This window comes from Oncorhynchus gorbuscha, linkage group LG02, assembly GCF_021184085.1.
Source record: "Oncorhynchus gorbuscha isolate QuinsamMale2020 ecotype Even-year linkage group LG02, OgorEven_v1.0, whole genome shotgun sequence".
Taxonomy (NCBI): Eukaryota; Metazoa; Chordata; class Actinopteri; order Salmoniformes; family Salmonidae; genus Oncorhynchus; species Oncorhynchus gorbuscha.
In genome coordinates this window covers 52,371,668-52,660,025 of record NC_060174.1, presented here as the reverse complement: position 1 = coordinate 52,660,025, position 288,358 = coordinate 52,371,668, and the positions used below count along the sequence as shown (strand labels likewise).

Below are 288,358 nucleotides of genomic sequence, written 5' to 3'. Positions count from 1 at the left end.
GAAGATGCTATATTAAAATGAGACTGAACATGAATGGTAGTCAATTATCCAATTATTAGAGAGAGAGAGAGGGGGAGAGAGAGAGAGAGAGGGGGAGAGAGAGAGAGAGAGAGAGAGAGAGAGAGAGAGAGAGAGAGAGAGAGAGAGAGAGAGAGAGAGAGAGAGAGAGAGAGAGAGAGAGAGAGAGAGAGAGAGAGAGAGAGAGAGAGAGAGAGAGAGACAGACAGACAGACAGACAGACAGACAGACAGACAGACAGACAGACAGACAGACAGACAGACAGACAGACAGACAGACAGACAGACAGACAGACAGACAGACAGACAGACAGACAGACAGACAGACAGACAGACAGACAGACAGACAGACAGACAGAGAAAGACCTCAGCGATCATGCCACATTTACCGATGCATATAGTCCTCCTTTTTCGTTCATGGCCAGATATCTATCAGAGAACAGTCCTTTAATCACCACCACTCCCACATCCACTGCTGCTATCTCCAATATGCCTGGACGGAAAAAAATGTATTCATTCTCATTTCCTGCGACACCAAACGTCATGGCAATGTAATAACAATGCTATTATAATATAGAGTTGTAGTGTCTCTACAACCATGCTTCTGTCTTCACTTTTTGAAGTTGCCTTCTGATCACTCCAATTTACCAATGCATTCGTGACGGGCACAAAAACCAACAGCATAATAACGTGCGCAATTGGTAAGAAGTGTTCTTGTTTACATGATCTATCCAGGCCTACTTTAAAAGTGTTTCCGTATAGGCTATTCTTATTCGGCTATAGCCTATATAGTGGCTGAACATAAACTTCACATGCATAGCATATAACAAGGCATAAATATACGAGAGTGGGTTATATTGTACTCACTGAAAGGGTTATTCTCCTCCAGAGTCCCGTCTATTCTCCCATTGGGATGTATTTGTAAGTGATACTTTGTGGCACAGTACAACTTTCTGTGTCTCGGTGCTCCCCCAAGGTGCTCGTACACTCCCCCACGCCCCGCAGCATCCCTGCGCTGCCTCGGGTTAAAGCTCTGATGCTGTGGAGTAGATGTCCTAAGCGTCATAGAAGAACGGGGCTTTTGGTGACTGGGATGCATCAAATTCAACATTAACAAAACCAGTATTATAACCATTATGGCATGGCCGAAAATAGTATTTTAGTCCTTTTCCATGAGTGCCAAAATGGGAATCAATAGTTTCCATCGAAGTCTTATTAGGTCCATTGATTAATCCACCCCGAAAAAATGGGTACGTTTCAAACATCTACTTTTGATTGAAACAGCCTCTCGTGACAAATATAGCGCGCAAGAGAGAATGCCCAAGTTGCGCGCAAAAAATCAAATTATCATCATTCAAGGCAAGGTACCGTTTTGTGTGAGCTGTGTGTGCAGTATGCTAGGCTATGGATGGATAAAATTACATGACATTACACACAGAGGCTCATTGCTGAAAGCCGCATCACAAAGGGCGAGCCAGCAATCTAAGGGCAGGGCACTCCTCTCAGCTTTACTTTTGATGGATCCAAAACGCCAATTAGACATTCCCAAATTAGACACTGGGTTTCGACATAAATATTCTCCTGGTCAATTCCATTCTTGGCCACTTGGTGAGAATAAGCTTAAACGAGGACATCGGCTGCGAAGATAGCAGAAATTGTTTGAAATTCTAAACAGCTAGACATTAAAACGTTATTTAGAGGGCAGACATAGTAATACAAAATATATGCATATTGTTACATCAAGTATTCATACAAATAATGCATAGGCTAGACCCCTAACATGATATTGGTAAATGCTATGACTGATGTCTGTCTGCTTGTTTTTCAGTGTCAAAATACATCTGACTGAATAACAAATGTATATTTCGAAGAGTTGGATGTATAGAGTAGAGTTATGGGTTATGCCATACAGTAACGGTGCATGGTTAAAATCACTGGGGAAGCCAGCGTTGTTTGCTGTTAATTCATATACCTTGCGACCATGATATATAGGCCTAAAGTCAGAGACAAAAATAAGACAGTGGCAGAATAAATTCAACCACACCTTTGGTTTATCACAAAACCGAATAGCAACCTCTCTCCGGTGAAGTCCACGATGCATATTGCATGTACCAGACAGTTGTTTCCGACATTTTCGGACCACCAAACAACTACTGATTTAGAACCATAGCAAGTTGCAAAGAAAACAGCAGCTGCCTGAACTATTCCAGCAACTTCCATATTTCGGCATCACCAAATCACCCCTGCTTAGTCCTATCAATATAAACTAAATATGACGTGGCTGTCCATGGTTCTGATTTCTCCTTGCGTGTGTGCATGCGTGCGCGCGCGTTCGTGCAAGTACATTTACATTTAAGTCATAGAAAAACATGTTGACCCAGCCTACTTGTAGAGAACCGCCAATGCCATCCTCCTTGCTTTCATGTTGAGGAAACGTCTATCACTATGCCATACTGTACATACAGTACACACCTTTATTTGTATGTGTCCTAGGCTACCTTTCTAAAAATGCTTGCTCACTAGAAACCCTAGTTAACGTTAGTCTGCTACTGTACATCCAGCTACTGTACATATTGAACTTAAATCCTCCCTGGAAAGGGGCAGGACAATGTATGAATTAATGGTTGGATCAGAATTGCTATTATAATCATTGGCCAGTATGGAGAATTAAGTAAAACCACAAGTCCAAATCCCTATCTGTGTCCTTAGTTAATTTCGTAAAGGGACAATTTTAGCTAGCTAGCCACCGGAGGACAACAACAACAACAACGAGGTGCAACAATTCAAGTTGTTTCTGTTAATGATGTATGCCCATCAAAGCAATTTGATAAGAGTGATTTGATAGGAGTAATGCCAAATCCAAGCTGGCTTCCCATGACACTTTATTTTCCCCGCCAGGACCATTCACAGTTGAGCTCACTCAGTTTAACTCAACGCAGATTGGGAAAATTTTTGATACTTTTTTTTTTGTCAGAGTTGGCAAACACTCACTGGCTTCCCTTGCATTCAACGCTACAGGCGGCAACAATGTCCTACCTTTTTGGACCAGACAGTATCAGATAGATGGCCTACACGTAGAGAGACAGGGGGGCGCTGTTGCTCTCGCTCGGATGCTTTCTCCTGTGAGATACATTCACCCTCTTGCGAATTGAAGGAAAATGATGAAACACGGAGACATGGACGATACATGATTTATGTTATTATTGTTGGTTTTCTTGCATTCTTTTGTGGGAAGCCTGGCTTCCCTCGGCCCGCATGAATATACGCCACTGATGCGATATTGACTGCAAGTGTAAAGGACGTCACGCTGCTTTCTTGCCGAGTACCTCTTCCTCCTGATTCGGGTCATACTGAGGCTTGAACACAGGAGCTCTGCTTCTCAAACACATCTGACCACCCTCCTGAAGAGTCTGAACCAGTCGCTCCGAGAAAAAGCTATCTATCAAGCATCGCAAGTGGAGACAGTTCAGGGTGATGATTGAGTTTCACAGATCCCCATCTGCTACACAAGCCAGTGTTACTAAGATTGTCCCTGGTCACAGAGCCACAGAGCAACGCCCCCTGAAGCAAGTTAAGTGCTTTGCTTAAGGGCACAATGGTAGTTGGTGGCACCTGATATAGTCAGATTTATACTGATGGCAGATTCGGTTAGCAGCTCACTCCCACCAAATATATCCAGTCAGCACTGGGACTTAAACCGGCAACCCTCTGCTTACTGGCCTGTTTCTCTAAGGCTCATTGTTACTGTCCATTCACCTCACTTGGACGTTAGACCGAGGATTGTAACCCTAGGAAGCTCTTTGCCACCTTCTCCTCCCTCCTGAATCCTCCCCCCCCCTCCCCTCCCCCCACCTCCTCCCTCTCTGCAGATGACTTCGTCAACCATTTTGAAAAGAAGGTCGACGACATCCGATCCTCGTTTGCTAAGTCTAACGACACCGCTGGTTCTGCTCACACTGCCCTACCCTGTGCTCTGACCTCTTTCTCCCCTCTCTCTCCAGATGAAATCTTGCGTCTTGTGACGGCCGGCCGCCCAACAACCTGCCCGCTCGACCCTATCCCCTCCTCTCTTCTCCAGACCATTTCCGGAGACCTTCTCCCTTACCTCACCTCGCTCATCAACTTATCCCTGACCGCTGGCTACGTCCCTTCCGTCTTCAAGAGAGCGAGAGTTGCACCCCTTCTGAAAAAACCTACACTCGATCCCTCCGATGTCAACAACTACAGACCAGTATCCCTTCTTTCTTTTCTCTCCAAAACTCTTGAACGTGCCGTCCTTGGTCAGCTCTCCTGCTATCTCTCTCAGAATGACCTTCTTGATCCAAATCAGTCAGGTTTCAAGACTAGTCATTCAACTGAGACTGCTCTTCTCTGTATCACGGAGGCGCTCCGCACCGCTAAAGCTAACTCTCTCTCCTCTGCTCTCATCCTTCTAGACCTATCGGCTGCCTTCGATACTGTGAACCATCAGATCCTCCTCTCCACCCTCTCCGAGTTGGGCATCTCCGGCGCGGCCCACGCTTGGATTGCGTCCTACCTGACAGGTCGCTCCTACCAGGTGGCGTGGCGAGAATCTGTCTCCTCACCACGCACTCTCACCACTGGTGTCCCCCAGGGCTCTGTTCTAGGCCCTCTCCTATTCTCGCTATACACCAAGTCACTTGGCTCTGTCATAACCTCACATGGTCTCTCCTATCATTGCTATGCAGACGACACACAATTAATCTTCTCCTTTCCCACTTCTGATGACCAGGTGGCGAATTGCATCTCTGCATGTCTGGCAGACATATCAGTGTGGATGACGGATCACCACCTCAAGCTGAACTTCGGCAAGACGGAGCTGCTCTTCCTCCCGGGGAAGGACTGCCCGTTCCATGATCTCGCCATCACGGTTGACAACTCCATTGTGTCCTCCTCCCAGAGCGCTAAGAACCTTGGCGTGATCCTGGACAACACCCTGTCGTTCTCAACTAACATCAAGGCGGTGGCCCGTTCCTGTAGGTTCATGCTCTACAACATCCGCAGAGTACGACCCTGCCTCACACAGGAAGCGGCGCAGGTCCTAATCCAGGCACTTGTCATCTCCCGTCTGGATTACTGCAACTTGCTGTTGGCTGGGCTCCCTGCCTGTGCCATTAAACCCCTACAACTCATCCAGAACACCGCAGCCCGTCTAGTGTTCAACCTTCCCAAGTTCTCTCACGTCACCCCGCTCCTCCGCTCTCTCCACTGGCTTCCAGTTGAAGCTCGCATCCGCTACAAGATCATGGTGCTTGCCTACGGAGCTGTGAGGGGAACGGCACCTCAGTACCTCCAGGCTCTGATCAGGCCCTACACCCAAATAAGGGCACTACGTTCATCCACCTCTGGCCTGCTCGCCTCCCTACCACTGAGGAAGTACAGTTCCCGCTCAGCCCAGTCAAAACTGTTCGCTGCTCTGGCTCCCCAATGGTGGAACAAACACCCTCACGACGCCAGGACAGCGGAGTCAATCACCACCTTCCGGAGACACCTGAAACCCCACCTCTTTAAGGAATACCTAGGATAGGATAAAGTAATCCTTCTCACCCCCCCCCCTCACCCCCTTAAAATATTTAGATGCACTATTGTAAAGTGGTTGTTCCACTGGATGTCATAAGGTGAATGCACCAATTTGTAAGTCGCTCTGGATAAGAGCGTCTGCTAAATGACTTAAATGTAATGTAATGTTAAATGATTGGGACTCCATGTTCTCTCCATTCTTTCTCACACGATCCTAGTTCACCGTAAGATATTGAAGTGTGCTGAAGCCAAGATTTGAACCCGCAAATTACTCCTGCTAAAATTGCTTCCATCTCGACAGCGTTGTGGTCACAATCTTGGTAATTAGCACCCCATCGTTAAGCTAGATATACATCATGCCCTAGGCGTTATGTGAGAGTGGGGCGCTTGCTCATAAAGCCATAGATCCATGGCATATTGCACAGAGCGTACTCACTGGATGGTGTAGATAATTTGCCCGGCCCTTTATAGAATGCCTGTTGGCCACACTGTTTACCAGGGAAATCTGTTGTGTAGTTTGTTCCACTGTTTAGCTCATAGGCCTTAAAAACTGACTATCGTCTCATGTTTTTGCTGGTGACTGTGTCTGTCTGATGTGGTGGGACTGAGAGTATAGTTAGATGAGGCACTTTGAAGTATTTTTGATCTGAGGGCCCGGTTAGGGTTGTAGAGAAACATGGCTGTTGGGCTTCAGGGTTGGAAAGTTGTGAGGCTGTAGGGTTGGAAGGCTATAGAATTGTAAGCCCTTCTGGCTATTGAGCTAGGACTGAGTTATTTGGATGAATAACTGTGTTATTAGCTCATAGGCCTTAATAACTGTGTTATTCATCCGGTCAGTCTGGATGACGGACAAAACAATATTTTTCTCCTTTACTGAAGTCTGCCATTGGAGATTAATCTTGAGAGAGAAGTCAAAAGTGTTTACGTCGAGTCGAATTGTTTTAACGGGTTCCAGATTGCAAGAGATAAACACTTGTTGATAGAGATCGCCGACCTCACAGATTAGCTAGCTGAAAATACTTACCACCCTCAGGGCACCGCAACAATTATCACTCGGAGTAGGAAATCACCTGAGATAAATGGTTCTGAACGGGTCTATGTATGAATATAAACTGCAGGCAGGCTGTGGAAACACAACACCCCCAGGGTTAAAGGGTTAAATGTCGTTAGCTTGTTAGCTTTGGCCCTTGGCCCTGGATCTAATGATTGTTATACATCTTGCGTAGTCATCAACTTTGTCCAAAATAGAGATGATCCCAATATCAACAAAAAAAATGATATAAAATGATTCCCTATATTGTCTCAGAGAATAACACCCCTATTAATGAAAATAGTAGGCTAAGGACTTAACAATAAACCCATGCAATGCACATACAGGCAGATCATCGACCTTGCAGGTTATCTAGCTGAAAATGCCCACCACCCCCAGGGCACAGTGACAATTATCTTAAGGAGCAGGAAACTATACAAGTGTAGCCCAGTACATCACTTGGGCCAAGCTTCCTGCCATCCAGGACCTATATACTAGGTGGTGTCAGAGGAAGGCCCTAAAAATTGTCAAAGACTCCAGTCTCCCAAGTCATAGACGGTTCTCTCTGCTATCGCATGGCAAGCGGTACCGGAGTGCCAAGTCTAGGTCCAAAAGGCTCCTTAACAGCTTCTACCACCAAGCTATGAGACTGTTGAACAATTAACCAAATGACCACCCACACTATTTACATTGACCCCCTTGACCCCCTTTTGTTTTTACACTGCTGCTACTTGCTGCTTATTATCTATGCATAGACACCTTACCCCTACCTACATGTACAACTTACCTTGACTAACCTGCAGCCCCGCACATTGACTCGGTCCCAGTACCCCCAGTATATAGCCTCGTTATTGTTATTTTATTGAGTTACTTTTATATAATTTTTTACTTTCATTTATTTCGTAAATATTTTCTGAACTCTATTTCTTGAACTGCGTTGTTGGTTAAGGGCTTGTAAGTAAGCATGTCACGGTAAGACCTGTTGTATTCGCGTGTGACAAACACAATTTGATTGGATTTGATTTGATTTGAGATAAATGACTCTGAAATGGTCGATGAGCTATTTGTTGCCTGAGAAGTTTAGCTTTGTTCATCTTCAGGTCTATTGATTATGACAAATTATTCATGGATATTTGCCCTTTGACCTTGGATCAATTTTTTTGTATATCGTACATAAAATACTTCCATTTACATACATTTTAATATGATGTGACGATCCATATATTCATAAAGATTATCAATATGAATCTTTGTTGCTTATAGACTAACACCTCTGCTTTGGAAAAAAAGTAGTGAAACAATCAACAAACCCGTACGTACACAGCTCATATAGAGGTGGTTGATTTGGATGTGGTAAATGATCATATCCATCTGGTCTGCTCCTTCAGGCAGATCTGATCTGAGCTGCAGGGAGAATACAGGGAGCATGCAGGGAGCATGCAGGGAGCATGCAGGGAGCATGCATCCAGCATGGGGGGAGGACTGACATTAAATAAGAAGCAGAACGTTGTTCAATGAACCAGATGCTTTCTAATCTGTAATTAAGGAAGTGTTACATTTTGATGTTCTGCGTTCTCTCAACCGGTTGGTTGGCTCCTCTCTCTGAACGTCATCTGGAAAGGAGAAATAATGACACATCCTGGTGTCCCTACAGTATTATCAGAACATTATAATGGTTTTGGAAGTGAGAATTCTAACAGATTGTCTCACAAATCACAGCAATGCAACATACAATACAATATAAATCATTTCAGGAGGGATCTTTGATATGACAGATATGAGTATGACTGAAAGGGGGTTTGTCATCAGGTTCACTACTCATACATGGTATTATACCTCCTTGATTTTTGTCTCTTGAAGCCATCCGTAAACATAGCATAGCCATGATACAGCCGGGATAACTATTGCCTCCACAGTGGCCCTCGGGGGCAAAGTACCTCCCCACCCGGCACCCCCCCCCCCCCCCATAGACTTAATTGGTACGTAGTGCACCGAACCCCTCCATTCTCAATGCAATTAAGATCACTCAATGTTCAAACAGTATTAATTCACATGCCAACCAAGCAGGCTTAAGTACTGCATACACAGTACATTATCATCCACTCCAGCTTTACAAAGACACTGCCTTTGTCTCCATAGTCTAAGGGCGTGTCCCAAATGGAACCCTACTCCATATGGGCTCTGGTAACAAGTAGTGCACTGTATAGGGAATCGGGCGCTATTTGGGATGCATCCTAAGTATGGAGAGGCTCTACTTATCAGCTCAATAGAGATCCGGTGTTCATACTTACTACAGAGCCCTGCCCAATCTTAATTACCCCATTCACTGATATTTTTAAAGCATTTTATAGCTTCCCATTGATGTCTTAATTTTGATTATGGCTGATAGCCTCTGTGCAGGAGAGAGAGGCAGAAAGAGAGGAGCAGCTGCGTCTACGACCCTCCAGCTCAACTCCTTCCCTTCTTCAGTCGGGAGGTGCACGTGTGTCAGGGCAGGAGCAACACAGGTAGTCTCGACTCTAAATAACCAGCATATAGTCAAATATCCACACAAGCCAGGAATATATCATTTGTCAGAGAACTTCAGGAATATTACTGTAACAAATGACATTTTTTGGATTCAATTCTCCCATCTTTCTCCCAAAATAAACTAAGTTAAAGAATGGAAATTAAGCTAGTGGCACAGAATTATCCAAGCTGTAGATACATCTCCTTTAAACGTTGTTATTTGGTTGTGTTGTTAGCCGAACATAATTGAATATTATTTTTGGTAATACAGTAAATAGCGTAACGTAGCGTAATGTTACAAACGATGTGACATTCAACTTTAAAATGAGTAACACATCCATGGGCACATTTTGAGATGACCGTAACTATACATTTATTCTTATGTGATCATATAAAGCGTGCATGTTCCAGATAGCATGCAGAGGTCGTTGCAGGTCTGTGGAGACCTTTACAATTGTTGTAGTAGTCTGTGCAGAATCTCGAACAGCATTGATCACTTGAACCATGTATTTCGAATGTATTCTCAACTCCAATCCAGGTCATTAGAAGAAGCACTGTGAATAAACGTCAATCTGCTGTATAAATATACAAACTATCTGACATTGTATTCCCATTTTAACTTTGCTGTGCTTTCGAATGGTTGAAAAGCATAGTGATAACACATTGGAAATGAAACTAACTTTTGGCTGTCTTTTTGCGTGGGGGAATGTAGGTTTTAGTCTCATTGGTCAACGTCTCAACCAAATATTACACAATTACCCACAATTATCCCAATTATCCAATTATCCATTGAAATGAGGTGGTGTGCCCAGTTGGTCTGCTCTTTCAGTCTGCTGAGAATACTGAGCCACCTACAGGGATTTCTATACTGAGCCACCTACAATGGTTTCTGGTTGGTTTTACAACAGCCACCTACATAATAGTTTGAACAATATGCCTCACACAGTCTCTCTGCTTCAGCAGCTGTAAGCGAGAGAATGACCCTCTTGGCTACACTGAACGAAGAGGAGGTTGAATGCAAGTACGCATGCCAGAAATTGTTCACAGCTTTCAAATGAAGCCACATTTCACAACAGTGTGCTAAGGTCTACCATTCTGCGGTTTGAAGTATTATGGTTTTATTTCACTCTGCCTCGGATTCCACAAATGGTTGGCACAGAAAACGAACACAAACAATGATAGAGAATAATACGGACCATATTTAGAAAATGTCAACAGCAGCGTAGGGAGTCTTTTGGATTGCTGCCCTTTCTTGTCAGGGCAATAGAGACAGTACTCTTTGTCGAAATCCAGCTGTTGGTTTTCTTGTGAGATGGCACATTTCATACTCAACATGCTGCTTCATACTCCCGTACACACGACTGTTGTTCAATGTATGCTCCCTCGTGACCCTTTATTCTGGCACGTTTCGTACCAAGGAATGTTGAGGACTGAAAACAGATCACTTCATCTAAATCTTCACTGCAGTCACCTTCGTGAACACTTGTGGGTGGCGACCTTTGAGGACATAGTTTGCTCTTGGACTTCCGCACTTGTCATGTGGCTTCAGTTCAACGACCCAAGATTCTCCCAGCTGCTCAATTCAATCTGTTTGGGATTGAGGCTTGATATTTGGAGTGTAATCAAATGTTTTGTTTTTTTACTACCCTCCATTGATTTACATTCAGTGACTCTCTAGCTAACATCACATCCAATCAACGTTTATTTGTCACGTGCGCCGAAAACAACAGGTGTAGTAGACCTTTACAGTGAAATGTTTACTTAAAGGTCTAACCAATAGCGCAAAGAAGGTATTAGGTGAACAATAGGTAAGTAATTAAATATGTATCGACACAATGCAAATAGTCCAGGTAGCCAACATGTGGCTTAGCAACAAAAAAACACAAAATATTGGATTGCTGATTCTTCGGGGGAAGACTACTTTCTAGGTGTCCATAATACGAGGCACGTTAATGAATTGTGTGAGCTATCCCTTTAACACCAGTTGCATCTCAAATATTCCAGAACTGCTCCCTAGTGTCTGCCATTGCTATGGAGAGAGAGGGAGTGAGAGAGAGGAAAACAGAGAGCGACGTCCCTGTACACGCAGTCTTAATGTGTTATTGGTTTGGTTCTTGGCTACGTCTTCAGAAGCAGACCTCTCTCTCTCTCCCTGTGTGTGATAAAGTGTGCAGGAAGCCCCAGGCACCCTGTATCCACTGACAGATGTTTATCCACTCGTGTTATTTATTACTCACTACACTAACAGCGCACACATTTTAGATTTCAACTTTGAAGTTTTAATGTCACGTGCACAAGTACAGTGAAATGCCTTCCTTGCAAACTCAAAACCCAACAATGCAGTAATCAATATCAATGTATCACTAGAAAAAAAAACACATGAGAAATAAGAATAAGAAATATGGAATACACAATCAAGTAAGTAAGTAAGCATACTATATACAGGAAATCATTTTTTAAAGTCAGTTCCAATAGCATATGTACAATGTGCAGGGATACTGGAGTGATGGAGGTAGATACCGTATGTAGAGGGGTAAAGGGGACTAGGCAACAGGATGTAAGATACACAGAGTAGAAAGCGGTGGGTGTGCAGGTGTGTAGAGTCAGTATACATGTATGTGCATATTATGAGCAAGTGGGCAAATTATGGCGTGTTTGTGTGTGTGTGTTGGAGTGACAGTGTGTGTGAGTGTGTAGGGCCCTGTGAGTGTGCATAGAGACAGTGCAAACATTTAAATTAAAGGTCCATAAAGATACGATGTTAACTCAGATAGTCCATGTGGCTATTTTGTTAACTATTTATCAGTCGTATTGCTTGGGGATAGAAGGTGTGCAAGAGCTTGTCAGACTTGATGAACCGGTACCTCTTGCCGTGCGGCAGCAGAGATAATAGTCTATGGACTGGGTGGCTGGAGTCCTTAACAATTTTTGGGGCCTTATTTTTACACCAGCTGATACAGAGGTCCTGGATGGCAAGTAGCTCTGCCCCAGTGATGTACTGGGCTGTCCACGCAACCTCCTGTAGCGCCATGCAATCGAGGGCGGTGCTATTGCCATACCAAGCAGTGACCAGTCAATGTGCTCTCAATGGTAGTGCTGTAGAACCTTTTGAGGTTTTGAGGGCTCATGCCAAACATTTTCAGCCTGGCATTGTCCCACCTTCTTAACGACTGTGTGTGTATGTTTGGACAATTTGAAGTCTTTAGAGATTTGGAGACAGAGGAACTTGACGCTGTCTACCTGCTCCACTGCCGCACCGTCTACCTGCTCCACTGCCCCCCCCCATTTCCTGTAAGTCCCGATCAGCTCTTTGGTCTTGCTGACGTTTAGGGAGAGGTTGATGGTCCGGCACCACACTGCCTGGTAACTTACCTCCTCCCTTCAGGCTGACTCATCGTCGCCGGTGATCAGGCTTACCACCCACGTATCGTCAGCGAACGTGATGGTGGTGTTGGAGTCGTGCGTGGTCATGCAGCCGTGGGTGAACAAGGAGTACAGGAGGGGACTAAGCACACACCCCTGAGTGACCCCTATGTTATGTGTCAGTGTGGTAGAGGTGATGTTGCCTACCCTCAACACCTGGGGTAGGCCTGTCAGGAAGTCCAGGATCCAGTTGCAGAGGGAGGTGTTCAGACCTCGAGTCCTAAGCTTGATAGCGAGATTGGAGGGGACAATGGTGTTGAACGCTGAGCTGTAATCAATGAACAGCATTCTCACATAGGTATTCCTCTTATCTAGGTGGGTGAGGGCAGTGTGGAGAGCAATTGAGATTGCGTTGTCTATGATCTGTTGGGGCGGTATGCAAATTGCAGTGGGTCTAGGGTGGCTGGGATGGTGGAGTTAATGGGTGCCATAACCAGCCTCTAAAAGCACTTCATGATTACAGAAGTGAGTGCTACAGGGCGGTAGTCATTGTGGCATGAAGCCTTCGAGTTCTTAGGAAAAGGAATGATTGTGGTCATCTTAAAACGTGGGGATTACAGACTGGGACAGGGAGAGGGTGAAAATATGCCTGCCAGCTGTTCTGCGCATGCTCTGAGAACTCGCCCTGGAATACTGCAGTTGCCTTGCGTATGTCGACCTGATTAAAAACTCTTCTCACATTGACCTCAGTGAGCGAGATCATTCAATCCTAAAGGTCGGTGACAGTCCTCACACCCCAGGCTCGATGTTGTTGTTGTCAAAGCGTGCATAAAATTACTTGAGTTCGTCTGGCAGAGAGGCATCATTGGACAGATCATGGTTGGGCCTTCCTTTGTGATCAGTAATGGACTATAGCCCCTACCACATGCGGCTGCCATTGGAGCCTGTGTAGTATGATTCCACCTTGTCCCTATATTGTCCTTTTGCTCGTTTGATGACTCTGCGGAGGTCATAGCAGGACTTATTGTACTTATTCCTGTCCTTGGCTGTGGCATCAGGGTTGTCTAAGAATGCTCTGTGTGTGGTAGCCTTATTCTTTACTTTAGTGCCATACTCTGTGTTAATCAAGGGCTTTTGATTGGGGAAGCAGCGAACCGTCACCGAGGGTACAACGTTGCCTATGCATTGTCTAATGAAGCCGGTGACCGAGGTGGTTAGCTCGTCAATGTTATCAGCGGAGTCTTGAAACATATACCAATCAGCACTAGCAAAGCAGTCCTGTAGAATAAACTCTGATTCTGTTGACCATTTCTCAACTGAGCGAATCACGGGTACTTCCTGTTTCAGCTTCTGCTTTTAAACAGGAAGCACGAGAACGAAGTCATGAACTGATTAACCTAACGGCGGACGAGGGAGAGCCTTGCATGCTTGCTTGTGGGTAGAATAGCAGTGGTCTAGAACTTTATCGCCCCTAGTGACGTTGGAGATGTGTTGATGGAGGTTGGCAACCAGAAGGCAGCCTCTGGTTGTAGGTTTTCCTGCTTGGTTGTAGCCTTGTACAGTTTTTAGGCACCTGCCTCTTATTTCAACTGTCCTGAGGTGGAATGTATACACCGGTCACAATAACAGCTGAAAACTCCCTCTGGAGGTAGAAGGGTCGGCATTTGATCATCAGGTATTACAAGACAGGTGAACAGTGGGTTGACACTTCCACCGAGCTGGAATTAGCACACCAGTTGGAGTTGATGAAGAGGCAACCCCCCCCCTCCGATTTCCCAGACTCCACTGTCCTGTCCGCCCGGTCAAAGTCTAAGTAGAACTGGAGCAACTTCCGATCTAATGTTCAACGGTTGTTGTCGGTTATAAAAAAAATATTAACGTATACATTCCATGAAACTAAAGTAAAAATAAACCACAAAATAATCACAAAAGGGCAAAGTTGGGTTGGGGCTTGTAAAACGACAGCCATCCAGTATGGCTCCATCTTGAGCCATTTTCCCCTCACAACAAAGACAGCCTGCAAAGCTATTGCAATACGATGAAACATCCTATGAAGAACACTATCTATGGTGTACTGGGGATCTTCATAAAGATATTCAGGGGGGCTTTAACACCTATTAAATGTTATACTCATGTTGATACTATAGGATGTATAATTGACATCTAAGGCACTTTTTTATTTTGTATACCCAATAACATTTGTCAAGCTGATGCATCATGTTTAAACCAGGAAAGGAGGCAAAAACATTATCCGTGTCCCAGGGCAGACCTGGGTCCAAATACTATTTAAAACCATTTAAACACTTTATTTGTGCTTGGTTGACCGGGCCTGGCTTAATAATGAACCTATAGAATGGTCCTACAACTTCACTAAACCCTTCCAACTGGCACTACAGGAAGACTAAAGCAAAGGATCAAAGTATTTGAATGATTTTGAATAGGTTCCCGAGGTCTGGCTGATCCTTTTGGAGGTTGTCCTGATACAGCTCTGCCCGGTCCAAGCCCTGCCACAGATGTAGCCCTGGGCTTGTGCATTGGGAGTCAAACCGTTGTTGTGTTTGAGGGAAAGCATGGCTCCCCTTCATGTCCTGCAGCCAGACTGTTGTCTGCTCCTCACATCTTAAACTTATTCCACATTCACAGAATCATGTTTATGACCACCAGCATCTCTATGGATTATAAAGCACTGGATAATTGGGTCTCTGACATGGCTAGTTGAGTCATTCCACCAATATAGTGCCCTTTGGGTTGTGTCATTTGGTTAAAAAAAACGAACGATTTATTTCACCTAATTCATGAAGAGCACATGTTCAACTTAATGAAAGAAATATTGTCCCGTCTCAAAAGGTTACATTAAGAGTTCATCTTAAAGGTTAAATGCAGCCATTTTAGCTCAATATAAAATCATTGCTGGGTAAGAATGAAGTACTTTACAGTGATTGTTTTCAATTAAAATGGTCAAAAAGAAACACAAATAGCTTCTTCGCAAATGCAATTTCTCAAGCATCATTTTTGCTCGGACTGTTTTGAAATGGTCTGAGAGCGGCATCTAATTGGAGGAGCCTAATGGGAGGCATGTGTAACCTGAAAAACTAGCTGTTATTGGCAGAGAAGAGGGAAAACACGCTTTGTTATTGGTCTATAAACTTATATCGCCTGGCGATGTCACCAGGCCGGACGTTTCTGAGATACTGGAACCGGCACGCCTGACACTGATGATCATACCATGCTCAAAGTCACTTAGGTCACTGGTTTTGCCTATTCTAACATTTAATCGAACAGTAACTGAATGCCTCTCTGCCTGTATTATATAGCCATGGCCATGTGACTCACTATCTGTAGAAGCAAACCATTTTCGTGAACGGGGCGGCGTACCTAATAATCTGGAAATCACATTTTCGAATGCACCGCCCCGTTAAATGAGCAACAAATCCCCTTGTGACATGGGGAATGGAAGATTATCGTGTGCAACAGGGATGGACAATTGAATGCAAGTTTCAAAACAAAATAAAACAAAATTCTGAAATGACTTTGTCAAAGCAACAAACTTCTGGAAATGTGGGGTTAAGTGGGTTAAAATCTTCCCAGACAGAAAACATGAGGAAGGACATTTTTTATAATATAATAATCTATATAAATATCTATATTACAGGGCACTGTAATATATTAATTAAGTATAAAATTCAATATTGTTGCACAATTTCTACTGAAAAACATCAAGGTGACTCAAAAGGCACTCTTTTCATGGAAAGATTACGCTCATGTTGATCAAATTTGCACATGCGAAAAGTCAATCCAGTGTTTTTTTCATTCAAGGTATAAGATGGATGTCAAAAACAGTTATAGCTGTCTTTACAAGCAAGTGTAACTCACACTGCAACAATCCATTTATGAAACCCTACAACATCTGTGCTGTGAAAGTGAAAGTGAAAAGTAAAAACACTGCCATCTACTGTCTTTTTTGTTGTATTGCCTCACTTTGTCGTCTAGTTCCAAGACTGCTGTCCTTGGGACGGCTGCTATGCCAGCTTTAATCAATTTTTTTGCACACCATTATGAACTGCCTCATGTTGCGAGTTTATAAAATATGTGACTGTAAGATGTTAGATATGAAACTGGAGACGGGTTCCATATTCCACAGTGAAAAATCCAGAGAACCTTGTAAAAGGAAGCCATCAATACAAAATGAAATCAAATTGTGTTTGTCACATGCGCCTGTAAAGGGCAGTGTGGAGCGCAATAGAGATTGCATCATCTGTGGATCTGTTGGGGCGGTAAAGTAAATTGGAGTGGGTCTAGGGTTTCTGGGATAATGGTGCTGATGTGGCTGCAGACATGAGTGCTATGGGTCGGTAGTCATTTAGGCAGGTTAAACTAGTGTTGCTGGGTACAGGGACTATGGTGGTCTGCTTGAAACATGTTGGTATTACAGACTCAGACAGGGAGAGGTTGGAAATGTCGGTGAAGACACTTGCCAGTTGGTCAGCGAATGTTCGGAGTACACGTCCTGGTAATCCGTGAATGTTGACCTGTTTAAAGGTCTTACTCACATAGGCTGCGGAGAGTGTGATCACACAGTCGTCCGGAACAGTTGATGTTCTCATGCATGTTTCAGTGTTACTTGCCTCGAAGCGAGTTAAGAAGTAATTTAGCTCATCTGGTAGGCTTGTGCCTCTGGGCAGCTCTCAGCTGTGCTTCCCTTTGTAGTTTGTAATAGCTTGCAAGCTCTGCCAAATCCAACGAGTGTTGGAGCCGGTGTAGTACGATTCGATCTTAGTTCTGTATTGATGCTTTGCCTGTTTGATGGTTCGTCGTAGGGTGGATTTCTTATGAGCTACCTGATTAGAGTCCTGCTCCTTGAAAGCGGCAGCTCTACCATTCAGCTCAGTGCAGATGTTGCCTGGAATCCATGGCTTCTGGTTGGGGTATGTACATACGGTCACTGTGGGGATGACATCATCGATGCACTTATTGATGAAGTCATTGACTGATGTGGCGTACTCCTCAATGCGATCGGATGAATCCCGGAACATATTTAAGCCTGTGCTAGCAAAACAGTCCTGTAGCGTAGCATCTGCTTCATCTGACCACTTTTTTATTGACCGAGTCACCTGTGCTTCCTGCTTCCATTTTTGCTTGTAAGCAGGAATCAGGAGGAAGGAATTATGGTCAGATTTTCCAAATGGAGGGCGAGGGAGAGCTTTTTATGTGTCTGTGTGGAGTAAAGGTGGTCTAGAGTTTTTTTCCCCCCTCTGGTTGCACATTTAACATGCTGGTAGAAATGAGGTAAAACTGATTTAAGTTTCCCTGCATTAAAGCTCCCGGCCACTAGGAGAGCCACCTCTGGATGAGCGTTTTCTTCTTTGCTTGTGGCCATGTACAGCTCATTGAGTGAGGTCTTAGTGCCAGCATCGGTTTGTGGTGGTAAATAGACAGTTAAAAGAATATACGCTCTAGGTAGATAGTGTGGTCTACAGCTACAGCTCTGCCTCAGGTGAGCAAAACATCAAGACTTCCTTAGTTATCGTGCACCAGCTGTTGTTTACAAATATACATAGACCGCCACCCCTTGTCTTACCAGGAGCTGCTGTTCTATCCTGCCGATACAGTGTATAACCCGCCAGCTGTATGTTATTCATGTCATTGTTTAGCTACGACTCGGTGAAACATAAGATATTACAGTTTTTGATGTCCAGTTGGTAGAATATATGTGTTTTCAGTTCGTCCACTTTATTATCAGCGATTGTACCTTGGCCAATAGTACCGGTGGCAAAGGCAGATTAGCTGCTCGTCGCCGGATCCTCACAAGGCATCCCGATCTCCTTCCATGAAACCTCCGTCTTTTTCACCTGCGAATGACGGGCATAAGGGCCTGTTCGGGTGTCTGGAGTAAATCCCTCTCGTCCGACTCATTAAAGAAAAGTTCTTCATCCAATTCGAGGTGAGTAATCGCTGTTCTGGTGTCCAGAAGCTCTTTTTGGTCTTAAGAGACGGTAGCAGCAACCTAATGTACAAAATAAGTTACAAACAATGCAAAAAACTAACAAAATAGCACGGTTGGTTAAGAGCCCATAAAACGTCAGCCATCCCATCTGGCCATCCCACCATCCCACCATCCTATCAAGTACAACATGTTCAGTAGAGGTTTTATGTTAGTTTGAAGTCTTCTGCAGTTTGTGATGGTGTTATTTAGGTCAGTTTAGGGGAGAAGACTTTGCTAACATATTCCCTCAGTGCACAGGACAGGTAATGTGATTGGTCAATGCACTCTAAAAATAGAGCGCTTATGAGTCATGAGCCGTCGGCTGTATGTGTCTTAAAGTGGACCCAATTTTATTTGATTTATTTATTTAACCTTTGTTTAGCCAGGCAAGTCAGTTAAGTTCGTATTTGCAATGATGGCCTCGCATTGTGACACCGTAGCTTTCACTGCTGTCATTTAGACTTTGGTGATAGTCATTTTCATTTTACAAAGTGTAATTATAGTTAGAGAATGTGCTAGTTCGATGAGCACGGGAGCTTCAGAAATGTGATGACGTAAAACCCAATTTGAAATTAGTCTGGTGAGAATGTTGCAGCACATCAATTTGGTCCCTGATATTTTTTAAATGTCAGCAGTGAATCATTTGAACACCTTCAGCGCCGTCTCTGTATGAGGCGGTATTACCTGCGGCTCAGAGACACCGTGAAAGGGGAATGAACCTGCAGACCTGGGTTCAAAAAGTATTCAAAGAGACAGGCTTAGATCAGATGCTCAAAGTGAAATAAAAAATCATATTTGAACCCAAGTTTGGAACCCTGGGCAGTTCAGGCTGCAGCACTACATTGGGGGAAATGGCAGGAAATGACCTCAGCGGGTTACAAAGAGCCTCAGGGCGCTCCATGTCCACTCTGCTGGCATTAGGAATGTTCGGTTGGCCAAGCCACTCTGGTCTGCCACCATTTTGTATAGGTCAGTGCACCAGGGTGGCTGACGGTGGCTGCGTGTGCTTCCGTGTTGTACGTATATGTGTGACGAGAGGAGAATGTAAAGCTGTGCTGTGGGAATAGTGACTCACCACCAACCAGTGTTGGGCATTAGTCACCCTCCATGTGCTCTGAATATGTACCAGTGCTTTAGTACTAAATGTGTGTATATGAGTAAATGTCTCTTGAGTATGTGTGGGTGTGTGTGAGTATAAAGAATGTCACAATTTTGAAGAAATGATATTATCTTAGATTTGCGCATTATTTAAACAAAACGTTTGAATAAACATGTTTTTTCCCCCTGTAACATTTCTACGAATAGCTTTATCTGCAATCAAATGATTTAACATGCATCAACGAATGCAATATGGTCAAACCTAACATGCAGGTTTAGTGTTCGGTCAGTTGGTCAGTGAGCATGTTGACCTGTTACATAAGACCAGTGGCTTTGCTAACATTGGAGTGACGCGAGTCTGTAGGGGGAAAGTGTTTATGAAAGCCCCGGCAGCTTCGATCGTCACCAAAACCTTATCTACAGTGTCCATATTAGGACAGCTTCAGTCTCAGCGGGATCTTCCCCCGTCGGTGTCTGTCCTTATCATCTCTCTGGTCTTTATTTGATTTATTTAACCTTTATTTAGCTCGGCAAGTCAGTTAAGAACACATTATTATTTACAGTGACAGGCTGGCCTGATCTGTTTGATGTTATAACACAGTTCCCATCCTGATGCTGTCGACCCGCTCAGGAGGACCAGCCCTCCCCTGTCAGCCTTCAAATGGAAGTCCCAGGGAGATGTGAGGACCTACTGCTGCTCTTTACCCCTCTCTGACGCAGCCCACGTCTGGGAAAATCAGCCTCTCGCTCCTCCTGGTGCATATATTTATTTGTCTGACTCAATTTGTTGGTGGAAATACGTATGCTCGAACAGACTCAATACAGCCACAGGGCCCACGTTATAGGACATAGTTAGTCATTCACAGTCACTAGGTTTCAAAGAACTGGAAATAGTTGAGGATGAAAAAGTTGCTAAGTTTTAGACATTGATATTGTACACACAGCATAGCAGGGTTGTTCAATTAGGGTCCTGGAGGGTTGGAACACTTCTGGGTTTTTTTTCTATCTGATTGTTAATTGCAATCACCTGGTGTCCCAGGTCTAAATCAGTCCCTGATTAGAGGGGAAGAATGAAAACCAGAATTCTACTGTAACTGGATCAGTATAGGCTATTGTACCGTAGTGGTGGTCGTCAATAATACGGATCTAGACGTTAAGTATATCTCTAGCCCAGTGGCGGTCGGTGCCGTTTAAGATGAGGGAGGACGATTTATTTTTTCATGAGAATGGCCTTATTTCTATTACAGCATATTGGATGGCTGTCACTCATGTTCCATTCACCCAGTTCAATGTAATAACGATAGGTTTAGGCTACTACTTGATACTCAAATTTTCCCTATACCCATCATGAGGTTGCTACAACCTAGCCTACGAATGAATGTTTACAACGTGGGTGCACATAGGCCGAGAGAAAAAATTTGAGGTGACACAGTGACACATTCAATACCGCCTTGCACACTCTTGTATGCACCTAGCTGATCTAGGGTGTAATCACTAGTCCAACAGTTGAAAATGAGAGTTTCTACTAGACAAATTCAGGTATGTTTGTCCCCATTTCGTTGCATTTCCTTACTTTACATCATTTTTTTTCAACAGCATTGATGGAATTAATACACCATCCATCACACGTAAAGACAGTTCAGTATCATAGCAGCGATGTTGTATTACTTCTCGCATCTATACACTATCCTCCTCTCAACTTTTCCCTTCGCTTGTGGACTTCAATGCACAACACATCAGCTGTATGTGACCAGATGAAAAAACCTTTCCAAGCCAAACTATATCATAACCACTACACACAGCCTATTAGCTGAAGTAACGTCATAGTCAACATAGCTACTAGAACTAACATGTTAGTAAACCAGATACAATCATGCAGTAATGTTACAATGAACGGTCATTAAGCAGTTTAGCACTTACACACCGGTGGGCTCCGGTGGCAATAAACTAGTAAAACCAATAGCTTACCTTGACTTGGAAGAGTTCCAGGTGTTGTGTTGAATTGTCATAGCCAGCTAGCTAACATAGCATCCCTCTATTTGAGCAGGTTGTTTGAGAAGCTGCATTTGCTAGCTAAGTAAGTGAAACTAAAAGTGAAAAGAAATGATGAAATCTCTCTATCTTGCTTCTCCTTCATTTTGCAAGAAATGAATTTGTTCAAAACTGTTCAACTATTGTCTTTCTCTCTCTTTGAGTTAAGTACACACCACATTTTATGCAGTACTAGCTAGCTGTAACTTACTGTATGTTTTCGGTACTAGATTCATTCTCCGATCCTTTGATTGGGTGGACAACATGTCAGTTCATGCTGCAAGAGCTCTGATAGTTTAGAGGACGTCCTCCAGAAGTTCTCATAGTTATTGTGTGAGTCTATGGAAGGGGTGAGAAACATGAGCCTCCCAGATTTTGTATTGAAGACAATGTACCCAGAGGAGGGCAGAAGCTAGCTGTCCTCCGGCTACACCATGGGGCTACCCTACAGAGTGCTGTTGAGGCTACTGTTGGCCTTCATTGCAAAATAGTGTGTTTTAATCAATTATTTGGTGACGTGAATATGTTTAGTATAGTTTATCTTAAAAAGGATATATTTTTTACATGTTTTGCAATTTATATTTTTAAGAAATTCACTGAGGAGGATGGTCCTCCCCTTCCTCCTTCCACTGCTCTAGCCGTTTCTTTGGAGATTGTGATCAGAGAATGCCGATGCTTTGTGTAATATTGTTTTCTATAATCCATGCACTGGACACAATGGATTGGAAGTGGTCCTTTGTAGATCAGTTGGCAGAGCAAGGTGCTTGTAACTCCAGGGTAGTGGGTTCAGGACTTGTAAAATTAAGCAGACATGACTGTTGCAAGTGATAAAAGTGTCTGCTAAATGGCATTTGTTATGGTCTTCACATGGTTTAGAGGGAATCTTTGGATAACTCCCGAATAGAAATCTAGCCTGACCAGATCCAACACTACCCCACGCCTCCACATTTCCACTTACAATAATTGGTGGCAGTGGTGAGATCTAAACCCACCCCTCCAAGGACTCCCTAGGAAGACATACTGGCCTACATATTCTCACACAAGACTCCAAGGTCTTCTCCGGTAAAACGTCCTAGTTACGCAGTCAGGACTCCTTTGTTATCATACACAGGACTTACCTTACCTACGTTCTCAGTCATAAGACTCACTAGGTCTTCCCCTCCATCACTCCCCTCCTACATGGTCAATAAAGGGACTCCTTTGTGCTTTCACTGATGACTTCCTATCTGGTCAAAACATGACTCCCTGCCTTTGTGCTGTCTCTGTACTCCCTAAAGGAGTCAAAGGACTCCCTGTGTGCTCTCAGGACTCTGAGGACTCACTACATGCTCACACTGGGAACTCCTACCGTGTCATACCAAGGACTCCCAACCTACTTGCATGCTCGCTCTCAGGTCTCCCTATGTTGTCATGAACACAACTCCCTACGTGCTCTGTATCAGAACTCCCTCTGTGTCTTCAACAGAGTAGAGGCAGGGGCCAGAGGCTAGGGTTACACCTCACTATGAGATGCAGAGAACCACCCAGGAGGCCAGCGAAGAGCACCGGCTGGGGGTATCCCCACCATGGCAGCTTGTCACCCCTGATCTGAATAAGCCCCATCCAGGCCCCATTTGGTCGGTCACCCAGGCCAAGTTTTCGCCCACTGGTCTATCTTCAGAGGGGCCTTCTCGCTCTGTGGGTGCTGGATGATGTATTGGGAATAGGTGTGTGCGTGTGTGGTGTGTGTTTAGGGGGGCTATGGGGGGGGGGTACGCAGCCCTCCTGGAGATTCCCATGAGGGGGCACAGCAAGTGATGCGTCACAAGGAGCCTCTTCGATGGACCAAGGAGCATCTACCTGGATGCTTTGTAGGATGATTGGATGAGGACCCCTACTGGTAAAATAGGTGAATGCAGTTTTCTGTTACTACAGTATTATAAATCTGTTCAGCGACAGAACTATAGAGTTTCAACTGTACTTTGTTCAATAAAATATGGTGGCAATACCTAAGAAAATATTTGCATAGTAAATTATGCAATAATCCTAAACAGAACTAGAGATATACATAAGCCTTTTCAGAATGCTAAACTATGGCTCAGATTCCAACACATAGACATACGGGTAAATCCTAAAATAAAGGAAACACTTGAGTAAATGAGGGATACAAAGTACATTGAAAGGAGGTGCTTCCAAATAGGAATGGTTCCTGAGGGAATTAAGCAATTCAGGGGCCTGTATAAAAATGTCCAGTTGACCATTATTTTGGCTACCATGGCTAGAAGAAGAGATATCTGTGTTCATCCCGGGCGCTGACATGGGTTCTCTGTCCTGAACTTGTCTACATTCTGATCGTGCCCACATTTCCAGAAATGTGTCTACACATGGTATTAAAATGTGTCTGTTATCCATCCACTATGTCGGCATTGTGACCAGATTTCCTGGTCCCTTCCTTTATGCAAATTATTTCACAGCTATTCTTTAACAAAAAAAATGTTTATTTATTGTTAGACACATAATATGATTTTAGAGTGCAGAATAAGGATGATTTAAATAGTTTCTCTGTCTACACTCGTAAGATATGCAGACACAATGCGTGTCTGACTACCTCCGGAGATGGGCAGGTTGATCTGATCACAATCAGATCACAATGTGTCTTTTGATTATCTACATCAGTCAAAAGATGTGGGCACAATCAGAATCAGAACCAGATCAGGACAAAGGATGCAAGTTAGAACCAGGTATAAACGGGGCTTCCGTAACCAGATCTCAAACCAATTGAATACTGGGAGATTCTGGAGCAGCGGTTTTCCACCACCATCAACAAAACACCAAATTGTGTTGCATCCCTCCAATATAGTTCTAGACACATGTAGAATCTATACCAAGGGCATTGAAGTTGTCCTGAGCTTCGGGTAACCCAACGCCCGACTAAGACACTTTATGTTGGTGTTTCCTTTATTTTGGCAGTTACCTGTATGCCCCACACTGGCAATGATGAGGAGATTACTGTATAAAGACCACTGTTACCATCTAGTGGTTATAAGGAATAAAGCAGTACATACACAGTACAGTATATGCATTGTGCCAGCTGTGCACAGAGGAGCAGGTAGTGTGTCATCCAGACACTTAGCCATAGTGAGTTAGATAAGCCACCAGACACTTGGCCATAGTGAGTTAGATAAGCCACCAGACACTTGGCCATAGTGAGTTAGATAAGCCACCAGACACTTGGCCATAGTGAGTTAGATAAGCCACCAGACACTTGGCCATAGTGAGTTAGATAAGCCACCAGACACTTGGCCATAGTGAGTTAGAAAAGCCACCAGACACTTGGCCATAGTGAGTTAGAAAAGCCACCAGACACTTGGCCATAGTGAGTTAGATAAGCCACCAGACACTTGGCCATAGTGAGTTAGATAAGCCACCAGACACTTGGCCATAGTGAGTTAGATAAGCCACCCTAACATACCACATGGGTGCAGGAATATTGAAAGAATGTTTTTAAAAGAAAGCACACACACAAGCAAAGAGGTATTTGCTTTCTTTCAAATATGACTGTTACTATACCATAAGGCTCAGCATTAGGTTTTGGCAAAACATTTGACAGCATAAATATTTTGGAGCTAAATTAGTATTAGCAGGTTCCATCCAACCTTTTAATTCCAGTAAAGTACATGTTGGATAAAAAATGTTACAACAGTCCTGATGGAAATAGCAAATTTGTCAATAAACTTTCCAAATGTCTACAAAAACAAAATACGCTAGACAAGGTGAGATCCTTTTGTGTCGGTAAAATGAATTATGCTGGATATTGTGGAAGAAAAATCAATATAATATCCATCATATCGAAGTAAAGCTGGAGTCGTGTGGTCCTCCCATTACGACTATGGAAAGCAAACAGTTTATTAGGCTACATATGAAATATGCTGAACAAAAATATACACGCAACATGCAATGATTTCAAATATTTTACTGAGTTACAGTTCATATAAGGAAATCAGTCAAATCAAATCAATTCATTAGGCCCTAATCTATGGATTTCACATGACTGGGAATAGAGCATCTGTTGGTCACAGATACCTTAAAAAAAAGGTAAGGGCGTGGATCAGAAAACCAGACAGTATCTTGTGTGACCATCATTTGCCTCATGCAGCACGACACATCTCCTTCACATAGAGTTGATCAGGCTGTTAATGTGACGTGTGGAATGTTGTCTCACTCCTCTTCAATGGCTGTGTGAAGTTGCTGGCTATTGGCAGGAACAAGAACACGCTATCGTACAAGTAGATCCAGCTCCCATGCTCAATGGGTGACATGTCTCGTGAGTATGCAGGCCATGGAAGAACTGGGACATTTTCAGCTTCCAGAAATTGTATACAGCTCTTTGCAACATGGGGCAGTGCATTATCATGCAAGAGGAGTTGGTGGCGGACGAATGGCAATGACAATGTGCCTCAGGATCTCATCACGGTATCTCTGTGCATTCAAATTGCCATTGATAAAATGCAATTGTGTTCGATGTCAGTAGCTTATGTCTGCCCATACCACAACCCCACCTCCACCATGGGGCACTCTGTTCACAATGTTGACATCAGCAAACCTCTCGCCCACACAACGCTATACATGTGGTCTGCGGTTGTAAGGCCGGTTGAACGTACTGCCAAATTCTCTAAAACGATGTTGGAGGCAGCTTATGGTAGAGAAATTAACAATCAATGTTCTGTCAACTGCTCTGTTGGACATTCCTGCAGTCAGCATACTATTTGCGTGCTCCCTGTGTTGTGTGACAAAACTGCACAGTTTAGAGCGGCCTTTTATTGTCCCCAGCACAAGGTGCACCTGTGTAATGATTATGCTGTTTAATCACCTTCTTGATAGGCCACAGCTTTCAGGCGGATGGATTATCTTGACACAGCAGAAATGCACACTAAAAGACATTTGTGCAAAACATTTTAGAGAAATAAGCTTTTTGTGAGTATGGAACATTTCTGTGGATCTTTAATTTAAGCTCATGGTACCAATATTTCACGTTGCGTTTATATTTTTGTTGGGTGTAAGTTATCATACTCTTTATTCGGTCCACTAGCCTATCTCATCACGCAACAAGTCAATTTGATGGAACATTTGCATATTTTATTTTTTCGGATTTTAGAAAATCCACAGGAAAATCTGAAGCCAATTGGATGGAAACCTAATTAGTGATTGAAAAAAACAACTTCTGGGAAGATCCAGAATTCTATCAGTTTGCTTTATTTCAGAAAATATTTTGTATTTTCCTCCAAAAAGTAAGTTTAGTCTAAAGTCTGAAAATATATATATCGTCACAGTCCGTTTCTGATCTTTGGGTACGATTTCCTGTAAAAGTAGCTTATTTTGTCTCGTCTTAAAAAAATGTCATGAGTGCTATCAAGCCAAGGAGAGGAAGTTCCGTTGTAAGCTGAAATGGAACATTTCCCTTTATTTACATCAAGAAGTGCTTCCTCTGAGTTCCATCTCCTGAAAGCTCCATTAAAACTATCTGTCCTGTCCTGGGTCAGGCCTGGCCTATCTCAAATAATACCGGTTCCAGAACACTGCAAAGTGTCTAGGATCCTTGACTGGCTTGGCTTGGTAGGATAGTAAGTTACAATAGGATTTGGTAAACACCGTTTTGATTATGTTATCAAATGATGTACGGCACTCTTACATTTACAAATGTTACTATATATAGCAGGTACACGCTATGGCCAAAAGTATGTGGATGCCCCTTCAAATGAGTGGATTCGGCTATTTCAGCCATACCCGTTGCTGACAGGTGTATAACATCGTGCACACTGCCATGCAATCTCCATAGACAAACATTGGCAGCAGAATGGCCTGTACTGATGAGCTCAGTCACTTTCAACAGGACACCATCATAGGATGCCACCTTTCCAGCAAGTCAGTTCATCAAATTTCTGTCCTCCTAGAAATGCCCCGATCAACTGTTAGGGCTGTTATTGTGAAGTGGAAACGTCTAGGAGCAACTCTCCAAACTGCCTCTGGAAGCAACGTTAGCACAATAACTGTTCATCGCTTCATGAAATGGGTTTCCATGGCCGAACACAAGCCTAAGCACCATGCACAATGCCAAGCCTCGGCTGGAGTGGTGTAAAGCTTGCCGCCAATGGACTCTGGAGCAGTGGAAAAGCTCAAAGTTCTTTGGAGTGACGAATCACGCATCACCATCTGGCAGTCGGACGGATGAATCTGGGTTTGGCGGATGCCAGGAGAATGCTAATGCATAGTGCCAACTGTAGAATGTGGTGAAGGAGGAATAATGGTCTGGGCTGTTTTTCATGGTTCGGGCCAGGCCCCTTAATTCCGGTGAAGGGAAATCTTAACACTTCAACATACAATGACATTCTAGACAATTCTTTGCTTCCAACTTTGTGGCAACAGTTTGAGGAAGGCCCTTTCCTGTTTCAGAATGACAATGCCCCCGTGCACAAAGCGAGGTCCATACAGAAATGGTTTGTCGAGATCAGTGTGGAAGAATTTGACTAGTCTGCACAGAGCCCTGACCTCAACATTTACATTTTACATTTAAGTCATTTAGCAGACGCTCTTATCGAACACTTTTGGGATGAATGGGTATGCTGACTGCGAGCCAGGCCTAATCACCCAACATCAGTGCCCGATTTGACTAATCTCTTGTGGCGGAATAGAAGTAAGTCCCTGCAGCAATATTCCAGCATCTAGTGGAATGCCTTCCCAGAATAGCGGAAGCTGTTATAGCAGCAAAGGGAGGACCAAACCCATATTAATACCCTTGACTTTGGAATGAGATGTTCGATGAGCAGGTGTCCACATACTTTTGGCTGTGTTGTGTATTTGAACGTTGAATGTCGAATAAAAAGAAAACGGTTTAAAACAAACTAGGTTCAAAGAGATTCTATTGCATTTGATACCGATACTCTATTTTTAAATTGCAAGTTACTGCAAAGGCCACAATCCTTTTTGGAATACATTTCTCTTCCAAGCCTAAGAACATGACAGCACTCAATAGCCATACCACATTGTTGTACATTCAATCTAATGCATTATTTATTCAACATCACATCAAAATGATTTACAACGTAGTCAATATCAATACAGTAAAATAGGCTGCTATGAAATTACTCTCATTTTGTATGAAGACATTAGTTTGACATATAAAAGGGTCAAAGTGTCCTTGTCCTCTGAAGAAAGGCAAGTAAAGAATGAGAAATATTATGTTTCTTAGTATATCCAGTAGACAGAAGTAAGTGTAAACAATATACAATTTTAAGTACAACTGAAAGGTTTCATTATTATTGCTCCACATGTAAAAGAATATCCTGATTGGCTTTGAAGCGTAGAAGTCACATAGTATAATGTATGTCTTGTGACAGAGAAAGATTTGCCTGAACTGTACATGTTACAACAGGGGTATAATTCTTACAACACTGCTAAATCGTATATATTCTGAACTAAAGTGATTCAAAGTATTTTACTATGTTTAGCAGCATCCTAGTCATCATACAGTGCTATTTTACTTGTGTACTGTAACGCAATAAAATAATCTACTAACAGCTTTTGCTATATGATAGCATGGGAGCCCACAACCAGGTGATGTATCAACCATGCTCAACTGTGTGCTTGGTAGCTAAAAACATTTGAGATCTTTGAATCAAAGACATACAAAAACCTGTCACCCATTTAAGATGATATCCTTTGCTCCACACACATACATTTCAAGATATCCAAGTTAGTTTTTTTTATAGTTAAAAATACAAATTAAAAAAAAATCTAGGTAAAGAAAATAATTGTTCATTAGTGTTGTGTAGCGATTGAATACAAAGTTTAGCGTTTATGAGAGTGGTTATTCGCACGGTTGCACCATGGATATGGTTGAGTCGTAAGAGTAAAAGGATTACGTATAATCTACATCCTGTTTATAAAGAGGCAAACATCGAAATACCTCGGATGCCAGATATGCTGTAACGTAAAGCACGTAAGGAACATTTTAAACACACATTTTCTCTCTTCTCTGGCTGCTCTGAATATGGTATGGTCCGCCACATTTAAGATCATCCCTCAAAACCATGACCCCACTGGCTGGCACTTCGTTAACTGATTGGCAGTTAGCTAGTTAGTTAATTCACTGAATGGTTTGACAGGAAGGCATTGTGCACGGGGACTGTTTCTGTTTGTCGTAGTTCGGCCTCCGACAACATCTTGAAGGGAACACTTCTCCCTTTCTACGGAATGTCTGGACATGGATAAAGACACAGAGAGTAGCAACCCTTGGCTTAGCTAGCAAGGCTACACCTTATAGGAGCTGCTAGAAGTTGTTGGCGTGCGTGTGACTGTGTGTGTGTGGGATGGAGCGCGAGCGGGCTATAGGGGCGTGGTTGTTGCGCCCCTTGCCGTCACAAGGAGTCATGCTGTCTATGAACTGCATCTTGCCCTGCTCCTCCTTCATGAACAGCTCCACCATCAGGATCTTCTCCTTGTGGATCTGAAGGCTGATGTCTTTAGGGATGTCTGGGATCAACCAGTCCACGATGTCACTCATCAGCATCACAACGTTCTGCAGGGAGGGAAGAGAGGTAAACTTTTCAAATATCTTTTGCCTAAAGAATATTCACTTTCTTTTCCCATATAATTGTAAATGTGTTAGCTAACATATTTTCTATTGACGCACTAATGACATCAATATAGAACATCCATATTTGGTCAGTCCACTAAGTCACTCATCAGCATCACCACACTCTACAGGAAGTGGAGAGACAGCATGTCATTGGTCAACCAGCAGGAAACAGGAAGTATACCAGGGTTCCCCAACTGGTGGCCTGTGGGTGTGGTTTTATTTGTCCCCCCATGTTTTTGAGCAAAAACTTGTTCAAAAAGAAAGACTGTAAATAAATAAAAGACTGTAAAAACACCAGGAAATCATCTCCAAGTGATTTTAATTCGGGAAAATCTGTTCTCAGGTATTCCGCATAATAGAGAAACACATGCGATCATATACAAATGTAAGCAAGATGGGAAATGATGTTTAAGTCTAATATTATGTCTGTTAGGCTATCCTGCCGTCAATTTACAGTCTACAAATGATTTGTAATTATGTTCCGGCCCCCCAACCATCCACTCAAGAAAATAAAATCGACCTGCGGCTGAGTCTAGTTGATGATCACTGCTGTATACTAATCTCACAAAGCAAAATGAGTGTGCCTTTGAATACCTCATATACATACACTGTAGCTGTCAAATCTGGCACTAAGTGTACACTTCCATCAACTGCATTCTTTCTTTTTTCATGTTATATTTAGACAGTTCAGATGGAGTAAGGTGAAGAGTTGAGACGCAGTAGGAAGGGAGGGTGGAAACAGGGATCGAGCTCCAGTCTCCGGTGGGGAGGCATACAGAAGTGCTTGCAGACAAGTGTGTTACACTCACCTGAAAGACTATGACGAAGGCCAGTCGGGCGGCCAGGACCGCCCAGAACTCTTTAGAGACCACATAGGGCGTGTTGGACCATGGAGGCTCCCTGTAGTCCTTATACCTAGAGTCAAGAGTCAACTGATCACAAAGACTTAAAGCAGATAGCAGAAGTCTGTGGAACAGACGACACCGCAACAACCTTTTATTTGTTACGCATGACAAAAACTGGTAACACTTTATTTTACGGTACAGAAAATGAAGACATTACATGGTCATTACACTGTAATGACAAAAATCTAAGTTGTCGACCCAGTGCTGTGCGTTCTCTCACCTACACATCTCCACCTGGTAACCCAGATGATGAGGATCCATAGGTTCTTTACCATCCTGGAAGTCTGAGACGTTAAAATAGGACATGGTGTGGTTGACAAAGCCGTGCATGGAGCCATCTGGGCTGTACATGTACTGGTAGACTAGCCTCGGGATGAAGTCTGACGTGAAGGAGATCACAAACGCCTGGCGAGAGACCGACAGTGATTCAATGAGAAAGCACCTGAAGACATGTAAGAATATAACAAACGTGACCCGTCTCAAGAAACTAGGCGTATGTCACACGTCGCTTCTTCACATTTGAACATTGTCATTTTTTAAAATTCATATATGCTGGCTGTGGCAAGCTACTCACCGTCAAACCACCATGTCTACTCTCTCTCACATTGTGACTGAAGGCTGAATGATGTTCAATGAGCTGCTGGTAGAGCCAATGGTTTCTTCTTCAGGAAACCATTGAACATAACCAAAATATTACCGCAAATGAGCAGACGTATTTGTTTATTCTATGTACGGTACCAGTCAAAAGTTTAGACACACCTACTCAGGTGTATTTCTTTATTTGGACTATTTTCTATGTTGTAGAAAAGTAGTGAAGACATCAAAACTATGAAATAACACATATGGAATCATGTCGTAACCAAAAAAAGTGTTAAACAAATCCAAATATATTTTATATTTGAGATTCTTCAAAGTAGCCACCCTTTGAGCCAATCAGTTGTGTTGTGACAAGGTAGGGGTGGTATGCAGAAGATAGACCTATTTGGTAAAATACCAAGTCCATATTATAGCAAGAACAGCTCAAATAAGCAAAGAGAAATGACAGTCCATCATAACTTTAGGACAGGTCAGTCAATCCGGAAAACTTCAAGAACTTTGAAAGATTCTTCAAGTGCAGTCGCAAAAACCATCCAGCGCTATGATGAAACTGGCTCTCATGAGGACCGCCACAGGAAAGGAAGACCCAGAGTTACCTCTGCTGCAAAGGATAAGTTCATTAGAGTTAAGAAATTGCATCCCAAATAAATTCACATCTCAACATCAACTTTTCAGAGGAGACTGCATGAATCAGACCTTCATGGTCGAATTTCTGCAAAGAAACCACTACTAAAGGACAACAATAAGAAGAAAGTACTTGCTTGTGCCAAGAAACACGAGTTCTGGACAGACAAAGTAGGTGACGCAGAGTAGGTGAACGGATGACCTCCACATGTGTGGTTCTTTGACCAAGAAGGAGAGTGATGTAGACCTGGCCTCCACAATCACCCGATCCCAAACCCGATGGTTTGGGATGAGTTGGACCGCAGAGTGAAGGAAAAGCAGCCAACAGGTGCTCAGCATATGTGGGAACTACTTCCAAACTGTTGGAAAAGCATTCTAGGTGTGTCACGTTGGTATAAATGGGTCGGGAGACAGGCGTAGGAATGCATAATAGGGGGTTTTATTTCCCAAATTAAAGTGTGCCGTGTAAAGGCATGGGGGCGAAGACCAAACAAACACGTATACAAAACACAGGGTAGAAACCAAAACAAAAGAGCGAGGAGTACCTCGAGTAAATACACAATCGCACAATGATTTTCAAACGGGACGAGAACGTGGCACGAAAGCCAACAACAACATATCACAGGTACTCACACGAACCAACAGACATTGTTCATCATTGTCCTGTCGATTATTGTTACAAAGGGCACACTTATACAATTACTAATCAATAGGGGCCAGGTGTGCGTAATGAAAGTTCCAGAGGGATCCGTGACAAGGTGAAGCCGGTCGAGAGAATGCCAAGAGTGTGCAAAGCTGTCATCAACGCAAAGGGTGGCGACTTTGAAAAATCTAAAATCAAAAATATATTTGGATTTATTTCACACTTTCTTTGGTTACAAAATGATTCCATGTGTGTTTTTTCATAGTTATGATGTCTTCACTATTATTCTGCAAAGTAGAACATAGCAAGAGTAAAGAAAAACCTTTGAATGAGTAGGTGTGTCCAAACGTTTCACTTGTACTGTATATAATATTTGCGCGTTATCTGTGGAGTAAAGACTGACACAAATGTTTCTGTTATAGGCAAATATCGGCAGATAATATCGGCCAACGGCTTTATCGGTTGGGCACTAGTAATGCTATATTGGTTGAATATAGGGGTCAACTTCAGCAAAAGGAGCGCTGTCTTCAGTGTGCTTTATACCATCTACAAAAATCAAATCACATTTTATTGGTCACATACACATATTTAGCAGATGTTATTGTGGGTGTAGCGAAATGCTTGTGTTCCTAGCACCAACAGTGCAGAATTCACAACAATACACACAAATCTAAAAGTATATGAATGGAATTAAGAAATATATAAATATTAGGAGTCGGCGTGGCATTGACTAAAATACAGTAGACTAGAATACCATAATACAGGATATACATATGAAATCAGTAAAGCAGTATGAAAACACTATTACAGTGACTAGTGTTCCATTATTAAAGTGACCAGTGATTCCCTGTCTATGTATATTAGGCAGCAGTGTCACACCCTGACCATATTTTCCTTGTATGTTTCTATGTTTTGGTTGGTCAGGGTGTGATCTGAGTGGGCATTCTATGTTGGATGTCTTGTTTGTCTATTTCTACGTATGGTTCTCAATCAAAGGCAGGTGTTAGTCATTGTCTCTGATTGGGAACCATATTTAGGTAGCCTGGGTTTCACTGTGTTTGTGGGTGATTGTTGCTGTCTCTGTGTTTTGCACCAGACACGGCTGTTTTTGGTTTTCCACGTTTATTGCTTTGTAGTGTTCGTGTTTATCTTTGTTTATTAAACATGAATCAATATAATCATGCTGCGTTTTGGTCCACCTCTACTTCACCCCAAGAGAACCGTTACAAGCAGCCTCTAAGGTGCAGGGTAGAGTAACCTAGTGATTATTATTTAACATTCTGATGGCCTTGAGAGAAACTCAGCAAAAAAATAAACGTCCCTTTTTCAGGACCCTGTCTTTCAAAGATAATTCGTAAAAATCTAAATAACTTCACAGATCTTCATTGTAAAGGGTTTAAACACTGTTTCCCATGCTGTTCAATGAACCATAAACAATTAATGAATATTCACATGTGAAACGGTCGTTAAGACACTAACAGCTTTCAGATGGTAGGCAATTAAGGTCACAGTTATCAAAACTTAGGACACTAAATAGACCTTTCTACTGACTCAAAAACACCAAAAGAAAGATGCCCAGGGTCCCGGCTCATCTGCGTGAACGTACATTAGGCATGCTGCAAGGAGGCATGAGGACTGCAGATGTGGCCAGGGCAATAAATTGCAATGTCCGTACTGTGAGACGTTACAGGGAGACAGGATGGCAGCACATGTAACAACACATGCACAGGATCGGAACATCACACCTGTGGGACAGGTACAGGATGGCAACAACAACTGCCCGAGTTACACCAGGAACGCACAATCCCTCCATCAGTGCTCAGACTGTTCGCAATAGGCTGAGAGAGCTGGACTGAGGGCTTGTAGACCTGTTGTAAGGCAGGTCCTCACCAGACATCACCGGCAACAACATCGCCTTTGGGCACAAACCCATTGTCGCTGGACCAGACAGGAGTGGCAAAAAGTGCTCTTCACTGATGAGCCGCAGTTTTGTCTGACAAGGGGTGATGGTCGGATTCACGTTTATCATCGAAGGAATGAGCGTTACAATGTGGCCTGTACTCTGGAGCAGTATCGATTTGGAAGTGGAGGGTCCATAATGGTCTGGGGCGGTGTGTCACAGCATCATCGGACTGAGCTTGTTGTCATTGCAGGCAATCTCAACGCTGTGCGTTACAGGGAAGACATCTTACTCCCTCATGTGGTACCCTTCCTGCAGGCTCATCCTGACATGAACCTCCAGCATGACAATGCCACCAGCCATATTGCTCGTTCTGTGCATGATTTCCAGCAAAACAGTGTCATGACGTTGGCCTGGGGGTTGGTTTATGACAGTCATAAATACCTCTTCCCCCCCTTTTTCCTCTCTCTACCCTACTAAGGTTACATTTGCAAAACCCCTTGGTTAACATAGAGATTCTGGGAACGTCAGAATGTGGGGGGAAATGAACTATATTCTGGTAATATGACCAATAGAACATATGCAGTGGTACTTAATGAATATGATGTCAGTGCGGTTGTCATCGGAGTCATTCTCATCAATGATAAGATGACAAACTCCACAGTGGAAAGTCTATACATCAGAGTTACCAGATTCACATGGAATTGTTGTTCAATTTAAATGTTTGAATTTGAAATTATTTGTGATGGGATGAAATGTGATTTTAGTTTCTAAAATGTGAGATTTGGATTTTCATAAGATAGGGCTGCTCAATCAGTGGTCCTCCCCTGTGAAGGGACAAAGGCTATAAAACTTTTCAAACACACCCTACTCTTCCTTCCTATATAAGCTCTTGACTACAACATAACTTTCTGTTCCGCGGATGTGAGGATGACGATCCCATGTCAGAATGGTTCAGATAGAACTACAAGCCAACATCAGCATGAGCTTTGGTTGCGAATAGTATGGACTTTGAACTCTTATTCACGAGAGAAGTGATACCTCCTAGCCTTTGAGTTAGTGACCGCAGCTGCAAATGCAAGTTAGGAAGGAACAGACAGAGTATCCCATCTACCACACAATGGCGTTCTACCACACCACGACGTTACTACAACTTATTCAAGTGACCACCAGAGACATTCTTCAAAGGACAAAGGACTCGGTTTGACAACACGGTCTCCCATCTACCACCAACCTACTGAAGCGCAGCTCAGAATATATATTTATTGCATTTTCCTTTTCCAAATGGGCGGTAATTTAGAATGCATAAGATACTGTATTTACGATAGCACAGCTTCTTCCCTTTGTTCCCCCAGTCTCCCGCTCTTTCACTCAAACCCCGCCCCTTTTCCTTTGTGTAACAAGCTGTCATATCTGTTCCGCCCGCTAGGGACGTTTCCTGTGAAGTAAAGAATTATCCCGGTATAATTAATTATTTGTATATGTTATTATGTGTGATTAGTTAGGTATTTAGTAAATAAATAATTAAACCCAATTTTGTATTGCTGATTCAACTTGTTAGCCAGGATTCTTGCAGATAACCAAGAATTTACAACTTTCAGAATATGAGACTGAAGTAAGATGACGATTAATGTTGACTGCTATTGATGTAAAATATTGCTAAATCTTTAAGAGTTTATTCGGAAGATAACAGCTCTATAAATATTATTTTGTGGTGCCCAACTCTCTAGTTAATTACATTTACCTGATTAGCTCAATCAGGTGATATTAATTACGGAGAAAGTATTTTATAGAATAGCATGTCATAGCAATTAATCCGGCATAGCCAAAGACACGACAACAGGAATGTCAGTGTTCTTCTATGGCCAGCGTAGACCCTGATCTCAATCCCATTGAGCACGTCTGGGACCTGTTGGATCGGAGGGTGAGGGCTAGGGCCATTCCCCCCAGAAATGTCCGGGAATTTTCAGGTGCCTCGGTGGAAGAGTGGGGTAACAGCTCACAGCAAGAACTGGAAAATCTGGTGCAGTCCATGAGGAGGAGATGCACTGCAATACTTAATGCAGCTGGTAGCCACACCAGATACTGACTATTACTTTTGATTTTGACCCCCCCTTTGTTCAGGGACACATTATTCCATTTATGTTAGTCACATGTCTGTGGATCTTGTTCAGTTTATGTCTCAGTTGTTGAATCTTGTTAAGTTCTTACAAATATTTACACATATTAAGTTTGCTGAAAATAAACAAAGTTGACAGTGAGAGGACGTTTATTTTTAGAAGTTGTTTTTCAGTCTCTCGGTCCCAGTTTTGTTGCACCTGTACTGACCTCGCCTTCTGGATGATAGCGGGGTGAACAGGCCCTGGCTCGGGTGATTGATGTTCTTGATTATCTTTTTGGTCTCCTGTGACGTTGGGTGCTGTAGGTGTCCTGGATGGCAGACAGTGTGCCCCGGTGATGCGTTGGGCAGACTGCACCATCCACTGGAGAGCCCTGCTGTTGCGGGTGGTGCAGTTGCCGTACCAGGCGGGTCTTCGGGGCCAAATGGAATTTCTTCAGTCTCCTGAGGTTGAAGACGCACTGTTGCGCCTTCTTCACCACACTGTCTGTATGGGTGGAGCATTTCAGATAGTCAGTGATGTGTATACCGAGAAACTTGAAGCCTTCCACCTTCATTGCGGTTCCGTCAATGTGGACAAGGGCGTGCGCCTTCTGCTTTTTCCTGAAGTCCATAATCGACTCCGCCAGGGCCCTCGCCTCCTCTCAGTAGGATGTCTCGTCATTGTTAGTAATCACAACTACTACTGTTGTGTCATCTGCAAACTTTCTGATTGAGTTGGAGGCACCAGAAGCGGGAGCCTTTATTCAAGTCTGTGGAATGTACTGAGAACCCAGCTGGCTGAATGGACGGGGACAGTATAGAGAGAGCTATAATTCTGTGAAACAGAGTATGCTACAGTCCTTGATGTCTCTCTGGAAAAATATCCTCACCCTGAGCTCATGTACTTTATTCTCCAGATAGTGAACATTAACAAGTAAAATACTCGGAAGTGGTGGATGGTTTACCCGCCTCCTGAGTCGGACTAGAAGTTCATTCCGAATACCTATTCTCCGCCGGCAGCATCATGGAGCAGCCTCTGGGATAAGTTCAGTTGCCCTGGGGGGTGCAAACAAAGGATCCAATTCGGGAAAGTTCCATTCCTGGTCGTAGTGCTGGTGAGTTACCGCCGCTCTGATATCCAAAAGTTATCTGTATGTAATAACACAAAAAAAGTTCTGGGCTAATACTGTAAAAAATAACACACAAAAAAAACAAATACTGCAAAGTTGCTTAGGCGCTAGAAGCAGAGCTGCCATATATATCAGTGCCATCTTGCTGTTTCATCTGCAACTCTCTGCCTGCCAGCACATAGGGTGACTGACTGTTAACAGAAATGTTAGCCCTAACCCTAACCTGTGAAGCTGGCCAGTACCCACGCGATATTTGGTTCTGGGTTCCGCGATTTGTCAGCACATAAACCTACAGTGAATCCAAGGCCTTAAAGTAAAAACACATTGACATCCTGTACTGTTGAAAACCTTATCAATAAGAGAATGGAGGTGATGAAATCCCTCCCTCCCTTCCATCTCGATTGAATGTCATAAATAACCCAGATCAGGATCTCAACTCACCATTGCCATGACGATTGTGATCCCTTTGGAAGTGAAGTGTGAGCCCGGTGTCGGATTTATAACCAAGCTAGCTCTCTTTCTGACCAAGTATGGTCTTCTCTGCACAGAGGGGCAGGCATTTAAAAGCCGTATCATAAGCTTTTACAAGTAACCCCTCAAAAGTGGGGGTAAATTCCCAGTAAATGTTGTGTGGACCAGGGCTGAGCTTCAATGAAATATGTTCTAGTTTTAAGTGCAGACTTGTTATTGTTGAGGGGGTTGTGGAATGGATAAGATGGAATAAAAAAACAGTACCTTTGGCAGAACATTCAAAACAATCAAAACAGTATATGTTAGTCAGATTTCTTTGACATTTTTATCATTTGGTCACTGTTATGTTTTGCTGGGATTACAGGAATGACTTACGTTTATGATGACGGCCACTTTAGCCACACCTCGGAGAAGGTTGTACCATATACCTAGAATCAGAGAAGCAGAATCACAAGAGAGTTAGAACTCTTGATGGTATCTTATAACAAATATATTTGTTAATTAAGGCGATTATAATCACACAGAGTTCCATTCATTGGGTTCCATTCCTCAACAATCATTCTCTTTGGGTACATCTTAAATATGAATAGCCCCATTTTGGATGGATTTTCATAATAATTTAATTGTTTTATCAAGGAATATCAAGGTAATTTGCTTATAAATGGCTTCACGGCAGTTCTGTCTAAAAGCCCAGCTTCCCAGACTTCAAAACACTTGGCCTTGAATGACTATGGGGTATCGGGTTACATATCCACAGCCATTAGAGGTTCGGGAGTCCCGCCTTAATGGTAATTTGCTGATTGGACGGTCTGTCAATTTGTGACGAAATGGTACGTTACAGTTACAGCGATAGGAAACAGTCGCATCTACTGCAGCGATAGGAAACAGTCGCATCGTTCTATGACAAACACACATCAATTTATATTGAATAAAAAAAACATTTAAAAACGAACACAATTGCAAGATACAAAACCACTTTGTCTTCATCACAAAAGGACAAATCAACTCATTCACAGGGCTAGAGACAGCAATGATTAAGAGCAGTGCACCACAAAGTCAGATTTTCCCTTACCGCCAACTAAATACAAAATTATTACAGTATTAAGGCAGCTGAAATCTTATATCATGTCAACTTCATAGTTGATCGTGAGTATATGTATATTATATGTAGATGAAATGTTTCAAGCCCTTTTCCCCCATGTTTCATGAGTAGGTTGATCATAGCATACGAAATTTCCCTACCGCCCTGACAGATCCACGTACGATGCCATCGCCATTGGCACTGCACACTGCCCTCATCTACCTGGACAACAGGAACGCATATGTGAGGATGCTGTTCATCATCTACAGCTCGGCCTTCAATACCATAGTGGCCTCTAAGCTCACCACAAACGGCAGCTGGGTCCAGGACTTCCTGATGGGCCGCCCCCTGGGTGGTGAAGTTAGCCAATATTACCTCCTCGACACTGATTATGAACATGATGGCCCAACAACAGTGCGTCCTCAGTTCCATCCTGTACACCCTGTATACCCACAACTGTGTGTCCTCGCACAATTTGCTGATGACACAATAGTAGTAGGCCCAAATACCAACAATAACGAGACGGCCTACAGGGAGGATGTAGGCACTCTGACGGCGTGGTGCCAGGCAAACAACCTCTCCCTCAACGTCAGGAAGACAAAGGAGCCGATTGTGGACTTCAGGAGGATCCAGGCTGGGCACACCCCCATCCACATCAATGGAGTCACTGTGGAGACGGTCTGAAATGGTCAAACCACATGGACACAGTGGTGAAAAAGGCACGACAGCGACTTTTCAACCTCAGGAAGCTGAAAAAAAATCTCAGAGGGGCCCCCAGGGCAGGCCACATTTTTTTCATCTTCCTGAGGTTGAAAAGTCGCTGTCGTGCCTTTTAACCACTGTGTCCATGTGGTTCGACCATTTCAGACCGTCTCCACGGCGACTCCATTCATGTGGATGGGAGTGTGCTCACCACGGTGTTCATGTGGTTTGACCATTTCAGCTCCACAGGTGTCAGGATTTGGCCAGGGTTGTTCCGGTTTTTGGTCACTAGATGCACCCATTGTGCCTTTTGACCTTTTGTTTTCCCTTGATCCCCATTATTATTTGCACCTGTGCCTCGTTTCCCCTGATTGTATTTAAACCCTTTGTTTTCCTCTGTTCTTTGCTCTGTGTTTGTATGTTAGCACCCAGCCCTAGTACTCTGAGAACTCTTGTTGATCCAGGTGGACTCTCTTGTGGAATTCTGTTTTTTGTTCTTGTTTGTTTGTTTTTTGAGTATCTTTTGAGGCTTTTTGTGCTTTACCTTCCACCTTGTGGATTTACTTTTTTTGACTTGGAGGATTACCTTTGTTCTTGTAGGATTGAGGTTGTGGAGTTACATGTTTTCCTGAAAACTTCACTTTTTACTTCATTAAATACACCGTCTCAAGTACTGCTGTGTCTGCCTCATCTTCTGGGTTCTGCCGACTATTCATGGCTCAGTTGGTTAAGTGACTGTTTCTCACTCCGGAGACCCGGGTTCGTAACCGGGTCCTGACACACGGAGATGAGTATGCCGAGAACCTTTACATTTTTGACTGTCTCCACGGCGAGAGCAGAGCACCAGAGCACCATCCGGAGCATACTGTCGGGCTGATTCACAGCCTGGTACGGCAACTCCACTGCCGCGGACCCCAAGGAGATACAGAGGGTTGTACGCTCAGCAAAACGTACCTTTCGGAGCACACTGCCTGCCCTCCAGGACACCTACAACACCAGGTGTATCAGGAAGCCCAAGAAGACCATCAGGGACCCCAACCACCTGAACCATGGCCTGTTCTCCCCATTTCCATCACTCAGGTATGGGCAGTAGAGTAGCATCATGGCAAAAACTGTAAGACTGGCTAATAGCTTCTACCCCCAGACCATCAGGCTGCTGAATAGCCACCACTAGTCAGCTAAAGTACTTAATCCCCCCGGACATTTACTCTGGACCCACCCCAATGGACATTTATCCTTGCCACAGTTGTTAATATGTATATACTATAACTTGTATTTTTATGATGATCTATTTCTATTATATTTGTATTGTTTTATTTAACATTGTCCTGCATTGACCTGAGCTTTCTAACCGCTTAAAAGCACAAGGCTATGTTTTATATGTTTTATATGGTCATCCACTTAAAACATTGACACTCCAGAGCGTCAAGTTTGTGACGATGTGCTATACATCCGTCATTCATTCATTCCTATGATAATTGATCTCCTGAAGAACCTATCCATTTTCCTTTCTTTCTGTGCGCCCAAATGTTTGGATATACTGGTCAAGTTATCAGGTTGTTAGCTAGCTAGCTAGTTAATGAGGTACCATACATGACGGAAAAAGGTGTAAAACAAAATGGTTAACATTCCCGCAAATAGTTTTAGAACAGCCCCCAACATGGTTTAAAATGACATTTGGGCTAGAAAGAAGAAGCTTGGGCTGTTTGGGCTAGAAAGAAGAAGTTTTCGCTGTAGTAATGCTGCAAGCATGACGCTAACGAAACTGCGCTTGTGAAACAGCAGTACTGTGAAGCTTTATAATTCCAACCATTATTATTCAAAAATTATAATCCCAAATTCAAACTACAGGTCGCAGAGCAAAATATCGCACACCAAATTGGTCGCGCTTTTAAAGCCCTGGGTCACATGGTAAGGAAAAACTCAAGGGACCGAAGAATCCCAAAGACAACGAGTGTTTTTTTCCCCTTCTTTGTAAATCACTTGTATTGGAGTGACTTCAATATTATGTTTAAGGAATCAATATAGGAGTGTAATAAAAAAAACGAACCTGTGTGCAGAGAGAGTTTGAACAGTAAACCCACCAATGTCTTTTGCCCTCGCAGCGACCGGCCTCCTGAGCTCAGCCACAAACTTCTTGGCATCCAGGCGTATCTCGATGATGTTGTTGAGCAGGGCGAACAGTGGGGCCAGCGGAAACGACGCCACGAACAAGGTCACAAACCCAAACTGGATTACTGCAAGGACACAGATATACATCGCCTTCATAAAGTATTCACACTCCTTGACTTTCTCCACATGTTGTTGTGTTACAGCCTGAATTTAAAATGGATTCAATTGAGATTTTGTGTCACTAGCCGACACACAATAACCTATAATGTTATTATGTTTTTAGACATTTTTACAAATAGATTGAAAATGAAAAGCTGAAAGCTGTCTTGAGTCATTAAGTATTCAACCACTTCGTTATGGAAAGCCCAAACAAGTTGAGGAGTAAATATGTTCTTAATAAACCACATAATACGTTACATAGACTCACTCCATGTGAGTCTATGTAGGAAACTGCTCAGCAATTTCACCATGAGGCCAATGGTGACTTTAAAATAGTTACTGAGTTTAATGGCTGTGAAAGGAGAAAACTGAGGAAGGATCAACATCATTTTAGTTACTCCACAATACTAACCTAATTGACAGCATCAAAAGAAGGAAACCTGTATAGAATACAAATCTTCCAAAACATGCATCCTGTTTCAATCAAGGCAATAAAGTAAAACTGCTAAAAATGTGGGAAAGAAATGAACTTTATGACCTGAATTACAAAGCCTTATGTTTGGAGCAAATCCAAAACAACACATCACTGACAACCACTCTTCATATTTTGAAGTATGATGGTGGCTGAATCATGTTATGAGTATGCTTGTCATCAGCAAGGATTAGGGAGTTTTTATTTAATTTAAATAAATGGAATAGAGCTAAGAAAAGGCAAAATCCTAAAGGAAACCGTGGTTCAGTCTGCTTTCCAACAGAGACAGAGACAAATTCACCTTTTATCAGGACAATAACCTAAAACTCAACACACTGGAGTTGCTTACAGTACCACGATGACATTGAATGTTCCTGAGTGGCCTAGTTATAATTTTGACTTAAATTGGCATGATCAACAACCAATTTGACAGAGCTTGAAGAATTTGTAAAATAACAATGTGAAAATATTGTAGAATCCAGATGGAAAGCTCTTGGAATCCCAGAACGTCTCACAGCTGTAATCGCTGCCAAAGGTTTTCAATACATTTTCTAACATTTCTAAAAACATGTTGTTTTTTTTACTTTGTCATTATGGGGTATTGTGTGTAGAGGTGTGTATGGTGGGAGAAAAAAATATATATTTCATACATGTTGAATTCTGGCTGTAACACAAGACATGTGGAATAAGTCAAGAGGTGTGAACACTTTCTGAAGGCCCTGTAAGAGAGACATCCTATGAATACAGGCCCTGATCACTGGACAAGACTAAACAAATCAATCAAAAGAGATTCTCCGAACCTCACATCACACTGCAGCTAGCACTGAAACAGGCTCATGTTAAAGGTTTCTTCCCTCATCACATGTAGGATAACAAGAAACACTTGAATGACCCTTGTAAATGTATAAATAAACTAAATAAGAACATTTGTTACGTAGTAACAACTTTGACCTTTAGGTAATTCAAAGCAACATCGTCCTCCTAAGTGGTTAACTTATTGAAGCAGCTGAAGATAATTATGGGAGTGGACCAGACCAGAGAGAACAGAACAGGGAGACTCTTCATGGGTCTTGCAGAGAGAGGAGACATAGGGAGGGGGCAGGCAGGGAGAGGATATGGTGAGGGAAGGGGCATTGGCATTGGGAGGGGGAGGAGAAGGTGAGGGGCAGGGAGAGGCAGGGACAAGTCAGGGATGAGGGAGGGGCAGTTACCATGGAGAAGAGACAGTGAGGGGATGGAAAAGGGATGGGGGCAAGAGGGAGCACGCAGGGACCTGGGAGGGGGTAGACAGGGACGCAGGCCAGAGGAATACTGATCGGACCAGAGACCCAGGCTGTAATCTCTACTGACATGGAGCCAACGCATGACCAAGCCCAGAATGCCACTCTCTTATAACCCCAGTACTACCCCTGTACCCCTAGTACTCTGTAATGTCACACCACAACCTCAGTAGTACCCCTAGTACTCTTTGGTCCACACAGCAAGGGTACATTGAAAAACACTTCAGACAGGTTTTGCATTGTAGTGTTTTCACTGTTAAATGTTCTCTCTCCCTCTCTCTCTCTCTCTCGACACACACACACACACACACACACACACACACACACACACACACACACACACACACACACACACACACACACACACACACACACACACACACACACACACACACACACACACACACACACACACACACACACACACACACACACACACACACACACACACACAGTTCTCAGTTGAGTTTGAGAAGCAGGTGCTCTTCAAAAGCCATGCCAGGGGAAATCGAACACCACAAGGTGCAGCATTTTGTGAAATTTTGACAACTCTTATAATAAATGTGTGGAACTTGGGTTTGCCTGGTGAAGGTTTGGACTAATAGACCGATGCCTGCAGGTTAGGAACATTGGATAAGAACATTCCTCTTTACAATCCCTTAATACCCATAATGTGGGAGCGTGAAATATATGCGATGCCATGAAAATGAAGTTAAGTCTTGAACTCTCTGAGAATAGACCTACTCACCGGGCATTAACTGAGAGTCACTGCATCTTCTGAGAGTGACGTAAGTTAAAAAGCCCTGGAACTGGGGTCCCCTGTTGTTGAAGACATTCTCAAGAGTACAGAGAGCAGACAGAGAACAAACAATGTATGTCTTAAGAGCTGTCTCAACAGTCCTCTTAGATTGCAAATACACGATAATCTGAGAGATACAGATGTAGGATCTTCATTTGAACCAGTTTGCTACAGCAGGAAAATAATCCCGCAGCAACAGGAAATGTTCATTATTATGTAGATTATAATTCATGGGCATTTCGGTAAGGGTTGAAACATTTTTCTGTGAAGGGAAAATCAAGTCTGAAATTTCTAAATGGAAATTACAAACTTCAGAAGCCTTTTTAAACCTCAAATACACAACACATTTTACATTTCCTGTACCGCAGAAAAGTTCTCCTGCTACAGGGTTATCAAAATAAAATCCTACATCTGTAGATCTTGAAAGAGAGAGAGAGATGGAGTATCGATACAGTTGAGAGAGAGCGAGAGATAGATAGAAAGATGGAGCAATCGAGACACCTGAGAAAGAGAGAGAAGAAGACAGGCAAAGCAAGATGAGAGTCACAGGACCAGGGCCATGTTGACTAAACTACGGGACAGAAGAGGTGTGTGCCAACAGGAGGATCTGCATAAAACACTACTGTCTGTCGTTGAGGAGAAGGCCCAGGGTGTAGGTTTGGTACAGAGTAAGGAAGTAATTCATTCAATTAGTTATGTGCTTGGCTTAGGAGCAATTAAATTATAAAACGGTAATGAGTTTCCGCGATGAATAAAAACAATATTCGTCTAACTCCCACACGAAGAGGAAGTATGTTTCTTTTAAATACTGTATCTTGCTGCTCCAGATATTCTTGTTTCACTCAATGAACATGAGCATCAAGTGCGTTCTGAAAAGAATTGAAAAAACTTGACTTTTTCCACATTTTGTTACATTATAACCTTGTTCTGAAAATGTGTTTTACAAAATTATCCTCCACAATCCTTCACACAATCCTTCACACAATACCCCATAATGACAAAGGAAGCCAGGTTTTTAGACATTTTTGCAAATGTATTAAAAATTAAAACCAGAAATACCTTATTTACATAAGTATTCAAACCCTTTGCCATGAGACTCGAAATTGAGCTCAGGTGCATCCTGTTTCCATTGATCATCCTTGAGATGTTTCTACAACTTGATTGGAGTCCACCTGTGGTAAATTCAATTGATTGGACATGACTTGGAAAGGTACAAAACTGTCTATATAAGGTCCCACAGTTGACAGTGCATGTCAGAGCAAAAACCAAGCCATGAGGAAGAAGGAATTGTTCGTAGAGCTCTGAGACAGGATTTTGTGGAGGGAACAGATCTGGGGAAGGACACCACAAATGTTCTGCAGCATTGAAGGTCCCCAAGAACACAGTGGCCTCCCTCATTCATAAAAGGAAGAACTTTGGAACCACCAATATTCTTCCTAGAGCTGGCTGACTAGCCAAATTGAGCAATCTGGGCATAAAGGTCCTTGGTCGGCCTCCTGGGTGGCACAGTGGTCTAGGGCGCTGCATCGCAGTGCTAGCTGTGCCACCAGAGACTCTGGGTTCGAGCCCAGGCTCTGTCGCAGCCGGCCCATGCGGTGACACACAATTGGCCTAGGATTAGGGAGGGTTTGGCCGGTAGGGATATCCTTGTCTCATCGTGCACTAGCGACTCCTGTGGCGGGCTAGGCGCAGTGCACACTAACCAGGTCGCCAGGTGCACAGTGACACATTGGTGCGTCAGGGAGGTGACCAAGAACCCGATGGTCACACTGACAGAGCTCTAGAGCTCCTCTGTGGAGATGGGACAACAACCCAAGTCTCTGAATGTCCTTGAGGGGCCCAGCCAGAGCCCGGACTTGAACCTGATTGAACATCTCTGGAGAGACCTGAAAATAGCTGTGCAGCAACGCTCCCCATCTAACCTGACAAAGCTTGAGAGGATCTGAAGAGAAGAATGGGAGAAATTCACCAAATATAGGTGTGCCAAGCTTGTAGTGTCATACCCAAGAAGACTCACTGCCAAATATGCTACAACAAAGTACTGAGCAAAGGGTCTGAATACTTTTTAAAAATTATTATAAATTAGCAAACATTTCTAACAACAGATTTTGCTTTTTTATTATGGGATATTGTGTGTAGATTGATGAGGGGAAAAAACTATTTAATCCATTTTTAGAGCAAGGCCGTGACCTAACAACATTTTGAAAAAGACAAGGGGTCTGAATACTTTCCAAAGGCACTGTACAAGTGACTCTACACACACGCACACCCACTCACATACAACCATCATATACGCTGCTGCTACTCTCTTTATCATATATCCTGATGCCTAGTCATCTTACCCAATATACATATTGACCTCTATCACTCCAGGATGCCTCCAGCATCTCTGTACTGCAAATATGGTACTGGAACTTACTAACTCTGCATATAGTATGCTTACTTACTTTCTTGTGTGTTTTTGTTTTACTTTATGTAATTTTTTGTATTACATTGTTATAGATTTCTGCTTTTTTAGGTTTAGTACTTAAAAGAAAGACATTTCACTGCACATTAAAAACTTGAATCTTGAACATTGAGTACTTTAAATTACTCTAAAATGTCCATACTTACAGTGCAGGAAAAATGATGTCTTAAATAATCGATATTTTACTCAATCAATGTTACTTTACAATAGCAGTAAACACAAATACAGAATTTGAATAATAAAAAACTTAAGATCCTATCCCCAAATCTTTTTTTCCCCCCATACAGCGTTTGCAACACATTATCCAATACCCTGTTAAATATTTAAGTCATAAATATCTTCTACTAGCTCATCAAAAGACATGGGCTCTAATTACCTAGCTGAGGAAAAAGGCCTGTGGGTCTCTCATCTATTAATTGTGTCTATCTTTGACATTTGCTAAAGCCAGCCACCTGAGGTTTCATCAGCATTAAAGTCAATACAAAATAAAAGCCATCTCCATCTAATTCTTGAATCAATCTATTCACATCTGCCGGTTTGAAGCTGGAGCCAAACTCAGTACAGTGAGACTAAAAAGCTTTGCTTATTTGATGCAATTAATTGACCATCGTTTCTAAACCAACATGAAGGCCTATCAGAATTCTCTCACGACGGGCTACATCTAAATATCTCCATAACAACAAAAACAAAGGATATTTGTTTTATTCATCACAGGGTCTCACTGGTCCTCTGGCCAACAGAAATAAACCCTGAGTTTACTCAGTAGAGACCCCAGTCCTCACAGTTTCCACAACTTTTACTGTGCCACTTCCTGTTGACATGACAGTGTTCCAGGCCGGATACACTGCAGTCACACTGCGCGCATCAACCAATGGCTGTGTGGCACGTCATCGACTGCTTAGTCGGGCACCTCGGGCATCAGATTGCTAGATCATATGATGTGGTTCAGCTGATTTGTTAAACACCTATCCAGGTGCTATGTGATCCGTCATGCGACTGCAAAATAGTCTACCTAGAATGCTACCATTCTGCTGACCTTGAAAGGGACCTTCTTCCACCTGCTGTGACACTTGTCTTTGAACGAAGGTGCCAACTAACCAGCTTGTGGATTGTGCTACCAGTGGTCCTTCACATGTTATCACCTTTTGAGGATAACATGTATTAAAGCATTGATAACAGTGACATTGTCCTACACTCTTAGAAAAAAGGGTGCTATCCAGAACATGAAAGGTTTCTCCGGCTGTCCCCTTAGGATAACCATCTGAAGAACCCTTTTTGGTTCCAGGTAGAACCCTATTGGGTTCTACATAGAACCCTTTCCCCAGAGGGTTCTACATGGAACCCAAAATAGTTCTACCTGGAACCAAAAACAGTTCTATGGGGACAACCAACAAAAAAAAACTTTTCTCTAAGAGTAGTATGTGATCAAAAATAAAATTCAACATGGGAATGGAACCTTCTTCACAGTACAGTACAGCTATTTCGGACCAAAGCCCACTCAAATTGCCATTGCAGAGGTGTGTAGTGTGAAATATCTGCCATCCTAAAAACATGTCACAGTCACAGTGCAGCAGCAGAATGGGTTTGGTTACATCACACCTACAGGTCAGGCAACAGTTCCCTCACAACTCAACTGGAACATAAAGGAGAATCAGAAATGCTGTTTTCACCTTGCTTTCAAACCAAGGTGCGTGAAAAATGGAGAAAACAAGCAGAGAAAGAAGAGGATTTTTAAATAAACTGGACAATGTAGACAAGACATGCATATCCGATTTGCATGGCATTGAATGTAATTAAAGGCGACATTCTATATTCAAAACAAATAATTGAGAATAGGGTCTGTCTGACTGAATGGCCCTGCTTACCAAAGGTCTCACAGGGAGCTCTGGCAGTGTCAGAGGGTTCAACAAACGCACACATTAACGCGCGCACTCACGCTCGCAAGCACGCACACTCGTACGCACGTCCACACACACAGAGAGAGACTCACTCATCTCCATGTACTCTGGAGTGAGGCCTGCGAAGGGCTCTAGGAAGTGGTCCGTCTCATAGCGCTGTAACTTCTTCTCCCTCTCCTCTTCCTGGAAGGACCTTCTCTTAGACTTGATGTACCTGATCAACTTCTTCAGCTTCCTGCACACAAAGGATCACAATCATAAGACGCCATACAGCATATAGGGCAGTTACAGACAGGGACACAGTCACAGACAGGGACACAGTCACAGACAGGGACACAGTTACAGACAGGGACACAGTTACAGACAGGGATACAGTTCAAATCAAATCAAATTTGTCACATACACATGGTTAGCAGATGTTAATGCGAGTGTAGCGAAATGCTTGTGCTTCTAGTTCCGGCAATGCAGTAATAACCAATGAGTAATCTAACTAACAATTCCAAAACTACTACCTTATACACACGAGTGTAAAGGGATAAATATAGATATATGAATACATAGTGGTGGTCCTTCTGTAGATAGAGCATGGCGCTTGTAACGCCAGAATGGGACCACCCATACGTGATGGCACACATGACTGTAAGTCGCTTTGGATAAAAGCGTCTGCTAAATGGCATATATTATTATTATTATTATTATTATTGATGGTACAGAGCGGCATAGGCAAGATGCAGTAGATGGTATCGAGTACAGTATATACATAGGAGATGAGTATGTAAACAAAGTGGCATAGTTTAAAGTGGCTAGTGATACATGTATTACAAACAGGGACACAGTCGCAGACAGGGACACAGTCGCAGACAGGGACACAGTCGCAGACAGGGACACAGTCACAGACAGGGACACAGACAGGGACACAGTCACAGACAGGGACACAGTCACAGACAGGGACACAGTCACAGACAGGGACACAGTCACAGACAGGGACACAGTCGCAGACAGGGACACAGTCGCAGACAGGGACACAGTCACAGACAGGGACACAGTTACAGACAGGGACACAGTTACAGACAGGGACACAGTTACAGACAGGGACACAGTCACAAACAGGGACACAGTCACAAACAGGGACACAGTCACAGACAGGGACACAGTCACAGACAGGGGCACAGTCACAGACAGGGGCACAGTTACAGACAGAGCCAAAGGCAGGCAGTGGCACAGGAACATAGTCACAGTGGAGGGACAGGGACAGGAACACAGTCATGATTTGGGATCAAATCAGCATAGAAAAGTACTTATGGGCCTGGCATTTGCATCCTTGATATTGATTCATATAATGTATTGAACCTTTATTTAACGAGGCAAGTCAGATATGCAGACTTTGTTTTGTGGTGTGTGTGTGACGAGGCTGGCGTGTGTGACGAGGCTGGCGTGTATGACGAGGCTGGCGTGTGCGCTTGTGTGTGTACTCACGGGATGCCGATTTCAAATAAATTGTTCTGGATGAGTTGCTTTCCCAACATGGTGATACTGAGCTGAATACACAACTCCATCAGACATCCTCCATGAGCACACTGCAGAGAAAGAAAAAAAAACACTAGTTAAACACTTCTGTACTGTAACACACTTCCATTACAGAAAGACTAACATGATAAAAGACAAGTACTAAGGCCGGGATTCGAACAAACCCAGATTTACGACTTCCTCACAGCAAAAGGCAATTTCCCTGACATTCAAAGAGATCGAAGTTCACTGTAAACGCTGCGTATCGGCTCAAGAGAGACAATCGTAGCCGTTTATCTATGTTTGATTGAATCCCAGCCTTATACTGTTCTTGGCGTTTTGATTGACAGCTTCAAGAGAGCAGCACTTGAATTCTACAGATTTATTTTGAATATGTGAACTCCTAATTTATGTTCCTAGGTTAACTAACAGTGTTTAATTCTTAGCCATCTGCTCTTAATCACATTATACTTCACTATGCAATATGATAACACGTATGAAAATTAAATATACCTGTATAACATGACAAATAATGCTATAAATCTTTAATAAAACTCTCTAAAATTACTGTTCATGATGCAGAGTTTTCTCAGAGACTGAGAGGAGGGTTTATAATGAAAAAGTGTTTAACCTCTTCCATGCGGTACGACTCAAACACATACAGATAACTTCCAGGTCGTCCAACAAGCCTGTATGAGGAGACATGAGGAAGGAAGTCGGGAGAGGCAACACTGAGAGAAACTCTATGACCTCTCACTGACATAGACTGTGACATTAAAATGGCACGACATAAGATAGCATAGCGGAAAAGCATTGCATAACACCACATTGCGTCACATCACAAGCTCACACAGAACAATTGGGGGTGGAGAAAGCAGGTGCGGGAACTCACCTGCCTCTGAAGAATGCTATGTATATGATGGGAGTAAAGGCATTCACAAACTTTAGGACGAACGTCTTGAATATCAACCTCTCCTCAAAGCTCCTGTCTGTCTTTGGGACCTCTGAGTAAACAGACAGGAGATGAACAGACGTTAATGAATAACTTAGAAGGCCATTGCTGCTCGAGACTTGACTCGAAAAGAGAACAGTAGGATCAGCACGAGGCCTATAGAGGAAGAGGAGTGTTAGAGGGTTTCTATATAAGCGCTTTGTGACCTCTGCTGATGTGTAAAAAATAAAAATAAAATAAAAAGGGCTTTATAAATACATTTGATCGATTAGATCATTCAGTACACCTAATGACGGTACGTTTGTTGTCACTTAGATGCAAATACATTTTGGAGCTATATTCAGTGGGAAAAGTCGGTGGCACAGTGACGCAGTACATTGGCCTGTTGTTAGAAATGGCCAATGGAAATCCTTACTAGTGGTGACACAGCTAATAGGGAAGTTGCCGGACTGTCAATGCAAAATGCACACTTTACTTTCTGTAAATGGGTCTTGCCCGAGGAATTGCTCAAACAAGTTGTCAGACTGACCTAGGACACTGATAAATAGAACCCAAAATGCCTTGTTGATAGCTTGGGACAGTCACTAAAAGCACATTAAAATGTGCTATATGTATGTATTATTATTATTACAGTATCGGAATTAGGTTGTCAGGCTGACATCCCGAGGACATGCAAAGATAGGGAATCTTTCTTCCAGGACTTGATTTTGTATACCATGTACTGTACTCGATGGCTACTCTATGTGCATGCGCTACTTCTATACAAGTTGCCAGACGTACCGAGGACAGTGAGCCAGCGGGCCACGGCTCCGTAGACCTCGTCCAGGATCAGAATGACCACCAGGTTGATGATTGCGGCCGTTGTTTTTACCATCAGACGGACGTTGGATCGCGTCGTGGGGTTGTTGCTCATGTGCAGCGCTGCCGTGATGGAGATCCGGTAGAGGATGACCCCGAACACTATTGCAAAGGTCACCCCGATCTGGAAAGAGGTGACAGGGATAAGGCCTCCCGGCAAAGGTCAATACTGGTAGGTTTGGTTTTGAGAATCTTTTCCAGCGTGCCGTCAAACGCTTAGGTACAGTATCATCTGTTACACAGTTTAGGAATTGTAGGTCTAAGCCCTTAGATTAAAATATCTACTAAGCTAACGTATGGAATTCTTTTAAGATGGTAATAAAATACAGAATTTATCCATTTGATTTAGAATTTTAGGACCACTGTAGGTATAAAAATATATACATACAAAATATTTGATGAAAATTTGACCTTTACTGCTATAGCCCATAGAGACACATTGAATAACACATCTGTACATGGCAAAACAGACAGTCGGAAAATAAACGATAATGAATAATTAAGGTTTCAAAGTGTCTGTCCCATATCTAATGTTTCGACCCATGTTTACCCACGTTATTCGTGACACATTTGACCCCCTATACACTTTTTGGCATTTTTAAAGCCCGGTACTGTTTTACCTTCAGACCACTCCTCTGAAGCCGACACCTTTGTGAGAGTCACCCCTTTCGATATTGGTGACATATTAGTTTGTAGCTCCGACGGTTCGGTCTGGAGAGTCAGTTTTGTGAGAAAACCTCTTTGAAATGAGGACATCCACGACAGAGAGTTCAGACGACTGCCGGAACGTTTTTGGATGTCGTAGAACCAAACCACCTACACTGACTTGTTCATGAGTGACATGTTAGTTTGTAGCTCAAAACGGTTCAGGTTTTACAGACGAGTTTGTGACGATTTTCTTGCCTGGATCCTCTCACGTGTCGGAAAATACCGCTTTCACAAGCCCCATGTTATGGAATACGCACAAACTTTATATCGTCGGAAAGAGGGGATTGAGATGAAGGCACTAGAAGAAACGCTACATCTATAGAATAAACACACAGGGAGCTATTCAACATTCAAAATGATGTCATTGTTGTCAACAATGACATCATCTTGAATGTTGAATAGCTCCCTGTGTGTTTATTCTATAGACGTAGCGTTTCTTGTTTTATGAACAATGTACGGTATTAGAAGTCTGTACGATGCATGTGGTTCAATCTTAAATGCCCCTTGGCAGTTGTGCTTTGCTAAATGGGTTGGACTCACCATCAGAAGCATCATGACGATGTTGGTCATGTATGCTGGTAACCGGTCTCTGCAGGTCAGCTTTTCTTTTTCAGTCTAAAAGAGGGGAGAAAATATTCAGATCTATGGGAGGTGCAGCCAAGTCTACTGTTACTGTTGGCACGTGGAAAACATCGCAGACAGTCAGCAGAAGAATCCAAACAGAAATGGAGGAGGATGGGAGAGAGGAGAAAAGCTGGTGTTTTGATGCTGACAAACCATTACGCCGAAATAAACGTTTCAAACTGAATTATTCAAGCCTGGAAGTCAAGACGACAGTGTTCCAACAGTTTATTCACTGTATATTTCAAGCATTTAGTCATTCATCGTTCTCATCATTCCATTCTCTATGCAGCAAATCTCAGGCAGAACATGACTAGTGTCTAAAATGGCACCTTATTCCCTACATACAGTAGTGCACTATTTCCGACCAGAGCCCTGTAACAAGCCCTACGGCATCGGTCAAAAGTAGGGAACGGTGTATGGAATCGGGTGGCATTTTCGACGGAGCCAAGTCAATGAAGGGGTCAGCACCTTCCAGCAGCCATTTTGGAACAGAACAGGCTAACATGCTGTCCATGGAAGTACAAGAAAACAAACCATACAGTCTCCATCTCATTACCAGGACATTTTCAACATGCACCAAGCACCAGGCACTGTCACTATGGTGATCCAGGCACTATCGCCATGGAGAATTCGGATTCAAGTTACACAGAATAGAACAACAAATAAAATAACAAGAAAGTCAAGAAAGAAGTGCACTGGTTCTGACAGACGGTGACAGTGTGCGTATGTGCATGTGTGTGTGTGTACATGGTCATTTGTGTGTGTGTGTGTGTTGTGTGTGTGTGTGTGTGTGTGAGAGAGTGTGAGTGTGAGAGTGAGTGAGTGAGAGAGAGTGTATGTGTGTGTGTGTGTGTGTGGGGGGGGGGGTCTTAGTGAGGGGGCTGTTTAGGTCAAATGGACAGAGATGTCAAGTCACATCTTACTGTAACCCTTATACTCTATTTGTATTTTGTACTGGGAATTGTTGTGAAAATGTGCAACATGCTTTACAGACAAAAGAGCAGTTTCTCTCTATTCATTGAAATAGGCCAGGAGGAGGAGGCGAGGACACTAAAAGTACCAGTTTAAGCCCAGCCATGGCAGATTGAACCGTTTGCTTCCATTTGTTTGTTGGTTCTTCTGCTATCTCTGTAGGCTTCATACAGTCAGAGGACACAAACACGACAAACCACAAGACAAAGAGGTCAAATAAGACAAGACAAAACACACGCTAGTCAAGTAAAGGCGTAAAGACTGTTATAAGACATACAATCTCACTGTAGTCTTTTAAGACCTGTGTGGTACGAGTGTCACGTCAATCCACCACAGGAGAGGATTGAATCATTATGTAAGAGGCAAACACTTTTCCAAACATCAGGAGTCAAGAGGAGACTGCAAATCAATTCACGGAAGAAGTTGGATGACAGCAAAACCCCAGGAATAAGCAATCAGTACCTTCTGCGTCTTGTGTTCTTTCTTCAGGGACTTCTGCATAACGCAGAGCTCGTACTCAGCTCTCGGGTGGTCCTAAGGATGTAATAGAGGCAGAAGCACTTAACACTGTATGAGGACTGACTGGGATACATAGAATCCTCCCATCAGGTGCAGAATTTAATACAGCCGTTAAGGATGTCACTGTCCGTCCAACTGGGTCAACAAACCCGGCGTCGGGGTGAGGTTATACAGTCAAGTCAAGTTCTACAGTATAAAGTAGGTTGAATATTTTCAAAGACTACAGTTGTCTGCAGTTGCTGGTACCAAGTCAGGTTCTACCTTATTTCTACTGAGATGGGTAGGACATTATCACAAAGACAAGGCTGCAGTTGCTGCTGGTCTGGAGCAGGATGGATCTTTGCAGAGGGGACAGGTCAGGGGAGACAGAGAGAGACAGAGAGAGGACTGGCCAGGCCAGGAGATTGTGGGCTGGTGAGCTGGACCTGGCATCCGACTCCAAGGAGACAGGATGTTTCAGGTGCTGTAAAGCAGGCCAGAAGCAGTGGCCATTAGGGTTGTAAAATTCCCAGGTATTATACAGCAAGCCCCAGTTGGATGTTTGCAGAATTCTGTAACCCTAGATGGCATTCAGAGAAGGAGTAGTGGTTCAATGGGTCGTGGTAGTTTGTGGGTGCTTTAGGAGGGCGTGAAGGTGTCCATGGACAGTCTGAAGAAGAAGAGCCAGTGTGGGGGGTAGCAAAGCCAGATGGTGACCGAGGGGGAAAAGGATATTTGTGTAAAATGAAATGTTCCAAACCTTCAGCTCTTCCTGTAGGTACCCACGGGGGAAAGAGGAGGACAAGAGAGTTACAAAAATCTCTCAACCTTGAAATCTTTTTGAAAATGGACTTGAAGAAAAAAATTAATTCTGTCATAGTCTATTGTGACAGTTAATATTACTGTCTCCAAATAAAACAACACTGACAAGACAACTGAAATGTAGTTATGCCACATTTTCTCTTCTATTCAGTTTTCCATGGCTCGTGATGGAATTATGAATAATTAACTATTTGTGGAGAAAATATTCCTGGGAAGTAAAGAGCAGTATTTTGAAACAAACAACAACTCGCGGCATTATTTGGTCAGTCTACAATATGGCGCTCCCATTCACAAACAAATAGCAGTGAAATGCAAGACACCGACAGGAGAGCACTCACCTCCTCCTCCTCGAAGCCGGTCAGATCCCATTCGTAGTTGAGACGCATCTGTCTTCTCTTCCAGTGCTCCATGAACATGGCAGCTGCAGAAACACGACGCGGTTAAGAGTTAACGCTAAGAGCCCCTTTGAACGCAGGAAGAACATTATCCGCAATATCAACAAGAGTGTCAGTCCCTCCATCTCGAGTGCTGTCTATGAACTTTGAGAAGGGTCACACGTCCAAAGCCTCATCCCCCAGCTGTATGCCCAACAAGGTGATGCGGCAGCCGTTTTGATGTTTTTTCAAATCCCAGATGGTAGTTTGATGCAAATCTAAAGCCATTCAATCTCCTTAAAGTGTTTTATTCAGCAGTTTTATTCAACATTGGGCAGATTATGCAGAAAGTTACGTGGACTGGTGTCCTGCGTGGCTCAGTTGGTGGAACGTGCTGCTTGCGCTGTCAGGGTTATGGGTTCAATTCCTGGCGCCACCGGTACATAAAACGCACGCGTGCACGACTGTACGATGCTTTGGATGAAAGTGTCTGTTAAATGGTATATTTGTATTAGTTATTATCCGTGACTCTGGCAGTCCAATTATGGCTCCTCAGCCAGACTAGAAGGATAATTAGCGCGGCATAATAAAGGTGCTAAAATTAAGATTGCAGTGATCAATTATTACATGTATAATGAGCAAAATGATCAATTGCCACGTGCGTGGGATGAGGGGCTAAATGTGTGAAACTCAGTGTGGAGATGACATGGATTGAAGGTAGGTATTTTCTAGTCCAGTGGAACAGCAAGGGCGGTGGCAGTCTATATGCAGACAGGCACCTGGGGCGATAGCATGTTCTACATTTCCTCCGTATAATGGTCATCCACGAAAGCGTCTTGGCAAGAGTGGATACGCCGAGACTGGATGAGTGACCCGGGATGAAGGAGCCTGGATGAGCGAGACGGCATGGTAGCCTAGTGGTTAGAGCGTTGGACTAGTAACCGAAAGGTTGCAAGATCGAATCCCCGAGCTGACAAGGTACAAATCTGTCGTTCTGCCCCTGAACTGGCAGTTAACCCACAGTTCCTAGGCCGTCATTGAAAAATAAGAGTTTGTTCATAACTGACTTGCCTAGTAAAATAAAGGTACAATTAAAATTAAAATACTGTTTCCCATAGTCTTGACGTCGAGCGACTGAATGAAAAAGAACCCCTATGTGGAGGATGACAATGTGTACAGGTATCTGACTACATTAGAGATGCTGGTATGTACATTTGTGGATAACCAAAACATCATTTTGTGCTCACAATATTGACTCTGACAACAGAGGCAGGGAGGGCATACAGACAATTATTTAAAAATATGCATCATTTATTTGACTTCAGTTGGCCTGAAACGCCCTTCATAATGGCACCTTTAATCCTAGTAGATCGTTACTGCCCTACGTCCTACTTCCAACAGCGAGGGACCCCAGTTGCATCACTCTTTCCCTAGTTGACGAGACACAACATACTGTACTACTTGAACCGTGTACTGTGCTGTATCCTACAAAGCCTCATCCACGCCTGTCACATCACCGGCAGATGATAACGCCCAGTAGTGAAAATAACACACACAAATAAATCCCAGGGTGGTACCTGTGCCCTCATACAGTGCTCCAGTCTATTGCTTCCTCCCTTCAGTCTCAGGCCACACAGGCCCATCGTTACTGTGACACTGAACAGAGCACAGGAATGCATCACCAAAGAGTCCGTTTTTTAAAGTGAATGTGGTTTAATTCACTTCAGTAAGACACTGTACAGTCTAGTCTACGGGGCTTAGTGTTGCTTGGACAGCCATAGAGGAAAGAGAGAATAGTGGATGCAGATGGTCGGAAATGAACGGAAGAAAGAAAGAAAGAAAGAAAGAAGACAACCCGGGAGACTAAACATCTGGAAGAAGAAAATAGATGAGAAAAAGGAGTTTGTCCTATTGTTTCGAGGGGTCCTGTGTGGCTCAGTCGCTACCGACGCCAAGGCCGTAGGTTCATTTCCTGCAGGGATCACATACACACACTAAAAACATATGCACTGTACTGTCAGTCGCAGGTGGGAAGCCGTACAGAGGAAATAGTCTGTCTAACTGTGCCCTCTAAGCACACAACTATCTCCATGTTTGAACACTTTGGATAAACACATCTGCTAAGTGGCCTATATCATTTTTTAATTATTATTTTTTTTTTTTTACAAAAGTTGAGATGCACTTCGGATAAAAATGAACTGTCTAGCTAAGTATGGAACTGTTACATTTTAGTATCATCTTGTCCAGGCAAGAACGGCCCATTGGGCAATAGCCTATTTCCTGTTTTTGTAGTGTGCGGCAGCTTGATGTACAAGTCCACCCCATGGACAGGATGCTAGTCTATCGCTGTGCTTCACAGTACTGTCCGAGTGGTTGATTATTGAGTATTTGTCCCTGTTAAATAAATCCTACAGACAGTGTCCTACAATCCTACAGACAGAAATCAAGTTGTGCTGTGCTGTTCTGTTATATGGTATGGACGAGCCTCAGCCTCTTACCCCAGAGGGCCATGAAGATGGAGAAGAAGACGGTGGCAGGGTTGTCAAAGAGGTGGCTGGCCCGGGCCGTCCCGCAGGCTTCCTTCAGTTTCCAGTAGTTACAGGCTCTGTCGCACAGCGGGCACATGGTGATGTTGTTCCTGGGGTGGCAGATCTCCATGCTGTAAAGAGGGAAGATGGTAGGAAGGAGGTGTAGAGGGAGGGAGGGGGGGGGTAGACAAACAGTCAGCCCTCTTCATCTCACTACCACCAGTGTTATTAGGCCAGCCTGTCAAGCCAGTGTTTCCCCTATATTCCTTTAGCAGCTGTGGCCCGTCACTGCTAAATCGTTGCCGCCACTCCCGCAAAAATATGTATTTGTATTTTTTACATATACAAATATACTTTATTTCTGCAGAGATGCTCTTTTAAATGAATAGTGCGAGATTTTGGCAGAATGGATACTCATGGACACTGTTTATGTCTCTACATGCAGTTCAAAGGAAGTAGCTAACTAGCATTAGTGCAATTGCTAATTAGCACAATGACAGCTATTAGCTGTTCCTGTTGACTTCCAGTCATTGCACTAACTTTAGTTAGCGATGGTCCTCGAAAACTACCTTGAACATCCTCAAACAGCACACAGAGATGTACAAATGGTCTCCATGAGTTCATATGCCTCTGGGTAAAGTAATAAAATAGCTCAATTGCCAAAATCTTGCATTATCCCTTTAAGATTATATTTAACATTGTCCATTGCATTATCCCTTAAAGATTATATTTAACATTATCCATTGCATTATCCCTTAAAGATTATATTTAACATTATCCATTAAGTTATCCCTTTAAGATTATATTTAACATTATCCATTGCATTATCCCTTAAAGATTATATTTAACATTATCCATTGCGTTATCCCTTTAAGATTATATTTAACATTATCCATTGCATTATCCCTTAAAGATTATATTTAACATTATCCATTGCATTATCCCTTAAAGATTATATTTAATTATCCATTGCATTATCCCTTTAATATCAGTGACAAGTTACATCATATATTTGTAACAAACAGAGCACAGTGCAGTGTCACGTGGTACTATTGTAAAGTGACTGTTCTACTGGATGTCATAAGGTGAATGCACCAATTTGTAAGTCGCTCTGGATAAGAGCGTCTGCTAAATGACTTAAATGTAAATGTAAATGTAGTTACATTTCAGATGGTGTCAACATATAGTAATTCCATTTTCCTGCATTTTGGAGTAGAATGTCTTTAAAACAATATCACCAGAAGTGACCTTCTGATAGTCGTTCTACAACATCCAATCCCCCTCCCTCGTTACCTTGTCCACCACCGCTGAAAGAAATCCTAGGAGAACCACTGCAAGCTATAGGGACTTTTGACTTCTATAGATCTAATATACAGTATTATAATATTATAGTGAGTATTGAATAAATCATCGTAAATGTGGTGAATGTACACCTGCTCAGAGTTCGCTGAAGCGACTATTGATGAAAATATGTACACAATGTCAGGGATCTGGATTGTGTAGTTTAGTTAGCTCTAGTCTCACGAGCCAGGCTCTCAACACAGTAGAACGCTGGAGCTCGAGGCTAAGTCTAAGTATGTTCAGTTCCTGTGAACTCCAGTGGCAGAGAATTGAGACACAGAGAGCAGTGTCGAACTATCCTGACTGAGACGAGAGACGTTAACCAGGGGTGAAGCCTCAGCTCGCCTTGTCGTCTATTCTAACATCAACCAGATGTTGGTTGTTAGAAATCACCCCTTCTGTCTCCGGAGGAACACGTTTCCTTGTTTCCTTTTTATTGTTCTGGACTGCCAAAACAAGACTAAGCTTAAAGCAGTAGGAAGTGACCTGGTCTATCTTGTCAATGCTTTATTAAACTGCATTATTTATGCTAGCAGGAAGTGAAGATGATTGAATACAAATCGTTTACATGTCTGTTTGTTCTATCTTTGGCCACGGCTTCAAGTTGAGCACTTGTCAGTTACCGTGGCACAGTTCCTCTCTACTGTGTGTCACCATCCCAGTGTTTACCACTCTACAGCCTAAAGCTGTCTGTCTGTCACAATATTTGAAGCGATTCAATTGGATGTCTGATTAGGATGTGAGGTCATACCTCTACTTGAGCTATGTCTCCGGAGGACACTTTATGGGCATTCCATTTGGTTTCAATGGTTCTCAGCCCCTTGCACACAGTGAATTAATTGTGTGTATCGTAACCTCACGTAGACATTCCCTATGGTTCTTTCGGCTAGAACCTATGACTATTTCCTTGGTTTTCTGACAAGCTGTGTATGGGGCCTTATGTTGCTAACCTGGGAATGTTGTTGTCTACAGTGGCACAGCCGTACAGGAACACGATGACTCCCACTAGAGAAGCAGGGATCAGCATCTGGGTGTACAGCCCCAGCCAAGCAAAGTACAGCCCTATCTTCTCCCCAAAGTACTTCCTGCATGGGAAGAACAGAACAATCTCAGCTTTTGGATAGAATAGAGTAGAATAGAACACGTATAAAGGACTTACTGCATGATGAACAACACGCTGCATTAGAAAGTAAGGTCTAACACTTTCTCCATTCCAATTTTTTTATATATTTTTTTACATGTAGATTAAAACATATTGTGACGTTTCGATCTGAACAAACATTACCCAGACAGAGATTGAGGAAGAACAGAGCAGTCTAAGCTCTCAAGATCCGGTTCAGAATTTGAAACTTTAACTCACCTCACTAGCCCGATAGGCTGGTATTTGTAAAAGACACTGTAACTCGCCCACTCCTCATACAAGAGCTGAAACAAAGAACAACGCGATGGATTAATTGGAAACCATCACATGCATTAGAGGGTCCACACTCAAAAGAGAGTTGAAAAGTTCTTTTTTTTTTTACTTGATCTCTTCATTCAAGAGGCAAATAAGTGTAGAGGAAATATTTTGGCTGTTAGTCCCCCGTCAGAGATACTGCTTTCAAACCAACATGCATTCACTTCAATCTTTCAGCATTGGACCCATCTTCCCTATGACTCTCACTGACATGTATATCCGTCTCAGCTCTAAGCATGATTGCTGGAGAGAGTGTGTGATAACTGTGAATGGGTCTTTTGACTTCAGAGGGCTAACATCAGCTGCAGTTAGAGACCCGCAGGCCAACGGGTGCGAGAGAGTGAAAGGCGTTTGAAGCCAGCTCCTTTTTCTTCCTTCAACTGACAACAGATGACAGGGGGGACGAATAGAGAGACAGTGCTACCGTGGTAAAGTACAGACGAGTGAGGTTGTTAAGGGGGAGGTGGGAGTTGGGAGGGCTCAAGGAGTAGGCGAGGCAGAGAGGGGGAGGGGTGAGGTGGTGAGGAACAGGGTGGAGACTGGGAGTAGGGAACATTGTGACTGGTGGAGTTGGAACACAGTCTACAGTATTGGGGGGTTGGGGACACAGGCTGTGTGTTCCTTCCATCAACCACAGTTACTGTATGTTACAGTCCTCCCTCTCCTCTCCATGACACCACTGTGTCTCTGATCAACAGCCTTCATGCGAGTGTTTCGCTGAGTGACTGCTTTTGTCAAGCGCTAGAGTAGAACTGTGAAGCTGAACATCCTAGCGCAACAATGTCCTTATCTACTACTGAAAGACGGATTTATTTTTGACTCCGTCACGTCTCATTCATCTTCGTCTAATTCATCATCTCGTCTAGCCTCTTATGTATCCTTGATCATTTTATCAACCCCCAAAATAATGGTTCTCTTGAAGTAAATCTGAGAGGCTGTCTTTAGAGTAAAGAAGACATGCTGTCCCCCGAAGACCTCCTCTGTTTCTCTCTTTCTCAGCCCCCCCCCCTCACCAAAAAAGTGTTAAACAAATCAAAATAGATTTTATATTTGAGATTCTTTTAAATAGCCACCCTTTGCTTTGATGACAGCTTTGCACACTCTTGGCATTCTTTCAAACAGCTTTACCTGGAATGCTTTTCCAACAGTCTTGAAGGAGTTCCCACATATGCTGAACACTTGTTGGCTGCTTTTCCTTCACTCTGCAGTCCAACTCATCCCAAACCATCTCAATTTGGTTGACGTCGGGGGATTGTGGAGGCCATGTCATCTGACGCAGCACTCCATCACTCTTCGTCTTGGTAAAATATCCCTTAAACAGCCTGGAGGTGTGTTTCATTGTCTTTTTGAAAAACAAATGATAGTCCCCCTAAGCCCAAAACAGATGGCATGGCGTATCGCTGCAGAATGCTGTGGTAGCCATGCTGGTTAAGTGTGTCTTGAATTCTAAATAAATCACACACAGTGTCATCAGCAAAGCGCCCCCACATGCTTTACGTTGGGAAATACACATGCGGAGATCATCCGTTCACCCACACCGCATCTCACAAAGACACGACTGCTGGAACCAAAATCTCCAATTTGGACTCCAGACCAAAGGACAAATTTCCACCGGTTTAATGTACATTGCTCATGTTTCTTGGCCCAAGCAAGTCTCTTCTCCTTATTGGTGCCCTTTAGTAGTGGTTTCTTTGCAGCAATTCAACCATGAACGTCTGATTCACTCCTCTGAACAGTTGATGTTGAAATGTGTCTGTTACTTGAACTCCGTGAAGCATTTATTTCGGCTGCAATTTCTGAGGCTGGTAAATCTAATGAACTTGTCCTCTGCAGCAGAGGTAACTCTGGGTCTTCCATTCCTGTGGCGGTCCTCACGAGAGCCAGTTTCATCATAGCACTTTTACCAAATAAGGCTATCTCCTGTATGGCCACCCCTACCTTGTCACAACACAACTGATTGGCTCAAAGAAGGAAATAAATCAATAAAATGAACTTTTAACAAGGCACGCCTGTTAATTTAAATGCATTCCAGGTGACTGCCTCGTGAAGCTGGTTGAGAGAACGCCAAGAGTGTGCAAAGCTGTCATCAAGGCGAAAGGTGGCTATTTGAAGAATCTCAAAGTGTATATTCCCTCATGGACGAGGCCCCCTGGTATCGGGTTGTGCCTGGGTGGGTCACATAGTGGATCTCACAGCCATGCAGACATCAGTAAGTGATCTCAGAACACACAAACATTCCTTCTAACACTCCTGTCCCCAACACCTCAGTGTCACTATGGGTGAGGCAAGGTACTCTGAAACCAAGCCATCATATCATATTTATACCACATTCAGACAATACATGTAGAGACAATCCAACTAATGAAGAAAACAATGAGTAGCCTTAGGGTCTCTCTCTCTCTCTCTCTCTCTCTCTCTCTCTCTCTCTCTCTCTCTCTCTCTCTCTCTCTCTCTCTCTCTCTCTCTCTCTCTCTCTCTCTCTCTCTCTCTCTCTCTCTCTCTCTCTCTCTCTCTCTCTCTCTCTCTCTCTCTCTCTCTCTCTCTCTCTCTGTGTGTCTCCCTCTGTCTCTCTGTTTCTCTGTCTCTCTGTCTCTCTCTGCGTGTGTGTGTGATGCGTCATTCTCTCGCTGGGTCAAGTGCCACTGTACCAGAAACCAGTGTAACATTTTAGGAGGGAGAAGAGATTGCATTAAGGAGAGAGAGTGAGTAGAATTGAGAAAGGGAGAGAGAGAGAGGCTTCCATCAGGCCACACATTAAATGCTGATTGGTGTAATCGTCCCATCTCCACAGAGGAACTCTGGAGCTCTGTCAGAGGCTAGTGCTCAGATGTTGACAGTTCTCTGATGTGGACAGAGAAGTGTGGTGACGCACGCTTGGTGCCAGGGCTTTGTTTTCCTCCCCTTGCTCCTCTCGTCTCCTCTGCCTCGGGTACAACATGCTGAGGTTGGCTGGGCCATGCCAGTGGCAGTGCAGGCTCAGAGTGTTGGAATTGTCCCCTCCTGATGGCCTGCCAGTGTCACAAGAGGGTGATGAGGCCGTTCTTTCTCTCTCCCTTTCTCCCCTCTACAGGCAGGGTCTCTCCGTCTCTCCACCCTTAACAGGCAGGGTTTCCACCACAACCATCCTACTGAAATACTGCAGAGGCCATATCAACATAACACACTAGACTTTTCTCTCCACAAAGCCTAGTTAATCAACAGGCTACAGACAGGCAGCTTCTTCTCTTGTTTTGTCACCACTCAAAACTACCCTCCTCCTCCCCCCTCTTCCTCCTCTCCTTTCTGAGAGACACTTATCCTTTGTGAACTATATTATGCTTGCACTGATTTTATCAGCGTGATTATGCTAGCTATATGAGTGTAAACAGTTGGATAGTTAGACACATTTCTGGTTATCGTGGGGATGGGACAGATGGTGGTGGTGATAAGTGATGAAACATGAAAAGGCATCTGGCTGAGGATGTGGCAGCACACACACACACACATGCACGCACACACGCACACACTAGGAGCTATGTAGATTCCCTCTGTTGCCAAGCTGAGCTTATTGTAATCGTTCCCAGGGGGAGGAAGATAAGAGACTTTGAGACGTCTGCATTCAGAGAGAATTCCTCAATTACATGTCGTTATTCTCTTTTTCAATGATGGGGATGCCAAGGATCCTCCTTTTAGCACTCAACAGATGGCCCATACAGCACCACACCACCATTAACACACACAGCAGCCTAGTTAAACAGCTATGAAGATGCTGGATATTTCCTACTTTTCATGTTGTTTTAACTCATTTATAGGCAGAATTATGCCTTTTTGCTTTCTTATGTTTTAAGGCATCATAAATGCCCTTTACCAGATTGGTAAAGACAAAGCACTCTTCTTGACTAGCCAATTTCCAGACCTCAAAGCACGGTCCAGACCTCAATTCCATACGACATCTGAGGTGTAAACTCAAGGACGTGGCCCATTAAAGAACAGAGGACCAAAAAATATGAAGGAGCTGAAGAACAGGAATGTCTGTTGGAAAGCCAAACAAACCTTTGAGTCTGCTCTAAACTAAAACTTCAAATACTATTTTTTTTAAACGTTTATATATTTTATCTGTGCTGGACTCTGTTCCAAATCCACTATACATATTTATATTCCAGTCAATGTTGTTATACTAAGATGAGCGTTTCATATTTCAGATGCAATTGGAGCCCATAGAGTTACAAAGTTAGAGTCTGATGGCACTGGCACCTACTGTACATCGCTTATCACGCTCATATTGGGGCCCATCTTAGGTTGTACCGGTACGTCAGCTCAATTGCCAATTTCTCAGATTCTGAGTATCACATCATCAATACTGAAACAGAAACATGTTCATGGCAAGTTGCTATAGATGAAATTGGTCAATACAACTGTTAAAAACATTTTTAAAAACATACAAAAAATTATATTTTTTAAATATCAAATTCGACTATAAATGTATGAACATTTTCAAATATGTGCTTATTTTTAGGGGGATTAAAACCAACCATTTATGGCGCTTAAGAAAAACCCACCATTTATGGCGCTTAAGAAAAAAACATGTTGGCGCTTTTAGGTTTTCACAAACACACACAGCTGTACTCCAATCGATTGTCGCAGCAGCAGAAACACAGCTGCAGTGTGGTATATTAACATCAGTGTCTCCTAAAAAAAAATGCATTCGTTCAGTGTGGTCATGTTTATGTCACTCACCTTCCTATCATTGGGCTCCACGTTTTCACCATCCACATCTCCCTGCACGACAAATGAAACAGAGTTTATGTCTCTGTCTTGGGATTCGTCCAGATTAGGGTCACTGACATCTTGATGAAGATGAGCAAATCATTCAAAATACTGAGCTATATTGTTTGCTCCCCCAAAAAAGGGGAAGTTATATTATTTTATACTAATACAATTTCTCAGAGAAAGAGATTTGATTTAACAAGTAATAATTGTGTATCTCAAAAAGGAAGTGGTCAAAATTGACACCCCTAAAGACTCTTATACATAAAGTAGTCAAACGTGTAGTATTTGGTCCCATATTCCCAGTATGCAATGACTCTACAAAATTGTTGGACGCATTTGCAAGTTCATCCGTTTTTGTTGTGTTTCAGATTAGAAAGTTAAAGGTCAAAGAAGGTCAAAGGTCAAAGATCACACCCCCAAGACATGCTAACCTCCCTTTTTATTGGTAATAGTGAGAGGTTAGCATTTCTTGGGGATCTTTGACCCTTTCTCACTCATCATTATTCACGATTCATTCAGGATTAGCGGTAATCATGGTAGCGTCCACATTAATGTGAAGTGTTTAAAAACATATTCTATTCTTCTTTATAATAAAAGTGACTCCAAAATGACACATTACATTATTAACCGTTCATTTCTATTGGGCACAAAATAATCTGACTCAACGAAAAAGAACTGCAAATGCATTCAACAAGTTTGTAGAGTCACAAGCTGTAGTCATTGCATGCTAGGAATATGGGACCAAATTCAACATTTTGACTACTTTATTTATAAGAATCTTTAGGGGTGTCAATAAGTTTGACCGTTAGCATTTTGAGATATAAAAAAAAACTTTAAAAAACATATTAAACAAAATATATTTCTCTGAGAAATTGTATTAGTATAATGTTTTCGTACAATATTGCTCAGTATTTGAATAATTTATTTTATACAGTCATTTTTGCTCATCTTTATCAAGGGTGTCAATAATGTACCTCACTTTACTGCAAGCCTAGGCCTGTAACGCATGACCTATTTGACTGGACTCAACAACACCTATTAAAATATTAAGAATCATATCCATAGACAGTCAAGTTGGAAGTTAAATGTATCGTATAGTCAGCACTCAAGAGTTTAATTGACTGCTGATGTCTCTAAAGTCATTAAAACAGCAACACGTGATGTCCAGGTGGTTGGGAATAACATAATACTGCAAAAAGACACATTTCAGATACAAATTGTACAATCTAGTTTTATTGTAAAAACACATGCTGATTGCAATGAGTACTCACATCATGTAGCGGATAGGCAGCTGTGTAGACTCCACTACCTAGCAGGCTGGTGATCCCTACAGGCAGAGAAAAAAAAAAGAGTTTCAATTCCAACTGAAATAGCAGGTCATTCTGTTGATCTTTAGTCACTGCTTTTGGCATATCCAAGTACATGAACAAATGCCCTTAAAAGGGGTTGCACCTCGGGTACTAGTGACAACTCAGAGGTACCATTTCAGTCCAAAGGACCATTTGAGAATCAGCATTTTGTTCAGGCATATAGGTTATAAAACACACACACACGCAAGGAAAAGACTATTGTCTACATTCTGCATACTTACTGCATTCGTGTGCATGATACATATGTACTACATAAGCACAGATATAACAGTCCAACTAACCGGTGACGGGAGAACCCCTCCTAGACGACGGGTATATAAAAACAAGGCAGACTGTTATGACTTACCCATACTATACTTAGCCTTTGTGCATTTTGTACGTTTCAATACTTCAAAAACCTGATAAGATAAGAAGTGAAGAATAAGTGAATACAGAACAGCCCATTCCTACAATACACTGAGAACATCTAACCAACGGTCATAATGACTGCAGTCTAGAGTCCACTGTAATGGAGGATTTGGCCGACACAATGAAGAAACACTTACTATTGAAGCTCTTGTTTTACTGTCAAAGAAGGAGTCTCTGTCTGATAAATCAAACCTGTTACAGAAAACGCACAGAGACCGTTGTGTTAACTTGGGGACATACAAGCAGTTGGTCTTTGAAGTCATATACCCACATTATAAAGAGAGACTCTCTTTCCTACTGTTGGACCAGCACACAATAAAGACCTTCCCAGAAGTGCTCTACACACAGACGTGGAATGAAACCAATTATAGAGAGGATGTCAGTGGTTAGGCACCCCGGACAAAGCCTGGTCCCAGATCTCTTCCTACTGTCTTGCCAACTCCCATGGCTATTGTCACGCGACGTGGAGTTGGCAAGACCGCAGCAACAGATCTGGGACCAGGCTTGCCCATCCAGGGACTAGAGGGCCTAAAGGTATTTAAAGGTCTTGCAGACCTGTAATAGATAACCCATGGGAGATTGTTTTGGTTAGCATAGGTACAGCTACACCAGATGAACAGAGAGCATGGATGGAATAGCATAGACTCCAGCATTAGGCCAGCAGCTCGAGATAGACTCCCACCCAATCTCTAGACAAAACAAATCAACAACAAACGCAGGCAGAAATAACCCTGTTTATAGCTTATGCCCTTAGACAAATACTGTTGTGTGTTGTTTGAGTAAGAGAAAAAGCTGACAAGACTTTTTTTTAAATATTTTTTTTTTAAACATTAAACAAAACATCAACATCATGTTTATTTGACTTCTGCTTCTGGGCTAGATCATGTGTGAGCTGGTATGTCTGTCCTTCCTGGTAATTCTTTCCTGGAAGAGTTACAGAATAATGGGTTCAATTTCAGCTCTCAGTGGAGTAACTCCATCTTTTCAGGAAATTGTTTACCATAACCTATCTTTACGTTTATTGTCATTTGGCAGACACTCTTATCCAGAGCGATTTACAGGAGCAATTAGGGTGAACTGCCTTGCTCAAGACCACATCAACAGATTTTTCCCCTAGTCAGCTCTGGGATTCAACCTAGCAACCATTCGGTTACTGACCCAACGCTCCTAACTGCTAGGCTACTATTTATAACTAGCCTTTTTTTTTTTTTTTTTTTTGCTCTTCCTAAACTGTGTCACAGTTAATATCGATAGTCTCTCGTTGTACAAGCCCTCAAACCTTCAGGCCTTTAGCTATTTTTCTGTTCGGCCTTCAGTGTGTGGCAATAGGTATGCCACATGTTATACCATATGCTGCTACAGTGGTCCATTTGAGGAAGTTGATGAAATGCTCATTAAACACAGATGGATAGGAGCGGCAATTGGGGCTTTAGAGAACAATCTTGTATATATAATCGTAATACTTATACACTCACGTATACAAGCCTTTAGCTGTTTCTCTTGCCTGTGCTTCGATGTGTGCCAACAGGCATATGCCACCACATGCCATACCATATGCCAATACACGTACACATTAAAAGTGCATTAAATGTCCTTGAAACCACGATGGATTGGAGCAGGAATTGAGGTCAATATGTTACCGTACATATACACAGTCTACACAGCCTTGTACATTGCATATCACCATAAGACATACAGTGTAAACTCACAAGTGTTGTTTTTCCCTGGAAAACGCGTAGGAGAGATGCTTAACGTGTTGTCCCCTGTTCTCGTCCACGTTGGGGTGAAGTGGTTCACTGGCTTTGTTTACCAATGTGTTGATCTTCGCCCCAACACCACTGCACTGCTTCACTTCATATACCTAGAAGAAATCCCACCAGGAGTTTAACCCAGGGCACTATAGAACGGATCATCGGTGATAAACAATGCCTAGCAGGAAGTCTGTATCTGAAAAGGTTACTCGTTGTCAAAGCCTTGCTTCCTCCGTCCTCGTTTCCTCTGATTCCTCGTCTCCTTCTCAAAGCTCATTGGAGGAGGAGGTCCAAAGGAGAGAACGAGGACGGAGGAAGCAAGGACTTGACAGCCTGTAACCTTTACATGTCATTCAACAGTTGACATACTTTTTTCGTGGGCATCTTGAGCTTCATAAACTCTGCCTCTCGACAGAGCACATGCCATGGAGCGTGGATCTTCACAAAACCCACACCTGGAGTTTTAGTCTGAAACAAACAGAGCGGATTCCTTTAATATAATCAACGTTTATTTTAAGTTTAAAGGTTTGTTAAGAGCAAATACATCTGAGTGTCCAACACTTTGCCCATATGGCCCTTTCTATGCTCTACCAACAAACAGTACATGACATGGAGACATGGATAAACATCAGAGGGAAATAAGGTGACCGAATGAAAGATGTGAAAGAAATGCATGCATTTATCTCGTGCCATTAAGGAAAGCAATACATTCATCTGGATAACAGTTGGGTAAACAACAAACGGGACTCTCCAAACAAATCCCTCCTCCTCTACAGTAACTTCAATCAAAACAACGTCTGGGAACGGAAGGCTACTTATGCGAGACACAGAGGGAAAGACACCATGGGAAATCACGAGAGAAATATGCTCCCATTCTTTAGAAACACATCATCATTATCATTACAAACAAGTCTCTCAACGTAAGCATTTCAATTTGATTTAATTTATTTCACCATTCTACATTTACAATGACAACCTGTCAGGGAGCGATCGCAGCACGTCGAGCACACAACGACAAAATAAAAGTGAAACGTAGTACCAACACAAATATGTCTGTTCATGAACATCCACACAGGAGGGATTCACTGTGAAGACTTCCATGCTGCTGTCACTCAGTTACCCAGTTATGACCCACAGGATATCATGGTTAGTTAGTTGTTTATTTACATGGAATCAGTGGTTACTGAGCTGATCGTTCATGGTACAGCACAGAATATCTGATTCAATGTGCAACTCCTCCTGTGACAAGGCAACCATCACCAGCAGCAGGGAATGGCCTTTAACTTTGATCTCAAATTCTAAACAACCAACTCTAACAGGCTTTCTCAGTTTATATAGTCTCCAATAGAGCTGCGACAAGCATCGTTAGCAACAAGGGACGCATAATCATAAAACAAAACACAGTCTCTTACTTGGATGTCGAACTCTGGAACCACTGACTGTCTTAACAGCTTTGTCACTTCTTAAGATGTCTTTCCCTTCCATTTCAGAGCCAGCATTTTGTTATTGGTTGTGATACAGATCATCGGACTTTGTGTAACGTCTTGTCAAAGTACCTTGGACTTGACGTGCCTCTGGGCTGTGTTCTGCACGTCAAAACACAGATGTCACACTACTCAAAACATGAGGAATTGACATTTCCTACAACTCAAGACATGGTGGAGTCGTTGCTATCAAAAGGCTGTATGTCTGTGAGTAATCGGACCGAGAATGATTTTGGAATGCAACAACTAGTCTGTGAGACTGCATTATGTCTCCTGTTCCCACCATCACATAGCAAAACATAAAGAACCCTCCTGGACAAAATTAGAGCTTTTGATAGAGCCAGTCTTGGATCAAAATGTAGTTGTGTATAGATAGGATCTTAATTTGATCAATTTTGTTGCAGAGACTTACCCTGCGAACCTAAAAGGGTTCTTTGGTTGTCCTCATAGGAGAACCCTTTGAAGAACCCTTTTTGGTTCCAGGTAAAACCTTTTTGGGTCCCATGTGCACAGAGGGTTAAACATGGAACCCAAAAGGTTTCAACCTGGAAACAAAAATGGTTCTCGATGGAACCAAAAAGAGTTCTCCCATGGGGACAACAGAAGAACCCTGTTGGAAATCATTCTTTCTAAAAGTGTATCATACGGTTATATTAGCAGTATTACACTTTTCGTGCAACCTCATTTTGACCTGCTAATAGCCTAAGCACCAATCAAGCAACATTATGGATTAAAATCCTGTTGCTGCAGGATTATTTTGCTGCAACAATACAGACCAAATGAAGATCCTACAACTGACCTTGTTAAAGGTTTGTGGAGGAGCAATCGTGTGTGTGTGTGTACAGTACCCCTTAACAAGTGATGTGCCAGCTGAGAACAAGTTCTAATTTACAACTGTGACCTGGGCAAGATAAATCAAAGCAGTGCAACAAAAACAACACCACAGAGAGACACATGGGATAAACAAACATACAGTCAATAACACAATAGAAAAATCTATGTACAGTTTGTGCAAATGTAGTAAGATGTAGTAAGATTAGGGAGGGAAGGCAATAAATAGTGGAGAAATAATTACAATTTAGCATTAAAGTAAAAAAAAAATAAAAAAGTATTTAGTCAGCCACCAATTGTGCAAGTTCTCCCACTTAAAAAGATGAGAGAGGCCTGTAATTTTCATCATAGTTTCACTTCAACTATGACAGACAAAATGAGAAAAATTCCAGAAAATCACATTGTAGGATTTCTAATGATTTATTTTTGCAAATTGTGGTGAAAAATAAGTATTTGGTCAATAACAAAAGTTTATCTCAATACTTTGCTATATACCCTTTGTTGGCAATGACAGAGGTCAAACGTTCTCTGTAAGTCTTCACAAGGTTTTCACACACTGTTGCTGGTATTTTGCCCCATTCCTCCATGCATATCTCCTCTAGAGCAGTGATGTTTTGGGGCTGTTGCTGGGCAACACAGACTTTCAACTCCCTCCAAAGATTTCCTATGGCGTTGAGATCTGGAGACTGGCTAGGCCACTCCAGGACCTTGAAATGCTTATTACGAAGCCACTCCTTCGTTGCCCGGGCGGTGTGTTTGGGATCATTGTCATGCTGAAAGACCCAGCCACGCTTCATCTTCAATGCCCTTGCTGATGGAAGGAGGTTTTCACTCAAAATCTCACGATACATGGCCCCATTCATTCTTTCCTTTACACGGATCAGTCGTCCTGGTCCCTTTGCAGAAAAACAGCCCCAAAGCATGATGTTTCCACCCCCATGCTTCACAGTAGGTATGGTGTTCTTTGGATGCAACTCAGCATTCTTTGTCCTTGTCACACCCTGACCATAGTTTGCTTGGTATGTTTCTATGTTTTGGTTGGTCAGGGTGTGAGCTGGGTGGGCATTCTATGTTACATGTCTAGTTTGTCTAGTTCTATGTTTGGCCTGATATGCTTCTCAATCAGAGGCAGGTGTTCGTCATTGTCTCTGATTGGGAACCATATTTAGGTAGCCTGTTTGGTGTTGGGTTTTGTGGGTGATTGTCCTTAGTGTCTTGATGTCCTTGTTCTGTGTGTATGTGCACCAGTATTAGGCTGTTTCGATTTTCGTTACGTTTATTGTTTTGTAGTGTTTGTATTTAGATTTGTGTTGCTTCAGTTGAATAAACATGGATCGCAATCTACACGCCGCATTTTGGTCCGACTCTCTTTCCCATACAGAAAACCGTTACAGTCCTCCAAACACGACGAGTTGAGTTTTTACCAAAAAGTTATATTTTGGTTTCATCTGACCATATGACATTCTCCCAATCTTCTTCTGGATCATCTAAATGCTCTCTAGGGGACATGTCTGGCACTGCAGGATTTGAGTCCCTGGCAGCGTAGTGTGTTACTGATAGTAGGCTTTGTTACGTTGGTCCCATCTCTCTGCAGGTCATTCACTAGGTCCCCCCGTGTGGTTCTGAGATTTTTTGCTCACCGTTCGTGTGATAATTTTGACCCCACAGGGTGAGATCTTGCGTGGAGCCCCAGATCGAGGGAGATTATCAGTGGTCTTGTATGTCTTTCATTTCCTAATAATTGCTCCCACAGTTGATTTCTTCAAACCAAGCTGTTTACCTATTGCAGATTCAGTCGGTGTGGTGCAGGTCTACAATTTTGTTTCTGGTGTCCTTTGACAACTCTTTGGTCTTGGCCATAGTGGAGTTTGGAGTGTGACTGTTTGAGGTTGTGGACAGGTGTTTTCTATACTGATAACAAGTTAACATGTGCCATTAATACAAGTAATGAGTGGAGGACAGAAGAGCCCCTGAAAGAAGAAGTTACAGGTCTGTGAGAGACAGAAATCTTACTTGTTTGTAGGTGACCAAATCCTTATTTTCCACCATAATTTGCAAATAAATTCATTAAATATCCTACAATGTGATTTTCTGTATATGTATACAGAATGGTGTCGTCCGTGTAGAGGTGGATCAGAGAATCTTCAGCAGCAAGAGCGACATCATTGATATATACAGAGAAAAGTTGGCCCGAGAATTGAACCCTGTGGCACTGCCAGAGTTCTGGACAACAGGCCCTCCGATTTGACACACTGAACTCTATCTGAGAAGTAGTTGGTGAACCAGGCGAGGCAGTCATTTGAGAAGTCAAAGCTATTGAGTCTGCCGAAAAGAATGCGGTGATTGACAGAGTCGAAAGCCTTGGCCAGGTCGATGAAGACGGCTGCACAGTACTGTCTTTTATCGATGGCGGCTATGATATCGTTTAGGACCTTGAGCGTGGCTGAGGTGCATACATGACCAGCTCGGAAACCAGATTGCATAGTGGAGAAGGTACGGTGGGATTCGAAATGGTCAGTGATCTGTTTGTTAACTTGGCTTTCAAAGATTTTAGAAAGGATGGATATAGGTCTACAACAGTTTGGGTCTAGAGTGTCTCTCCCTTTGAAGAGGGGGATGACCGCGGCAGCATTCCAATCTTTGGGGATCTCAGACGATATGAAAGAGAGGTTAAACAGGCTAGTAATAGGGGTTGCAACAGTTTTGGCGGATCATTTTAGAAAGAGAGGGTCCAGATTGTCTAGCCCAGCAGATTTGCAGGGATCCAGATTTTTTTTCAGAACATCAGCTATATGGATTTGTTTGAAGGAGAAGCCGGGGGGGCTTGGGAAAGTTGCTGTGGAGGGTGTAGAGCTGTTGGCCAGAACACTCCTTCTTTGGCCTCCAACTGCTCTTAAATGCTAGTAAAAACTAATTATCGTAGATTTATCGGTGGCGACAGTGTTTCCTAGCCTCAGTGGAGTGGGCAGCTGGGAGGAGGTGCTCTTATTCTCCATGGACTTTACAGTATCCCAAAGCTTTCTGGAATTAGTGCTACAGGATGCAAGGATGCATTTCTGTTTGAAAAAGCTAGCCTTAGCTTTCCTAACTGACTGTGTATATTGGTTCCTGACTTTCCTGAAAAGTTGCATACTGTTCGATGCCAATTCAGTACGCCACAGGATGTTCTAATACTGGTCAAGGGCAGCCAAGTCTGGAGTGAACCAAGGGCTATATCTGTTCTTAGTTCTATATTTTTTTAATGGGGCATGCTTATTTAAGATGGTGAGGAAGGCTCTTTTAAAAAACAACCAGACATTATCTACTGATGGGATGAGGTCAATATCCTTCCAGGATACCCTTGCCAGGTAGATTAGAAAGGCCTGCTCGCTGAGGTGTTTTAGGGAGCGTTTGACAGTGATGAGGGGTGGTCATTTGACCGTGGACCCATTACGGACACAGGCAATGAGTCAGTGATCGCTGAGATCCTGGTTGAAGACAGCAGAGGTGTATTTAGAGGGCAAGTTGGTCAGGATGATATCTATGAGGGTACCCATGTTTACGGATTTAGGGTTGTACCTGGTATGTTCCTTGATAATTTGGGTGAGATTGAGGGCATCTAGCTTAGATTGTAGGACGGCCGGAGTGTTAAACATTTCCCAGTTTAGGTCACCTAACAGTATGAACTCTGAAGATAGATATGGGGAAATCAGTTCACATATGGTGTCCAGGGCACAGCTGGGGGCTGAGGGGGTCTATAACAAGTGGTAACAGTGAGAGACTTATTTTTGGAAGGATTTTCAAAAGTAGAAGCTCAAACTGTTTGGGCATAGACCTGGATAGTATGACAGAACTCTGCAGGCTATCTCTGCAGTAGATTGCAACTCCGCCCCCTTTGGCAGTTCTATCTTGTCGGAAAATTTTATATTTAGAGATGGATATTTCAGTATTATTGGTGTCCTTCCTAATCCAGGATTCAGACATGGCTAGGATATCCGGGTTGGCGGAGTGTGCTAAAGCAGTAAATAAAACAATCTTAGGGAGGAGGCTTCTGATGTTAACATGCATGAAACCAAGGCTTTTACGGTTACGGAAGTCAAGAAATGAGAGCGCCTGGGGAATGAGTGTAGTGCTGGTGGCTACAGGGCCTGGGTTAACCTCTACATCACCAGAGGAACAGAGGAGGAGTAGGATAAGGGTACGGCTAAAGGCTATAAGCATTGGTCATCTAGTGGGTAGGGAACAGAGAATTAAAGGAGCAGGTTTCTGGGCATGGTAGAATATATTCAGGGCATAATGTACAGACATGGTAGGATGTGAGTACAGTGGAGGTAAACCTAGGCATTGAGTGACGATGACAGAGGTTGTGTCTCTGGAGGCACCAGTTAAGGCAGGTGAGGTCTCCGCATGTGTGGAGGGTGGGACAAAAGAGCTATCTAAGGCATGTTGAGCGGGACTGGGGGCCCTACAGTGAAATAAAACAATAATAACTAACCGAAGCAGCTGTAGATAAGGCATATTGACATTAGGGAGAGGCATGTGTAGCCGAGTGATCATAGGGTCCTATGAACAGCAATAGGTGAGACAGGGAGCCGTATGATAGTTGCTTCTACGCTAGGTGAGCGGGAGACACGGCGTTCAGAAATCTAGCAGGCCGGGGTCCAGGCCAATTGGTAAAAGAGGTATTGCAGCCCAAGAATTTAGCTGGTATGTCTCTTCGGCTAGCCGGGAGATGAGCCTAGCTTGAGACTAGCTCAAGGCTAACTGGTGCTTGCTTCAGGACAGAGGTGTTAGCCAGCAAATAGCCACTCGGTTGAAGCTAGCTAGCTGCGATGATCCTGTGTAATGGTCCAGAGCTTTCGGCAGGAATCCATTGATGTAGTCGAGAAAAGCAGTTTGATATGCTCTGGGTTGATATTGCGCTGTGCAGACTGGCAGGTATTGACCGAGCTAAAGCTGGCTGGTGTCCGAGCTAACGGAGAAGACCACTAGCAGTGGCTAACTGAGTATAAAAATAGCAGATCCTTACAACATTGGGTCAGGCAGGTTGCATGAAAGTATATTCAGTTTGACTATTTACAAGGGACAAGACAAACACGTGTCCGACTTGCCATCTTGAATTCATGTTTCATGAAACATGAAATAAATGTTTCAACAAGTAATGACTTTAGTCCTGCGGATCTGAAAGACATCCAATCAGGTGTTATGTAGTCTTGCGCTGCCAGATATTAGCCTGCATTCTCGTTCAAGGAGTCTGAGAGATATTCTGGAGCGGTTGTGGTCAGATTTAGGTAATGGGTTTCCTAGCAGAAGTTTCCATCACTGTTTCAGTCTCAAACATTCACACTCCTCCACATCCCGTTACCACCTCCGCTTCCTCCCTTCCCACTGCAGTCCCATCCCAGTATTAGATCCACTAAGTGTCTTCTATATACAGATAAGTTTAAGTCAACAGCACTTTAATGATCTATAATACTTACGGCGCCTGTTTTAATCAACTAACTCCACAATGGACGGTCGATGAGAGGAAACGATAAAAAACCTAAACATTACTCCCTTCTCTCCACTCCACTAACATGATAAGAAAGAGATTATTCGGTATGTTTTCCCCCACAGAGAACACAAACAGTTGTAATAACAGCGGTATCTATGAGGAAATAAGCTTCAGTACTAGAATGGTGGTTTTAATGCAATTTGGGGACAAAGTGGAAATTATAACCGGATGGTTTATCGATGAATCACAATTCATCTTGGCACCCAGAACCAATTCTCGCGTGTACACTGCCTGTCACAAAGTCCCAAAGAACACTTGGCATTCGACATACGTTTCTTTTTCTCACACACTTAATTTAATGCTTTCAATAGGACATCAAGCTTGTGAGAAATGTGCCCATTGTAAGTGTGAGAGTGTGTGAGAGTGTGCGAGTGTGCGAGAGTGTGCGAGAGTGTGCAGGAGTGTATGTACAGTCAAGGTATTCTGTGTTATCTTCTAGCTGGCATTGCCACATTGCTTGTCTGGAGTGTGTGCATGTGTGTGTGCTTGTCTGGTGTGTGTGTGTGTGTGTGTGTGTGTGTGTGTGTGTGTGTGTGTGTGTGTGTGTGTGTGTGTGTGTGTGTGTGTGTGTGTGTGTGTGTGTGTGTGTGTGTGTGTGTGTGTGTGTGTGTGTGTGTGTGTGTGTGTGTGTGTGTGTGTGTGTGCATGGGCGTGCATGGGCATGGTGTGATCCTTCCACTGGGCCATCCCTGTCCTGTCCTGTCCTGTCTGGGTAAAGAGATCCACCATGGCAGCTGTCATCTTGCCATCATCAGCACTCGGACCAACTTGATAGTCTCAGATTACTGAGACTTCACCCTCATGTCCTTCTTACTCTCTATTACAGATTACAGTTGGTCAACACACCACAAGCATACTGAAGGCTATCACTAGAAGTGCACAGGGTTTTCCCTTTTTCATTCACTCTCACTCTCTAGTCCAAAACGTTGATTTGATGAATCTCTTGATCCTGATCAGTGATTTTGATTTCAAAATGCATTGGCTTTGAATGAAGAAAAATAAGATTACATTGAAATGACTGATGTAATGTTGAAAGGATTGAAAGTCCATAATGGCATTTTCAAAGACAGCCAAACATTGTCAGGTGTGAGAAACAGAATCCTCGTCAGACAGACTGATGATGTTGGTTCTGTGATGCGGTTCTAAATAAATCCAACAAACAAACCAATGACAGCAGCCAGACAGGTTGACGCAGTTAACCCACCCCCTGCTAGTCCAGCTAGCCTTCTATAGGCCGGTTTCAGCTGGTGCTGTGCCAAACTACAATGTATATTTTGTGTAATGTTGCATGGTGGGGACAAAAATAACCCTGATCGACCAGCCTCCTGGAAAACTCTAGAGGGGCAACAGTATTGTATGCGACGTTCTCCCCTCTTCCCTAAGCTAACGCTCAGCTAACACTAGCTAATGCTAGACCTGGCCGGACATACAGTATATCACAAAAGTGAGTACACCCCTCACATTTTTGTAAATATTTGAGTATATCTTTTCATGTGACAACACTGAAGAAATGACACTTTGCTACAATGTAAAGTAGTGAGTGTACAGCTTGTATAACAGTGTAAATTTGCTGTCCCCTCAAAATAACTCAACACACAGCCAGCCATTAATGTCTAAACCGCTGGCAAAAAAAGTGAGTACACCCCTAAGTGAAAATGTCCAAATTGGGCCCAAAGTGTCAATATTTTGTGTGGCCACCATCATTTTCCAGCACTGCCTTAACCCTCTTGGGCATGGAGCTCACCAGAGCTTCACAGGTTGCCACTGGAGTCCTCTTCCACTCCTCCATGACGACATCACGGAGCTGGTGGATGTTAGAGACCTTGCACTCCTCCACCTTCCGTTTGAGGATGCCCCACAGATGCTCAATAGGGTTTAGATTTGGAGACATGCTTGGCCAGTCCATCACCTTAACACTCAGCTTCTTTAGCAAGGCAGTGGTCGTCTTGGAGGTGTGTTTGGGTTCGTTATCATGTTGGAATACTGCCCTGCGGCCCAGTCTCCGAAGGGAGGGGATCATGCTCTGCTTCAGTATGTCACGGTACATGTTGGCATTCATGGTTCCCTCAATGAACTGTAGCTCCCCAGTGCCGGCAGCACTCATGCAGCCCCAGACCATGACACTCCCACCACTATGCTTGACTGTAGGCAAGACACACTTGTCTTTGTACTCCTCACCTGGTTGCCACCACACACGCTTGACACCATCTGAACCAAATAAGTTTATCTTGGTCTCATCAGACCACAGGACATGGTTCCAGTAATCCATGTCCTTAGTCTGCTTGTCTTCAGCAAACTGTTTGCGGGCTTTATTGTGCATCATCTTTAGAAGGGGCTTCCTTCTGGGACGACAGCCATGCAGACCAATTTGATGCAGTGTACGGCATATGGCCCCACCCCTTCAACCTTTGCAGCAATGCTGGCAGCACTCATACGTCTATTTCCCAAAGACAACCTCTGGATATGATGCTGAGCACGTGCACTCAACTTCTTTGGTCGACCATGGTCTTGGTCACCTTGCTGCAGCTCAGTTTCAGGGTCTTGGCAATCTTCTTATAGCCCAGGCCATCTTTATGTAGAGCAACAATTCTTTTTTTTCAGATCCTCAGAGAGTTCTTTGCCATGAGGTGCCATGTTGAACTTCCAGTGACCAGTCAGTATGAGGGAGCGATGACACCAAATTTAACACACCTGCTCCCCATTCACACCTGAGACCTTGTAACACTAACGAGTCACATGACAACAGGGAGGGAAAATTACAAATTGGGCCCAATTTGGACATTTTCACTTAGGTGTGTACTCACTTTTGTTGCCAGCGGTTTAGATATTAATGGCTGTGTGTTGAGTTATTTTGAGGGGACAGCAAATTTACACTGTTATACAAGCTGTACACTCACTACTTTACATTGTAGCAAAGTGACATTTCTTCAGTGTTGTCACATGAAAAGATATACTCAAATATTTACAGAAATGTGAGGGGTGTACTCGCTTTTGTGATATACTGTAGCTAATAATAATAATAATCGGTGTGTTTGAGGCTGTAAAAACAAACAGAACAGAACAGAGAAGCCATAGAGAAGCAACTCACATCCTCATCCTTCTCCAGCTCCAGGCCCATATCCCTCAGGTTGCCCTCAAACTCTTCCCGGCGGTAGCGCTTGTCGTCCTCATGGTAGTCCATGCTGTGGTCCTGAGAGGCCACCTCCGGGTCACCTCTGGGCTGCGGGGGCGGGGGTCGTCCCAGCCTGGCCGTCCCGCGGCGGAGGCTCCGTGTGAAGGCATTGTCGGTGAAGCGGGAGGACTGTCGGTTAGAGCGGGAGCTGCTGGGCTTTTTGATGTGGTAGGTGAGGATGTAGTCCACCCGCCTCTCTCCATCCTGGAAGTATAGGCCGTGCTGGCATTGGGTGTTCTCCTCGGGTGTTAGGGAGTTCAAGAGCTGGGGAGAGAGGGGAGGGCTGTGCATTAGAGAGGGGAGGGCTGTGCATTAGAGAGGACTAGCTACCTACCTGAACCATGTTCATGTGTGTGTGCTGTGAAGCTTTTGCCATTCGACTGGTCAGTGAGCCAGTTAGACTACAGGGGTCAAGTTGGGAGAGTCACCTAGTCCCAAAAGGGTTCCTGTGGATTTCTGGTTCCCCTTGGGAGAAGTGACCACTTAGTGACTTTGAACCTGAATGGTGATTTGCAAGGCAAGCACTATTGAGAATTATTCAGTAAACAACAAGTTATTAAACAAAATTGCATCCAACAAAAGGCTAGTGTTGCTACTATGTATGCGTGCAAACAAACGATTAACCAAACAAACCTGCTTCTTTATTTTATGATATATCATTAATTTATATGAATGGCATCTATAGGTATGATATTATAATTTCTTATTGTACAAACTTTGCTGAACATCAATCACAACATTTTTTTTATACAGTAGAACATTCAAATCCCTGTGATTTCTCGACTCTTTCTAAGTTTGCTGACATCCACCTGAATATTTGGTGTCACAATTCTAACTAGGTTCATCACATACGCATATGTTTGATCCGGTCAGAGTTGGACATTTCCATGGAGTTTTCAGAGGGATCGGCTGCTATCGGACAACTGCTATCGGACATCAAGCTTATATGACCAGGAACGTTTGGTTGACTCCAAAACTCATTGCTTATTCCTGATCTGCTGGCCTTTTACTGTATCAATAGTTGGTATTATCGTTGGAGACATCCAACAGTCTCATCTCTCAAACATCTGTAACTATTCAAAGACAGAAAATACATTCGTTTTGGTAGACTGATGAAGAACCGCACATACCGGTATTCTGTGTGCCACTATCAATATAGTATTATTTACCTTAAAGGCAGTTGCACGAGGCACCTTCAAGACACCCTTGAAACTGTTTTATTTCGGGTAAGAGTGCCAAAATGGTTGATGATTGTTTTTTGTGTGTGTAGACATGGGTGTTTGGATGTTTTGGGTGCACACAAGACGACATGCTAGGCATATACTGATGGTCTTGAGAGGTCTGGATTGGTTGGGTCCAGCTAACTACAAGCTGCTGTTCACAGTGTCCAGCCCATTGACCATACCAACATACTTCAAATTGTGTGACTTATCAGTTGGAATAATATTGTCCAATATTCCTGCAAACTATTTTAATAGCACAGACTGACCCCACAGATTCTCTATTTTTAATGACAATATTTAAAAAGTGGATTGTGGCCCGCCCCACATACACAATCATTTTGACCTAATTTGACGATTCCACATTCTACCCTCACATGACGGCAAGGAAAAGTGAATACACTGTTCCATTTGGACCACTGGTTGAGAAGGTTTCAGGATCCACTCGCTACTAGCCGAACGTTATGTGTAAAACTGGAAACACATGGTCACAGACCGCAACATGATAAGAAGAGTTGAAAAAGAGTGATGCGTGATGACGTTATCGGATATATTCATTTCACTCATTTCACACACACCCCTCTCTTGTATAGTACAAGTCTTCACGGGGCTTCATGTGTAATGTGGAACGAGACAGACATTAGAAAGTGTCAGACGTGTACGGTAGATACTTGTTCTGTAATTAGGCTACGTGATCCTTTTCTCTCTGCAAGCTGTCAAACCAGGTCAAGCCATCTCTCAACTATATTGAGATGAAACCATCCTAGCACAACAGTTACTAAAAAGGGATTCACCACAGACAAAATGAATGTAGTCATTACTTGACCAAGTTGAAGTGGAAACTACATTTCCACAAAACAATCACACGCCCGACTTCCACCTACAGTATTATTTTCCAGCAAATCAAAGTTTCAAATCATAAGCAAAAGTGAAATAACTGCCAAATGAATCTTCACTCGAAAAACCAAACACCAAACTACAACAAAGCAGCAGTCCCTCTGAGATAGTTCGTCTCAGTCTCTACTGAAGTACTAGTACGTTAACACGTGATGTAAATCCACACATGCTGTATCTTTGTCATTCCACTCACTTGAAATTTGCCATGAAAAACCACATCCTTTAAGAAGTGCCTGGGCTTGCTAGCTGTGTCTGCTGAGTTATGAAGCAGTGAAGTCCCTGAGCTCTCTGGTGTTTCTTCTGCCATCTTCCCATCACTAGGCGAGCGCCACCGCTGACTACTGCTATTAAACAGAGCTCTCTCTCTCTCTTTCCCTCGCTCTCTCGTGCTCTCTCCAGCGTTCTCTGTCACCGTCCACAGGGGTGAACAAGCCCAACGTCTCTCTGCTACAAGACCCACTACTTGTTACTTGAGAAGAGTCTGAGACGCCAAGTAGCTAATATTAGCCTTGATCTGGAAGCGACAAGGTGCCCTCTCCTATCTCAATCCCTCATTACATATAAAAGCCATACCAGATATCCAGCATTATTTCAGGGGCTGCTAATCATTCGGAGGTCAAGGTTAAGCCACAATACATTTAAATATAAACTGGGTGATTTAAGCCCTGAATGGCTGTATGACAAAACATGTCTTTTTACTGCTCTAATTACGCTGGCAACCAGTTTACAATAGCAACAAGGCACCTTGGAGGTTAGGGATATATGGCCAATATTAGCACGGCTAAGGGCTGTATCCAGGCACTCCGCATTGCGTCTGCCTAAGAACAGCCCATAGCCGTGGTATATTGGCCATATACCACACCCCCTCGGGCTATATTGCTTGATTAGAAGGTAAACATTGGCCCAACCCAGAGGTGACTCCACAGGTCCCAGGGTGGTTTGGTAGAAAATCAATTCTGGAACCTAACCAGTTCAAACTAATACGGTATGATGCGATTTAATCTGCTGTCAAAAGGTTTAATATGGCTATGAGGCTATGATGGGACCAGAGTTTTTCTAATCTGTTTTTTTTTTTTTTTTTAAGCCTTGGGGAGGATGAAAACCCTGTCAGACTGCAGCAACCTTGTGCTTGTTCATATGCATTATATTTTAAAGAAGGACTAGAGGTGGTACCTTTACGCAGACACAGAGAAAGCAACATGATTGGACAATAAAACTCACAGGGCTGAGCTTGCGTTCTGCAGGTTTGCATCGCCCAGTCCTGCTCTATGTTAGCTATTGTGTTTATTGATTCATTCCAGTTCATCATTTTGGATTGAAAAAGTCTAGGTAGCCTAGCCAGCCCAAGTTTTAATATAATCCCGCTCACAAACGGGCTATAAATACACAATGTTACCACTTTGTTTACCCTGGCCAGAGGGACACAGCCTACAGATCAGAAATGTTTTCTTTTGTCCATGCAATATACAGCATGCAAGACCGCTAATGTTTAGGTGTGTAGGCTGCAACATGTATTGAAGGCTTTTTGCTTGTGTCTGTCTGAGTGATGTGTTATCATGGTTGCTAAATAAATACCGGAGGAAAGCGGAGAGCGATTTGCATGAGACACGCAAACAGCCTGCAACAGCACTCTGATGTGAAGGACAAAGAAATTATTCGCAAGTTGACATATCATAAGGCAAACCTGATTGAAAAGTGCTGTGGCAAATGCCGCCTCACCACATGTTTTCCGGCGGCCTTTGCCCAACCAGTACAAACATTCCACTGAGAGGGTCCTCGGTGACATCATTTCTCATCGCAACACAGAGATGGATCACCACTTCAGATGTGGCACAAAATACGCAGTATTGAATAAGAGGTCATTAAACACATTAGAAAATGGTTTAAGCATCAGCCAATTAAAATCATCGACGTAGTGTCGTGATAGAACGCTACATTGTAGCTGGTCCCATCAGATAATATGGCACATGTTAGCCCCTATGCTAACCTCAACAGGTGGCAGTGAATATTTCCTGGAAGAAATTCCTCATCATCCTATTAAAGATATTACATTTGTTCTCCAGAAACCAATGGCATTTCTTAAAACGGGTCAACCCGGCCACCAGAGGGATAAATGCAAATCTCCAAATGTAAATTCAACCTTCATTCAATACTTCAGCCAGCATTTCCCAAACGGCTTGTTATAGAACTGTTCCATGTCTACATAGACCCAAAATATCCAACACATAGCAGACATCGGTTTACATTATACAGTATCAGTCAGTCCAGTCCAAACTCTTGTCACAGTGTTGAGTGGGACATGTGCAGACGGAGGAGAAAAATGTGTAACACTAAGATTGTTTATTTAGCTAAGACAGACATCTCGTGACTTGTCATACGTACATCTGTGACATACAACAATTGACAGATAAAGTCGGTTAATGAAAAGGCCATCAAGACAAAAGCAAACAACCATTTCTGTATGGACCTCACTTTGTGCTCGGAGGCATTGTCATGCTGAAACAGGAAAGGGCCTTCCCCAAACTGTTGCCACAAATTTGGAAGCACAGAATCATCTAGAATTTCATTGAATGCTGTAGCGTTAAGATTTCCCTTCACTGGAACTAAGGAGCATAGACTGAACCATGAGAAACAGCCCCAAACCATTATTCCTCCTCCAGCACACTTTACAGTTGGCACTATGCATCGTGGCAGGAAGCGTTCTCCTGGAATCCGCCATACCCAGATTAGTCTGTCAGACTGCCAGATGGTGATTCCTCACTCCAGAGAACGCATTTCCCTGCTCCAGAGTCCAATGGCTGCGAGATTTGCACCACTCCAGCCGACACTTGGCAATGCGCATGGTGATCTTAGGCTTGTGTGCGGCTGCTCGTCCATGCAAACCTATTTCATGAAGCTCCAAAAAGTTATTGTGCTGACGTTGCTTCCAGAGGCAGTTTTGAACTCGGTAGTGAGTGAGGACAGACGATTTTTCCACACTCAGCGGTCCCATTCTGTGAGCTTGTATGGCCTACCACTTCGTGGCTGAGCCATTGTTGCTCCTACACATTTCCACTTCACAATAACAGCACTTACAGTTAACCAGGGCAGCTCTAGCAGAGCATAAATTTGACGAACTGACTTGTTTGAAAAGGTGGCATCCTATGACGGTAGCACATTGAAAGTCACTGAGCTCTTGATTAACACCATTCTACCGTCAATATTTGTCTATGGAGATTGCATGGTTCTGTGCTCGATTTTGTACACCTGTCAGCAAAGGGTGTGGCTGAAATAGCCGAATCCCCCACTAACTTGAAGGGGTGTCCCCATGGTTATGTATATATAGTGTACAGCAATTGACAAATACATTCAGTTAATAAAAAGGCCATCAATACAAAAGGAAACAAACAATACAGGAATGAGGTACCCCCACTGTCATCTAAACTTATCATCAGGAAAACCAACCAATTAGTCTTGCAAGGGTGTTCGACACTGTCAACACTAGCTTTACTGTGCTGGATGTTCTTTCCAGGAATCCGATGTTGCTATGTGCTAGCTACTATGTGCTGTGGACTATGATTTGCCAGTTGCTGAAAAGTAAAGGTGGCTTACTATGGAATCCGGCTGGACATAGCCTATGTCCTCGATGCCCTTGATGTTGATGATATCCACCTCTTTCTCTTTGCCAGGGATAGGGGTGGACCTCTCATTCTTCTCCATGGCTTCCCCAGACTGCTGGCCAGTCTCTTGGGGCTCTCCTGACGGGTCTGTGTCCTGGGTCAGGTGTGGGCTTTACCTGGGGAGACAAACAGCAAGGTGCACCTCTCAAGTCTCAACACATACATTCTGGGTTGGTTGTAAAGTACCACAGATGATGAATACACTTTTCTGTAGGCTATAATATAGGCCTATGTGAGTTCAAATGTATAGGCTCATATAATGTAGAGTATGTGTCCATGATATGCTTCCAGTGCTAAAATTGTAGGAGCATACCTTCAGGCACTCTTTATGCATGTTTCCATCTAGTTCAGGCCATGTTTCAAAGTTACAACTGTGAGTTATCACATGCAACACTGACAGCAAGCAGTAGATGTACTGGACATATAGTGGGCCATATCACAGAAATGATCTAGCTTGATTATTTTTAGTGTTTTAAACTCAATTTGGGGTGGTCCACAATGTGTTTTTTTAAATCTTTATTTTGTATTGTTATATCATTTGCGGAAGTGACAATTAAATCAATTGTTCTAACTCTAACTGGATGTGCATGCATATCAAATAAGGATATACTGGCTAAATAATATCAAATAAGGATATACTGGCTAAATAATATCAAATAAGGATATACTGGCTAAATAATATCAAATAAGGATATACTGGCTAAATAATATCAAATAAGGATATACTGGCTAAATAATATAAAATAAGGACATACTGGCTAAATAATATCAAATAAGGATATACTGGCTAAATAATATCAAATAAGGACATACTGGCTAAATAATATCAAATAAGGACATACTGGCTAAATAATATCAAATAAGGATATACTGGCTAAATAATATCAAATATCAAAAGATGTTTCATCCCCCTTGTGTAATTAATTTGCTTAATAATCTATGCAATAACAAAACGGTTATAAAAGTGTAAAGTGCTATTGTTTGTTTTTCATGGTCATCCATAACTAAAGCATCCAAAAGCAACATTTATATCTGTGAAATCATCCCACTCAATCTCCCGCTAGCTGCCCAGGCAGGCCAGGGTCCGACTCAGACGACATCTGAGAGTTTGCAGCTGAGCGTTGTTTATTTTTCAGACATACTGCACTATGTGAATTGCTCCTTGGACTCTGTTGAACCTCACCCGGATGGTGCTTTTCCTCAAGTCAAAGGGAAGATGTGCGTGCATCTTCACTAACATAAGCTACTGTCCAGCTGGTCTCCATCAAGTCCCTGACTATCTCTGACTCAGGGCTCACTTCTCTGCAACATGAATTATCTGTTAGCTTCAAAACATTGGGCTTCCACCCAGTTGTGTGTTTGGCAGTTTAAATAAGCAGACCCGAGGATTAGAAGGAGTCTCCGTGGGAATCATTGTTTTTTTTTTAAAGAATGAAGAGGAAAAGAAAAGGGGAAAAAATAACTTCCTCTCGTTCTAATATTAGAATGGTCTCTGTGGAATTTGGACAAGCTACACTTCAATTAATATCAAGTTGACCATAGGTCAATCTTTCTACACAGGATACTACAAAAATGTTGAATAAAAGAGAAACCAAAGTGCTGTTAATTCACAATTTGTGTTCAATAACCTGATTAAATGCATTTAATATTACATATATATAAATCAGAATAAAGGAGATCTAATGATAACCATAATGGGTCTACAAACACACCCGCACATCTAAAGTCCTATAGACTGTATCCAAGTGAACTGAAATGGTTAAATATTGCTAAATGCTGTTTTTGTTATGATAATGTCATGATGTTATAGGTTCTCTTAAACATATTAAACATGACGTTAAATGAACAATGGACTACACGGACAAATATTCGTACGAATAAAATATGTAATTTCATTGTCATCGTTCCTCCTTAAAATTTCCTTTGTTGTTGTGTCCAGTCCCATTCTCATCCATTCTGTTCTTCTTGAACTCTAAAACTCGAAGAACTGCAGTATCTCGTCAACTCAAACGGAAACACTCAACTCGAAAGTAAAGTTTGAAATCCCAGTCCTAAAATAATAGTCCTAAAAGATTGCCAGAGTTCTCTTTGACCTGATTTGAAAAAGTTTGACACTAAGTTATTCATAGACAGAGAAAAGGTTATACTTTAAAAACAATTTTTTTACAAAAAACATGCTTATTCAGCAGAAATCAGTAGACTCTCAACGGAGGTGCACTGTTAGATCTCCCAGACCAGACACGATGCTACTCCAATTAGAACAACCTTGCAAAGTCAACGGATCACAACGAAATCTCTCGAGACACACACGGTACTAGACACAGAATCAGGTTATCCTTCCACCACAAATTGTAATCCAACACCAAACCCTACTCAAAGTGTGTATCTAGCTCCATCCCGGTCCCTATAAGACAATGGAAGAGGAAGTATAGGATCAATATAGGACCAGAGATGATGACATCATGGGCTATTGGGGTAATCAATGTTTTATGCATATATTTTCGTTAGTAAAGCAGGTGTTGACTGAGAGCCAAACGCCTGATCAGTTCCGAGGTCAACGCTCGTGACTCTTCCAGTTTGACAAACATATTAAGAGTTTAGTTCCAAAACGCTATATCCACAAATTTTTCACATTTGTGTTTTTTTAAAATCAGAAATGATTGGTCATCGGTACCTTCTTTTGTGTGTAAAATATTACTGTTCTCAGATCTTTCATTCATAGTTTTTAGATGTGTATTAAAATGGGTTTTTGTTGCAAAGCACTATGTTGCACTCCTGCCATCATCATTACATTCACCTGCCCCCCCCCCCTCATGCGCATCAGCGATCATAACCTCTGTCATTACCTCCCCTATATATGTCTGTTCCCCTGCTCTGTTCCCTGCTTCTGCATTGATTGTCTTATGTCCTTGTATACCCATCCCCGGCGTCGGTCTTTACAATATACTGATCTCACATTACTGTATTGATTCATAAAAACACAAATACAAAAATAAATATTGATGTCACAAATGTATCATTTGCACTGTACTTTATTAAAAATGTGGGTTATTTATTACATTCTACCGTGTAAAACCTAGCAGTTACAACTTATTCCTCTGAAAGTGAGGCGGATATTTTGTGTTTTGCAACAAAACAAGAGAATTTGTCTCTCTGAAATGATAGATTTCAAACAAATACATGTTTATCATTGACTACACCATGCCGTGGTTAAATGGTGAAAAGACACACCAATCTCTTTTATACGTTCTTTAAACGATAAAGGCTACTTCACCAACATTTCTGAAAATGGATATAAAGCGTTTTGGAATGAAACTCTTTATTTGCACACTAAACTGAGAAACTATCTGGCCCTGATTGGCAAATCAAAATAAATGTTCTACCACAGCGACCATGTTATTTGTTTTTTAAACCCCTTTTTCAGTGATATCCAATTGGTAGTTTTACAGTCCTGTTCCATTTCAGCAACTCCCGTACGGACTCGGTAGAGGTGAAGGTCGAGACCCATGTGTCCTCCGAAACACGACCCTGCCAAGCCGCACAGCTTCTTGATACATGCTCGCTTAACCCGGAAGCCAGCCGCACCAATGTGCCAGAGGAAAAACCATGCAACTTGTGACCAAAGTCAGCGGGCATGCGGCCGGCCAGCCACAAGGAATCACTAGAGTGCGATGGGACAAAGAAATCCTAGCCAGACAAAACCTCCCGTAACCCGGACGACACTGGACCAATTGTGCGCCGCCTCATGTGTCTCCCGATCGCGGCCGGCTGCAACACAGCCTTGGATTGAACCCAGGTCTGTAATGAGGCCTTTAGCACTGCGATGCAGTTCCTTAGGCCGCTGCGCCACTCGGGAGGCCCCCGACCATGTTATTTTTGGGAAGTATATTTGATTCTGAGTCCGGAATATAAAGACATACATTCAGTTTTTCCGAACTCAGTTCGCTAGCGCTAAAGACAGAGACTCACTCGGCTGGGGGTAGAACATGCGCAGATCAAATACAGAGCTGAAACGCCAATTAAGGTGTTGACATGTCCTAATAATTTGAATGGCTGCTCAGAAAACAAGGCGTTTAAGTCGGCGCACACTTACTTCGATTAACATAAGCAGAGTAAGATGTTTACATGACTATTGCATAATATGCCTACTGCCATAATCAGTTTAATATCAAATTATTCCTGTGCATGTAAACATACTCAGTGTAGCCTACCCCTTCATCTCAAACTGGTGCAGCCGGAAGAGCCTGGTTCCTCTCCAGGTCTTCCTTCTAGAAGTATGTTGTGGTCTGTGTTACTGTAAACAGCACTTTATGACAACTACTGATGCAAAAAGGGTTTTATACAATTGATTGATTGATTGATTCGATGGGACACCATAGGTCATAAGACAACCTAGCAAAGTGAACGTGACCACAGTGTGTTGACACTACACGGTCACTGCATTTCATGCCATGTCCCAAAAAGCATCTGCCACATGACGGTCCCCAAGGCAGGAAGTAGATGGGTGGTGTAGCAGCGAATCTTTCTGGAGACCCTGAGCTGATGACATTGCAGGTTCCAGGGGCCCTACAGTTAAACTAGTGTGTGATGTGTGTACACACATAATAATTACAAAGCAGATATTGAGTTAACGATGCGGTCTCTAACCTATGTCTCATTTCAAACAGTAGTTTTGAAAGTGGTGCTCACGAGCCAAAAAAGGGTCCCTGTTTTTTGTTTACTGTGTCATCCAGTTGTACACTAGTTCATCCATTTCATGTGATATGTTACAAATGTAGCAATTTATATGATATCACCCTAGATTCAGTACAATTTGCATGCCGCCCCAACAGATCCATGGATGATGCAATTGCCATCACACTGCACACTGCCCTATCCCATCTTGGAAAAGAGCAATACCTATGTAAGAATGCTGTTAATTGTCCACAGCTCAGCCTTCAACACCATAGTGCCCTCGAAGCTCATCACTAAGCTCGCTGCCCTGGGTCCTAACCTCGCTAAGTCCTGGATTTCCTGACGGGCCAAACCCAGGTGGTGAAGGTAGGCAACAACACCTCCGCTATGCTGATCCTCAACACAGGGGCTCCACAAGGGTGCATGCTCAGCCCCCTCCTGTACTGCCTGTTGATCCAGGACTGCGTGGCCAAGCTTGGCTCCAACTCAATCATCAAGTTTGCAGATGACACAACAGTGGTAGGCCTGATTAACAACAACAACTAGACAGCCTACAGGGAGGAGGTGAGGGACTTGAGGAGACAACAGAAGGAGCACGACCCCATCCACATCGACGGGGCCGCAATGGAGAGGATGAAAAACTTCACTAAGCAAGGATGTGGTGAAGAAGAACTCAGGAGGCTGAACAAATTCCATTTGGCCCTTAAGACCCTCACAAACTTCTACAGGTGCAAGATTGAGAGCACCTGGTATGACAACTGCACCGTCCACAGCTACAGGGCTCTCAAGAGGGTGGTACTGTCAGCCCAACATATCACCGGGGGCACACTGTCTGCCCTCCAGGACATCTACAGCACCCGGTGTCACAGAAAGGCCAAGAAGATCATCAAGGACCTCAACCATCAGAGCCATGGCCTGTTCACCCCGCTACCATCTTGTAGGTGGAGACAGTACAGGTGCCACAAAGCTGGGACCGAGAAACTGAAAAACTAACTTTCTAGCTCCAGGCCATCAGACTGTTAAATAGTCACCACTAGCCGGCCTCCGCCCAGTACACTGCCCTGAACAATAGTCACTGTTACTAACCACCCAGTACCTGACCCTGCACCTAAGAAATTGCTGCCCTATGTACATTCTGTAGTCATTGAACACCAGTCAGTTTAATAATGTTTACCTACTGTTTTACCTACTTCATATGTATTTACTGTATTCCAGTCAAGGATCATCCTATATACAGTCGAAGTCGGAAGTTTACAGACACCTTAGCCAAATACATTTAAACTCAGTTTTTCACAAGTCCTGACATTTAATCCTAGTAAAATGTACCTGTCTTAGGTCAGTTAGGATCACCACTTTATTTTAAGAATGTGTAATTGCAGTAGTAGAGAGAATGATTTATTTAAGCTTTTATTTCTTTCATCACATTCCCAGTGGGTCAGAAGTTTACATACACTCAATTAGTATTTGGTAGCAGCATTGCCTTTAAATAGTTTAACTTGGGTCAAATATTTCAGCTAGAAACATAAGCAGAAACATAAGCATTTCACTACACCTGCGATAATATCTGCTAAATATGTGTATACGACCAATAAATCACATTTGATTTGATTTTGATCTAATGCGAATTTTCCAATTTGTGTGATATGTTATAAATGATGTTCCAATTCGTACAATATCTTATGAATTTGTTGTGATTAAGACACAGGAGTGCATTTTTAAGTAATTGGACTGGACTTAAGTAACAATCCCAATGTACCCAAACCAAAATGTATCTCATGCACATTGACAGCACATAGGGCCCAGACCTAATGACACTTTCGATTTGAGGGGGGCCCTTGAGTTTAAGAAAATATGCAATGTGTGAGCACATATTAGTCCAATTGTACAGTAAATATTGACAAGAAGAACTAGTGCAAACCAAACCAAAATGCAATCAGTCTTGTTGTCTTACATGATAAACCAAACACATTTATCAGTTACAAGTTACTCAAGTCTCTCACTTACCGTGTGGATAGCCGCAACCTACAATACGAACTTGATAGACTGCACTGTAAAACTTTTCTCTCATAATTTACAGCATTATACTGGCAGCAGAGTTGCCAAGTAAATACTGTAATTTGCTTTACAGCCGGGATACTGTATAATGTTTTACAGTAAAAAAAATAGTGGCGTCTAATACAATTATAGTAATATGATGGCAACTCTGATGCCAGTATAATTTACAGTACAGCATGTTACCGAAACCAGTTTTACGGTACTAATACTCTTATTGTAGTCTTTTTTCTGGAATTGTATTGAACTAATAAATTCATTAATGGATGGATTACATTTATTGAGGGGGGGGGCTGGGTTTGAAATGTACAGTTTTACTGTAATTGCATGAGATTGTGTCAAGAACTGCAACGCAGGTCCTAAAGTTTTGTACACTCAGTATATATTAATATGTGGTCTTTAATATCACTTGTACTTCTAATGTCCTTAACGAAGGCTTCCAAACCTGCAGTGACTCCAGGACAAAACAGACCAAGGGCATGGCAAACACTCAACCATTCTAGGTTTGAGAGTTGCTGCTCCTCTACTATCCCCCCTATACACATTTCATTGTTGGGACACTACTAACACAAATCAGTTAAATTGGTACAGCACTCTCACTCAGAGATGCAACAAATGTACCCTCTTACAAGGCACACCTCAGAATATGTTCATGAGCCAGAAATAACAATACCATGCAACCACCAAAAATACGGTAGGGTACTGTATTCTGTCGGGTGTAATTATAGTACCATTTGAAATACAGTAGATCTTTACAGAAATGTATACTGTTAAACCAATGTTTCATTGGAATTTAAGGTACAATTGACCAGTTCCACCTAAAATCACATGTTAGTTGTATTGTATACTACTGTAAAAACAACAAGATCTTTTAACAGTGTACCCAGAAGGTGCTGAAAATATTTGTCCCACTTCACTGCTGCTTCGAGAAGATATTTACTAAAATGGTCTGAGCTTAATGCGTCTCACCTGACAGCATGAGGTTGGCCCCTGAAACTGACATGTTTTGTCTACAGTATGTAGACATAAGCAATTACTGTAAAGCAATACAGGGATGGGAATCTTTGATGGGGGTGGGGGCCACCAAAAACCTGAACTTATCATGAGGGGCCGCAATTGCTAATATCCATATCCGCCCCTGTCCCCAATCGCACACAAAAAAAATTGGCACCCCTCTTGACAGTAGAGATTAGTTTTAGACAGTAAAACTTAGTTTTGGAGTCAATTTAGTGCAATTCTACACATTTTGCCATGGGGTGTAGGGAAAATGTTGCAGTTTTAAAGCAAGTTTTCTGCAATTCTACACATTTTTCCATGGGGCGGAGAGAATATTGTACAACACATTTCAGCTCATTTGGAGATCAAAATCCTATCTAAAAAATGTTAGCTGACATAGGCTAATTGACTGACTATCAGTGACTGACGAAACAAGAGAAGAACTGCTGGTCCACAACCAACTTTACATATTGCAACTTGTGTATTCTACTATTCTAACTTGTAACAGTAAGTTGAGACCCATGGTGGAAATTGATCAGAGGGCCCATCTTTGAAATGCAGTGTGTTAAAGTAATTTTCACAAGAGGCTACCAATAATAGGCTAACAATAAAAGTATTTTTCTGCATTTTACCCACAATGCAATGCAATTTAAGTCTGTAAAACCTGTAAAGTATTTTACTGTATGTTCTACAGTGTTTAACTGTTGAAATTACAGACAAGTCTTACAGTGTGTAATGACTGAACACGCAATGCATGCAGCATCGACAATATGACCTTCTGACAGCCTTGCACAGTGCACACCAACCTGACTGACAAAAACAGGTGAGGGTTTTGCGACAGGGAAACTACTTTCCCACAACATGATCGTCATACTCCTGGATTAGTTTGTACACCTGACACCATAGAATAGAAATTGTCTTCCCCCTCCTCGAGCTCGACTGTCACTAAATCACATCCAAACAATAGGAAAGATACGAGTGGATGTTTCTGCTACGCCATAGTCCGCGCAGCGGACTAAGGCACTGCATTTCAGTGCTAGAGGTGTCACTACAGCCCCTGGTTCGATTCCAGGCTGTATCACAACTGGCCGTGATTGGGAGTCCCATAGGCCCAGCGTTGTTAGGGTTTGCCCGGTGTAGGCCGTCATTGTAAATTAGAATTTATTCTTAACTGACTTGCCTAACAATGCGCTCCAAGTCAGACGTTTGTAGCTTCTCATTTTAAACGGTCAATGGGATTGCCTAATGTTTGTATACCAAATCATATACTCACATTTTGTACAGGTACATACTGACGCCTATATTTTCATTTCTGTATAACAAAACTTTTTTAACGCTTGCTCAGACTCAAAAATATAACGACAGTTCAAGTTAAAGATGCAAAAGACGAAAGTAAATAATTAATTCTCTGCATTTTATACCACACTCATAATTACACCATTGTATCAATTCACAAAACAATCGAAAAATAGATACACGTCTCGTTGTATGTTTATTACATCGTTATTACGCATGCAGATTAAATGGTGTTATTGTCCTGCGTGAGAAATTGAGTTGACATGTATCAGTTTGAAATATGCATTTAAACACGAAAAATAACAGTTTGCTGTGACAATGACTTAGGTTAGTCTTGTCATTGTTTCAACATCGCCACATAGCCATACCAACTGAAAAACATGATACAGAGATGTATAGCAGCAACTTTATACCTGCAGTGGATGAAATAAAAAGCCTCCGGTCCAACCTGCTGAGAAGGTTTACAGAGAACTTAAATCCATAGTGACCACCAGGCAGTCAGCCTCTCCTCGTTCTTCCCGAGGACAGTCGGTGCGCGCTGCGCTCTTGTCAGCCCTCCTTCGTCGAGTCGCGCGAAAAGTGTGAGGCAGAGGAATATGCACGAAGATCTATATCTGAGGCAGTCCCTCTTTTCCTCTTTGCCATTGAAGTATCAGCCCATTTTTTATGGCGTAGAGTAAACCAATTGTAATTTAGGAGCCAAACATGCCCAACTCAGTAATTTAATTAGCTAATACATTTAGGCAGGCCATGTATTTAGGCTGTATTGAATTAGCCATCGGGGTTTGTTCCATATGCATGAGACTACTTCACTTGATTGGGCATTATTATGTCCCACAAATACCATAACTTACCACAATGTAATAATGAGGTGCTTTGAAACACTAAAACTAGTGGCAACTGAGCTGCCACCACCTTAAAGGAGACAAAACCTTTATTTTCCTAGAGTATTGAAACATATGGGTGTGAGGGTAGTGGGATAGATTTAAGGTGTACTAACACATGACAAGGTGTGTTTTAACCAGTGGTGGTCGGTGCCGTTAAAGATGAGGGAGGACACTTTTTTTTCATGACCCTGGCCTTATTTCTATTACAGCATTTCGGATGACTGTCATTCATATTCCATTCACCCATTTCAATGTAATAACGATAGGTTTCAACTCACATTTTCCCTATACCCATCATGAGGTTGCTACAACCTAGCCTACGAATGAAGGTTTACAAAGTAGGTGCACACAGGTCGAGAGAAAGATTTGAAGTGATAGTGACACTTTCAACACAGTGACACACTCTCCTGCATCTAGCTGATCCAGGGAGTAATCATTTAGTCCAACAGATGCAAATGAGAGTTTCTACTGGGAAAAAATCAGGTTTGTTTGCCCCTGTTACGTTTGCTTCCGTTTAAGAAAAGTTGTTCAACAGATTCAATGGAATGAATACACCGCTGATCACACGAAAACACCGTTCACTTTCATAGCAGCCGCATGGTATTCCTTCTCGCATCAATGCACTCTCCTCATCACCTTTTCCCTTCGATTGTGGACTTCAATGCACAACACATCAGCTGTATGAGACCAGGCGAAAAAACCTTTCCAAGCCAAATCATATCATAACCGCTACACACCGCCGACATCGTTGACCCTGCCTACTATTCGGGTTGGAGCGAGTGGTCGCATCGGCACATAGACTCACAACCCGGTCGCATTCACAGGTAGTATCACATTTTCATTTCATTTCATTACAGTACAACGGTTTGATTTGTTTGATCGTAGCTAGCTACATAGCTAGCTACATAGCCATCTTTGTATCAAAGATAACTGTGTAGTCTAGAGCGATTTTCTAGGTTAGCTAGCCAGCTATTGTCGTTCTTTTAACGCAACGTAACGTAAACAACACTACTAGCTAGCCAGCTAGCCCCCGAATAGCAGCACTGCAGAAACTATTACACTCAACGGAACGACTTGATTAGTGTAGTGTCAACAATGCACCCACTGCCAGCTAGCCTACTTCAGCAGTACTGTATCATTTTAATCATTTTAGTCAATAAGATTCTTGCTTACGTAGCTTAACTTTCTGAACATTCGAGACGTGTAGTCCACTTGTCATTCCAATCTCCTTTGCATTAGCGTAGCCTCTTCTGTAGCCTGTCAACTATGTGTCTGTTTATCCCTGTTCTCTCCTCTCTGCACAGACCATACAATCGCTCCACACCGCGTGGCCGCGGCCACCCTAATCTGGTGGTCCCAGCGCGCACGACCCACGTGGAGTTCCAGGTCTCCGGTAGCCTCTGGAACTGCCAATCTGCGGTCAACAAGGCATAGTTCATCTCAGCCTATGCCTCCCTCCAGTCCCTCGACTTCTTGGCACTGACGGAAACATGGATCACCACAGACAACACTGCTACTCCTACTGCCCTCTCTTTGTCCGCCCACGTGTTCTCGCACACCCCGAGAGCTTCTGGTCAGCGGGGTGGTGGCACCGGGATCCTCATCTCTCCCAAGTGGTCATTCTCTCTTTCTCCCCTTACCCATCTGTCTATCGCCTCCTTTGAATTCCATGCTGTCACAGTTACCAGCCCTTTCAAGCTTAACATCCTTATCATTTATCGCCCTCCAGGTTCCCTCGGAGAGTTCATCAATGAGCTTGATGCCTTGATAAGCTCCTTTCCTGAGGACGGCTCACCTCTCACAGTTCTGGGCGACTTTAACCTCCCCACGTCTACCTTTGACTCATTCCTCTCTGCCTCCTTCTTTCCACTCCTCTCCTCTTTTGACCTCACCCTCTCACCTTCCCCCCCTACTCACAAGGCAGGCAATACGCTCGACCTCATCTTTACTAGATGCTGTTCTTCCACTAACCTCATTGCAACTCCCCTCCAAGTTTCCGACCACTACCTTGTATCCTTTTCCCTCTCGCTCTCATCCAACACCTCCCACACTGCCCCTACTCGGATGGTATCGCGCCGTCCCAACCTTCGCTCTCTCTCCCCCGCTACTCTCTCCTCTTCCATCCTATCATCTCTTCCCTCCGCTCAAACCTTCTCCAACCTATCTCCTGATTCTGCCTCATCAACCCTCCTCTCCTCCCTCTCTGCATCCTTTGACTCTCTATGTCCCCTATCCTCCAGGCCAGCTCGGTCCTCCCCTCCCACTCCGTGGCTCGATGACTCATTGCGAGCTCACAGAACAGGGCTCCGGGCAGCCGAGCGGAAATGGAGGAAAACTCGCCTCCCTGCGGACCTGGCATCCTTTCACTCCCTCCTCTCTACATTTTCCTCCTCTGTCTCTGCTGCTAAAGCCACTTTCTACCACGCTAAATTCCAAGCATCTGCCTCTAACCCTAGGAAGCTCTTTGCCACCTTCTCCTCCCTCCTGAATCCTCCCCCCCCCTCTCCTCACTCTCTGCAGATGACTTCGTCAATCATTTTGAAAAGAAGGTCGACGACATCCGATCCTCGTTTGCTAAGTCAAACGACACCGCTGGTTCTGCTCACACTGCCCTACCCTGTGCTCTGACCTCTTTCTCCCCTCTCTCTCCAGATGAAATCTTGCGTCTTGTGACGGCCGGCCGCCCAACAACCTGCCCGCTTGACCCTATCCCCTCCTCTCTTCTCCAGACCATTTCCGGAGACCTTCTCCCTTACCTTACCTCGCTCATCAACTCATCCCTGACCGCTGGCTACGTCCCTTCCTTCTTCAAGAGAGCGAGAGTTGCACCCCTTCTGAAAAAACCTACACTCGATCCCTCCGATATCAACAATTACAGACCAGTATCCCTTCTTTCTTTTCTCTCCAAAACTCTTGAACGTGCCATCCTTGGCCAGCTCTCCCGCTATCTCTCTCTGAATGACCTTCTTGATCCAAATCAGTCAGGTTTCAAGACTAGTCATTCAACTGAGACTGCTCTCCTCTGTATCACGGAGGCGCTCCGCACTGCTAAAGCTAACTCTCTCTCCTCTGCTCTCATCCTTCTAGATCTATCGGCTGCCTTCGATACTGTGAACCATCAGATCCTCCTCTCCACCCTCTCCGAGTTGGGCATCTCCGGCGCGGCCCACGCTTGGATTGCGTCCTACCTGACAGGTCGCTCCTACCAGGTGGCGTGGCGAGAATCTGTCTCCTCACCACGCGCTCTCACCACTGGTGTCCCCAGGGCTCTGTTCTAGGCCCTCTCCTATTCTCGCTATACACCAAGTCACTTGGCTCTGTCATAACCTCACATGGTCTCTCCTATCATTGCTATGCAGACGACACACAATTAATCTTCTCCTTTCCCCCTTCTGATGACCAGGTGGCGAATCGCATCTCTGCATGTCTGGCAGACATATCAGTGTGGATGACGGATCACCACCTCAAGCTGAACCTCGGCAAGACGGAGCTGCTCTTCCTCCCGGGGAAGGACTGCCCGTTCCATGATCTCGCCATCACGGTTGACAACTCCATTGTGTCCTCCTCCCAGAGCGTTAAGAACCTTGGCGTGATCCTGGACAACACCCTGTCGTTCTCAACCAACATCAAGGCGGTGGCCCGTTCCTGTAGGTTCATGCTCTACAACATCCGCAGAGTACGACCCTGCCTCACACAGGAAGCGGCGCAGGTCCTAATCCAGGCACTTGTCATCTCCCGTCTGGATTACTGCAACTCGCTGTTGGCTGGGCTCCCTGCCTGTGCCATTAAACCCCTTCAACTCATCCAGAACGCTGCAGCCCGTCTGGTGTTCAACCTTCCCAAGTTCTCTCACGTCACCCCGCTCCTCCGTTCTCTCCACTGGCTTCCAGTTGAAGCTCGCATCCGCTACAAGACCATGGTGCTTGCCTACGGAGCTGTGAGGGGAACGGCACCTCAGTACCTCCAGGCTCTGATCAGGCCCTACACCCAAACAAGGACACTGCGTTCATCCACCTCTGGCCTGCTCGCCTCCCTACCACTGAGGAAGTACAGCTCCCGCTCAGCCCAGTCAAAACTGTTCGCTGCTCTGGCCCCCCCAATGGTGGAACAAACTCCCTCACGACGCCAGGACAGCGGAGTCAATCACCACCTTCCGGAGACACCTGAAACCCCACCTCTTTAAGGAATACCTAGGATAGGATAAGTAATCCCTCTCACCCCCCCCCCTTTAAGATTTAGATGCACTATTGTAAAGTGACTGTTCCACTGGATGTCATAAGGTGAATGCACCAATTTGTAAGTCGCTCTGGATAAGAGCGTCTGCTAAATGACTTAAATGTAAATGTAAATGTTGACCCCATATTAGCTAAAGTAACGCCATAGCCAACATGGCTAATAGATGTACTGTGTTAGTAAACCAGCTACAATCATGCAGTAACATTAGTGTTCAGCCAGTAAGCAGATTAGCACTTACACCGGGCGGGCCCTGGTGGCTGGTGGCAATAAATTAGTAAAACCAAAAGCTTACCTTGACTTGGAATAGTTCCAGTGTTGTGTTGGATTGTCATAGCCAGCTAGCTGACATAGCATCCCTCTGTTTGAGCAGGCTAAACTAGCTAGCTGCATTTGCTAGCTAAGTAAGTAAAACTAAAAGTGAAAAAATGTATGAAATATCTCTATCTTGCTTCTCCTTCATTTTGGAAGAATTTTGTTTTTGAAGAATTTTGTTTTTAACTATTGTCTCGCTCTCTCTTTGAGTCAGGTACTCACAATATGTTATGCACTGCAGTGCAAGCTAGCTGTAGTTTACACTTTCAGTACTATCTTAAATTCTCTGATCCTTTGATTGGGTGGACAACATGTCAGTTCATGCTGCAAGAGCTCTGATAGGTTGAAGGACGTCCTCCGGAAGTTGTCATAATTACTGTGTAAGTCTATGGAAGGGAGAACCATGTATTGAAGTCTATGTACCCAGAGGAGGACGGAAGCTTGCTGTCCTCCGTCTACACCATGTTGCTACCCTACAGAGTACTGTTGAGGCTACTCTACACCTTCATTGCAAAACCGTGTGTTTTATTCAATTATTTGGTGACATGAGATTAAATTTAGTATAGTTTTATCTAAAAAGGATCACTTTTAAAATGTTTTGCAATTTTTATTTTTATGAAATTCACTGAGGAGGATGGTCCTCCCCTTCCTCCTCTGACGAGCCTCCACTGGTTGTAACGCCACTTAATAAAGATTTGTGTAACACCTTGCCAGAGACTGGGAGCACTAACCCTGAAAATAGTCTTTATATTCAGAAGAGGGTACATGGCATGGAAGTTTGTTCTGATGGATTGAATCCCAGTACAGTTTAGTTCGATTATATGATTGACAGTTGATAGTTCAGTTGACATTCCGATTCTTGTCTTGATTGCTTTTGGTTAGAATTGGCCAGCCCGTGTGTTATATAGTTTGTATGTATGTTTTTCTACAGGGAGACAGAGAAATAGCAAATAATAACAAGCAATAATTACAGTTTATCAATGCATAATTAGGTTAACTTAACTTCTATAATATTAATACATTGCAAGACCATTGGTACACTAAATTGGTAGTGGCTATTTAGTGTACCATATAGCATGTGTTGCATGCATCATCAAACACTAGGTGAAGCTTATACAGTTAGTAGGCAAGCAAGCCAGCACTATTAACTAAATAGCAACATTTGCATGAAAAACAAGTGCACGAAAGGTGCAAACAATGACGATTAACAACTACACGTAGCATCAATAAAACTGATCAATGAATCAAAATGTTTGTTTGTCTTTGACTATTAGCGCACGTTTTAATTTACGCATCATCTCTTGGATTGTTTCGGAGAGTTTCGTCTGAGCATTTGGTTCTCTCACCTGTATGACTTCAGGAAGAACCCAAACACAGGGGAGGTGCCTGCAAATGTGTTTGATACTTTACCACCTCCATGCCTCAGACTGGGGTAATGCTGAACAGTACCGCAGCACAATATTTGAAGTACACATTTTTCCGATAATCTAAACATTTGTCTTCCGATATGGGGGCCCACATTCTTCATACGGCATGTGGCTGTGGTTGAGAGGGTTAAAATTCAGAAGAAATGTGCCATCTTACTTCCTTCACCCAGCAGTCTGGGGCTCAATTCCCACGTCCAACTTTCATTCCTGTTTCTTATCTGTCTAAACAAAGCACTGAAAAAATAAAGGTGGGATTTTACAGAAAAATATTCTCCTTAGGCCCTATTCAGACTTGCGATAAGTTTATTTAACATAGACTTTAAAAATGTTTTTACTTAAGTCTATGCTTCATTGAGTTCCTGTTAAAGTCTACTTATCTCAAGTCTGAATCGGGCTCCATTTGCTCAGTGTTACAAGGGTGGTTCAGCACAACAGTTCAGGCTTGGACACTGGCTGAGTAGACTAAGGCATATTGTTCACAAGTGGGAGACCAGGGTTCCCATCCACCTCTCACATGAAAGCCCACTTTATACATGTTACCTCTGCTATAACTTACATAGCCCTAAACATTTTTATCTCACAATGGGCCTGCCTATAATTAGTGGCATTTTCTACCCTAGGAAAAGTATTACATTCCCCTGTGTCTTCTTTAAAATGTTAATCAAAATATTGACTGAAAATCATCGTCAATAAACAGTTATACCTTAAACCATTGGCAATTTAAAACCATTTCATTGTATGAGACAGTCTTCCAAACCAGTATTTTACATGCACAAAAAAAATCTTAAAAACACAATTTATCAGATTGAAGCACTAAGTTGGGTTTCTTTTTCAAACACTTTCTGCGTATCATAACACTTACATTCAAACACTCTCCAAACACCAGATCTCATTTTAGATTTAAAACACCCTTACATTCAAAACACCAGATCTCAGTTTAGGTGCACTACTTTTCATGGTTTTTCGACACAGTGATGGTGGTTTGAGTCTTTCTATTTTAACAGTGAACAATAGCCTAACCAATCCACTGATAGCTAGGTGCTCCCCAATGTAAAATGTAATAAGGTCCACCGTAAAAAAAATGTGTAATGCTCCGGGTGTCGTGGGTGTGAAGTCAAATGCAGGAGACAGAGTTCAATGCTGTGCGTCTTTTAATAGCACCAACGCACCACAGGGTGTTCACAAAAGTTACGTTCCCAAAAAACAGGGAATCAAAAAATACAATGGAAAAATACACGACCAGGCACTAACACGTACCTTTAAAACAGAGCCGAAGGTTACAATGAAATAATCCCGCACAACAACCAGGCGGGCTGGCTGACTAATAAAGACAAAACTAATTAACATAAACAGGTGCTACCACTAAACATACAAGGAGGGGGAGGAAAAACAATCAGTGGCAGCTAATAGGCCGGTGACGACGACCGCCGAGCTCCACCCGCCCCCGGGAAGGGGAAACACCCTCGGTCGAACTCGTGACAATATGAGCTCTGACTGTTGTATTTAGATGTCTCTAAATCTCTATCGAACAGGTGCATCCTACAAGAGAACCCTGACGTATCCCCCACCTTTGATATTTGTCTCAAGTGCATTCCATTAAGGGTAACTATGTAGCAGGTCCTTCATTCAACTCATACACTCAACTCTAATTGATTGCACTAGATCTGTCACCTCAACCTTTGGTGTGATAGAATCAACTATTTCAGGAAACCCTTGTTAGTCACGCACAATGATTACAATCATCATCGTTAAGGTCGCCCTTGTTAGTAGAGAATCTCACTTGCGTACGGCTCGTCATTAGTTATATGAGTTCACCTCAAATACTAAGATAGAGCTTTTCTTGTCCATGCGACCTGAGCAGGTAAAACTCTACATGAGTATTTGAGTTGTCATTGAACTCGCATGACTTCAAGTTAAACAATGTAAGGGAGATTCCCTCCTAAAATGATTATCCCCAAGGCCCGAGGCTTAACATTTGGCCAACATTCTTACAATTAAATGGCAATTGAATAATATGATTTGCCTTCACATACGCAGTTCAAGCAGACAAAACACAAGTGAACAATTAGAACAAGAATTCAGTGGCCATGCCACAACATTATTAAAGACTGGAACTTTAACACTTTAGAGTGAAGCAATCTGATAGTGTCTTGTTCTTTGGTGCAATATTAAGTGGTTATACAATCAATAGAGCCACACAACACATTTTGTGACATGGTAGAGTGAACCCAAGAGCAGAGGATGAACCAGACTAGCAATCAGCGACTTGGAAAAATCCTAAATACTTGAGAATGTAACAATACAGGAAAAAACTCAAAACACACTCGAAAACTAATGTGGGGGAAACATTCAGGGAACTGAATTCAAGAGCTAGCAAAGGCAAACAGAAAACAAATAATGAAATAATGAAATGATAAGACACACCTAAGTAAAAATGTATCTAGGGCAGTCTCTGGTGCCAGGAGGAACCATGACAGTGCCCCCCCCTCTTCTAGGAGCAGCTTCAGCAGCGGAGCCATGACGACCACCACGTAGTCGGTTGAGGTTTCTAACAAGACCACGCTTGCTCCTCGGGACCGTAGCCCTCCCAGTCCACCAGATACTTCATGGTCCCTCGGAACCGACGAGCCTCCAACAGACACCGGACAGTGTAGGCTGGGTGGCCATCCGCAAGTCGAGGGGGAGGAGGAGCAGGTATGGGAGGAGAGAAGGGATGGGTCCTTATCATCTTGAGACGGGAGACATGGAAGGACGGACAGACCCCCATGGATTTGGGAAGCTGGAGACGATAGGTGACCGGGCTGATGCGACTCAGGATCTTGAATGGTCCTACGTAGTAGAGCGAGCTTCTGCGAATCCATCTTTAAGGGAAGATCACGGGTGGACAGCTACACTCGTTTACAAGGTCTGAAGAGCCGAAGAGGTCTTCGGTGCCGGTTTGCCTGATGTTGATGTCGAGCATAGGAGCGGAGTAAGCAGGATAGCGCTCTGATCCAGGTGCGGCGACATCGTCGAATGAACGCCTCGGCTGATGTCACCCCTGCTTCAGCCTCTTGGGGGGGGGAGGGGGGGGCAGTGTGTTATGAGCATACTCCGCTCAGATGAGGTACTTGCTCCAGTTGCTGGTCTTAGTGGAGACGAAGCGACGGAGGAACTTCTCTAAGACATGGGTAATCATGAGATCAGCCGTCTCCACTGAAGGCAACTTGGGTAAGGCGATGAAATGGGCTACCTTGAAGAACCGATCGACGACCACCAGGATAGTGGTAAGTCCTTGAGATGGAGGTAACCCAATGATGAAGTCTACAGACAGATGAGCCCAGGGCCGGTTGGAAAGGCAGAGGATGGAGCAACCCAGCCGGTCGCTGACGTGAAGTTGGGTGAATTTTGACCCATTCCTCCTGACAGAGCTGGGGTAACTGAGTCAGGTTTGTAGGCCTGTTGCTTGCACATGCTTTTTCAGTTCTGCCCACAAAATGTCTATAGGATTGACGTCAGGGCTTTGTGATGGCTACTCCAATACCTTGACGTTTTTGTTCTTAAGCCATTTTTCCACAACTTTGGAAGTATGCTTGGGGTCATTGTCCATTTGGAAGACACTTTTGTGACCAAACTTTAACTTCCTGACTGATGTCTTGAGATACTGCTTCTGTAACGGCGTTCTTCGTTTGTGGAAAGAGAGTCGGACCGAAATGCAGCGTAGTGGTTACTCATGACTTTAATAGAAAAAAGTGACACATGAAATAACGATACAAAAACAAAAACAACAAACGGAACGTGAAACCTAATTACAGCCTATCTGGTGAAACTACACAGAGACCGGAACAATCACCCACAAAATACAAAGTGAAACCAGGCTACCTAAATACGGTTCCCAATCAGAGACAACGAGAATCACCTGACTCTGATTGAGAACCGCCTCAGGCAGCAAAGCCCATACAACACCCCTACTCAGCCGCAATCCCAATAATACAAAAACCCCAATACGAAATACAACAACATAAACCCATGTCACACCCTGGCCTGACCAAATAATTCAAGAAAACACAAAATACTAAGACCAAGGCATGACAGAACTCCCCCCTAAGGTGCGGACTCCCGGACGCACCTCAAAACCACAGGGAGGGTCCGGGTGGGCCCCTGTCCATGGTGGCGGTTCCGGCTCGGGACGTGGACACCACTCCATTAATGTCCTAGTTCCTCCCCTTCGCGTCCTGGGATAATCCACCCTTGCCGCCGACCATGGCCTAATAGTCCTCACCCAGAACCCCACTGAACTGAGGAGCAGCTCGTGACTGAGGGGCATCTCGGGACTGAGGGACAACTCGGGACTGAGGGGCAGCTTAGGACTGAGGGGCAGCTCGGGACTGAGGGGCAGCTCGGGACTGAGGGGCAGCTCGGGACTGAGGAAGCAGCCCGGAACTGAGGGGCAGCCCGGAACTGAGGGGAAGCCCAGTACTGAGAGAAAGCCCAGTACTGAGAGGAAGCCCAGTACTGAGATGAAGCTCAGGCAGGTAGTAGGCTCCGGTAGATCCTGGCTGGCTGGTGGATCTGGAAGATTCTGGTTTACTGGCAGATCTGGAAGAGACTGGTTGACTGGCAAATCTGAAAGAGACTGGTTGACTGGCAGATCTGGAAGATTCTGGTTGACTGGCAGATCTGGAAGAGACTGGTTGACTGGCAGATCTGGAAGAGACTGGTTGACTGGCAGATCTGAAAGAGACTGGTTGACTGGCAGATCTGGAAGAGACTGGTTGACTGGCAGATCTGGAAGAATCTGGTTGACTGGCAGATCTAGAAGATCATGGCTGACTGGCGGATTGTAGCTGCTCTATGCAGACTGACAGCTCCTGGCCGACTGGCAGATCCTGGCCAACTGGCAGATCCTGGCCGACTGGCAGATCCTGGCCGACTGGCAGATCCTGGCCGACTGGCAGATCCTGGCGGATCCTGGCTGACTGGCACTTCTGGCGGATCCTGGCTGACTGGCACTTCTGGCGGATCCTGGCAGACTGGTGGATCCAGGCTGACTGGTGGATCTAACTGATCCTGACAGACTGGCGACGCTGGGCAGACTGGCGGCGCTGGGCAGACTGGCGGCGCTGGGCAGACCGGCTACGCTGGGCAGACTGGCGGCGCTGGGCAGACTGGCGGCGCTGGGCAGACTGGCGGCGCTGGGCAGACTGGGAGCACTGGCGGCGCTGGGCAGACTGGCGGCACTGGCGGCGCTGGGCAGGCGGGAGACTCCGGCAGCGCAGTAGAGGAGAAAGGCTCTGGCTGCGCTAAACAGGTGGGAGACTCCAGCAGCGCAGGAGAGGAGAAAAGCGCTGGCTGCGCTGAACAGGCGAGGCGCACTGAAGGCCTGGTGCGTGGTGCTGGAACTGGTGGTACTGGATCGCGGACACGCACAGGAAGCCTGGTGCGTGGAGCTGCTACCGGAGGACTGGAGTGTGGAGGTGGCACAGGATGGGCTAGACCGTGAAGGCGTACTGGAGATCTTGAGAGCAGTGTTGGCACAGGACGTGCAAGGCTAGGGATGTGCACAGGAGGCTTAGTGCGTGAGGCTGGCACATTTTTCACCAGCCGACTAACACGCACCTCAGGACGAGTATGGAGCGCTGACCCAGGTGCCATCAAATCCCCGAAACGCTCCGTCGGACGAATCTTGTACCTAAAGCACCAAGCTAGCAACTCCCTCATTACTCTCTCCTCCACTTTCCCATTAACTCCTTCACAGTCTCTGCTTCGCTCACCTCTAACACCGGCTCTGGTTCTGGTCTCCTCCTTGGCTCCTCACGATTAACAAGGAGAGTTGGCTCAGGTCTATCTCCTGACTCAGCCATACTCTCCCTGAGCCCCCCCCCAATACATTTTTGGGGCTGGTTCTCAGGCTTCCATCCACTATGCCGTGCTTCCTCCTCATTTCTGCGCCTCTCAGCTTTCTGCGCCTCTCAGCTTTCACCGCCTCCAGTTCTTCCTTGGGGCGGCGATATTCTCCAGGCTGAGCCCAGGGTCCTTTACCGTCCAGTTCTTCCTCCCATGTCCATCTCTCCAGGTGGTGCAGCCTCTCCCACTGCAGCTGCTCTTCACGATTAACAGGGAGAGTAGGCTCAGGTCTGATTCCTGACTCTGCTACTCTCTCCCTGAGCCCCCCCCCCAATAAATATTTGGGGGTTACTTTCGGTTTTCGCTCTGCGCCGACGTGTCTTTCTTTTTGACTCCATTCGCCTATAGCCCTCATTGCATTGCTCCAGCGAATCCCAGGCGGGCTCCTGCACTCTCTCTGGGTCGACCACCCACCTGTCGATTTCTTCCCACGTCGTATACTCCATGCCTCTGCTGTCCGTAACGTGCTCCCTTCTCTGTTCAAGCTGTCGCTGCCTGTTAACACGCTGCTCGGTCCGTGTGTGGTGGGTGATTCTGTAACGGTGTTCTTCGTTTGTGTAAAGAGAGTCGGACCGAAATGCAGTGTAGTGGTTACTCATGACTTTAATAGATAAAAGTGACACATGAAATAACGATACAAAAACAACAAACGGAACGTGAAACCTAATTACAGCCTATCTGGTGAAACTACACAGAGACAGGAACAATCACCCACAAAATACAAAGCGAAACCAGGCTACCTAAATACGGTTCCCAATCAGAGACAATGAGAATCACCTGACTCTGATTGAGAACCGCCTCAGGTAGCCAAGCCCATACAACATCCCTACTCAGCCGCAATCCCAATAATACAAAAACCCCAATACGAAATACAACAACATAAACCCATGTCACACCCTGGCCTGACCAAATAATTAAAGAAAACACAAAATACTAAGACCAAGGCGTGACAGATTCAATATATCCACATACTTTTCCAGACTCATGATGCCATCTATTTTGTGAAGTGCACCAGTCCCTCCTGCAGCAAAGCACCCCCACAACATGATGTTGCCACCCCTGTGCTTCACGGGTGGGAAATACTTATTTTCCACCATAATTTGCAAATAAATTCATAAAAAATGATACAATGTGATTTTCTCAATTTTTTTTCTCTTCTCATTTTGTCTGTCATAGTTGAAGTGTACCTATGATGAAAATTTACAGGCCTCTCTCGTCTTTTTAAGTGGGAGAACTTGCACAATTGGTGGCTGACAAAATTATTTTTAGCCCCACTGTATGTATATTTACCCCCAGAATATATGGGGGATTAGAAAAGATGCAGACAATTACATTGACGGACAATTACATTGATTCAATATTAAAGCTGATCCACCCCTTTAAAAAAAAAGAGTCTCACAGTGGTTCACCCCGAACCTGCAGTAGAATGAGCTTGATCTGACCCCTGACCCCTGACCGGAGCTAATGGGGCGTCCATCGAGGGCTTGAATCTGCAGAGGGATGGGACATTTCACACAAGGGGATTTGTAAATCTCTGGTGAAGTCTTGATTCATGAAATTATCTGCGGTCCCGGATTCCACAAAGGCTTGAATCTGGTGCTGACGGTTGTCCCAGTGGAGGATTGCAGGTAGTGACAGACGGTGTCTGGGTTGCCGGGAGGTAACTGCATAGCTCGCCAGGGTCTCTCCCGGTCCTGGCATGCTCTAGTGTTTCCCGTCAGCTCTGGGCATGTAGCACGGAGATGGCTGAGACCTCCGCAGTAGACACAGCAGCCTTCGCGCATGTGCCTGTCACGCTCCTGTGGACTCAGACGTGTGCGACCCAGCTGCATGGGATCATCCATGCTGGACTCGGTGGGCTTGGGGTACTCAGGAAACCGGAATGCTGGAGTGTTGTCAAAAGGGCGCTCTCTCACCCGTTCTCGGATGCGGTTGCCAATCCTGATTAACAGCATTATCATGGACTCGAGATCCTTTCCCAGTTCCCGAGCGGGATGGAGTTAGACAGTCCCTGGTGGAAAGCGGTAACCAGTGCCTCCGTATTCCACCCACTCTCGGCATCACCCACTGGTCTGGCCCCTTGGCGGCCCCTTGGCCCCTTGGCGGAGGTTCAAATTGAGAACATAACAACACAGGGAAACAAAAAACTCTAAACAACAAACACCAACACTCGGAAACTCACGTGGGGGAAACATACAGGGAGCCAAATTCAAGAGCAAACAAAGAGAAACAGAAAACACACTTCTCTTAAAGGGGAAACAATAATGAAATGATAAGACTCACCTGAGTACCATAAAAAGTCTCTAGGGCGGTCTCTGCTGCCCTCTCGTGCCAGGAGGAACCAGAAAACATTTAGAGCGTTCAATCCCCACATTTGGTTATTTCAGTTGGTTTATCTAAATCAAATCCAAATCAAATCATAATCTAACCATCTAGCTTCTTCTGAGTTGAGTTCCACAGGTTTCCTTTTTTGAACCAGAATGTTTCCTGACTAGAAGCTGTTTCTGTCTTTGATTGACATAAATACAGATATTGTAGTCTATGTGGCTGCCCTGCCACTCTCTGTCCACAATGCACCACTGTGCAAACAAATGTTGAGATTGACCCTGGTTCAAGAGACTGTTTGCTACCTTAACCCCTTGTAAAAATGATGACCTGCACATCCACTGAAGCCAACCAACGTCAGTCTAACAGTCTTTCATGGTCCATGGCATGGCATTGATATAACTGAACTGAAGAAATCCACTGGGGTTGTCTGGCTGCCAGCAAAAAAACACCATAAGATGCAATTACATCTCTGGAGCATCCCTGGGTTGAATGCTATTTTTAATCTTTCAAATACTTTTAGCATTTGCTTTAGCCTGCCAGGAGTGCCAGAGTGGGAGGGGTTACACTTTTTTGACTATCCAATTGGTTCTATTGTGCCAGGCATGCTCAATCAAGCACAGCTCAAGTATTTGAAATCATTTCAAATAGTATTTGAACCCTGGTCTGCTGTGGCGATAAACAGATAGCAGAGGCCTTAGGAAAGTTTAAATAGTTCATGTTTAATGGCACACATTCTACAGCCACGAAGGTCAACTGTGAGGTCAGATATCATCAGTAAAACAACGTAGAGGTAGAATGCATTGTTTATGTATGGTTGAGAAATGTTAAGATTTGAGATCCCACAAATCTCCCTGTTCGTAAATCTGATCTTTTTCCACAAATTGGTCTTTTGGCCAATCAAATCAAGGCCATGTTTCCCAGTTGCGATGTAATTTAAGCATTACGATGATCGTACCATATGCATCCTTATTTACGAAGCAACTTATTAAGAGTGTTTCCCAAACAAGCACGTAGAGAACATTCGCAAAGTGCGTCATTAGACATAGGTCGATAATGATATGATCGAAAGAAAAGCAGCTTTATCCATTCAGATCTTTCAGTGACATTAAAATGATTCCACAATACTGACGACAGAGAGATATTACCACCTATATCTTTTGGGGTGGTTTATTATGCTTACCCAATAATAATGCACTAAATCACATATTGGGCACATCATTGCGCACATGTTGTCACACATCATGAAACACATTTAGGCAAAACATTTAAGTAGCCTAGTCGCAAAATAGAACTCAACTGACTATGTAGGCCGAAATTTGATGTAATCACCTCTGTATTCATCTGAAGCATAATTTTGCCCTTCACTTGTTTGTAACAATTGCAAATACTTTGGCAACTTTGGATTTGTAGTCAACTTCGTTCTGAAGTTATCGGTGGTAACAGTCAGACAGACAGCATAAACACATCTTGATTATATCTTTAGTGGATAACTTCTATAAATAAAGTGTATCGTTATTTACGAGCCAACTTTTTCCCAAACAAGCAAGTGGAGAGAACGTTCACTAAGTGCGTCATTTGACCATGTGTTGATATTGATAGGGTAAAAATCACTTGCAGATGTGCAAAGGGTTTTTATTACGAGCTCTGGGAAACACCACCGCTACTAAAGATACATCGTAAGAAGGTTCTAACGATGATCTTAATGCTAGGAAGGCTCTCGGAAACGAGGGCAATAATTAGGAAAATAAATCTGAATTGGGCTGCCAGTGTAAACAAACCCAGCCTTTGAAAGTTAGATACATGGTTTATGGCTAAGACTATAGGTTTATTATAATTTGGGGCTAAGATTTTTAAAACCTAATTCATAATAGATATGCTGTGTCCGTGTTTAAAGAAAATGTGAAATTAGACACGTTGGGACCAGCAGGCAGTCAGTCACCTGTGTGTGAAGTTATTCCCTTTAATCATAATACTCTTTCATCTTTTAGTTGAGGAACAACAGTAGAATCACACGTGCCTCTTTTCACGCAGTATACTTTGGACTGATTTCAAAATAAAGTATACCACCTTACCACCCAACACATTATTCTCCTTAATATGTACAAATAACTCATCAATTCACCTCATAATGTTGAAATAGATGTTTCCTAAACCTCTATCCAGTCGGTTTATTTTCCACCAGTCTTTACTTCACTGCCTGGAAATAGAAGCATGGGATGCTATATATAAATGACTAATAACTCTTTCCCCCCCCCCCTTCCTTTTTTTCCAGATACTATAAAAACATCTGTTGTCTGAACTTGTGGCGTGGGACCATGTTAACCAGTAGAGTATGTTCGGTTATCAGCTGTTTTGTTTTCGAGATGAATGTGAATATGCTGACCCATATATTTCAACGTTTTCATTTTATTTCACTGAATAAACCAAAATCCATTTTTACCGACTGAATGTTGACTGTTCCATTGTCTCCAAGTCATATTTAAACATGTTATTGTTGGCGGTTGTGAATGTGTAAAGGGGTGAATGTGTCAGTGTGTGCTGATAACCATTGTACCCTTTTTGAGGGAAAATGTACTTGCTACGATTGACTTCTTACCTAGCCATCTTAAGAGAATTGCACAAAGGTAGGTCGCTCTGGATAAGAGCATCTGTTAAATTACAAAAATGTCAATGTAAAAATGGGTTGGGGTGGAGGAGTTTTAATGCTGATATGAGAAACACAGGAAGTGGAAACATTAGGGCAGGGATTGTCAACAAGATTCAGCCCCAGGCCGATTTTTTTTCTTGAGCTGGATCATAATGACAAATCATTTGTAGACAGCAAATTGATCGCCCCGGACATATATAACTTTTGACGAAAGCATAATCATTTCAAACATTGCTTACATTTGTATACGACCACATACAGTAGATCTCTCTATTATGTGAGGGAATACCTTGGAACCAATTTCCCAGAATGAAATCACTTGGAGCTGATTTGCTGGCATTTCTTACAGTGTTCTATGTCCAACAGTTGGGGAACCCTGCATTAGGATATTGCTTCAGTCACATTACTTTTACTGATGATATACATTTTTTTGACAAATGGAATTGTAAACTCCGTGTTTACAACCTACAGCCTTATAAAAACCAGCACTGCAGTGAGTGAGCTAACTCTGAGAGCCTTCTATGTTCCTGTCATTGTCCCAAAGGACTCTGAAGGAGGATGGGTTAGTGATGAAGTGAGTCCTTCGAAACAGCTGGATGTGGATGTAGGAACACACAGAGTGATCTGGCAGAGTTCAGCCAGCCTCCAGGGACTGCCGGGCCAGCCTCGGGTCAAAGGTCACTTAGAATGACCAATGCTAGCGTGATTCTGCGACCACCTCCTCACGCACATCATGGACTGTGTCCTAAATGGCACCCTATTCACTATATGGTGTAATACTTTTAACCAGCGCTGGTCAAGAGTAGTGTACTATGTAGGGAATAGAGTGCTATTTGGGACGATGCCCATAATAGACTACAGCTCTCTCACCAAAACAAACTGTAGGCGTTCTGCTATTTTTAAACAGTCTAGGGATCCTTAAGTAAAATAATTTTGAGGTTTCAACATACACAGTAAAAACCGGGTTAATCATATTAAAAGGCAGTGCTTTAATTTTGTTGAGAACATTGAGACCATGAATATACTATAGGTGAAAATCTAGATCTCTATGGTTGAGATTGGTTCAAGTGGCTCATTTGAATCACAAATTAGCCCTACAGCTGTTTAATGCAGTTTCAACCGGTATTATAATTTCTACATAAATGCACACTAATTGGTTTCCCCTCCTCTTGTGTACACACATTACAGATTAGTCTTGGTAATATGTTTCCTTTCCACTCCTCTGCAGGGTGTGTGTGTTCATGTGTGCATGTGTGCGTGTGTGTGTCTATCCGCTCATTCAAGAGTTTTTATTTATTTTTTACTATTTTCAACATTGTAGAATAATACTGAAGACATCAAAACTATGAGATAACACATATGGAGTCATGTAGTAACCAGAAAAGTGTTAAACAAATCTAAATATATTTGTAGTTCAGAATACAAATGTCACACTAAAATGTATATTACAGCAGAATAATATTAGATCACACACACCTGCTGCCAAATACTTGCTTAATATTGGACAAAAGTGTAATCCTGAAATCATTTAAAAGGCATCATTGGAGAGACACTACAATAGCAACAGCTCAGTATATCAGAAGGTATAACTTTGGCACAGGGTTAGGTTGGGTGAGTGGAGTACTGTATATCGTACCTTTGATCAAGCTGCAAGGGTAGTGGAGATGATGACGTATGTCCAAACCTCCTGTGGATTGCATCATCTAAATGGCTGTCTTGCCAACTCCGATAATAATTTTCAAGCCAAACATTAGCCCTGTTTATACCTGTTGCTAATATGGGTCCTTTGTCCTGATCTTGTCTACATTGTGATTGTGCCCACATTTCCATAAATGTGTCTACACATTGTATTAAAATGTGTCTGTTATCCGCCCACTGTGTCTGCATTGTGACCAGATATCCTGGTCCCTTCCTTTATGAAAATTATTTCACAGCTATTTCTTCAAAATAATATTTATTTATTGTTAGACAAATATTGATGTAATCAGTTAATGGTGCCACCTGTAAGTGATTTTAGAGGGCGGAATAATGATGATTTAAATTGTTTCTCTGTCTACACTCGTAAGATATGCAGACACAATGCGCATCTGACTACCTCCCGGAGGTGGGCAGGTTGATCAGATCACAATGTGTCTTCTGATAGTCTCCACCGGTCAAAAAATGTGGACAAAATCAGGACAAAGGAGACAAGTTAGAACCAGATATAAAACAGGACTATAGATATATATTTTTGATTCTTCAAAGTAGCCACCCTTTGCCTTGATGACAGCTTTGCACACTCTTGGCATCCCTCAACCAGCTCCACCTGGAATGCCTTTCTAACAGTCCTGAAGGAGTTCCCACATATGCTGTGCACTTGTTGGCTGCTTTTCCTTCACTTTGCGGTCCAACTCATCCCAAACCATCTCAATTGGGTTGAGGTCAGGTGATTGTGGAGGCCAGGTCATCTGATGCAGCACTCCATCACTCTCCTTCTTGGTCAAAAAGCCCTTACACAGCCTGGAGGTGTGTTTGGTCATTGTCCTGTTGAAAAACAAATGATAGTCCCACTAAACGCAAACCAGATGGGATGGCGTATCGCTGCATAATGCCGTGGTAGCCATGCTGGTTAAGTGTGCCTTGAATTCGAAATAAATCACAGACAGCCTCACCAGCAAAGCACCCCCACACCATCACACCTCCTCAATGCTTCACAGTGGGAACCACACATGCTGAGATCATCCATTCACCTACTCTGCATCCCACTAAGACAAGGCGGTTGGACCAAAAAATCTCAAATATGTACTCATCATACCAAAGGACAGATTTCCACCTGTCTAATGTCCATTACTCGTGTTTTTTGGTCCAAGCAAGTCTCTTATTATTGCTGTCCTTTAGTGGTTTCTTTGCAGCAATTCAACCATGAAGGCCTGATTCATGCAGTCTCCTGTAGACAGTTGATGTTGAGATATTTCTTGTTACTTCAAATCAAATCAAATTTATTTATATAGCCCTTCGTACATCAGCTGATATCTCAAAGTGCTGTACAGAAACCCAGCCTAAAACCCCAAACAGCAAGCAATGCAGGTGTAGAAGCACGGTGGCTAGGAAAAACTCCCTAGAAAGGCCAAAACCTAGGAAGAAACCTAGAGAGGAACCAGGCTATGTGGGGTGGGCCAGTCCTCTTCTGGCTGTGCCGGGTGGAGATTATAACAGAATATGGCCAAGATGTTCAAATGTTCATAAATGACCAGCATGGTCGAATAATAACAAGGCAGAACAGTTGAAACTGGAGCAGCAGCACAGTCAGGTGGACCGGGGACAGCAAGGAGTCATCATGTCAGGTAGTTCTGGGGCACGGTCCTAGGGCTCAGGTCCTCCGAGAGAGAGAAATAAAGAGAGAATTAGAGAGAGCATATGTGGGGTGGCCAGTCCTCTTCTGACTGTGCCGTGTGGAGATTATAACAGAACATGGCCAAGATGTTCAAATGTTCATAAATGACCAGCATGGTCGAATAATAGTAAGGCAGAACAGTTGAAACTGGAGCAGCAGCATGGCCAGGTGGACTGGGGACAGCAAGGAGTCATCATGTCAGGTAGTCCTGGGGCATGGTCCTAGGGCTCAGGTCCTCCGAGAGAGAGAAAGAAAGAGAGAAGGAGAGAATTAGAGAACGCACACTTAGATTCACACAGGACACCGAATAGGACAGGAGAAGTACTCCAGATATAACAAACTGACCCTAGCCCCCCGACACAAACTACTGCAGCATAAATACTGGAGGCTGAGACAGGAGGGGACAGGAGACACTGTGGCCCCATCCGAGGACACCCCCGGACAGGGCCAAACAGGAAGGATATAACCCCACCCACTTTGCCAAAGCACAGCCCCCACACCACTTGAACTTTGTGAAGCATTTATTTGGGCCGAAATATCTGAAGCTGGTAACTAATGAACTTATCCTTTGCAGCAGAGGTAACTCTGGGTCTTCCTTTCCTGTGGCGGTCCTCATGAGAGCCAGTTTCATCATAGTGCTTGATGGTTTTTGCGACTGCACTTGAAGACAATTTCAAAGTTCTTTAAATGTTCTGCACTGACTGACCTTCATGTCTCAAAGTAATGATAGACTGTCATTTCTCTTTGCTTTTTTGAGCTCTTCTTTCCATAAGAGGGACTTGGTCTTTTACCAAATAGGGCTAACTTCTGTATGCCATCCGTACCTTGTCAGAACACAACTGATTGGCTCAAACGTATTAAAAAGAAAAGATATTCCACAAATGAACTTTTAAGAAGGCACATCTGTTAATTGAAATGCATTCCAGGTGACTACCTCATGAAGCTGGTTCAGAGAATGCCAAGAGTGCAAAGCTGTCATCAAGGCAAAGGTTGGCTACTTTAAAGAATCTCAAATATAAAATACATTTTCATTTGTTTAACAATTTCTGGTTACTATATGATTCCATATGTGTTATTTCATAGTTTTGATGTCTTCACTTTTATTCTACAATGTAGAAAACACCTATAATGAGTAGGTATGTCCAAACTTTTGACTGGTACTGTATGTGTGTGTGCATGCGTTGTGTATGCATTTGTGCATGCATACGTGTGTGTATATGTGTACGTGTGTATATGTACACCCATTGGGTATATAAAGGAACTTTCTCACAGTATCACAATGGGCGTCCAGTTTAATGAACCCCAGCTGGACGTGCAGCTGTCCTTAGAGACCTGATGACCACTGAGGGATGACTGGCCTGCAGGGTGTGTGTGTTTTGTGTGTGTGTGTGTGTACCTCGTGCCAGCAGAACCACTGACCAAAGCCACTCCAGGTCCCTGATTGGAACCCTCCAGTGGCTCAAGAGGTTCACCCCAAAAAAGCTACATTCATAAGTTATTAAATATAAAAAATAATAAATAATAATATATACAGTGTAATTACAATTGAATTTGCATGTACTTTCAAAGTAAATGCCTTGTGAGGAAAAATAATCTCATATTCTTCAGTGTAGCCTATATCTGTGCGATATCTTCCATTAGGATTGAGTTTCTCTCCTAATTTGTGCAAAAATGTAATGATTGATTGAAGGGCATTCAGGGGCAATTTCTCAGAATCATGATAACCACTAGAGGGCAGGATACTCCATCTATATACAGGGCACCTAATTCTAGAAGGATAGAGTTCAGAATATAATTATTCTGTTGGCTCCAAATGGACGATTACCCAGGTGCTCACACAAGTAATTATTATTCAATTAAAATGATTATAAATCAACAAATGTCACACTAAAATGTATATTACAGCAGAATAATATTAGATCACACACACACACACCTGCTGCCAAATACTAGCTTAATATTGGACAAAAGTGTAATCCTGAGATAATTGAAAAGGCATCATTGGAGAGACACTACAATAGCAACAGCTCAGTATATCAGAAGGTATAACTTTGGCACAGGGTTAGGTTGGGTGAGTGGAGTACTGTATATCGTACCTTTGATCAAGCTGCAAGGGTAGTGGAGATGATGACCTATGTCCAAACCTCCTGTGGATTGCATCACATCCATATATCTAAATGATTGAACACTAGGCTGATCTCAGATCTGTTTCGGCTGTCTTGCCAACTCCGATAATAATTTTCAAGCCAAACATTAGCCCTGTTTATACCTGTTGCTAATATGGGTCCTTTGTCCTGATCTTGTCTACATTGTGATTGTGCCCACATTTCCAGAAATGTGTCTACACATTGTATTAAAATGTGTCTGTTATCCGCCCACTGTGTCTGCATTGTGACCAGATATCCTGGTCCCTTCCTTTATGCAAATTATTTCACAGCTATTTCTTCAAAATAATATTTATTTATTTATTTATTATTAGACAAATATTGATGTAATCAGTTAATGGTGCCACCTGTAAGTGATTTTAGAAGGCGGAATAATGATGATTTAAATTGTTTCTCTGTCTACACTCGTAAGATATGCAGACACAATGCGCATCTGACTACCTCCCGGAGGTGGGCAGGTTGATCAGATCACAACGTGTCTTCTGATTGTCTCCACCGGTCAAAAAATGTGGGCACAATCAGAATGTGGACAAAATCAGGACAAAGGAGACAAGTTAGAACCAGGTATAAAACAGGACTATTGAGAGATACAAAGCGACCATATGATTTACCATAGGCGTCGGCAAGACAGCACAAAATCGTTAGAAGTCATTGCAACACCCACTGTATCAGTTGTCAATCAAACATGGAGCACCATTGGACATGTCCTTTCAAGACAAAAAAGCAATACAACATAAATGTGATCAAATATTGCGCAATATTACATTTATTTACCTCCATAAAATGTTGGTTTGTGAACTTAGGGGAAAGTGCAGTTACAAATACTTATGTTCCTTTGATCTCGATAATATTAATTTCTCTCTAAAGTAACTGAATTATTTGTCGCATAAAATTACAGCAACATATATAGCATGAAAAGGACATTGACAAAAAGCAGTGATTCTGTATCTATGAAGAATAAAACAAGAGGACAAAACGTTTGGAGCTGATGCCTGTCGGTTTACGGCATCTTAACATGTCCAATGTAGCCAGACTGCATTGTACTACATTTCACCATTGTTTCCCAGTGGAGTGAAATAAACCTGAAATAAAGCAGAATTCAGTCTGGATTTCTATGCTATGTTCCATTGACAGCATACTACGGTGGCCCTACAGGGCAAAGTAAGGAAAAGTAGCTTTTAAAATGTTTGCCAAGGTACAGAAGCATAGCCCCATCTCCTGATTAATTGACTTTCCTTGAACCTCTTTGAGCTTCCGATTCCTTATTAAGTATATAGGTCTAGACAGCTTCACTACTAAGCCTTTAGGCCTGTACATGACCTCAGTGCAACGTGCAGCCGTCAACACTACTGTATATCAAATGTCACATTCAGTGATGTGGTTCTCTCTTGGTCATATAGTGGTCATATAACACTTTCTATAGCAAATAGTGTAGAAATGTACAGCCTGAGAATCTTCATTTATACACACATGATGCAAAAACTATGCAAATCAGTTCATATCAGCTTTTAATAATTACAGAGGCTTTGTAAATACATGACTATCAATTGCTAAAAGTTTCAAATATGCTCTATAAGATTATGGATTATAACACAATTATTTATGTCAATTTTAAAAATAGATAGACTTGAAATCCTGTTACATGTATAATTATTCCCCTGGAAAAGAATAAGAAAAACAACAACTTGAAACAGAATTGATATTATATTGCTTCTTAACCATATCTCTTTTTTTGGAAAACCTAACCACAGCTCAGGGTTGATATGGCAACAACACGGATAGGAATATATCCTAACATTAAATATCTCTGCGTAATCAAAAATACTGTGCTCGTTCTTGTTCCTGTGGTTCTTAACATAAGATCTCATCTCAACGTGTGCCCGCGTGTCAACAGTGACAACTGACAAGTACCCCTCTGCAGCCTATCGCACTGGAACTTTTCTGTTATGAGGTCATACTACAGTCATCGGACAGTCGTAGATGAATACTGTACACATTAAGTATGCTTTAGGAAACATTGCCTTGAGAACACGGAGGGAAATGATGCTGCACTTCAGGACATTCTTATTCTGGTGATACTGTTTTGGATTTGGCCAGTTTCAGACGTGTTGTATAAAAGAGACCTGTCAACGAAGTCCCAATGGCACATGGTTTAGCAAATGTCCTGTAGCTCCCATGTGTTCCAGAACAGCAGTCACTGGGAGTAAAAATCCCCCCTAAAAGCATCACCTAATTCTATAAAGAAGCTATCATCCTGTTGAGCTCTGTGGGTATCTACAACTTTCTTCCTCATCAACAAAACACATCAAAATACCATCATAGAATAAATACTATCTCTAATACTTCAATAATCATACAACATTTCTAGCAACTTGATTCTTAGAGGTATCTGCCTCTCTTCGATTGCCAAACAAGTTTAACTATTCCTATTCTAGGGGAAGGGGAAAAGGAAATTCCAGCTTTAGTGTTTGTTCGCCTACTTTTCTCATCGTTGCATAAACGTGACTGATGTTCGTCTTCAGAAACATGCCTATTCTGCAGTGTTGGTTTAAATTCCTTTTAAATTCAGGAAGTAAACTGACATTCTCTTCAATGCTTCTCTATGAGAAAAATGTAGAATTGGAATTTCACTTTACTTCCTGAATTGAAATGGACCCCATCCCTGCTACTCTGTTGAACTAGGGTAATCCATTCCTGAGTCTTCAATCCCAAAGCCCTAAACGTCAGTGCAGGGTATAGTAATAACCTAATGTGATAATGTGTGTATTATTCCTCTCAGAGGACATAGAAGACTGCGAAAGAAAGGATGATGGTTGGTGATAACGATTGGAAAGCCCCGACTGCCAAGCTCTGCTCTCTCTGCCATGTCATGTCCAGAAGACAACAGTAGGGAGAGCTGTTGGCACACATTTCAGCTTCCTGTGGAAGACAGTATAATGATTTATAAACTGAATTTACATTGTCAATATGTATTGTGTTCCACTTTACATCCTCAAGTAAAACATAACTACAAACAAATATTTAAACTCAAAAGTATGTTGAAAACATGGCAAGTGAAATCTAAGGGCAACAACTTGCTACTGTACCTATTTTGAAATCCATCTGATGTGATCTCCCTTTCAGGAGTAGAAATGTGCAATACCTTCGTCTGAGAAAACACTGCACTGTCCCTCAAATCAAACTATATCCCGCTAAAAAGGAGAGAGAAAAATGAATGACACTGCAGGGCCATGGCCGGCGTTGGCCCACCCCCTAAGCCCTATTGAGTAACACAGTACGAGTCATAAAACCAGGAAATGATTGAAATCATTTTTGTCACCATTCATTTTTGTGTCTGGGATCTTAGAACTACTTCGTATAAAGGTCTGTGTTTTGTGTTGGCTTAGCGAGGAGTGACGTTTTGATAGCCGCGCAAATCTCTCCGGACAAGTAAATGTTTATCAATAACTAGCTTTGCACATTGATTATATTAAATTGAGGCGAATATATTGATAAAACTCACCTTGTCCGTGAGGGAATTACACGGCTATCAAAACGTCTCGCCAAGGTAAGCCTACACCAAACACAATTAATTCGTACCTTCTGTCAAATTCACGAAATGAACAATTAATGTCGTAAAAACCATTTGAACCATTTCCGTGTTTTTATGGGTATTATAACGAGTCCACTGTGGCGTATAATTTATTTGACTGAGACGGGCGCCGACATAAAGACAGCATCAATCTCAGATAAAGCATCCGAGAGAGCGAAACAGCGCCCCCTCTGTCTCAGTAGGTGCATCCCACATATGTGACTGTGTCTGGAATTAAAGAGCATGGCATGTCATTCTCTTTTTTTGTTGCCAGATCTCATCAGATACATGGGCTACATAGAGTAAGACAGAGGAGCACTGTCTCGCTCACTCGGATGCTTTTTTGGACGAATGCACGAAGGTAACCTATCTCTTGAAGTGATTTGCTGGACAATCGGATGACAACATCATGACTGGTTGTGTTCATGCCACATTAAAAGGTCATACATTTTTACAGCTAAATGTCTTTACTATAAAAACCCACACGAGCACCGCTAAAGCGGTCATTTGGACTGCTCATTCATTTAAAACATGCACTTCTCCCCTTTCGTCCTTGACCTTTCCTAAATAAGTCTATAAAACACACTGTTGTTGTTAGAACCAGTTTTATCATGTTTTTTCCCCCCAATTGCCTACTGCCCTGCCGACAGTAGGGCCTGCTCCCCTTCTACTCCTGATATCAACTGGGCATGGGACTAAGTGCCATGCCCAGTTGATAACCACCCCAATAACGGTCTCGAATCTGAACCTAAACTATACTGAAACGAATTTCACACATACCACAGACTCAATAAACGAAGTAAAGCACGATGTGGGGAATGGGTGAGTTGATGAGCGAGGGGAAGCGAACAATACATATTTATACAATCCCCAATTTTGAATGAAGAACAGTGCGGAACATTCTATTGTATTGATCTATTCCAATTATAACCTCAAAATAGTATGTACCCTATATCAGTTCACCGAAACCAAGCAGTCTTTTCAGTCCTATTCTGGCCTACTTGGAGTAAACAGCGAGAGCGTGCGTCATTTAAAATGGCAAGCGTTGCTACAAAATCTGAATGAAAAACGATTCAGATGGCGGGGAAGAAATGAATCACGATGAAATCTCTGATGATTATCCTTCTGATTCTGAGCCTCAGGCTGAATCTACACCTCCGAGGCGTAAAGGCCAAAAAAAAGCCAGAATGGTGCACACTGAACAGGTGCCTGCGCCACCAACAAGTGAAACGGTGAGACAGGGGAGAGGAAGGGATGGCACCGCTTGGAAAATAACAAGCCGGTGACAATGCTACAGGCCAAATAGCAGCACAAAATGTTGTCACTAAAAGAGCAGGCCTCAAGCGCTGTCGTTGTTTATATGGGATGGACATTCTCCAACTGACAATTGACCATTTCTTACGGCTGTCATCGACACTTACTGTATATCCATTGTAAAATGCCATTATTGCTTTGTGATGATTTTCACTGTTTATCAAGCACACTTGGCGCTTATATGTTTAGGCTACTGATGTTTTCATCGTTTGACTGCACACCGCGCGCGTCTTGGTGGTTGGGGTGTGTTTTATTTTGTTGTCATAAAAATAAGCTGTTACCGCGTTCCCACACCTATGCTTTCTGTTTCATAGTTGTAACAAAGGCACTCCACGAATACAATTTATTGAACACTTGAATTTGGATGTTTTTTTGTCGTTGTGTTTTTCAGCCTTTTACATACTGTATCTCTCAGTAACATAAACTAATGAAAATGTGTTTTTTGAAATATATTTGTTGTATTCTAATGTTACTTAAGACCTCCATAAACACAAGCCAAATTATTATTTTGGCGATAGCATATATTAAATGTATTAATTACACTGTTAGAATGTTGCAGTCAGACTGACTGCTCAATTAGCTTGAGGGGGGTGTACCTTGAGGCCAAGCACTTACACACATAGGAGAAGAAAAAAAAATTTGCCCGGCCAACTGATTGGTTCTAGCGCCGGGCCTGTGCAGTGCAGATTCCCACCCTTTTTTCCTGAAGAGATCAGTGTTCACATACTTTCTAACAGAGATACAATAGAAAATGAAACCCCTGCAGAGCTGACTCTGGTTTTGCATTCAAATGAGGTTGATTTCAAAAGTCCTTAAGTCTCGTAGTGATTAGGCTGCCGTTCTGTTTGATAGTGTAGTGTATTTCACATCGCAGCCAGGTCACTGCTTCCTTACTTTCTACTGACAGAGCGGCTGTGTCTCACCTGGGATCGCTCTATCCCACCCTGGGGGACTTTTGTGCTTAATCAGGAAACTGCAGTGCTGTTTCAAGTTGCAGTTTCTTCAGGATACATGAGGATATTTCTAAGTTTCAACAAAACAAGCATCATCATAAGAATTATACAGTAAGTATAGTTTAAAATAAGTAAACGTAAATAAAACTATTATGTGAAGTTGTTGTGTTGGAGACAGAGACCTCTATCCTCTCTTCTCATCTGTCCATCAGCAGTTTCAAAGCTCTCTCTATGTTCATCCGATGGCCGACTCTGGTCACCCCGAGATCTATGAGGTCGTCCTTCTGCAGGCTGGGCAGATGGGAGCCCTCGATGTCGTTGTCCATGAAGGTGTCTCTGTGCTCTGCCAGGTTTAGGCTCTCCAACCAGTCGGCCACATCGTGCTTGCTCCACATCAGAACCGGCTTGGTGGCAAAAGGCTTGTTGGAGACGGCCTGCATGAGGGTGAGAGGGGAGGGTGAGCGGCTGCTCCCCGTGCCCAGGCTGAGAGGGGGGGTGGGCAGGCCGAACACATCAGAGAGGGTGGGGGAGGTTGCGGGGAGGGAGGAGGCACAGCCGAGGCCTGAGTCTGGAGGAGAGAGGATGGGGCTGGGGGCTCGGGGGTGGGGGAGACTCTCGGTCTCTCGTTTTGGAGATGGGGCCGGCACGCTCGGGCCGAGCTGGGCAGCAAAAGTGACTGTGGTATTCCGCTGTGTACCTGAGGCAAGGGACCCACCGTCTGGACCCCTACAGAAAGTACAGAACGCACCAGGTTAGAGGACAAGAGAGGGTGTTGTTTATCGGAAAATATTGAACTTAAACATTAGTAAGAGACGCTAAATCAGCCTGACAAGCAAACTGAAATATTACACAACCACACCTGGATGCAAACAAACACTGTACATAATCCCTGTAGTATAGACATTCATCCACTAATCATGCCCCCTCCCTCACGGACTGCTCTGACGGGGCCAGTAAGAGACGGACGCTTTGCGCTTTGATGTCTCTCCTCTTGCGAGGGGACGGGAAGAAGTAGTCTACCTGACCTGACAGACCTACTGGAGAATAAAACAGTCTTTCCCTATACTACACCAACTCCTGCAAAACTGCAGACTGGGAGTAGGCTACAGTGTGTATTTGAGTGAGTGAGTGAGTGAGTGAGTGAGTGAGTGAGTGAGTGAGTGAGTGAGTGAGTGAGTGAGTGAGTGAGTGTGTTTGTGTCAGAGGAGAGGGAAGTAAAATAATTTAAGAATAAAAACAAAAGAGATACTGCATTCACTCTTTTGTAAGTAGGAAGTGGGGAATTCATTCCAAATACCAAATGAACGAACTGTGTTTTTCTTCCCATATAAAGTGACAGCCATTATTTTGAAGGGGTCAGAAGATCTCTGTGCTATTCATCTATTCACACTATGAATCCGGTTGAATCAGGTTAACCTAATGTCTCACTCAGATCACACCGCAGGGATGTGCTCTGCTCTGCAGCATATTCAGCTTGTAGCCACCACAAGCAGAACTTTGCTGGTATAGCCATGCATTTTAGGGTTAGCCTCGTCTGGTTTGCTCTGTAAATAACGGCAGCTTTCCATAATAAGTGCTGCTATCACAGGGGACTGCTGTGGTGAGGAACGCGCAGATTAGGTAGGTAGCCTACTGTACAAAACAGATATATGCAATTTACACAAACGGACAAACGGCAACTATTCACACACCAAATAAACAAACGGACAGAGAAACCTGTGTAGCCGACAAAGCTGGTGACATAAATACACACGCAGAAATATGTTTCCACACTGGCAAAAACCGACCACACAATTACAGGCTACAATCGTATATCGCACACACACAACACCGCATAGCCTACATCTGTTGGAGCCTCAATGTATACACACTTCTAGTCTACAACGCCATTCTACTTTAGTAATCTGACGTGACTGGTTAGAGGAATGAAGAGGAGGGTTAACTGAAGAGAGAGCCCCGGCTGCTCATAGATATTTCACATACTCTGGGTTTGTTGAAATGATAGATGATAAAGAGACAGGTTACACACACCATCCACCCCGGGTTTAAAGAGACTCTGGGTGGGTCTCAAATTGAACACTACTCCGTATTTCCCTACAGGCCCTGATCAAAAGTAGCGCACTAAATAGGGAATATGGTGCCATTTGGGACGTAGCCTCTGTGCTATTTTGAACTGTGCTGCTTGTGACACACACAGTGACACATGGCTCACCCCTTCCTTCGAAGCGCTGTGGCAGGTTTGGTCTCTATGATAATCAGACAGACATGACGTTGTTGCTCATCTACTCTTCAAGGCTGCTGCTCTCATTATTAGGTTGCTAGGCAACTCTTTTTGCTCTCCAGTAGAACACACACACACACATACACACACGCACAAAAACGCGGACGCACACACAAGCATGATTAGACACACACACATGCACGGCATGCACACACACAGCAAAAACAAAGATTACCTTGATCCAAAAACGGTCCTACATCCTGAGGAAGAAGAGTCTATCCCATCCCCTGGCTTTGGTGTCTTGTCCTTGTTCTGCATGTCATAGGGGTTAGAGCCTGGCGGGTCTCCCCACAGCTTTGAGGTCCTTTGCGTTGGTGTTCTGGGGGGCTCTGAGTGGACGCATGCCCCGGGGGGAGGTGGCGGGACAGAGGAGGGTGTTCCGAAAGTTCTCAGGTTCTCTTCTCTATCCATCAAGGCGGGGTCCTTGTAAAGTGCATTACTCTTGTTGGCGGCAGGTTGCCTGTTTTTTGGCTTTGAGGTCCGGTCCACCAAAAAGGCCTGTCCGTCTGCATAGACTGTGCAAGTGTTGTCCAGCATCTCGCCACCGTCTGACGACAGCGTAGAGATACTGGACACAGTGGATACAGTGCTCGTAGTCTCCATCTGAGGGTCTCCACTACTACGGCTGTCGGGCTCCACATCGATCCCAGAGTCACTGATAGGCTCGTAGCTCTCCAGGGCGTTGGGGGTGAAGCTGGGAGGCATACAGTTAGTGAGCACTGCAGGCCGTTTGATCATCATCTGGTCAGGGTGGCTTGGGGTGTTACCGTGATGGGGGTAGAAGGGAGCTAGAGACGATGAGGCTCTGCCAGCGTTTCGATGCTGTTTGAGCAGTTCAGCGATCGCCCCCTTCTGGTCCTCTGGGATGTCGAAGCTGTTGGCGAACTCCAGCGGCGGTGGCAGTGGGTCAGCGAAGAAGTCATCGTCGATGTCAACAGAGGGAACGCAGGGCGGAGGGGGGATGCCGAAGGGGAGTTTGACCGGCTCATCTACTGAGGTGACGGTGATCATGGTCTTACTACCTCTGGGACCAGGGCCCATAGAGTGGGAGTTATGGGGGTTAGGGGAGGACATTCTGGAGGTGTTAGGCTGGTTGGGATCCCGGAGCTCGCTGGGTGTGCTGTCCGGACTCACTGCCCCGTCCCTGTCCCCCTCAGACAGGCTGTTCTCCTCAGACCTGGCTCCGTCAGTGGTGTGAACCATCAGCAGACCAGCAGACTTCTGCTGAGACGTGTCCACGTTGTCTATCAACATGTTCTTCTTCTCCTCTTCTCTCTCAGGCCGGGATAGACTCTTCTCCTGGTCTTTAGCCAGCGGGTGGTCGTATTTGGACTCTGTCTCGTACTTGGCCTCGGTCATCTGCCTGCGAAGCCCTGCCCTGCCTGGTCGACCCATGGTGGCCGTCGCGGAGAAACTCGCATCCATGCCAGTCCTTAGCTTAGTGTCGATGAACAGAGGCTTGTTCAGGTCAGGTTTGGGTAGCTCAGTCTTCAGTGGGAGAGGCTGGGACTGCTCTCTCATGGCCCGGTCCCGTGCAGCTAGAGCCAGTGCAAGAGGGGAGTTAGGGTCCAGAGGCTTCCCAGTTACTGGGTGGACATAGTGTCCGCTGCTGGAGGTGTAGGTCTTGTTTGGCAGACTGACCGGGCTGTGGTGACCCGTGCGGGTGTGGAGTGGCTCCCTCACCATGTTGGGCTCTGAGGTATTGAAGTTCGTCACATTGCCTCCTCCTTTGGGGATGTTGAGGAGAGAGGCAGGTGGGGCCATGATGCGGCGCAGGCGTTCATCACTACTGAACATCCCCTCGTCGATGGACTTGGAGTGGCGGAGGCGAGGGGTTGGGGCGGGAGGCGAGTCTTCGTCACCCTGGTCGGTGAACCTGTAGGATGGGGAGTTCTGGTGAGACTCCACCATCCTCCTCTCGCGCTCTCGAACGGCGCCCGCCATGGCCGTGGCAAAGGGGCTGCTGGGGTTGTGTCCGTCGTCGGGCCGGAGCTGGTCGTGGGCGCCAGTTTCTATCTCCATGCTGCTGCCCTGGCTGCTCTTACCACTGCTGGATGTAGACGGCTCCTTGATAATGATGGTTGGGATTTTGATGGTGCAGATCTTTTCAGGGCTGTCCTCGATCTTGTCCTGCTTCACCAGCATGCCCTTCCTCCTCTGGGGCTTGTTGGGGGCAAACAGCCCCAGGTTGCCCATCTTCCCCAGGTCTGAGTAGGGGTTCTCAGGGATCTGGGCCCTGCGGTTCAGGAAGCTCTGCTGGGCTGTGAGGCCCTGGCCTGGGCTGTGGCTTCCCTGTTGGTGGTGGTGGTCCTCAGACTGGTACTGTTCCGACTGGGGCTCTCTGTAGTACATACTCCCCTGCTCCCTCCACCCATCGCTGCCGCCCGCGGTGAGGTCCCCTCGCTCTGGGGCGGTGCCTTTAGGAGCAGAGTGTCTGATAATGCCGTAGCCTCTGCCCTGGGGGTTGGGGACATTGTTGTAAGGGGGAGATGGAGGGGAGATGGCGGGTGGGGGTGGGATGTCTTCTGATGTGTCCGGCATGGAGAGGCTCCTGGTGAATTTCAACATGGGAGGGGTCAGAAACTGAGGGGTCTCCTCTTCTGTTATTCCTAAAAAAGAAAAATACATGATGAATTACAATACATCGATGACAATTATACAATTGAAACCATCAAGTGTGTGTGTGTAAAAAAGTAATTTCCTCATTATTTTGCATTGTCGATTACAGGGATTCACCCACAGATGTGTGCATGTGTGTGTATGTGTGTGAGTGTGTCCACACATTGGTTCTACATGTGTGTACCATACAGTATGTACTGTATGCAGGTTCAATATTTAGCCTTGACAGAAACATGTTGATATGTAGTTACCAGATGTTCCTATGGACTTCTGTCGTCTCATGGTCCCCTGTCTGTTTGGCACCCCCAGGTAGGGTCCTCGACCTCTGGGACTTCCTGGATCTCTGGGTTGGGTCTGGGTCTGGGTCTGCATCAACATATCCTGGCTCTCACACATGGACTGCAACACAGAGAGAAGACACTGGGTGCCTGGACTGATCTTTACTACATAGTATTAGAGGTATTTTTGAGGTACATTAAATCAACAATATCCAACTGTGTTTGTTAGTCCTCAACGTTGCAGATAAACTTGAAGGAAATTAAGGACAACAAAGAACAAGAAGCTGTTTAACCTTCATATACTCTTCTGAGACCAAGCAAATCAGGGAATGCAATTCCCATCAGGGCCATGTACAGCGTCTAACAAAGGAAGCCAATCATGCATTTATATTACCAGCCAGAATAGAGCAGCAACTTCCAACAGGCAATGGGTGCAGCCACCAGAATTCTCTGAGCACTAACTTTTTTTTAAAAATCCAGAATCCCCAGTTTTTCAAAAAATGGCTATTGATTCCCAGTTGGATTTTCAGTCCCAGCTGATTTTGGGAAAACCTGGGAAGTTTGGGAAATGTTCCAGTGTTTTTCAACCCTACTCAGCGTAGACCTTTCTGGTCTCATTCCTGTGCCACGCAGCCAACAAAATGTACACTGACGGTAGGGTTTATACCTACATTCATCTCGGGGCTCATGGCGAAGCACCTGCTGTTGGGCCGTGACTTGACTGTGTTAGCGACCCTTACGTCAACATTGGAGTTCTCCCACATAGGCTTCTGAGGAGGCATGTTCTCGTCCACTTTATCTGGAACACAAAGTAACACACACCTCTACTGTCAGTACAGGACACTGTAGCCTACATCCGTCTCTAAGCTAAAACGAGCATTCATCTCAGGCAATGGCAATCCAGGCCCGTAAGTAAGAACTGATATCAAACCGAGCAGAAAGGAAAAGAAAGAGAACAGAAATAGTCACACTGACATTGGTCAAAGTCAAAGCCGTGCAAGCTTCCCTTGCTAGCTATACCTCCATCAGGCTTCTCCTTTTGTTTCTATGGTTTAGCTATCCTGGGTGCCAGTCTATTTCCGCGCTCTTTCCAACTCCTTCCCGTGTCCCAAACGGCACCCTACTACACATAGTGCACTACTTCTGACCAGGGCCCATTGGTCTCGGGTCAAAAGTAGCGCAATATGTAGGGAACAGGGTGCCATTTAGGACACAGCCCTTAAATCATTTACAATGAGTGACAAGAAGTCGGTAAGATAGCACAAACAGATCTGGGAATAGGTTTATGGTTCAACAGCCACTGCACAACCAACATGCTAGTTTGTTTTGTAGTTTGGCGCTCCCATGCATGGGACAATTACTTAGAGTGACTGAGAAAACAATCCTCTTCTTTAGACTCTCATTATCGGAAGACTGATCATCTACAACAGGAATACAGTGGAAGAAAAGGCAGTTCAGATACGGACATGCATCTTTATTCTATAGCTAGTGATGAGTACATTCACACACACTTGTCCCTCAAGTCACTGCTGTCAAAACCTGTCAACGGAGGAGAGAGAAAGCTGTAGGCTACATACATCCCCCAAGAGCAGACGTCCCCACGCTGTAGTGTTTTTGCAGACATAGTATTTACTGTAGTGTTTTTGTCGGACATAGTATTTACTGTAGTGTTTTTGCGGACATAGTATTTACTGTAGTGTTTTTGCAGACATAGTATTTACTGTAGTGTTTTTGCAGACATAGTATTTACTGTAGTGTTTTTGCTGATATAGTATTTACTGTAGTGTTTTTGCAAACATAGTATTTACTGTAGTGTTTTTGCAAACATAGTATTTACTGTGGTGTTTTTGCAGACATAGTATTTGCTGTAGTGTTTTTGCAGACATAGTATTTACTGTAGTGTTTTTGCAGATATAGTATTTACTGTAGTGTTTTTGCGGACATTACAGAAGTATTTACTATAGCGTTATTGTTTTATTCGCTTTGACATAGAAGTGGAGGTCTTTCTCCTTGAAGAAACCTAGTGGAGAAATACTGAAAGAGCAAATCATTTATCATAACCTCTAGGCAGGTAGGACTGGGGTCTGAACCAATAGTTCAGAGCTTTTGCTCTTTTCTATTTCCCTGAAAGGGAACACAATATATATATTTTGTTGTTGCTATTTTACTAGGCAAGTCAATTAAGAACAAATTCTTATTTACAATGACAGCCTAGGAACAGTGGGTTAACCGCCTTGTTCAGGGGCAGAAAGACAGATTTTTCTACCTTGTCAGCTCTGGGATTCCTTTTGGTTACTGGCCCAACACTAACCACTAGGCTACCTGCCGCCCATTATATGGTCTACACTTGGCATGTAGGTTTCTCACTGTGGAACAAATTGGGATAAGGGGGAAGGGAATGGGCAGAGTATAGGCAATTAAATACTTTAGTATTTACTATAGTAAAAAAAGCTGTTGTGTTTTTGCGGACATTACTGTAGTATTAAATACAGTCGTGTTTTTGCAGATAACATTGTAGTATTTACTATAGTATTTCACAGCATACTACACAATTCTATAGCAATAACTAAACACGATCAAAGGATTCTCAGTGTGTAGTATAGTATTCCATGGTACACTACAGTTTACTACATAATTCTATAGCAAGTACTGTAATATTCTGTAGTAAACTGTAGTATTTTTTTAAATGTCAGTTTAGCTGGATTTTTGATGTTTGTTGCCTTTTTTTGCATTGACAGATACTGTACAGTAGAATCAGTGTATCGTAAATAATAAGCATAGTTGTTATTCTCTTTAAGCCTCCCTTAACTTCCCCTACACTTTTAGAAAAAAAAGGTGCTACTGGTTCTACCTGGAACCAAAAAGGGTTCTCCTTTCAGGACAGCCCAAAGACACCTTGGAACTCTTTCTAAGAGTGTACATCTTAAGTATACATCTTGCTCTCCCTCTGTCTGCATACTAAGCTTGAACACATGCCCATGTGTGTGCTGTAGGATTAAGATGGAGAAGATTCCAAGGCTGACCCTCTCCTCTCCACGAACCCACCCACCAATCACGACCCCACCCCCTCTTCCTAAAGCCATATCTGCCTCTCAATTCAATTCAAGGGGCTTTATTGGCATGGGAAACACATGTTAACATTGCCAAAGCAAGTGAAGAAAATCATATGCAAAAGTAAAATAAACAATTAAAATTAACAGTAAACATTACACTCACAGAAGTTCTAAAAGAACAGTAAACAAAAAGAATAAAGACAATATATATAATGTTGTAACAATGTGCAAATGGTTAAAGTACAAAAGGGAAAATAAATAAACATAAATATGGGTTGTATTTACAATGGTGTTTGTTCTTCGCTGGTTGCCCTTTTCTTGTGGCAACAGGTCACAAATCTTGCTGCTGTGATGGCACACTGGTATTTCACCCAGTAGATATGGGAGTTTATCAAAATCGGGGTTGTTTTCAAATTCTTTGTGGATCTGTGTAATCTGAGGGAAATATGTGTCTTTAATGTGGTCATACATTTGGCAGGAGGTTAGGAAGTGCAGCTCAGTTTCCACCTCATTTTGTGGGCAGTGTGCACATAGCCTGTCTTCTCTTGAGAGCCAGGTCTGCCTACGGCAACCTTTCTCAATGACAAGGCTATCCTCACTGAGTCTGTACATAGTCAAAGCTTTCCTTAAATTTAGGTCAGTCACAGTGGTCAGGTATTTTGCCACTGTGTACTCTCTGTTTAGGCCCAAATAACATTCTACTGTGTACTCTCTGTTTAGGCCCAAATAGCATTCTAGTTTGCTCTGTTTTGTTGTTAATTCTTTCCAATGTGTCAAGTAATTATCTTTTTGTTTTCTCATGATTTGTTTGGGTCTAATTGTGTTGCTGTCCTGGGGCTCTGTGGGGTCTGTTTGTGAACACTCTTCTCCAGGATCATATCTCTGTATGTGATGACTTTGTTATGGACCGTTTGAGAATTGCTTCCTTTTAGATGGTTGTAGAATTTAACGTTTATTTTCTGGATTTTTATAATTCGCGGATATCGGCCTAATTCTGCACTGCATGCATTATTTGGTGTTTTACATTGTACATGGAGGATATTTTTTGCAGAATTCTGCATGTAGTCTCAATTTGGTATTTGTCCCATTCTGTGAATTCTTGGTTGGTGAGGGGACCCCAGACCTCACAACCATAAAGAGCAATGGGTTCTATAACTGATTCAAGTGTTTTTAGCCAGTTCCTAATTTGTATGTCGAATTTTATGTTCCTTTTGATGGCATAGAATGCCCTTCTTGCCTTGTCTCTCAGATCGTTCACAGCTTTGTGGAAGTTACCTGTGGCGCTGATCTCTCTCTCTCTCTCTCTCTCTCTCTCTCTCTCTCTCTCTCTCTCTCTCTCTCTCTCTCTCTCTCTCTCTCTCTCTCTCTCTCTCTCTCTCTCTCTCTCTCTCTCTCTCTCTCTCTCTCTCTCCCTCTCTCTCTCTCTCTCCCTCTCTCTCTCTCTCTCTCTCTCTCTCTCTCTCTCTCTCTCTCTCTCTCTCTCTCTCTCTCTCTCTCTCTCTCTCTCTCTCTCTCTCTCTCTCTCTCTCTCTCTCTCTCTCTCTCTCTCTCTCTCTCTCTCTCTCTCTCTCCCTCTCTCTCCCTCTCCCTCTCTCTCTCTCCCTCTCTCTCTCTCTCTCTCTCTCCCTCTCCCCCTCCCTCCCTCTCTCAGTAACGTTGCAGTATTTATGACAGTAAGGAACACTGGTGGATTGATGAAGCCACTCATTCTAGGACACCTCAGTGTCTGGTGTCACCACACATTCTAGAAGAATTCCTGCAAATCTCCAGTGTTGTGGTTTAAAGCAGTGAACACAGAACGAGGCCAATACAGCTGAAGAACGTGTCTAAGAGTAGGAAGCTGCAGGACTGTAGAGACTATTTTTTGCAGGTACTATGCTGTGCTGCTACAGTATATTGGACGACACACTATACTGTATGCAGCATTATTTCCATGGCAACACCTTGTTTCCGTATGAGTCAAAGCCTATCGGTAGTGGGCTCATTGTATAACAGTGTTGTGCCCTTAAAGTTAAGTCACAGTGTATTCTGAGAAGGTAGCTGGCTGCTCTTTGAAATGTGCAGCTGACTGTTGTGCATTACCTAGGCCCCTAGTTCTTATTCCATAAAGGTGTTTCAAATCCTTTTATCGTTACAGAGAACAGTGCAACTATTTCGGAAGGATAAGAATCTGTGGTGAGCTGAGCTCGGCATCCCAAATGGAACCCTATTCCTTTTGTAATGCACTACTTGTGACCAGGTCCCACGTCAAAAGTAGTGCACTGTAGAGGGAATAGGGTGCCATTTGGGATGCATGTGAGATCTCGGCTGTTGTTTTTTTCCTGATCTTGCATAACTGTGTTTTAAAAGAGGGGCAGAGCAATGAATAATGCATGGCAATAGCATTGCACTCTCACACCGAACTGAAGTACGTATGATGTGAACGCTGTGAAAAGCTAAGGACATATCAAGTGTTGTGATGTGCTAACAAGTCTTTAAAAAGCTTCTAGTTCAGAAGGGCACTTTCTTATGTTCTTAATGTGCTTGCACACCCGTTTACAACCCTGAGATGGCGAACATTAGTTGACCTTCATACCTGCCCGCTTACAGTTTAGTAGAAAAATGCACAAATTGCGTTGATAAAGAAATAAGGGATCAAGCATTTTGTACTTTCCACGGGCGTACAGATAACATGTAATGTATTAAGCATGCCGATCACACTTACCACCGCTCACTTTTTTCCTCAACGTGGCTTAGAAAAAAAGAGAATATACAAACGTATGTAACAAATGATGATCAAAAAGAAATCAACAAAAAGTATCTCTCAACAAGAACACAGGCTATTATGCAAAAAAAGAGTGGAATATTGTCATTTAAAGCAGCGTAATATAAAGACCACTACTCATCACTACTTTGCCAAATGTAAGCCATGGGGATGGTCAAAAGTATATGGACACCTGCTCGTCGAACATCTCATTCCAAAATCAAAGGGCATTAATATAGAGTCGGCCCCCCCTTTGCTGCTATAATAGCCTCCGCTCTTCTGAGAAGGCTTTCCACTAGATGTTGGAACATTGCTGTGGGGACTTGCTTCCATTCAGACACAATACCATTAGTGAGGTCGGGGACTGATATTTGCCGATTAGGCCTGGCTTGCAGTCGGCGTTCCAATTCATCCCAAAGGGGTTTGATGGGGTTGAGGTCAGGGCTCTGTGCAGGCCAGTGAAGTTCTTCCACATGATCTCGACAAACCATTTCTGTATGGACCTCGCTTTGTGCATGGGGACATTGTCATGCTGAAACAGGGAAGGGCCTTCACCAAACTGTTGCCAAAGTTGGAAGCACAAAATAGTCTAGAATGTCATTGTATTCCCTTCACTGGAACTAAAGGGCCTAGCCCGAACCATGAAAAACAGCCCCAGACCATTATTCCTCTACCAAACTTTAAAGTTGGCACTACAGTATGCATTGGGGCAGGCAGCGTTCTCCTGGCATCTGCCAAACCCAGATTTGTCCGTCGGAATGCATCCTAGGTTGAAACATCTGCCAAACCCATTTCATGAATCTCCCCAACAGTTCTTGTGCTGATGTACCAGAAACACAGTAGTGAATGTTTCAACAGAGGAGAGGTGATTTTTATGCGCTACTCGCTTCTGCACTCGGCAGTCTCTTTCTGTGAGCTTGTGTGGCTTACCACTTTGCGGCTGAGCCGTTGTTGCTCCTAGACATTTCCACTTCACAATAACAACCCTTATAGTTGACTAGGGCAGCTCTAGAGCAGGGCAGAAATTTGACAAAGAGACTTGTTGGACTGAGCTCTTCAGTAAGGCCATTCAACTGCCAATGTTTGTCTATGGAGATTGCATGGCCGTGTGTTCGATTTTATACACTTGTCAGCCACAGGTGTGCATGACATAGCAGCAGCCACAATTTTTTAAGGGCTGTCCACATACCTTTGTATATATAGTGCATTTTCGTAAAGCAATTGTATACATGTTTAAAAGCTTCTAAACATGACACCTGACAAATAGACATAGAATAATCAACCCTTTCATGCCATTTCTACGACCGGCCCTTCAAAAAACACCTACTGCAGAACAGTTATAAGCGACAGATGAGTCAGCAATAAGGTGAAAGCTTTTTCAAATGGTGAAGTTAAATCAAAGCTATTTACATACTTTATACACCTCCGAGTTAAAACAATCAAACAATAAATGAAATGATTAAGTAAATTAATAATCCAAAGTTCATTAGGTTAGATGTATGATGACATAGAATGGAATTATGCAATTGTTATGATCATTCAAAGTAGTCAAAATGATCAGTCACGCTGCCTAATGAGCTCTTTATCACATTAGATGATTCCGCACTGTCGTTAAAATGTTTTCTCTTCAGCCCTCTTCAGATCAAATGGTACAGAGCAGAACACCTTAGAACACAATTATGCAAAGTGCATAATTGCCTATGCCCCCTCAAAGTCGAGTAAATATAGTACTATATTAAATGGAGGAAATTAACATTTAAAAATGAGAGAACAAAACTATTTTAAGACAGTCGCGAGCAGCTGTGACCAAACAGTAGCTACTGTATGCTGCGTACCTTTGTCCACTGTAGTCGCAGGTATTGACAAACAAATCAGGAGGACATAATTACTTTTTTTTTATCTTCCAGAGAATAACATCACTAAACAAACACACAGAGAACAAACCAAGAGGATACAAAATGCATTTGACCTCTTGGAATTACAATCTCCCATGTACGGATGGTTTCTTACCAAGCTCCTCCAGCTCTGATGTCATGGATTTGGAGCGCATGGCCATGGACAGGGCAGTGGAGGGAGCCCTACGCGGAGGTGTGGGCACTGCAACAACACAGAAGAGCAGGGGTGTATTCAGGGTCGTGTTCTGAACGTTGCAGATAAAGATAGAATGAATAGAGCTGACACTATTCCCTATTCCATCTGACAAGAAAATCATTTCTGCTTTATGCCATAAGCCTATATTTCTACGTGAGCATTCTGTAACGTTACATCATCCTGAACAAGCCCCAGATGAGAGAACGACAGTATACAGCTAGGCGTGTTAAAAAGTTCCTTTCCAAAATGCTTGTATGTGCTTCAGCAACGCTGAGTTGTTAATGTGAAAACTTCACAAGTCTCGTAGGGTGACCCCAAGCAAGCGACCAAGTTCAGCAATCATCTAACAATATACCTTACAAATGCCCTTCTAAAATATGCCCCTGACAGTTGATGTACATCAGCTTTGAAATGTTTTTACCTGTGCTGCAGTACAGGCAATTTTTTTGAATGCCCCCAACTGTAAAACCACCGTCTTAACTTCAAGGCTGAAAATCAGCACAGTCATCAGGAAAAACTGCAATGTGGTCAATGCTCTTCTAGCTTGTCAGCTTCTAGCTTCCCGATGCACTACAGTACAGTACAGTACGAGGATGAGCCAAGACGGTTTAGAACTGACCTGGGTTCAAAAACTATTTCAAATTTTTCAAATACTTTGAAAGTTTGCTCTAGTCTGCCCAGAATGCGGGGTTCGCAGTTTCAGGGCTATCTATTGGTCAAGCACATATGAAGAATTTGTAATAATTTCAAATAGTATTAAACCCAGTTCTGGTTTGGAAGGGTGAGCTGGGAGCCTGACTGTGGCCTCACCCCAACTAATCAGACATTGATCCTGCTGGCATGGTGTTGTAGGGCAGAGCAGCAAGGTGGGAGAAAGAGAGCGAGAGAGAGAGCGAGAGCGAGAGCGAGAGAGGTAGAGCGAGGATAAAAGGCTTACCTTTCTTCCTAGCCGTGTCATCAGGGTCCAGATTCCTGCTAACCGTCACCACTTTGATGATGAGCCGGTTTCCCCCGTGTCGGATCGTATTGACCACCTGTTTGTGGCCCACCTTCACCACATTTTCCTGGTTCACCTGCAACACAGAAGACAAGACACCTAGGGTACAGTCTACATCGCTACATCACGCAATGACTGGGCAGAAACATAGCATCACAACCCTAAAATGCAGGTGAAACAACACGTATTCCCACGGCTGTTACATCTCTTAACAACAGCTCACTATCAAGCTGATCTAATCTTCGCAAAGTCAACATCCCTTCACTCACTCAATGACTGGACAGAAATATAAAATCACAACCTGAACTAAAGCCTCTTAGCCATTACGGTGGTTTGACATTGAGTGGTTCTGGACCAGTTCCAACAGACATTTCTGTGTACAGCACTCTGTGAACGACACAATGTCCATTCCTGTGCACACTCTGAACGACACAATGTCCATTCCTGTGCACACTCTGAACGACACAATGTCCATTCCTGTGCACACTCTGAACGACACAATGTCCATTCCTGTGCACACTCTGAACGACACAATGTCCATTCCTGTGCGCACTCTGAACGACACAATGTCCATTCCTGTGCGCACTCTGAACGACACAATGTCCATTCCTGTGCGCACTCTGAACGACACAATGTCCATTCCTGTGCGCACTCTGAACGACACAATGTCCATTCCTGTGCGCACTCTACTGTCCATTCCTGTGCAACTCTGAACGACACAATGTCCATTCCTGTGCACACTCTAAACGACACAATGTCCATTCCTGTGCACACTCTGAACGACACAATGTCCATTCCTGTGCACACTCTGAACGACACAATGTCCATTCCTGTGCGCACTCTGAACGACACAATGTCCATTCCTGTGCACACTCTGAACGACACAATGTCCATTCCTGTGCGCACTCCATTCCTGTGCGCACACACAATGTCCATTCCTGTGCGCACTCTGTGAACGACACAATGTCCATTCCTGTGCGCACTCTGAAACGACACAATGTCCATTCCTGTGCGCACTCTAAACGACACAATGTCCATTCCTGTGCTGTGAACGACACAATGTCCATTCCTGTGAACGACACAATGTCCATTCCTGTGCGCACTCTGTGAACGACACAATGTCCATTCCTGTGCGCACTCTGTGAACGACACACAATGTCCATTCCTGTGTGAACGTCCATTCCTGTGCGCACTCTGTGAACGACACAATGTCCATTCCTGTGCGCACTCTGTGAACGACACAATGTCCATTCCTGTGCGCACTCTGTGAACGACACAATGTCCATTCCTGTGCGCACTCTGTCCATTCCTGTGCGCACTCTGTGAACGACACAATGTCCATTCCTGTGCGCACTCTGTGAACGACACAATGTCCATTCCTGTGCGCACTCTGAACGACACAATGTCCATTCCTGTGCGCACTCTGTGAACGACACAATGTCCATTCCTGTGCGCACTCTGTGAACGACACAATGTCCATTCCTGTGCGCACTCTGTGAACGACACAATGTCCATTCCTGTGCGCACTCTGTGAACGACACAATGTCCATTCCTGTGCGCACTCTGAACGACACAATGTCCATTCCTGTGCGCACTCTGTGAACGACACAATGTCCATTCCTGTGCACTCTGTGAAAGGTCTGGTTGTCCATTCCTGTGCACTCTGTGAAAGGTCTGGTTGTCCATTCCTGTGCACTCTGTGAAAGGTCTGGTTGTCCCGCTTCTGATGCCGTCTCCGACTCACCTATGAGATCCAGTATTTGAAATCTGACACCTAATTTGCACGGCGAGAGAGACGTCACATTTCCTGGCCTATCTAGACAAAGGATATTTTTGCTCGGGTTGTGGAGCACGCGGCTCCGACTGCGATTACAAGTGAAACGGAAGAGTCTAGCGATTTGAGCAAAAAGCAGTCTCATTTTCGCTGATGTTCTCAGATGGATTTAGCGCTTTCAGCATGAAAAAATATGAATTTAATTTAGTAAAATTTAAACAAGACTTTCTCTTGTTCACAGAAGGACCAAAACCACTGTGCGATTAGAGCAGAAGTTGTAATGAGTCTGCAGCCACTTGAATGGTGTCTCTGCATCCCTCAGAGGACGTTTTGGAGAAAACTCTCTGTAGTCAGTTACGTGACGCCAATATTGTACTGTCATAAAGCATGATCGTATTTATTAGAAGGTTGTAAGACAGGTGGAATCCGATGGTAGATCATTTATCATTTCAATGTTACTATATCTAGAAGGCACTGCAGTCATTTCGTGCCCTATCACACCACTTTTGTTGAAGAGGAAAAACATCATATGTTGTACTACGTATTTGACCTTGTGTCCTCAAAAGTGAGTACACCTAAGCAATGTATAACTATTTGTCATCAGAAAGGTGAGTTCCAGAACTTTCTAAAAGTATGCAGCATTACTAGATATTGTTTATGGGCAAGTCATGAAAAAATAATTACCTTGGGGCATGTCCATTTAGGTAGAGATCTACATTGTCCCTTAATGTTCAATAAAGTATGCTATAACAGCTCCTTAACCACACGGATACAACTCTCCAACAAGTTGATCTGAACTTTGCAAAGTAGTGAAATCAGTATCTCGTCGTGACTCAATGACTGGCCTGATATACTGTATAAAACCACAACCCTTAAAATAGAAATGCAACAACCCAGAAAAACATGGCAAAGTACTGAGGTCTGACTGACATTAAAGGTGATTAGATATCTTCAGCTCTATTAGCCGTGACATTTCTTGTTGTATGGTGTAGGCTAGGTTTCTCAGCATTTCCTGCTCAGAGGTATCTTGTGGTGATTCAGCCAGGTTTTATGTACTGTTCTCAGAACAGTATTTCCTACTTGGAGGTCTCTGGTGATGTTTCAACCATCCTTTATTACACTGTGCTGCTTTGTCTAATTAACGGTATATGGACTGTTCTCAGACCTGTATTTCCTGCTCAGAGGTGGTCACTTAGGTGTTCAACCAGTCTGTAGTACCCTGTGCTGCTGTCTAATATATCATTATTTCAAGCCACTGAATCAGGTCCATTACTCTTCCTGTAACACCATGTTAAATCTGCAGTCAGTATGGACAGGCTGCTCTGCTCACTGCACAGGCCTGGTCAGTAATTGAGGAGGGGGTCCTTCTATTGATTCCACTTTGTCATCTGGCAAAGGCAAAGACACACCATGTGCGCGTGTGCGTTTGTGGGATTTGGTTTATTCAGATCCCCATTAGCTGTTGCCGAAGCAGCAGCTATTGTTCCTGTGGTCTACACAAAAACATAAAAGACGACAAGTAACAAAACACTGATAGACCGACAGACAAGAACATTCACACAAATTTAAAATACAACAATATACAGACAATACAGCTAAAGAATAATGTGTGTAGATTGTGTGTGTGTAGAGTGTCAGTGTGTGTGTGTGTGTGTGTGTGTGTGTGTGTGTGTGTGTGTGTGTGTGTGTGTGTGTGTGTGTGTGTGTGTGTGTGTGTGTGTGTGTGTGTGTTGTGTGTTGTGTGTCATTTCCCAATCCCTATAGTGCAATGAGATGTTTTTATTTATTTTTTAAATAGAGTACATTTTGCTGTTTGCATATGGCTCTGTATAATACTATGCATTGACAAGAATTTGTTTTGGACATGGGGACTGTGAAGATACCCCTGGTGGCATGTCTTGTGGGGTATGTATGAATGTCTGAAGAGACCCCTGGTGGCATGCCTTGTGGGGTATGTATGAATGTCTGAAGAGACCCCTGGTGGCATGTGTATGTTTGTCTGAGTTTAATGTTATTTGATTATCTAGACAATCTGGAATTATAATCACAGTTATATTTATCATAAAAACTAGAAGAGAAGCAGTCAATCTCTAGTCAACCCTCAACCAGGAAAGACTGGCATGCATGTAGTTGATGTTAGTTCTGTATGTGCAGTTCAGGGCACGGCATGCTGCTCTGTCTAGAGTCAGCTGCAGCTTTGCTGCACTTGACCATATTACCAGACAGCAATCAAGATGGAACAAGACCAAAGCCTGAACAATTAGTAACATCTCTACAAGAACTTTGTCAATATGACTTGACCATGATAATTGACCATCCAATTTTATACTTAAGAGTTTAGCTTCCTCAACTTGCTCAATGGTCACACCTCGGGCTGTGATGGTCATGACATTTTGTCACCCGGTGATAGTCATTTAAATAGCTGCCAGTCTCACGGTAATTGACCATTCACTAACATAAACACATTTAGCATTTCCTGGCTTCCACGCATAGCCTACAAGCTACTGATGCAGACCTTTGGAACATCTACATTTTATTAAAAAGTCTAATAAATCTATTTAAACATTTACATTACATTTAAGTCATTTAGCAGACGCTCTTATCCAGAGCGACTTACAACAGGCCTACACCATCACAGCCCATTTCAGAAGAACATAATAGTATATTCTGAGTTGTCCTTATGTTAGGTCGTGATCTGGCTATGCCGACAATATTTGCTTAGTATTCATTGGCATTATTTTATAGTAAGAAAAATACAATTGAACATAGCAGAATAAAATAGAAAGGTGAGGTGAGCACATGCGGCTTTTCTATGTTGAGCAGATAACAAAGAAACATGTCCTCATATGTAGAGTTATTTATGCAACTTTAGTGATACAAACGTTAGGCTGTGTGTTTAGATTGTTATTAATACATTCGAAGGCTGCATGATGCAACTCTAATGATGATTTGACAAAAGTCGCATGAGAGGCATGTGCTCTTCTCTGTTTCTTGTGAAGGCTGCACACACTTCATCACTCTCATTCACAATTTGACTTATCACTTTGTAATATTCTCACCCTTCAGACTAATCTCAATTTAATCGGTTTTTCTTTAAACCTATAACCTACTAATAGCCTATATGTGTGGAATTATTTTAAATTTTTGAATGGCGCACAAAAACTAAATATGTCATCCATAGCCTGCACTCGAATAGTGAATGGAGGTTACATGTGGTTACAATAAGCCTAGGGAAAGCTAAGCTTCCCTAATGTAAAGTGAATTAAATTGCCAAAATTATTTAACCTAATTAGATTACTCCTTTCTATACAGAAATACATTGAATCACTCAAAATAGACTACTAGAGCTTGGTTTGGCCAGAGGATGAGTTGTGAATTGTTTTAAATCTGCCTTTCCTTCTACAGTGAGAAGGAAAGGCAGTGCACGCAAAGTAAAGAGATCAACCCAGGTGTCTCGCAATATATTTCTAAATATAATCACAGGAAAACAGTTTGGAAAGAATATGGTTATTGCTGTAAAGGGAAGACAATGAAAACACAAATCTGTCTTTTAGTATTCAACATTTGCAAAATGAATTGATTGAACAACAGTATAGCCTATCTTATTGGCACCAGCAGAGAACATCGGCAATATCCCTGGTGATTCCTTATATAGTCTTTAACCTAGGCCTACTCTAAAATAAACGCGCTCAGCCAAGCATGGAGCGATATAGTTTGCAAACAGTGATTGAGTTATATTATTAGCCTAAATTATGACTCCAAGTCAGCAAATGCAATGAAAGGAAGGAAACAACCATATGTACATAACTGCCACGCGGCACAGTACTTGGAGTTTCAGTACAGAAAAATACCATAGCGAATGGAGGCCGCTTTTCCAGCAGTTCATTTCCATGCCAGCCAGGTAGGCAACTCCTGTAAAGCAATGTGCTTCATATTAGGAAAGATGAGAAATAAATATAGTAGGTCTAGCCTCTAGAAAGCTGACGGGATCCTCTTTATAATAAAGGCCATCAACAACAAAACAATTCTTCCGGAATTGCATTGCCTATAGAAATGTTGCGCAACATGAGCTCATGGAATCTCATGAAGTGTCTGATTTCATTTTTGATTGCATTTGCATTGATGCCAAATGATTAGAGAGGGATTAGAGGGACATGTCATTAGCGACAGGCAGTTAGCAAGTTTGGTAGGCTACTAATGACCGTTAGCAGCATCAGAAGCACAGTTTTGGAGAAGCAGAGTTACCGTGACTACACGTTCACGTGGAATTTGACTGTGTTCATGACTCGTGACAGCTGGCGTGGCAGTAATATGGTCACCATAACAGCCCTAGTCACACCCTTAATACGCAACTCCAGTTGAGGTTTAGGCCTTAGAAAATGTTCTGAACCAAATAAAACGCTTTTAGTTTTAGATGCCTTTAAAGTTGCAATATGTAACTTTTTGGGCGACCCGACCAAAATCATATACACCGAACAAAATCATCAACGCAACATGTAAAATGTTGATCCCCTGTTTCATAAGCTGAAATAAAAGATCCCAGAAATGTTCAATATGCACACAACGCTATTTTCTCTAAAATGTTGTGCACAAATTTGTTTACATCCCTGTTAGTGAGCATTTCTCCTTTGCCAAGATAATTCATCCTCCTGACGTGTGGCATATTAAGAAACTGATTAAACAGCATGATCATTACACAGTTGCATCTTGTGCTGAGGACAATAAAAGGCCACTCTAAAATGTGCAATTTTATCACACAACACAATGCCACCAAAACAGGAACATCTATGTCTGTAATAAAGCCCTTTTGTGGGGAAAAACAAATTCTTATTGGCTGGGCCTGGCTCCCCAATGGGTTGGCCTATGCCCTCCCAGGCCCACCATGGCCCCGGCTCTACCCAGTCATGTGAAATCCATTGATTAGGGCCTAATTTATTTCAATTGACTGATTTCCTTATATGAACTGTAACTCAGTAAAATCATTGCATATTGAGTTTCGATTTTTGCTCAGTATAGAAATATGAATTACAGATCTGCAAAGTCTAAGAATTGCTAGACTGGTCCTATGTGCGCTATTTCTATATTCCAATTCTTAAGTTTAGTTTTTGCTTCTTTTAACTTCAGTTTTGTACACCAGCTACAAACAGCTAAAAATACAATATTTTTGGTTACTTAAAATATATTTCACAGCAGTTTAGATGGTACAATGATTCTCTATACAATACATTAGATTATATACAATACATTTTGTCACATACACTGAAACTATTAGAATTTTAGCAACCAGGTAAAATGGTCCTTTACTATTTTTAGGCAGTGGAATGACTTTAGTTTCCGTCCACGCCTGTGGACACACGCTCCTTTAGGCTTTAGGTAAAGATATAGCACAGAGTTACTAATACAGTCTGCTACCATTCTTAATAGTTTACCATTATGATTGTCTATACCTGGTGGGTATCACTATAGATGGATAAGAATCGCTTTTCCACCACTCCCATACCAACTTCACCAAATTCAAAAGAGCAATCCTCCTATTTCACGATTAGATGTTTTATACAAATAAAATATGATGATTCACTGCTCAATGTTGATTATTTATTGATTTGGATCCCCATTAGCTTTTGCAGAAGCAGCAGCTACTCTTCCTGGGGTCCATTGTTTTCCCACTTTACTAGTGAAATAAGAGTTGAACAGATTGGCAATATCGAAAGGTTTTATAATAAATGACCCATCAACTTCACTGAACGATTGTGTTTTATGTATGTCATTCATGTTGGTTTGGTAATATCATTTACTCTTCCTTTTGTTAAGTTTAGTCCCAAAAATGTCTCAATTTACAGACTGTAAATGCATTTGCCATTTGCCTCATGACTCCTGCATGCTTTGTTGACTACAAACTTTCTTTACCCAACCGCGGGACAGACTGTTTGTTCCCACACTCGGGGCTCGGACTCTATTGGTTACACTGACGTTTGGCCTCCCATCCTATTCTAAACACCTCTCGCCGGCTTTGTAGTCATGTTACCTGATGAAATTGCTGTACAATATGATCTTGTTGTCATCTGATCACAATATGATTTGCTGGTTTTAAGTATTAAACTTTCAAATAGCTCTTTGTTGACTGTTGCTGGGTGCTATCGTCCCCCATCAGCCCCGGCTGTACCCTACCTGCCCTAAGCTCTCTCCTGGCCCCCTAAGCAAAGTATTCTTCTGCTAGGTGACCTAAACTGGGACATGCTTAAACCACCTGACCAAGTCTTAAAGAAATGGGACTCCCTAAATATTTCTCAGATTATTACCAATCCCACGAGGTATGACTCCAAACACCCAGAAAAGGCTACTCTTGATGTTATCCTCACAAATAATCCTGATCGGTATCAGTCTGGTGTTTTCTGTAATGACCTTAGTGATCACTGTTTTACAGCCTGTGTTCATAATGGCTGCTCAGTGACAATGACCTGTCCTGGTTAGACAGACACTTGCTAAAAAAACTCAATGAGCAAGCCTTCATTCATGAACTGGCCTCTGTAAAATGGTATAGAATCAGCTGGATCCCCTCTGTTGAAGACGCTTGTGCCTTCTTTTTTGATATTTTCAGTGGTATTGTTAACCAACACGCCACAAAGAAAATTAGAATTAAAAACAGGTTCAGCCCCTGGTTCGATCGTGATCTTGCAGAGTTACTCCACCTCAAGAACTGCATTTGGTGAAAGGCTCAGCACACGCATACTCAGGCTGACTGGCTCTCGTTCAGGCAAATGAGAAATAAGTGCACTCAGGCTATCTGGTAGGCCAAAGTTAGTTACTTTAAGGAGCAGTTCTCGCCATGTGGGTCTAACTACAAAAAGTTCTGGGAAACGGTTAAAGACCTGGAGAATAAACCCTCCTCCTCACAGCTGCCAATGTTCCTTGATGTTGATGATGTGGTTGTTACTGACAAGAAGCACATGGCTGAGCTCTTTAATCACCACTTCATTAAGTCAGTATTCCTATATATGACTCAGCCATGGGGAAAAATAGGAATTCTGCCCGTCCAACATTTCCTCATCTCCCACCCATTCGACTGCGACTATCCCTGATGCTTCTCCCTCTTTTTCCCCTGCCCCGCTACAAAGTTTCTCCCCGCAGGCAGTCAATGAGTCCAAGATGTTTGAGGAGCTCCTGAAACTTGACCCCCAAAAAACATATGGGTCAGATGGTTTAGACCCTTTCTTCTTTAAGGTTGCTGCCGCTATCATCGCCAAGCCTTTCTCCAACCTTTTTAACCTGTCTCTCCTTTCTGGGGAGGTTCATTGCTTGGAAGGCAGCCATGGTTCGTCCTTTATTTCAGGCTGATCCTAACTGTTATAGGCCTATTTCTATTCTGCCCTATTTATCAAAAGTGTTGGAAATACTTGTCAACAATCAACTGACTGGCTTTCTTGATGTCTATAGTATTAGCTCCAGTATGCAATCTGGTTTCTGCTCAGGTTATGGATGTGTCACTGCAACCTTAAAGGTCCTCAATGATGTCACCATTGCCCTTGATTCTAAGCAATATTGTGCTGCTATTTTTATATACTTGGCCAACGTGTTTGATACGGTACAGCATTTCATTTTTATGAGCCGGCTAAGGAGTATTGATGTCTCTGAGGGGTCTTTGGCCTGGTTTGCTAACTACCTCTCTCAAAGAGTGCAGTGTATAAAGTCAGAAAATCTGCTGTCTCAGCCACTGCCTGTCACCAAGGGAGTACCCCAAAGCTCAATCCTAGGCCCCATGCTCTTCTCAATTTACATCAACACAGCTCAGGCAGTAGGAAACTCTCTCCATTTATATGCAGATTATACAGTCTTATACTCAGCTGGGCCCTCCCCGGATTTTGTGTTAAATGCCCTACAACTGAGCTTTCTTACTGTCCAACAATCTTTCTCTATCCTTAACCTTGTTCTGAACACATCCAAAACAAAGGTCATGTGGTTTGGTAAGAAGAATGCCCCTCTCCCCACAGGTGTGCTTACTACCCTTGAGGGCTTAGAGCTTGAGGTAGTCACCTCATATACAAGTGCTTGGGAGTATGGCTAGACAGTACACTGTCCTTCTCTCTGCACATATCAAAGCTGCAGGCTAAAGTTATACCTAGACTTGGTTTCCTCTATCTTAATCGCTCCTCTTTCAACCAACCTGCCAAACTAACCCTGATTCAGATGACCATCCTACCCATGCTAGATTACGGAGACATAATTTATAGATCAGCAGGTAAGGGTGCTCTCGAGCGGCTAGATGTTCTTTACCATTTGGCCATCAGATTTGCCACCAATGCTCCTTATAGGACACATCACTGCACTCTACACTCCTCTGTAAACTGGTTATCTCTGTATACCAGTCTTATTTATAAAACCCTCTTAGGCCTCACTCCCCCCGATCTGAGATATCTACTGCAGCCCTCATCCTCCACATACAACACTGCCTGTCACATTCTGTTAAAGGTCCCAAAAGCACACACATCCCTGGGTCGCTCTTCTTTTCAGTTCGCTGCAGCTTGCGACTGGAACGAGCTGCAACAAACACAAACTGGACAGTTTTATCTCAATCTTCATTCAAAGACTCAATCATGGACAATCTTACTGAAAGTTGTGGCTGCTTTGCATGATCTATTGTTGTCTTTACCTTCTTGCCCTTTATGCTGTTGCCTGTGCCCAATACTGTTTGTACCATGTTTTGTGCTGCTACCATGTTGTTTTGCTACCATGTTGCTGACATGTTGTGTTGCTACCATGCTGTGTTGTCATGTGTTGCTGCCTTGTTATCTTTTTGTCTTTAGTCTCTTTATGTAGTGTTGTGTTGTCTCTTGTCGTGATGTGTGTTTTGTCCTATATTTATATGTAATATATTGAAAACAATTATTATAACAATCCCAGCCCCCGTCCCCGCAGGAGGTCTTTTGCCATTTGGTAGGCCGTCAATGGAAATAAGAATTTGTTCTTAACTGACTTGCCTAGTTAAATAAAGGTAAAGAAAATAAATTTAATTAAAGTCACCTAAACTGCTGAGCTACTGTACCTGTACTGTTTCCCACCTCTTTTGAATCATTTCTTTGAACCATTTTTCAACTCCTCATCAAATCAGGGGGCTCTTAACAGGTGCATGCTTGTCAACAATTGGCATGTAATACAAACACTCCCAGTGCTGCATCTGGATTAACTTCCTCTACACATCAGACCAACATATATGTTTAATATCTTAAACAGAAAATGTTCAATTGTATAACCTCTTATAAATTACTTTAGGCCCAACCTTTGACACTGGCTTTCCTGGTTATTGCCACAACGTTATGGTCACTACAGCCATTGGGAACTGGTATTACTTTGGAGCAACGCTCTGCAGCATTAGTGAAGATATGATCAATACAAGTGGATGTCACAGATCCAACCATAGAATTAGGACTTAGAATACTAGAATGGGAAATAAACCTTATGATGGTCCAAAGGTCAGCTATGTTGGTCAGGGAGTTGGTCAACCATAGTATGCAAGTGCTGTCATAAGATATAGTTTAAAACAATGAATGTGAAGAATTTATCTGCACTGTATTTGTCTTAGCTAGCTAGTCAGACAGTTTTGGAAAAATTATTCCATAAAATGTCCTAATTGACTGCCAATATGACAACATTCCATTCAAACAATGCTGTCAATCCACAGCCATACACTGGCTCAAATCAGTTGATGATATGACTTAGACAAGTTGTAAATGCAACAAGTACTGATATTGTATCATATAATAGCGCTCCCAGTTTTCCAAGAAAACAAAATCTGGAGACATATGTTGACATATTATAGAGGCTATTTATACTGGAAATTGGTATACAACCCATGCAGACTGTATTTATAATTATATGACAATATTCTAGGTTGACTATAATTCCATTACAACATTTCTGATACATCACAAGCCTTACTATTATTTTCCTGCATATGCAAAATCTGGATAATGCGTCTACTGCCATTCATTCAAATTAGACTGTTTAGGATTTCTCCCTGACCAAGATGGCTGTCATTTTTTGCACTATTATGGAACTTTGAGGCTTCGTACATAGCCTATATAGTCATTTAATATGATCTCTATGGATCCAATACATTTGGAATGCACTCTAGTTGATTGAGCAATAACCTGAGTCATATTGCAGGCATTAGTTACAATTAGACGCGTCCTCTTGGTAGGATAGCTAGTTGCTAACCAGTCAATGTTCAGGTTACCCAGAAAATAGAGATCTCTGTTGACATCACACGCATTATAAAGCATTGCGCACATATTGTCCAAATACTGGCTGTTAGCACTTGGTGGCGCATAGCAGCAGGTGGTGCAGGTGCAACCACAGCACTTCAACAACATTTGACGTGAGATCCTCTCTAAGCTGTACAGGAACATGGCTCTGAACACAGAGAAAAGCCTCCCCCATGTCTGTCTTTTCTGTAGATGTTATATCCTTGTATTGGTACTGCTGTATCAAAGGTATTATCTAAGTAGAGTTTCAGAGATGGACAGTATATGAATGTTATCTGATGTTAGCCAAGTTATTGATTTCGTGAACCTTATTTCTAAGGCTACCTATATTCATTTGGGCCACTCTTAGCCCTTTCCTGGGTAGCTTATGGGAGATAGACATGCCATTTGTGTATGTGTGTCTGTGTTTGGCTGCGAGGAATTAATCTAGTCAGCGGTATTGTGAATTTACACCGGCCAATGCTTCTTCTCTTTATGTCACTGGTGATAAACAGATCATTACTGTTAAGTACATAAATCGTGAGGGCATTGTGCTGCTGGAACTATGCAGCAATAAACGCTAAGGCTTGCCAAAGAGACTGTTCGTCTTATTGACACAGCATCTTTTAGCCTTCGGTTTAAACTGGTCAAAACCATGGTTGCGTCAAAATGGCACCCTATTCCCTATGTAGTGCATTACTTTTGACCAGGGCTCATAAAATATGGTTAAACTTGGATAGAATCCTAAGCACCAACCCAAGAAGCCAAACACCAAGCTCTGGCAATAACGTTCAAAAGCCTTCTGCACACAGCAAACTATCCCCCAGTTTCCAGCTAGGCTAATCACACACCCAGAATGCATTGTGCTGTAGCGAACTTGCATCATAAGCATGTACACAGAGTTTAGAAAACATTAGGAACACCTAATACTGCACCCCTTTTTGCCCTCAGAACAGCCTCAATTCATCGGGGCATGGACTCTACAATGTGTCGAAAGCATTCAACAGGGATGCTGGCCCATGTTAACTCCAATGGTTCCCACAGTTGTGTCAAGTTAGCTTGATGTCCATTGGGTGGTGGACCATTCTTGATACCCACGGGAATCTGTTGAACGTGAAAAACCCAGCAGCGTTGCAGTTCTTGACACACTCAAACCAGTGCACCCGGCACCTCCTACCATACTCCGTTCAAAGGCACTTAAATATTTTGTCTTGCCATTCACCCTCTGAATGGCACACATACACAATCCATGTCTCAATTGTTTTAAAAATCCTTCTTAAATCAATAAGGGATCATAGCTTTCACCTGGCCAGTCTGTCATGGAAAGAGCAGGTTTTCCTAATGTTTTGTTTACTGGAGCTGTCAATAGCATGCAAGACTATGATCCAACGTTGGACAACAATTCCATTATATTTAAAAACAAAACAGAAATCAGTGGCACTAAGACAGAGGGAAATTAGACAAATAGAATACTTAAAAAGACTGATTTTTACAAGAGATGTCACTCGTGAATACAGACATGAAAAACTGCTCCTACTAGCAATGTCTTCACTCATCCACCTCTAATAAACACACATTACAGCATATATTTTCTACATATATGGCTGACACTGGAAAACACAATAAACATGAGCTCTGGGAGCTAAAGCCAACAATCTTCTCTCAAATCTGAGGTGCTGTCACAGACACATCATATCCAAATATTACCAAACAATCGACCCTTTTACTCATAAAAGTTCTCAATACGCATCATGAATTACTCTTAAAGTTTCCATCGCCCCGCTGGACAGCTGATATTAAGAGATCTGTGCGACTGCATTATTGTGCCAAGCCAAAAGCCAGGGGAGTCTCTTCATCATAATAGGGACAGCAAGCAATGTATTGAAGCCAAGTGTCATCACAACCCCCATCTGCCAAAGAAGTGTCCAAATGGCTAGGATGGGTTCTGACTTCTAGATTTGAAATACAGTTAATCCTATGGAAAGGAGAAGGGCCACAGTCTTGTTTCTACACCAGAAGTTAATGGTTTATCTGTAGGAGGAATGTGTATGGTTGCGGTCACTGATAAGGGTGGAGAGCTGTGGATCGGTGAGGAATAGGGGCCGAGGTCAGGTCAGGTCACATTAAGGGAGTCACTTAACTCCCTGCATAGCAATAAAGATGAAATGTTTAGAGGGAAGGAGGAGACTTCACCCAAATTGCGGTATATATACACTTGTGCTGGTGGGAACATGTTTTTGTCTGTTCAGCTGTCTGACCCATTGGGTGAATAAACTTAGTTTGGGCTTTACTACTCGTCTGAGTTTTTACTCTTTATTTAGAACCTAACAGCTAGAAGGCTGTTCACACATGGTGTTGATAATGGATGGCCAGTTTGTTCGCCCATTTTGCCCTGAGAAGGTTACTCGAACCTAGTTTTGAATTGTTGAAATCATAAAAAAATAAAAAACACGACTAGCTGTTATGCGAGCATAATAGAATGCTAAAGCTTCTATAACGCCAGTTCCACAGTCCCAGTGTGACAGACAATGCTGATCCTTTGGGGAAGGCGAGTCTCCTCACTGACCTCTGATTCCGCATTAAAGTTCAAAAGCCTTCTGCACACAGCAATCTATCCCCCAGCTTCTAAAGTGTCCAGAAAGAGAGACTACAACCAAAGCTCATGTATTTCACAATGATGATGCCTCAATAACAGAAAGAGTCCCTGGAGTGACAGGATCATGCTCATCCCATGGGGAAGGTGAAATACTCCTTACCCTCTGTGAACCTCTGCCTTATACAAGCCACCACCACGACTCCCCTAAGGACACAACCGCCCTAATGCTGCCTTCTCTACACCACCACAACTCCCAAAAGACACAACACCCTAATACAGGGGTGAAAGTAAGGCGGTACTGTCCGGTACAGCATCCCGGCAAAATAAACAGCGGGGTTACGCTGGAAGAGTAAAACATGAGCCCATCACAATAATACATAAAAAAATGTCAAGAAAACTGTGGACTACTTTTAAATCATTACCGCATGTCAGAGGCATGAAAAATGAGCGAATGGACTTGAAAACGGGTGGTATGGTCTACACTCCAAAATGTGATGTGGTTTGACGAGAACAATGATATTTTGCCAAGGCAGAGAAGAGTGGCCCGACACCGAGGCACGCACAGACAGCAGTGGACGCATACATTCTAGCCTAATGACAACTGCCACATTATTGCAACTTCTTGGTGTTTAGTGTCACAGATGATTCTTTCCGTTCGCCACTAATTTGGAGGCTGTAAATATGTTTTGGATGAACGTGCACGGATAGCCTAGTAAAGGTGCCCTTTGAGGTGATTGTCAAACAATCAGATGAGTGTTTTTGCCACATTAAAAATAATACATTTTAAAAAGGAAATGACAAAATTTTTACAACTAGGCCCACAGAGATCCTATTGAATCAATAGCGATTCTGTGTAGTTCTATGAATAGGCCCGCCCCAGGAAGAAGTGTATTCTACTGTCACCCCTGCCCTAACATCACAACCCCCTAATTCCACCACACCATAACAAGATCTCAAATCAAATTGTATTAGTCACATGCGCCTGAACACAACAGGTGTGTAGACCTTAGTGAAATGCTTACTTACAAGCCCTTAACCAACAATGCAGTTTTAAGAAAATACCTATAAAAAAGTAAGAGATAAGAACAAGAAATAATTAAAGAGCAGCAGTAAATAACAATAGCGGGGCAATATACAGGGGGTACCGTTACAGACTCAATATGCAGGGGGCACCGGTGTCGAGGTAATATGTACGCGTAGGTAGCGTTATTAAAGAGACTATGCATAAATAATAACAGAGAGTAGCAGCAGGGTAGAAGGGGGGGGGGCAATGCAAATAGTCTGGGTAGCCATTTGATTAGCTGTTCAGGAGACTTATGGCTTGGGGGTAGCAGCTGTTTAGAAGCCTCTTGGACTTGGCGCTCCGGTACTGCTTGCCGTGTGGTAGCAGAGAGAAAAGTCTATGACTAGGGTGGCTGGAGTCTTTTATAATTTTTAGGACCTTCCTCTATACCAGGCGGTATCAGAGGTCCTGGATGGCAGGAAGCTTGGCCCCGATGATGTACTGGGCCATACGCACTACCCTCTGTAGTGCCTTGCGGTTGGAGGCAGAGCAGTTACCATACCAGGCAGTGTAGCAACCGGTCAGGATGCTCTCGATGGTGCGGCTGTAAAACGTTTTGATGATCTGAGGACCCATGCCAAATCTTTTCAGTCTCCTGAGGGGGAATAGGTGTTGTCGTGCCCTCTTCACGACTGTCTTGGTGTACTTGGACCATGTTAGTTTGTTGGTGATGTGGATGCCAAGGAACTTGAAGCTCTCAACCTGCTCCATTACAGCCCCGTCGATGAGAATGGGGGCATGCTCGGTCGTCCTCTTCCTGTAGTCCACAATCATTTCCTTCATCTTGATCACGTTGTGGGAGAGGTTGTTATACTTGCACCAAAAAGTCAGGTCTCTGACCTCCTCCCTATAGGCTGTCTCACCGTTGTTCGTGATCAAGCCTACCACTGTTGTGTGATCAGTAAACTTAATGATGGTGTTGGAGTCGTGCCTGGCCATGCAGTCAAGAGTGAACAGCATGGCGGATGTGTTGTTGCCTACCCATACCACCTGGGGGCGGCCCGTCAGGAAGTCCAGGATCCAGTTGCAGAGGAAGATGTCTAGTCCTACGGTCCTTAGCTTAGTGATGAGCTTTGAGGGCACTATGGTGTTGAACCCTGAGCTGGAGTCAATGAATAGCATTCTCACATAGGTGTTCCTTTTTTCCAGGCATGAAAGGGCAGTGTGGAGTGCGATTGAAATTGCGTCATCTGTGGCTCTGCTGGTGCGGTATGCAAATTGGAGTGGGTCTAGGGTTTCTGGGATAATGGTGATGATGTGAGCCATGACCAGACTTTCAAAGCATTTCATGGCTACAGATGTGAGTGCTATGGGTCGGTAGTCATTTAGGTAGGTTACCTTAGTGTTCATGGGCACTGAAACTATGGTGGTCTGCTTGAAACATGTTGGTATTAAAGACTCAGACAGGGAGAGGTTGAAAATGTCAGAGAAGACACTGGCCAGTTGGTCAGAGCATGCTTGGAGTACACATCCTGGTAAATCGTCTGGCCCTGCGACCTTGTGAATGTTGACCTGTTTAAAGGTCTTACTCATCATTGGTTGTGCAGAGCTCAATCACACAGTTGTCCGGAACAGCTGATGCTCTCATGCATGTTTAAGTGTTACTTGCCTCGAAGCGACCATAGAAGTTATTTAGCTCGTCTGGTAGGCTCGTGTCACTGGGCAGCTCTTGCCTGTGCTTCCCTTTGTAGTCTGTAATAGTTTGCAAGCCCTGCCACATCCGACGATCGTCGGAGCCAGTGTAGTGCGAGTCGACCTTAGTCCTGTATTGACGCTTTGCCTGCTTGATGGTTCGTCAGAGGGCGAGATTTCATATAAGCTTCTGGGTTAGAGTCCCACTCCTTGAAGGCGGAAGCTCTACCCTTTAGCTCAGTGCAAATGTAATTCATGGCTTCTGGTTGGGGTATGTATTTAGAGGTCGACCGATTAATCGGATAACGAACGCAATAACGACCTGCCTCTCGTTGCACTCCACTAGGAGACTGCCTGTTACGCGAATGCAGTAAGCCAAGGTAAGTTGCTAGCTAGCATTAAACCTATCTTGTAAAAAACAATCAATCATAATCACTAGTTAACGACACATGGTTGATCATATTACTAGATATTATCTAGTGTGTCCTGTGTTGCATATAATCTGACTGAGCATACAAGAATCTGACTGAGCGGTGGTAGGCAGAAGCAGGCACGTAAACATTCATTCAAACAGCACTTTGGTGCGTTTTGCCAGCAGCTCTTCGTTGTGCGTCAAGCATTGCGCCGTTTATGACTTTAAGCCTATCAACTCCCAAGACGAGGCTGGTGTAACCAAAGTAAAATGGCTAGCTAGTTAGCGCGTGCTAACTAGAGGGACGGAAGCTATACTGTTACACTGGCAATACTGAAGTGCCTATAAGAACATCCAATAGTCAAACGTTAATGAAATACAAATGGTATAGAGGGAAATTGTCCTATAATTACTACAACCTAAAACTTCTTACCTGGGAAAATTGAAGTCTCATGTTCAAAGGAACCACCAGCTTTCATATGTTCTCATGTTCTGAGGAAGGAACTGAAACGTTAGCTTTCTTACATAGCACATATTGCACTTTTACTTTCTTCTCCAACACTTTGTTTTTGCATTATTTAAACCAAATTGAACATGTTTCATTATTTACTTGAGGCTAAATTGTTTGTATTGATGTATTAAGTTAAAATAAGTGTTCATTCAGTATTGTTGTAATTGTCATCATCACATTAAAATCGGCAGATTAATCGGTATCGGCGTTGAAAAATCATAATCGGTCGACCTCTAGTATGTATGTACAGTCACTGTGAAGACTACGTCCCCAATGACTGATGTGGTGTGCTCCTCAATTCCATCAGAAGAATCCCAGAACATATTCCAGTGTGCGCTAGCAAAACAGCCTTGAAGTTTAGCTTCTGCTTCATCTGACCACATTTTTTGTAGACAGAGTCACTGGTGCTTCCTGCTTAAATGTTGGATTGTAAGCAGGAATCAAGAGGATAGAATTATGGTCAGATTTGCCAAATGGAGGGCAAGGGAGAGCTTTGTACGCGTCTCTGTGTGTGGAGTAAAGGTGGTCTAGAATTTATTTCCTTCTGGTTGCACATTTAACATGCTGATAGAAATTAGGTAAAACTGATTTAAGTTGCCCTGCATTAAAGTCTCCGGCCACTAGGAGCGTTGACTCTGGATGAGCATTTTTCTGTTTGCTTTTGGCGATATACAGATCATTGAGTGTGGTTGTAGTGCCAGCAGCGGTCTGTGGTGGTATGGACACCGCTATGAAAAATACAGATGAAAACTCCCTTGGTAGATGGTGTGGTCTACAGCTTATCATGATATACTCTACCTCAAGCAAGCAAAACTTTGAGACTTCCTTAGATATCGTGCACCAGCTGTTGTTTACAAATATACATAGGCCGCCACCCCTCGTCTTACCAGAAGCTGCTGTTCTATCCTGCCGATACAGTGTATAACCCCGCCAGCTGTATGTTATTCATGTCGTCGTTCAGCCACGACTCTGTGAAACATGAGATATTACAGTTTTAATGTCCCGTTGGTAGGATATACTTGCTTTCAGTTTATCCCATTTAATTTTCCAGCGATTGAACATTAGCTAGCAGGGTGCCACTCCTCGCCTAATCCTCACAAGGCACCCTGATCATTTCCCGCTAAATCTCAGTTTCCTTCTCAAGCGAATGACGGGGATCTGGTCCGACCCACTGAAGAAAAACTCTGTCTAATCTGAGGCGAGTAATCACAGTTCTGATGTCCAGAAGCTCTTTTCGGTCATAAGAGACGTTTGGGCTACAGTGAGAGAGCAGGATACGGACAGGCTGAGACAGAGAAGGCATCACACTCATACACACTTGCATATTAATTAAGGGGAGAGTGTTGCTCTGTGGTATGTATCCCATAAATCATTAAACCCTGATGAAATTAAATGACTATTTACCAGCATAAAGTCACATTATGATGGCTTGCAAAGTGATGTCTAATTCCTATATTAGTCCCACCCTTCAGCTCCATTATACCCCTCCCATCCATCTCTGAACACCATCTGGTTTTGATTGCTATTTGCCATATATTTTTCAACAGTGTTGTGATGTTTCACAAGAGTTTTTTCTAAACCTTTCTATTCTCATAGTTTCTAAATTAAAGAATGAATTACCTTTTTTCTATGAGTATTATTATATTGTTGATCGACTGACTGACTTTTTAAATCCCCCAGCAGTGCAATTTGCAGAGTTAAAATTCTTCTATTTATCTTTGTGTTGCATGAAAGGTGAAATAAATACAATTGTGTAAATGTCTAATAGTTATGTCTAGATATTCTTTTAAAGCACTGGATAGCATAAAGACACTATAAACAAGGTCACTGTGAGAGAAAACGTAGCAGTTTTAAAGCTAGTTTCCTGAAGAAAAAAAAGAACATTTTTAATTTTAAATTTTTTATTTCATCTTTATTTAACCAGGTGGCCAGTTGAGAACAAGTTGTCATTTACAACTGAGACCTGGCCAATATAAAGCAAGCAGTGTGACAAAGACAACACAGAGTTACACAAACAAACGTACAGTCAATAACATAACATAAAAATCTATGTACAGTGTGTGCAAATGTAGAAGAGAAGGGAGGTAAAGGCAATAAATAAGCCATAGAGACTAAATAATTAATATTAAGCATTAACACTGGAGTGATAGATGTGCAGATGATGATGTGCTAGTAGAGATACTGGGGAGCATAAGAGCAATAGGATAAGTAACAATATGGGAATGAGGTAATTTGGTGTGCTATTTACAGATTGGCTCTGTACAGGTACAGCGATCGGTAAGCTCCTCTGACAGTTGATGCTTAAAGTTAGAGAGGGAGATATAAGTCTCCAGTTTCAATTATTTTTGCAATTTGTTCGTTGTTGGCAGCAGAGAACTGGAAGGAAAAGCAGCCAAAGGAGGTGTTGGCTTTGGGGATGACCAGTGAAATATACTGTACCTACTGGAGCACGTGCTATGGGTGGTTGATGCTATGGTGACCAGTGAGCTGAGATAAGGCGGGGCTTTACCTAGCAAAGACTTATAGATGACCTGAAGCAAGTGGGTTTGGCGACGAATATGTAGCGAGGGCCAGCCATTGAGAGCATACAGGTCGCAGTGGTGGGTAGTATATGGGGCTTTTGTGACAAAACGGATGGCACTGTGATTGACTACCCATTTAATTTTGGATTGGAGATGCTTAATGTGAGTCTGGAAGGAGAGTTTACAGTCTAACCAGACACCTAGATATTTGTAGTCTTCCACATTTTCTGAGTCAGAATGTCCAGAGTAGTGATGCTAGTCATGCAGGAGAGTGTGGGCAGCAATCGGTTGAAGAGCATGCACTTAGTTTTACTTGTATTTAAGAGCAATTGGAGGCCACAGAAGGAGTGTTTGAACTGCATTGAAGCTTGTTTGGAGGTTTGTTAGCACAGTTTCCAAAGAAGGGCCAGATGTATACAGAATGGTGTCGTCTACGTAGAGGTGGATCAGAGAATCACCAGCAGCAAGAGCGACATCATTGATAAGAGTCAGCCCGGGAATTGAATCCTGTGGCACCCCCATAGAGACTGCCAGAGGCCTGGACAACAGGCCCTCCGATTTGACACACTAAACTCTATCTGAGAAGTAGTTGGTGAATCAGTCATTTGAGAAACCAAGGCTATTGAGTCTGCCGATAAGAATGCGGTGATTGACAGAGTAAGGTGTGGTTGTTTGACCGCGGACCCATTACGCACGCACGCAAACAATGAGGCAGTGATCGCTGAGATACTGGTTGAAGACAGCAGAGATGTATTTAGAGGGCAAGTTAGTCAGCATGATATCTAAGAGGGTGCCCATGGTCACGGATTTAGGGTTGTACCTGGTAGGTTCATTGATCCTTTGTGCGAGATTGAGGGCATCTAGCTTAGATTGTAGGACAGCTGGGGTGTTAAGCATGTCCCAGTTTAGGTCACCTAACAGTATGAAATCTGAAGATAGATGGGGGTAATCATCTCACATATGGTGTCTAGGGCACAGCTGGGGGATGAAGATGGTCTATAACCAGCGGCAACGGCGAGAAACTTGTTTCTGAAAAGGTGGATTTTTAAAAGTACAAGCTTGAATTGTTTGGGCACAGATCTGGATAGTATGACAAAACTCTGCAGGCTAACTCCGCCCCCTTTGGCAGATCTATCTTGTCGGAAAATGTTATAGTTAGGAACGGAAATTTCAGTATTATTGGTGGCCTTCCTAAGCCAGGAATCAGACACGGCTAGGACATCTGGGTTGGCGGAGTGTGCTAAAGCAGTGAATAAAACAAACTTACGGAGGTGGCTTCTAATGTTAACATGCATGAAACCAAGGCTTTTACGGTTACAGAAGTTAACAAATGAGAGCACCTGGGGAATGGAAGTTGTGCTGGGGGTTGCAGGGACTGGGTTAACCACTACATCACCAGAGGAACAGAGGAGTTGGATAAGGGAATGGCTAAAGGCTATAAGAACTGGTCGTCTAGTGCGTTTGGAACAGAGAGTAAAAGGAGCAGATTTCTGGGAGAGGAAGAATAGATTCAAGGCATAATGTACAGACAAGGGTATGTAGGATGTGAGTACAGTGGAGGTAAACTTAGGCATTGAGTGACGATGAGAGAGGTTTTGTCTCTAGAGGCACCATTTAAGCCAAGTGATGTCAGGAGATGGAAATTGAGATAAAAAATATATACCAAATATATACGTAGAAAACTATATAGACATGGGACGGGACAAGACAAAACAGACATCCAACTGCTACGCCATCTTGTTGTATATACCATAGCCTATGACGTGTTTGTTACAGGTCCAAGGATTGAGACCAGGAAAACGGATGTTTCAGGAAAAGTTCTCAATAGAATTTAATAAACATATTTTCCAATAGTGTCAAGTGTCAATTATCTGGTTCATCACAATTGCTTTGTAGAAAAATAGAAATTCAGTTCTCATTATAAATAGAAAAATATCTACATTAAAAAAAAAAAGTACATTCCCATACTTTCATATCCTCTATGCAGTCCCTTTCTACAGTAGATATACAGTGCTGTGAAAAAGTATTTTTCCCCTTTCTAATTCTCTACTTTTGCATATTACTTTATACTGAATGTTATCAGATCTTTAACCAAAATGTAATATTAGATAAAGTGAACCCGAGTGAACAAACACAACAATTTCATACTTATTTAATCAACAAAGTTATGCAACACCCCCTGTGTGAAAAATGTATTTCCCCTTACACTCAATAACTGGTTGTGCCACCTTTAGCTGCAATGACTCCAATGAAACACTTTCTGTAGTTGTTGATCAGTCTCTCACGTCGCTGTGGAGGAATTTTGGCCCACTCTTCCATGCAGAACTACTTTAACACAGCAACATTTGTGGGTTTTCAACCATGAACAGCTCATTTCAAGTCATGACACAAGATCTCAATTGGGATTAGCTCTGGACTTTGACTAGGCCATTCCAAAACTTCATATGTGTTGCTTTTTAGCCATTTTCATGTAGACTTGATTGTGTGTTTTGGGTCATTGTCTTGCTGCATGACCCAGCAGAGTTCACAGATGGATGGCCTGACATTCTCCTATAGAACTCTCTGATACAGTGCAGAATTCATGGTTATTTCTATTAAGGCAAGTCATCCAGGTCCTGAGGCAGTAAAGCATCCCCAAACCATCACACTACCACCACCTTGCTTGACTTTTGGTATGAGATTCTTACTTTGGAATGCAGTGTTTGTTTTTTATCCAGTCAAAATGGGACGCATGTCATCCAAAAAGTTGAATCAAGTTTTCGAAAGAGCACATGGAAGCACCTGGCTGATCATCACGTTTTTGGACAACATGGGTCCAGGACTTAATGTTAATAACCCTACAGGCACCCAGTAGATCTTATGGTGATGTGGTATTCATGGCTTTGACTTTGAAAAACAGATAGCATGGAATGCAGTGAGTGATTTGCCAGGGAGAGAGTTTGTGTGAAAGTGTCTACAGGGCCCTTACATTTTTTATAAATAGGATTTTGTGTCACTTCTGGTCACTTCCAGCAGAATTAACATGTGCACTGTACTAAAAGGATGCACACACACACAGTCATTACATAATGTTGAATGTTTGCCAGCCCAATCATTAAATAACACTGCTCAGTGAACTATAGAGACCCTCGGGTACCCCTGCCCAGACCACAGAGATAGAGATGATCCACTTTAGATTGATAAGAAAAGAACTTGAGAAGAACAACCCAATCCAGATACAGCCAATTCAAGGAAAGGAAGAGAGATGAGTAGATACAGCCTATATCTACAGTAACAGAACAACACAATCATTATTCATTGCTTGATTCATCACCCAGTACACAGGCTCAAATGCACAGAAACCACATATACTTCACCTGATGTCTAAAATATGTATCCAGGTTATGTGTAAAAATCCTTCTGAGACAACAGGTGTGTCTTGTGGTTATGGAGTCATACAGTGCAATCAGCTCCAGCTGCCAGGAGAGAATGGATGAGTTCCAAATGGCAACCTATTCCCTAAATAATTTTGACCAGAGCACTATAAGCCCTACATAGGGAATAGGATGCCAACAAACGTTTTCTTCCCTTTTGGACAGGGATGTTATCATGTAAGAGGGAAAAAGGCCAGTGGTTGGCAATCAATGGAGTTCAGGCTGTTTCACTGCGGTTTCACTGAGCCACTTCAGAGAGTGGGAGGGTTAACAGTGGCCAATCACCCACAGTCCCATTGCAATCCCATGATCAAGTGCAATCTCCTCTCTGCTATTCTATTCTTCAGTCTTCAGGGCAGGCAAAAATCTTTTGTCTTGAGTAGGCTAATTACCAAGTGCACAGAGGAGCTGCTGGGTGTGATTACTTATCGCCGTTCCATTTTAGAGCCTTTTCTGGGTGGCCTGAATTGGAGCTACCTCAGCTCAAAGCCCATGTATTAAGAGTAGGGGTATCGTACGTCAGGCACACACAGATAAGAGACTAATGAAGAGAGGAAAGGGATCCCCACACACTGATAACATTCAAGAGAAAGGAATTACATAACCCACATTAGATACTAGGTGATGTCATTGTCGAAGAGTAAGCATATGGAAACTTAAGTATAGAAAAAAACGTTTAAAAAAACAAAGTATCAATGGTGTACCCAATACCTGACATGTAAACACCACAATACAACATACACTGAGTAAACCAAACATTATGAACACCTTCCTAATATTGAGTTGCACTCCCTCCTTTTGCCCTCGGAATAGCCTCAATTTGTCGGGCGATGGACTCTACAAGATGACGAAAGCGTTCCACAGGGATGCTGGCCCATGTTGACTCCAATGGTGTCAAGTTGTGTCAAGTTGGCTGGACGTCCTTTGGGTGGTGGACCATTCTTGATAGATATGGGAAACTGTTGAGCGTGGAAAACCTAGAAAACCTTTTGCAGTACGGTGTGCCTGGCACATACTACCACACCCTGTTCAAAGGCACATATATTTTTTGTCTTGCCCCATTCACCCCCTGAATGGCACACATACACCATGTCTTAATTGTCTCAAGGCTTAAAAGTCCTTCTTTAACCTGTCTTCTCCCTTCAGCCTGAATACATTTGAATGTTTTCTAGACTCTGTGTATAATCTCTCGCTTTGGTTTGATCAGTGCACATCTGAGATGACCTTGAAGTGAATACCGTAAAATGTAGCTAATCAGCTGAGTTAGAAATAGTAATAGCATACTGGCTGAGTATACAGGCTGTACTACAGTATACATTAGACAATAAAGCAACATTCATGGCTTGGGACACACAGCGACACATCTCAATCACACTGTCACCAAACCCCAGCCACTCGCATACGTTTTAAAAAACACGTTCAGATTAGAGTACCCAGACCGTCAGAGAGACAGAGACAGAGAGGGTGCTGCTAGTAAATCTCTAACAGCTGTCTGCCTCCCTTTTATCCATCCCAACGAGCCTAGGGACACAATGTGAAGCTCGTTGCTAGGTGACCATTGTGATGTATTACGACGTGCGTGAACCCTGGACGTCCAGCAGTATGTGTAGAGAAGGAATGAACAGGTCCCCACCATCGCTAATGAGATTGTATTTACAAGAATCCCCATTACTCAATGAATAGGAAGTATAATGATTCTACTGGCTATTCATTGGGTAATAATGGTGATTCCTGTAAATACATTGTCCTTTTTTCAGACTACATCTCCCACGTTTTCCCTTGGGGAATGTGTAACACTGAACAACGTCATCATTCTAAAAGCTCGGCTTGAATTATTTCAAATACATTTGACTACAATATTAACAAATAAACAACTAAGAGACAGTTGGAAATGTTACTAATTCACTTTCCTCCTATCCTCAAAATAGGTTACACCAAGCAGGGATATTTACTTTAGTGACAGGTTGTGTGGTTATTAGGCCATGAGGTACCTCCAAGGCATGCCCTGCATTCTCTGGGCTACCGTCCACACTCTGGGCTACTGTCCATGAGCTAGTCACGGTCACAGATAAGGCAGAGCACTGCAGAGGGCTGAGAAGGGCTGGCTGAGTGTCATATCAATACAGTACCAGGTAAAGGGAGAGAATGTGCTCAACTCTTATCGTACGCTTATTTAAATCAATGAAATGGTGTTTGAACACAACAAAACATGTAACAAAAAGGCCAGTTGCAATTGGAGCTTTGTTTCAACTTTCTCTCTCATCTACCAAAACAATTGTGGGGAAAAGGCTTTGTTATTGTTTCACCTTCTGATTGTACCTTTAAACAGTGAAAATATGTTCCTTCACGCGCACACACACACACACACACACTTTCCCACTGAAAATGTGTTCCTGTAGGGAACATAACATCAGTGCTAAACATAAGCTAGATTATAGGTTATTTCAAGCAGCTGCTGTGTTCTCTGTGAGAGGAGAGGGAGCCACACAGACAGATAAGAGCTCCTCATCCAACGGGGAGCTAAAGAGCATTGGAGGGCCACTGCTAAGAGCTTCTGTATTGTTGTGAGGATGCACTGAGGCTGAGTCCCAAATGGCCCATAGGGAATGGTCAAAAGTAGTGCACTATGTAGGGAATAAGATGTCATTTGAGATGAAGCCTGAGTCCTTTTATCTACACTCTCAGAGAGAGGCTGTTCAAACAAACAATGCTTGATTGTGACTGCCTCACATCCGACCTGAACGTCAGGTGAATATGAATGTTACATTGTGTATCTGAGCTATGATACACTGAGTGTACAAAACAGAAAAAACACCTTCCTAATATTGAGTCGTCCGGTGCGCCTGGCACCTGCTACCATTCCCCGTTCAAAGGCACTTACATTTTCTTCTTGCCCATTCACCCTCTGAATAGAACACATACACAATCCATGTCTAGATTGTCTCAAGGCATATAAATCCTTCTTTAATCTGTCTACAACCCCCCCCCACCACCACTTTTACAGGCTCATAACCAATTATTGTTTTACATTGTTTTTAACTCATTTTGTACACAAGGTCTCTTATGACCGAGAAGAGCTTCTGGACAATTACTTGCCGATTACTCACCTCGAACTGGACTAAGATTTTTTCTTTAATGAGTCTGACGTAACATATACTGCTTTATCAAGAGAAGGCTCAAATCCCCATCATCATCAGAGAAAAAGAGGGAGGAAGGCAGGCTGCCTTGTAAGAATTAGCCGATGAGTAGGTAATACACCACTTCCCCCATATTATTTTTCCAACGTGCAATCATTGGAAAACAAACTGGACGATCAACGATTAAGACTATCCTACCAACGGGACATTAAAAACTGTAATATCTTATGTTTCACCGAGACTTGACTGAAGGACGACACGGATAATAGAGCTGGCTGGCTGGCTTTTCCGTACATCGGCAGGACAGAGCAGCTACATCTGGTAAGACGAGGGGCGGGGGTGTGTGTCTATTTGTCAATAAGTGCTGGTGCACAATGTCAAATATTAAAGAAGTCTCAAGGTATTGCTTACCTGAGGTAGAATACCTCATGATAAGCTGTAGACCACACGATATACCAAGAGAGTTATCATCTATATTATCCGTAGCTGTCTATTTACCACCACAAACCGATGCTGGCACTAAGACCGCACTCAACAAGCTGTGTAAAGGCCATAAGCAAACAAGAATATGCTCATCCAGAGGCGGCACTCCTAGTATGTGGGGACTTTAATGCAGGCAAACTTAAATCCGTTTTACCTCATTTTTACCAGCATGTCACTTGTGCAACCAGAGGGAAAAAAAAACTCTAGACCACCTTTACTCCACACACAGAGAAACATAATAAGCTCTCCTTCACCCTCCATTTGGCAAATCTGACCATAATTCTATCCTCCTGATTCCTGCTTATAAGCAAAAACTAAACCAGGAAGTACAAGTAACTCGCTTAATACGGAAGTGGTCAGATGACGCGGATGCTACGCTACAGCACTGTTTTGCTAGCACAGACTGGAATATGTTCCGGGAATCATCCAATGGCATTGAGGAATATGCCACCTCAATCACCGGCGTCTTCAATAATTGCGTCGACATTGTCGTCCCCACAGTGAAGTACATTTCCCAACCAGAAGCCATGGATTACAGGAAACATCCAAATGCTAGAGCTGCCCTCAGACAAACCATAAATAGGCAAAGCGTAAATACAAGACTAAGATTGAATCCTACTCCACCGGCTCTGACATTCGTTGGATGTAGCAGGGCTTGAAAAATATTAGACTACAAAGGCAAACCCAGCCGCGAGCTGCCCAGTGATGCAAGTCTACCAGATGAGCTAAATGCCTTTCATGCTCGCTTTGAGGCAATCATCACTGAAGCATGCATGAGAGCACCAGGTCTTCCGGACGACTGTGTGATCACGTTCTCTGTAGCCGCTGTGAGCAAGACCTTTAAACAGGTCAACATTCAAAGCCGTGGGGCCAGACATATTACCAGGGCATGTTCTCAAAGCATGTGCGGACCAACAGGCAAGTTTTCAACATTTTCAACCTCTCCCCTGATTAAGTCTGTAATACCAACATGTTTCAAACAGACCACCATAGTCCCTGTGCCCAAGAAAGTGAAGGTAAACCTGTCTAAATGATTCCCGACCCGTAGCACTCACGTCGGTAGCCATGAAATGCTTTGAAAGGCTGGTCAAGGCTCACATCAACACCATCATCCCGGAAACCCTAGACCCACTCCAATTAGCATACCGCCCCAACAGATCCACAGATGACGCAATCTCAATCGCACTCCACACTGCCCTTTCACACCTGGACAAAAGGAACACCTATGTGAGAATGCTGTTCATTGACTATAGCCCAGCGTTCACCAGTGCCCACAAAGCTCATCACTAAGCTAAGGACCCTGGTGCTAAACACCTCCCCTCTACAACTGGATTCTGGACTTTCTGACAGCCCGCCCCCAGGTGGTAAGGGTAGGCAACAACACATCTGCCAAGCTGATCCTCAACACTGCGGCCCCTCAGGGGGTGTGTACTTAATCCCCTCCTGTAATCCCTGTTCACCCAAGACTGCATGTCCAAGCACGACTCCAACACCATCATTAAGTTTGCTGACCACAATGATGAGACAGCCTATAGGGCAGAGGTCAGAGACCTGGCAGTGTGGTGTCAGGACAACAACCTGTCCCTCAATGTGAGCAAGACTAAGGAGCTGATTGTGAATCATAGGAAATGGAGGGCCAAATAGGCCCCCATTAACATTGACGGGGCTGAAGTGGAGCGGGGCGAGAGTTTCAAGTTCCTTGGTGTCCACATCACCAACAAACTAGCATGGTCCAAACACGCCAAGATAGTTGAGTAGAGGGGACGACAATACCTTTACCCCCTCAGGAGACTGAAAAGATTTGGCATGGGTTCCCAAATGCTCACTAAGTTATACAGCTGCACTATCAAGAGCATCCTGACCGGTTCCATCAACGTCTGGTATGGTAACTGCTCGGCATCTGTCCAATACAGAGGGTAGTGCGTGGGATCCAGTACTAGGCAGTGTCAGAGGAAGGCCCCAAAAATTGTCTCCAGTCATCCAAGTCATAGACTGTTCTCTCTGCTACCACACGGCAAGGTGTGCCGGAGTGCCAAGTCTAGGACCAAAAAGCTCCTTAACAGCTTCTACACACAAGCCATGAGACTGCTGAACAATTAATCAAATGGCCACCCGGACTATTTACATTGAACCCCCCTTTGTTTTCACACTGCTGCTACTTGCTGTTTATTATCTATGCATAGTCACTTTACAAATGACCATGAATAACCAGTACCCCATGTGTATATCCTCATTATTGTTACGCACATTTCATGCGTTAATTTTGGATTTTATTTGTATAGTTTTTTTTCACTTTAGTTTATTTTGTAAATATTTTCTTGACAATTTATTTCAACTGCATTGTTGGTTAAGGGCTTGAAACTAAGCATTTCACGGTAAGGTCTACTACACCTGTTGTATTCGGAGTATGTGACAAACACAATTTGATTTGATTAATCTAGTGGTGGATTTAAGAAGTGGATTTAAGAAGTGAAATCAATAAAAGGATCATAGCTTTCACCTGGATTCACCTGGCCAGTCTATGTCATGGAAAGAGCAGGTATTCTTAATGTTTTGTACACTCAGTGTATATTGTCAATTGGTTAAATTGGAGCCGGAGTATATGTGGAGGTCCGTTTGGCCATGGCCGTTCAGGCCAGCAGCACTGTCATATTATCTTCACTACCAGAGCCATACATACATGTTTATGTAAATATACAGTTGAAGTCGGAAGTTTACATACACCTTAGCCAAATACATTTAAACTCAGTTTTTCACAATTCCTGACATTTAATCCTAGTAAGTTCCCTGTTTTAGGTCAGTTAGGATTACCACTTACTTTAAGAAAGTGAAATGTCAGAATAATAGTAGAGAGAATATTTTATTGCAACTTTTATTTCTTTCATCACATTCCCAGTGAGGCAGAAGTTTACACACACTCAATTAGTATTTGGTAGCATTGATGTAAATGGTTTAACTTGGGTCAAACATTTCGGGTAGCCTTCCACAAGCTTCCCACAATAAGTTAGGTGAATTTTGGCCCATTCCTCCTGACAGAGGTGGTGTAACCGAGTCAGGTTTGTAGGCCTCCTGGCTCTCACACGCTTTTTCAGTTCTGTCCACAAATGTTCTATAGGATTGAGGTCAGGGATTTGTGATGGCCACTCCAATATCTTGACTTTGTTGTCCTTAAGCCATTTTTCCACATCTCTGGAAGTATACTTGGAGTCATTGTCCATTTAGAAGACTAATTTGCGACAAAGCGTTAACTTCCTGACTGAGGTCTTGAGATATTGCTTCAATATATCCACATAAATTTCCTGCGTTGTGATGCCATTTATTTTGTGAAGTGCACCAATCCCTCATACAGAAAAGCACCCCCACAACAAGATGCTGCCACCCCCATGCTTCATGGTTGGGTTGGTGATCTTCAGGTTGCAAGCCTCCCCCTTTTTCCTCCAAAACATAACAATGGTCATTATGGCCAAACAGTTATATTATTCTTTTATCAGACCAGAGGACAATTCAAAATTAAAACAGATCTTTGTCCACATGTGCAGCTGCAAGCCGTAGTCTGGTATTTTAATGGTGGTTTTGGAGCAGTGGCTTCTTCCTTGCTGAGCGGCCTTTCAGGTTATGTCAATATAGGACTCGTTTTACTGTGGATATAGATACTTTTGTACCCGTTTCCTCCAGCATCTTTGCAAGGTCCTTTGCTGTTGTTCTGGGATTGATTTGCACTTTTCGCACCAAAGTATGTTAATCTCTAGGAGACAGAACTGGTCTCCTTACTGAGCGGTATGACGGCTACGTGGTCCCATGGTGTTTATACTTGTGTGCTATTGTTTGTACAGATGTACGTGGTACCTTCAGGTGTTTGGAAATAGCTCCCAAGGATGAACCAGACTTGTCGAGGTCTCAAATTGTTTTTCTGAGATCCTGGCTGATTTATTTTGATTTTCCCACGATGTCAAGCAAATAGGCACTGCGTTTGAAGGTAGGCCTTAAAAAACATCCACAGGTACACCTCCAATTGACTCAAATGATGTCAATTATCCTATCAGAAGCTTCTAAAGCCATGACATCATTTTCTGGAATTTTCCAAGCTGTTTAAAGGCACAGTCACCTTAGCATATGTAAACTTCTGACCCACTGGAATTGTGATACAGTGAATTATAAGTGAAATAATCTGTCTGTAAACAATTGTTGGAAAAATTACAGGCACAAAGTAGATGCCCAACCCAACTTGCCAAAACTACTATAGTATGTTTACACAAAATTTGTGGAGTGGTTGAAAAACGAGTTTTAATGACTCCAACCTAAGTGAATGTAAACTTCAACTGTACATCTACTATGTGCATTAACTAACCATATTACAACCTGCTGTAACCATATGGGCTTTCCATTTCCTCAGTAATTCCTTCAGCATTCACCTAAGCATATACAGCCACTTAATTTGACTGCTGTGTGTGTACCTCCTGGATAGGTTGGTGTTCATGCAGCTTGAATGCTCATTTGGACCAAATGTTGAATAATTCCGTTAGCTTTTCGTTGCTGACACAAGCTCACTGACAACAGTCCTCTGTTTACTGGGCTTTGACAGAACGCAGGGCTATGTGTCTATCTGGAAAAACAACCGAGAAAGAGTAGGCTACAACCGTGAGGAGACAATAAGCAGAGAGGCGAGAGAGGAGACGAGATGAAACACAGTATACTGAATTGGTGAATTCAATATACATATTCAATATACATACAGAGCATTCGTTAACCATTCAGACCGCTAGACTTTTTCCACATTTTGTTATGTTACAGCCTTATTCTAAGATGGATTAAATCGTTTTCTTCCTTCATCAACATACACGATGCTCCATGAATACTACTTTTGTTTTTTGCAAATGCATAAAAGAATAAATTGAAATATCACATTTACATAAGTATTCAGACCCTTTAATCAGTACTTTGTTGAAGCACCTTTGGCAGCGATTACAGCCTTGAGTCTTCTTGGGTATAACGCTACAAGCTTGGCACACCTGTATTTGAGTTTCTTCTTCTCTACAGATCCTCTCAAGCTCTGTCAGGTTGGATGGGGAGTGTCGCTGCACAGCTATTTTCAGGTCTCTCCAGAGATGTTCGAATGGGTTCCAAGTCCGGGCTCTGGCTGGGCAACTCATGGACATTCAGAAACCTGTCCCGAAGCCACTCCTGCATTGTCTTGGCTGTGTACTTAGGGTCGGTGTCCTGTTGGAAGGGGAGCCTTTGCCCCAACTCTGAGGTCCTGAGCGCTCTAACAGGTTTTCATCAAGGATCTCTCTGTACTTTGCTCCATTCATCCTTCCTTCGATGATCAATGGAAACAAGACGCACCTGAGCTCAATTTTGAGTCTCATAGCAAAGGATCTGAATACTTTTTTTTGTAATACATTTGTCAAAAAACCTGTTTTTGCTTTATCATTATGGGGTATTGTGTATAGATTGATGAGGAAATGTTTTTATTAAATCCATTTTAGAATAAGGCTGTAATGTAACAAAATGTGGAAAAAGTCAATGGGTCTGAATACATTCCGAATTCACTGTATACAATATACATATACATGTGGTGTTGGTATTTTCTTTCCAGCATACAGCTATATGCTAGAGTGCTAAAGTAAGGAAACACACTAACAGAGACAATCAGAGATTCAGCACCACATCACAGTGGACAGCATCTACAACTTGAGCTACTGTCACAGTGGACAACAGTGGATCACCAAAGTAACCTAGACTACAGTGTCACAATAGGTTATTGGGCTATATGCCTGGCACAACCAACTACATAGCAGCATTGGTCCGCTTCTTTAAATGAAGTCTTGGCTGGCCAACATCTGTAATAAAAAGGAGCAGCTATTACCAGAGGCCACCCAAAGAAAAACAACACTCAATGGTACTCCCTGGTCCTCCCTGTACATACTGGTACTCCCTGTACATACTGGTACTCCCTGTACATACTGGTACTCCCTGTACATACTGGTACTCCCTGTACATACTGGTACTCCCTGTACATACTGGTACTCCCTGTATTGATCTGGTACTCCCTGGTACTCCCTATATATACTGGAACTCCCTGTATTGATCTGGTACTCCCTGGTACTCCCTGTATTGATCTGGTACTCCCTGATACTCCCTGTATTGATCTGGTACTCCCTGATACTCCCTGTATTGATCTGGTACTCCCTGATACTCCCTGTATTGATCTGGTACTCCTTACTCCCTGTATTGATCTGGTACTCCCCCCCTTTGATCTGGTACTCCCCCCCTTTGATCTGGTACTCCCCCCTTTGATCTGGTACTCCCCCTTTGATCTGGTACTCCCCCTTTGATCTGGTACTCCATGTATTGATCTGGTACTCCATGTATTGATCTGGTACTCCATGTATTGATCTGGTACTCCATGGTACTGCCTGTATATACTGGTACTCCCTGTATATACTGGTACTCCCTGTTTTAATCTGGTACTCCCTGTTTTGATCTGGTACTCCCTGGTACTGCCTGTATATACTGGTACTCCCTGTTTTGATCTGGTACTCCCTGGTACTCCCTGTATATACTGTACTACATGTATTGATCTGGTACTCCCTGTATATACTGGTACTCCTTGTATATACCGGTGCTCCCTGGAACTCCCTGTATATACGGGTACTCCCTGGTACTCCCTGTATTGATCTGGTACTCCCTGTATATACTGGTACTCCCTGTATATACTGAACTCCCTGTATATACTGAACTCCCTGTATTGATCTGGTACTCCATGGTACACCCTGTTTTGATCTGGTATTCCCTGTATATACTGGTACTCCCAGTATATACTGGTACTCCCTGTTTTGATCTGGTACTCCCTGGTACTCCCTGTATATACTAGTACTCCTTGTATTGATCTCGTAGTCCCTGGTACTCCCTGTATATACTGGTACTCCCTGTATTGGTCTGGTACTCCCTGGTACTCCCTGTATATACTGGTACTCCCTGTATTGATCTGGTACTCCCTGTATTGATCTGGTACTCCCTGGAACTCCCTGTATATACTGGTACTCCCTGGAACTCCCTGTATATACTGGTACTCCCTGTATTGGTCTAGTACTCCCTGGTACTCCCTGTATATACTGGTACTCCATGTATTGATCTGGTACTCCCTGGTACTCCCTGTTTTGATCCGGTACTCCCTGGTACGATCTGGTACTCCCCGTATTGATCTGGTACTCCCCGTTTTGATCTGGTACTCCCCGTTTTGATCTGGTACTCCCCGTTTTGATCTGGTACTCCCTGTATATACTGGTACTCCCTGTATTGATCTGGTACTCCCTGTATTGATCTGGTACTCCCTGTATTGATCTGGTACTCCCTGTATTGATCTGGTATTCCCTGTATTGATCTGGTATTCCCTGGTACTCCCTGTATATACTGGTACTCCATGTATATACTGGTACTCCCTGTTTTGATCTGGTACTCCCTGTATATACTGGTACTCCTTGTATTGATCTGGTATTCCCTGGTACTCCCTGTATATACTGGTACTCCATGTATTGATCTGGTACTCCCTGTATTGATCTGGTATTCCCTGGTACTCCCTGTATATACTGGTACTCCATGTATTGATCTGGTACTCCATGTATTGATCTGGTACTCCCTGGTACTCCCTGTATTGGTCTAGTACTCCCTGGTACTCCCTGTATTGGTCTAGTACTCCCTGGTACTCCCTGTATTGGTCTAGTACTCCCTGGTACTCCCTGTATATACTGGTACTCCCTGTTTTGATCTGGTACTCCCTGGTACTCCCTGTATATACTGGTACTCCATGTATTGAGCTGGTACTCCCTGTATTGAGCTGGTACTCCCTGTATTGAGCTGGTATTCCCTGGTACTCCCTGTATATACTGGTACTCCCTGTATTGGTCTGGTACTCCCTGGTACTCCCTGTATTGGTCTAGTACTCCCTGTATTGATCTGGTACTCCCTGTTTTGATCTGGTACTCCCTGTTTTGATCTGGTACTCCCTGTTTTGATCTGGTACTCCCTGTTTTGATCTGGTACTCCCTGTTTTGATCTGGTACTCCCTGTTTTGATCTGGTACTCCCTGTATATACTGGTACTCCCTGTATATACTGGTACTCCCTCTATATTTCTGAAACTATCCGCCGCCATTGTCGCAACCCCTATTACCAGCCTGTTCAACATCTCATATCGTCTGAGATCCCCAAGGACTGGAAAGCTGCCGCAGTCATCCCCCTCTTCAAAGGGGGAGACACCCTGGACCCAAACTGCCCTGCCTATCTAAGGTCTTCGAAAGCCAAGTCAACAAACAGGTCACTGACCATCTCGAATCCCACCGTACCTTCTCCGCTATGCAATCTGGTTTCCGAGCCGGTCACGGGTGCACCTCAGCCACAGTCAAGGTACTAAACGACATCATAACCGCCATCGATAAAAGACAGTACTGTGCAGACGTCTTCATCGACCTTGCCAAGGCTTTTGACTCTGTCAATCACCATATTCTTATCGGCAGACTCAGGAGCCTCGGTTTTTCGGATGACTGCCTTGCCTGGTTCACCAATTACTTTGCAGACAGAGTTCAGTGTGTCAAATCGGAGGGCATGTTGTCCGGTCCTCTGGCATTCTCTATGGGGGTGCCACAGGGTTCAATTCTCGGGCCGACTCTTTTCTCTGTATATATATACATTTACATTACATTTAAGTCATTTAGCAGACGCTCTTCTCCAGAGCGACTTACAAATTGGTGCATTCACCTTATGACATCCAGTGGAACAGCCACTTTACAATAGTGCATCTAATTATTTTAAGGGGGTGGGGGGTGAGAAGGATTACTTTATCCTATCCTAGGTATTCCTTAAAGAGGTGGGGTTTCAGGTGTCTCCGGAAGGTGGTGATTGACTCCGCTGTCCTGGCGTCGTGAGGGAGTTTGTTCCACCATTGGGGAGCCAGAGCAGCGAACAGTTTTGACTGGGCTGAGCGGGAACTGTACTTCCTCAGTGGTAGGGAGGCGAGCAGGCCATAGGTGGATGAACGCAGTGCCCTTATTTGGGTGTAGGGCCTGATCAGAGCCTGGAGGTACTGAGGTGCCGTTCCCCTCACAGCTCCGTAGGCAAGCACCATGGTCTTGTAGCGGATGCGAGCTTCAACTGGAAGCCAGTGGAGAGAGCGGAGGAGCGGGGTGACGTGAGAGAACTTGGGAAGGTTGAACACTAGACTGGCTGCGGCGTTCTGGATGAGTTGTAGGGGTTTAATGGCACAGGCAGGGAGCCCAGCCAACAGCGAGTTGCAGTAATCCAGACAGGAGATGACAAGTGCCTGGATTAGGACCTGCGCCTCTTCCTGTGTGAGGCAGGGTCGTACTCTGCGGATGTTGTAGAGCATGAACCTACAGGAACGGGCCACCGCCTTGATGTTAGTTGAGAACGACAGGGTGTTGTCCAGGATCACGCCAAGGTTCTTAGCGCTCTGGGAGGACACAATGGAGTTGTCAACCGTGATGGCGAGATCATGGAACGGGCAGTCCTTCCCCGGGAGGAAGAGCAGCTCCGTCTTGCCGAAGTTCAGCTTGAGGTGGTGATCCGTCATCCACACTGATATGTCTGCCAGACATGCAGAGATGCGATTCGCCACCTGGTCATCAGAAGGGGGAAAGGAGAAGATTAATTGTGTGTCGTCTGCATAGCAATGATAGGAGAGACCATGTGAGGTTATGACAGAGCCAAGTGACTTGGTGTATAGCGAGAATAGGAGAGGGCCTAGAACAGAGCCCTGGGGGACACCAGTGGTGAGAGCGCGTGGTGAGGAGACAGATTCTCGCCACGCCACCTGGTAGGAGCGACCTGTCAGGTAGGACGCAATCCAAGCGTGGCCGCGCCGGAGATGCCCAACTCGGAGAGGGTGGAGGATCTGATGGTTCACAGTATCGAAGGCAGCCGATAGGTCTAGAAGGATGAGAGCAGAGGAGAGAGAGTTAGCTTTAGCGGTGCGGAGCGCCTCCGTGATACAGAGAAGAGCAGTCTCAGTTGAATGACTAGTCTTGAAACCTGACTGATTTGGATCAAGAAGGTCATTCTGAGAGAGATAGCGGGAGAGCTGACCAAGGACGGCACGTTCAAGAGTTTTGGAGAGAAAAGAAAGAAGGGATACTGGTCTGTAGTTGTTGACATCGGAGGGATCGAGTGTAGGTTTTTTCAGAAGGGGTGCAACTCTCGCTCTCTTGAAGACGGAAGGGACGTAGCCAGCGGTCAGGGATAAGTTGATGAGCGAGGTGAGGTAAGGGAGAAGGTCTCCGGAAATGGTCTGGAGAAGAGAGGATAGGGTCGAGCGGGCAGGTTGTTGGGCGGCCGGCCGTCACAAGACGCGAGATCAGCGGTGCCGCAGAACCAGCGGTGTCGTTTGACTTAGCAAACGAGGATCGGATGTCGTCGACCTTCTTTTCAAAATGGTTGACGAAGTCATCTGCAGAGAGGGAGGAGGGGGGGAGGTTTCAGGAGGGAGGAGAAGGTGGCAAAGAGCTTCCTAGGGTTAGAGGCAGATGCTTGGAATTTAGAGTGGTAGAAAGTGGCTTTAGCAGCAGAGACAGAGGAGGAAAATGTAGAGAGGAGGGAGTGAAAGGATGCCAGGTCCGCAGGGAGGCGAGTTTTCCTCCATTTCCGCTCGGCTGCCCAGAGCTCTGTTCTGTTTATATCAATGATGTTGCTCTTGCTGCGGGCGATTCCCTGATCCACCTCTACGCAGACGACACCATTGTATACACTTTCGGCCCGTCATTGGACACTGTGCTATCTAACCTCCAATCGAGCTTCAATGCCATACAACACTCCTTCCGCGGCCTCCAACTGCTCTTAAACGCTAGCAAAACCAAATGCATGCTTTTCAACCGATCGCTGCCTGCACCCGCATGCCCGACTAGCATCACCACACTGGATGGTTCCGACCTTGAATATGTGGACACCTATAAGTACCTAGGTGTCTGGCTAGACTGCAAACTCCCCTTCCAGACCCATATCAAACATCTCCAATCGAAAATCAAACCAAGAATCGGCTTTCTATTCCGCAACAAAGCCTCCTTCACTCACGCTGCCAAGCTTACCCTAGTAAAACTGACTATCCTACCGATCCTCGACTTCGGCGACGTCATCTACAAAATTGCTTCCAACACTCTACTCAGCAAACTGGATGCAGTTTATCACAGTGCCATCCGTTTTGTCACTAAAGCACCTTATACTACCCACCACTGCGACTTGTATGCTCTAGTCGGCCAGCCCTCGCTACATATTCGTCGCAAGACCCACTGGCTTCAGGTCATCTACAAGGCAAAGATCCGCCTTATCTCAGCTCACTGGTCACGATGGCAACACCCATCCGTAGCACGCGCTCCAGCAGGTGTATCTCATTGATCATCCCTAAAGCCAACACCTCATTCGGCCGCCTTTCGTTCCAGTACTCTGCTGCCTGTGACTGGAACGAATTGCAAAAATCGCTGAAGTTGGAGACTTTTATCTCCCTCACCAACTTCAAACATCAGCTAGCTGAGCAGCTAACCGATCGCTGCAGCTGTACATAATCTATTGGTAAATAGCACACCCATTTTCACCTACTTCATCCCCACAGTTTTTATTTCTTTACTTTTCTGCGCTTTTGCACACCAATATCTCTACCTGTACATGATCATCTGATCATATATCACTCCAGTGTTAATCTGCAATATTGTAATTATTCGCCTACCTCCTCATGCCTTTTGCACACATTGTATATAGACTCCCCTTTTTTCTCTGTGTTATTGACTTGTTAATTGTTTACTCCATGTGTAACTCTGTGTTGTCTGTTCACACTGCTATGCTTTATCTTGGCCAGGTCGCAGTTGCAAATGAGAACCTGTTCTCAACTAGCCTACCTGGTTAAATAAAGGTGAAATAAAAAATATATATACTGGTACTCCCTGTATATACTGGTACTCCCTGTATATACTGGTACTCCCTGTTTTGATCTGGTACTCCCTGTTTTGATCTGGTACTCCCTGTTTTGATCTGGTACTCCCTGTTTTGATCTGGTACTCCCTGTATATTCTAGTACTCCTTGTATTGATCTGGTATTCCCTGGTACTCCCTGTATATACTGGTACTCCCTGTATTGGTCTGGTACTCCCTGGTACTCCCTGTATATACTGGTATTCCCTGTATTGATCTGGTACTCCCTGGAACTCCCTGTATATACTGGTACTCCCTGGTACTCCCTGGTACGATCCGGTACTCCCTGGTACGATCCGGTACTCCCTGTATATCCTGGTACTCCCTGTATATCCTGGTACTCCCTGTATATCCTGGTACTCCCTGTATATCCTGGTACTCCCTGTATATCCTGGTACTCCCTGTATATACTGGTACTCCCTGTATATACTGGTACTCCCTGTATATACTGGTACTCCTTGTATTGATCTGGTATTCCCTGGTACTCCCTATATATACACTGGTACTCCATGTATTGATCTGGTACTCCATGTATTGATCTGGTATTCCCCTGGTACTCCCTGTATGTACTGGTACTCCTTGTATTGATCTGGTATTCTCTGGTACTCCCTGTATATACTGGTACTCCATGTATTGATCTGGTACTCCCTGTATTGATCTGGTATTCCCTGGTACTCCCTGTATTGATCTGGTACTCCCTGTATTGATCTGGTACTCCCTGTATTGATCTGGTACTCCCTGTATTGATCTGGTACTCCCTGTATTGATCTGGTATTCCCTGGTACTCCCTATATATACTGGTACTCCATGTATTGATCTGGTACTCCATGTATTGATCTGGTATTCCCTGGTACTCCCTGTATGTACTGGTACTCCTTGTATTGATCTGGTATTCTCTGGTACTCCCTGTATATACTGGTACTCCATGTATTGATCTGGTACTCCCTGTATTGATCTGGTACTCCCTGTATTGATCTGGTATTCCCTGGTACTCCCTGTATTGATCTGGTACTCCCTGTATTGATCTGGTACTCCCTGTATTGATCTGGTATTCCCTGGTACTCCCTATATATACTGGTACTCCATGTATTGATCTGGTACTCCATGTATTGATCTGGTATTCCCTGGTACTCCCTGTATGTACTGGTACTCCTTGTATTGATCTGGTATTCTCTGGTACTCCCTGTATTGATCTGGTACTCCCTGTATTGATCTGGTACTCCCTGTATTGATCTGGTACTCCCTGTATTGATCTGGTACTCCCTGTATTGATCTGGTACTCCCTGTATTGATCTGGTACTCCCTGTATTGATCTGGTACTCCCTGTTTTGATCTGGTACTCCCTGTTTTGATCTGGTACTCCCTGTTTTGATCTGGTACTCCCTGGTACTCCCTGCTCCATTCTTGTGTGCTTTATTTTATTACTCGTGTTACTACTTAATTAGTATTGTTATTTTTAAACTCAGCATTATTGGGAAGGGCTCATAAGCATTTCACTGTAAAGTCTACAGAAGTTGTATTTGGTGCATGTGACAAATAACATTTGATTTGGTCATCTTTATATCGCAAAGTCTTATCTTGCATGCCTCGCAAATTCACCAAAGTGGCCTAAAGTTTGCCTCTTCCTCCTTTATATATTTATTTTCCTAACATTAAGGATCTCAATTTTGTTTTAGCATATTACAATTCACACTCCTAATAGTAACATATCACTGATAGAGTGAAGGGGATAAGAGACAGACCACTGATAAGAGTGAAGGGAATAAGAGACAGACCACTGATAGAGTGAAGGGAATAAGAGACAGACCACTGATAGAGTGAAGGGAATAAGAGACAGACCACTGATAGAGTGAAGGGAATAAGAGACAGATCACTGATAGAGTGAAGGGAATAAGAGACAGATCACTGATAGAGTGAAGGGAATAAGAGACAGGTGAGAGGGGGTGCTAGGCAGGGTAGCATAGTGGTTAGAGCATTGGACTAGTAACCGGAATGTTGCAAGTTCAAACCCCCGAGCTGACAAGGTACAAATCTGTCATTCTGCCTCTAAACAGGCTATTAACCCACTGTTCCTAGGCAGTCATTGAAAATAAGAATGTGTTCTTAACTGACTTGCCTGGTTAAGGAAAAATACATTTAAAAAACCTTGACCTACACGCACCCACAACACCCGACAGGCTTTAAACCCTCCATCCCCATCCCCGTTCCCAAAGCTATCCACATTTCAAGTATTGACTGGACCATTAAACAGGGGTTTACTGGCAGCCTGCAAGGACATAGGAGATGGTCTGTTGGGGATGACCAAGCAGAGACCAAAACACACAAGAGTAAGCTGTGAACTCCCGAGACTGCCATTGTCCCCCAACCAGGACACAGATTTGCTGTAATGTCATCATACTATTTGACAGGAATTTACTGTTGAGATAAATAATGTAATATTTCATGGGCAATGCTGTACATTATTGGCTAGTTGGATGACATCAAATCAAGATCAAATCCTATTCTGAGGAATAATCACCAAAAAGACGGGAGAAGTGTGACAAAGCTTCCCATGATTAGACTGTAATAGCACGACAACAACTTTGAACGCAAAGGGACAATTCCCTGGGACTATCTCTAGCTTGACTACACAGTAATATGGGAAGTGGCAAGACGATATTAGTTTAGCTGCAAGACATACACCACTGTACTCTATTCAAAACTGTTACAATGAAGTGTTTTGTAACACCAAAACTACTGGCAACTGAGCTGCCACCAAAGCGAAGGAGATGAAACCTTAACTTTGCTGTGGTACTGAAACACACCATCCGGAGACGTTTTTGAAACCATGCAGAATTAGATCCCCTCTCTTTTGGTGTCGTTTCCTTTTTCTGTAGCTTCTAAACACTGTTATGGTGTTTCACCTCCTGTCTAGTGAAGAATTAGATCCCATCTTCTGGAATATTTTGATGTTTAACACTGATTTATGTATCTGGTCACTTGCCAGTTTAACACATTTTGGCAAGCATTGTTGAGCTCAGGGCTCAATTTGCCAGCAGTAACTAGAGGTTTTACATAACAAATGGCAGGATACTGTAATTACCTCTACCATTTAAAGTTAGAAATGTAGGAATGGGTGGTCTCATCACTCAACGTCATTTTGCCTGACGGTTTTGATATCCGTTCATCATGATCCATTGCGCCTCATGGCACAACGAGCTGCTTAATACTCATATAGAAGTATACGTTTCTCTCGTCAAACATGCAAACAACGTTGCGGAAAATACTCATTAAGTCTGAGCATTTTTTAAACACACACACACAACACTTTCAAAACAGAGCAAGATAGGAGATTAGAACCAGACATCCAATGAGTTAAATCATTCAATGTCCTCTGTCTTTGGTTGTCCTCATGAAAGACACTGACATTTGGAGCAACATATTACGTTGGATTCATTCTTACATTTTTTGGGGGTCAAATGAAATTAACAAAACATTGAAATGACTTGCATTCATTTATATTAATTATATTGTCACGCCTTGGTCATTATATTTTGTGTTTTTGGTATATGTTTGGGTAAGCCAGGGTGTGACATGGGTTTTTATGTTGTGTTTCGTATTGGGGTTTGTAGTAATTGTGTTTCGTATTGGGGTTTGTAGTAATTGGGATTGTGTATGATTAGGGGTGTGTCTAGTTAGGCTTGGCTGCCTGAGGCGATTCTCAGAGTCAGGTGCTTGTCGTTGTCTCTGATTGAGAACCGTATTTAGACAGCCTGACTTTCGCGTTGTATTTTGTGGGCATTTGTTCCTGTCTTAGTGTTGTAGTCACCAGATAGGCTGTAATTAGTTCACGTTCCGTTTGTTGTTTTCTTATATCTGTTATTTCATGTACGGCGATTATTTTCATTAAAGTCATGAGTAACCTACACGCTGCATTTCGGTCCGACTCTCTTCATACAACAGACGAACGACGTTACATATATGTTGCTGTTTTTTTGCTTTGTCAATTTCAACTCACCCCATAATATATTTTTTTACAGTGCGGCTGTCTGGTTGAGTGTGTACAATTACAATGACATTCCATTTCAAGTTGGAGGTTGAATTCCCACTTCTACCTGTCCCACTTTCACTCCTTTACCTGTTTCCCTGTTGTTTCTAATCTGTCTAAATAAATAAATCACTGAAAAGAATGAAGGTGGAAAAAACCTATTCTCCATCGGCCCTTATCATCAATCAATATTCTGGCTATAAACCATTTGCATTTCTAAACCACTTGACTATATGAGAGACAGTCTGCAAAAAAAAAAATATATATATATATTTTTGTGTGTTTTGAATAACCCCTTTGGGTGTTTCAGAGTACTTCTATTCTGTTTTTAAAAAGACTTTCTGTGTATCAGAACACGTACACGTTGGGTTTACGTTCAAACAACCGCCAAAACACCACATCTCAGTTTAGGTACACTGCTTTTCAGGGTTTCGTTACACAATCACTGTGTTTTGACTGTCTATTTTTACAGTGTAGTTGATGTCCCCCCCCCCTTGTTTTGTAACATCATCACCGTCCTGCTCTGACAGCTGATTTTAAAAACACAGGCTGTTCAGCGCCCAATGAGTCCATGAACACGGCGTCTGTATGCTCTAGGAAGACAGATGGCCAATCGTTATCTCCCCTCTATTCTGCCTTTTAGTACAAAATGACTTCCACCCGTCCCTGTTGAAGTAACCCTAGAAATACAATCTCATTGTAGTTCTGTTGAAGTAACACACTGAAGAACACCGACACGGAAGAAATCTAGGACATGCCTATAAAACATTCACACAGCACACGGAGTATGCCGAGTTAGAGTTCTGAATTTTTCAAGCGCAAAATGCATTTGTTTTGCTGACATAGTACTGAAGTGACAGCCATGGAAAAAAGGATGAACTGGAACAGACCTCTCCTCTCCCTAGTCTGTTCAAGCATTCATTCATCTCAACTACTAGACCAGAGGGTCTGTTCAACCACAACCTGTTGTGGTCAAATATTAAGACAATGAAGTAAAGAAATAAAGAATTTAGGTGAGGCACTGTCCTGACAAAAGGAAGATAAATCCACAGCAAGAGGAGGTGAGTGCTACGCAATACTACAGCATGTGCTGTGTTCAAGTGGAAATCTAATCCATAGTGACTGTCTGAGTTAGCCTGGAATTTAACTGTTCATCCTGTTATGTTTGGGGAAACAACAGTGAAGCGGAACGTATCGGTTTGGATTTCAGGCTATGCTTGGGGATGAACTCAAATCGCCTTACAACCAAAAGAGACTGACAGACAGAACTGGACAGTGTACTGCATGGGAGTGACTCTGAGCACAACTCTGAGGACGTTACAGTAGTTCAGGAGGGGAGCAGACAGCACTTCAACCAACATGAGACGAGGTGCAGCCAAAAAAACAATCTTTCAGCACAGTAGCGTAGTATTCCTTATTTCAGCATTAACAGAACACAGATTTCTCATGAAGTATGTTCATGAGGAATCTTTCTGGAGCTTATCCAGACTTTTATAACTCACTTTGAGGTTCACTTCACTTGGAGGCAGAGAAAACTATGCCAGAATTGGCTGTTCTGTTCTGAAAGCCATTATTTTCTGGGTCAAACAAAACTCTAAATGCTAAATGGAGTAAACTACCCTAAATCCCAACAAAAGAGACCCATGCTTATGGAGCTTGTCGGGCCCACATTCATAAATGCTTTCAGACAGACCTCCCATCCAGTTTCAAAAGATACATAATCATCACAAATTCTTCACACTGAAAAGGAATCTTCCAAGTTCAGGAAGGAACGTTTGAATCCTCACATCCCATCTCCTCGCCTCCCTCTCAACCGTACTGGAGAAGTAGACCCATCAGACCCTCTTTTCCAATGCATTTTATGGAGGAGGCAAGGAGAGAGCACACAAGCAATCGAGGAGAGATGAATTGAGAAAAACTATGTTTCCTTACCTCGATGAGGAAGTCTCCGTTGCGAAGCCCCGCCCGCCACGCAACCCCGCCCTCGTCCACAGACTCCAAGTACTGCAAGGCGGGGAAGGCAGGGGTGGGAGTAAACTCCTCGATAGGCGTGTCCGCTGGAGGGGTGGGTGAGCAGGGCCAGGCAACATCCCAGGTAAAGTCAGAGAGAAGAGAAAGTGAGAAATGCAGGGAAGCAATGTCACTGGGACAGTATCATTACTGCACATATGTAATACAGGTCACTCAATTCAATTCAACACAACAGTGTAACGTGGAATAGACACCTTTGAATGACAACATTCAAAACAGACACCATCTGGGAAATGGAAAACATGTTTTACTGGACCAAATAATATGACGACGTTGCAAACCGTGTTGCGTACGCGTGTACGCACAAATACATGGAAGCTGTGCGTGCATTGACGATATACGGTAACACATGCAGGAACATCATTACAGCAATATTGCAGTAACATTTGTATTTATACGGGATCATCCTAACGTAATGTAATTATCAGTAAGACACGGAAAACATGCATGTAGAAAACAATGGCAATGTAATCACAGCTTAGTGGCATAATCATGCTGTCTGGCCAGGGACAGCGACAGAGACTGTGGGCTAGGCCTGGGGCTGCAGCAGAGGTTTGGAGCTAGGGAGACACGTCATTCACCCCTCCAGACCTGGTCCAAATAAATTCCCTGCACTGACTGTGTACAGTTCAGTAGAGAGCTGTGTGTGCGTGTGGTGCGTGTGTCTCAAACTGCAGATCTGACAAACTGCAGATCTGACAGGATCGCATGCCATATACTACACACCTAAACCTATGCAAGCAGATTATTATTTTTTTTTATTACAAATATCAGCAAAGTCACGTCAAAGTTGACTTCAGTTTAGATGTTGCAGATTGCTACAGATGTCACATGACTACTGTGTAGCATCTTTCTCTTGCAGAACTGAAGTCACAGCACCTCCAAGAAACCGGTGGTGACAAGTGACACTTGCAATAAATCAGCCATGAAGAAAACTCCGAAGGCCGTTGTTAGTCTGCTCATTCAATACAGTAGCTTATGTTCATTTCTACTCTATAGAGCAGATGCAGAAACTCTGGGTATGAGATTTGAAATAATTGTCTACTTGATCAGGCACATATGTTTGTGACGGGGAAGCTGTTTAAGTCAACAGAATATCAGTAGTTATTCAGTTATAGGCTCTTACAGGCACCAATATTAAACTTATTATGGTGGGCACACAAAACATGATATGGGGCAGAGCTGACTTGAGAATGAGCTGCAACACAAAAACTATCACACGGTCGTCAACAGAAGGGGGGGAAAAGTATTGGAATTTCTATGGAAGGAAAGTGGGTGTTCAAAACTGCAATATGTGTGTGATTATCGTCACTGACGCAACGGAAACAAATATAGCAACGTGGATCGGGGACGACACATGAACACAACAAGGGAGAAACAGACAGACACTAAGTTAAGGGTCCGTCTCCTACCTTTCGCCCCTCGCAGCACAAACCCGAATCCCTCATTATCCTTCTTCTGTAGAACTACCGTCTTCTCGTCAATAACACAGTCGCTGTGGAGAAAATTGCGCGCAAAGCGACCGTTGTTACTACATCCTATCATCCGCATCATAGCCACAGCTGCTCGCCCCGAGTGCTTCATCATGACAACTCGTCGGCTGCACACCGAATTAATCAATTATGGTAATGAGTGATGCTCCCTGTGTCGATGTGACAGCAACAGCGCACCGTCACAGTGCTCCTCCAAAGAGTAAGTCCACCTTTGCCGAAAACGTTGAGGCAAAACAAAACAAAAAACGGGTGGAGCCGGAGACAGCGGATAGAAAACATTTCTACCCAAAGGAGAGAAAAATCAAAAGCGGTTAACATTAGAATAATTTTTTTTTTTAAATGCTTCTAAAAAGCCAGCGACTCTGGTAAGGAAGGATGGAGGGAGGGAGCGGTGAGGGGTAGCCTATAGGGTGCAAAGCTGAGTGGATGAATGAACGAACGAACGAATGAATTAATGGATGAATGAAGACAGGCGATTTGGAGTCATTTATTTCAATTTAGTGGAAGCGACCACCCATAGCCTGCCTATCAAATGTATGTCATTCCTCAGTCGGCAGTATCCTTTAGTGTATGCAACCTGGTCTCAGAGATTTCGTATTATTCTGTGTATACAGCAACATCTGGATGAACATCTGTATCATGGATGAAAGCTGAGAAGAGTTAGGCTATATTAGCCTACATATGTTTGCAAAATTGCATGCAGACCAACATGCAGTAATGTGATTTATTGGAGTAAATAGCCTTTAACTAAACAAATAATCATACAAATATTGTGCCAAAATAAATAATACACAATTTGGTGAAAGGTTTAAAAAAAAAAATTTAATACATGAAAAGCGCTCACTTATTATTTTCTCAAGAAGAATTTGCTGAATTTCATTAAGAACCCCTGGAGTAGAAGTAGTTAACCATTTCAGATGCATGGACAATCTACATGTCATTCTTCCAATCTAGTAGGCCTATGCTTGAATAAAAACAGTAGGTCAGCCTGATTGTCATAAACCAGGCTCCAGAAGTAGACATCATTCCAGAATTAGTATTGTGTTCAATGCTTTGGTTGGGTTCCAAGGAGGAACTTGAAGGGAGAGCAGCAGAGGTAGCAGCGTGATTGTGGTGGGATGCTCGGTTGCCATGGTAACCCATTCTACTTTGAGCTGGTGATCAGCATGGGGGCTAGTCATAGTATTCCAGGACCAAAGTGCCGCTACAGGTCATCATAGTGCAGGGTTTCCTAAACTCGGTCCTCTGGACACCAAGGGGTGCAGGTTTGGTTTTTTTCCCTATCACTACACAGCTGATTCAAATGATCAAAGCTTGATGATGATTAGTTGATCATTTGAATCAGCTGTGTAGGGATAGGGAAAAAACCAAACCTGCACCCATTGGTGTCCAGAGGACCGAGTTTAGGAAACCCTGCACTATGATGACCTGTAGCGTCACTTTGGTCCTGGAATACTATGACTAGCCCCCATGCTGATCACCAGCTCGAAGTAGGGCAAAACCAAAATGTGCTTGGGGTCCCGAGGACTGAGTTTGGGAAACACTGTCATAGTGCAACAAGGTTATGGTAGATTCTGCAGAATAACTGCAGTGGACTGCAGTTGAACTGAAGTTATACTGCACTCTAACTGCAGTTACAATGCAAAATTACTGCAGTAAACTATTTTTTATTTATTTTGGATGCAGTATTTGCAGCACACTGCGGTCGTACTGCACTCTGACTGCAATCGTTTTGTAAGGGTGTTCCACATGTAATAAAGGGATGACAGACCTTCAGGAAACAGAGTCTAATCATCTATATTCCAATATCCTAGTATGAACCCAGAAGGCAGCCTATAGCTATCTCAAAAGGCTACCGTGAAATATGTCAATACATGAAGCAGAAAGGAGACAAATCTCAATGCAGACAGTATTTACCAAGCTAATCAGTAGTAGTCTCCTTTCTGCTACATGTATTAAGAGATTACACTGTAGCTTGAACATCAACAGACGTTTGAAGAGATTACATTCATTTATTGGAGCAGTGCAGTGCAACAATGCAACTGGTCAAGAGGACCAATCCCCAAATATGTTGTCCGTTAAGCAAACCAGAAGCCTGGCCAAGTTTACAGAGGCTCTGTCCCTATAGCCTGGTCCCAGATCAGTTTGTTTCGGGCTGAGTTGGCAAGGCCCAGATCTGCTATGCTATGCTGAGTTGGCAAGACAGCAGCAACAGATCTGGGACCAGGCTGAAGTCCCTCACCTCTGTCACCCCCCATGCCAGAGCAGATGAGCAGAGCAGCATGCAAACAGCCATCACAGCACCGGTAACAGGGACTGTCTGTGTGTCCATGACAACCTACTTTGCTCTTACACTGGCTGTACTGGTTGGTGGGTACAGTGCATTCGGAGAGTATTCAGATCTCAAGTTTTTCCACATTTTGTTACGTTACAGCCTTATTCTATTCTTTTTCCTTCATCAATCTACACACAATATCCCATAATGACAAAGCAAACAAAGGTTTTTAGAAATTTTTGCAAATGTATTCATACTAAAAAATGGAAATATCACAATTGCATAAGTATTCAGACCATTACTCAGTACTTTGTTGAATCACCTTTGGCAGCGATTACAGCCTTGAGTCTTCTTGGGTATGATGCTACAAGCTTGGTAGACCTGTATTTGGGGAGTTTTTCCCATTCTTCTCTGCAGATCCTTTCAAGCTCTGTCAGGTTGGATGGGGAGTGTCACTGCACAGCTATCTTCAGGTCACTCCAGAGATGTTCGATTGGGTTCAAGTCCGGGCTCTGGCTGGGCCACTCATGGACATTCAGAGACTTGTCCCGAAGCCACTCCTACGTTGTCTTGGCTGTGTGCTTAGGGTCGTTGTCCTGTTGGAAGGTGAACCTTCGCCCAACTCTGAGGTCCTGAGCGCTCTGCAGCAGGTTTTCATCAAGGATCTCTCTGTACTTTGCTCCGTTCATCTTTGCCTCGATCCTGACTAGTCTCCCAGTCCCTGCCGCTGAAAAACATCCCCACACTGTGATGCTACCACCACCATGCTTCACCGTAAGGATGGTGCCAGGTTTCCTCCAGACCAGAGAATCTTGTTTCTCATCATCTTTGAGTCCTTTAGGTGCCTTTTGGCCAACTCCAACTCGAACTCTGTCGTGTGCCTTTTACTGAGGAGTGACTTCCGTCTGGCCACTCTACCATAAAGGCCTGATTTGTGGCGTGCTGCAGAGAATGTTGTCCTTCAAGAAGGTTCTCCCATCTCCACAGAGGAACTCTGGAGCTCTGTCAGCGTGACCATCAGGTTCTTGGTCACCTCCCTAACCAAGGCCCTTCTCCCCCGACTGATCAGTTTGGCTGGGCGGCCAGCTCTAGGAAGAGCCTTAATGGTTCAAAACTTCTTCCATTTAAGAATGATGGAGGCCACTGTGTTCTTGGGGACCTTCAATGCTGCAGACATTTTGTGGTACCCTTCCTCAGATCTGTGCCTCGACACAATCCTGTTGCGAAGCTCTACAGACAATTCCTTCAACCTCATGGCTTGGTTTTTGCTCTGACATGCACTGTCAACTGTGGGACCCTATATAGACTGTGTGCCTTTCCAAATCATGTCCAATCAATTGAATGTACCACAAGTGGACTCCAATCAAGTTGAAGAAACATCTCAAATATGATCAATGGAAACAGGATGCACCAGAGCTCAATATCGAGTCTCATTCCAGAAGGTTCTGAATACTTCTGCGTTTTTCTTATTTTTTTATCATACATTTGCAAACATTTCTTTAAAAAAACTTGTCTCGCTTTGCCATTATGAGTTGTGTGTAGATTCATGAGGATATTCTTAATTTCTTCTTCATTTTACAAGAAGGCTGCAACGTAACAAAATGTGGGGGAAAAGGGAAGGGGTCTGAATACTTTCCGAAGGCACTGTATGTTAGTACTGTTGGATGGAGGAGGATATCTCTCTGTCTCTTCTCTTGGTCTCTCCATTAAATCCATCCGGTATGTAGGCTACTGCATGGGCTGCAATACAGTCTCCTTGGGATGTTCATTAGTTAAAACATGTAGTTACCCCATGCTTTCTCATGTGGACCGTTCCCCGAGAATAAGCTGAGGACATTGTGAATGGAGTGCTTTCTTTCCTAGGTACACGTTTCTTACTTTGTTACTGTTTGCATAACAGTCCCGGCATCGAATGCTCAAGTGCGAAACAAGCGAGGCCCCGAGCTCAAGCATTTCTTACATCACCATCCATCTGACAGCGAGAGGTTTCACACACACACACACACACACACACACACACACACACACACACACACACACACACACACACACACACACACACACACACACACACACACACACACACACACACACACACACACACACACACACACACACACACACACACAGCCTATCTCCTCTCCTTTGGAGACAAACACATACACACACACACTCCCACCCAGCCAATTTCCTTCTCAATGTTCTCCACTTGCACAAGTTTGCTTTGCCATAAAAGGCTTTGGCACAGTACACTCTTGGAAATAAAAAGGTCCTTAGGACTTGCATCTGTAGAAGAACGCTTTACGGTTCTAGGTAGAACCCTGTCGCCCACAAAGAACCCTTTTAGAAGCTTTTTTTCCCCAGAGAGAAGGATCCAAAGAGTCCTCTCAGAGCCCTTTCTTGTGCTGTAATCAGTGGCGCCACAGATTAGAGTGCGGTACTACTGTAGATGATCTGGCATACAAAATGAATGCGGTTGATACGAATGAATGAAATAACTGAAATATGCACATGAAAGCCAGGTAAAAGGGTAACATGCAATGTCCCATATGTGCTATTCCCAAACTAAAAAGAAAATACATGAAATAAAGCCAAGTGCTGTGTACGCTTGAGTTCACAATTCACATTCACCCCTCGCCTCATCATCTGGGAGGATTGGCTGACGAAGACCCCCCCCAGATGAATAGCTTGCATAGTTATTTCCTCCATTCTTTACAATTGAATAAGGCCGGTGACGCTACTTCAGATCTGTAGTCTGAAGTCAGACACCAAACATTAGGGGTTATGTGTCAGCAGCATCTTCGTCACAGAAGCTATAAACGTCTGCAAAACTTCTCATATGCTATAGCAGTTTAGAAGAAGATATCACACCCTGTAGAGTATCATGGTTCCACCAATTTCCTCTGAACATCACATTGAATAGGCATTCGGAAAAACAGTAAGTAAACCAAGACCAATCCTGAAACCAATCCTTACCTTGACGCATCAAAGCTGTCGTAGGATCCCACAGTGTAGTGCCTGAAGAGCTTCCTCCTCTCAGCTCTGTCTGCCCTGGCATCTGCAGTACAGACAACAAAACAATCAGTAAAAAGGGTGAACAATTCAGTAAAGGGGTGACCATGACTGTTTTCCAAAAGGCACCCTGTCACCTACAGTATATAGTGCACTACTTTTAACCACGGCCCATAATAGGGTGCCATTTGGGACGCAAGCCATTAAGTTAGTGACGTGTAAAAGGGTGACCAATTCGACGGATGAGGCATCACATCATTTCCTGCCCTCCTCATTCTCTCCATGAACATGGATGACTGGAGTACGGTACTGTTTCAAAGTAAGAGGCAGAATATAACAGGTTTTCATTTTCAAAATGAAGCTTATGGAGAGATATAAGAGATATTTTATCACATTGAACCCTTCCAAATAAATAGGTCATTATCCATGTTTATTCTATGTGGCGGTTGTGTTCAACCCATTTTATGAAATCAAATAGGTACGAGTACTGCGGCAGAAAACCGACAAACATTATGACCATTACGTCATTTAGAATTGTTTGAAGAAGGCCCTCTTAAGCCCTGAAAATAAGCAGAACATGTACCCGTACATGTACTGCTAGAAATAACTTCACTTCAATGGCGGCTACTACCAAAAGCGCACAACAGAGCCAGTCAGCCAGTGTCACAAACCACTCAGAACAAACAGATCCCGCGTCCCAAATGGTGCCCTATTCACTACACAGTGCACTACTTTTCACCCGAACCTCATAGGGATTTGGTCAAAAGTAGTGCACTATTCAGGTAATAGGGTGCATTTTGGGACTCCATGCAGAGATGGAAGACGCCGTAGTGAGATTCATAGAGGCTCTTTCACAGAAACAAGCACTGCACCATATGGCACTTTATTCCCAGGTGCTGTCTCCCAGCAAATTGAATTATGCAATATAAGCCAGACCCTGAATGTACTCAAGCTGATCAAGCAGTCTGCCCAAGCCACTGTGAGTAGCCTTAAGCAGCACGTCATTGGTATAATGTTGGAACCCAGGCATGGATCAATATTGCCTAACAATCAGTGTACGGAGGTGTGTAATGGCTTTAGAAAGAAGTGGCTGCAAATGCTGTAGTGGATTGACGCAAATTAAATAAGGGGACAAAAGTAAGGTGTGTGTGTGTGTGTGTGTGTGTGTGTGTGTGTGTGTGTGTGTGTGTGTGTGTGTGTGCGTGTCACGATTTCCGCCGAAGTCGGTTCCTCTCCTTGTTCGGGCGGTGTTTGGCGGTCTACGTCACCAACCTTCTAGCCATTTTTCATTTTCCATTGGTTTTGTCTTGTCTTCCTTCACACCTGGTTCCAATCCAGAGGTGTATTTAACCCTCTGTTTCCCCTCATGTCCTTGTCGTGATTGTTTGATTTTATGTTATGTGCAAGTTATGTTCTGGTGTGCGACGGATTTTGTTCCCACTTTTATTATTTTGTATATTTTGGTTTTCTGAGTTTTGTGAGCACTTATTAAACGACTCCGTTTATAACAAGTTCGTTCTCCTGCGCCTGACTTCCCTGCCACTGACACGCACCCATTACAGAATCACCGACCCAAACTATGGAGTCAGCAGGAGAAGGTACCCCGGCCATTGAGGTGGAGGAGCGCGTCCAGGAGCATGCAGTTGTGCTTCACCATCTTGGCGCTGCCATGGATCGCGTTGTCCAGAAAATGGACCACTGGGAGAGACAGGGAGTTCTTCCAGCACCTTCACCAGCACTCTCCTGAGCGCCCCTTTCCCGACTGAACCCAGCGGGATCTGTCTCTCCTTGCCCCAGGAGTACGACGGGAGGGCTGCGAACTGCTAGGGGTTCTTATTGCAATTAGACCTCTATCTGGCCACCGTCCACACGGCATTCGTGGATTGTCTGGGGGTCTCTGTCAGCCTTACCTCAGGTTTTCACCCCGAGAGTAACGGGCAGGTGAAGAGAGTTAACCAGGATGTGGGTAGGTTTCTGAGGTCTTATTGCCAGGACCGGCCAGGGGAGTGGACAGGGTTCGTGCCCTGGGCAGAGATGGCCCAGAACTCGCTCCGCCACCCCCCCATCAATCTCTCTCCCCTCCAGTGTGTATTGGGGTATCAGCCGGACTAGTTTTGTACCTACTTTTATATAGGTACATACTTTTATATATGTATATTTTGGTTTTTGGAGTTTTGTGAGTACTTTTCAAATGACTCTGTTTATACCAAGTTCGTTCTCCTGACTTCCCTGCCACCAGCACGCACCCATTACAGTGTGTGTGTGTGTGTTAGGGATAGCACAGAGAATAATTAACACTGGATACAATCCAAGTTGTATAGTGCACATACTGTATAGCCTTTCCTAAGAACACCCTTTCCTAACTGCAATAAACACCACCAAATATTCAGTATTTGACAAAAGATTAACTCTAAATATAGACATATAATAACAACAATAAGCCAATGTAAAACCAAAAGGCCCTTTTTAAACAGAAAACATTTAGCTGTCCGATAGCCATCCAAAAGCCTTTAGAAACTAGGATAATTAGTTCAAAGGATGTGGAGATGTTCAAGATGTTGTTGAAGACCACAGTGAGTGTTATTTTGGCATTGTTCTGTAGGTTCTCTATGTTGATATGTGATGATATCAGTTGTCAGAAGCTGGGCTGCGTGGGACTCAACACTTTCCCCTCCAACCTACTTCCTCGTTGTCATAGTCACTGATTTATTTTCTAAGCACAGCCTCTTTGATAGCAGGGTGAGTTATATGACTTATATTATGTGCACGTATCCTCCATGTAGACAACATGTGATGTGGGCATTACCCTATTCAAGGCCTCTTCTAGAAAGTACACTATCCAACTGTAGGTCATCCCATCTGCTTTTTCATGAAAGTCCACTATTTTAAATCTCATAGACATCTGAAATGTACATCACGGTTTAAATCACCATCTTTAGTTTCAATTTTAAGTTCAAATTTTAAGGCTGAGATATAAAACTGCCAAGCTAATATATTCTGAGATATGCCCAGATTGTAGCCTATGCACACCATGGCAATGAGATAGACTAGAAAGCACCTTTTTAGCACAGGTTAAATCCCCCAGCCATCCACAGTACTAATGAAACACCCCGCCAGTGGTGTTGCTCTGGCTATGTCCCAAATAGCAACCTATTCCCTTTATAGTGCACTACATAGTGCTCTGGTTAAAAGTACTGCACTATATATGGAATAGAGTGCCATTGAGAACAAAGCCCCTGTCAGTGTTGTGCTGTACAGTAGCCCCCCGTGTCTCTCTTACTGCATCCCCAAATGGTACCCTACAACCTGTCAATGATATACACTTCATGACAAAAGTAATGAAAAAGTATGCACAATAGTATGTGGACACCTGCCCGTCGAACATCTCATTCCAAAATCATGGGCATTAATATGGAGTTGGTCCCCCGCTTTGCTGCTATAACAGCCTCCACTCTTCTATGAAGGCTTTTCCACATTAGCGAGTTTGGGCACTGATGTTGGACGATTAGGCCTGGCTTGCAGTCGGCCTTCCAATTCATTCCAAAGGTGTTCGATGGGGTTGAGGTCAGGGCTCTGTGAAGGTCAGTCAAGTTCTTCCACACTGATCTCGACAAACCATTTCTGTGTGATTCATCACTCGAGAGAACACGTATCCACTGCTCCTGAGTCCAATGGTGGAGTTTAGTTTAGTTTATTAATTTGACCATTTTAAAAAACAAGCACACATAAAACTTAAGCCATACATGCACGTGAATAAAATCTTTGAGGATTTTATTTTATTTTATTTCACCTTTATTTAACCAGGTAGGCTAGTAGAGATCAAGTTCTCATTTACAACTGCGACCTGGCCAAGATAAAGCATAGCAGTGTGAACAGACAACAACACAGAGTCACACATGGAGTAAACAAGAAACAAGTCAATAACACAGAAAAAAAGAGTCTATATACATTGTGTGCAAAAGGCATGAGGAGGTAGGTGAATAATTACAATTTAGCAGATTAACACTGGAGTGATAAATGATCAGATGGTCATGTGCAGGTAGATATACTGGTGTGCAAAAGAGCAGAAAAGTAAATAAATAAAAACAGTATGTGGATGAGGTAGGTAAATTGGGTGGGCTATTTACCGATGGACTATATACAGCTGCACCGATCGGTTTGCTGCTCAGATAGCAGATGTTTGAAGTTGGTGAGGGAGATAAAAGTCTACAACTTCAACAATTTTTGCAATTCGTTCCAGTCACAGGCAGCAGAGAACTGAAAGGAAAGGCGCCCAATGAGGTGTTGGCTTTAGGGATGATCAGTGAGATACACCTGCTGGAGCGTGTGCTATGGGTGGGTGTTGCCATCGTGACCAGTGAACTGAGATAAGGCGGAGCTTTACCTAGCATGGACTTGTAGATGACCTGGAGCCAGTGGGTCTGGCGATGAATATGTAGCGAGGGCCAGCCGACTAGAGCATACAAGTCGCAGTGGTGGGTGGTATAAGGTGCTTTAGTAACAAACGCTGATGGCACTGTGATGAATTGCATCCAGTTTGCTGAGTAGTGTATTGGAAGCTATTTTGTAGATGACATCGCCGAAGTCGAGGATCGGTAGGATAGTCAGTTTTACTAGGGTAAGTTTGGCGACGTTAGTGAAGGAGGCTTTGTTGCGAAATAGAAAGCCGATTCTGGATTTGATTTTGGATTGGAGATGTTTGATATGAGTCTGGAAGGAGAGTTTACAGTCTAGCCAGACACCTAGGTACTTATAGATGTCCACATATTCTAGGTCGGAACCATCCAGGGTGGTGATGCTAGTCGGGCGTGCGGGTGCAGGCAGCGAACGGTTGAAAAGCATGCATTTGGTTTTACTAGCGTTTAAGAGCAGTTGGAGGCCACGGAAGGAGTAGGTTAGATAGCACAGTGTCCAAGGAAGGGCCAGAAGTATACAGAATGGTGTCATCTGCGTAGAGGTGGATCAGGGAATCGCCCGCAGCAAGAGCAACATAATTGATATATACAGAGAAAATAGTCGGCCCGAGAATTTAATCCTGTGGCACCCCCATAGAGACTGCCAGAGGACCGGACAACATGCCCTCCGATTTGACACACTGAACTCTGTCTGCAAAGTAGTTGGTGAACCAGGCAAGGCAGTCATTAGAAAAACCGAGGCTACTGAGTCTGCCGATAAGAATATGGTGATTGACAGAGTCAAAAGCCTTGGCCAGGTCGATGAAGACGGCTGCACAGTACTGTCTTTTATCGATGCCGGTTATGATATCGTTTAGTAACTTGAGCATGGCTGAGGTGCACCCGTGACCGGCTCGGAAACCAGATTGCACAGCGGAGAAGGTACGGTGGGATTCGAGATGGTCAGTGATCTGTTTGTTGACTTGGCTTCCGAAGACCTTAGATAGGCAGGGATAACACACAATAAAGTCTGGGACTTATTTCCATTGTGGTCCTCTTCATTGTGGAGCTATACACCACTCCAGCTGACAGTTGGCATTGCGCATGGTGATCTTAGGCTTGTGTGAGGCTACTTGGCCATGGAAACCCATTTCAAAAGCTCCCAATGAACAGTTATTGTGCTGACGTTCCTTCCAGTGGCAGTTTGGAACTCGGTAGTGAGTGTTGCAACCGAGGACAGACACTTTTTACATGTTATGCGCTTCAGCACTCAGTGGTCCCGTTCTGTGAGCTTGTATGGCCTACCACTTCGCAGCTGAGCCGTTGTTGCTCCTCGATGTTGTTTCCAATTCACAATAACAGCACTTACAGGGCAGGAATTTGACGAACTAACTTGTTGGAAAGCTGGCGTCCTATAACGGTGCCACATTGAAAGTCACTGAGCTCTTCAGCAAGGCCATTCTAATGCCAGTGTTTGTCTATGGAGATTTAATGGCTGCGTGGTCAGTTATATACACCTGTCAGCAACGGGTGTGGCTGAAATAGCCAAATTCACTAATTTGAAGGTCCACATACTTTTGAATATATAGTGTATGTTCTGTACCCACCATCTCTCATTCTGTCTCCCTCTCAATGCTGCTGCTGTTCTCTAGAGTGCAAACACACCTCTCTCTCTCTCTCTCTCTCTGCCTCACTTGCCTCCTCTCCTTAACACACGGAGAGCAGAATTAAAAAAGACTACTTGACAAGAGCGTGCACTGTTCTGACAGCTGCTGACACTAAATCACATCACCATGGGGGCACTGTAGCTAGCCTAGCTTAGCATAGCACAGTCAGTGGCTAGCTTGGGAAATCCACAGAGGCTCCAACCTGACTCCTGCGTTTCAAATGGATACTGACACAGGCCAAGGATACTATGTGTTTGGAATAGAAAACCTGCACCGTGGAATAGATTCGGCCCTGAATAGATTCAACACCAGTGCTGAACTGTACTGCATATGTTCGCTGTAATCAGATGTCTACATCCTTTGAATTACTTCAACTGAGGAAGATGAATGCCTACATGTACAGTAAGGCCATACAGTAAAGGAACATACAGTGCAGCGCATTAAAATCATTATAATTTACCATTACGAATCCTTCCGCCTCCTTTATATAGCCAGCACTATACTCAACTTGAGAATAGAATTTACCCAATCCATTGTCCATGTAATAAACTCACACACACACACACTTCCAACTAAAAACACTGAAAATAACTGACAGAAATACCACCTACATATGGCTTTCTCCCTTCCAGGTAAAACACTTTCCGTTAGGATCCCAGAAAACATTTTGAACAATGTTCACAACCAGACTACAAGCTAGATATGCCCCCCCCCCCAACACTCACACAGTGCTGTACCTCCAAAATGAACCTTCTTCCTGGATTTGGCAGTCTCTTCCATTTGCCCCCTTCTGTCCTCTCCTCAAATGGAGTGCTTCCCAGAAACGCTCACACCTCCACCTTCAAGTCCCCGTCCTAAGTCAGGATACCTCACCTCTCCACCTCTAGTCCTCGGGTTAGAAAGCCTTTCGTCAACATCCCCAGAAAGTTTGACCAATCCCGGTATGTGAATATATAGAGCCCATAACCATGTCCACAGACATGAAGAGAACAACTCTATCTGGTAATGACAAAATCCCACGTAAGCTCCGTTCTTAGAGCAGAGAGAGAATGAGAGAGAGAAAAAAATTGTACAAAATGAGAGAGAGAAAAAAATCTTGCCAAGGCCCACTCCTTAGCAACCGGGCTTGTACAGTGTACAGAGGACGTTTCCATGGCAATATATCAATCAGGAATGTACATGAGTGTTACAGTAAAGGGTTCATGATGCTGGTACGACTGCATGATGTTAGTAACCAAACAGAAGCACAGGTAGCCACTACTATAATATTCAGATGGTCCTTCGGTAGTAATTATTGACCTCGAGCAATAACAATGTCTGAAATCCTCTGTGCTTTATCTTCCCTTCAGGTGTTTGGAAACAGACGTATTTGTGAGGACAAGACTGGATGAAAAGTACCTGCTAATTATAGCCTCATCGACATTGCATTGCCAAATAGTGAATTATCATATCCTTCACAAACTGCATTTGTACAGTAGCACGGACTGCTATAATTGACAGATTCGGTCAAAATGTCATTGTCATTGACTCTGTCCAGTCACTGAGTACAGCAAGTAGGTCTTTCAGGATTCACAAATAAACAAAAGAAAAATCTGAACGTAACATGTAAAGTGTTGGTCCCATGTTTCACGGGCTGAAATAAAAGATCCCAGAAATGTTGCATATGCACACATTTGTTTGCATCCCTGTTAGTGAGCATTTCTCCTTTGCCAAAATAATCCATCCACCTGACAGGTGTGGCATATCAAGCTGATTAAACAGCATGATCATTACACAGGTGCACTTTGTGCTTGGGACAATAAAAGGCAATCTAAAATGTGCGGATTTGTCACACAATAGAATGCCACAGATTTCTTAAGTTTTAGGGGGGAGTGCAACTGGCAACCAGAGCAGTTGCCAGATACTTTTATGTTAATTTATCTACCACAAGCCGCTGGCAAAACGTCATTTTAGAGAATTTCGCAGTACATCCAATCTGCCTCACAACCAAAGACCACATGTAACCACGCTAGCCCAGGACCTTCACAGGACCGTCTGTGACAAGCCACCTGGACAGCTGATGAAATTGAGGAGTATTTATGTCTGTAATAAAGCTCATTTGTGGAGAGAAACTCAATCTGATTGGCTAGGCCTGGCTCTCCAGTGGATGGGCCTGGCTCCCACAATGGTGGGCCTATACCCTCCCAGGCCCACCCATGCCTGCACCCCTGCCCAGGGCCAAGATCATTTATTTCAGTTGACTAATTCCCTGAAAATTGTTGCATGTTGTGTTCATATTTTTGTTCAGTATAGACATTATTGGACATTAAATACATTTAGGCCAATACACATTTTAAGGGGTAAACACCAAAGCTAGCCTTCTCCTATCAAGAGACCTCTCCAGTCACTGCACATTGTTCTGATACTATATACTGATACTATATAAGCCACAGGTAAGTGTCTGGAACAGACAAACACACACTGGAACACAAACACACAAACATGAGGGTCTGGAACATTCAATGGCATATCAGTGTTCTGTCAGAGTGGAGTAGCAGGCAGAATGACATCATAATGACTCATATTGTGATGCCACACACACACACACGCACACACACACATACACACACACACACCAGACCCTCCCAGCCAATTGCATCACAGATGGTTTGCCAATGCTTCTCAAGCCTGCCTGACTTCTAATTTAAAACATCATTAATTTATTTCTGTACACCACCCTCCTAACAGTCCATTTAGAAGACACTTTTATGCAAAATGACCTACAATAGTGACATCATATATTTTGGTCCTCGGTGGGAATCCTGTATATTATTTTGTTGTTCAAGAAGATTGATAAGACAGTGATGGCGAAAGTGGAAGCGTTGAAGTATCGCTTTATTCGACTGCTGCTTTTGATAATGTGTTATAAAACGGTTGTTTGGATCCTGGATGCTGATTGGTTGATATGCGGTAGTTGTGGAACAGCAACTCCCGCAAGATCAACCTGGACTCAGGCATAGACGTAACATAGTAAAAGTTCATGTCTCTCTCTACCCATAATCCAGAAGACACACTAGGAGAGGTCAGGGAACCAAGGGTGAAACACACAGGTTATAGCATGTATGAGGTCCGCACAACCGCTTCTGTACAGGCAAAGATAGGCTACCGTAAAATGCGCGTACCCTGTGGCTTAGCCTACTAAATGCAAACACTGCGTTGTGAAGGACGCATGTGTAGGCTGTAGACTGTGTCCTTGCTGCTGAGGGCTAATTGTGTGTGTGCCTGCCATGGCCAGAAGGCCCTTCACATATTCAGAGAGAAGTAAGAGGTAGATGTGCATGCTAGCCGTTCCGGTAGACTTCCAGTCATTGCGCTGACGCCAGTTAGAAACTTCCTTAGGACCGCATGCAGAGACATACAAATGGTCTCCATGAGTCCATCTGAATTTGGGTAGGTCGAAAATAGTTTGACAAAATCTCGCACTATCCCTTTAAGCGTTTCAATAGCTGCCTTACTATTATGTCAGTACATCAGTGCAGCCGGATCATGCAATCATGGTGTGCTTTAAACTCAAGAGAGCCCTTATCCCCTCTGGCCTGAGCAGAGCTGCATGGCCTCATAAGCTACTGAACACTGGCTGCACTGATGTGGAAGGCATTTATTTGGACCAAAATAACTTTCAACAGAATGTTGCCCCCAGGAGCAAGGGGCACACACACACACACACACACACACACACACACACACACACACACACACACACACACACACACACACACACACACACACACACACACACACACACACACACACACACACACACACACACACACACACAAACACACACACACACACACACACACACACACACACACACACACACGTAGTATGCACACACACACACACACACACACACACACACACACACACACACACACACACACACACACACACACACACACACACACACACACACACACACACACACACACACACACACACACAGAGTACACACACACACACACACACACACACACACACACACACACACACACACACACACACACACACACACACACACACACACACACACACACACACACACACACAAACTGTACAAAAATACTGTACATGCACAAATGCAAAGGAAGAAAGCAGTCTACCAGCCAACATCTCAGACATTTTAACATCTTCACTACAGTACTACAGCTGCATTGTAGTCTAGTCTCAGGTATCAGTGTGGCTCTCTCTACCCATAATCCAGAATGACATACTAGGAGAGGTCAAGGAACCAAGCGTGAAATAAACAGGTTACGCATGTATTGAACATGCCCGCTACTGTACAGGCAAAGATAGGCTACTGTAAATGCATGTACCCTGTGGCTTAGCCTACTGAATGCAAATGATCCACGCAAACACTGTGTTGTGAGAGAACGCATGTGTAGGCTGTGGACTGTGTCCATGCTGCTGAGTGCTAATTGCATTACCAGCCTGCCATGGCCAGAAGGCACTTCACATATTCAGAGGGTTATCGAAGCATAAGAGAGCTAAAGCTGAGACCGAGCACAGGAGAAAAATATCTCACAAGAATCTGATTGCTTTTTTCTTTGAAGAAACGGAGTGTGTGTGTTTGAATAAAACGATAGGTCACGAAATAACTCTTGTTATAAAGGTCCATTTCCTTCCTTCATTCATATAATGGAGCCCTATTGAGTTGTAGAGGAGGAGAGGGACGGGATGCGTGAGGCGAAAAATGAGGCCGTTTGGCATCCGACTTTACACTAACAACTGTTCTACCAATCAATAAAACATCAATCCTCGTGGCGCTGCGAGCGGAGATTTAGAAGTGATTTAGAACAGCGTGGTGATCTGTCTTGAGAGGAGGCTTCTCCTAGTGGGCCTGGCTAGGGATCACACACACACACACACACACACACACACACCGAGGACTTACATGGTTTCTCCTCTTGGACTTGGTTAGGGATGTTCTCCTCCACACACTCTGCTGGGAACCACCCCAAGTTACCACGGGCACTGCCCTCCCAGAAACCATTTTCCCCTATGGAGAGCACTGGGAGGGGGAGAGAGAGGAGGGGAAGGGTGGGTGAAAAGAGAGAAAGAGTGAGGGTGGGGAAGGGGGAGTGAGACAAGGGGGGAAAGACTGTGTAAGAAAAATGTAAATAGTAGTATGTAAAAGAAGAATTGACTGCATTAGTCATTATTAATCTAAAAAGACCCCAGCTCCACTCCACCAATGTGCCTGTGGTGTCTTCAATGCCACTCCAGCGTACCCAACATGACAACCTGACAGGTAAATACTATGTAACCTTTGAAAAGGCACAATTGAATTTTAAAACTCAAAAAGCACCGAGGAAAAACACACCCGTGAACGAAATAGTCCTTTTCCCTAAGAAACAAAGCTACCACCGATGTTAGAAATAACTAGAGTAGAAGTGAGAGTAAATAACTAGAGTAAATACAATGCACTGCAGTCTTTTGCATAAGTGTCTTGCTTTTAACTGGTTACTTAGTTGGGAAGAATCATTTACCTAAATCTAAGCAGGTTACTGATGGACTTCTTAATGACATCCTTCTGAGTGGTTGCCTCGAATATCTCTCTCCCCAGTGCTTAAAGTGAAATGAAAAAGGTGCCGGAACTAATACAAATGTACTGTACCGGCGCCTATACTGTATTTGAGAGCCATTATACTATAAGAACGCCCAGTACTCAAGCAGTAGAAAATGTGTCCCAATTAAAACACTACTTCGCTCTGGGATACAGCATAGATCGACCTGGATGTTTACCTTTGACCTTGTCGTTCTTGTACAGGGGGATCTCTCCTTCGGCCTGTGGTTGGTAGGACTGGGTCACCACATAGTGCTTGCCTGGCACAGCACTGTACAGCTTACGCTTGGGCCCCTGGCTGTCTATGCCATCAGAGAAAGCTTCCCGACCCCTGTGTGGGCTGGAGAGGGAGAGGGGGAAAAGATTGAGGTTAGGGGAAGGTTAGTCCGTAGTCACAAAAATAGAAACATACTTTTTTTTGTGGTCACATACAGTGATTTTATTAAATGGAGCACAGCCTTTTGGTATAAAGCACACTTTAGCAGCCTCTGCCCCCTTTAAACGGTATACTGTGGGGGGGCATATTCGGGAACAGGATAGGGAAGAGAAAAAAGGGCATAGGTACATATAAGGTACATATTTTCACATAACAGTGAAATTATATGGGTATGTATTTAGTAGGGCTCTATAACCGTGCAACTGCAGATTATGGATGACTGTCATGAGCGTTTTAATAATAGCATTATTCAAAAATAAAAATCATCAACTTCCTTTTAAAGTCGAAAAACTGCAAAGTAAAAGTAAGCTTGGTTTACATTATAACACCCGACATAAGGAGAGACAAGAGGTGGAAAAAAATATCATTTTGTTTGGAAAGAACAGCTGACTGAAGACGGGACACCCGGGCATTCAAAAAGATGTCATGTGTGGTTGAGTCCAGTCATTATTTTGTATTTATTTATTTAGTATATTTTATAACGGTGACCAATAGTTGTCAACAAGATTCCATGATCGTCACATCCCTAGTATTTAGTGAACGCTACTCTACTCAATGAGCAGCACATAGCAGCTGAGGCAATTCACTGACAGGAATGAAAGGTTGTACAATGGCCCCCTCTGTTGGACTGCTGTAAAACTGACAGCCTACAATAGGAGATCAGAGCTGGAACAGGCTCATTATCCACACTAATGACAGGAGTATCATCAAATCTGCGTTGATCATCCATTTGATGTTGATATATTCCATTCCCCACTCAAAAGTCTGACATTCGTTAGCGTGGAGAAGTGAAATATGTAGCAATTGAGAGACATTACTCTTTTTTTTAACCAATTCTGCCTGAATGTTTACAAATCTCAGAACACCAATTTATCAAATGATTGGATAGTGCTTGGACAATATAATTACTATGATGGTCCACTCGTATATGTTTACAATCCATTGGACATAGCTTTATATTGAAGCCTGACACAGTAACGATGCTCTCCCCTGTTGAATACGAATGCTCCTTCTAGCTAATTAAAGCAGCAAACTCTCTCTGTCCATTTGGTTGTTTGGAGTTGCAGTACAGTGTCTGAGTCCCTCAACAGGGGCCCTATTACCACTCCTATCCCAGCTTCTGGTCCAGACCTACTCTCTGCACACATCATATATTCTACAACACAATGAGGAGAACAGGGAAACCAATCAGAGCTATTATCTGCAGAGCTCTTGGCATTCACCTGCTTTGTAGAGAGAAATGACACAGGGGCAGAGGATGTAGATGGAAACATTACAATGTCTTCTGCAATACAGTACGAAGTTAAGGGCCCCAAATTGAGATTCTCTTGTGTATTTAGCACAAGAGCCTTGTACAGCAAAGCTAATTTGCATAGAAAGTACTTTGTGGACTGTGTTTAGACTTAAAACGGGTAAACATTTTTCATCTGTCAATGTCACTGATATGAACACAGTGTAATTCAACAAGATCTACACCCAAAATGACAACACATTTTGAAGCGCCACAGATGACATGCTGTACTCATGGAGATGATGGGGATGGTGTACTGTAAACGTCTGACAACCAAGGCAGCAGCAGAGCAGTGATATGTGATGTCCTGGTATGTTCACTTCCTGTGCTCGGCCTGGGGGATGAGAGCCTACCCACCTCGCTGCTCCACCTGCTAGCCCAGGGACACAGCATGACACACACACACACACACACACACACACACACACACACACACACACACACACACACACACACACACACACACACACACACACACACACACACACACACACACACACACACACACACACACACACACACACACACACACACACACACACACACACGGCGATAGAGGCCATCAGAGCGGCAGAGAGAGAGAGAGAGAGAGAGAGAAAGAGAGAGAGAAAGTGGGCCAGAGGAGAATTCCAGCTATACATGCCCTCAGTGGCTGGTGCTTCATTAAGACTCTATAGAGACCCTGTCAAAGTCACAACCAAAGGCATCCCTCAAGCTAACTAACTTAGCATCACTGTAGGTACCTAGTGTAGCACAGCCTCCTCCGCTTAACTGTAGGCAGGGACTATACCTTGTCAGACTGCGTGAACGTAAATGGTTTTAATCAAGCATCCGACCCGGATTCCGCAGACCAAACGAACCGAGATTAGATTTCATACCAAGTGAATCACTATTTCTGTCGAAGTCACAGCCAAAGGCATCCCTCGTGCCAACTGGATAGGCTAGCATAGCATAGCATAGCATAGTCTCCTATCCTTCACACTCTTAGAAAAAAGGGTTCCAAAAGGGTTTTTCCGCTGTCCCCATAGGAACAGTCTTTTTGTGTTATGCAGGTGAATGAGGACCCAAAAGCGACTTGGCGAAAACAGAGTCTTTATTCCAGTAAAGGAAATAGGCAATACTCCTAGACAAATCAGAGCAGAAAACAAAACATAAAGAACTAATTCCACTCGTAGTGACGAGGACAGACTGGAGACTCGACCATAAACTGTAGGTTGCCTCGGGAAGGCACCGACCGTAGCAGACTCAGACACCTGCTCACACGCAGCATCTGAGGGAAACAAGACACAGCACGGCGAACAATATACAAGGATCCGACAGGACAGAAACGGAAGACAAGGGGAGAAATAGGGACTCTAATCAGAGGGCAAGATACGGAACAGGTGTGAAAAGATTAGATGATTGATTAGGGGAATAGGAACAGCTGGGAGCAGGAACGGAACGATAGAGAGAGGAGAGAGAGGGAGGGAGAGAGAGAGGGATAGAAAAAGGGAACGAACCTAATAAGACCAGCAGGGGGAAACGAACAGAAGGGAAAGCAAAATGACAAGACAATATAAGACAAAACATGACAGTACCCCCCCACTCACCGAGCGCCTCCTGGCGCACTCGAGGAGGAACACTGGCGGCAACGGAGGAAATCATAAATCACAAACGGTCCAGCACGTCCCGAGAAAGAACCCAACTCCTCTCCTCAGGACCGTAACGGAAAACGATAAAAAGGGAAACTAGGGTACTACTCTAAAAAAAAAATGAGACACGGGTAGAGAACTGAAAGCTTTAGAGCAAACAGGACCAAACAGGCCAGGAGAGTAACAACTAGGGACAGACTGAGACACAGCAAGGGCAGGAACAAGAACAGGAGAGATGCGATGGCAGGGAACAGACTGAGACCCAGCAAGACCAGGAGCAGAAGCAGAAAAAAATTACCAGACTTATTCTGCGCGCAGTCCGAACACGCAGCCACGAAACGGCGCGTGTCACGCTCCTGAGTAGGCCACCAAAACCGCTGGTGAATAGAAGCAAGCGTACCCCGAACGCCGGGATGGCCAGCTAACTTGGCAGAGTGAGCCCACTGAAGAACAGCCAGACGAGTAGAAACAGGAACGAAAAGAAGGTTACTAGGACAAGCGCGCGCGACGCAGTGTGCGTGAGTGCTTGCTTAACCTGTCTCTCAATTCCCCAGACAGTCAACCCGACAACACGCCCAACAGGAAGGATCCCCTCGGGATCGGTAGAAGCCACAGAAGAACTAAAGAGACGGGATAAAGCATGAGGCTTGGTGTTCTTAGTACCCGGGCAATAAGAAATAACGAACTCGAAACGAGCGAAAAACAACGCCCAACGAGCATGACGCGCATTCAGTCGTTTGGCAGAATGGATGTACTCAAGGTTCTTTTGGTCAGTCCAAACGACAAAAGGAACGGTCGCCCCCTCCAACCACTGTCGCCATTTGCCTAGGGCTAAACGGATGGCGAGCAGTTCGCGGTTAGCCACATCATAGTTACGTTCCGACGGTGACAGGCGATGAGAAAATACGCACAAGGGTGGACCCCATCGTCAGTATCGGAGCGCTGGGACAGAATGGCTCCCACGCCCAGCCCCGACGCGTCAACCTCAACAATAAACTGTTTAGTGACGTCAGGTGCAACAAGGATAGGAGCGGATGCAAAACGCTTCTTGAGGAGATCAGAACAACAATCATACGACCGGTGAGGAGGAAGGGAGTTGGCTCTGGACCGACTGAAGACCGAGCGCAGATCATGATATTCCTCCGGCACTCCTGTCAAATCACCAGGTTCCTCCTGAGAAGAGGGGACAGAAAAAACAGGAGGAATAGCAGACATTAAACACTTCACATGACAAGAAACGTTCCAGGAAAGGATAGAATTACTAGACCAATCAAAAGAAGGATTATGACACACAAGCCAGGGATGACCCAAAACAACAGGTGTAAAAGGTGAACAAAAAATCAAAAAAGAAATGGTCTCACTATGGTTACCAGATACAGTGAGGGTTAAAGGTAGTGTTTCACATAATATACTGGGGAGAGGACTACCATCCAAGGCAAACATGACCGTGGGCTCCCCTAACTGTCTGAGAGGAATGTCATGTTCCCGAGCCCAGGCTTCGTCCATAAAACAGCCCTCCGCCCCAGAGTCTATTAATGCACTGCAGGAAGCTGCCGATCCGGTCCAGCGTAGATGGACCGGTAAGGTAGTACAGGTACTTGACGGAGAGGACCGTCTAGTAGCGCTTATCTGTCGCCCTCCGCTTACTGATGAGCTCTGGCCTTTAACTGGACATGAAATGACAAAATGACCAGCGGAACCGCAATAGAGACAGAGGCGGTTGGTGATTCTCCGTTCCCTCTCCTTAGACGAAATGCGAATACCCCCCAGCTGCATGGGCTCAACACCTGAGACAGTGGGGAAAGATGGTAGTGTCGGAGAGAGGGGAGACACAGTTAACGCGAGCTCTCTTCTATGAGCTCGGTGACGAAGATCTACCCGTCGTTCAATGCGAATAGCGAGTTCAATCAAAGAATCCACGCTGGATGGAACCTCCCGAGAGAGAATCTCATCCTTAACCTTAGCGTGGAGTCCCTCCAGAAAACGAGCGAGCAACGCCTGCTCGTTCCAGTTACTGGAGGCAGCAAGAGTGCGAAACTCTATAGAGTAATCCGTTATGGATCGATTACCTTGACATAGGGAAGACAAGGACCAGGAAGCTTCTTTCCCAAAAACTGAACGATCAAAAACCCTTATCATCTCCTCTTTAAAGTTCAGATAATTGTTAGTACACTCAGCGCTTGCCTCCCAGATAGCTGTGCCCCACTGCCGAGCCCGACCAGTAAGGAGTGATATGACGTAGGCAATCCGAGCTCTCTCTCTTGAGTATGTGTTGGGTTGGAGAGAGAACACTATATCACACTGGGTGAGAAAGGAGCGGCACTCAGTGGGCTGCCCAGAATAACATGGTGGGTTATTAACCCTAGGTTCCGGAGGCTCGGAATACCCGGAAGTAGCTGGTGGCACGAGACGAAGACTCTGATACTGTCCTGAGAGGTCGGAGACCTGAGCGGCCAGGGTCTCAACGGCATGCCGAGCAGCAGACAATTCCTGCTCGTGTCTGCCGAGCATCGCTCCCTGGAACTCGAGAGTAGAGTAGAGAGAATCCATAGTCGCTGGGTCCATTCTTGGTCGGATCCTTCTGTTATGCAGGTGAATGAGGACCCAAAAGCGACTTGGCGAAAACAGAGTCTTTATTCCAGTAAAGGAAATAGGCAATACTCCTAGACAAATCAGAGCAGAAAACAAAACATAAAGAACTAATTCCACTCGTAGTGACGAGGACAGACTGGAGACTCGACCATAAACTGTAGGTTGCCTCGGGAAGGCACCGACCGTAGCAGACTCAGACACCTGCTCACACGCAGCATCTGAGGGAAACAAGACACAGCACGGCGAACAATATAAAAGGATCCGACAGGACAGAAACGGAAGACAAGGGGAGAAATAGGGACTCTAATCAGAGGGCAAGATACGGAACAGGTGTGAAAAGATTAGATGATTGATTAGGGGAATAGGAACAGCTGGGAGCAGGAACGGAACGATAGAGAGAGGAGAGAGAGGGAGGGAGAGAGAGAGGGATAGAAAAAGGGAACGAACCTAATAAGACCAGCAGGGGGAAACGAACAGAAGGGAAAGCAAAATGACAAGACAATATAAGACAAAACATGACATTTTGGTTCCATGTAGAAACCTCTGCGGAAAGGGTTCTACATGGGAACCCAAAAAGGGTTTACCTGGAGCTAAAAAGAGTCCTATGGGGACAGCCGAAGAACCCTTTCAGGTTGTAGATTTTGAGAGTGTGAAGCAGTATAAGGGAAACCATGACACATCCATTGTCTGAGCAGGTGCTGACGATAGCAAACTATCAAGACAAGTTGGAAAGAGACTCTGCAGAGTCCACACACTGAATACAATGCAGTGTGTACATTTGACCTTCATTTAACTAGGCAAGTCTTAAGACAAAATTCTTAATTACAATGACAGCCTACCGGGGGAACAGTGGGTTACCTGCCTTGCTCAGGGGCAGATTTTTACCTTGTCAGCTCAGGGATTCGATCCAGCAACCTTTCGGTTACTGGCCCAACACTCTAACCACTAGATTACCTGCCAGCCCATAAAGCATGATAGGGTCTCACCAACAATACCAACATTCACGTTACGTAACACTTTTTTGTGTAACTACAGCAACACAATTTGAGATTTTATTTGACTTACAGATGTTACACACTTTATAGCCTATAAATGCATAGGCCCCAAGTCACTGCCATTCATTTACTGGTAGGTCGAAATCATAAAAACATGACCTTTGTACATGGCAACATGTATGTGTGTGTGTGTGTGTGTGTGTGTGTGTGTGTGTGTGTGTGTGTGTGTGTGTGTGTGTGTGTGTGTGTGTGTGTGTGTGTGTGTGTGTGTGTGTGTGTGTGTGTGTGTGTGTGTGTGTGTGTGTGTGTGTGTGTGTGTGTGTGTGTGTGTGTGTGTGTGTGGAGATGGCAGACAACTGTGACTGACAGCAGCTCACTGCCTGTTTAACAGTCAAGCTGTCACATCAGATCCTCCAGATGCTTCCGTGGCTCTACACACACTACTGTGTCGAGCCGAGCCAAGCTGTCTTGAGCTGGCTTGGTTACACATCCACCATAGTTGCTGTAAATGTGCTGGAGCCAGCACAGTTTGGTTGGGGTCGACACAATTGTGTGAAAAAAAATGTAATAGTTGGGGAAAAAAAGAGTGTCTGGGGGATCTGCTAGAATAGTGGGCATCATTTACATTTACATTTACATTTAAGTCATTTAGCAGACGCTCTTATCCAGAGCGACTTGTGATGCAACCAAAATGTGAAAATGGCACCGGATTGCTGCATGATGGAAAGACTATGGAGATAAGGTTAGGCTAACAAACAGGTCTGGGTACTTTAGTGTCTACATAGTTGTAGTGTCGTGTAGGGTCATTAAATAGCAACGGGACACTCTTGCGTTGCCATATACCAAATAGGAAAAACACAAGGGTATTGTACTGCGCACGTGTGCTATGGACGGTATGAGATGTAAGAGAAACTTATGAACGGGATGAATAATAGATCATTAAAAAACTGCTGACGGTGTAAATAACCCAGTGAGAAGTTTATCGGACACAAGCTACCAACTACCGGCTAGATAACCGCCCTTGTTTACCACCAACCAACCATGGTTGATGACCTGTGTCCCAAATGGCACCATATTCCAATCCCTATATAGTCCACCACTTTTGACCACGGCCCATAGGGATCTGGTCAAAAGTAGTGCACTATGTAGGGAATCGGGTGCTATTTGGGGCACAGACCTGGCTACCAGCTACCCGCCTCAACAAACTACAAAGAGCAAGTCCTTGTTTACCAGCAACCAACCCTGGTTGGCGACATGCTCAAACCCACCAGTCTGTGTTCCAAATGGCATCCTTTATATATATATATACACTGCAAAAAATAAATCAAGGGAACACTTAAACAACACAATGTAACTCCAAGTCAATCACACTTCTGTGAAGTCAAACTGTCCACTTAGGAAGAAACACTGATTGACAATAAATTTCACATGCTGTTGTGCAAATGGGATAGACAACAGGTGGAAATTACAGGCAATTAGCAAGACACACCCAATAAAGGAGTGGTTCTGCAGGTGGTGACCACAGACCACTTCTCAGTTCCTATGCTTCCTGTCTGATGTTTTGGTCACTTTTGAATGCTGCCGGTGCTTTCACTCTAGTGGTAGCATGAGACGGAGTCTACAACCCACACAAGTGGCTCAGGTAGTGCAGCTCATCCAGGATCGCACATCAATGCGAGCCGTGGCAAGAAGGTTTGCTGTGTCTGTCAGCGTAGTGTCCAGAGCATGGAGGTGCTACCAGGAGACAGGCCAGTACATCAGGAGACATGGAGGAGGCCATAGGAGGGCAACAACCCAGCATCAGGACCGCTACCTCCGCCTTTGTGCAAGGAGGAGCAGGAGGAGCACTGCCAGAGCCCTGCAAAATGACCTCCAGCAGGCCACAAATGTGCATGTGTCTGCTCAAACGGTCAGAAACAGACACCATGAGGGTGGTATGAGGGCCCAATGTCCACAGGTGGGGGTTGTGCTTACAGCCCAACACCGTGCAGGACGTTTGGCATTTGCCAGAGAACACCAAGATCGGCAAATTCGCCACTGGCGCCCTGTGCTCTTCACAGATGAAAGCAGGTTCACACTGAGCACATGTGACAGACGTGACAGAGTCTGGAGACGCCGTGGTGAACGTTCTGCTGCCTGCAACATCCTCCAGCATGACCGGTTTGGCGGTGGGTCAGTCATGGTGTGGAGTGGCATTTCTTTGGGGGGCCGCACAGCCCTCCATGTGCTCGCCAGAGGTAGCCTGACTGCCATTAGGTACCGAGATGAGATCCTCAGACCCCTTGTGAGACCATATGCTGGTGCGGTTGGCCCTGGGTTCCTCCTAATGCAAGACAATGCTAGACCTCATGTGGCTGGAGTGTGTCAGCAGTTCCTGCAAGAGGAAGGCATTGATGCTATGGACTGGCCCGCCAGTTCCCCAGACCTGAATGCAATTGAGCACATCTGGGACATCATGTCTCGCTCCATCCACCAACGCCACGTTGCACCACCGACTGTCCAGGAGTTGGCGGATGCTTTAGTCCAGGTCTGGGAGGAGATCCCTCAGGAGACCATCCGCCGCCACCTCATCAGGAGCATGCCCAGGCGTTGTAGGGAGGTCATACAGGAACGTGGAGGCCACACACACTACTGAGCCTCATTTTGACTTGTTTTAAGGACATTACATCAAAGTTGGATCAGCTTGTAGTGTGTTTTCCACTTTAATTTTGAGTGTGACTCCAAATCCAGACCTCCATGGGTTGATAAATTTGATTTCCATTGATCATTTTTGTGTGATTTTGTTGTCAGCGCATGTAAAGAAAAAAGCATTAAATAAGAATATTTCATTCATTCAGATCTAGGATGCGTTATGTTAGTGTTCCCTTTATTTTTTTGAGCACTATATATATATATAGTGCACTACTTTTGACCAGAGCCCATAGGGCTCTGGTCAAAAGTAGTGCAATATGTAGGGAATAGGGTGCCATTTGGGATGGAGGCGTGCACAAACCCACCACTCATACGCTGAACCAAAGACAGTGATTACATAAGGATGTTAAATTTGGAAGAGGCAGTCGTGGGCTGAGGTATTTATGCAAAACAAGAACAGGAAGAAAATAGGTCCTCCAACAGCAGCATCAGCCAATGGTTGTGTCTGAATATTGTCACAATGTGTCTATTTCTGATCTCCTGCTATGCTGAGGCAAAAACAGAGTGTTCATGTAACACTCACTGTCATGGTAAATAATTGCTTCTTTTAAGGTATCATGTCAGGATATATCAGCGTTTCAATGAAACTATAACAAGCACCGAGTGGCTCAGTTAGTAGAGCATTGGCACTTGCAACGCCAGGTTTGTGGGTTCAATTTCCCCAGGGGACCAGTATGAAAAATGTATGCACTCACTACTATACATTGCTCTGGATAAGTTGTTGGCTAAAATGACAAAATCAAGAACAGAAGGAATGGCCTATACATGTGAGCTATTTGTCATTTCTCTTTCTAGGCACAGTATGTAAACCAAAATAGAGTGTCTACTACAGTTCCAAGTAAAGCAATAATCTAGGTGAATTATCTAATACAGTTAAAATAGCAGGCTCTAACCCTGAACAGTTATTTAGCACAAGTACTATCTACGCCTTAGAACTAAATACAGAAAATAGTGTGTTTTATATTAGCCTCTGAATCACCGTTGTCCACACGGACAACAGGAGTGTAATAGCAAACAGCAATTATCAGATCACATCCGAAATACACTACAGCTGTTAGCGCGTTGCTTTGGTCCGCAGTTGGAGGATATCATCTAACACACTATGGAGTAAGCTAGTGAGCTGCTAAAAACACATATGCACCATATGGCAGTAATGGCCATAGCAACCACTCCAGTAACTAGGGAGGAACTAACGGCGTCCCATTTGAACCGCTCTACTCCAGTAACGGTGCCAGTAATAATGTATTCATACACCAGTAGGCCTGCTGACCTGGCTGAGAGGAGGCCGAGTGAAGGCAATCACAACAACTCATTATGAATCCTGAACACGGGCTGAACACGGGCTGAACATGGGCTGAACACGGGGTAGCTGAAGGGGAGAAAAAGAAAAGGTACAATTTCCATAGGATCATTTGTTGTGTGACATCTGTCATATTCATATTCAATTTAGATGAATTTCCGTTTTCCCTTTTAGGCGAGCAGTGAGTAATTGGCGTGGCCCACTTACTGAGCCTGCTCTGCTCTCCACAGACCCCCTGCTATGGTGAAGAGATTCACACGCTCGCGCGCAAACACACGTCGTCATTGACGTCGACCAAAAAATGGTCTCAACTCAAATCTGGTGGTACATCCATGGTGACAATGACAGATGTGAAGTAGGAGGGTGGGGGGTATATGTGATGAGACCGTGATCCAGGGTATATCTGGGGTAGGGGGGGTTGGAGTGTCAAATTAAGTAAACCAACCGAAAGCAGTTTGCTGAAGTAGGACTGGGGTATTGTTCACGAAGAGTAACAGTTGTCACGATTGGCATTGGGAATCCGTACACATTAACCAAGTCGCAGTGGGACAGCTGTACTGCCAAGCCTCTCCTCTGTCTGCCTGTAATTCCTCTCACCTTATTCCCTGTATAGTGTACTACTTTTGAGCAGGGCCTCACTCATCCCAACAGAACAAACCCATCCCTCCCCTGTCTGCAACAGAAACCCCCACTCCGACATTGCCACTTTCATAAGAGTGACTGATTGGACCGATGGTTGAGCACATCTAGAATCTCTACTCCCCAAGATGCAGTGAACACCAGGGACTGTTTTTGGGCCAACATCCACACACATCCATGAACACACATCCACACTCTCCTGAGAGAGACGACTCAGACCTACAGTGAGCGCCACACATCTACCATCTCTATTCCCCAGGCTGCCATGTGCACCAGGGACTCATTTGGGACATATTTTCTGGGCCAAAATCCTTCTTTGTAACTGCACTCTGTTTGTAGAGGTTCTGTAAACTACCAAGGGCACTAATTGGAAAGTCACATCCTATAGCAGTCGCACCCTAAAGTTGGTGACATGGTTTAACTAAAAGGAGGTCTAGTAAACCTGGGCAGCCCCATAACAAATCAGGACCCGCCCATAAGTATTGAGATATCAATATGGGCCGGGCCCCACCCTAAAAAAAACACGATTTAACTTTGGGCACATGCAAAAGAAGTTGGGAGCCCTCAAGAGCCAATGTATAACTCAAACCCTGGTTGGTGACTGACCTGGGCTGTCGCTGAGGGGTCTGTCTCCGTGCTTCCTCCCCCAGGCGCCCCAGGGAAGGTGAGCGGGGAGGACGGGGAGCCCCCTTCCCCATGGTCCTGACTGTTCCATTGGGGCTGGGCATCTGCTGTTGCTGGGGCCGGCGGGGGGAGAGGCTACGCAGGGGAGAGTGGCTCGGGGACGGCAGGGGTGACCGGTTGTTCACGTTCAGGTTGTTGTCGCTGTTGGAGCGCAAGAGCGTCGGCCGTGGTGCAGCGAGGGTGCTCCGTGGGGCTTGCTTGCGCCGGGCAGGTTGGGCCGGCGCCTCACGGAAAGGCACTAGAGGGAGGGAGGGAGGGAGGGAGGGAGGGAGGGAGGGAGGGGGAGGGAGGGAGGGAGGAATTAGACCAAGTTTCATTATGGTAGAGTATTACGTCAGATTCGTCATTGTTCCTTTGAAACTCAAATAGAAGCAGGTCAGTAAGCAGAATACTCACACACACACACGCACACGCACACGCACACGCACACACACATCTTCAATTAACAACCTTGAGGCATTAAGCATCTTGAGCCTCAATGAAGATGCAAGGAGAGCTCCAAACGCGCTGGGCCCACGGCCTTAGAACAGCCAGCCTGGCTGGCTGTGGAGAGGACTCTATTCAACACCAGCTATAATAGGAGCCTTGGTGGAATTCCCCTGTGTTTGAAGCAGCTCACAGTGCACAGCTGAAGCATGATTAATGATGATGTTTATTTCTCCGCTGCCTTCTAAACACCAAGGAGGAAGAGGAGGCTTATATACAGCATCCACATGATTTAACCCTGCAAAGACAGGCCACTTAGTGAGAGAGAAGACACTGCTTTGTAAAACAGCCAAAATCACAGTACACCGTCCTAGGAAAAGGGTCATCTATTTAAAACATTTCCAAAAGACGTCTTACAGAAAAAGAGGTCTACGCATTCCCCCAGAGGAAGATTCAAATCCTGATTGCACAATGTAAAGCCGTGGCAGTGAACCTCCAAAACCCGGTGAAAATGATCCACAATAAAGTGTACGCCCGTGAGGCATAAAGAGAGGAAAGGTAAGGGAAAGGAAAAACGCCCAACCCACCACTACCTGAACAAGACAGCTCCCACACCCTTTTCACCTCTCTCCCAATAACCGGTGATATCTGACTGACCTACCATCAACGGAAGAGAGGCAAAGCGAATAAAGTTATGGCGATATGCTTGGATCTGCTTTAACAAAGTGACATATCCTAACAAATGCGTTCTCTGGTGTGTCTGCATGACAGTTCAATTTAACTCCATCTCTTCTGCAAAAATGGTCCGATTACATTTACAATTCGCCTGTCGCAAAAAGTCCGTTCACTTTGCAGAGTCAGATATTGTGAGTTGTCGACATTGATCATCATTCGACAAATCAACCTACAGTGCCAACAACCTAGGTTGCACTCTACAGTATATCCGGTAAACAGACATTACTTTCCCAGGCTGTGTTCTTTGAAAACCGTAGGGCCAAAATAGTTAGCATCCTCTTGAGACTTTTTGAAGCGATTATGAAAGCAGCCATCAATATTTACATTAGCAAAACAAGTTATACAACGGTGACTATTAGTGATTCAACAATTGCCTTAGTTAATGAGCAGTTGCTATTAAACTACATGCCGATTTTTTGTTAAGCTAGAACTACCATATCAATTAAAAGGCATACCACAACGTACAGTCTAGAACTCATTGTCTCAGCTCCTGTATGCCACACAAAACTTTCAATCACAAACTCAAAACATTGAAAGCCATCAACATCCTCCAAAATCAACTACAACAGCTCACCTTCTTTCTTCAAGGCATTCAGAAAAGACTTCATTTTCCCTCTTTTCCTTATTGCTTAAATATTCATGGGAATGTGGAGAAAGAGTGAATGTGAAATGTATCCGAGTTTTGTAGCGCGAAAAAGCAGCAGTGAATAGCTCCAGTGGTATAGCGAGTCACAATGGGAGGGAGAGAGATTGACTGGGCAGGGAGGAAGGTAGGGACGGAGCCAGGCAGGCAGGCACGCTGGTGACAGAGAGAGCCCACCCCACATGATTCTGCTTGTCACTGACTATGAGGATGGTTGCACAATGCACCAGATCCACACATATCCCTTTCCCCCTCGCTCTCTCACACACATACACTCTCTCTTGCTCTCTCTCTCTCTCACAAACACACACAGACACACTCTCTCTCTCTCTCTCTCTCTCTCTCTCTCTCTCTCTCTCTCTCTCTCTCTCTCTCTCTCTCTCTCACACACACACACACACACATCTCTCTCTCTCTCTCTCTCTCTCTGACACACTCACTCTCTCTCTCTCTCTGACACATACACACTCACTCTCTCTCACAGACACACACTCACTCTCTCGCACAGACACACACTCACTCACTTTCTCACAGACACACTCTCACTTTCTCACAGACAAACTCTCGCTCTCTCTTTCAGACACACACTTCTCTCTCACAGACACACTCTCGCTCTCTCTCACAGACACACTCTCGCTCTCTCTCACAGCTTCACCCAGGTTCACAGCACATAGACAAGCAGCACAGGATATCAGGCTGGACTCGAAGGAGCAAGAATATGTCCATTATTATAATCATCACGGATGGGGAGAATTAAACTAAACCACATCAACTATGATTATTATCATTAGCACTGCCAGCTGTATCAACTAGAGTAAGGGCTGTATTAACTAAAACTACTTCAATAACAAGTTAATGATTTTGCCATAGATGACAGGACAGGCACAAAAGATGCAATCGCTTGCAATCCCATAGCACCCAAATGAGACATGCAATGTTCAGTGGGAGATGGGATTTTAACCCTTGCTTTCGCGGGAACAGCTGTATTGGAAACAAACCCTTTGTGTTGCTAGGCAACCTTAGTGAGGAAGTCTAAATTTGTCACTTGCAAGTTGCTTGTTGGTTGTGAAAGGATCTGACTCCTTATGTATATTATGGTGTGGTTCCACAGCCCTTGCAACCAATCATTGACAGTACAAGACACTTTCCAAATCCAATGGGAATGTGATGGAAATTAAGAAATGTTCTGATATTATAAAATGTTATAATGTCAGACTCAGCACCTATTCAGAATACCTTTGGGACTTTCATTGGGGAAACAACATAATGAATTCAGAGCCTGGCATTTGGAAATACTCCTACCATCAACATTGCTAAAAATGTATCTCAAACCATTGGTGTGGTCACTGGTTGCCTAGCTAAATAAATATATAGGAATCAGTCCATTTAATGCAACATTTTCACTTACTCTGATGGTTCAGGAAATGATAATGACGGCTCTATCCCGTGCCGGAAAATGTGCTGTCTATGACGGATTTCAAAGCATTATGACATCAAACCGGTTTCAATTCTAACATCTAAATGACTGTAGGCTATAGGGGAACTGTGGATGGGGGAAACCCTATGAATCACCTCTTCGCATCTACGGGATACGGATTGTAAGATTCAGCGCCTTGCAAAAGTATTCACCCCCTTGGCGTTTCCCCCATTCTGATGCATTGCAACCTGTAATTTAAATTGATTTTTATTTAGATTTCATGTAATGGACATACACAAAATAGCACAAATTGGTGAAATGAAAAAGGAAAAAGAAAAAGTGAATTTTACCCCTTTTTCTCCCCAATTTCGTAGTGTCCAATTGTTGTAGTAGCTACTATCTTGTCTCATCGCTACAACTCCCGTACGGGCTCGGGAGAGACGAAGGTTGAAAGTCATGCGTCCTCCGATACACAACCCAACCTAGCCACACTGCTTCTTAACAGCGCGCATCCAACCCGGAAGCCAGCCGCACCAATGTGTCAGAGGAAACACCGTGCACCTGGCAACCTTGGTTAGCCCGGCCCGCCACAGGAGTCGCTGGTGTGCGATGAGACAAGGACATCCCTACCGACCAAGCCCTCCCTAACCCGGACGACGCTAGGCCAATTGTGCGTCGCCCAACGGACCTCCCGGTCAACGGACCTCTCTGATGGCACAGCTGGCACTGCAGTACAGCACCCTTAACCACTGCGCCACCCGGGAGGCCCTGCGTGTATACAGTTGAAGTCAGAAGTTTATATATACTTAGGTTGGAGTGATTAAAACTAGTTTTTTCAACCACTCCACAAATTTCTTGTGAACAAACTATAGTTTTGGCAAGTTGGTTAGGACATCCACTATGTCCATGACACAAGTAATTTTTCCAACAGTTGTTTACAAACAGATTATTTCACTTATAATTCACGGTATCACAATTCCAGTGGGTCAGAAGTTTACATACACTAGGTTGACTGTGCCTTTAAACAACTTGGAGAATTCCAGAAAATTATGTCATGGCTCTAGAAGCCTCTGTTAGGCTAACTGACATCATTTTAATATTATTATTATTATTATTATTATTATTCATTTGAGTCAATTTGAGGTGTACCTGTGGATGTTTTTCAAGGCCTACCTTCAAACTTAGTGCCTCTTTGCTTGACATCATAGGAAAATCAAAAGAAATCAGCCAGGACATCAGAAAAAAATTGTTCACCTCCACAAGTCTGGTTCATCCTTGGGAGCAATTTACAAACACATGAAGGTACCACATTCATCTGTACAAACAATAGTGCGCGAGAATAAACACGCGTTCTGTCTCCAAGAGATGAACGTACTTGGTGCGAAAAGTGCAAATCCCAGAACAACAGTAAAGTACCTTGTGAAGACGCTGGAGGAAACAGGTACAAAAGTATCTATATCCACAGTAAAACGAGTCCCATATCGACATAACCTGAAAGGCCGCTCAGCAAAGAAAAAGCCACTGCTCAAAAACCGCCATAAAAAAGCCAGCCTATGGTTTGCAACTGCACATGGGGACAAAGACCATACTTTTTGGAGAAATGTCCTCTGGTCTGATGAAACAAAAATAGAACTGTTTGGCCATAATGACCATTGTTATGTTAAGAGGAAAAAGGGGGACGCTTTTTAAGCCGAAGAACACCATCCCAACCGTGAAGCACGGGGGTGGCAACATCATGTTGTGGGGGGTGCTTTGCTGCAGGAGGGAATGGTGCACTTCACAAAATAGATGGCAACATGTGGAAGGGAAATTATGTGGATATATTGAAGCAACAACTTAAGACAGTTAAAGCTTGGTCGCAAATGGGTCTTCCAAATGGACAATGACCCTAAGCACACTTCCAAAGTTGTGGCAAAATGGCTTAAGGACAACAAAGTCAAGGTATTGGAGTGGCCATCACAAAGCCCTGACCTCAATCCTATAGAAAAAGCGTGTGCGAGCAATAAGGCCTACAAACCTGACTCAGTCAGGAGGAATGGGCCAAAATTCACCCAACTTTTTGTGGGAAGTTTGTGGAAGGCTACTCAAAACGTTTGACCCAAATAAAACAATTAAAAGGCAATGCTACCAAATACTAATTGAGTGAATGTAAGCTTCTGACCCACTGAGAATGTGACGAAAGAAATAAAAGCTTAAATAAATAATTGTTTCTACTAATATTCTGACATTTCACATTTTTAAAATAAAGAGGTGTCCTAACGGACCAAAAACAGGGAATTCTTTTGAGGATTAAATGTCAGGAATTGTGAAAAACTGAGTTTAAATATATTTTGCTAAGGTGTATGTAAACTTCCGACTTCAACTGTATGTATCCACTGTCACGGTCGTCGGTGGAAAAAGATGAGGACCAAAGCGCGGCGTGGTACTCGTTCATGTTATTTAATTCAACTGAACAACATCTATCAAAGAAACAAAAAAAAGCACAACCGAAACAGCTCCGTCAGGTGCAACACACACTAAACAGAACGTATAATCACCCACAACTCAAGGGTGAAAACAGGCTGCCTAAGTATGGTTCTCAATCAGGGACAACGATTGACAGCTGCCTCTGATTGAGAACCATACCAGGCCAAACACAGAAATACCAAATCATAGAAAAAGGAACATAGACAACACACCCAACTCACGCCCTGACCATACTAAAACAAGGACAAAACAAAAGAACTAAGGTCAGAACGTGACATCCACCCCCTTTGCTATGAAGCTCCTAAATAAGATCTGGTGGCACAAGTCACATAATTAGTTAAATAAAGTCCACCTGTGTGCAATCTAAGTGTCACATGATCTGTCACATGATCTCAGTATATATACACCTGTTCTGAAAGGCCCCAGAGTCTGCAACACCACTAAGCAAGGGGTACAACCAAGCAAGCGGCAATATGAAGACCAAGGAGCTCTCCAAACAGGTCAGAGACAAAGTTGTGGAAAAGTACAGATCAGGGTTGGGTTCTAAAAATATATAAGAAACTTTGAACATCCCACGGAGCACCATTAAATCCATTATTAAAAAATTGAATGAATATGGCACCAGAACAAACCTGCCAAGAGAGGGCCACCAACCAAAACACACGGACCAGGCAAGGAGGACATTAATCAGAGATGCAACAAAGAGACCAAAGATAACCCTGAAGGAGCTGAAAAGCTCCACAGCGGAGATTGGAGTATCTGTCCAAAGGACCAATTTAGGCCATACACTCCACAGAACTGGGATTTACGGAAGAGTGGCCAGAAATATAAGCAGAATATTTGGTGTTCGTCAAAAGGCATGTGGGAGACTCCCCAAACATATGGAAGAAGGTACTCTGGTCAGAGACTAAAATTTAGCTTTTTGGCCATCAAGGAAAACTCTATGTCTGGCACAAACCGAACACCGCTCATCACCCCGAGAAATCATCCCCACAGTGAAGCATGGTGGTGGCAGCATCATGCTGTGGGGATGTTTTTCATTGGCAGGGACTGGGAAACTGATCAGAATTGAAAGAATGATGGATGGTACTAAATACAGGGAAATTCTTGAGGGAAACCTGTTTCAGTCTTCCAGAGATTTGAGACTGGGATGGAGGTTCACCTTCCAGCGGGACAATGAGCCTAAGCATACTGTTAAAGCAACACTCGAATGGTTTAAGGGGAAACATTTAAATATCTTGGAATGGCCTCGTCAAAACCCAGACCTCAATCCAATTGAGAATCTCTGGTATGACTTAAAGATTGCTGTACACCAGCCGAACCAATCCAACTTGAAGGAGCTGGAGGAGTTTTGCCTTGAAGAATGGACACAAATACCAGTGGCTAGATATGCCAAGCTTATAGAGACATACCCCCAAGAGACTTGCAACTGTAATTTCTGCAAAGGTGGCTCTACAAAGTATTGCCTTTTTGGGGGGGTTAATAGTTATGTACGCTCAAGTTTAATTCTTGTTTATTTTACAATAAAAAATATTTTGCATCCTCAAAGTGGTTGGCATGTTGTATAAATCAAATGATACAAACACCCAAAAAATCCATTTGAATTCCAGGTTAAAAGGCAACAAAATAGAAAAAATGCCAAGGAGGTAAATACTTTCACAAGCCACTGTAGCAACCTGACAACCACCAACCGCCGCTCTTCTCTCCTAGGAATAACATTAACTCTTCAAAACCTAAACATTTACATGAAAACATCAACCACTCAATCAATCAAACACAACACAAATTAATGAGCAGCTTGTGCTGGAATAGATCAATCGCAAAGAGTGTAAAATACTGAGGAACCATCTTGTTTGAGCATCACAAACCCTGAGTGGTGGATCCATAGAGATAGGAAATCAGATAGAACACTTCTGGCATCCTCATGAATCACCCCATAGATCAGTGATACAGTAGATCATACAATGACGCAAAGCGGTTAATTGTTCACAGGACATTGATGTAAACAACACTAATGAGTTAAAAATGTTTTAGGAAAACTAACCGTCAATGCATAGATGTATACTATATACAGAGGCTACCTCCCTACCCATGAGTCTCCCATCATCATCATCGAGGAACCGAAGATTCAGATCCCCTAAGCTTATTATCACATGGATCTGAGAACCATGGCAACCACTGGTATGTGACAATGATTTACATAGTTGAATGTTGAACAAGGCAGATACTATAGGTTTTCATGTACGAAGAGGTGTCATGCCCATAAGGGCCACAAGGGCACATGCCCCCTCAGATGTCCGTTTTTTAAATAAATTAAATAAATTACAAAAATGCATTTTTAAGCTGACGTTTCATCATAATAATTTTTTAAAAGATGTGTAAGCTGTATTTTGCTGAGGCCGCACACTGACTGGAAAGAGTACCCCGCCTATATCGCCCTTCCAAGGTGCACCACAGGGCAAAGATATGTTAGGCAGGACTCTAGATACTACCTACACACTAACACATATTACACTGACTCCAACACACACACACACACACACACACACACACACACACACACACACACACACACACACACACACACACACACACACACACACACACACACACACACACACACACACACACACACACACACACACACACACACACACACACACACTTCACATATGCTCCTGCTACTCTGTTTATTATCTATCCTGATTACCTAGTCACTTTTACCCCTACCTACATGTGCATACTACCTCAACTACCTCGTACCCCTGCACATTCACTCTGTACCGGTACTCCTGGTATACAGCCTCTTTAATGTTATTTTATTGTGTTACTATAGTTTTTGTATTTTTTTGCTATTTATTTTAATTTTAATTTGATCAAGCTATGTAGCATATTGATTCCTTCTTGATGAATAAATCAAATGCAAATGTTTTGTTGTTTCTCTGTAATACTAGCCACCTAGCAATTTTATGAAGTTGGATTTAGCTAGCCAGCTAGATATTTTCCAAATCTCCCGACCTCATGGCTAGCTATCAAGCCATTTCAGGCTATCAATCAAATTAGAGTAAGTTGTCAAACTATCTTAGCTGGCATGCCGACTGGCAAGGTTGCTAGACTTTAGAAAATACTAAAATTGCTTTAATTATTGTGTTACGATACAATATACCAGTGTGGCAGTTGTACTAAAATCCTAAAAGGCATAAAAGTTCATACCCTTTCCTGCAGTCAAATGACCAAATCGCCCTCTATTGGCCTCATGGGTGAAATGTTATTCATATTTTTCATAATTTTTTAATTTATAAACTCTTTTTATTATTCCAAAAATCTGTTTTTTCTATGCCAACTGATTTTGTTTCATTTCAGTCTTCTGTGTTGTATATAAAGTGTACTATTGGGATGCAAACATTTTATACATTTCAACTCTATAGCTGACATGGTACAGGTGTCTTCTATTTTTAAGCTCATAATCGTGTGTGAGGTGTATATGTTTGTTTAAAACTACTAAGAAACACTCTGTGACCCTAGTTTAGCCCACTCCAGTAATAGGATAGAGAATCAATGTGCAACCCCCCCCCCTCTCCATGGCCATATACTTTCGTGCCCCATCTAAAATAATGGGTGCATGACGCCCCTGTCTGTAGGCATGCCGTTGTACTATATCGTACAGAGTAGTTATAAATGTACTGAGGTCCACTGTTACAAAGACTTTTCAGTTTGACTGTTTAGATCAGATAGAAGATGTTCAGCAATTTACAAAAGAAGGTAACAAAACATTAAGAAGCGATGACGGAATGGAAGACAGAGAGAACAAAAATACTCTTGGGAGGTTGAAAATGCATGACAACATGAGTTAGTACAAGTGTCAGTGCCTATTTGGAGAGGAAAAGGCAGAAATGCTCCGGCAATTGCACAGTAAGATTGCTGGCAGTAGCATTATGTTGACAGCATGCCAGAAGGCCGAGGAGAGTTCATAATGTCAAAACCCTGGCCTAAGGACATAGGAAAGACCTGACTCCAGCAGTTACAAAGTGACAAGCAAAGAAAGATTAGAGAGAATCCCCATCACCAGCACCTTAGGGCACCTGGCAGCTTCATTAAATAATACCCGCCAAACACCAGTCTCAACGTCAACAGTGAAGAGGCGACTCCGGAATGCTGGCCTTCTAGGCAGAGTTGCACAGGAAAAGCCATATCTCAGACTGGCTAATTAAAAAAGAAAAGATTAAGATGGGCAAAAGAACACAGACACTGGACAGAGGAACTCTGCCTAGAAGGTCAGCCTCACGGAGTTGCCTCTTCACTGTTGACATTGAGACTGGTGTTTTGCAGGCACTATTTAATGAAGCTGCCAGTTGAGGACGTGTGAGGTATTTGTTTCTCAAACTAGACACTAATGTACTTGTCCTCTTGCTCAGTTGTGCATCAGGCCTCCCACTCCTCTTTCGCTTCTGGTTAGAGCCAGTCTGCGCTGTTCTTTGAAGGGAGTAGTAAACAGCGTTGTACGAGATCTTCGGTTTCTTGGCAAATTCTCGCATGGAATAGCCTTAATGTCTCAGAACAAGAATAGACTGACGAGTTTCAGAAGAAAGTTAATTGTTTCCGGCCATTTTGAGCCTGTAATCGAACCCACAAACGCTGATGCTCCAGATACTCAACTAGTCTAAAGAAGGCCAGTTTTATTGCTTCTTTAATCAGAACAACAGTTTTCAGCTGTGCTAACATAATTGCAAAAGGGTTTTCTAATGATCAATTAGCCTTTCAAAATGATGAACTTGGTTTGGCTAACGTGCCATTATGTGCCATTATAACACAGGAGTGATGGTTGCTGATAACGGGCCTCTGTACACCTATGGAGATATTCCATTAAGAATCAGACGATTCTAGCTACAATAGTCATTTACAATATTAACAATGTCTACACTGTATTTCTGATCTATTCTATTTTATTTTAAAGGACAAAACAATGAGCTTTTCTTTTATAACACAGACATAACACAGACATAACACAAGTGACCCCAAACTTTTGAACGGTAGTGTACACTCTTAGAAAAAAAGTGTTCAAAAAGGGTATCTTTGGCAGTCCTCGTAGGAGAACCCTTTTAGGTTCCAGGTAGAACTTGAGTTTTTTTTTACATGGAACCAAAAATGGTTCTACCTGGAACAAAAAGGGTTCTACCTGGAACCAAATTGGGTTCTTCAATGGGTTCTCCTATGAGGATAGATGAAGAACCCTTTTAGATAGCACCTGTTTTTTCTAAGAGTGTCGTGTGAGGATAAGAGAGGATGGATGTGCCCTTTGTGAAGAATAGAGGGAGACTGTCCCATTCATATCACAGACAACCACTGGAACACTGTTCTTAGTTCTCAAAGGCATGCTGTCTTTTTAGGGGTATTCTATAGTGTACTACATACAGTACACATTATACAGCAAAGTAACCTATTTTAAAGAGTACACTTTATACATGTGTGTGTTTGTGTGTTCATACATGTGTTCATGCGCACATGCGTGTGTGTATGTGTGCATGCAGGGTGTGTGACGCATGTGTGTGTGTGTTCTCATCCCAGTCGCTCTACTCTGCACTATGTAGGTCAGCTCCACTGTGTACTGTGGCTAAGTGTGGAAGTAGATGTGGGATTGGAGCAGAAGACAGACTGTCTATAGGTGAGAGGAACCACAGTGCAGGTCCATCAAACAGTAAACAGCAGGGCCCATTCAGAGAGGAAGATCTTTGGTCAACAACATACAACATTTATAAAGAAGCACATGAATTGGACATGACTTGAATCCCATTCAATACAACAGATTTGCTTGCAACCAATTCCTAGCCTGGTCAACCATACTGACTGCTGTGCTCAATGGTTTACCAGTCTCACCATTTCCTATATTAGAACAATAACGTCTTTTCTTCTTCTCTTAAAATACACCCAGATTAGACACACATATAAGTGTTTAGTTCAGTAACTTACCAATATCAGTCTCTTTGTGATTCTTGATTAATTCTGCCAATTCAAAGTTCCCCGCGATGATGGCCACCTGGAACAGAATGATAGATTTGTCTTCTAGCATTTATCACAGTACCATTTTTAAATCAAGCAAAATGGCTGGCCTATGGTATTCATAATTCAAAATGCCTGACTACCTGCTCTGATGGCCTCCCACATGCGGTGCCTCAGTTATTTGCCTGAAAACAACTTAATACCCATTGTTGAAGGACTCACTTTTATGAAATGCAACCTGAAATGATTATAGCTACTAATAATAACACAACAAACAGCAGCCCGCTAAGAGTTGTACTGTCGTGGGTGGCGGACAGCCGAGCTACAGCCACAGTGGGTGAGTCAACACATATCCAGCCAGTAGACCCTGCCGGCTCAGGCCACCTTTAGCTCGTCTTACATAAGTCAGGTCCGTGGAGTAGGAGAAACGACTTGAGTCTCTGGCTGCATCAAAGCAGGTCCACCATAGTTTTAGTCGCTGGAGACAAAGTCCATACAAAGTCTCCACCTGAATCATACAGTACCTCTCATGGACATCCAGCGAGTTCAGTCATGGAAAAGAACAACCGAAATCACAACTTGGATGGAAATAAACAGAATGAACTCATCCCTCCGTTGCAAATATAAAATTGCCTCCATAATTGAAAAACAAATAGCATTTTTCCATGAATGATGCATAAGTGAAAATTAGCCCAAAGTATACTTCCATTTTCAATAGCACAGCTGAAATGAGTGCAATGAACCTATCAATGGAATACAGCAATGACCTTACGGTAGCTACTGTATATTGGCTTGGAGTAGTAGGGCTGTAATTCAATGCCAGCTAGAGTGTGGAACGAGGCTGTATAATCTCCAGCTGATGGTTTCACGATGATGAGAGCCAGGAGGTCCTCTCTGGGGGTGACAACACATGTCATGACTCCATCTTCCCAGCTCATCTCCCAGAAACAACCTTCTGCTACAGTATAACCACCATGACAGCCTGCTATAGAACCCTTTCTGCTAAAACGATTATACCCCCTCTTAACTCTGCACAGCAAAGTACACCATACGCGCTCCGCTCTCTGCTCTGCGGTCTGTTTACCCGGTCCCAAAAAAACGTATGGAGGTAAGTTATGAGGGCTGGGCAGAGAGGGACAGAGAGAAAAAAGACCACAGAAACGGAGAGCAGAAGGAGGGTGGGAGAGAGAGTGGGAGAGAGAGATGAGAGAGAGATGGAGAGGGGGGATGAGGAAGGATGTGAGGCAGGGGAGGATTACCTTGTCCCAAACCATATGGAGATAAGGTGAGGTATGACGGCAGGGTGTACTAGGAAGTGGAGCGGGATGTGATTTTAGGATGAAAGTGGGTCAGAAAAGAGGAGCAAGAAGTGAAGTGGTCCAATTTGCTCTGAATCAGTGATGCGTCCCAAATGGCGCCCTGTTCCCTCTATAGTGCACAACTTTTGATCAGGGCCCATAGTGTACTATATAGGGAATAGGGTGCCATTTGGGATGCTGCCCTTAATCTCAGCTGTTAAATTGTCACCATCAGTCAGCAGACGCCTGTTTAACTGGGAAGACTTAATCAGAATTTGATTGGGTGTGGTGAATGCGGTTTATGGACCCCTTCAAATTAGCTGTAATTAAGGAGTCACTGAGGCAAGAAACAATTTCAGAAGTATGAAGGGATGAATGAATAATAGAGAGAATTTGAGGACGCATCAGCGCTCGGCGGAAATGTACATTGCATAAACAGCAACACTCCACTGACTCCAACGTGATGCAAGAGAAGACAGTTGGCTCCGCCGGGGATCCGACCAAGTAATAGGAGTTCAGAGTAACTGAGGATGGGTTCAGACTGCTAAGAAAGCATGAGGAGGTAAAGAGGGGATTTGGTGAAAAATGTTCAACTTTGTACCATAAACGTACCACAATGGGAGACTCTTTCCCAGAATAAACTTTATTTGTGTTTGTGTGCTTGGTACTAATGTACCTCATGCAGTAGTTCTTATTTTGCCATGCTACTTAAATAGCAATATGTCTTAGCAGCTATATGGGCCTGCTGCCAGTAAAATAAAATAGGTCAAAACAAAGTCTGTGTGAATTCACGGCTCAATTATTTGTGGGATATGGAATTACTGTATCTGCATGAAAAGTAGTACACAGTTGGTACACAGAATAGAAATGATAAATGGGAAAAATAAAACATACAGTCAACTATAGCTAGAAAGCTATTTCGATATCCATTCGTTATGTTTTACTTCAACCCCCAAAATGCATCACACCTACAGTATGACTAATTGGTTGTTTGAAATTTAGAAAACCGTGGAACGCTGACACGTGCATGTAAACAACCATTAAAACATGAATAATTATCCCAAGACCACTGACTGCTTGTTCACAGCGACATAAAATATATAATAATATAATATAAGGAACCACTGACTCATATAGTGCTTTGCTTAAATCAGTAACAAACCTATTGCATTTCCCTTCTGAAACGGAAAGTGAACAAAATGAGACCGAAAACACAGACTTAAAAATAGTATCACATACTGCACTACTGTAACAAGCTCTCTACTGATGTAATTCATCTGAGAAAAGAAGAGTAATGGAAACAATGGATGACCATTATATAGCATACCATATAGAAGAAGGAAGCAGTATACTGGCCATGTGGCATGCTAGACTGGAGATTGGAATGTAGCCATCTATACTCGACAGCAAACCTTTACTGTGAGCAGTAATGGTTTGAGGTGTGAGTCAGATCATACCTGGAATGATGTCTGGCTTCTGTAGTTCTTCACTTCCTTGTTGGCACCACGAACAAGCAGTACTCTGGCACAGTGTTCCTTGGGGAGGATAAATACAATTAAAGAGAGAGAGAGAGAGAGAGAGAGAGAGAGAGAGAGAGAGAGAGAGAGAGAGAGAGAGAGAGAGAGAGAGAGAGAGAGAGAGAGAGAGAGAGAGAGAGAGAGAGAGAGAGAGAGAGAGAGAGAGAGAGAGAGAGAGAGAGAACAAAGTAAGACACTGTAAGGGTTGTGACCAAGACCTCATTAATTTAAACTCCACTTCACTTCACCTCTCTCTCTATCTATCTCTCTCTCTCTCTCTCTCTCTCTCTCTCTTTCTGCAGCCAGCTACTGTACAGTATTACCCTCTTCTGTACTGAGCCCATTAAACGAGAGAACCAGAAACCATCTTGCTCAGGCATTCCATTCCATCAACTGATCCAGACTGATTCCAGAACATTCCAGGACTGATCATTGTCCTGGTGCTGCAGCTCACCCTGTTCTGGCTGATGATGCCCTGTGTCTGTTACCAGGTAAAACCTCACTTCTCCAGTAAGAATCTCAGTGCAGTGAACACACGTAGTGTAAAGATGGGTGAATAAAGAGATGGAGCTGTGGTAACGGTATGTGGCACTATAGCCTGCTGCTAGCTGGATTCAGCAGCCCACCCACGGAAGACTCCACTACAAACACACACACGCACGCGAACACACATATACACGTGCCCACACACACACACATATACACACACACGCAAGCATACACACACCCATACAATCAAGCACGCAAACACGCAGGCGCCCACACACGAACAGTGCCTGCACATACACACACAAACAAACACACACACACCCCAGTTCAAGCTAATACTCCGCCTACTGGGCGATTCCACGCCAGCATGGCCTGAATTTTTATTTAGTAACTCACATTTCAGTTGAATGCGTTAAGTTGTGCAACTCATTAGGTATCCCCTTTCCCTTTCCATGCAAATGTTATCGGGAAGAAGGATGTTTAACATGCTTTTTACATACAAAATCATGATGAAAGTGGCCATTTTAGGTGCTTTTTAGACCTAGACCTTTTCCTGTAAGACCTTATGGACCATGAACCATACCCTATACAGACAACATCTTGATGACATTATATTCCTTATAGTGTGCTCGAAAATATGGAGTAAGGCTATATTCTGAAATAGAATTGTCACGTGAACTGAGTCAACATTACCAATATTAACAACATTAACCAATGGCATCCCTCTTGTAGGATTGCGTGTTCAGAAAATGGGTAGTGCTATCCGGGATCCATGGGACGTCCCTGCCCTACACCTTAACCCCTACTCTTACCCTAACCCTAACCTTAACCATAACCCTTACCTATAACCCTAACCATAACCCTTACCTATAACCCTAACCGTAACCCTTACCTAACCCTAACCGTAACCCTTACCTTAACCGTTATAACTTTCTACTTAATTGTGTGACGGTGGAGTTGGACGTCCAAAGGATCCCTGCTAGCACTACCCTTCAGCAAATCACCAGCAGAGGGAGTCCCCGAATCCATTTTCCTAATCACTGTGTTGATGGTGCTCATAAAATGTATCATAACTTTAAAAGTAGCAGAGAGCCCACTCTGGAAATTTGATGAACTTTTAAAAACAATCTGCCGAAAAGGGTACTTTTGAGATATGAATATTATTAGTTTTAATGTTCCATAAATTCAGAGGCATCATGTCCATAGGGGGCACAGGGGCATGTGGCCCCCTCAGATGTATCTGGTTAAACATTTTGTTGTTGGAATAATACTAGCTACCTAGAAATTGTATGAAGTTGGCTTTAGCTAGCCCAGATAGATTCCCAATCTCCCAACCTCATAACTAGCTACCAAGAAGCCATTTTAGGCTATCAATAAATTAAGAGTAGCTAGCTTGTCTTGGCTGGCATGCCTGCTGGCAATGTTGGTAGACTTTAGAAAAGCAAGCGATTACTAAATGTACAGAATAAGACTCGTTCCTTTCAATCTGCAACCCAGATTTTAGCAGAGATGCAGAGAAGCATACTTAGCATGTTCTTTTTTATATTCTACTGCCACGTGTCCTCAGATGAACAACAAATGATGCATAATATATGGGGCAGATATCTATAATAATAATAACATTATGTGAAGGTTAAATCAGGCCGAGGTTGAAGTACAGTGAAGTTTATCCCTTTTAGTGGCTGTCAAAAGGGCGTCCAATCAGAAAGCCATTGAGATAAACCTTGCCCGTGTAGGAGCTGAGCAGAGCACTTGAGGAAAGAGACTGCACAACACCAAACAATGGAGAGGGAATCATCTCTCTTTCTCTCTCTCTTACTCTTTCTCTATGTCTCTCTCATCATTCCTCACTCTCTCTCTCTCTCTAATGGCAGGAGAGAGTTTTTAAAATTGTATTTTTAAATATCTGCCATATCTCATGGGAGCAGTGAACCCTACAGAGAACAGGAGAGATATCACACACACACATCCCATCTGTGTGGGTGTGTTTGTGTGTGTGTGTGTGTGTGTGTGTGTGTGTGTGTGTGTGTGTGTGTGTGTGTGTGTGTGTGTGTGTGTGTGTGTGTGTGTGTGTGTGTGTGTGTGTGTGTGTGTGTGTGTGTAATGCTCATATGACAGAGTGGAGGGATTAACTATAGCCATTGACACAAGGGTCAATGCACACGCACAGTAATGAATGACATTTTCATAATTGTCATCATTCGTTTCCATCGATCTCTAAGCCCATATAGAACATGATAGATGGGTACATTTTCAAATGTTAAGACAATATTGACTAGTGTTCACCCAGGATTCATCCATCGCAGTGAAATGTATCATCAGCAGCACATCCAGTCAATCTTTATCCATGTGACGAATCAACAGGATATGTATTCATCATCATTTCCCCCTTCGCTAATAATAGCATCATTTTCAGAATTGGGGTGAATTCCATTTCAATTCAGTCAAATCAGTTTACTTCTTGAATTGCATGAATTCAAATGGAATTGACCCTATGGGCCTGTACCAAAACAATATGCCAATTAAAACATTGTAGGTGGTAGAATATAAACCCCTCTGTACTGTTGATTGACTGCTGATTGGTGGTTTGTGTTTTCTCACCTGATTGTATAGAGCACAGATGTGTAGAGCCGTGTTTCCCGAGGCGTTCTGGACACCCATGTCTGCTGCGTAGAACAACAGGTGCTCCAGGTGCTGGACATGTCCATATCTACATGCCTGCCACACAAACACAGAGACCAGGTCAAATAATGTCCATATCTACACGTCTGCCACAAATGCATAAACAAAGAAAATGAAACAATCTATACAGCAGCCTAGCTTTCATAAGGCACATCGGGACTATCATAGAAAATGACCAAACTGGAGTCGCTAGACTACGGATATTCTCAACTGTATCGTCTTGCTCTGCACACTAGATGTCAGTCAGAGTACCAACTGAGCTGAGCTATCTTGCTGTTGTTTTTGCTGCTGATGGTCTCGCCAAGCTTGCTTCTCAACCAAAGCAATTCATAAAGTGAAACATCTACCAAAAGCGGAATTATATCTAGATAGCTTATTCAAGGGAGTCCATATAATTTCAATGGCTTGGCTAATTTGCATTAGTGCTGTATCAGGCGCTGTAACTTGAGACTCTCAACTAAACCAGTATGTGGAACACTTGTATGTAAAACCCTTCGGGAAAGGGGGATACCTAATCAGTTGCACAACCAAATGCATTCAACCGAAATGTGTCTTCTGCATTTAACCAATCCTCTCTGAATCAGAGAGGTGCGGGAGGGTGCCTTAATAGACTTCCACATCATCAGCGCCCGGGGAGTAGTTGTTGTTGGGTGTTAACTGCCTTGCTCAAGGGCCAAACGGCAGATTTTTCCACCTTGCCAGCTTATTGGCCCAAAAGGTTACTGGCCCAAAGCTCTTAACCGTTAGGCTACCTCTATATAAATCCAATCGATTATTACACCTGGTGTATCTCGTGCCAGCCGTTCTCATCATGGCAAGAGACGGTGGCGTGGGCCCTCAGTAGCAGCTCACAGCAGCTTGGGTCTCCCTCCACCAAGACTGTATGGTAGAGGGGGGTGAGACTCTGGCTGTCCTTGTAGTCTGGAGATGCGCCCAGGTCCAGTAGAGCCTGAGGGGGGCGACAGAGAGTATTAGGGTGAGCAATTTAGGTTTAAGTTGACGTTGCTGATCTTAGGTCAGTTAAAACATTTTTTCCACCAATGGTTAAGGTTAGGTTTGGGGAAGCTGATACATCCTAGATCTGTACACAGGAGAAACTTCAGCCCTGAGCTACACTTTATTTAAAGTAACTGTCCAATGTTTCCCGATTTCTATAAAAGATGACCTATAATTAATTTACAATATGAGTGAAATAGCTTTGCTTCCAAAGAAATTGTATTCAAGCAAGTTAAATAGCCGATTTTCTGTGTTGGAATGTTGTGGGCGAACCACAACAACAGAATGGTGTGGGCGTATACTGCTCATTAAAAACATTCATGCAGTAGCCCGCTTATTGGCCAGAGGAAATAGTACAAAAAATAAATAAACAGTCTGTTTTTTAAGTGTTTTTTTCTCCAATTTATACACTGAACAAAAATATAAACGCAACATGCAACAATTTCAAAGAGTTACAGTTCATATAAGGAAATCAGTCAATTGAAATACATTTAGTAGGCCCTAATATATGGATTTCACATGACTGGGAATACAGATATGCAAGATACCTTAAAAAAAAGCTAGGGGCGCGGATAAATTTTAAAAAGTCAGTATCTGGTGTGACCACCATTCACCATCTCCTTCGCATAAAGTTGATCAGGCTGTTGATTGTGGCTTGTGGAATGTTGTCCTACTAGTCTTCAATGGCTGTGCAAAGTTGCTGGATATTGTTCGGGAACTGGAACATGCTGGATTACACGTCGATCCAGAGCATCCCAAACATGCCTCAGGATCTCGTCACTGTATCAAATAGCTAGTTAGCGGTGGTGCGCGCTGGTGGAGTTTCAATCGGTGACGTCACTTGCTCTGAGACCGTGAAGTAGTGGTTCCCCTTGCTCTGCAAGGGCCGCGTTTTTGTGGAGCGATGGGTAACAATGCTTCGAGGGTGACCGTTGATGTGTGCAGAGCGTCCCTGGTTCGCGCCCAGGTCGGGGCGATGGACGTAAAGTCTATACTGTTACACATACAGAAAATGCAATTGTGTTCATTGTCTATAGCTTATGCCTGCCCATACCATAACCCCACCGCCACCATGGGGCACTCTGTTCACAACTCCGACATCAGCAAGCCGCTCGCCCACAAAATGCCATACACACTATCTGCCATCTGCCCGGTACAGTTGAATCCAGGATTAATCCGTTGGAGATGTCAAAGAGGACCTCTTTAATCCAGTAAAGTAAATACAAACAAAAACACAACTTTCACTCGAGGACAAACTGGAGACATCTTGAACAGGTGAACAGCAGGTTGCCTCGGGAAGGCACTTGAACCAGACAGACTCAGACACCTGCTCACCACGCAGCATGAGGAAAACACGACACGACAGGGCGATACACAAACACAGCACGGTGAATCTAGACAAGGAACCGGGACAGGAACGGAACACAAAGGAAGAAATAGGGACTCTAATCAGGGGAAAGGATCGGGAACAGGTGAAGACTCAGCTGGGAGGATTAATCCTAATAAGACCAGCAGAGGGAAACGAATAGAATGAAGCACAGGGACAAGACAAGATAATAAATGACAAAACATGACAGGAGAAGCGTGAGGATGAAGATCACGCAGATGAGCTTCCCTGAGACGGTTTCTGTGTAGAAATTATTTGTTTGTGCAAACCCACAGTTTCATCAGTTGCGAGCCCTTTCTGGACATACTGCCAAATTCTCTAAAACAACGTTGGAGGCGGCTTATGGAATAGAAATGAACAATTTAAATATCTGGCAAAAGCTTTGGTGGACATTCCTGCAGTCAGCATGCTAATTGCATGCTCCCTGAAAACTTGAGCCATCTGTGGCATTGGCATTATGCTCACTAACAGGGATGTAAACAAATGAATGCACACAATTTTGGATTTTTTCATTTCAGCGCACGAAACATGGGACCAACACTTTAAATGTTGCGTTTATACTATTGTTCAGTGTGGTACAGGATTGGTATTTGATGAGTCAACATTATTTTGGTAAGTTTTAACAGAATTTTAACTTCTAAACGTGACTGTCTGGGCCAGTTCGTCTTGTTTGTCAATGTTACAAGTGTTTGTCCTGTCAGCTCCTGCCTTTTCCCAGCCTCTCTATTTCTCGTCCTACTGGTTTTTGACCCTTGCTTGTCCTGACCCTGTACCCACCCGCCTGACCCTGAGCCTGCCTGCCGCCCTGCACCTTTGCTCCACCTCTGGATTACTGAACTCTGCCTGTCCCTGACTTTGAGCCTGCCTACCGTCCTGTACCTTTGCTTCTACTCTGGATTATCAACCCCTATCTGCCTTGACCTGTCGTTTGCCTGCCCCTGTGGTTACAATAAACATTGTTAATTCACACAGTCTCCACTTGGGTCTTACCTTGATTCCTGATACATAACTGTGCACTCTCCTCAAACAATAGCATGGTATTCTGTCACTGTAATAGCTACTATACATTGGACAGTGCAGTTAATTGAACAAGAATTTAAGCTTTCTGCCCATATCAGATATGTCTATGTCCTGGGAAATTCTCTTGTTACTTAAAACGTCATACTAATCACATTAGCGCACGTTAGCTCAACTGTCCCGTAGAGCAGTGGTTCCCAAACTTGTTATAGTCCCGTACCCCTTCAAACAATCAACCTCCAGCTGCATACCCCCTCTAGCACCAGGGTCAGCGCACTCTCAAATGTTTGTTTTTTGCCGTCATTGTAAGCCTGCCACACACTCTACGATACATTTATTAAACATAAGAATAAGTGTGAGTTTTTGTCACATACAGGCTCATGGGAAGTGACAAAGAGCACTTATGGGACCAGGGTACAAATAAAAATATAATAATAGTCAATAATGTTGCTCTTTATTTAACCATCGTACATATAAAACCTTATTGTTCATCGAAAATTGTGAATAACTCATCACAGGTTAATGAGAAAGGTGTGCTTGAAAGGAGGCACATAATGTCATGTTTTGTCATATATTGTCTTGTCCTTGTGCTTTCCCTTCTGTTCGTTTCCCCCTGCTGGTCTTATTAGGTTCGTTCCCTTTTTCTATCCCTCTCTCTCTTCTCTCTATCGTTCCGTTCCTGCTCCCAGCTGTTCCTCATTCTCCTAACTCACTCATTTACTCTTTTCACACCTGTCCCCTATTTTGCCCTCTGATTAGAGCCCTATTTCTCCCCTTGTTTTCCGCTTCTGTCCTTGTCGGATCCTTGTATGATGTTCGCTGTGCTGTGTCCTTGTCTCGCCCTGTCGTGTTTTGTCTCCTTCAGATGCTGCGTGTGAGCAGGTGTCTTAGTCTGCTACGGTCGGTGCCTTCCCGAAGCAACCTGCAGTCAATGGTCGAGTCTCCAGTCTGTCCTCGTTACTACGAGTGGATTTAAGTTTTTTCCTGTTTTGTTTTCTTCTTGATTTTTCCAGGATTATTACTTTTGTCATATACTGGAATAAAGACTCTGTTTTCGTTAAGTCGCTTTTGGGTCCTCATTCACCAGCATAACACATAACTCTGCAATGTTGGGTTGTATTGGAGAGAGTCTCAGTCTAAAATCATTTCCCACACATAGTCTGTATATAGTTTTCATGCTAGCGAGGGCTGAGAATCCACTCTCACATTCAGTAGTCTGAAGTCAGAAGTTTACATACTCGTTTTTCAACCACTCCACAAATGTCTTGTTAACAAACTATAGTTTTGGCAAGTCGGTTAGAACATCTACTTTGTGCATGTCACAAGTCATTTTCCCAACAATTTTTTACAGACCGTTTATTTCACTTATAATTCACTGTATCACAATTCCAGTGGGTCAGAAGTTTACACACACTAAGTTGACTGCGCCTTTGAACAGCTTGGAAAATTCCAGAAAATGATGTCATGGCTTTAGAAGCTTCTGATAGGCTTTTTACACCTCTTGAATGTGTATCTGTGGATGTATTTCAAGGCCTACCTTCAAACTCAGTGCCTCTTTGCTTGACATCATGGGAAAATTGAAAAAAAAATAAGCCAAGACCTCAGAAAAAAATTGTTGACCTCCACAAGTCTGGTTCATCCTTGGGAGCAATTTTCAAATGCCTGAAGGTACCACGTTCATCTGTACAAACAATAGTATGCAAGTATAAACACCATGGGACCACGTAGCCGTCATACCGCTCAGGAAGGAGACGCGTTCTGTCTCCTAGAGATGAACGTACTTTGGTGCGAAAAGTGCAAATCAATCCCTGAACAACAGCAAAGGACCTTGTGAAGATGCTGGAGGAAACAGGTACAAAAGTATCTGTATCCACAGTAAAACGATTCCAACATCGACATAACCTGAATGGCCGCTCAGCAAGGAAGAAAACACTGCTCCAAAACCGCCATAAAAAAAGCCAGGCGACGGTTTGCTACTGCACATGGGGACAACGAGCGTTGGACAAATGTTCTCTGGGATGGTGGAACAAAAATAGAACTGTTTGGCCATAATGACCATCGTCATGTTTGGAAAAAAAGGGGGAGGCCTGCAAGCCGAAGAACACCATCCCAACCGTAAAGCACGGAGGTGGCAGCATCATGTTGTGGGGGTGCTTTGCTGCAGGAGGGACTGGTGCACTTCACAAAAAAGAATGCATCATGATGGAGGGAAATTATGTGGATAAATTGAAGCAACATCTCAAGACATCAGTCAGGAAGTTAACGCTTGGTCGCAAATGGGTCTTTCAAATGGACAATGACCCCAAGCATACTTCCAAATTTGTGGCAAATGGCTTAAAGACAACAAATTCAAGGTGTTGGAGTGGCCATCACAAATTGCTGTGGGCATAACTGAAAAGGCATGTGCGAGCAAGGAGGCCTGCAAACCTGATTCAGTTACACCAGCTCTGTCAGGAGGAATGGGCCAAACTTCACCCAACTTATTGTGGGAAGCTTGTGGAAGGCTACCCGAAATGTTTGACCCAAGTTAAAAATTTGAAAGGCAATTAATTTAGTGTATGTAAACTTCTGACCCACTGGGAATGTGATGAAATAAATAAAAGCTGAAATAAATCATTCTCTCTACTATTATTCTGACATTTCACATTCTTAAAAAATAATTTTACTAGGATTAAACTTCAGGAATTGTGAAAAACTGAGTTGAAATGTATTTGACTAAGTTGTATGTAAACTCCCGACTTCAACTGTAGGTACGTGGTTGCAAAGGGCAGTGTCAGTGTCTTAACAGTGCGATTTGCCAAAGCAGGATACTCTGAGCACAGCCCAATGGCTTCTGATTAAATACATTTTTCAAAGAACCAGTTGTTACAATTTCGATGACGCTCTCTTATTCAGATATCGGTAAGTGGACTGGAGGCAGGGCATGAAAGGGATAACAAATCCAGTTGTCATCCGTTTCTGGAAAGTACCTGCGTAATTGCGCACCCAACTCACTCCGGTGCTTCGTTATATCACATTTGACATTGTCCGTAAGCTTCTTCGGGATCGATTAGCATGACAAGAAAATCTCCCAGGACATAGACATAAAGTATCTGGGTGTGATCACACTTTCACAAAAAACATGAAGACATGGCTAAAGGTCAATCAGATTTGTGAACATAATCCCTCGCTGTGTATTGCTGCTTTCCATGTTTTCTGTTGCTTGTGAGGTGTGGAAACACTGTTGCTTTTATGGATTTTGTCTTGTTGCTTTTTGTGCTATGTTGCTCTGTCTGCATGCTATGTCTTGCTTGTCCTATGTTTATCTGTCTGCATGCTATGTATTGCTTGTCCTATGTTGTTCTGTCTGCATGCTATGTCTTGCTTGTCCTATGTTTATCTGTCTGCGTGCTATGTCTTGCTTGTCCTATGTTGTTCTGTCTGCATTCTATGTCTTGCTTGACCTATGTTTCTCTGTCTGCATGCTATGTCTTGCTTGTCCTATGTTTCTCTGTCTGCATGCTATGTCTTGCTTGTCCTATGTTTCTCTGTCTGCATGCTATGTCTTGCTTGACCTATGTTTCTCTGTCTGCATGCTATGTCTTGCTTGTCCTATGTTTCTCTGTCTGCATGCTATATCTTGCTTGTCCTATGTTTCTCTGTCTGCATGCTATGTCTTGCTTGTCCTATGTTTCTCTGTCTGCATGCTATATCTTGCTTGTCCTATGTTTCTCTGTCTGCATGCTATGTCTTGCTTGTCCTATGTTTCTCTGTCTGCATGCTATGTCTTGCTTGTCCTATGTTTCTCTGTCTGCATGCTATGTCTTGCTTGACCTATGTTTCTCTGTCTGCATGCTATGTCTTGCTTGTCCTGTGTTTCTCTGTCTGCATGCTATGTCTTGCTTGTCCTATGTTTCTCTGTCTGCATGCTATGTCTTGCTTGTCCTATGTTTATCTGTCTGCATGCTATGTCTTGCTTGTCCTATGTTGCTCTGTCTGCATGCTATGTCTTGCTTGTCCTATGTGTCTCTGTCTGCATGCTATGTCTTGCTTGTCCTATGTTTCTCTGTCTGGATGCAATGACTTGCTTGTCCCATGTTGCTCTGCGTGTGCTCACTGCTCATTGATTGTCTGTATTGTAATTAAAACCGGCACTTTTACTAAAACGTTGATTAATGTGCACTGTCCCTGTAAAAATCAAAATAAACTCAAACTCAATTACTTTCCCATTGTCCCTCAACTGCAGTGTATGATATACCATGTTGTAGCTCTGAGTCTTTACTCTTATCCAATGTACAAAAACAACACACCATTTCAAATTTTGCTACATACGACCGACCAAATCCAGGTGGTCGTTCACATTGTGTTATGCGTAGGACATTGTCAATTATGATTCCTATATGTGGGGTGTTGGTCAAGGGCTTGTCAGTAAGCATTTCACGGTAAGGTCTACACTTGTTGTATTCGGCACATGTGACAAAGTTGGATTTGATTTGTTGTGGGATAGATTGTTTTAGAAAAATCTAAAAGGTATCAGCCGATACCAATTCTCTCTCTTTCCCATATCCTTGGTCATAACCCTTCTACATTTGCAGATCTAAAGGGTCTGGAGAAAAGCAGTCGTGGCGGATGTTCCACTATGTTGCTTCAAGCATACAGATCTGCACACATCAAAGGGTAAGGCCAAGGGGAAGGGGTAGAGAGGGGAATCGTGGCCGACTTTATATAAGCTGTGAAAGGCATAGAGATGCTGGATAACCTTCAGCACGGCCTGATTCTTGGCCCTGACCGCATGGTGGAGAGCGGTCATCCCGTCTTGTGATCTGAAGTCCAGATGTGCTCCACCTTGTTTCAATACAACGATGACCTGCTCCACATTGTAAAGGTGGGCTGCGAAGGTCAGTGGAGTTTCTACAAAACAAACACACAACAAGGTGCTGTTCAGTGTTACGGATATTACTTAAAAGAAGAAACCCTGAGTTTATTGTATGAACATCATCAGAGCAAATGTGATGGGTAGGTTTCCTGGAATAGGAGGCTAATTCTGGAATAGAAGGCATGTTCAATGAAGAACGGCTATCGAAATAACTTTGTAGTCTAGAATGAAACATTGTTCTGGAAACCAGCCCTATAGGTCCTACAGAATGAAGGTGCACAAAAACACAACACAAGCAATTGTCTCAGTCTACTGTAGCCGTAAACTGAGATTTTAAAAACATTTGAGGTGAGCTGATCTCTGATTTCCTTTTTCAGTAAACTAAGCTATTCATAATTTATCAGACACTGTTTACTTCTCAGCAGCTGCTGTATAATACAACATGAGGTGCACATCACAATATTGAGTAAGAGCCTAGGTGTGTGTGTGTGTGTGTGTGTGTGTGTGTGTGTGTGTGTGTGTGTGTGTGTGTGTGTGTGTGTGTGTGTGTGTGTGTGTGTGTGTGTGTGTGTGTGTGTGTGTGTGTGTGTGTGTGTGTGGGGCGTACCACCAGTATCAGGGTCTTGATAGTTGGGGTCGAGGCCTTTCTCCAGCATCTTTACCACTTTATCCAGCTGGAGATGCTGAATGTGGTCCATGAATTTCCTATAGTTGGCCTAGGAGTAGGAGGGGGCAGAGAAAGACAGAGAGAGAGAGCAGGGGGGGGGTGATACAGGGACAGGGAGGTTGATACAGTAGGGAGGTCAGATGATGGTTACACAGGTCTCTGCACTGCTGTTCTTCTCATGGTGCTTTCCCAGGGACCAGGGACACATGTGCTGCTTTCCAGGCCAGTTATAAATAGCTAAGAGAGCAGGTCCCAGAGCTGAGCTGAGCTGAACAGTGCCAGGCAGAGGGAGAGAGGCTCGCCTGCAGCCTTCAGGCAGGACAGAGACACTACAGGGGGACTGATGCTGACCAGAGCACTCTAACGCAGCCACAGTACACACACTTTGAACAACTCCAACATACACATACACACACACCACACACGCACGCGCGCATGAACACACATAAAGGAAGAGTGGACTTGAAAGAACAGGGGAAACAGCAGGGATGGAATTTGATGGGTGAATTATTTAGTGTGGCATTCCTTTTTGACCGAGAAGGACAGGGATAGAATTTCTCCTGGACTCAAGTCGTTTTCTGTCTTAATCCAATAATCCCTCCTGTTCCATGTGTTAAAACACATACCTGCTGAATATTGAGCCCATTGAAATGATGCACTTCGATAATTCACACTTTATATTCAGCTTGTAGCCGAATAGTGTATTGATTTGATCAGTATTACAGAGAAAGGCCCTGAGATGTTCTTTCGCTCATAATACAATGAAAGTCTCAGAGACAAGCTCCGTTAATAATATCATTTTTTCACACGACTGTAATGACCTGAGCCGTACTCCACTGCGGCTAATATTGTCTTTTCACATTGCTCTTTTCAGCACGGTTCCATCATTGACGGATATATAGTGTGAAAAGGGTCCAAGATATAGCTTTCACATGATCCAATACAATAAATAAATGACATCAGCAATAGATATTCAAGGCACTTGAAAGAAGAAGTGAAAAAGGAATATGAAGCCTAATTTATTTTTCTCACCTGCGTGTGGATTTTGGCAATCTGCATTTCGTTTACATTGGGCTGCTGGTAGACCCTGCTCTTGTAACGGAACTGTAAATAGGAGAAGAGAAAAATGGTAACGCTTTACTTAAAAGCCAAACGGTATAATACACTATGATGTTGTTGTAATGCATTGTTAATACTATTCATGAGCATCAACACCCTATAGCGCCTCTTATAATCAACTCGTAATGATCCCGACTAACAAAACAGATATAATCATACCCTGCGGCGCTGATATTGGTGATCCATATATTCAATACTAAGTAAGGTGTACAACTACCAGTAGAAGAAGCAGGCAGTAACTAAGACTTCAGTACTAGCGATACCAGGGGACCACTGACTGGGCTTATATAGAACAAAGCAGAGAGAGGGAGCCACGAGGATTTTTTTGTATCTATGGAAACTTTCACATTGTGTTGTTGGTAGACCTTCCTCTTATAACAAAACTCCCCTTGGCCAAAAGATTCAAAAAAAGATGACTTCCCAATCATACACAGGGCCCATATTCACAAAATCATCTCAGCGTACTGTCGGAGTACTGATCTAGGATCAGGTCCCCCCCCCCCCCCTGTCCATGTCATTGTTCTATAAAGACGCCGTTATGATCTTAAAGGCAAAACTGATCACCACTTCTCTGAGACACTTTATGAATACTGCCCCAGAATGGGTGATCCGTATGTCTAATACTAAGTAACTAAGGTATACTATACTAGAGAATATCACCCAGGCAGGCAGTAATTAAGTACTAGTGATACCAGGGGACCACTGACTGAGGCTATATAGAACAAAGAACAGAGAGAGGGAGCCAAGAATGGAGTTTCCCGCTATGCCGCCTCATCACAAATCCAGCTGAGCTGTTTGGGAAAACAAGACTTATTATAGTGACGCAGTCCCTCGATCATTCATTAAGTGGCTGAATTTTCTACAGATGAGAGTCTTTGATCATGATCAACCCGGAGAAGTGCTTATACAGCACCCCTGGTTGGGGTTCGAGCAGCGTGTCCAGTCCTGTGTTACTGGACCGCCGGGATGGAGCAGTGCTGGATGGAGGAAGTAGGGTACACACACACACACACACACACACACACACACACACACACACACACACACACACACACACACACACACACACACACACACACACACACACACACACACACACACACACACACACACACACACACACACACACACACAAACACACACACACACACACACACAATCCATAACAACATTGTGCTCGCCTAATAAAGGTCTGTTGTCCAGCAATCTGTGACTTACATTTGCCAATACAGGAGGACTGGACTTGAGGGATGGAGCCGTACTGGATTATTTAAGTAGGGCCTGCAATGCACACACGATTGCTCTACCACGTACTTTATAGTGTAATGTTTTGAGCCAGGAGCGCATCTATTTGACAAGACGAAGATCCACTCTTTGATCAAAACGTAATAGCCTGATGAAGGTACTGTATGTGTTGAAGCAATCAGTGATGGATGTGCGTTTTAATAATACAGACTAACGTTGCAGCACTTTTTTTTGTACAACCAGAGTTGGGATCCCTTTGCTGCCGGTGGGTGAGTTAGTCTGAGGGTTAGAGTTAGGACTCGGGCTAGGGTTAGGGCTGGACCTGAGGGATGGATCAAAGCAGTACTTTTTTGTACAACCAGAGTTGGGATCCCTTTGCTGCCGGTGGGTGAGTTAGTCTGAGGGTTAGAGTTAGGACTTGGACTAGGGTTAGGGCTGGACCTGAGGGATGGATCAAAGCAGTACTTTTACTGTACCTCCAGAGTTGGAACCCCCTTGATGCTGGCGGGAGTAGGGTAGTCTTTGAGGGGGCGCTCTTCGTCCAGGAAGCCAGACTTGCGGCCCTCCACGGCGGGCTGAAACAGGCCATAGTTCAGCACGTCCCTCAACGTCTGGGTCAGTGTACACAGGATCTGCTGTTTAGCAACCCATACGGTGGCCTCGGGTTTAAACCTCATACATGTCTGCTCCAAAACAAAGACAACATATGCAAAGATCATGCTAACATACCAAACCTGGAGTTTAAACATACATTTCTGCTCCAAAACATTAGAGGACAGGTGGCGTTGGGTTTAAAAAGCATACATTTCTGCTTCTAACACACACATGCAGATGTTCCATTCTGGCAGCAGGTGGTAACAGATGGACCTGGACAAACAATAGCACACGTCTCCCTGCCAGTGAGACAATGGCTGTGAATATAGTATTATATTTACAGTAGAATAGACTAGGAAGTCCTGTATAGAACAGTATGGAAATGTCTATGAATGATATTCTGTTTCAGTAATTAGCTAGCCTCTTCCCAAAAGAAGCTGGACAAAAAAAATGATCATTCCATATTCATGAAGTCATTTGGCAGAGGTGCGCACTACACAGTATTGGTGGAAGGAAACAATAACTGGAATTAGCTCAATCAATTAGTAAGGATTATAGCAATGGATTATGCTGTTATCCAGAAAATCCTAGTGGGTTTATATGAGAGTGCATGTTCATTTCTGATAAGGAATTTGGAAAAACAACAGCACTTTTTCTCAGCAAGAAAATATGTGTTTTGTGGCTGAATAACCAAGCTACCGATTTTCAATTGCTTTCTTTCTCCCTCTGACATACAGAGCCTTCAGAAAGTATGCATGTGCCTCCACTTATTCCACATGTTGTTGTGTTACAGACTGAATTCAAAATGGATTAAATGATACATTTTTACACCCATCTACACCCAATGCCCCATAACGACAAACGTAAAAACGTGTTTTTAGAGGAATGTGGTAATGTATTGAAAAGGAAATATAGAATATATATATCTCATGTATGTAAGTATTCACACCCCTGAGTCAATCCTTTGTAGAAGCACCTTTAGCAGCGATTACAGCTGTGTGTCTTTCTGGGTAAATCTCTAAGAGCTTTCCACACCCGGATTATGCAACATTTGCCCATGATCCTTTTCAGATTTCTTCAAGCTCTGTCAAGTTGATTGTTGATCATTACTAGACAACTATTTTCATGTCTTGCCATAGATATTCAAGTAGATTTAAGTCAAAGCTGTAACTCAGCCATTTAGGAACATTCACTGTCTTCTTGGTAAGAAATTCCAGTGTAGATTTGGCCTTGTGTTTTACGTTATTGTTCTGCTGAAAGGTAAATTAATCTACCAGTGTCTAAAGGAAAGCAGACGGTACCAGGTTTTTCCTCTCGAATATTGCCTGTGCTGAGCTCTATTCCGTTTCCTTTTTATCCTGAAAAGCTCCCCAGTTCTTAACGATTACAAGCATTCCCATAACATGGATACACTACCCAAAGCGTAATTAATAACTTCACCATGCTCAAAGGGACATTCAATGTCTGCTTTTTATTTTATTTTTACCCATCTCCCAATAGGTGCCCTTCTTTGAGAGGCATTGGAAAACCTCCCTGGTCTTTGTGGTTGATTCTGTGTTTGAAATTCACTGCTCGACTGGGGAACCTTAAAGATAACTGTATGTGTGCGGTACAGAGATGAGGTAGTCATTCAAAAACCATGTTAACCAATATTATTGCACACAGAGTGTGTCCATGCCATGCATTGGGTGACTTGCTAAGCACATTTTTACTCCTGAACCTATTTAGGCTTGCCACAACAAAGGGGTTGAATACTTATTAACTCAATACATCTCAGCTTTTCAGTTTTTATTAATAAATTTAAAAAATCATAATTCCACTCTGACACTATGGAGTATTGTGTGTAGGACAGTGGGAAAAAAACTCAATTTCATCCATAATCAGTCTGTAACACAACAAAATGTGGAAAAAGTCAAGGGGTGTGAATACTTTCTGAAGGCACTGTATCTATCTAAATGCTTGGCTGAGAACAGTCTGACTTTCAGTTTATACATTATACAGTACATAGCAATTGTAGGTTGGCGTAAATATCCCACGATTGCTATGACCTCGTTTTTTTAACAGCTTTGTGCTTTACTTACAATTTTACTAGCCTAGGGTTCAGTCTTTCATATAAGCAAAACGCAGTAACAAACTGCAGAAACAACTACCGGTATGTCGTAATTCCAACCAGCATGAAGCATCCCAATTATTTTTCTACTCTCATTAGCACTGATTTTGCAGATAGCTGCTGTTTTTTTTAAAGATGTTTTACTTTTAATGATTGTGATGTGGTCGTTGTTCCACACCCGGCCATGATTACAGACACCTGTGTGTGTCCTTCCAAATGATATAAACTAGTGACCTGCAGTGTTTGTCATTATACCCTGATGAAGACAGCTTGTCTGTCGAAATGTTGGTTATTAAATGATTGCTTTTGAGCTCATAGTGTGAGGCTCTCCTTTTCTTTTTCAAGTTTCTTCATTGTTTGAACTATTTTAGTTGAATGCACTGATTGTATGTCACTCTGGATAAGGCTGTCTACTAAATGATTAATATGAAAACTCATATTAATTACTAATACTCATGGATTGCTGTCGGTCAGTTATGACAACACAAATGGAAAGTGAAAAGTGCTTATGTTTTGAGTTCGAACTGGATTTAGATAGCATATTCCTGCAGTATGATAAGAAAAACAGTTTAATGAGACAGAAGTGTATACTCACAGACTGCTGCAGGTCAGGGATGACCACACAGAAGACCAGTGACTCCCTGCGGGAGGCCTTATCCTTCTCTGCCCTCCTGTCGGTCCTTCTGCTGGCCCTTTCCCCTCCAGGTCCTCCATGGCCAGCCTCCTCCTTGGAGCTGTCTGTCTCAAAACCTCCAGACCCATCAGAGACACTCTGGGCCATTTCTTCCTCACTGGACGTAGGACTCCGAGGCATGATAGTCTACTGGAGAGAAGAGACAGTGCTACTCAGTGTACATTATACAGTATATACTACTAACACACATACAGTTGAAGTCGGATCAGTCTTTCACAATTCCTGATATTTAATCACAGTAAAAAATTCCCTGTCTTAGTCAGTTAGGATCAACACTTTATTTTAAGAATGTGAAACATCAGAATAATAGTAGAGAGAATGATTTATTTCAGCTTTTATTTCTTTCATCACATTCACAGTGGGTCAGAAGTTTACATACACTCAATTAGTATTTGGTAGCACTGCCTTTAAATGATTTAACTTGGGTCAAAAGTTCCGGGTAGCCTTCCACAAGCTTCCCACAATAAGTTGGGTGAATTTTGGCCCATTCCTCCTGACAGAGCTGATGTAACTGAGTCAGGTTTGTAAGGCCTCTTTGCTCGCACACTCTTTTTCAGTTCTGCCCGCACATTTTCTATAGGAATGAGGTCAGGGCTTTGTGATGGCCACTCCAATACCTTGACTTTGTTGTCCTTAAGCCATTTTACCGCAAATTTGGAAGTATGCTTGGGGTCATTGTCCATTTGGAAGACCCATTTGCGACCAAGCTTTAACTTCCTGACTGATGTCTTGAGATGCAGCTTCAATACATCCACATAATTATCCTGCCTCGTGATGCCATCTATTTTGTGAAGTGCACCAGTCCCTCCTGTTGCAAAGCATCCCCACAACATGATGCTGCCACCCCCGTGCTTCACGGTTGGGATGGTGTTCTTCGGCTTGCAGGCCTCCCCCTTTTTCCTCCTAACATAACGATGGTCATTATGGCCAAACAGTTCTATTTTTGTTTCATCAGACCAGAGGACATTTCCTCAAAAAGTACGATCTTTGTCCCCATGTGCAGCTGCAAACCTTAGGCTGGCTTTTTTCTGGCGGTTTTGGAGCAGTGGCTTCTTCCTTGCTGAGTGGCCTTACAGGTTATGTCGATATAGGACTCATTTTACTGTGGATATAGATACTTTTGTACCTGTTTCCCCCAGCATCTTCACAAGGTCCTTTGCTGTTGTTCAGGAATTGATTTGCACTTTTCGCACCAAAGTACGTCCATCTTTAGGAGACAGAACACGTCTCCTTCCTAAGCGGTATGACGGCTGCGTGGTCCCATGGTGTTTATACTAGCATACTATTGTTTGTACAGATGGACGTGGTACCTTCAGGCGTTTTCAAATTGCTCCCAAGGATGAACCAGATCTGTGGAGGTCTACAATTGTTTTTCTGAGGTCTTGGCTGATTTATTTTGATTTTCCCATGATGTCAAGCAAAGAGGCACTAATTTTGAAGGTAGGCCTTGAAATACATCCACAGGTACACCTCCAATTGACTCAGATGATGTCAATTAGCCTATCAGCATAATTTTCTGGAATTTTCCAAGCTGTTCACAGGCACAGTCAACTTAGTGTATGTAAACTTCTGACCCACTGGAATTGTGATACAGTGAATTCTAACTGAAATAATCTGTCTGTAAAAACTGTTGGAAAAATGACTTGTGTCATGCACAAAGTAGATGTCCTAACCGACTTGCCAAAACTATAGTTTGTTCACAAGAAATTTGTGGAGTGGTTGAAAAAAATAGTTTTAATGACTCCAACCAAAGTGTATGTAATCCTCCGACTTCAACTGTACAAGCTCTGAAGGTCTGGCTACGAGGCATGCTGGACTCTACTGTGGTCGGGCCAGGGATAGAGGACACAGTGTTATAGGGCTTCATTATACTGTAACCGACCCCAGATACACACATTGACACAGTGTACTTCGCACATAAAAGACTAACACACAGAAACACACACACACGCCACCTCTGGACTCAACGTTGCGCTTCGAGGTATGATACCGTACTACGCTGTTGCCGGGGGAGGGAGGGGAGAAAGGAGAGAAGAGAGGTGAGAAGAGGAAGGAGAAAATAAATATTACACAGTGTACTTTATACACATGTATACACACAAAAGTTCTGGTCCATCTCCTCCTCACTGGACATTAGGCAACGAGGAATGATAGCCTACTGGTCAGGCCAGCAAGAGAAAAAGAGGAGAGGAGCGAGAGAGAGAGCGAATGGAGGACACAGTGTTACCTAGAAATCTGTACAATTACAGACACAGATACACATACAAACACAGTGTACTTCCCACACAGACACATGCACACAGCGTCGCACACACAACGTTGCACGCACACACGATATTGCACGCACACACACACACACACACACACTGTGGAGTATCTCCTTCTCACTGGACTTCAGGCCTGATATCGGACTGTGGTTGGGGGAGGGAGAAGAGAGAGGAGAGATGAGAGAGGAGAGAAGAGACAGGGTCACCCAGATCCATACATTTATTACAACGTCACACGCACACATACGAACAGGACTGTGATAATGCTATATCCCAATTATCTTTCTTTACTTCCAAAGTGTGCACTTGTTCACTTCCCTTCACTGAAATGAAAGGAATTTACTGGAATAAGAAATAAGGTGGAAACCTCCACTCACCCATGTCTCCACCAATCCAATGATTTGTGGGAAGTAGTGAACGAGTGAGTGCACACTGCAGGAGAAAGTGTAAATTGTCCAGAGATGATTTTTAATAACTGTTCAGCAGTCTAATGGCTTGGCGGTAGAAGCTGTTGAGGAGCCTTTGGTCCTAGACTTGGTGCTCCGGTACCGCTTGCAGTGAGGTAGCAGAGAAAACAGTCTAGAACTTGGGTGGCTGGAGTCTCTGCCAATTTTATGGGCTTACCTCTGACACTGCCTATTATATAAGTCCTGGATGGCAGGAAGCTTGGCCCCAGTGACGTACTGAGCCGATTGCACTACCCTTTCTAGCGCCTTACGGACAGATGCCGAGCAGTTGCCATACCAGGCGGTGATGCAACCGGTCAGGATGCTCTCGATGGTGCAGCTGTAGAACCTTTTGACGATCAGGGGACCCATGCCAAAAAATAATTGTCTCCTGAGGGGAAAAAGGTTTTGTCGTGCCCTCTTCACGACTGTCTTGGTATGTTTGGACCATTATAGTTTGTTGATGATGTGGACACCAAGGAACTTGAAACTCTCGACCCGCTCCACGACAGCCCCATTGATGTTAATGGGGGCCTGTTTGGCCCACCTTTTCCTCTAGTCCACGATCAGCTCCTTTGTCTTGCTCACATTAAGTGAGAGGTTGATGTCCTGGCACCACACGGACAGTTCTCTGACCTCCTCCCTATAGGCCATCTCATCGTTGTCAGTGATCAGGACTACCACTGTTGTGTCATCAGCAAACTTAATGATGGTTGTAACGGTTTTGACTTGAGGTTATTATTTATAGGGGTGCCAGGTAGGTTGTGCCTACCAGAGAAAACATTAGTTTCTCCTTTTAGTTTGGGTGGGAAAGAGTCCCATCTGGTCCGTCAAGTCTACACCAATACAAAGGACGTATGTAAAAGTCAGGATGGAAATAAACTTTTCATAAACCCTTAAAACATTGGAAAGAACTTCAAAAACAATTATATTCTGTTGCGTGGGTTGTATTAGCAACAACAATGATTACACACATATATAATAATATCACAATGAGTTCTGGTTCCTCCAGAAATGTCCTGTACCTCGGGCCTAAAAAGAGTCCTGCCCTAGAAGGAGTTCAGTGAACTCAAGTGACTTTTGTCACGCGATGTTTGTCTGTTCGTTCCGTGTAGCGTAAACCCAGTATTAAACATACAATCAATATAACAATTACTTTACCACAGAACCTTAAAGCGGATCAACTCTTAATTAAGTCCTCAACTACCACTAACTACCCAAATCACAGTATACATCACATCCAAACAAATGAAATACCGTATACAAAAAGGTGGTAGTCAGTCGGTCAGTCAGACAATCCAATCCGCCAATAGATCTCCAGCGGAGAAAGGCCACGAAGAACGGAGAGGTGTAGTCCAGGGACGCAAAGAGTGGATCCGATCCTGGGTAAACTCTCTTAGGCTACAAAACACACGTTTAACGGCAACAAAACAAACGGAATAGAGAAGCTTCGGAACAGAGGGTTGAACACATCCTCAGTCACGTCTCCATCACAAAACCCCCTTTTGCGCAGCTGATACTGGCTATTTAATTGGGAATTAAAGGGAAAGCGCCCTATTGGAAGGAGCTGCACTGAGACGGTTCAGAAAAATTCAGGGCCGTCACATGGTGTTGGAGTCATGTTTGGCCATGCAGTCGTGGGTGAACAGGGAATATAGGATGGGGACTAAGTACACACCCTTGTGGGGCCCCAGTGTTAAGGATCAGCGTGGCAGACGTGTTGTTGCCTACTCTTACCACCTGGGGACAGCCCGTCAGGAAGTCCAGGATCCAGTTGCAGAGGGAGGTGTTTAGTCCCAGATTCCTTAGCTTAGTGAGCTTAGTGATGAGCTTCGTGGACACTATGGTGTTGAACGCTGAGCTGTAGTCAATGAACAGCATTCTCACATATGTGTTCCTTTTGTCCAGGTGAGAAAGGGCAGTGTGGAGTGCGATTGAGATTGGATCTGTTGGGGCGGTATGCGAATTGGAGTGGGTCTAGGTTGTTTGGGAGGATGCTGTTGATGTGAGCCATGGCCAGCCTTTCAAAGCACTTCATGGCTACCAACGTGAGTACCACGGGGCGCTAATCATTTAGGCAGGTTACCTTCGCTTCCTTAGGCACAGGGACTATGGTGGTCTGCTTGAAACATGTAGATATTACAGACTTGATCAGGGAGAAGTTGAAAATGTCAGTGAAGACACTTGACAGTTGGTCCACGCATGCTTTGAGTAGAAGTCCTGGTAATCTGGCCCAGCGGCTTTGTGAATGTTAAAGTGTTTAAAGGGTTTGTTCACATCGGCTACCGAGAGCGTTATCACAGTTATCCAGAACAGCTGGTGCTCTCATGCATGCTTCATCATTGCTTACCTCAAAGCTAGCATAAAAAGGCATTTAGCTCGTCTGGTAGGCTCGTGTCACTGGGCAGCTCGCGTCTGGGTTTCCCTTTGTAGTCCGTAATAGTTTTCAAGCCCTGCCTCATTCGACGAGCATCAGAGCCGGTGTAGTAGGATTCAATCTTAATCTTAATCTTGTATTTACACTTTGCTTGTTTGCTGGTTCGTCTATGGGCATAGCGGAATTTCTTATAAGCGTCCGGATTAGTCTCCCGCTCCTTGAAAGCAGCAGATCTAGCCTTTAGCTCGATGCAGATGTTGCCTGTAATCCACGGCTGGTTGGGAAATGTACATACAGTCACTGCGGGCACGACATCATCGATGCACTTATTGATGAAGCCGATGTCTGAGGTGGTGTATTCCTCAAATGCTATTAGATGAATCCTGGAACATATTCCAGTGTGCTAGCAAAACAGTCCTGTAGTGTAGCATCCGCATATTTTGACCACTTCCGTATTAAGCGAGTCACTGGTACTTCTTGCTTTAGTTTTTGCCTGTAAGCAGGAATCAGGAGGATATAATTATGGTCAGATTTGCCAAATGGGGGACGGGGGAGAGCTTTGTATGCATCTCTGTGTGTGGAGTAAAGGTGGTCTAGAATTTTGTTTTCCGTGGTTGCTGGTAAAAATGTGGTAAAACTGATTTAAGCTTGCCTGCATTAAAGTCCCCGGCCACTAGGAGCGCTGCTTCTGGGTGAGCATTTTCTTCTTTGCTTATGGCCTTATAGAGTTGGTTGAGAGCGGTCTTAGTGCCAGCTTTGCTTTGTGGTGGTAAATAGATGGCTACTAATAACACAGATGAGAACTCTCTTGGTAGATAGTGTGCTCGACAGCTTATCATAAGGTACACTACCACAGATGAGCAATACCTCGAGACTTCTTTAATATTAGACATCGCACACCAGCTGTTATTGACAAAAAGACACACACCCCCACCCCTCGTCTTACCAGAGGTAGTGCCTCTGTTCTGCCGGTGAATGGAATATCCCACCAGCTCTATGTTGTCCATTTCGTCGTTCAGCCACCTCTCAGTGAAACATAAGATGTTACAGTTTTTAATGTCCCGTTTGTAGGATAATCTTAATAGTAGGTCATCGATTTTATTTTGTAAAGGCTGCACGTTAGCTAGAAGAATGGAATGCATTGGGAGTTTGCTCGCTCCCCTCCGGAATCTCAGAAGGATCCCCAATCTGCGTCCCCTTTTTCGGCATCTTTTCTTCACGCAAAAGGCGTGGATCTGGGCCTGTTCCAGTGAAATGAGGATATCCTTCTCGTTGGACTCATTAAAGGAAAAATATTCTTCCAGTCCGTGGTGAGAAATCGATTTTCTGAGAGACGGTAGCAGCAACATTATGTACACAATAAGTAAGAAAATTAGTTACACAAAACGCCCCCAAAAAATAACAGAATTGCACAATTGGTAAAACCTCAGCCATGTTCTCCGGCGCCATAAATCCAGCATTATTGTGTTTAAGTTTTGAAGTCAGAACAATTATCTTATTCTCTTTGTCAATTACAACTAATGAACAATCTCTAATATTAAGTAAGTCCCAAGGTTTTGCTTGCCTGAGTTCAGGACGCGTACTCAGAGTAGGGATTTTGTTTTCATGAGCGTTTATGTCTGCTTGTTCTCATGTTGTATTTTTGGTCTCCTCTCCTTCACCCCTTTGTGCTGTGTGCACCTTCCCAGTTACACCTGAGATCTGTATATTATGACGAGATACACGTCTCCGCCCTAAAAATGGTACTTGTTGTCCCAAAGTCGGAAGGCAGAAGACACGCTAAGGTCCTAAATAAGTCCATAGAACCACATTGGCCTTATTTTGGACATACTTTAGCGAGAATGAAGCCTCTTCCTCTATGGTTTACACACACACCAAGCCCCTCTCCCTGCCTCTTATGCCAACAAAGTTGAGAGATCTTCCTCTCCTACAAGTGGATTCAACTATTTCAGCTATTTGCATTTGAGGTTTGGTCAAACAGAATCGGTCATAAGGACACCAAAACACATTGAGCATTTTTAAAAACTTTAAGAGTAGTTAACTCTTCTAACGATGCCCTTTTTACGTCTCAACTACTAAAATTGTGCGCAGAGCAGACACTACTGAAGCGAGAGTATTAATGAGAATTAATTCTGGAAAATGAATGTCCAGTTTGTTGTGCACAGCATTGGGGTACCACGTACCGCTAGCAGCATTTTAGCCAAAGACTGCTATACTAGTTGTCTAGTCTGTTTTATAAATGTGCAATAAGCATAAAACACAATTGTATAAGGAATTGGCAACTTGTTCTCATTCTGAGAAATGAGGTAGGCCATTTGATTTCAACATCTGAACAAAGTGGACAGGCTAACATGCCTTTAAAACAGTTGGAGACAGACTGAAGGGTGTTTTCATAACAATTCAACTGTTCAACCTTGTTAGCTAGCAAATAGTTCCAAGTTGACTATACTTGAAATATAAAGATTAGCTGGCTAATCCCTAGCACGTGGGCTTGAGAGATTGTTGTTGAGACCTGTGTCTATAGCCTAACACCTGCTTCAAGAAGTTAGTCATTATTAGTCAATGTGGTACTAGTTTAATTCTTAACAAAAAGAGCATTTTCAAAGACAGACTTGAAAGCCAGATTAGTGATTATTGCAACACCAAAAAAGCAGGTTCAACTATCTTGATAAAATAAAATAAATTATTAGTGGGTCTTATGGCTGTGGAAGGCTTACAGTGCATTCAAAAAGTACTCAGACCCCTTCACTTTTTCCACATTTTGTTACAGCCTTATTCTAAAATGGATAAATCAATCTAAACATTTAATGACAAAGCGAAAACAGATTTTTTTAGAAATATTAGCAAATACAAAAACATTCAGACCCTTTGCTATGAGACTTGAAATTGAGCTCAGATGCATCCTGTTTCCATTGATCATCCTTGAGATGTCTCTACAACTTGATTGGAGTCCACCTGTGATAAATTCAATTGACTGGACATGACTTGTAAATGCACACACCTGTCTATATAATGTCCCACAGTTGACAGGATATGTCAGAGCAAAAAGCAAGTAATGAGGTCAAAATAATTGTCTGCAGAGCTCCAAAACAGGATTGAGTCGAGGCTCAGATCTGGGGAAGGGTACAAAAACATTTCTGCAGCATTGAAGGTCCCCAAGAACACAGTGACCTTCATCATTCTTAAATGGAAGACCACCAAGACTCTTCCTAGAGCTGGCTGCCCGGCAAAACTGAGCAATCGGGGGAGAAGAGCAGAGTGACTATGGGGTTCTTGGTCATCTCCATGATCAAGAGCTCCAATGTACCTCTGTGAAGATGGGAGAATCTTCCAGAAGGACAACCATCTCTGCAGCACTCCACCAATCAGGCCGTTATGGTAGAGTTGCCAGACGGAAGCCACTCCTCAGTAAAAGGCACATGACACCGCTTGGAGTTTGTCAAAATGCACCGAAAGGACTCTCAGACCATGAGAAACAAGATTCTCTGGTCCGATGAAACCAAGATTGAACTCTTTGGCCTGAATGCCAAGCGTCACATCTGGAGGAAACCTGGCACCATCCCTATGGTGAAGCACGGTGGTGGCAGCATCATGCTGTGGGGATGTTTTTCAGCTACAGGAACTGGGAGACTAGTCAGGATCGAGGGAAAGATGAGTGAAGCAAAGTACAGAGAGATCCTTGATGAAAAGCTTCTCCAGAGCGCTCAGGACATCAGACTGGGGCGAAGGTTCACCTTCCCACAGGACAACAACCTTAAGCACACAGCCAAGACAATGCAGGAGTGGCTTCGGGACAAGTCTCTGAATGTCCTTGAGTGGCCCAGCCAGAGCCCGGACTTGGAACCCATTCGAACATCTCTGGAGAGACCTGAAAATATCTGCGCAGCAACGCTCCCCATCCAACCTGACAGAGCTTGAGAGAATCTCCAGAGAAGAATGGGAGAAACTCCACAAATACAGGTGTGCCTATCTTGTAGCGCCATACCCAAGAAGACTTGAGGCTGTAATTGGTGCCAAAGGTGCATCAACAAAGGGTCTAAATAGTTACGTTAAATGTGTAATACATTGGCACATTTTTTATTATTCATTATCATTATTGAGTATAGATTGTATAGATTGATGAGGGAAAAAACTATGTTATCCATTTTAGAATAAGGCTGTAACGTAACAAAATGCGGAAAAAGGGATCTGAATACTTTCCGAATGCACTGTATTTCTCTTAATGTATAACTTCACAAGCCCTGAACTCATTAGATTATTGATGACTGTTTTGAAATTGAGTGTTTTTGACCTTTAATTGTACAACGTTTATTTAGACAAACTAACTCAGAGCATGCCCTGGCCAGCTGACAAGTGTCTTCACTGACATTTTAGAAATGCCCGAAGCGCACTCTGGCATTCCAGATTGAATTTACGAACACACCCGATGTCATAAAACGTCTAGCTGGTAATTTGTTATGCTGACAAGCTAGCAGGAGGTTGCATAGCAACCGCATCAATGTCCGGTAGACATGAGTAGCGCTACGCTAGTATGATCAACTGAAAGGATACCGTTTGCTACAGTATACTGTCTTGTTTTGCACACTTTGTACAAAATAATACAATGCAGTACTACAGGATATTTTTTATCATAGCTCTTTATTAGCCAGCTTTAACTGGCATGTTCACGTATCGCCAACCAGGACCTAACCATTTGGGTGGTCTTAACCAATCATAGCACAGTATGATATGGTGGTAAAATGCATCCAATTACAATTCAGTATGTTTACACATATGAACATTACATCCCCCTTCTTTTAAAACAAAAGAAAAATGTTTACATATTCTAAGCGTTTCTTTTGAATACATGCTCTGTAGTTTGAACTCAAGGTAAGTAACCATTTATATTGCATACTACACCAACTGAATCAACATAGACTCTGTGTCACGACTCCTACCGAAGGTGGCTCCCCTTCCTGTTCGGGTGGCGCTCGGCGGTCGTCGTCACCGTCCTACTAGCTGCCTCTGATCCCTTTTCCCCCCTTACTGTTTATTAGTTGCACCTGTGTTTAGTTTAGGCTAATTGGCTTTATTTACTAGCCGGCCCGCCTGCTGGTTGTGCGGGATTATTTCCGTGTACGTGTGTACACGGCTGTAGGTCACGGTTGTCCATGTGTTTGTATTTTGCTGGACTGTTTAAGTTCCCCGAGTTTGGGGCATTTGTTTGGGTTGGCATCGTTTCACTGTTGTGGTGCATTAAAAGTAACGCTACCCTGAACTCTCTGCTTCCTGACTTCTTCCTCCACTACTCCCCGGGCGTTACACTCTGAAACAATAATCCAACATACTGTTACTTTTCAAACAACGGATTCTCAGCAACTCAGCTTTCAACTGTATAAATAACATCATAACATTTCAAACAAATACAATACCAAAGCATTTCAAGTGAACTTTCAATAACAAGTTTACAGTCTGGAACTCTTTTAGGGCAGCGATCTGCCTACACCCTTTGACATTTCACAGGTCTAGGACAGCTCTGGGCTCTCTTCCTGACCTTGTGCGATATGATGCTGAGCATTCTTCTATGTCAGTCAACAGTTCTTGTGATGGTGCAGGTATGAATGGTGTATGTTGTGCTGTGTGTGTTCAGTCCATCACGCTCTCTTTCAGGGGAACAGTTCATCTCATCAGTGTGTTGTTCTTTTGTGTTCAGTAGGTGACGACGTGGTATGAACGTTCAGTGTCAGCTGGCTGGATGACGACTGTCGCCCTCCAGAGGCCATGCTCCTGGATTCTAACTGACTCTCCGTCGATCAGTGGTGGCAGTGGTCTACCTGTCGTAGTATCGCTTTTATTGTTGTTGTCTCTGTACACGTGTTTCATGCATTTCCTTGTAGCTGACGACCTCAGGTTGCAGCTGCTGGTTGGTGCTGGGAAGGATTGAGCAAAGTCTGCAGCTCATCAACAACTGGGCTGGTGATTTGAAGTTGTCAACTGGAGTGTTGCAGTATTCAAGGAGACTGAAGTAGGGGTCTGTCTTGTCTGCTTTTGCTTTGTCCATGAGTGATTTACCAATCTGCACAGATTCTTCAGCAAGGCCATTACTTTGAGGGTAATGTGGGCTTGTGGTGACGTGTAAACTCCCATGCTTTTGTGAAGGATTCAAACTCATTTGATTTTTAACAGGGCCCATTGTCAGATATTAAAGTCTCTACAATGCCATGCCTGGCAAACTCTGCTTTCAGCTTGGGTATCACAGCTGCAGATGTGGTGCTGTGAAGCTTGTAGAGTTCTAAGTATCTGCTGCAGTAGTCCACTGTTACAATGTAGTCCTCTTTGTTCCAGGTGGACAGATCGGTTGCCACGACCTGCCAGGGTCGGTCTGGGATACAGTGAGGTAACATTGGCTCTTTGGTGTTTGAGGGGCGTCGGTCTGGGATACAGTGAGGTAACATTGGCTATTTGGTGTTTGAGGGGCGTCGGTCTGGGATACAGTGAGGTAACATTGGCTCTTTGGTGTTTGAGGGGCGTCGTTCAAGACATATGGCGCATTTACCAACAATGTCCTCTATTTGTTTGCACATTCAGCGCCAAAACAAAATGTCCCGTGCTCTCTGTCTGCACTTTTCCATGCCCATGTGTCCAGCATGGATCTTTGTCAAAATCTCTTCTCTGAGACTGGTAGGAATAATGATTTTCTCGCCTTTGAAAATTATTCCGTTGATCTGTGATAGTTGATCACAATGGTCCAGAATTCTGAGACGCTGTGAGGGCATTTTCTCCTCTCCTCAGGCCATCCATCCTGTAAGACTTTCCTCAGCTGTGCGAGTTGTGAGTCCTTTTCTGTTTCTGCTTGGATCTCCTTCAGTTTTGTGTCACTAACTGGTAAGTTGCTGTACACAGTGTGCACTTGCATGTCCATGCCTTCACTGAGGCTGCTGTCCTTATAAGTAAGAAACTTCCTGGAGAGTGTGTCTGCGACAGGGATGTCTTTGCCTGGGCGGTGAGTGATTGTGAAGTCGTATTTTTGTAGTTGAAGGATCATTCTCTGCAGCCTTGGTGGTTTCGTCATAATTGACTCAAGGGTCTTGTGGACGGATTCCACAATGACTTGTTGTCCATATATGAACTCATGGAAGCATTTACATCCGAACAGTTTGGCGTAGAGCTCCTTTTCGATTTGAGCGTAGTTCATTTCACAGTCTGTGAGAGATTTGGAAGCGTAGCCGATGGACTTTCCTTCTTGCAATAGCGCTGCACCTAGTCCATACTTCGACGCGTCCACTTGGAATCTGAGCTCTTTGTTGGGGTCGTAGTAGGCAAGGATTGGTCCTGGTTCTCTCGTGATCAATTCTTTCACATTCTGAAAAGCAATGTCGTGTTGCTTGTCCCAGGGAAACTCACTGGACCGCTTTAGCAGTTGACGCAGGGGTGCATTAGCATTGGAGAGGCTGGGTGCGAACTTGACTAAGTAGTTGGCCATGCCAAGCACTGTTTCCAGCTCTGCACGGTTCTTTAGTGACTCCATTTCTTTTATGGCTGAGATCTTCTGTGGATATGGCTTGATTCCAGTCGCTGTGAGAAGATGTCCGAAGTAGCTGATCTCTGTAGCACCGACTGTGCTCTTCTCAGGGTTGAGCCAGACTCCTCTCTCGCGGGACCTTTGCAGCATCACGCGGATATTTCGGTTGTGCCCCTCTTTGGTTCGCCCATAATAGACAAGGATGTCATCCACAATGGCCAAAACTCCGTCGAGGCCTTCTTACACTTCGTCGATCTTTCGCTGAAACTCGTCTTGGGCTCAGATAATCCCAAAAGACAGGCGACGGAAAATGTAGCGTCCAAACGGTGTGTTGAATGTTGTGAGCTTAGATGACTCTTCTGTGAGCTTGATAGCCTGATCTAGCGTCCACGACACTGAAGTAGTGTGCTCCCGCTAGCTTGTGTGTGATGCTATCTAGAGTCGGTAAAGGGTAATGGGGGCGTTTGATAGCCTTGTTCAAGCCACTTGGGTCGAGGCATGTGCGTGGTTTCTCTACCAACACTAACGCGTTCACCCAGTCAGTCGGTTCTGTAAGCTTGGTGACTATGTCATATTGCTCCATTCTCTCCAACTCTACCTTCAGACAGGCACTGAGAGCAAGGGGAATCTTTCTCGGTGGGTAGACTACAGGGGTTGCGTCTGGGTCAAGGTGAATGGTACATTCTCCTGGGAATAATCCTATTCCCGTAAAAACATCAGCAAACTCATCCAGTAAATTGTCTGTCTCTACTGGTGCTGTCACTGATAAAACTAGCTTGATGAAGTCCATGTCTAAACATGCTTTAAGACCCCAGCACTGCAGGTGCTCTAGTGTCAACAACATAAAAGTCCAACATCATGTCACTTTCCTTGTATTTGCATTTGAAAGTGCATGTGCCTTCTACTGGGAGCTGTTCACCACCATAACTAGTCAGTCTGCGCGTGGTGGGCTGTAGCTCGCACTCAAATGTCTAGCAGTGGTACGTATTCAGAGGAATCATGTTTACTTGTGCACCAATGTCTAGTTTGAACTTTAGCTCTGTGCCTTGTGTTCCTGTCTCAATGTCAGCAAAGGCTTGCTCTGTCTCAGATATTTGACTTTTCTGTGTCACTGAATCAATAAACAGTTCATCAGCGTTTGACTCTTTGATTGACATTTCATCTTCACTCACTGTGTGTACTGTTTTTCCACAGTAAGCTCTGCACACTTTTGCAAAGTGATTCCATTATCCACATTTAATACACTGTTTGCCTTAAGCTGGGCAATTTCCTTGTTCGTCATGCACTTTGTATCCACAATATCCACATGTTTTCAGTCTGTGTCGCTCTGTTTTTGAGTTATGTCTCTCTCAGTTCTAAAACGTGCTCTCTGTGCACCGGTGGTGTGCTTTGATGTCTGCCTGACTGCGTGCACTGCTTGTTCACGTGATGCGCTCGTGCTGCCGCGTGAAATGTTTTTCATCTGAGCCTGTGCTAGCTCGTGAGATCTGGCTATGTCGATTGCTTTATCCAGCGTTACCTCAGACCCAACATTCAAAAGTTTCTCTCTCACTCCCGGTAAGTGTATTCCAAATACAATACGGTCCCTGACCATCTCATCATTGTTTGCATAATCACAGTCTTTCACAAGCAGACGCAGCTCTGTCACAAACTGTTCAAAAGACTCGCTAACTCCCTGTACTTTCTCATGGAATTTGTACCTAGCGAAAATCGTATTGGTCTTCGGCGCAACATATGCTTCAAAACGATCCTAGTATGTTTTCAGTACCTTTGATTCAGCCTCGGTAAGTGTCCATGTGTTGAAAATATCTCTCCCTTTTTCACCGATCCAGAGGAGCAGGTAGCTGCATTTTCCCTCTTCTCCTCTGTCCTTCAGAGGACCCGTGAACATTAGCTCCACATGCTGTTTGTACTTACGCCATGCATCGGATAAGTTTTTAGACTCCCAGTCCATTCGAGGTGAAGGAACTCCAGAAAAATGCATCTTTTAAGACCTTTTACTCTGACACCATGTCTTGTTTTGCACACTTTGTACAAAATAATACAATGCAGTACTACAGAATATTTCTTAAGGTAGCTCTTTATTAGCTAGCTATAACTGGCAAGTTCATGTATCCCAACCAGGATCAAACTGCCCATGACCTAACCATTTGGGTGGTCTTAACCAATCATAGCACAGTATGATATGGCGGTAAAATGCATCCAATTACAATTCAGTATGTTTACACATATGAATATTACATATACTAAAATGAACTAATAGTATGTAGCATATAGTCATTAAGTATGTAGTATACAGTATGTTACTATGGGTATTCGAACAGACTGTCCTCTCTGCTACCGCATGGCAGGCAGTACTGGAGTGCCAATTCTGGGATCAAAAGGCTCCTACACCCAAGCCATAAGACTGAAAAACAGTTAATCAAATGCCTACCCGGACTATTTACATTGACCCCCTTATTTTATTAAACATTTTCTTTGCACTGACTCTCTTGCACAGGCTCGATGTACACTCACTGGACTCACTCACTAACCACACAATCACACATAGTACACTGACACTCCAACACACACACACACAAAACACACACACTTGCATATTGACGCCCTGCATACACACATATACAGTACATTCACATTCCTTCACACTCTTCACATACACCACTGCTACTCTCTGTTTATTATCTATGCATAGTCACTTTACCCCTACCTACATTAACTCGAGTCACCAGTACCCCCTGCACATTGACTCGGTACTGGTACCCATATTCGTTATTGAAATGTTATCGTGTTACTATTTCTCCTTTAGTTTATTTAGCACATTTTTCTTACTTACTTTTTTAAACTGTGGATTGTTGGTTAACGTCTCGTTGAGTAAGCATTTCACAGTATAGTCTACACCTGTTGTATTCAGCGCATGTGACAAATACCATTTGATTTGAAAATGCATAATGATGAGTTTGTAGTTGTCAAAAACAGACTTGTCGAAAAGGTTAAAGGTCAGTGGTGAAACGTCACAACTCAGCAACTCGGGTAACAACATTTCCTCTGAGCTTCCCACTTGAAATTACGACTAAGAGCATTCAAGTGAAAATTTCCAGGTGGAACTATGAACATCCGATAACTTTTTTATTTATTTATATTTTTTCTTTCACCTTTATTTAACCAGGTTGGCTAGTTGAGAACAAGTTCTCCTTTTCAACTGCGACCTGGACAAGATAAAGCGTAGCAATTCGACACACACAACAACACAGAGTTACACAAGGAATAAACAAAACATACAGTCAATAATACAGTAGAACAAAAGAAAACAAAAAGTCTATATACAGTGAGTGCAAATAATCTTTTTGGAAAAACTGAAAATTTGCTATCTAACTGAGAGTCTCCTCATTGAAAACATCCGAAGTTCTTCAAAGGTAAATGATTTTATTTGAATGCTTTTCTTGTTTTTGTGAAAATGTTGCCTGCTGAATGCTAGGCTTAATGCTATGCTAGGCTATCAATACTCTTACACAAATGTTTGTTTAGCTATGGTTCAAAAGCATATTTTGAAAATCTGAGATGACAGTGTTGTTAACAAAAGGCTAAGCTTGAGCGCCAATATATTTATTTAATTTCATTTGCGATTTTCATGAATAGTTAACGTTGCGTTATGGTAATGAGATTGAGGCTATAATTACGATCCCAGATACGGGATTGCTCGTTTCAAGAGGTTAAGGAAATAAATAGGCCATGGTGATGAAGTAATTACAATATAGCAATTAAACCCTGGAATGGTAGATCGGCAGAAGATGAATGTGCAAGTAGAGATACTGTGGTGCAAAGGAGCTAAATAAATAAATAAATACCAGTATGGGGATGAGGTAGGTAGATAGGTGGGCTGTTTACAGATGGGCTATGTACAGGTGCAGTGATCTGTAAGCTGCTCTGACAGCTGGTACTTAAAGCTAGTGAGGGAGATGTGAGTCTCCAGCTTCAGAATTTGCAATTCGTTCCAGTCATGGGCAGCAGAGAACTGGAAGGAAAAACGACCAAAGGAGGAATTGGCTTTGGGGGTGACCAGGGAGATATACCTGCTGGATCGCGTGCGATGAATGGGTGCTGCTATGGTGACCAGTGAGCTGAGATAATGCGGGGCTTTACCTAGCAGAGAATTGCAGATAACCTGTAGCCAGTGGGTTTGGCGACGAGTATGAAGCGAGGGCCAACCAATGAGAGCGTACAGGTCGCAATGGTGGGTAGTGTATGGGGCTTTGGTGACAAAACGGATGGCACTGTGATAGACTGCATCCAGTTTGTTGAGTAGAGTGTTGGAGGCTATTTTATAGATGACATCACCGAAGTCGAGAATCGGTAGGATGGTCAGATTTACGAGGGTATGTTTGGCAGCATGAGTGAAGGATGCTTTGTTGCGATATAGGAAGCCGATTCTAGATTTAATTTTGGATTGGAGATGATTAATGTGAGTCTGGAACTACCTGATAGCACGGGAACGCATAATTGATCGCTGATTTTCAGGTCTTCTCACCCCCACCGGTGATGTCCAAAGATATCCGTTAGGTGTGCGTGCTCAGTAGTAACGTTAAGGGGTGTTTCCATAATAGCTTACATATTTAACAAATAACGATATTATCTTTTGATATATTGGACATTTAGTATTGGCCATTTGTATAGAACCTAGTGAAAGGAATTGATAATTGGATATGTATGTATTGGAATACCTGTTCGGGAACATTTTGGATTATCCAGCGCTCTCTTCAATTCTGACCACCAAAATCTGCGATATCAGATGTCATGTGACAGGAGCCCTCCACACACACACACACACACACACACACACACACACACACACACACACACACACACACACACACACACACACACACACACACACACACACACACACACACACACACACACACACACACACACACACACACACACACACACACAATGCAGCCTTTGCAATATTGTTGCCCTAGTTTAGAGCTCTGGATGACACACAGGATGACACACATTCACACACTACTACCGGTATCCTGAATTCGAACAGGCACTGCTTTAAAATTGGATATTGATACGGCTTCAAAATACATTTTACAATAATGCTTTGCAAAACCCTAATTCTGTCTAACAGGGAAGTTTTTCAAATAGAAAATGCTGTATGTAGGATAGATTTGTATACTGGTTATATTTGACCGATACCACTTTACACAGTAATTGAGACCCAAGTCATTGCGTGTTTAAAATGATTCCATTATCCTTCCTTTTGTTCATTTCCTGCTCATTTCTCTCACTTTGTGATGCCGGGTTCTCATTGTCCTTGACTTCCCTTTTAGAGCTCTGTGCTGAGAGTTTCTCAATCACTGCTCACAAATGTAATTTAAAACTGAGTTGTGAAGTAAAGGAAGCAGACCAGAAGCTCACCTTTTCCACTTGTTGTTTTCAGACAGCCAAGAAACTGACGGGCAGCTTGAAATCAAATGCCATGACCTTGGCAGTACCAAGTGGTGGGATCCATCCTACAAAAAGAGAATAGCGATGTGAGAATAGCATCTTAAAAACAAAATTTGTCCGAGGCCTCCTACAGTGAAAACGCTGTAATTCACTACTTTCATTCATATGCTTGCTCTGCAATCATATTTAGCCTCACATTGAAGTGTTTTACCATGTTCTTCTCAAGTAGAGCACGAAACAATTTGATATAAAAAGTTGTATTCATGAGTTTTATTGACAAATGTCAATAAACAAGTAAGGTCCGCCAATCAAAAACCTCATAAAAAATGCATTTATAAGAATGTTGTAAGTACAGAAATGGTTTTCTCAGTGGGAAATGGATATCCAACTTGTCAGTGACAACTGCGTGGTCATAATAGTTTTTTTTAGCTCAAACCGTTGTGACTTTACAGTCCTTTCTTGTGATCCAGTAAACACTCTACGTTGTGGTTCTCCCTCAATCCAGTCCAGTCCAGACGAGGCCACGGCCACAGTCGAAAAAATGACTAGCTCCATAAAAAGTGGTCCAGCAGCACATAACCTCCCTAGAGCATGTTCCCCAGACAGCCACATCATTCATCATGACTGTCTGTCTTCTCCACTTCCTCCTTCCTCCAGCCAGACCCCTCCAATCACCACGGAAACACACACACACAGACCCCTTTGAATCACCACGAGACACACTAAACCCAGAAGGAAGGAAATATCGTGTTGGTTTGTTTAACACTTGCTTAGCCTATAGGGTCTTGGAGGCAATTAAACAGTTGCCCCAGCGCAGCAGGTCTGACACACTGATATACCTTAGATATTACATGGGTGTTCCAATACACTGCTCAAGCATGCTGGGCCCGGAAAGAATCTCTGCAAAGTGAAAGCCAATGCCAGACAGAACCATTGGCAAAATGTCGAACCCAAGGTAGCTAAAAGTATGACATGTAATGTAAGAGGATCTTATTCAAAATCTCTAACTTTCATTCCATGCAGTGTGATGAGATCAAAAGTGGGCACTATAACCGAACCCTGTACTTTTAAGTCCCGGTCAGTCTTGCATCTAGCCCATTTGCTGTGTACTGAGCTCTAATGAGAGCCCCAGTGGATGGGATGGGGATCAGCTGGCCAAGCTGGGACTCTGTAATGAACTCAGTCATGCAAGAGAGGATATAACACTCCAAAATGCTAATCTGACACGGTCAGGGACCATAACATCCCATCCCTGGGAGGCTCTACTCTGCTGGATCCAGGGACTAGTTTCACCTCTCAGTGACCGTACCTCTTACTGTGATTGGTGTATAGCACTGCAACTGTTTACAGTCATTTTTGTGATCCAGTAAACACTCTACGTTGTGGTTCTCCCTCTGGTGTACAGTCTCCTCTACAGTGAGCTGTTCTAAAGATCTACTGTGTCCCTGTTGGTGTCATTAACCTGCAGTGAGGTTGAGCACCAGGGACCTCTCTGTCACACAGGGTCACACAGTGTGGCCCTGACTGTCCTCTAGGATCAGGGCCAGGGGCAGCACCAGAGGGAGTAACTCAATCATATTAAGGTGAACAAACCTCCAGTGTACACAACCAAAGGTGGAATTGGGAAGGAACTCTTGGGAGTTCCTAATGTGAAATCACGTGTGACATGTTTTGTAAGGAGATTATGCGATTTTTGCATTCCCAGAGTGAACTTTTGTCCAATCCGCACCTGAACACCTTGACTCCAGATGGTCTGACATATTGGCTTAGCGTCCAGCATCCGTCTGACTGCCTGAATCAGGTCAGAGTTGTCAAGGACCTCTCTCATACTGTAAACAATTTTGTAATTCACATAGGAATGGGCTATATAACATACATTTCATGCCACGGTATATTCCAGATTTATTCACAACTCATTTCTATTTCACAAAATAAATACATTAAAATAGCATGCAGTACATGTGCCATGCTATCCAGCTGCAAAGCAGCCTTAGGGGAGAATGTCAGTGTAATAGCAATCTTTCTAGGACCACAAAGAGGACAGTGATTGGTTTAGCCACTGAAAAAGACACTCAAATCAGAGAGGAGAGCGTTCTAACCATGGCCCATTAGCATCGGAGACCTCTGTTATTTCAGACCCCCTGATTGGACAGCGTCTTTAGGAAGGTTTGACTAGATGTGGCTCACATTACAAGCACAACTGTGTAACCATGTAGACCTAATTTCCACCACGCATTAGACTTTACGAACATGTGTTTTCTTAAACTCAATATTATCATAAAACAGACAAAAATACCAATCAGGAAACCGTGCCTTCATGAAGCACAAACCCATATCAAATACTGTATTTCTTCTCCATGCTAACAATATTCAGTGAATTTGATCGAGGCTGTTTTTATGTATTCTGGACGAAGCAGACAGACATTGTCAGTCCCCAGGCAGTGATAGGGAGAAACATCACTCAGTGTCACAGTGGATGGAGGCCTAATGATATAGCTTCTCGGTCAGTTTGTTTCCTATGGACGACTGGAACGCGTCACTAGCTATGCCACAGTAAGTAGGGCAACACACATAGGATTGTTTAGCAGGCCAGTCAGAACATCTTGGTCTCAGATGGGTGTGTAAAATGCCAATACTGTTGGTTGAACAGTTTATCGCATCACTGGCTGAACAAATGAATAGTTTAGTTTGCTAGAAAAGTCTGTCCACCTTAAAAGTATGCCCGTCAATTATTCGTATTACCAGGGATGGGCAACTTTGATGGGGGTGGGGGACACAAAACTTCTGAATTCATCATGAGAGGCCACAGTTGACCACCACAATTCTACACATTTTGCCATAGGGGGGAGAGAAATGTTTGCAGTTTTAATATGATATCTGAATGAGACTGACTAACAAAATCAATGGGGGCGAGGGCCCACCCGTGACTTAGGGCTTATGCTGTGCAGTGGGCTGCGACATTCAGTAGAGCTGAGTCAACACAGAACTACACAACATTTCTATCTGAGTTCTAACCTGGTCCCAAAACTCTTTTGCCGTCTTGCCATGACCATAGGAGTTGGCAAGACGGCACAAACAAATATGGATCTAGGCTAATGATGTTCCACTCTCCAGGGGTAAATCCCTGATATCAAGAGAAGCACATTTACGCTCATCTCCATTCCTGTCAATCTCAGGAACCAGATTCACCAGCCCGTGACTTTACTAAACATAACAGAATTGTGACCCAAGTCCAATAGTCAATCCGGAGACATGGAGACACTCAGCCAGGTGAAATTAACCGTCCCGTGGATACAAAAGGGTAATGAATAATTTATAAACCTCTCTCAGTAAGGGAATTGCCAGAGCCAGGAAAGCCAGGGTATCACGAGGAGATGAGAGTGGATTTAAAACAGAGTTTCTTGTGTCTCTGTGGTTATGCTTTATATTACACCTTCTATCTGGCTCTAGATTACACTCTTCTCTATCATACTCCACTTAAGTGGAGAACAGGTAGGTGGCAGGTAGCTTAACGGTTTAGAGTGTTGCTGGTTCAAATCCCTAAGCCAAGTAGTTGGATAAAAAAAATCTGCCAATGTGCCCTGGAGCAAGGCACTTAACCCTAATTCTGGGTTTTCCAAACTTGGTCCTGGGGACCCCAAGAGGTGAACACTTTGTTTTTTGCTCTAGCACTACACAGCTGATTCAAATAATCAACGAATCATCAAGCTTTGATTATTTGAATCAGCTGTGTAGTGCTAGGGCCAAAATGTGCACCCCTCTGTGTCCCCATGACAGAGTTTGGGAAACACTGTCTTAATTGCACCTGTAAGCCTCTCTGGATAAGATCGTCTGTGGATAAGAGCGTCTCTGCTAAATGACGAAACATATATATTTGTATTTTTTTAGGCACAGAGAACAGAGAAGAGTCTGCTCCCTGTGAGCATGGCTGTTATAGTTACCACGATCCTTCTATACCTTCAGTGTACCAACTGGAGTGCCAGTCGGGTTGTTTTTTGTTGTTGACTGTTCTATTTGAATCATATTTTAACCCAGGTCTGCTATGGAGCATGAGCAATCAACCGTGCTAGGTCTAGGATCCAGCTGAAACAGCTCTACCCATGCGAGGCGCACAGGTTGACACCATTTTCATACTACACATAGTTGCTGGAACTGTGCTGGAAAGGGCAACGTGAAAAAGAAAACGTCATAGCCAGCACAGCCTTACCCATTGGAGGCACACGGCAGCTTTAGAAGGTGCTCTGCTCTTGTCTCCATCCAGATGATCTATGGATCTGCTCATCTGCTCTGCTATCTTTGCATTATTGATAAGGAGTGTGGTGAATGAGATTATTAATAGATTTAAAGTGGAACTTACAGCATTTGAGCAACATGTTATTAAAATCTGCTCATATACACCTCCATGAAGAATATGATAGACAAATGCCCTACTCATTTTCACATTTTTCATAAATTCATAGAATGTTTGGGAATTACATGTAGTAGGGCATTTGTGAACATTCTATAGCAATGTAGAGTGGGAAACCCGGCCTTGCATTTGGACAATTAATAGACAGACCACTGTCCAGGACCGGAGTCTTCGCAGACCGGTGCGCCCAAGCCAATCAGAGAGACAGTAGGCCTATATGCAAATAAGCTATTTGCAACAAGGGCTTGCCATCATTTCCTTTGAACTGGACTGTGTGTTTACAGGCAGTAGCAACTTTAGATCATTAGAACGCATTCGCCAAAAACCACACAATGCAAAGAAAACACAACGAATTCGAGTACCAGAAAAAGCCTTTGTTTTCACAAAAAAAAGTGCAACTGCGACCCAAACTGGTCATTGTTTAATTTGAAAAACTGGTCATTGTTTTATTCTGGAGAAGCTTTTCATCAAGGATCTCTCTGAAATTTGTTTCATTCATCTTTTCCCCGGTCCTAGTCTCTCAGTCCCTGCCACTGAAAAACATCCCCGCAGTATTATGGGGCCACCACTGTGCTTCATCATAGGGATGGTGCCAGTTTTCCTCCAGATGTGACGCTTGGCATTCAGGCCAAAGAGTTCAATATTGGTTTCATCAAACCAGAGAATCTTGTTTCTCATGGTCTGAGAGTCCTTTAGGTCCCTTTTGGCAAACTCCAGGTGGGCAGTCATGTGCTTTTTACTGAGGAGTGGCATCCGACAGGCCACACTACCATAAAGCCCTGATTGGTGGAGTGCTGCAAAGATGGTTGTCCTTCTGGAAGGTTCTTCCATCTCCACAGGGGAACTCTGGAGCTCTGTCAGAGTGACCATTGGGTTCTTGGTCACCTCACTGACCAAGGCCCTTTAGTATTTGTATTTATTTCACCTTTATTTAACTAAGTAGGCAAGATGAGAACTAGTTCTCATTTACAATTGCGACCTGGCCAAGATAAAGCAAAGCAGTTTGACACATACAACAACACAGAGTTACACATGGAGTAAAACAAACATACAGTCAGTAATACAGTAGAAACAAGTCTATATACGATGTGAGCAAATGAGGTGAGATAAGGGAGGTAAAGGCAAAAAAAAGGCCATGGTGGCAAAGTAAATACAATATAGCAAGTAAAACACTGGAATGGTAGATTTGCAGTGGAAGACTGTGCAAAGTAGAAATAAAAATAATGGGGTGCAAAGGAGCAAAATAAATATAATAAAATAAATGCAGTAGGGAAAGAGGTAGTTGTTTGGTCTGAATTATAGATGGGCTATGTACAGGTGCAGTAATCTGTGAGCTGCTCTGACAGCTGGTGCTTAAAGCTAGTGTGGGAGATAAGTGTTTCCAGTTTCAGAGATTTTTGTAATTTGTTCCAATCATTGGCAGCAGAGAACTGGAAGGAGAGGCGGGCAAAGAAATAATTGGTTTTGGTGGTAACCGGAGAGGTATGCCTGTTGGAGCGCATGCTACAGGTGGGTGATGCTATGGTGACCATAAGATATGAGATAAGGGGGGACTTTACCTAGCAGGGTCTTGTAGATGACATGGAGCCAGTGGGTTTGGCGACGAGTATGAAGCGAGGGCCAGCCAACGAGAATGTACAGGTCGCAATGGTGGGTAGTATATTGGTCTTTGGTGACAAAACGGATGGCACTGTGATAGACTGCATCCAATTTGTTGAGTAGGGTATTGGAGGCTATTTTGTAAATGACATCGCCAAAGTCGAGGATTGGTCGGATGGTCAGTTTTTTGTATGGTCAGTTACGAAATAGGAAGTCAATTCTAGATTTAACTTTGGATTGGAGATGTTTGATGTGGGTCTGGAAGGAGAGTTTACAGTCTAACCAGACACCTAGGTATTTGTAGTTGTCAACGTATTCTAAGTCAGAGCCGTCCAGAGTAGTGATGTTGGACAGGCGGGCAGGTGCAGGCAGCGATCGGTTGAAGAGCATGCATTTAGTTTTACTTGTATTTAAGAGCAATTGGAGGCCACGGAAGGAGAGTTGTATGGCATTGAAGCTTGCCTTGAGGGTTGTTAACACAGTGTCCAAAGAAGGGTGTCGTCTGCGTAGAGGTGGATCAGACATTCACCAGCAGCAAGAGCGATATCATTGATGTATACAGAGAAGAGAGTCGGTCCAAGAATTGAACCCTGTGGCACCCCCATGGAGACTGCCAGACCCTCCGATTTGACACACTGAACTATATCAGAGAAGTAGTTGGTGAACCAGACGAGGCAATCATTTGAGAAACCAAGGCTGTCGAGTCTGCCGATGAGGATGTGGTGATTGACAGAGTCGAAGGGCTTGGCCAGATCAATGAATACGGCTGCACAGTAATGTTTCTTATCGATTGCGGTTAAGATATCGTTTAGGACCTTGAGCATGGCTGAGGTGCACCCATGACCAGCTCTGAAACCAGATTGCATAGCAGAGAGATTCAAAATGGTCGGTATTCTGTTTGTTGACTTGGCTTTCGAATATCTTAGAAAGGCAGGGTAGGATAGATATAGGTCTGTAGCAGTTTGGGTCAAGAGTGTCCCCCCCTTTGAAGAGGGGGATGACCGCAGCTGCTTTGCAATCTTTGGGAATCTCAGACGACATGAAAGAGAGGTTGAACAGGCTAGTAATAGGGGTGGCAACAATTTCGGCTGATCATTTTAGAAAGAAAGGGTCCAGATTGTCTAGCCCGGCTGATTTGTAGGGGTCCAGATTTTGCAGCTCTTTCAGAACATCAACTGACTGGATTTGGGAGAAGGAGAAATGGGGAAGGCTTGGGTGAGTTGCTGTGGGGGGTGCAGTGCTGTTGACCGGGTAGGGGTAGCCAGGTGGAAAGCATGGCCAGCCATAGAAAAATGCTTATTGAAGTCTCAATTATAGTGGATTTATCAGTGGTGACAGTGTTTCCTATCTTCAGGGCAGTGGGCAGCTGGGAGGAGGTGTTCTCATTCTCCATGGACTTTACAGTGTCCCAGAAATTTTTTGAGTTAGTGTTGCTGGAAGCAAATTTCTGCTTGAAAAAGCTAGCCTTTGCTTTTCTAACTGCCTGTGTATAATGATTTCTATCTTCCCTGAAAAACTGCATATCACGGTGGCTGTTCGATGCTAATGCAGAACGCCATAGGATGTTTTTGTGTTGGTTAAGGGCAGTCAGGTCTGGAGAGAACCAGACCCTGGTTCTAAATTTCTTGAATGGGGCATGCTTGTTTAAGATGGTTAGGAAGGCATTTAAAAAAAATGAAAAATAAAAATTGATTGCTTAGTTTTGCCGTGCGGCCAGCTCTAGGAAGAGTCTTGATGGTTCCAAACCATTTAAGAATGATGGAGGCCACTGTGTTCTTGGGAACTTTCAATGCTGCAGAAATGTTTTGGTACCCTCCGGTGCCTCGACACGATCCTGTTTCGGAGCTCTAAGGGCAATTCCTTCAAACTCATGGCTTGGTTTTTGCTCTGACATGCACTGTCAACTGCGGGACCTTATACAGTGGGGCAAAAAAGTATTTAGTCAGCCACCAATTGTGCAAGTTCTCCCACTTAAAAAGATGAAAGAGGCCTGTAATTTCATCATAGGTACACTTCAACTATGACAGACAAAATGAAAAAAATCCAGATAATCACATTGTAGGATTTTTTATGAATTTATTTGCAAATTATGGTTGAATGCAGCATTGCTGTAAGATGTACTCAAAATGTATTGTAGCCAACCTAGCCTACTGCTCAAATCTTGCTCTAATAGGACTATATCAAATGTCAAACTCATTCCACGGAGGACCTGGGTGTCTGCGGGCTTTTGCTCCACCCTTGCACTTGATGTACTTAAGTAAGGAAAAAAACTAAATCTGCAGACACTCGGCACTCTGTGGAATGAGTTTGACACTGGCCTACATGTTTCTATTTTGCATTTTGTTGCAGGTTTAGTTTTTAGCTTATTCATTGTCGAGCTTTAAAAACAGAAGGCGGAATGCACAATTTCAGTAGCTTAGCTAGGACTGTGGCTTGTGTCTGTACACTTTCCCACCGCTTTGTGCTGTAAACAGGACACACGAAAGCAGCGCAATTGTTGAAGTTGAATTTACCTATGCAGGCTGTAATTTCATAAAGTATATGACTCAACGGTTGACTCATCTAGGCTCGCTTGTGTGTCCTATTTGGCCCATGTGCGCTAGCCTATTAGCCACATTATGACTGACTTGTGATCTTTGCCCTTGCTAGTTTGATTGTATTGACATTCCCAGCCTTAATTACAGTCACCCGTTTTTGTACAAAATATGGAGTAATTAAAACTGAAACGGTGCATCACGAATGGGTGGCAGCAGCAAACAATGTACCAGGCCGCTGTGATTTAAAACCTGATAGCAATATTTTTGGGACTACTAAAAAATGTATTGGTGAATTATATTAATTATATTATTCTGCCAAAAATGCCTTACTGTATCTATTTTTAAAACCTCTCATAAAGTTGGGGTTGAAGCATAAACTGGGAATTTGATATTTTTCACTGATATTATGATTGTGAATATTTCATATCTGCAAAGTAGTTCAAACACTGTCAGTTCCCCTTTAAATATTGATCAGCTCTTTCCTTCATTAGCAACATTACATTACCCTGCTGTGGCAAAGGAAGTCTTGTGCGATGGAAATTATGGAGGTATGTAAAAGAACAACATTGCATGACTATATTGTATGTATTAAGCCTGTCGTGTGTGTGTTGTGTGGTGGGGCTGGTTAGAGTACTGGGCACAAAACACTTCTTACGCAAAAACTTATGAAGCATCTTATGACGAAAAAGAAGATAGTTCATTGCAAGTGCAATTCCTCAACAGTTTTCTTATGAACTTCTCAAATATATTGTAACGACCCTGGGTTTATAAGCGCGGAAATCGACTCTGCCGCACGAGCATGCTTTTGTGGCACAGTTGATAGCACGCCGGACCTCGGGCTAGAAGGTCGAGGGTTCAAGACCTGCTCTCTGCTGTTTCCTTACAATATTCTTACAAATCTTCTTAACGTGTTTGTTGCTAGGCAACCGTTTCAACTAGCTATCTAGCTAGCAATGGCAATCATGTTAGTATGTCAGAAAACAGCCTATTTCTTAATGAGAACAATGTTCTAAAACATGTTCTAGGGTTTAAAATAATAAATACTGAACATTTCAGATCAAATTTGTGAATGAATTAAACATGTTCAATTGCTTTCATGAGCTTTTTCTCTCACTGCCTTGAATTTAAGACAAGGGTCATCAGGAATCAAGGCAAGACCCAAGTGCAGACTGTGTGAAGTAACAATGTTTATTGTAACAACAGGGGCAGGCAAACGATGGGTCAAGGCAGGCAGGGGTCGATATTCCAGAGTAGAGGCCAAGGTACAGGACGGCAGGCAGGGTCAGGTCAGGCAGAGGTCGGTAATCAAGAGGTGGAGCAAAGGTACAGGATGGCAGGCAGTCTCAGGGTAAACGGCAGGCAGAGTGGTCAGGCATGCAGGCTCAGAGTCAGGACAGGCAATGGTCAAAACCAGGAGGGCTAGAAAAAAAGAGACTGGGGAAATGCAGAAGCTGAGAAACAAACCGCTGGTTGACTTGACAAACAAGGCGAACTGGCAACAGACAAAGAACACGGGTATAAATACCCAGGGGATAAGTGGGGAAGATGGGCGACACCTGGAGGGGGTGGAGACAAGCACAAGGACAGGTGAAACAGATCAGGGTGTGACAAGGGTTTAGCTATCTTGGAATTTCAAATAATAAGAAATTAGATTCTTGAAAATAAAGTGAACTTTTTGCTAAAGAAGAAACATAAGAAATAGCGCAATAACATTTCCAATAACCTTTGAGGAATAACACGTTTGCTTAACTTAAGTCTATAGTTAAGGAAAAAATAGCAGTTAGCAGGATTGGTGGGTCCACTGCGGGACAGTTGAGCTAACGTAGGCTAATTCAATTAGCATGAGGTTGTAAGTAACAAGAACATTTCCCAGGACATAGACATATCTGATAATGGCAGAAAGCTTATTTTTGTTAATCTAACTGCACTGTCCAATTTACAGTAGCTATTACAGTGAAATAATACCATGCTATTGTTTGAGGAGAGTGCACAGTTTTGAACATGAAAAGTTATTCAAATTAGGCACATTTGGACAGTCTTGATACTAAATTTTGAACAGAAATCAGTCTAAAACTTTGCACATACACTGCTGCCATTTAGTGGCCAAAATCTGAATAGCATCTGGGCTGGAATAATACATTATGGCCTCTCTCTTGCATTTCAAAGATGATGGTACAAAACCAAAAAAAAGATTGGTTTTGTCTTTGTATTATCTTTTACCAGATCTAATGTGTTATATTCTCCTACATTCCTTTCACATTTCCACAAACTTAACAGTGTTTCATTTCTAATGGTACCAAGAAAATGCATATCCTTGCTTCAGGGCCTGAGCTACAGGCAGTTAGATTTGGGGGGTCCGTTCCTTAAGAGGTTTAAGAACCAATTTGTTCTTAAGAAGTTTTTGTGAATCTGGGCCCTGGACTGTGACAATTAAGGTAACCAGGTCGCAGTTGTAAACGAGAACTTGTTCTCAACTAACCTACCTGGTTAAATAAAGGTGAAATAAAATATAAAATAAATATTGTCTCCGTATAATGGAGTGATGAAGATGTATTAGATTTGTATGGTAGAAAGAAAGCATCTATTGGGGTGGAGAAAAAACCTTATGCTGTCTGAGGGCATCTAAGTGAGCTGTGGGGGACCTACAGTGCCTAGTTGGAGTTTACACACCCCTTGCACATTTTGCTGCCTAAAAATGTAATCAAAAGTTGATTGAATTAGATTTTGATTTTATTGATGTACACAACCTATTCCATATTTTAAAAGGGAAAGAAAAATTATAGAAAATCTTCCAAATTAATAATAAAATACAAAAACAAAGATGTCTTGATTGCTTATAACTTCACACCGTGGTAGAAACACCTTTGGCAGCCATTACAGCTGTAAATCATTTTGAATAAGATTCTACCAACTTTACACAACTCCTAGGGAAACATACAGTATACCCATTGTTTTAGTCCAAATTTCTCAAGATCAGTACATTTGGTTGGGAGTCATTGATTGACAGCAATTGTCAAACCTTGTCTGATTTACTTTTTGGCCTAAATTAAAAGCCACAGGCTTGGGTCAAATCCAACACTACACAACACAGAGTGAAATCCTTTGTATTTTCGAGTATTGTGGTGGCAGCATCGTGTTATGGGGATGCTTGTCACCAGCAGGGACTGGGAAGTTTATGAGGATTTGATTTAATCTGTATAAATAAAGCTTGATTTGTCAGGATCAAAATAAATATGAAAGGAGGAAAGCTCAGTTAAGAAGTTTGAGGATACCCTGCCTTCAGTCTTCTGAATACCTAACCCTGGGATTGCGTTTTTAATGCCAAGGACACACCAGAATGGTTTTCCAATAGCTGTTGAGTGTTCCTGGATGGTCCAGTCTCAGTGATGACTTAAACCTGCTCGAAAAAACTATGGTTATATGCTGCCCTAAGAGTTGTACAACGTTGGTAGAATCTTATTCAAAATCATTTACAGCTGTAATGGCTGCCAAAGCTGTTTTCACCAAGTATTAACTCTGGGGTGTGAAGACAAACTCAATCAAGAAATTCATTATAAACAAATTATATAACTGTTCTTTCACTTTGATAATGTGGAGTGCGTTGTGTAGATCAGTAGGAAAAACAATCAAATGTATTCCCTTTTTGGATTTCATTTTAAGGCAGCAAAATGTGAAGACTAGTGTAAGGGATGTGCAGACTTTCACTATGGACTGTAGGTCTATGTGGAGGATTATCTAGATTGTGTGATTATGTTATATGATAGAAAGCATCCAGTGTTGGCGGAGAAACCCTTAAGTTACGTTGTTGTGTAATACATTCTAAGTGAGCTGTAGAGGTCAGGTAGTGGGTGTGACATCCATCCGTTTGTCATAGCGATGCAGAACCACCAGGATTTCCTACAGATTAAAAGTGCCATCCCGTAAAACCCTCTCCTCTCTGCCTCTGTTGCTATGGAGGCCATGCTTGGAAACCCCATAGGACCTTCCGCCCAGTATAACAGTGATTGGAAAAAAACGTCTGGCCTGCATAATATCGCATGCTTGGAAAAATGCTGCTGTCCTAAAACTCATTGAAGAAACAAATCAATTATAGCCGTACTGTGAATTCCTGGTAGGCTGCATGGTCTGCTGGGAATAGTAGACTTAGAGGAAGTAAACCAGATATGTGCATTCAAAGGAGAAACACCCCACTGAGCACAGATGGCAGTTCATCTATTTTTGATTTGGTTGAGTTGTCAACTAGCGTGAATTCAATGTGAAAGTAATCATTGGATTTAGGTTCAAAGTTGGTTGGGAAAAAATGTGAATTGCCCTTACGTTGGTGACTATTTGCAAGTTGATTGATTCCAACATTGATTCCATTCAGACTTCCACATTCATTCAACATCATCACGTAGATTTTTTTGAATGGAATCAATGATGATTCAACCAGTTTTTGCCCAGTGGGACACACTTTGCTGAGTGAGTGAATGTATCTAACAGAGGAAGGATGTTCCTAACACCAGGTACTGCTGTGCTGCCTCCCTTTAGTGTGCTACTCCCTGTACTAAAGCCAGGTACTGCTCCCTTCCTTACATTTTTGATGGTAATGCTTGAATGCTACAACAGAAAATGGAACAGAAACTATGTGCACATGTGGTGTTCAAAACGTAATGCAAAGGATATGTACAGTACTAAATAAGTAACCAAATGAACACATTTCCCCTCAGGGATTACTAAAGTATTTAGCCTCCTAAGGGTGGTGTTGGTATACACTCCTCGAAAAAAAGGGTTCCAAAAGGGTTCTGCGGCTGTCCCCATGGGAGAACCGTTTTTAGTTCTAGATAGAACCATTTTTTTGGTTCCAGGTAGAACTCTTTTGGGTTCCGTGTAGAATCCTCTGTATAAAGGGTTCTACATGGAACCCAAAAGGGTTCTACCTGGAACCAAAGGGTTCTTCAAATGGCTCTCCTATGCGGACAGTTGAAAAACCCTTTTTTTGGTTCTAGATAACACCATTTTCTTCTAAGAGTGTACAGTTGTCCCATTTGTGCTTAGATAAGGATGGGACAGATAGTGACTACGCTCTCTGTAGCTGATGTGAGCAAGACCTTTAAACAGGTTCACAACATTCACAAGGCTGGGGACAATCGTCCCATAGCACTCACATCTGCCATGACATTTTTTGAAAGGCTGGTCATGGTTCACATCAACACTATCATTCCAGACAGCCTGGACCAACTCCAATTCGCCCCAACAGATCCACAGATGACTCACTTCCTTTTGCACTCCACACTGCTCTCTCCCACCTGGGCAAGAGGAACGACCTATGTGAGAATACCGCTCATTGACTACAGCTCAGCGTTCAACACCATAGTGCCCTCCAAGCTCATCACTAAGCTGGGACTGAACCATGGGACTGAACACCTCCCTCTGCAACTGGATCCTGGACTTCCTGATGGCCCGCCTCCAGTCCAGCTGAACGTGGACTACAGGAAATGGAGGGGCCGACCATGCCCCCATTCACATCGATGGGGCTGTCCTGGAGCGTGTCGAAAGCATCAAGTTCCACGCTGTCCACATCACTAACGATCTATCATGGTCCACACACACAAACACAGTTATGAATAGGGCACAGCAACACCTCTTCCCCCTCAGGAGGCTGAAAATACTTGGCACGGGCCCTCAGATCCTCAAAAGGTTCGACACCTGCACCAATGAGAGCATCTTGAATGGCTGCATCAGCGCTTGTTATGGCATCTGACCTCAAGGATCTACAGAGGGTAGTGCATATGGCCCAGTACATCACTGGGGCCGAGCTCCCTACCATCCAAGACCTCTATACCAGGCAGTGTTAGAGGAAAGCCCTGCAAATTGTCAAAGACTTCAGCCACCCAAGTCATAGACTGCTCTCTCTGCTACCGCATGGCAAGCGGTACCGATGCACCAAGTCTGGAACAAACAGCACCCTGAACAGCTGCTGACTTAAAGCCACAAGACTGCTAAATAGTTAACAAAATAGCTACCAGCATTGACGCATTTTGCAGAAACTTTTTTTTGACTCATCACATCACATGCTGCTACTGCTACTGTTTATTATCTATCCTGTTGCCTGGTTACTTTATTCATAGTTATATGTGAATGTCTGCCTCAATTGCCTTGTGCCCCTGCACATGGACTCGGTGCACCGTGTATATAGCTAAGTTATTCTTACTCATTCTGTATTTCTTATTCATTTTATTATTATTACGTGTTATTACTTTTCTATTATTAATTTATTTGATAATGAAATGTGGTATGAGCATTTCTCAATTAAGGTCCTCCGATCTCTTCAGTACAGTATACCTGATTGTGCCTGTTTGTTCAACATCAACGAGGTCTACAATGGCACTATTTTCAGTGGGGAATGAACTTCACATCTGTTAATCATTGTAGTCTCATGAAATTTGGTATTAATGATATTGAAAGTGAATAAATAGGGAGATTGAGGGAGCAGCTTGGAGACACTCTCCTGGCCATAGAGATAGTGTTATTAGTAATTCTATGGCTCTGGCGTGCAAACAGCTCACAGCCTGGAAGCTAGCCCAGTGACTTTGAAAGGACACAGATAAATGTGTCAATAAGCTATAAGTTGTGTGTTCCTCCACACCCTGCCAGCTAGCCAGTCACATTTTACTCTCTTTCTCCCCTCTCCGACTATATCTCTCTCCATCTCTCTCTCTCCCCCTCTCTCTCTCTCTCCCTACCTCAGCCACACCAATGCTTTCGATTGATTATTCATCATCCAGATTGAGTAACAAAACACTCTGTCCTCATCACCTATGGCAGATTTATACACCTGGCAATAAAAACATGTACAAGTAACTCAAGCAACCATGCCGATATGACAATGAGTGAATGAACTACAAAATTGAAGTTGTTAAAGGGAGGAGAAATGGGCAGCTGCTTTGGCCAAAGGACATAAACAACATACAAAGTGAATACATCCCAAATGGCACCCTATCCCCTACATGGCCCATAGGGTCCGGGTCAAAAGTAGGGCAGTATACAGGGAATAGGGTGCCATTTGGGAGAAACCCAGTATCTCAAGTGGGAGAAACCCAGTATCTCAAGGTGAGACAGTTTTCTGTCAAGAAACATTATGTACAACAGTGTTCACCATCATTGACAGAATGGTAGATGGTAAGTGATTTCATATTTCTGACAATAATTATTTAGAAGTAGGCTAATATTTGACTTATTTATATAATGGCACTTGTCATCTCCCGTCTGGATTACTGCAACTCGCTGTTGGCTGGGCTCCCTGCCTGTGCCATTAAACCCCTACAACTCATCCAGAACGCCGCAGCCCGTCTGGTGTTCAACCTTCCCAAGTTCTCTCACGTCACCCCGCTCCTCCGCTCTCTCCACTGGCTTCCAGTTGAAGCTCACATCCGCTACAAGACCATGGTGCTTGCCTACGGAGCTGTGAGGGGAACGGCACCTCAGTACCTCCAGGCTCTGATCAGGCCCTACACCCAAACAAGGGCACTGCGTTCATCCACCTCTGGCCTGCTCGCCTCCCTACCACTGAGGAAGTACAGTTCCCGCTCAGCCCAGTCAAAACTGTTCGCTGCTCTGGCCCCCCAATGGTGGAACAAACTCCCTCACGACGCCAGGACAGCGGAGTCAATCACCACCTTCCGGAGACACCTGAAACCCCACCTCTTTAAGGAATACCTAGGATAGGATAAGTAATCCCTCTCACCCCCCTTTAAGATTTAGATGCACTATTGTAAAGTGACTGTTCCACTGGATGTCATAAGGTGAATGCACCAATTTGTAAGTCGCTCTGGATAAGAGCGTCTGCTAAATGACTTAAATGTAAATGTAAATAATGGGGGGGGGGGAAATCATTGCATTTGACAGATTGTGATATTTCATTGGGCTATTTCCTTTATAGTGTGTTTGGGTACTCTTGTTAGGAACATAGCATACCGTAATATCACATGAGTGAGCTTGAAAGTGTAATTGGTAAATTGTCATTACTGTTGAAGATTCAGTAATTGAACAATTAGGCTAATGGCCACACCCACGTTTTTACTGCAAAGCCAGCAATGCCATAAAGTATTATAATTTACTTAAAATGTCAAATCTATTGCAAAAGCATAAACTGCTACACTGATTCATTGCTTGATGCATGTTGATTGACTGCACTTCTTTTAAATACAGACCTTTGACATTGTACCAAGCAACAGCATTGGACACAGAGAACACAAATTCTTGAATTGAGAATGCCAAACTATAGGCTATTTTGCTAGGCTACATCGAAGTTCATTCGTCAGAATTTGACTAGAGCAATGTAAATTTAATAATTATGTAGGCCAATTTCAACTTTGAGACCCAAGTCCCTATTAACAAACCCTCTGCGTCTTCTTTTTATAAATACGCGCGGTGCAGGAAACAATAGCCTTTGCACTTACCTTGGGTTGATTGGAGCCGGATGTACGCGACTTGTCCCCCTCTTACTTCTCCACCTTCGTTTGGAGGGAAAGCAGAAACTGCCAAAGGTGATTCTCCGCAGCGTGGACCGGGTAACCCGAGGGTAACGTTATTTTCCGTTTTCAGTATTCTTTTCAGAAAGGGAAAGTGGTGTGTGCACTACCGTACATCTGCTGAGCTCGCTTGCCCGCCGCCCGGGATATCTGGGGGGAAATGGTGTAAAAGGGTTTGGAAACATGCGGATGATAAACATTACCGAGCAGAGGAGAAGAGAGGGAGCAGAGAGAGAGAGAGAGAGAGAGGGGGGTTCACGGTGGAGGAGGAGGGGTCGTTATTGCACCTGTCTTTCCACCACCGCACAACTCAGCTACAGTAGAGTATGGACTTACTTAACATCTCCACCCTAATAATGCTGGTTTGTAATGGTCCTAGCTATTCCCACATGTTCTGTTTTACACAGATAGACGATTCAAACTGCATCGTTACGTATGTATCAGTAACCTGGGGATAGTATCCATGAGGTATAATATAGGTTAAGAATATTCCCTGCAACCGTATGTTTTCATCTCAAATCAATATAAAACAATGCTTTATGTGTTTGTCTATTAACATGGTTGTAAATAATAGTCAATATTCAAGACTGGTGCTTGAATCATAGAACTGACCACATTAAAATAATTATCTGCAACCATGTTTTATTTTTATTTTAAAAACCTTTTACTGCAGTGGGCTAAATCAGGGGCAGATGAAACAGAATAACTTTACGTCCGTCCCCTCGCCCATACCCGGGCGCGAACCAGGGACCCTCTGCACACATCGACAACAGTCACCCTCGAAGCATCGTTACCCATCGCTCCACAAAAGCCGCGGCCCTTGCAGAGCATTTACATTTACATTTACATTTAAGTCATTTAGCAGACGCTCTTATCCAGAGCGACTTACAAATGAGCAAGGGGAACTACTACTTCAAGGTCTCAGCCGTTTCACATCCGTTACACAGACACAGTCTTGAAAGTCTTTAAACTAATCTACTTTCAAACACACATGGTTATGGGCTTTAAAAAAGACCCCTGTACCATGTCAGATATATAGCTGAAATATATTAAATTTCGAGTTGGCATCCAAATATTTCACTTTTACATACATCACAGAAGACTAAAAATAAGACAACTTTTTGACTTAGAAACACCAGATTTACATCTGTTTCAGTATTTTATTAATGATGAAAATATGAATAACATTACCCCCGTGTGGCCAAAGAGGGCACTTTTGGTCATTGACTGCAGGAAAGGTTCTGCCGGTGATGGACCAGATTGAAAAGGTGTCTGCCTCTGTGGTTTCTCTCTCTTCCTGTGTGAATTCCTTCCTTCCTGTTGCGGTTCGAGGAACGTAAATCATTTTGCCCCTCCCTCCCTGATGCCTCCACCTTCATTTGTCTTTGACTCCTCTACCCAGCTAGGAGAGGAGAGGCGAGCCAGAAGTGGGACAGCAGCTTGCTGGACTGTCTGGCTACAGAATTACGTTTGGCATCATAACCTTGTGTTACAGTAGCTCCATCTTATGTTACAGTAGCTCCATCACAAATCACAGCCACTCACAGAGCAAGAAACTGAGAAATATGCCTGGGGTTGTTATAATAAGAAATCATACAGGTGAAGAAAGTTCATGTCTGTCTGGCTGCTCAAAAAAAAAGATGACCAAACAGCAAAATATGTCATTTCCCCATCCTTCTACGGGTTCTGGATCCTTTGCCAGTCTTTTCCATTCTCACGATATTGTGGCTCTTGTCTACCACACACATCTATAAAAGGGAATGGGTTTGTCTAGAGATATTAGGGTACAAAAGCACATTCTATACAAAAATGAACAGATATCCCCCCCCCCCCAAAACAATTGTTTTGACATGGTACTTCCATAGTAATAACCAATTAATTATACTGTGCCTTCAGAAAGTATTCACACCCTTTGTTGTGTTACAATTAAAAAATGGATTAAATTGCAATGTTGTGTCACGGATCTACACACAATGTCAAAGTGGAATGATGTTTTTAGAAATGCTCGCAAATGAATTAAAAATGAAATTCTGAAATGTCTTGAGTCAATAAGTATTCAACCCCTTAGTTATGGCAAGCCTAAAAAAGTTTAGGAGTAAACCGTTGCTTAATTAACAATACTTCACATACTGTGATAAGTTGCATGGACTCAGTCTTTATGCAATAATAGTGTTAAACATGATTTTTTGAATGACTACCCATCTCTAAAATACCAGGGAGGTTTTCCAATTCCTCACAAAGAAGAGCCCCCTCTTGGTAGAGGCCATTAATTTTTTTTGTACCCTAAAGTAAACATTGCATAATCATTTGTACAATGAAAGGATATTTTGTCTTGAAGACAATGTTCATTTGCTTTGACTCTAGTGTTCTATTTGTGCATTTGCAGAGCACAACAAATAAAAGCAGCAGATAAAATGTTATTGATCACATACTGTAGACGTGTTGAGCAGATGTTATTGCGGTTGTAGTGAAATGCTTGTGTTTCTATCTCCAACAATTTCACAACAATTACACACCTTCTCCACTGCAGTCCCGTTGATGTGGATAGGGGGTACTCCCTCTGCTGTTTCCTGAAGTCCACAATAAGCTCCTTTGTTTTGTTGATGTTGAGTGAGAGGTTATTTTCCTGGCACCACACTCCCAGGGCACTCACCTCACCCTTGTAGGCTGTCTTATCATTGTTGGTAATCAGTCCGACTACTGTTGTGTTATCTGCAAACTTGATGATTGAGTTGGAGTCATGGGTAAACAGGGAGTACAGGAGAGGGCTGAGCACGCATCCTTGTGGGGCCCAAGTGTTGCGGATCAGCAAAGTGGAGGTGTTGTTTCCTACCTTCATCACCTGGGGGCGGCCCGTCAGGAAGTCCAGTACCCAGTTGCACAGGGCGAGGTTCAGACCCAGGGCCTCGAGCTTAATGATGAGCTTGGAGGGTACTGCGGTGTTGAATCCTGAGCTGTAGTCGATGAACAACATTCTTACATAGGTGTTCCTCTTGTCCAGATGGGATAGAGCAGTGTGCAGAGCGATGGCGATTATATCGTCTGTGGATTTATTGTGGCGGTAAGCAAATTGGAGTGGGTCTAGGGTGTCAGGTAATATAGAGGTGATATGATCCTTGACAAGTCTCTCAAAACACTTCATGATGACAGAAGTGAGTGCAACCGGGCGATAGTAATTTTGTTCAGTTACCTTTGCTTTCTTGGGTACAGGAACAATGTTGGCCATCTTGAAGCATGAAGGGAACAGCAGACTGGGATTGGGAGAGAATATGTCTGTTAACACTTCAGCCAGCTGGGCTGCGCATGTTCTGAGGTCGCGGCTAGGGATGCCATCTGGGCCGGCAGCCTTGCGAGGGTTAACACGCTTAAATGCCTGACTCACGTCGTCCACGGAGAAGGAGAGCCCACAGTCCTTGGTAGCGGGCCGCATTGGTGGCACTGTGTAATCCACACAGTTCTTCTCCCTAAATTCCCTTTCCCCTCCATATCACATTCACTCCATTACGTTCCGAACGCTTCCTCCACACATGTGCCAAGTGCACACACAAGCTCCCTTTAGGCCTACAGGAATGACTATAAAATCTAACTGATGGGATATACAAGCTACATTCATTGCCAAATGATGACAGTTTTATCTGGTTGATTGAAGTAGGAGAATATGTGTTCCAACAATGAGCTGCAGTTTTGGGAATAATTGCGTCCTGTCTCTATTCAGCTTAGGCTATTTTGCGAACTGCTAGTGCCATTTAGAATTGGTTATCTTCCCCATACTCAACTGGCGGACCACAGTCCGGAGTCGACTCCTAGTTTCATGTAAACACAATTAAGACATGGAAAAATGTGTTGCAAGAAATTGCAATAAATTATCTTTAAAACAGCAAAACAAATATTTGCCCTATGCAAAATGTGTGGAATTTAGTAAATTTGCTTTGAAACTTCGTAATCTTCTTCAGAAACATTAGTTTGAGAGAGACAAAGAGCGTGTTTCCATCAGAATCATGAAGCATAGGCCTACTCATCAAACAGATGTCGTGGCCATCACCATGCAGTGTTCAATGTGGAATTGTTCATCCATTTTGAAAATCCCAAAGAACAGGCAGAATAAACTAAATAGAACGTCTGTATATCGAAAAGAAGAGATGTTTGGTTTGTAACCCTGAAAAAATTGTCTTTCAACTCACCAAATTGAGCCCTGTTTAAAAATGACCACTCTTTGAGAGTAACTGTTCCAGACGAGAGATGCACATCACATTATTTGAGCTGTTCTTGCCATAATATGGACTTGGTATTTTACCAAATAGAGCTATCTTCTGTATACCAACCCTACCTTGTCACAACACAACTGATTGGCTCAAACGCATTAAAAAGGAAAGAAATTCCACAAATGGACTTTTAACAAGGCACACCTGTTAATTGAAATGCATTCCAGGTGACTACCTCATGAAGCTGGTTGAGAGAATGCCAAGAGTGTGCAAAGCTGTCATCAAGGCAACGGGTGGCTACTTTGTGAAGAATCTCAAATCTAAAATATATTTTGATTTTTTTAAACACTTTTTTGGTTACTATGTGATTCCATATGTGTTATTTCATAGTTTGTCTTAACTATTATTCTACAATGTAGAAAATAGTGAAAATAAAGAAAAACCCTTGAATGAGTAGGTGTATCTTTTGACTGGTCCTGTAGATAAATGTGCACATATTTTTTATCCCCAGGGCTGGCCTTGGTAAAACGTTTATTTTATAGTACTCAAGTACTCTAATAAAAATAATGAGAGTACTCAAACAGTCAAAAAATATCGAATGACAATCCCTAATTGTGTTCCATTTAATTGGCAGGAAATAACATGTAGCTCCAGGATGTCGTAAAAAAAAAACATTTATGGTACATACAGACTCTGTCCTAGATTGTGCTGGCCTGTTTTCTTCTCATGTTGCGAGGATAGACCACAGTGCATGCATGTCCAC

General features: G+C 43.4%; 3 protein-coding genes across 12 annotated transcripts in view; all 3 read right to left on the bottom strand.

Moving 5' to 3' along the window:
• LOC123993149 (fibroblast growth factor 3-like) overlaps positions 1-1,465 on the bottom strand; it is a 2,036-nt gene extending 571 nt beyond the window's left edge. The window contains exons 1-2 of the mRNA XM_046294987.1: positions 885-1,465; positions 407-510 (exon numbers count right to left, since the gene is read on the bottom strand). Coding sequence (XP_046150943.1) covers positions 407-510; positions 885-1,152 — 372 coding nt within the window. The 5' untranslated portion in view covers positions 1,153-1,465. The remainder of the gene's footprint in view (positions 1-406; positions 511-884) is intronic.
• Positions 1,466-28,593: 27,128 nt separating this feature from the next.
• Positions 28,594-96,895, bottom strand: LOC124004083 (anoctamin-1-like). 8 transcript variants are annotated; one of them, XM_046312874.1, is made up of 27 exons: positions 96,671-96,895; positions 87,172-87,355; positions 81,380-81,727; positions 70,813-70,911; positions 70,402-70,553; positions 68,830-68,884; positions 68,631-68,682; positions 68,186-68,241; positions 66,882-66,923; positions 62,070-62,134; positions 61,660-61,794; positions 59,339-59,499; positions 56,805-56,887; positions 56,405-56,416; positions 55,609-55,680; positions 55,235-55,309; positions 54,091-54,165; positions 52,765-52,966; positions 51,925-52,036; positions 51,664-51,721; positions 51,003-51,103; positions 49,619-49,761; positions 42,424-42,576; positions 38,932-38,984; positions 31,311-31,495; positions 30,995-31,100; positions 28,594-30,125 (listed from the first exon to the last, which is right to left on the bottom strand). In XM_046312874.1, the coding sequence occupies exons 2-27, from the start codon at positions 87,277-87,279 to the stop codon at positions 29,877-29,879; spliced, it is 2,952 nt and encodes a 983-aa protein (XP_046168830.1). In that variant the 5' UTR covers positions 87,280-87,355; positions 96,671-96,895; the 3' UTR covers positions 28,594-29,876. The 8 variants fall into 8 exon arrangements, with proteins under 8 accessions (XP_046168830.1, XP_046168845.1, XP_046168862.1 ...); XM_046312889.1 differs by lacking the exon at positions 56,405-56,416; XM_046312906.1 differs by lacking the exon at positions 55,235-55,309 and having other exon boundaries at positions 96,671-96,893.
• Positions 96,896-121,009: 24,114 nt separating this feature from the next.
• Positions 121,010-283,585, bottom strand: shank2b (SH3 and multiple ankyrin repeat domains 2b). 3 transcript variants are annotated; one of them, XM_046312842.1, is made up of 26 exons: positions 283,322-283,585; positions 266,307-266,401; positions 248,190-248,417; positions 245,367-245,573; positions 243,559-243,630; positions 242,467-242,575; positions 241,743-241,894; positions 234,386-234,553; positions 233,524-233,640; positions 230,374-230,451; positions 227,589-227,655; positions 215,857-216,172; positions 203,855-204,015; positions 203,004-203,120; positions 191,974-192,055; positions 186,642-186,724; positions 185,131-185,255; positions 139,359-139,494; positions 138,341-138,427; positions 138,166-138,174; positions 136,292-136,318; positions 131,206-131,333; positions 130,508-130,655; positions 127,813-130,246; positions 125,539-126,082; positions 121,010-125,426 (listed from the first exon to the last, which is right to left on the bottom strand). In XM_046312842.1, the coding sequence occupies exons 3-25, from the start codon at positions 248,406-248,408 to the stop codon at positions 125,554-125,556; spliced, it is 5,571 nt and encodes a 1,856-aa protein (XP_046168798.1). In that variant the 5' UTR covers positions 248,409-248,417; positions 266,307-266,401; positions 283,322-283,585; the 3' UTR covers positions 121,010-125,426; positions 125,539-125,553. The 3 variants fall into 3 exon arrangements, with proteins under 3 accessions (XP_046168798.1, XP_046168806.1, XP_046168813.1); XM_046312850.1 differs by lacking the exon at positions 138,166-138,174 and having other exon boundaries at positions 121,010-126,082; XM_046312857.1 differs by lacking the exons at positions 136,292-136,318; positions 138,166-138,174 and having other exon boundaries at positions 121,010-126,082.
• Positions 283,586-288,358: the final 4,773 nt, after the last annotated feature.

Coding starts and splice junctions, on each gene's coding strand:
- LOC124004083 (XM_046312868.1), bottom strand. CDS start 83,887: ATGGCAGAAGAAACACCAGAGAGCTCAGGGACTTCACTGCTTCATAAC. Junction 55,310..55,608: donor AAGAACACAAGACGCAGAAG/GTACTGATTGCT, acceptor GACTGTATGAAG/CCTACAGAGATAGCAGAAGA. Junction 38,985..42,423: donor TGCGAGGGCAAAAGACATTG/GTGGGTTTACTG, acceptor CTCTGATTCTAG/GTATATGGTACAACCTTCTC.
- shank2b (XM_046312842.1), bottom strand. CDS start 248,408: ATGCCTCGGAGTCCTACGTCCAGTGAGGAAGAAATGGCCCAGAGTGTC. Junction 233,641..234,385: donor GCTGGCACGAGATACACCAG/GTGTAATAATCG, acceptor TTTGTGTGGCAG/GCATGTAGATATGGACATGT. Junction 131,334..136,291: donor GAGGAAAAAAGTGAGCGGTG/GTAAGTGTGATC, acceptor TTTGTGTTCCAG/ATAAAGTGGACGAGAACATG.